A 245056-nucleotide genomic window follows, 5' to 3' on the forward strand; every position below is an offset into this window, starting at 1 on the left:
ACAAGAGCACTTTAAAGTGTGCTCATCCAGAGCAACACTTTCCTCTCAGGTGCTACGTGCCGCTCTGGGGTAATTTCCAATATTAGCAAAAAAAATTCCTTAAAAAGGGGGTGAATGATGCAAATTGGGGATTTTTTAAAAAGTGTAGTTAATTTGTGGTATTTGCTATGTTTGAAATGTCCATCCGCTAGTTCAAGGGCTTAAGTAACTTGCGACCCCTCAGACACATTTTAAAAGACTGACCGTCAACAATCTTAAGTCACGCTTCACTGTTCAGACTTAAACGGAGATTTGGCAAAAGTGTGAGGCCGTTCTGAAAAGTTCAGAAGTGTCCCTTGTGATCAATCTCGCGTGAGGGATTTAATCACCTACAAGTGGTAGACACATAAAACCTAGCTCTAAGGAATTCTGGATAGACCGTGCCTGACTGGTCCTGTGACTTGAGTCTGTCACTTCCCTTTCTTGTTTTAGTCCTTATCAAAAGCGTAAGGGACAACCTGAGGGGGGAGTCTCCAGCAATGTGCCAGCCACTCTTCCCTGTCATTTTCCTGTCAGCTCCATATTGTCAGCAACTTGGCCAGAATGCATGCTTCTCAAAGTGGGGAGGCCCCAGTTCTGGGAGTCAGTGGTTTTCCAACCGACTCAACGTGATCGGTACGTTGAGTTGGTTAAAAAGAGCAAATACTGGTCCAGGCCGCATTAATGGGCATACAGTGACCAGGTGAGAGATGTAAGGATCTCACTGCCTGATTTAGCATTGATTACAACATAATCTAAACTAGAAAACTGGCCGCTTTAAGAGAGGTGCTAAAAAATTAGAAAACAGAGAGGGACAATCACACTACAGGTTCTCTCTCTTATGCTTGGATACTCGATCATGTGAGGAGGGGTTTGAAGTAAAACCTGGAGATGAGTAGGTGCATGGAGAGGCAATAGCCAATTTTGAATATTCAAAAACTCTTGAGTCGAAGTGTGAGTAGATGTTTTCTTTGTTGCTCTGCAGAGGATAACAAGTAGAGGACAGGTTGCTCAACGTCATTTCTTCCAACCAACATTTACTGAACAGCAGCCACATGTAAATCAACAGCTGGGTGTGAAGTGGGGTGCCTGGAAAAACAGTGAGCTCTGTCTGTCGCAGAAATATTCAGGGAGAGACTGCCTGCCCGCCCATGCGTCCTCTAATCTAAAGAGGATTCCTGCCCGGGGTGGGATATTGGGCAAGAGGGCCTCGGAAACCTCTTCCAGCTCCTAAGTCTGTGGGTCCCTGGACCATGAAGAGTTTTCAGGAGAATTGCAGAGGGGTAAAGAGTTCTCTTTGGCACAAGTAAAAGTACCTTAAATACATTAAGTACATAATCTGTTCACAGAAATGCCGCCGAAGGGGAATCCCTGCACCTTTTATTTATTTTTTATTTTTTTAAAGGTTTTATTTATTTATTTATTTATTTATATTGTTATTCAGTTTCAATTGTCTGCATTTTCTACCCATTCCTCCACCCCAGCCAATCCCACCTCCCTCCCCCACCTCCACCCTCCCCCTTGATTTTGTCCTTGTGTCCTTTATAGTAGCTCCTGTAGATCCCTCTCCCCACTATCCCCTCCCCACTCCCCTCTGGCTATTGTTACCTTGTTCTTAATTTCAGTGTCTCTGGTTATATTTTGTTTGCTTTTTTCTTTTGTTGATTATGTTCCAGTTAAAGTAGCTGGCCACAATTTCTGCCCCAAAGGTAGCCCCCGAGCATAAAGCTCAAGCTACTGACAACTTCAATAGAAATACTGAAATCATAGCAGGTAAATCTCAAAAAAGATACTTCTTTTCTGGGCACTGACATTTGGTGTACATAGATAACTCACGTATAAAATACGGCGCACACAGGGACACTGGCACCACTGTTCTTGGGTGTGCTTTGCCCACCGGACTTTGAACTTCTGAAAGCAAGCTTTCTGTTTTATTTCTGTCTGAATCCCCCATGCTGAGCACAGTATCTGGCATGAATTTGGTGGTCCAAATTCATTCAAATTTTTTAATGAATTGATCTAAACTATCTTTGATTTCTCTCCCTTTAGCAAATTTGTACTAAGAACTTTCAATAAATAAGCCATTATCTTCAACCTTTGAAAAATATAAAAAATAAAATACAAGCTCATTATCCCTGTTCCCAAGAGACTCACAAGATGAGATGAAAATATCTACACCTAAGAGAATTAACACTAAAGCTGTTGAAAAAGTGGCAAAATGGTCCCCACAGACAAAAGTGTTGAAGTCCAGGGGAAGGAGATTGGTAGGGAAACTCTGATCTTCATAATAATAGGAGGAGTTTTTACATTTTTAGTTTCAGTTCCCAGAGACATATTCACTCTACCGCTGAGCTGAATTTATGTGGAAGCCAGATTCAATTCATTAAGAAAGGCACGAAATTCTTTGATAACCACAGAATTATCCAAAGGAGGGAACTCAAGAATAAATCACAAGAGAACTTCCCCCCCGCAGTCTGGCAGCATTTAATAGAGTTAGAATCAAAGACACTTTGAACTGGGTGGGAAATGAGAGGTCTTTACAGATGGGGACACTGAGTATGGAGAAGATGAGTGACTTGGCTCAAAATCTATCTGGGGCAGCACTGAGACTAGACTCCAAGGTTCCTCAGCATTTTCTTCTGGTTTCAGGTTCTCTTCTCCTACAGAGCAAACGAAACTGAACAGAAGAAGCTCCACTTGCTTGGAAAGATGCACATGGGCATTTGTTTTCTCGTACTTCCCTGTGAAGTAGATGGAGGGAGCATTTGACACAGAGCCTTGTCGAGAAAAATTGTATCCATTCTTTCCCAGTGTTTGGAGTTTACAAATCCCCTGCTGAATTGATAGCCAAAATTCTACTAGTTCTGCCTCCAGAATTTCTCCCAGGTTCATTCTTCTGCTCTGTCCTGACTGCCATTGCCCTGGTGGAGGCCCTCCTCATCTCTTGCCTGAGCTTCCTACCTGAGCTCCTCCAAACCATGCTCCATGGTATTTCCAGAGAGATGGTCCTAAACTACAAATCTGGGCCATGGCCACTGTGGCTCAGTTTGTTGGAGCATTGTCTTGTAGAACAAAACGTTGCTGGTTTGGTTCCTGGTCAGGGCACGTGCCTGGGTTGCAGGTTCGATCTCAGGTTGGGGCACCTACAAGAGGGCAGTGAATCAATGTTTCTCTCTCTCTTCCCTATCCCCCAAAAGCAATGAAAAAATGTGCTCGGGTGAGGATAAAAAAAAATTTTAATACAGATTTGGTCGTCACCCTTAGGATAGCCACACGGGCTCCAATGCCCTACATGGACTATGTGACTCTTTACAATCCAACCCCTTCTCTGGCCCTCCGCCAGCAGTGTCCAGCGACTATACTCCTAATTTCTGGAAAAGGCAATGTCCTTTTATACTTCTGTGCTTTGTACAGTCTCACCCATCTGCCCGTGACTCTGCACCTGTCCAGTTTCTTCTTCAAGGACAGTTCCACTCTGCTCAGGTGTAAAGGCTTCCTCAGTTCTCCCAACAAAATTAGCCACCGCCCTAAGCTGCACCCCGTTAGCTCTCTGCCCAGACCTCTGTTACTGTGTTGGGCGAGGGCACTCAGATGGCCTGTCTCCATGCATCTCCCTCCTAGACAATTAGCTCTCCTAAGGGCAAAGGCCACGTCAGCTTCATTGGAGGAATTTCTCAGCAAGTATTTGTAGGAAGGAAGGAAAGAAGGAAGGAAGGAAGGAGGGAAGGAAGGAAGGGAGGGAGGAAGGGCAGAAGTAAAAAAAGATTATTTGCAGAGAAGCAGCTATTACTGTTGTTTGCCTTTGAGTAGAATTTTTCGTATTATTGTGTGTATGTGTGTTAAAATGAACATTCCCACTCATCTCCCCAGCCCTACTCCTCACTAAACTTTTTACAGTTTATTTTTTTTCTAGATCCTTCAATATGCCTGATAAAGACATGCAAACATCTTGTTTCTTCTTAAGTAAATATTGAATCATTATACATATTTTCCTCTTTGTACTCAATATATTATAACATACATAAAGATTTACCTCATTAAAAAAAAGTCTGTACTCATAATACATATGTGCCATCGTTTTAGATTTCTCGTATTCGACCAGTGATTTTTGATTTTTCATCATTATGCAGCAATGTTGTTGTGACTCGTCTTCAATACTCTGAATAACTTCAAAATTGTGATGCTGTACCTGGCAATGGAGTGCTTTGCAGAAGCTGAGATAGTGTTTGCATTGGTTCCTGTTCTGTCCCTGTTTCATGTGTTCCTAATCCCCTGGGTTCTGTCTAGTGTCCAGGGCTAAAAAAGGGCTTCCACAGGGTGAAGCTTCAGCAGTGGCCTGCTAATGTAGCAGGGGTATACCAGTAGTGCGAGAGCCCTCTAAGACTCTGCCTTCCTCTCATGTAAACCATCATTTTAACTAGATTCCATACACTTAGCTGAGTAATTCTTTTCATCTTGCAGTGAGTTATTTATTTATAGAGCTGTGCTCTGAATGAAGAAGGTGCAAATTGGCCAAATGAGATCCAGGGATAGCATTTCCACCAATTGTTTGCTTTTTCTTTTTCTATAGGCATGAAGCTACTATGTAACCACTAAATATATCTGTATTTTAGGGCAAAAGCATTTGTGGCAAGACAATGGTTTACGTTGCAGTTAACTAGGGGAAACGGGCCTTTTCGCTTGGTGTCCTAAAATGCTCACCACCTCATTAGGTCACCTTCCTGCCTTGGCTCCTGCTCCCTCTTCCCTGAGCACCTGAAGACTGATGCCAGGGTGCCCCCAGAAGGAAAATGAGAGGAACAGCAGAGATGTGGCCACTGCTTTTTGGCCTGCCACCTTTTCCCTCCAAGCCTGCCCTGTGTCCTTTGCATCCCTGGGTGTGGAGGCCATTACTTGTATTTTGCTCCTACTGCCAATTTATCTTGTACTCTCCCTCCTGCAGGACTAGAATGGATGCTAAAAAACCAAAGAAATGCAGTGTCACATCCTTCCCGATATTGAAAACCAAAAAGAATCAAAGCACTCTCACTTTTGTAAAGGTAAGGATCCTGGAATTTCATTGGGACAAGAGAACGGTATCATCACGAAGACCTGGGGACCCAGGACCCAGTGGCGACTGTTGTGCCCCAGCATTTTACAGACGGGGAAATTGAGCTTCAGCTGAAGTTAACTAGCCGTGGCCATAAACCAGTGAATGGAGGAGAGCATTCGAACACATCATCTTTTTTCTTTAGTTATACTTATATTTTGTTAGTTTCTATTAAATTTATTGGAGTGACATTGGTTAATAACATTATATAATTTCCAGGTGTATGAGATTGTAATTTGACATCTGTGTACTCTATAGCAGGCTCACCAACTGAAGTCTATTTTCCTTCTGTTATTGTATGTTTGAGCCCCTTTTCCACTTTGCTCCCCTCTCCCCCTTTTTTTCTCTGGTAACCCCTACTCTGTTTTATCTGTGAGTTTATTCTTGTTTGTTCTGTTAGTTCATATGTTACTTTTTGCTTTGTATTCCACTTATGAGTGAAATCATGTGGTTCTTGTCCTTTACTGTCTAACTTATTCCCCATAACATGTTAATCTCGGGATTCATTCATACTGTTGCAAATGTCAATATCTCATCTTTTTATGGCTGAGTAATATTCCAGTGCATATATGTACCACACCTTTAGCCAATCATTGATCCATGGACACTTACGATGTTTTCCATGTCCTGGCAATTGTAAACAATGCTGCAATGAACATAGTGGCATGTGTATTTTTTCAAGTAAGTGTTTTATATTTTCATGGAAACACTCAGAGGAGGTCTTGCTAGATCATATGGTAGCTCTATTCCTAATTTTTTGAGGAGCCTTCATACTGTTTTCCATAGTGTCTGCACCATTTACATTCCCACTAGCAGTATATGGGCAAACCTATGTTCTTAACCGCTCTAGTCCATGCATCTTTGCTGAGTAATGTCAATTCTGTTAAATGTTGTCATATACAATTCCTTAATACATTTATATTGATATTAAGAAAAGCAAATTCTGCTGCAGTTACAGTGACATGAATTGTCAAAAATAAAATTAAAAATCCCACTGAAGATAAATTCATTTATGTTGTATTTTATAATAACTGCTGGCAAATTGATGATAGCATTTAAAATACTATTTAAACTAATAACTATTGTCTTTAGATTGGTAATTATTCTGATGGGCCCTGAGTGAATGTCTTTTCACCATCTGTTTCTTTTCTCCTAGTGGAGTTCTCATCCAATGAATGAAATAGGCTTTTAAGTGAGGAGATGCACACAAGGCAATAACTGTCCCCAGAATATAAAAGCTTGAGTTTCAGTGGGTAGTTATATTAACTGGAGGGTGAAAAGAATGAATTTTAATTCCTTAACCTAAAAATCACTAATGATGAGAGATCTATGGATCTCATCATATCAACTGCCCCAAACAGATGTTGAAAATATTATTTTAGATATTTAAATAACTTGATAATAATTGATTTCATGTTATTTAATATGGTATAAGTTTATTTGTGATAATAAGTAAATATTTAAGTATTTTCTATATGAGGGGTGTCAAACTCATTTTCACCAGGGGCCACATCAGCCTCGTGGTTGCCTTCAAAGGGCTGAGTGTAATTTTAGGACTGTATAAATGTAACTACTCCTTAACCAGGGACAAGGAGCTCAGTGCTTCCACTGGTAGGAACAAGGTGCCAGGCCGGATAAAACAGGGTGGAGGCCCGGATTCGGCACACGGGACTTGTGTTTGCCACCTTTGTTCTATATGATTCTTGGTGGTAGCTCAGCTAAGGGATTTTTTTAAATGTGATTTTTATTAATTGATTTCACCTGGCTTTAAGACAATAGGTTTTAATATAGTATTAAGTAATAATATGATTATAATATGATAATAATATGATTACTAACATGTGTAATAGTAACACAATTATATTAATAGAATAATATGTATAGCATACAGTAATATAGTATTCTTTTAAAACTACTCCCATCCACTTGTCTAAAACATTGTAAAATTTTAAAGATCCATCTACCAAAGTCCTTTGTGTCTGATGTCTATGCAGAGTCCCCATCCGTGCCTAGCTGTCAAGGACCACAAGACTCGCACAGAGGCCCTCAATCACACAGGGCATCTCTGCCCCTCAGGAAAATGCTCTCATGTTGTAGTTTAGGGAACAAGCCCTCTTCTGAAGTTCAGTTATCTCAGCTAGTAAGTTGGAGGATTTTTGGCTCTTCTGCAATTCCATTCAAAGAAAACTGTTGCCTCACAGCCGGCTGTTTTCTGGGACTGGAGGAGCTAGCAGAACTGCAGGGTCTCGGGTTCGGCCATTCCAAGAGAAGAACGTGGGAGAGGCCTGGGGGAGAAAGCTCTGTTCTTGTAGGATGTTACTTTACAATTTCCCTGACAATCAATGAGTAAGTGCTACACAGTATATCTGAAAGTGTGTTTAAGATACATTTTCTAAAAAAAATAAAAAAATAAGATTTGTATTTTCAGCACTGGAAGTTTAGGTACTCGTGTTATTTCTCTTCTATCCTTTAAATCATTCAATTGCTGAATACCATCTCCTTAGACAGGCCTTCCCTCGCCACACTTTCTAATTATATTATTTGTTTGTTCACGTGTTTATTGTCCTCACCCTCGAGAACTGCATTGTTCATTCAATATTGCCGCTACTGGCCACATGAGGCTATGAAGCCCCTGACATGAAGCCAGTCCAAATGGAGGTGTGAAGTGTGCTGTAAGTGAAAAATACGCACCACATCTTGCCCTGGCTGGGTAGTTCATTTGGTTAGAGTGTCCTGCCGTGGTGCCAAGGTTGTAGGTTCACTCTGTGGTTGGAGCACAAGTGGGAGCTGAGTGGTGGATGCACAGATGAGTGGAACAGTGGGTTGATGTCTTTCTCTCTCCCTTCCTCTCCCTCTAAAATCAAGAAATAAAAAAATAATAATTTTAAAAAACACACCACATTTCAAAGATTGGTGTGAAAAGAAATGAATGTAAAATATTTTACTGATAATTTTTTGTGACTTGGTGGATTTTATAGTATGTTAATACCTCAATATTTTAAAAAATCATTGTATATTGACTATATGTTTACTATACTGTTCTGAATATAGTGCATTAAATACAATATAATAGTAAAATTAATTTTACCTGTTTCTGCTTATTTTATTAATGTGGCTACTAGAAAAATTTATATTACACATGCAGCTCACAGTATATTCTTACAGATAGTCGCTCTCACATGGAAGACATTGAGTGCCCACTCATTTCAGGCATTGTCCTGGGTGCTGAGGATACAGTGGGGAACAAAACAGAACCAAAAGCCCCCCAAAAACCCAAAACAAAACCTTTCAGGCAGCTTTAAATTGGAATTCTTTGTAGAAAGAGCAGGAGGTGCATTTGCACACCGAGAATAGTAATGACCAGCCCTCATTTTCCTCCATGCTCAAGAGTTGAGATTTAACTTAACCAGTGGCCCCCGGCCTTGGCTGTATATCATATATTTACAATCCCCTGGGGGAGGTTTTAAAGACCACTGAAATCAGAATTTCTAGGGGGGTCATGGACTTATTTTAAAAAGTTTCTATCACATGGGGACAGATGTCTACTTAAACCTCAACTATGAGACCCTGGTTAGGTTGTTAAGTCTTTCTATTTGCTGGTTGAGAAACTGGAATAGTGATCCCTACGTCTTCTGATGAAATGAAATAAGAGAACATGGGCTTGCTGCCTGGCAGATGTTGAAAGTCCAATGTACAGTGGCTGCTTTTACCTTTGCAGCTTCTCTCTTTAACAGAAAAGGGGTTCCTATAGATGGCAGGCTTATTAATGAGTATCCCGCAGTAGAAGAGGGTATCTGAGAGCCATTGATTCACTCTCATTTCTGTATCTCATCATTAATCAATTGGAAAACCAAACAAACAAACAAGCAATCTGTCCATTTGGTATTGCAAAGGAACCGAATCCACAGTTATAACTGAAGAGAGAACAAAAAACAGAGAATCCAATTGCCAGTTTTGTTTAGGTTTTTACTGTGACCCACTATTACTTATAATAATGAATTCACCTTTTAAATGCAAATGGAAGGCTCAGACTAGAACATATAAGGGTCACAAAACTAAGGATGAAAACATTTAAACTCTAACTGCAAGCAGTCAATCTAGAATTGGTGGCTCAGTGAAAAATGGGCATACAGGGTGGAGCAAAGGAGGTTTACAGTTGTTCGTACTGAAAATAATACAATAATGAATAATACAAGAATAAACTGTTTGCATACTTAAAAGTATGAATCTACTTTTTCCCCACCCTCTATAATGCAATATAATATCTATCTTGGGGGTGCATTTTGGATTCTGAGGGAGACCACTTACGCACTTTTCCCCATTCTCTCCTAGGGCCCCACTCTTCCCTCTGAGATCTACATAGTAAGTACTGGTTCGTTTGTTCTTCATTCCCAGTGGTGCTCTCGATTTAGAGAGAGAGGAGAACAAAGACTTGAGTTTACCTTCAATCGCTGTGACTAGAGTGTGGAGGAAGCTGGCATTGGGGAGCACCTCTGAGTCCCAGAACTATTCAGAGAGAATAGATAACTTCCTTTGAAAGCTTCCTCAGGCCATGACAAACACAGCCTATGTGTTTGACATTGGACGTGGGGATGAGGAGATGTTAGAAATACAATCCCTACCCCCATATGTGTTCAGCTTTTTACATTTCCTTCTTTCAACAATGTTAAGGTGGTCATCACCCCCATTTTACAGAGGAGGACATTGAGACCCTAAGAGGGTGAGCAAGTTACCTCATTCTGCTAATAAAAACTGAAATCAGGATTCTGATATTATTTTGTAATTTATTAATACTTCTTAAAAATTGCTTTTCATTATTAAATGTTGAGTATATATAAAAGAATACTAAGTATATGTGTGAGGTATAGAGAATAATAACATCCTTGTGTGTATCCAACACAGAGTTTAAGAAAGAAGTACTCTGGGTGTCTGTCCCGTCTTATCTCACCCTGTTCACTGACCCTTCTGGGATACTGGCTGTCTTGAGCTTTACATCTAATTTTGATGAGGTTGTGCGAAGAGGTGAGGCATGTCTGCCTATGCTGCCATGTTGACTGGAAGTCCAAGTTTTACATCCATTATTCCATTGTTTTTCTTTATATGTTTCTAAATCTCCTAAACTATATATTGTTTAATTTTGCATGTCTTTAAAAAGATTTTATTTATTTATTTTTAGACAGAGGAGAAGGGAGAGAAAAAGAGAAGGAAAGAAACATCGGTGTGGTTGCCCCTTGTGTGCCCCCTGCTGGGGGCCTGGCTGCAACCCAGGCATGTTCCCTGACTGGGAATTGAACCAGCACCCCTTTGGTTTGCAGGCCAGTGCCCAATCCACTGAGCCACACCAGCCAGGGCTAATTTTGCATGTTTTTATTTTTGTATATGTGGAATCGTATTGTTCAGTTTTCTTCTGTAACTTGCTTTTCATGCCTAGTACTGAGCTAGCATACAGGGCACAGCTTTCCCTTGGTTTGGCCAGGCCTCCCTTCTGATTGACCAGTGCCTGTGCCCTTTAGATACTATGACTATCACCTCTGCGCTTGGGGACCTGTTCTTGGGGACTCATCAATTTCACTGCCATATTCAATTATATGAGTGTATCAGTCTTATCAGTTTAACAGTTGATGGGCATGTGGCTTGTTTCTTGTGTTTTTGCCATTACAAGTGGTGTTGCTGTGAATGTTGTGGGTGTCTCCTAATGCATACACACAGGGGTTTCTAGAGTATACACTTAGGAGGGCAATTGCTGAGCACCAGGGTATGTCAATGCTTAGCTTCACCAGATAGTGCCAAACAGTTTTCTGAAACATTGGTCTTAGTGTACTTAATCACTAGTGGTATGTACACTAATGAATTCGTTGTTCCACATCTTTTTTACCACTTGATATAGTATGGCTGTTTTTATTTTACCAGTTTAGTAGATGGGCAACAATATCATAATTTATTTTAATTTGCATTTTAAGTGACTGTTAATGAGACTTACTGATTGTAGAATATATAAAATATAGTCTACTAAGAATTATTCTACAAAATAGTTCCGTGAGGAACATATAAAATATAAATGAAATAAAAATAATATATAAACAAATAATATGTAAATAAATATATGAATATATTTATTTATAAATAAATTAAACTATTCAAATAATTTACTAGTCCCTTGCAAGTCATAGGTATAGCAAATAGTTTCTATTTGTAACCCTTCACCCTCCACAGTTTTTCCTATTAGTAGTAGCATCTTGCATTTTAGGTCGTAGTTATTATTGGTAAACCAATAGTGATACATTATTAGCAACTAAGGTCCATAGTTTATATTAGTGTTTGTGCTTTATGTTGAACAGTTCTTTGGTTTTGACAAATGCATAGTATATTCACGATTACAGTATCATACAGAATAGCTTTACTGACCTAAAAATGCCCTTTGCTTCACCTAGTCATCCCTCTTCCCCCTCTCTCTGAATCCCCATTCTTTTTACTGTCTCTGTAGGTTTTCCAGAATATCATATAGTTGGAATCATACAGTATGTAGCTTTTTCAGACTGACTACTTTCATTTAGTAATATTCATTTAAGCTTCCTCCGTGTGTTTTCATGGCTTGGTAGCTCATTTCTTATAGTGTTGAATAATATTCCATTGTCTAGATGTGCCAGTTTATATATCCATTTACCATCCTGACATATGAATAAAAATGCTATATTCATATGTACATTTTTGTGGATATGAGTTACCAACTTGTTTGAACAAATACCAAAGAGCCTGATTGCTGGATTGTATGATAAAAGTATGTTTCGTTTTGTAAGAAACTGTCGAACTATCTCCCAAAGTGGCTGTACCATTTTGCATTCCCAGCAACAGTGAAGGAGCGTTCTTGTTGCTCCACGTCCTCACCGCGTTTGGTGTTGTCAGTGTTCCAGACTGTGGTCATTCTAATGGGTGCGTAGTGAATCTCATTGTTGTTTTAATTTTCATCTCCTTAATGACATATGATGTGGATCATATTTTCATATGCTTTTTGCATCTGTATATCTTCTTTGGGGAAGTTCTGTTGGGGTCTTTGGCCCATTTTTTAATCAGGTTGTTTGTTTTTTTATTGATGATTTTTAAGAGTTCTTTGTATATTTTGGACAAGTCTTTTATCTGATTTGTATTTTGCGAATATTTCCTCCGAATCTGTGGCTTGTCTTATTCTCTTGAGATTGTCTTTCACAGAGAAGGACATTTTCATTTCCATGAAGTCTAGTTTATCACCATTTCTTTCATGGATGGTGCTTTGGTGTTGCATCTCAAAAGTCATCACCATACTCAAGGTCATCTAGGTTTCTCCTATGTTATGTTCTAGGGTTTTACAGTTCTGCGTTTTACCTTTAGACCTGTGATCCCTTTTGAGTTTTTCTGTAGTGTGGAAGATCTGTGTCTAGATTCATTGTTTGCATATGGATGTCCAGTTGTTCTGGCACCATTGGTGGAAGAGTTTATCTTCGGTTCATTATATTGCCTTTGTTCCTTTGTCAAACAGTAGGTAACTATATTTACTTGGGTCTATTTATGGACTCTATTCTGTTTTATTAATCTGTCTGTTCGTTCACCAATACCACACTGTCTTGATTACTGTAGCTTTATGGTCTTTTTTATCTTTCTTCTTTTTTATTGTTGTCCTATTACAGCTGTCCCAATTTTCCCCCATTGCTCTCCCCTGCCCCCTCCCCTTACGGTAAGTCTTTAAGCAGGGTACTGCCACTTCTCCAACTTTGTTCTCTTTTAATATTATGTCAGCTATTCTGGGACTTTGTCTCTCCCTGTAAACTTTAGAATCAGTTTGGTAATATCTACAAATTATCTTGCTGGGAATTTGATTGAGATTGCATTGAATCTATACATTAAGATGGAAAGAACAGACATTTTCACAATATTGAGTTTTTCTATCCATCAACATTGAATATTTGTCTATTAATTTAGTCTTGATTTCATTCATCACAACTTTATAGTTTTCTTCACATGGCTCTTGTATATATTTTGTTAGGTTGGATTCTCTTTTTAGTTGATGAATTTTAAGAATTATTTGTATACAATTCCTTCATCAATATGTGTTTTGCAAGGTTCTTCCAGTCTGTGGCTTGTCTTTGCATCTCTTGACAGTGTCTTTTTCAGAGAAGTTTTAAGTTTAATGAAATTCAACCCATCAATTTTTTCTCTCAGGATTGTGCTTTTCTTCACCAAACTCAAGATTGCTTAGATTTCTTGGGAATGCTAATGTAAATGGTGTCTATTTTATTTCAAATTTCAATTGTTCATAGCTGGTATATAGGAAAGCAATTGAATATATATTAATCTTATATCAGGCAACCTTCCTATAATCTTGGCTCTATAATGACATTAGATAAACATAAGTATTTAATTAAAAGTAGGTAAATTTATGACATACACTTTCTTTCTTGCTTAAAAAATCATTCCCTATTCCAAAACCATAAAGATACAGTCATGTGCCACACAACATTTTGGTCAACCACAGACTTCATATATAATGGCGGTGCCATAGGTTATAATGAAGCTGAATAATTCCTATTATCTAGTGATGTCATAGCCATCAAAATGTTATAGCAGAATATATTACATGTTTGTGATGATGCTGGTGTAAACAACCCTACTGTTGTTTAAAAATATAGCACATATAATTATATACAGCACATAGTACTTGATAATGATAATAAATGCTTATTAGAGGTTTATATATTTACTACACATTTTATTGTTATTGTAGAGTGTACTGCTTCTACTTATAAAAAAATTGCTGTACAACAGTATGCCATGTTACATCGGCAAGCGCCTCATACATCCTGTGCTTAGCACATCTCGGTTTGCGTGAGGGCACTCTATGATGTTCACACAACGAGATTGCCTAATGACACATTTCTCGGGGCATATCCCTGTCATTAAGCGGTGCATGACTCTACAGATATGTCTTCTAAAGGTGGTGTAATTTTGTCTTTCATCAGTTGTGGAAAATTCTCTTGAGCCATTTTGTCTTTATGTCTGCCATATTCTTTCTCTCCTTCTGAAACTAATTAGATGTATGTATGGGAGACCTCACTCTAGTTCATGCTTCTGATCTTTGAATCTGTTTTTTTTTTCATCTTTTTATCTCTCTTTGCTGCTTGCTGGATAATTTCTTCAAATTTCTCTCTCCAGTTCACTAATACTTTCTTTGACTATGCAGAATTTTTTTTTATTAAGCCCATTGATGTATAAGTTTCAATTTTTATATATTTTTTCAAAGTTTTAGTTTGTTTATTTTAAAGTCTGGTCATTTGCATAGTATCTTACACTTCACTTACATTTTTAGTTCCATTTCTTTAGGCATATTATGCATCATGATTTTGTAATTTTTACTTGATAATTCCAATATTTGGTCTTTTTAGCGGGGAGGGAATCTAATTCTGGTGTTTATAGTTTCTGATAATTCTTACCTTGTTCCCTTGTGTATTTTGTAACTTTTTGTTTTTTATTCTACTGAAAAAAGGCTACTAGTCTTTTGTTGTAGAAAAGAAACCGTAGCCTGGGAGAGCATAAATGGCTTGCCAGAGCCACACTACTAGCAAGTAGCAGAGCAAGAATTCTAGTCAAAGTCTGCCTGACTCCAAACTCCATGAACTTTTTTCTATCCTTTGAAGCCTTTAAGACTCTTGACTGATGGATTCTTTCATAAATTATCCCACAAGTGCTTACTGAGAGTCAACTTTGAACTGAGCATTGTCTTTGGTGCTGGGATGCAGAAATAAGCAATATACATCTCCTTCTAGTTTAGTATGCACAGTCTGGTGGGGAGTATATACATGCAAACAGACAAGTGACAATAAAGCAAGTGGACTCACTGAGGCAGAAGCAAAGTTCTCTGGGAGCCTAGAGAAAATTTCCTAAGCCATAGGCTAATTCCTAGGAACAACTTCATGCTTCACTGATGTGCCACTTGGCTATTGTCCCATCAGGTGACATAATTATAGGGCTCATAATTCACATTTTCTCAAAGTGAATGATACCCACTGGAGTTAAGCAAGATGCTGCATGGTGAGCTGGAGGAAGGGCATTTCAGGCAGACAGGATGACAAATGCAAATACATAGAATAAATCTGAATCAGTGGGAATACAGCCTTAGAGGTCATCTACTCTAATCCTCTTACATGATGTAAAAATCCACTTTATTATAGGGAATTTAGTTTGTAATTTATGTAAATAACTTAGAATAAATGCTTGCTTTCTGAGTGTTTCTATTGTTAACATCAAACAAAAGCATATCTTATTTTTAATTAGAGACCGTTAGAGGGGAAGTGCTTTATAACCCCTTCACACCCAGTTTTCTAGGGCAGAATGTAAAAGAGGTCACAGGAGGTCAGCTGATGCAGCACGCTGCTGTGGAAGGGCCTGCTATGACCGTTATGCCCACTAGGGGGCATAGATTCTAGTCTTAGGTTCGCTTCTGCTGCATTCTCTTGCACAGGTCACTTGGATGCCTTCTTAGCTTTTCTTTGTCCATCTGCAAATGAAGGCATTTGACTACAGGTTCCCCAACGTGGCTTCCAGAACCATGATTTTCATGTCCAGAGGTCCAGAACGGGAAGTATTTCCCCCAATGCTTCTCACTGAGTGCATTAGAAAGCAATTCCAAGCATCTGGACTTAGAGGTTTAAGTTCTTGCCCTTCCTCAAGCCCTAAGTGTGGCCAGGGTCTTCTTCGTCCACCATCACCAGGGGCCTAGCCTGGTGGGCAGGCCCTCAGAGAGGACATGCATCAGCAAGATGAAAACTTGGTCCTCCCAAGTGGCTGGTCACATTCACTTCACTAATGGGTCTCCAGGGGCCAGTCTTGGCTTTGGGTGTAATCAGGAGGACAGTCCCCTCTGGCTAGGCATCCTGGGCTTTCTCACATGTGGTAAAGGGGTTTTAAGGGCAGAATCTTAGCTAGAAGAGGCAGAGGGAGAGAAGCTGTGATTTGCCTAAGGTCTGCGCAGACATAGTAGCTTAGGGATGTGCGGAGCCTGGGCACATCCCACTTTCTCCCAGCTCTCTGTGGCATTCTACGGGGCTCAATTGTGAGTGTGCTGTGTTCCTTAGAGAATTCCCAAGCAATTGTCTTCTCTCTCATTATCACACGCTCTCTGCATTAATGGCTTTGTTTAAAAGTCTCTGTTTTTCTGGCCTCTGGGAGGGATTATGGAGCATGCAAGGACGAAACTGTGATTTGATATCACAGAACTTGAGCTTTATCTGCCCATCCAACCTTGACCAGGCACTTGGGGATTTTTTTTTTTAACAGGAAGGAGGAAGAGACAAGGAGGAGCCAGCTGAGAAAAATAAAAAACTAGCCTGTAAGGTAGGATTGAGGTGGGGTAGTTTGATGGGGGTGTGCCTTTCTGAAAAGGCTGGGTGGCCTAGGGGCAGGGGACTGGGCAGTTCTGATGCCTGCTGAGAGCCCAGTTGCTTTCTCCCCTGAACTTTACGAGTGAGATCATCCAGGGTTCCATCCAAGGTAATAAGTTGAGGCTGTGTGTCTCGAGGTTCTGCTCTAACTAACCCTACATAGGGACCAGCCATTTTTTCCTTCAGCTCCCAGCAGGAAATGTACTCCCTTTGACAGGAAGCCCCGTGGGTAAACTGCGCCTGTTGGGGGTGGGGGCTTGGCACGATTAGAGTGCAAAATAAGACAGGGGAAGTGGAGTGGCACTGGGAGAAGGCAGTGATGCAGGACATGGGACTGGATATTTCACTTTTCTATGTGCCTCTGTCCCCCGTTCTGACATAGAAGTAACATGCCAGTGAGACTCACAGGCATGGGCTCCTGCCCGATAGGGTTTGCGTGAAGTAGATGATTACAAAGCTTTCCTTCCCAAAGGAAGTGCCAGGGAGCAGGAGAGCGCTGGTCCCAGTGGGGAGTGGAAGCCACATGGAGTAGGCATGTGGCCACACTGGGAAAGGGTTACCAACTGAGGGGATACTGGCATCAAAGCTCATCTCAAATCTTTGAGCACAAGTATCAGGGTTTCCTGCTCCCTCAGTCTCTCTCTCCTTTCCTTCAGCTAATATTTAAGTGCCTATTGTGTGTAAGATACCACGTTAGGCTTTGGGATTCTGAGATGAGACTTGGATCTCTTATTACAGAGTCTTATAGTCTGGCAGAGGAAGATCGATGTAAAACACCTTGCACAACCAACCTTTGTGGGTGCTGTGATTGGAGCTGGTACAAAGCATGGGGTAGCAGAGGGTTACAAATGCAAGAGGGATGGTGACAGAGGCTGGGGCTGGAATGTGGGCAAATTCACCAGGTGGATGACAGGGGCTTGGAATGGAGGAAGTGCTGACGAGGTGGATGACAGAAGAACATTCCAAGAAACAGAGCAGTAATAAAAGTGCTGAGATGTGAAATAGCATGGTGTTTGAAAACTGCAAGTCATTCATAACTGCTCGGGCTAAAAGGGCAGGGCCAGGGCCATGACAAGGGATGACACTGGGAGGGTTTTGTAGGCCTGGACTACTATGCCCCAGGGACATCACTGGGGAGATTTAAGCAACAAGGTCACTTGTTTAAGCAACAAGGTCAGATTTAAGCAACATGTTAATTTCTGAGGTCACTTAGGCACTGGAGGAGGGAATGGAAAAGGGGCAGAGAAATTTCTCAGGAGACCATTGCAATAGGTACCTGAACTAGGGATGCTGAGGCCCAGGAGTCTTGAAGGGATAGTTTCTTTCTCACATAATTATACTACTCATGGTAAGAAATGTAAGTGACAATTTGCAAGCTTGTAAAAATATTCTCACTCTCAGTACTGCAAGTGAGAGGTCCCACTTACTGCAGCCAGCTTGTGTGGATTAACCTAGATTATCAGTAAAGACACATCCCTGTGACATCGTAGAGCAGGCAGCCTTCCTTACAAGCAGCCTGCAGCTCCTCCTGCTACCCCTGCAAAAGAGATGATACTAAATGAAGACCCTGCCCCCATCCTGAGACACCAGCACATCCAGGATGGCTCTAGAGGTGGCTCCAGCTCAGTCTGGGCTCTTCTGATAATGGCATGGGCATTGACACAGGCTAGACCCTTCGGGGACCGTGGCTGAACCAGCCAGACGACCGCTCTGGAGGGCTGGCATATTGTGGAGGGCCTGATAATTGTTGCCACAGAATCTCATTGTGGGGAGATAAGAATTCATAAGAAATTAGGATAAACACATCAATGTCAATGGCATAAACGAAAGGCAAGTTCAGAGGTGGGAGAGATTAATTCCCAAAGGAAACTGCATTAGATTGTGTCACCCAAATGTGTTGGCACAGAACTCACTCGGGGAGCTTTTTAAAAAATAAAGGTTTCTGGGCTCCACCACTAAACAGTCTAGTGTCAGGTCTGAGATTTCGTATTATAAAAGCTCTTCAGGCAAATTTGTAAACCACTGGACCATGTGATCATGCTTAGCACACTGCCTGCTGGCGCATAGATGCGCTCAGTAAATGTGGTTAAGAATGAATGCAGCTCCAAGGTCCCACCCAGCTCCCTGGTTCCAGGTACACTCCTGGCTGGGGAGGCAGGAAGGAGGTGTTCCTGAAAGAACCCATGAGACCCGGGAACTAGTAGCCGAAATAGTTTGGCAACTTTGCAGCTGTTTTGCATGAATGCCAGGGATGTAGGTGCATGTGGGGGCAGGGGAGGGGACGGAGTAGCTAGGTTTCAGCTTTTTGGCATTTCTCTGAATCGGCTCTTAAGCTGAACTCAGCTTCTATTTGAGAAAGGTGAGCTGGCTTTTGCAACGCAACGAGATGGAATTTGCCTCTCTCTATTTTTTTTTTTTCCTGAAAACGAAAACAAAAACAAAAGAAGTGTGAGAGGTACAAGAGAGGTGGAGGAGGGGCCCAGGCTCAGGACTTCCGGCTGGAGGCCTGCGATCAGCTCCCCGCCCGTTCGTGCAGCACCCCGACCCTTCAGGTCTATTTCCCCGCATGACAAAACATAGCCGGTGACTCCAGGGGAAATCGACGTTTGAATGTGGGCCTAGGTGTAGGAGAATAGCTGAGTTCACAACCAGAGCCTGCTTGTAAACTCAGGGGTCTCCCTTTCTTCTTTTGATCCCCGCCCCCAGCCCCGCCCGTGCGGCGTGGGTGCTGCGAGGCTCAGAGTCTAGGTCTCTTGACAGCCTCTTCTCAAGTCTAACTCTCTCTGAACCAGGCTCTCGGGGACAGCGTGCTCCCCGCTGTTATTACTGTCTTCCACACCCCCAACCCCACCCTCACACTGCAAGGAACCATTTAGAGTTCTCTGATGCAATATTTTTTGTTTTTAAATAATGGTACTTTAAAATTATAAGCACTACATGTTCGTGCGGAAAGTGTGGAAAATAAAGGAGCTTCACCATTGACTCCTGGCTGTTGAGGGGGCCTCAGAGCTGTAATGAACACAAAGTTGTCCTAACAGGCGTGGTGACACCTCTGGTGCCCTGCCTTTACAGCTCCCACTCCCTCCAGAGGCTTCCTCCAGCCACTGTTCAGTGCTCAGGTCTCAGGCAGAACAGGAATCACCTCCTGTGCCAGGTACCCGGTGAAGAGACTCCCTTTTCCACTGAGGAGTCTGAATTCAGATACAGAGCCCAAGACTCCAAAAGAGATTCCTACTATATCGGCTCAGAGGTCAGTGAGGGAATCACAGAACGGTAGCATGAAACACTGTCTTAAAGAAAAAATTCTGTTTTACCACCACGAATACAGGAGCTCACACCTTCTTCCTGTCTCCTGGGGATGCTACCATAGAATGAAGTCTTGTTATGGGGTATTCTGCGCATGGGGCGTGCGGATGCAGAGACTACCAGCTCTCAAGGTTAGGCCTGGGCAGCTGGAACCCTAGGCCAGTAGCACCTGGCTGTGAGCTTTCTCCCTTCACCCCAGCTTGCCGTACAACTATAATTTTTTATAATATGTGTGGTGTGATGTGACAAAGATTGGGGAGCACTGTTCCGTACAATGCTTCTCAACCTTGGTTCCACAAGAGGATGAAGGTTGCATTCAAGACACACTCCCAGGGTCACTTGAATGGCTCTTACAGACTGATTGATCTTGGAGATTACATCTTGCTCAGCCCTCGATTCTGTGCACATTTCTCACAGGTGCTCTTTAGGCGGACCTTGGCTCTTCCAGTGCTGGAGAGCTCACTACCACACGCGGACTCCTGTTCCATTCTTGGACAGCTCTAAACTTAAGAAAACCCTTCTTTCTATCAAACTGGAAGCCACCATCTTATAAATTCCACACTTGACCTGATTCTGTCCTTTGGACCACACAGAACAAGTTTGCATTGTGTCATAAGAAGGTGGTACAGAATCCCCACATACAACTCCATGCCCTGCATTGGTTTCCCCTGTTGTTAATATCTGACATTTGTGTGGTGCATTAGTTACAGTCAATGAACAAACATTGATACATTAATATTAAGGAGCCTCCATACTTTAGGCAGATTTCCTTACTTTTAACCTAATGTCCTCTGTCCGTTCCAGGATTCCATCTAAGATACCACTTTACTTTTAGTTCTCATGTCTCCTTAAGCTTCTTCCTCTGGGCTCCAACAGTTTCTTGGGTTTCTTCCACCCTGTTTTGTTTTGTTTTTAATGACCTGACAGTTTTGGGGAATACTGGTCAGGTACATTGTAGGATGCTTTTTTTTGAGGGAGTGGGGAATTTGTTTTTCTTTTAATAAAATTAAGGTTCTAGGTTTTGGGAGGAAGACCACTAAGGTAAAGTACCATTTTCATCAAATTCTATGAATGGTACATTGATTTTGTGACGGCTGATGCTGACCTGGATCACCTGGCTGAGGCAGTGTTTGTGTGGTTTTTCCCTTTCCGCGCTGTGCTTGCTGGAAACCAGTTGTTAGGCACAGCTGGTGCTTACGGAATGGGAGATGGGCTCCTCCCCCTCCAGGGTGGAGTGTCTACATAATTATTAGAAAGTCTTCTGCATGGGAGGTGTGTCTCTTCTCCCCTGCGTATATCTTTATTAAGTCATTTATTTACATCAGTATAGACTCATGAATATTTATTTTATACTTTGAGTTAGAATCCAATATTACATTATTTCGTTGCTAAAATTGTTCCAGCTTTAGCCCCTGGGAGCTCTTCCAGTTGGCTCCTGTGCCTTTTTGACACACTCTCATCAATGTCGGGTTTTAGGGTTTTGTGGGGGGTTTTCTGAGCACTTCTTTACTTTCTGTCACTACAAGATGCTCCAGACTCATCTGGTACATTTCCTGTCCCAGTCCTAGGATCAATTATTTCTCCAAGGAGCCTTCGTTCCTCTGATTGGAGAATGGAATCAGAAACCAAGATCTGAGTGCTAGGTGTGCGTCTTTCTACGAGGCTATTACATCCTTTATGACCTTTCAGCAGATAAAGCAAAGAAATCTGTGTGTGTGCACACCCGCACTCGAGCGCTAACCCTTATATATCTACAATTCTTTCTATATGTAGCCATCTACATTAAGTTAAACATGAGTTCTTGCTGATGTCTCCAACGCTAATTCATTATCTCATGGTAATGCTGATGCTGACCTTGATTAACTATAATTTTCCAAGCAACAGCAAGAAACCTGGCTTCTATTGTCTGCCATCCATTTATTAATTGTTTGATCCCAGTACACACGCCTGGCAGTACCAGAATTGTTAACTTCTCAGAAGTTTTGTTTTATTCTTTTTCAGATTAAACGTTCTCAGCTTCTTTAATCATTTTAGGCTCCACACCATCTTGTACATCCTCCATCGAGTCCACGGTTTTTCTATTTCATGAGAAAGGAGCAAAGATCTCTCTCTCTTTTACAAATGAGGAAAATGAGCTGGGATTCCAAACCCGAGTCTACTTCAGAGTCCATACCGATGAGCATTATTTTATGTCACATTGCTGCTAGAGGAATCTTTCTGAAATACTGCTCTGTGTATGTAACTCCAAACCTTGTAGACTGGTAGTGGTTCGTTATTGCCCATAAGATAAAGACCATGCATCTTATCTTAGCTTTGAGTGTCTTCCACAGTCCAGTGTACACTGCCTTCCAGTTTAACCAGCATGAGCAGTGAAGACCCCTAGAGTATGCCAGATACTGTTGTTTCACCTAATGAACATGCTTTCTACCCTTCCCCCCCAATACAGCCCAGACCAAGCCACGCCCCTTCCAAAAAAGCCTCCCCATATTCTCTTGGGCAGACTGCATTCACAATGATCTCTTCCTTCTTTGTTGACATTCATTCTCCATGGTGTTTAGTCTGATTGTGCTTTGTTAATGTACTTTTCATTTTTTTGTCCAGTATCCCCAAATCATACTCAATGCCAGCTTGTCATAGTTGATGCTTCTAAATTTTAGTTCCCACTCACTTATTTGATGAGAAGGTGGGACTCACTGAGATTTGCCATTGCAGTATTTGCTCAGATAGCATAGTTGTCCATCTAATAAACAACCAAATCCTGTACGTAGTGCACATTAGTAATGCAATTGGTTTGGCCTGAGGCCACGGCTATGCTCTAGGCAGTCCCCTGTCCCTCAGATCGTATCCCTATTCTTCAAGGTCAAGATGGACTGTTCTAAATAGCCCACATCCTTACAGCTCTGTGGGGGGCTTATCTGTACTACGTGATGATATGTTGAAGTATTGTACTTTGTTCTATATCAGTATGGCCAGTGTACCAAGTTTTACAGGGGTGGGTCTGGCACCAGCTGTGTCTCACCTTTGGATAAATGTCATTCAGTTTGCTGAGAGAGGGCAAAGAAGAAGATCCCTGGGTTCTGCTTCAAAGAGCAGAACCTAGATTCAAGCTGCAGACTGTTTTTGCTAAACTTTAGTCATTTCAGTGCTAACTTCATGATTTTTGCTGTATCTACATAGTACTCACATTGTTTTTTTTTTTTAACTTAAATGGTAATTCTACATAGTAACAACCACAAAATTCAGGTTTAATGTGATATAGTTTTTCAAATGGACGTTAAAATAAATGCAAAACCGTTGGATAACTCTTGTCTCTGTACTATACACAATTATGCCACATGCCTTCATTGTGTGCTTACCGCCCTTTAAGACACACTGCTCTGCTGTTTTCATCTCTCCTCTCCACCTCTTTCTAGATGTGAAGTCTCTTCTGATCAGGTCACTGGTGTTCAGGCTGGGTGCCTATATTCTAGCGGGTTCCACTAAAAGACCTTCAAAGCCCCTCGGAGGGTAAAAGCATTCCCAGACAAGACTATGGGCATTTTCTTCTCTTTAGCAGGAGCAGCTCAGCTTTGATCTCTTCCAAAGTCCAAAACATCTAGCTAAGATTTTATTTAAAGAAAGGGTTATATGGATTTTTAAAATAAGTTTGAAAGCCATAGGACAAGTTAATCTAGGATAAACACTGCTAGAAAGGTCATTTGTTTGGGTATTCACTCAGCCAGTCATTCTCAGGTTCATCCAGCACTTCTCTGAGTCTCTCTTAGCCCATCCTAGCTTTGAGGTCAGGAAAGCTGGCTTCAAGTGTATCTTGCTTATTGTTATGAAGCAAAATAAATATGTGAGTGGCTTGAGGTGAAATCATACCAAGCACTATTCCAATTCTCTTCCACCTGATCCAGGTTGGGAAACCTTTGGTTCAAGCTGAGAAGCCACCTTCTAAGACCAAGAACCTCAGAATGACCCGATTATTGCATAAGGTGGGAAGCGATGCTTAGTATCTTTTCTCTAGGAGAGGATGAGGGCAGGTAGGTGGCTAGGGTAGTTTTGACAGGCATTTTTGGTCAAATTGGCCTAACATGATTAGCACATTCTATCCACAGTAGCATGCCTTATCTCTACACGATGTTAACTGTTGCTATTTATTGATAGTCAGACTACCTCTTTCCTAATCAATCAATCAATTAATCAGTGCAGGATTGGGGAGGAAACCAAGTGAGTAGGTCAAGCGAATAATGTAAGGAAAGTGGGAGCTTATGTTGCATCAAGGCAAATTTGCAGGGAGAATTTTGCCTTGTTAGGGTTGTGAGATATTGGAATGGTGATGATAATGACTAACCTTAAGGAATATTCTACATAGATTGCCTCATTTGCCTCACAGAAAGTATGAGATAGGTCCCATTGTTGTCCCCTTGGCAGTGATGAGATACTGAAGCTTAGATAAAGAATGTAATCTGCTTAAGGCCTGTAGCTAATAAGCAGAGCAGGGATCCAACCCCAGAGGCCATCTGCTTGACCACTCTGGTTTTTTCTCCAAGAACTTTAAAAAGAAATTCAGGCCTGGATTTGGTTCAGGCCCATCCTTGCTGTGGGGAAGATGCTGGGAGAAATGACTCCCTGAGACATTTTCTTGCCTGAAGCTTCCGTAACTTTTCCACTTTCTCCTTCTATAGAATATAAACACCAACATTACTTCACTCCCTTTTGTGGATACCAAGGGGAAGAAAAACATGGTTAATTTCCCATGCATCAGCCACAAAATCCTGCTAAAACCACCTCTGCTGTATAAAGTGAGTGCTGGGCAGTGGATGTAACCCTGAGCAGGCAGATGAAAGACTTGATTTCAGCCCAGGATGGTGGGAAAAGCACAATGTCAGCCAAAGAGTTAGGGTTTTAGACCCTGTAGGGTTTTAGACTTGTTCTCATTCTTCACGATGATTGTAAACTTCAGCAAATAAGTAACTGAATTTCTTTTATCTATGAAATGGGATCTCTGTAGACTTCTCATGAGGATTCATTGAAGAAAAGAAAAACGAAGTGTCTAGTATGAATGGTAGAAGCATGTTTTTTATGTTTTTTCCCTCCAATACTCCCTACTTTTTTTGAGTAAGTACCAAATGAGATAATGTGAGAAGGTGCAAGTTAAAGAGGTGTTAAACACATCTAGGTTCAAGTGTTTGTGCCCTTGCGCTAGATATCTTATCTAGTCAGGAATTGGCCTTCTCAAGAGCAGCAGTAAAATACTTTTCCTTAAAATAGTGCATACTGTAATGTATGTGGGTCTCACAGAGAACGAGTCAGATACATTCTTTGAGGAAAAGACGGAGAAAACCTGCTGTCTCATAATTATCATTTCTTCCCTGAGAGGAAGGAGTAGAGTCTGGCTGGATGTGGGTGTTCTTGATCAGGTAAATGGTTTAGGACACCCAGGAGAAGACTAAGGGGTCCTTTATTGCAAATTCTTTCCCTGGACAGGAGACTCAAACTCACAGTGAGAAGTTGGCCTCTGAGGACAAGGCTTCTGGAATGCCTTTCCTTTCGAGCCTTAATACCCAAGATCCCAAGTCCAAGGAGAAACCACAGAGCAAGCACAAGGTGCCTCTGACAGCGGCAGGTATGCCTTTGGGGCAGTAGCAGGGTGTGGTGGGGGTGGTTATAGGTGTGAAGAGCTGAGCTGAGCTGGAGAAGGCTAAGCTGCCAGGTGTTGGAGTAAATCAATTAAGGCTACAAGCCAAAATGAAAGCAATAGTCAAGTCTTTCATGACTTCCTGTGATAGTGTAAGCAGAGGGCTAAATAGGAGAAAACACTGACTCCTCACTGTTCTTTCCCCACCCTCCCACCCCTTCTGTGAACCAGCACCAGGCCAGGGTCAAAGGTTTCAGCACAGTTAGAGGGACTAGCTCACTGCCTAGGGAGCCTGACCAGGCTCCTGAAGTGATGGGGAAGGGCTAAGAGTGGAAAAACTGAGTACTGAGTCAGAGTGGGAGAAAATGTCTTGAATTTTCCACCCTCCTTTTGATAAAGAGATCTTGGCAGAAGTACCTGCAGAGGCCTCTGAACAGAGGCTCCTGGATAGGTATGTATAAGACCTTGGCCAGCCTAGGGAACTGGACTCCTTGACTGCAACTCTTCAGACTTCAATGCATTGGCTGTGCACCAAGGCTGGTGTGGGGAGGGCAGCTTCCCCTGTATGCCTGCCAGGTAAAGCCTTTGTAAATTGCCTCTGGTCAGGCCTAGAAGATCACACATAAGTTTTTGACCAGGAGCATTCCCTTCACAAAGTTCAGAGATTCAGAACCTATAAGAGTCCAAAGGAGGAAAACCCAACTCCACTGAGCACCTACCAGGTCCCTACACTATCTGATGCTCAGAGCTGTTCTCCCACATCTTTGAAATTGGTTGTCCATCTTCTCTTAAACATCTCAGGAACTGCCCACTAGGAGATATTTTAGTTCTCCGCTAGTTCTGCCTTTAAAGAGCTGGCTGGTATATGTCTCACTGCTCTCTTAGGCCTTGGTTCTTCTGGGCAAAGAACACGCCTTATTCAGTTTACACATGACTGCCCTTGGGATATATGGAGACACACAGAGGTGTTGTCCCCCATAAGCCTTTTTATTTCTCCTTGGCTACTCCTCCTTCAACTCTTTAGCAGTTTGTCAAATAACATGGTTCCCCTGGTTCTCCCCAATCCTGGTTTCCCTCCGCGCAGCACTCTCCAGTTTATCTACATCTGTCTTAAAGTTTGAATCCCACCACACCCACCCCCAGACCAAACGCCAGGCGCATGTCGTGATTGGGCCAGGGTAGAGGAGAGCTAAAACACATTCCTTCCTTGTAGTCTGAGGGACTCAGTGGCTCAGCATGAAATACTTCCTGGGCCTTGAAAGTCACATTTATGTTACCCGAAGTAACATAAATGAAGTTACCTTGTGTTGACCCCTGAAGACACGATAGCTTTCAGACCTTCTCAGGATAAACTGTTTTTGTAACCCACTCCACATTAATTTGGGCAACTGCTGCCTTCGCTGCATACTCTTGTTGACACTAAGTTTACCCCTGAATTTTTCACCCATTGAAATTGTTGAAAAGAGCTGTGCTGCAATGCACAGCTGTTTGGGGACTGAATTCTCCCTCTCACGTCCTTTGTGTTTTTCTCCTGAGTTGTTCAAATCAGTATGACACCTTGACATTTCTCTGTGTTATGGTTCCACCCTGTGAGACTCAGGGTTCATAGTCCTTCGTGAGCCCCCCTGGTTGAGGAAAGGGCTGACAGGCTCATGAACTGGAAGGGCTGCCATCATCCCCACCCTGGGCAGATCGTGTACTGCCTCAACTTAACTGACAACTAAAGTGTTTTTCACTCAGAGGCCCTAAGGTGTTTTAGGAACCAGCTGTCTTCTTATGAGCAAAGCGAAATCCTGGGCTACGCAGAGCTATGGTTCCTGGGGCTCGAAGCCAAGAAGTTCCACGTCTCTTCTGAGAGATTCAGCAAGACAAGTTTTGATGATGAACATGGCTCCTATATGAAGGTGATGGGAGAGTAGGTCACAGAAATTGTAGGGTTTGGGGGCTTGGGAACAAGAAGGTCTGGAAAGAAAAAAAAATGTGAGGTATTTTATAGCATTTGCTGCTGACGTATCTAGGGCTAAGCATCCTGAAGGATTCTAGTAGGTGCTGAACCAAAGAAATGCCATGTTTATGAATGAGAAAACATGTCATTAGTATTCAAATTACTCTGCTAACAGAATATGATTTTCCCCAAGAGTACTTGGGGTAACAAGTATCCTGGGGCAAGTCCTGCAGGCTCTTCTGTGCAGCCCTGGACCTATTGGGAAAAGACAGACTCTGGAGTGAGGTGCAGTCTCCCCAACATTCTCTTTTTTGTGTGTGTGTCTCTTCCACACAAGCCCACACATGGACCTTTTTTCTATTTTATAGTAAATGTCATTTCCCACACGGACAAAACAAACAAACAAAAATGCTTTTCCCACTATAGTATCTGGTGCTTAACTTCCTTCAGTTTTCCAAAGATAGATCAGTAACTACTTCTTCTCTTCTTTCGTCTGTGTCTCTGGGGCTTCCCAGGACAGGGCCTCTTCCCAGACTGAGGGTGAAATCTGGACAGTGGAAGGTGTCCCTTTTGCTTCAGGAAGCACTTTGCACCCCAGAGGCTGCCCAGATGAGTGATGCTTGGCCCATGAGCTGGTAGGACTGTCCTCCTCAGGACATTTCCTCATAACTTGGTTAGGTTTGTGAGACAGGATTGGACTTTGATGAATTCACAGAAGAGGCAGATTGTCTTAATAGCATTTAAGGCTGTGTTTCTTGAGCTTTACTATGCACACAAGTCATCTGGGAATCATGAATTTGAATTCTTATCCAGCAGGTCAAGGGTGCGGCCTGAGATTTTTGTCTTATTTTTAAATATATATATATTATTGATTATGCTATTACAGTTGTCCCATTTTCCCCTTTTTATTCCCCTCCGCCCTGCACACCCCCTTCCCACCCGAATTCTCCATCCCCCTTAGTTCATGTCCATGGGCTATACATGTAAGTTCTTTGGCTTCTCCATTTCCTATACTATTCCTAACCTCCTCCTATCTATTTTGTACATATCATTTATGCTACTTATTCCCTGTACCTTTTCCCTCCATTCCTCCCCTCCCCTTCCCTGCTGAAAACCCTCAATGTGATCTCCATTTCCGTGATTCTGTTCCTGTCGTAGTTATTTGCATAATTTGTTTTTTTTAAATTTTTATTGTTATTCAATTACAGGTGTATGCCTTTTCTCCCCATCCCTCCACCCCACCCCAGCCGAAACCCCTCCCTCCCCCACCTCCACCCTCCCCCTTGATTTGGTCCATGTGTCCTTTATAGTAGTTCCTGTAATCCCCTCTCCTCACTGTCCCCTCCCCACTACCCCCTGACCATTGTTAGATTGCTCTTAACTTCAATGTCTCTGGTTACATTTTGTTTCCTTTTTTTCTTCTATTTATTATGTTCCGGTTAAAGGTGAGATCATATGGTATTTGTCCCTCACTGCCTGGCTTATTTCACTTAGCATAATGCTCTCCAGTTCCATCCATGCTGTTGCAAAGGGTATAAGCTCCTTCTTTCTTTCTGCTGCATAAAACTCCATTTTGTAAATATACCATAGTTTTTGGATCCACTCATTTGCTGATGGGCACTTAGGTTGCACCCAGTACTTGGCTATTGTAAATTGTGCTGCTATAAACATTGGGGTGCACAGGTTCTTTTGGATTGGTGTTTCAGGGTTCTTAGGGTATAATCCCAGCAGTGGAATTGCTGGGTCAAAGGGCAGTTCCATTTTTAGTTTTCTGAGGAAAGTCCATACTGTTTTCCACAGTGGCCTCACCAGTCTGCATTCCCACCAACACTGAACTAGGGTTCCCTTTTCTCCGCATCCTCTCCAACATTTGTTTGTGGATTTGTTTATGTTGGCCACTCTGACTGGTGTGAGATGGTACCTCATTGTGGTTTTAATTTGCATCTCTCTGATGCCTAGTGATGTTGAGCATCTTTTCATATGCCTCTGGGCCCTCTGTGTGTCTTCCTTGGAGAAGTGTCTGTTCAAGTCCTTTGCCCATTTTTTAATTGGGTTGTTTGTCTTCCTGGAGTGGAGTCGTGTGAGTTCTTTATATATTTTGGACATCAGGCCCTTGTCTGAGGTATCATTGGCAAATATGTTTTCCCATACTGTTGGTTCTCTTTTTATTTTAGTGCTGTTTTCTTTAGCCATGCAGAAGCTTTTTATTTTGATGAGGTCCCATTTGTTTATTCTTTCCTTTATGTCCCTTGCTTTAGGGGATGTGTCTGTGAGGATGTTGCTGCATAGAATGTCTGAGATTTTCCTGCCAATGTTTTCCTCTAGGACTTTTATGGTGTTACGACTTATATTTAAGTCTTTTATCCATCTTGAGTTTATTTTTGTGTATGGTGTAAGTTGGTGATCGAGTTTAATTTTTTTGCACGTAGCTGTCCAGATCTCCCAACACCATCTGTTGAAGAGGCTGTTTTTGCTTCATTTTATGTTCCTGCCTCCTTTGTCAAATATTAATTGACCATAAAGACTTGAGTTTATTTCTGGGCTCTCTGTTCTGTTCCATTGGTCTATATGCCTGTTTTTATGCCAGTACCAGGCTGTTTTGATTACAGTGGCCTTGTAACACAGTTTGATATCAGGTATTGTGATCCCTCCTGCTTTGTTCTTCTTTCTCAAAATTGCTGCAGCTATTCGGGGTTGTTTATGGTTCCATATAAATTTCTGAAATGTTCTACATCTGTGAAATATGTCATGGGTACTCTCATAGGGATTGCATTGAATCTATAAATTGCTTTGGGTAATATGGCCATTTTGATAATGTTAATTCTTCCAATCCATGAGCATGGTACATGCTTCCATTTGTTTGTGTCTTCCTTAATTTCTTTCTTCAGTGTTGTGTAGTTTTCTGAGTACAGGTCTTTTACCTCCTTGGTTAGGTTTATTCCTAGGTACTTTATTTTTCTTATTGCGATATCAAATGGGATTTTTTTCCTGATTTCTGTTTCTGCAGATTCGTTGTTGGTGTACAGGAATGCCTTTGATTTCTGAGTATTGACTTTGTATCCAGCTGTTTTGCCAAATTCATTTATTAGGTCGAGTAGTTTTTCATGGAGTCTATAGGATTTTCCATATACACTATCATGTCATCTGCAAACAGTGACAGTTTCATTTCCTCCTTTCTAATTTGGAGGCCTGTTATTTCTTTTTCTTGTCTGATTGCTGTGCCTAGGACTTCCAATACTATCTTCAATAGAAGTGGTGAAAGCAGAGATCCTTGTCTTGTTCCTAATCTCAGTAGGAAAGCTTTTAGTTTTTACCCATTGAGTATGATGTTGGCTGTAGGTCTCTCATATATGGCCTTTATTATGTTGAGGAATGCTCCCTCTATTTCCACTTTGCTGAGTGTTTTTATCAGAAATGGGTGCTGTACCTTATCAAATGCTTTTTCCGCATCTATTGATATGATCATGTGATTTTTGCCTTTGCTGTTGTTGATGTGATGTATTATGTTTATTGATTTGCGAATATTGTACCATCCTTGCATCCCTGGGATGAATCCCACTTGGTCATGGTGGATAATCTTTTTAATGTATTGCTGGATGCAGTTTGCCAATATTTTGTTGAGAATTTTAGCGTCCATGTTCATCAGCGATATCGGCCTGAAGTTTTCTTTCTTTGTTGTGTCTTTATCTGGTTTTGGGATTAGTATGATGCTGGCTTCATAAAAAGAGTTTGGGAGTCTTCCATCAGTTTGAATTTTTTCGAATAGTCTGTGAAGGATAGGGGTTAGCTCTTCCTTAAATGCTTTGTAGAATTCTCCTGTGAAACCATCTGGTCCAGGGCTTTTGTGTGTTGGGAGTCTTTTGATGACTGCTTCAATTTCCTCTGCTGTTATTGGTCTGTTCAGGTTTTCTGCTTCTTCTTCATTCAGTTTTGGAAGATTATATTTTTCTAGAAATGTGTCCATTTCACCTAGGTTTTCAAAATTCTTGGCTTACAGTTCTTCGTAGCAATTTCTTACAATCCTTTGTATTTCTGTGCTATCGGTTGTAATCTCTCCTCTTTCATTTACAATTGTGTTTATTTGGATCCTCTCTCTTTTTGTCTTGATGAGCCTACTTAAAGGCTTGTCAATTTTGTTTATCTTTTCAAAGAACCAGCTCCTGGATTCATTGATTCTTAGAATTGTGCTTTTAGTCTCTATGTCATTTAACTCTGTTCTGATCTTGGTTATTTCCTTCCTTCTGCTTGCTCTGGGCTGTCTTTGTTGTTGTTCCTCCAGTTCTTGTAGGAGTAGGGTTAGGTTGTTTGTTTGAAATGTTTCTATCTTTTTAAGGTAGGCCTGTATTGCTATGAACTTCCCTCTCAGGACTGCCTTTGCTGTGTCCCATAGGTTTTGGGCTGTTGTGAGTCATTTTCATTTGTTTCCAGAAAGTTTTTGATTCCTTCCCTAATCTCGTTCTTGACCCATTCATTGTTTAATAGCATGCTATTCAATCTCTATGATTTTGAGTGTTTTGGGTTTTTTCCTTTGGGGTTGGTTTCTAGTTTCAGTCCCTTGTGGTCAGAGAAAATGCTTGAGATGATTTCAATTTTCTTGAATTTGTTGAGGCTTGCTTTGTGTCCTATCACGTGGTCTATCTTTGAAAATGTTCCATGTACACTTGAAAAGAATGTGTATTTTGCTTGTTTGGGATGAAAAGCTCTATATATATCAGTTAAGTCCATTTCCTCTAGGGTATTGTTAAGTGACACAATATCCTTGTTGATATTGTATTTGGAAGACCTGTCCATTTTTGACAGTGGGGTTTTAAAGTCCCCTACTATAATTGTGTTGCTGTCAATATCTTTCTCGAAGTCCTCCAAGATTTTCTTTATGTATTTGGGTGCTCCTATGTTGGGTGCATATATATTTACAATGTTTATGTCTTCTTGGTGGATTCTTCCTTTGAGTATTATGAAGTGACCTTCTGGGTCTCTCTTTATGGCCCTTCTTTGGAAGTCTATTTTGTCTGATATGAGTATTGCTACCCCCGCTTTTTTTTTCCTGTCCGTTTGCCTGGAAATTTGTTTCCAGCCCTTCACTTTCAGTCTGTGTAGGTCTTTTGTCCTGAGATGTGTCTCTTGTAGGCAGCATAGGTGTGGGTCATATTTTCTCATCCATTCAGCTATTATATGTCTTTTGATTGGAGCATTTAATCCATTTACGTTTAAGGTTATTATCGATAGGTGGTTATTCATTGCCATTTTTTCCTACCTCTTTTCCTCTGTCTTTCTCTTTTCCTTTCTTTCCTTAAAACAGTCCCTTTAGCATCTGTTGCAGAGCTGGTTTGGTGGAGCTGTATTCTTTTAGACTTCTTTTGTCTGGGAAACTCTTTTATTTGGCCTTCTATCTTGATTGAGAGCCTGTCTGGGTAAAGTAGTCTTGATTGCAGGCCTCTGGTTCTCATTACTTGGAATATTTTTTGCCATTCTCTTCTGGCTTGGAGCGTTTCCATTGAGAAGTCAGTTGCTAACCTTATTGGGGCTCCCTTATATGTTACTTCCTTTTTCTCCCTTGCTGCCTTTAAGATCCTCTCTTTGTCTTGGAGATTTGCCATTTTAATTATGATGTGTCTTGCAGTGGGTCTCTTTGGGTTCCTCTTGCTTGGGACTCTCTGTTTCCTGGATTTGGGTGACTTTTTCTCTCCTCAGATTAGGGAAATTTTCCATCATTACTTTTTCAAACAGGTTTTCTATCCCTTGCTCTTCTTCTTCTCCTTCTGGTATTCCTATTATGCGGATATTGTTACGTTTCATGTTGTCCTGCATTTCCCTTATTGCCTCTTCATTCTTTCTGAGCCTGTTTTCCTTTTCTTGCTCTTTCTGGGTGTTTTTTTCTACTTTGTCCTCCAGCTCGCTGATCTGATTCTCTGCTTCATCAAGTCTGCTTTTGATTCCTTCTACTGTGTTCTTTAGTTCAGAAATCGTATTATTCATTTCCTCTTGGCCCTTGTTGGTAGTTTCTATCTCCTTTTTCATGTTGATATAGTTTGCAGTGAGTTCATTGTAGTTTCCCTGTAGCTTCTGGTAGTTCTCTGTGAGCTCAGTGAGCTTCCTGATAACCATTGCTTTGAACTCAGTATCTGATAGTTGACTTGCCTCTTTTTCAGTTAGCCTTCTTTCTGAGGCTTCCTCCTTTCCTTTCATTTGGGGATAGTTTCTTTGTCTTCCCATTGTTTGTGAGACTCTTCTTGTTAGCCTCTGCTTCTTAAATTGATATGTTCTGACTCCCTGGGTTTATGGTATGAACTTCTATGGTAGAATGCCAGTGGGATTCAGTGGTGCCATCTCCTTAATCTGCTGAGCTCACTGGTCTTGAGCTGACGTTTATGGGTGTAACACGGTCTAACTCTGGTCTTTTCAGCACTCCAGGTTTTCTTGTCTCACCTGTGGGAAAAAGAGGAATGGGGGCAAAAAAAAAAAAAAAAAAAGGGAAGGACGGAAAAAGGGAATAGAAAAGGAAAGGAAGGAAGGAAGAAGGAATAGAGAGAGAGTAGAGGCAAGATAAGAAGGAATTTTAACAAAAATTAAAACAAAAGAGTAAGTAAAAGAAGGCAGGAAGGAGGAATAAAAAAGGTAAAGGATGGAAGGAAGAAGGAATAAAAAAAAGAAAGAAGGACAGAAAGGAAGAAGGAATTCAGGGGGAGAGGAGAAAAGAAAAAAAAAAAAGTCTTCTGCTGGCTTTAAACCGGTCAGGTTAGTTCTGCTGGTCTTCCTGTCTGTGGAACGGGAGGGGGTGGTTGGAAAGATTGGTTTCACTTTTCTCCCTTCCTGAGCCACACTCTTCCCTGTTGTTCAGTCTTCAGTCCAGTTTCTCCTGGTCCTTCTGCTCCCCACTAGGCCTTTAGTTCACCAGCTGTGCTGTCCTTGAGTTGCACCAATTTGGGGCAACTCACATTCCACCTTCTTGCTCTTTGCTGTCTTAGATGCTAGGGGCTCTCGGTGCTGCTATGGGGTAATTCAGCCCTCTACTGGGTCAAGTCTTTCCGGGGAATGCAGTCTCCCCCAGTCCTGCAGCTCCCCTCTGCTGGGCGTTCTGCCTTACTCCTAGAGAGCCAGTAGGCCCTGCAGGGCTCTGTGCTCAGGGGCTAGGTGGGAGTTGTTCAGAACCAGTGCTTTTAGGTGTGGTCACTCACAGGCAGCCAGGCCGTTGATTGGATTGTGCAGCTGATCAGCGGCCTTGGGCCTATGCGAGGGGCAGCCAGCCACTGATTCAGGTGCGCACCCACCCGAGGTTTCCTGTGTGGGCCCCAGGCCACTGATTGGGGTACACGCCCACTGGGGCACTTTGGGTCTGACGACCAGGCAGCCAGGCCGCTTATCAGGGCGCGTGCCCTCCGGGGGAGTTTCAGTTGTGGGCGCCCAGTCCACTGACCTGGGTGTGCGCCAGCCGGCTTCAGGTGAGCGCTGGGGCTGCTTATCCTGCGTTCACAGTCCAGGAGCTGAGGGGGGAGGGGTGCCAGAGGCTGCTGCTGCTGTGGAGAGTTCTCTAACTAGCCACTGAGTGCCTCTATTTTCTCTTTTTCTTTTCAAGAATTTCTTCCTATTCAAGCCCCCCTGGTCCAAACAAGCACCTGGCCTCTCACACAGCCCAGCCTGGCTCTCTCCCAAGAATCCTGCAGCAGACCCTGCACCTGGGCCAGGGCTTCAGCTGCCCTGGTCCCTGTGCAGGTCCCAGGGGCCTTATTTTCCTTAAGCACTCTTCTTACCGTCAGATCTTTCAATGTCCTCTATGGGTCTCCGATCTTCATATATGCTGGAATACCGTTGGCTGTTCGCTCTGTTCCTCATATCAGCTAGGTGTTTCACTGGTGCTGAGGGAAAGTGAACTCCACTCCCACCTATCTCGCCACTATCTTCCCGCATAATTTGTTTTTAGGTTCAGTTGTTGACAGTTGTGAGTTTGTTGTCATTTTACTTTTCATAGTTCTTATCTTCTTTTTTTTAGATAAGTCCCTTTAACATTTCATGAAATAAGGGCTTGGTGATGATTAACTTCTTTAACTTGACATTATCTGGGAAGCATTTTATCTGCCCTTCCATTCTAAATGAAAGCTTTGCTGGATAGGGTCATCTTGGATGTAGGTCCTTGCCTCTCATGACTTGGAATACTTCTTTCCAGTCCCTTCTTGCCTTCAAGGTTTCTTTTGAGAAATCAGCTGACAGTCTTATGGGAACTCCTTTGTAGGTAACTTCCTCCTTTTCTCTTGCTGATTTTAAGATTCTCTCCTTCTCTTTCATCTTGGGTAATGTAATTATGATGTGCCTTGGTGTGTGCTTCCTTGGGTCCAATTTCTTTGGGACTCTCTGAGCTTCCTGGACTTCCTGGAAGTCTATTTCCTTGGCCAGATTGGGGAAGTTCTCCTTGATTATTTTTTCAAATAAATTTTCAATTTCTTACTCTTCCTCTTCTTCTGGCATCCCTATGATTCAGATGTTGGAACATTTAAAGTTGTCCCAGAGGTTCCTAAGCCTCTCCTCATTTTTTTGATTTCTTGTTTTTTCATTTTGCTCTGGTCGAATGTTTATTTCTTCCCTCTGCTCCAAACTGTTGATTTGAGTCCTGGTTTCCTTCCCGTCACTCTTAGTTCCCTGTGCATTTTCCTTTATTTCGCTTTTCATAGCCTTCACTTTCTCCTCTATTTTGCAACCATACTCAACCAATTCTGTTAGCATCCTGATTACCAGTGTTTTGAACTGTGCATCTGATAGGGTGGGTACCTTTTTGTTGCTTAGCTGTATTTTTTCTGGAGCTTTGATCTGTTCTTCCACTTGGGACACTTTTTTTAGTCTCAGAGTGCCTGTTAAGTAGTAAGGGGTGGGGCCTCAGGTATTCACCAGGACGGGGCAACCCACGTTGCTGTGCTGTGGCACTGTATGTGGGGGAGGGGTCCAAGAGGGAACAATATGGCCTGCTCAGCTCTCTGCCAGCTTCCAGTTCCCTCCATGGCTACCCACAAGCATTTTGGGCCCTTCTGGTGCTGAATCCAGGTGGGTGGGTCTGTGGTTGTTCTAGGACCACATGGGTCTCTCCAACGAACTCTCCTGTGAGGCTGGGAGTTTTTTCTGCCACCTCAACCCCCACAGAATTTTACAGCTAGAGGTTTTGAGGTTTTATTTCCCCACAGTGGAACCCTGGGCTGTATGGTTCGTCTCACTCCCCAGTTGTTCCTCTTGGTCTATCTGCACACAAATGTGGGACTGCCCACTCTGCCAGCTGCCACCTTGCCCAGTCTACCAGTCACTGCCTTGCCTACCCCAGGTCCTCCAGCTACCGCCTTGCTGTGCATCCTCTTTGCCCCAGCTGCCCGTCTCCACCCCTCCTGCCAGTCTGGATGAATGTTTCTTCTTTAACTCCTTGGTGGTCAGACTTCATACAGTTCAATTTTCTGGCAGTTCTGGTTGTTTTTTGTTTTTAAATTTGCTGTTGTCCTTCTTTTGGTTGTACAAGGAGGCACAGTGTGTCTACCTATGCCTCCACCTTTGATTTTTGCCTTTCTAAAAAGCTTCCAGGTGGTGCCCATGCTTCTGGTCCTCACACCACACTTCGAGAAGCAAGGATTTAGAGTTTCTGGCACACATCCTCTATCTAGAGCCCTAATTCTCAACATTTTTATGTCAATGATCCCTTTGGGAATCTGATAAAAGCTACAATTCCTCATCTTAGAAAAAGTACCCTTCACAGACACAAAATTTCAATGGGGGTGGGGGAATCTTTAATGGGTCTTTGGTTAAGAATCTTTTATAAAAAACGTTACCACTGTTTCAGCCAGAATTCCTCAAATTCTCCCTCTCCCCCTCCCCTTTACCTGGGCCTAGAATCTCTGAGAAATTCTCCAGGGATGTCAGCACTACCTTTAAGTTAATTCACTGTAACTCAGTTCCTCAATCTCAAGTCCTAGAGAGCAATGTTTTTGTAGGGGGGAGAGAGATACATGTGCTTTCTGTATGCTTGGAATCTCTATCCTTATTGCATTCCAATGCATACAAATATACAATACTCATAGCACATTCCCAAACAGGCAAGACAATGGCATTCTTACATTTATTCTGTCAGCAAATATTAACTGAATAGCTATTTATTGAGAACCTATAATATGCTTGGGCATCTAGTAGACTCTGGAAATATTAAGGAAATTATCAAAAATGAGTGTGACCTGGTCCTTAGCCTCAATCAATGTCCAAGTTGAGGTGTGAGTGAATAATTGCGATACCTCCAAACTGGTGGCATGTAGAAGATATGTACAAATGCCAGAGAAGCACATGTAGCTTTGAACCAACATATGCAAGACCTACGCCTTGCCCTTTCCCCATATATGTAAAGTTGTGCATGTTCATGGTTTGATTCCTCCTAGAAGAACAGATCCCCACCACACAATCGCAAATACATTCTGAGGACTTGTACACAAACACTTCTTCAACTCTCACAAATTTTTGAGTGTGACACTAGGAGCCACAGATTCTTATACCTGGAAGGCCTTAGAGATGATCTTTTCTGGAACCTGCAGTTATAGATGAAGGCACTGCAGCTCAGAGTGCATACGTGGCTTGTCAGAAGCCACCTAGAAAGGTTTTTTTAATTGATAATTGCCTGTTGCTTTGACTAAACAGTTGCTCCCTAGTTTCTAGCACATGGAGGGACATGAATAATTCTGGCTCTTGGAAAATGTTTCTCTTTTTAGTTGAGAAAGGTCTAAGTTTTGTATTGCTAACTCCAAGATAGAATTAAATCTGGAAAAGTCAAGAGGAGAACCAGATCTGATTAGGAAGAGGAAGAGCAGACACAAAGACTTCTCTGACTGGTGGAGACACATCAGGGGTCAGAAACAGAGCTTACCCTAAACTGAAGCTACTGCTCTTCCCAAAGACCATCCAATGGTCTTCGCATTGCCTGACACAGATAGAGCCTGTGGGACTTTCCCTGGTTCCACATGGGTAATGTGGGATCCGGGCAATGACCTAACCATGGCAGTAGCAATGAGATGAGGGTGGGAGTTGCACTAGTGCCCAGTGCAGGTCAGCAAGTTCCCCCCAGGAGTCAGCCATGAGCTGGGAATGGGTATCCAAGGACCACGGTATCAGGGGAGCCTCAGAGCCTATGGCTCTGCTCCTTAGCTTCTGCCTGGCTTCTGCAGGTCCTGCATGACCACATTGCCTACCGCTACGAGGTTCTGGAGATGATTGGGAAAGGGTCCTTTGGACAGGTGGCCAAGTGCTTGGATCACAAAAACAATGAGTTGGTGGCCTTGAAAATCATCAGGAACAAGAAGAGGTGTGGTGGATAGTAGCATAGATAGCCCCTGTAGAGGAGGGACTGCATGACTGGCCCCTCTATAATGCCACCCTTCCCAACTCTACCTTTTCCTCTTTCTTTACCTATCAAATTGCATGGTGGGGTGAAGGGGAGGCAAGGGTATGTAATGTTTAGTGCTTTCCGCCTTGCTAGGGTCAAGGGGAGGGGCTGAGGAAATGGGCTACTGCTGCTGTATGATATGACACCATGTCTTCTGTCCCCATTCCTCACCCTCCCTGTCACTCCTCAAACACTTCAGATTTCACCGCCAGGCCCTGGTGGAGCTGAAGATCCTGGAAGCTCTCAGAAGGAAGGACAAGAACAACACCTACAATGTGGTACACATGAAGGACTTTTTTTACTTCCGCAATCACCTCTGCATCACCTTTGAACTCCTGGGGTCAGCTGCTTTTTCTTTTTAACTCATTTTCTTTTGAAAAGTGGCTTAAGGTGACAGAAGAGAAACTTTAAGATCAGAACACAAGATTTTTCTGGGTGTAAACATTTAGTGACTAGAATGGAAACAATGGTCACTCAGTTATGGAGAAAGCACAGGAGTAAGGAGAGTGGGCCAAAAACTGCCCATCTCACCCCGCCCCTCCATCATGCCTGTCACTTGTGAGCACACACAGGATGTGTCACCAGGTGCTGGGTGCTGGACTGGGTGACATAACCAAAACAAGGTCTTTGCCCTTAAGAGTAAAACTGAAATACGTTTAAAAGGACTTTTCTTTGCTACCTTTTCCCCACTCACTGGATTTACCATCCTGTGGTGCAGAGGTTGGAACCCAGGCAAGCAGGCAGCTGGCTGCTCAGAGTGGGGAAAGAGCTTTGATTTTGTGCAAATAAGGACAGGACATTTTTTGGTAAGAGAGCAGAACCTGACTAAAATAGATTGGCAGCACCTGGAGCTGATAGGGTTGCTAATTGGAAGGGCAGGCTAATTTGATCACTTTTCTCTCTGATGAAATATAGATAAAACCAGAAACCCAGAATGCATTTAGATAAGGAGAATAATTAGAGGTGAGCTCTCAGAAGCCCAGTGTTATTGGCTCTACTGAGCTCACAGCTTGGTGTTCCCATGACACCATCACTGGTGGTAAAATTCTAGGAACTGGCTAAATTTGAATCAGGAGTGTAGTTGTCACCCTCCTCTCCACCTCTGGTGATCACAAAACATCCACTTTGCAGAGGAAATTTATCTTCCTTGCGACAACATGGACAACCCAGGCTGCCTTTTTTGGCCATGAATCAAGCACACAGTTAACATGTGTACTTAACATGTTGTACTTGGAAGTGCTCAGAGAAGTCAGGGGGAGTAGGTGTGTGGAGGGAAAAGCCAAAGCCCAGAGAGGTTGGAGAGTTGCTCCAGGTCACAAAGCTGGTCAGGATGAGGCCAGAGCCAAGTCTTAAATCTCCGCTGTGCCCACCAAGAATGAATGGCTTCCTAAATACCGGCAGAGTTAGATAAAGTTTAGGGATAGAAGATTTACGACAAACCAGAAAGAGGCTGATTCAGAGTCATCTCTGGGCTGCGTCCTATCCCTCTTCTCTTCATCTTAGTGTGTATAGAGGTCCTAAACTGGTAGCCTACTAATAAGTTTTTCTTGTTAAAATGTTTTACATTCATTTCTAACATTTATAAGTCAGATTTCATATAACATGGCAGGTTTTTATATAATAGTTCAGGCTTCTACTTGCCTAGAAAATTTAGGAAAATCTGGCAAGAGTGAGGTTTCATTTCTGCAAGGTGACAGATGGGACCAAACTGTCAGGCTTGGTATAGAGAGGGTAGGGTGTCTCAGTTTTACTGCAGCCCCTTCTGTCCACATGCTTGTTCCATTACCTGTTGGGAACCTTTAGGCAGCTTTTTTAGGTCTGGGCATAAGTGGTTTCTGGGTTAAATAACTGGTGGACTTCCTGGATCCCTCCCAAGGGCCTGAAGAACTGAATATTTTAGAAGTGGTCCAACCTTGGAACACCCACAGCATAACAAAGTCATTAAATGACCTAGTCACATAAGAAATGAAGGGACTCTGAGAGGCCAGCACAGTTGAACATCACCCCAAAGCTACCATGGATCAATGGGAACATTGAGTTTATAGGACACCATAGCTCTGCCTCCTTGTCTGACACTTGCCTACTATCAGAGGGAAACCAGGTGACCCTTGGGGTTGTTTGCAGGTTTAAACTCAGCATTATACTTTTTTACACTGATACACATCACCTTCTCTCTTTCCCAGAATCAACTTGTATGAGTTAATGAAGAATAATAGCTTTCAAGGCTTCAGTCTGTCAGTAGTTCGGCGCTTTACCCTCTCTGTTTTGAAGTGTTTGCAAATGCTTTATGTAGAGAAAATCATTCACTGTGATCTCAAGCCTGTGAGTACAACCTGTGCCCTGCCAGGGGAGCTGCCTTCCATCCTCAGAAACTGCCCCTTTCCATTCCCCTGTCGTAACTAGACAGCGTCATGGCCAGGGTCCCAGGGTGGAAGCCAAACTGTCAGGCCGTGTAAATCAAATGAGATGCAGTAAAGACTAAGGGATGGTTTGGGGACAATGAAGAAAGACATGGGGTTATTGAGGCAGACAGGAATAGGAAGGTCTGGGGCTTACCAATGGAAGGCTTAAGGGTGTGCAGAAATGTGTCATTCAGGAGGCTGGATCACTGCTGTATTAAATCCTCACTGTATCCACTCTGCTCTGAATTGGTCCTAGGGTACAACAAATCTCTGCCTACTTCTTCCACACCAAATGGATATGCCCTTCCCTCATGTTCTGCTAGTATTCTATACTTAGCTCTGTTTCGGCACTGACTGCTTGTTTATTGGTATCCCCCACTGAACTGCAAGCTCCCTCAAGCCAGGAACCATGCCTTCTCACCATTTTATCTTCAGGACCTAACATGGTACCTGACAATAGCAATGGTAGGCAATATGTAGGTGAAAGCTTGTTAGATGGGTTAATGACTGCACATGTGAGCAAGATAGAGAGGTACCTAGAGAAAACATATAAAGGTGTAAAAATATGGGGTCAGGAGCTGACTCCAAATCAACCTGACTTCCACAGATATTTAAATATCCCTTAACTTTTCTTCATTTCTTTCTCCTCACACCCAAGAATTGGTTAATTTTTTTTTTTAAACTGTAACTCACTGGGTAAATTTGGGATATTTTGACAATTAAAGATTGTCTAGATAGAGATGTTCTGTCTGGGCTGAGGAGGAGCCTCACAAGAAAATGGTGGCTGGTGGCACATTGATTCATTCTCCACATCCAAGTTCCTAATCCTCAGCTTTGTAGCCCCAAAGGGTCACAGTAACCATGGCGTTTGGGCTTAGGGGACTGACTCTCACCAAGGAAATTCACTAGACACCTGGTAGCCAAAATATGAGGTAATAGATTTCCTTGAGAAACAGGTTGAGTAGGTTGGAATGTACACTTCCGTAGTAGGGAAGTAGACTTACAACCACGAGTGGGTTTGATTAGTGTGGGTTCAAGAATCAGAGTTGTTCTTGTGAACTTAATGGTATCAATGAGCTGTGATACCTGATGCATCTATGCCCACTCTGGAGTGTGAATTCTGCCAATAAACTGGGAAGAACTATCCACTGGGCTAAAGAAATTCAGTCTTTTAAGACTTGGTGAAATATTCTTTAGAAAAAGTACTGGGGACTAAATTTGTACTTCTGAGTTTATGGTGCCAGAGCTTTAGGGCCAGGCCTGCTATGCCATATTTAGAATGTTAAGGGACTCAGTAAACAATCAGTTCCTCTGATGTTCATGATAATCAACTCATCTGATATTCGGGTCCTTGAAAACACAATTGGTACTTTAATCTTCCAGCCGAGGTGTGACACTCTCATGCTCAGGGAGAGGAGCCCAGAAGCTCTGCCTCTTTATCCATGACACTACTGGAACTCCTGGTTTTGATTTCCCCCAAACCCAGCATAAGAATCACAAGCTTCAGTCAAATCATTGTCCTATTTTTGGTCTTCTTCTGTTATAGCTTCATGTTCATTGAGCACTTAATGGATACATCAAATTCTGTCAGTGATGATCTAAGGCCTTATGTAAGCAAGGCATAGGGCCAGGTGCCAAGGAGATAAAAGTAACCCCATAATTTATATGGGGAAAGGGACAAAATGTATGCAAAAGACATACTGTAAAGCAGAAAATTCTGGATCCAAATAAGAAGTACAGACCACAAATCAAATGGGAAGTCAAAGGGAGATTAAAAAATGAGATTTGGAGAAGGTGTAGGAGGAGTCCACTATGAGGTAGTTGAATTTCTGATTGAGTCCTAGTGGATGGCAGACATATAGGATAATAGAGGGCCTAGGGAGACATTATTAAAGTGTGACTTATGCCTTTCTTCTTCTCTTTAGGAAAATATAGTGTTATACCAGAAGGGCCAAGTCTCTGTTAAAGTTATTGACTTTGGGTCAAGCTGTTATGAGCACGAGAAAAGTAAGCCCCATTCTGGTCCCTTTGTCTGCATTGCCCTATTGAGATTTCTTTCCCTTACAGAAACAAGTAGTTCATACATGAGGTCCCTCGGGTTCAAGTCTGGGCTCAGTTGTAATAGTTGTTCGTATGATTTTGCACAAGGGGCTTCACTTCTCTGGGCCTAAATTTCCTTCTCTATAAAATAAGACGGTTGGACTCAGATACTTCAAGGGCCTTTGCAGATTTCATGTTCTGTGGATTTGTAATTACCCAAGAGCATTGGGTCCCAAAACTAACCAGATGAGCATCAGAATCATGTGTGGCCTCTGGAAAAGTATAGCTTCCAGAGGCTCACCCCCAAAGTACCAGATATAATTTTTCTGGGGGAGTACCCAAGAGTCTACATGTAGCCATTCTAGAGTTTGGGGTTCATAGCCCTAGGCTCTCTGAGCTTTATACTTTCTTCTATCAAGTTTACTGTTGAGAATGTGTACCATTCCACAAACATTTATTGAATATCTGCTATCTGCCAGTCACTGTCCTGGGTGCCAGGAACAAAGAACTTAACATTTCCTGTCCTCAGGTCATTCACAGTCCAATGGAAGACACAGAAAGATAAAAGGATAACATGACTATTGGATGGGTCTTTTCAAATATTCTACAGAACCACCTTTCAAGACATATGTCCTTTACCTTTTAAGTATGGATCCCATAAGAAATTCCAACCTGAAAACAATATGCCTCTCACAAAGGACCTGCATGCTTATTCTTCCTACATAGAAAAGATGTGTAACCTCTCAGTTACCATTTATCATGGTTGCAGGATGCTCAGAATCAAATTTATAATTATTTTATCCTTGGTTTCTGGTAGTCATTTCCCCCTTTGTGTATTTCTCTTTCCCTTTTAACTGTGAGACAGTATAGAATGTAGAAGCTAGACTTGAACTGCCTGGGTTCAAATCCCAGCTCTGCCGCTTATAGCTGAGTGATCTTGACAATTTATTTAATCTCTGTATGCTTCAGTTTTCTGATTTTAAAATGAGGACAATAATAGTGCCTGCTTCATAGGGTTGTTGTAAAGATTGAAGGAGTACATCTGTATAAAACACTTGGAATAGTGGCTGGCACATACTAAGCATAATGTAAGTATCTGTTAAATCCAGTTTTTAAAACTACCCTGTATACATGTACTTTAATTGCAAAATGCTTCTAATCCATTTTTTGGAAGCAGGCAGGACATAAAAGTAATTTTATTAAATATTTCTTTTGTTTTTAATTATGAATTTATTATATCCTTCCTAGAACTGTGTCAAACAACAGAGAAGAGATTACAGAATCCTTGCCCTGCCCCATCCAGGGAGTCACTAATAATAGCATATGGAAACAAGTAAACCATCCCATTTCATGACCCCAGTCTCCTCACCTGTAAAATCTGGGCTTCCTACCATGTCATCTTCTATACAGCCTCTCTGCTGAGGTTTCCTTGAGCTTTCCTTTTCCATACTTTACATTATACAACACGTGCACATAATGTATTGAGTGTACATTTTTAAATTATGCTTTTTGCATGCTTCTTTTCTGTTTCTCACATGACTCCTCCCTTGCCAAGTCACGATACTTTCAGAAGATGTCTACCCCAAATTAATCTGACAGTTTGGAAACTAGCTTTATATTAGTCTTATGTTTCTTTTTTTAAAGCTAAGCTGACTAAAATTTACTTCCCTAGTTTATTGCTAACGTGAGGATAGTAACACCTCCATAATATTTGGTTTGCTGTAAAATGGAGATAAACTCATAGATAGAGAGCTGGATGACAGCCATTGGGGGGAGGTTTGGGGGTGGAGGGATGGTGCAAAAAAGAAAAAGGACTCATGGACATGGACAACAGTGTGGTGATTGCAGGGAGGAGTGGGGTGCAAGAAGGTTAAATGGTAATGGAAAACAATACAAGAAAAAAATTTTTAAATAATTGGTTTGCTATAAGGATTTAATGAGATTAGTTACGAGATGTGATTCCTGAGTGCTGCTCAGTTGTACTTTGGCTCCCTGCTAAACCCCGCTGCAGTGAGAAGGTATAGGGATGGTTCACCCTCACCTCAGAAGGCATCCTGGAGAAGGATGCTCTGGGGAGGAGAACGTTTTCCTCTGTGGGGTTTCTCTTTCTTTTCTGTGCAGTGTATACATATATCCAAAGCCGGTTCTACCGATCCCCAGAGGTGATTCTGGGCCACCCCTACAATATGGCCATTGACATGTGGAGCCTGGGCTGTATCCTGGCGGAGCTGCACACGGGCTACCCTCTGTTCCCTGGGGAGAATGAAGTGGAGCAGCTGGCCTGCATCATGGAGGTGAGGGAGGGCCTGGCTGCTCCTCTTGGGGGCCCAGGACAGCTGGCTTCCACTCTCAGAAGCTGGGTTGCATCAGACTCGATGTAAGGTAGTGGCCTGCATACTTTTTGTTTTGGAGATGTTCCCTAAAAGTATTTCTGAAATTATGTATCCCCTTTTACACTTTTAAGTTGACACCTAACATTTTTACTTATCATAAATAATTGCAAAAGATGTAATTTGCAGTATATTGTGGAGTGACATTTAAAAATAAAACGGTTATACCAGTCTTTCAAATATGTTCAAAGAATCTAAAGCCAGGGTGATATGACACCCATCAGAATCTGCGTGGTGGTCAGTCATTAGTCACGCACTCTCTGAGCTTGCTGGGAAGAATATCTCCTGATAAAAAGACACATCACATGATTATTTATTGTCCTTATTATTCTTTCATTAAAGGCCCCTCTTTAAAAAGATTTTATTTATTTATGTTTTAGAGAGAGGGGAAGGAGGGAGAAGGAGAGGGAGAGAAACATCGATATGAGAGAGAAACATTGATTGTTTGCCTCCAATATGCACCCTGAGTGGGTACTGAACCCACAACCCCGGCATGTGCCCTGACTGAGAGTGACCTTTAGTTTTGTGGGATGACACCCAACCAACTGAGCCATATCGGTCAGGACAAGGCCTTTTTTTATGGAGCAAAATTAGATAAAACAGGAGAAAAATAACCCTAAGAAATAGAAAATCTCACATTTCAGAAATTTCCCAGTAAACAAAATATTTTGAGTATGAAGAAAAATGGATCATTATCTATCTACCTATCACCTATCTTTTTTTCTTTCTACCTATCTATACCAAATCTCTATTTTCTTGATTGTCTCAAAGTTACAGATGGTCAGAGACACACACATATACCCTTGAGAATTATTAAATATAGTTTAATTTCATAGTTGAAACTAATAATGAAGTGTTAAATTAAGTAAGGATGATCTCTGTAAAAGATGGCTGTGTTGAAATGAACACTGGTGTGAGAATCAGTAAATCTGGAGTCTAATCCAGAGCTTTCTCTTTGGCAACTTACTGTTCTGCTCTGGACTTCTAGAAAACGAAGGGATCAGCATAGATGGCTTCCCAGGCTGATGGTGGTGGGTTATTTAATAAAGCATCTTTACCTCTTCCTGCTTCCAATACCAAGGAGAATGAGGAGTATGGGATCTGGGTTGAGGTCCTTTCTGCCCCAGATTCAGCTTCCTCCTGAGCTCAGTGCTAGTGGAGTTGAAGGGCAGAAGGGCAGGGTCTGCATGGTGGCCAGGAACCCAGCTACAAGTGTAGGGGACTCAGGGCTCAGGGTGACTGATGCCTGTAATTTCTCTATCTCTGTGCAACCTGTGGAGGAGAGGTAAACAAGTAGGTGCTACACTTTTCTTTTCAAGTAGGTATTTTGTCACAGGGTGGTTTGATGCCCATCTGGCAATTTCCATCTCCTCTTCCTTTCTGCCCTTCCCAGTGCTCCCTGCCAGAATATGATATTCCTTAGTTCAGGGTTGTCAGCGTGTATACTGCTTTATCCATTCTGACAATGAGATCTGGCTACCAGTAAGAGTGCCTACCTCTAGTTGGTGCTGATGCCTGTTTAGAGTTACATGTCTGGTGTTGATGCTCAGCACCCTGAGATAGCCCTGGATTAGGGGTCAAAAGACCCAGGTGCTGGGCCTGCTCTGCCACTGACTTGATATCACAATATCCCTGGGTCCTTATCTGCAGAAGGCAAAGTGTGACCAAAGTCCCACTCGGCTCTAGTGGTCTTTGAACATGTGACTCCACAAGAGTGAAGCAACTGCATTTTACTTGTTGAAGGTGCTGGGCCTGCCACCAACCCGCTTCATTCAGACAGCCTCCAGGAGACAGACATTCTTTGGTAAGTCCCCAGGTCTAACTCTTTATCCTGTTGTGGCTGATGAGGTGCTACAGGCCGTGAAGACACCTCCCATTCCCCAAACCCCATTTGCTCCTCCCCTGGCCCCATCCCAAAGGACAAGCTATGATTAGGGTGGGATTTTTTTTCAGAAAAGTAAAACGATGCTGAGAAGTGGTACCAGGTGGCATGATGGAGAGGGATGGGGGCATCACATTGGGCATGAGGTCTTGGCAGTGAAAATATGCAGGAACATGAAAATGACCAGGCTTCTGCTCAGGAAATCTGTCAGCAGATCTTGAAAACTTAAATATTATAACTATGCCCTCTCCTATAGTTCTCCTTGCCTCTCCAAGCAGGTGGCCCCCTCACGCTAAACACTGTGCAGGGAAATCAAAGAGCAGAAACCTCTTTTCATGAACAGTAGAAAGTTTCATTGCTATAGTCTGTCATTAATGGGACATTATTCTTTCCTGCTAAAATTCTCTTATTCCTGCAGAACCTTATTATCCTGGGTTCATTGAAACTTTGGAATAAGATGGGTAAAACAAGGGCTGGCAGAACAGTTGTTGTGAGTGGCTTGCTAATTATGTATGGGACAACTGCCCAATTACTGGGGATAAGCCTCATCCACAGTCCCATGCTGCCCCTCATCACAGTCCCCAGGCTCTGGATTTTATGATCCTCTGTCTTTCTAGTTAAGTGGTGCTGTATAAGATGAACAGCTAGATCAATGAGGTCCAACTTAGGCAGGGGGGCTTCTGGTGCACTATGTACCAGAAAAATGAAGTCAGTCCCATATCTAAAATCCCTTTGAAGAACCACAAGAAGCTAAGGTAGAAAAAAAGCCATAGTGGCCCAAAGGTCAGGCAAATGGAACAAAGCCAGACATGAGGGAAAGGGAACTCCACAGACATCCGAATGACATTTCTGACCAGCCATTATTGTTTCGTTAGTTCACAGGCTCATACAGGCTGTGGAATCCCAGTTATTTCTAACCATCCTGCCTCTTATGTTTTACCCCAGAATGGCCTCAAAATGTAAGACAAGTCACATAATTTCTCTCCAAACTTGCCCAATTTATAGGAGACTCAAAACCACCCTCATGGGGGATCCTCCTAGTCAAGGAGCTTCAGTCGTGTTGGTGGTCAGTCGATATGTGCTGGTTCAGCCACATGAGGGTTAAAATCTACACCATTTCTGTACCATTGGACAAGATGCCACAGCCTCGAGCCCCTGCCACAGCCACAGGCTGCCTGGCTCCACTGCTAGGCCTCCTTGGACTCCCCATGATTTAGAAACTAAAAGTTTAAAGCCTGGCAAGTAGAGTCCTCCATGATCCTACTTCACTGCCAAGGCCGTCATCCACCCTGATTGGTTAGACCATTGCCATTCCAGTGGTTATATCTTGTAAACATCACCTCATTTGTAGTCATGGCTGGAGCTTTGAAGACCTTGCCTCTGAGGGGGGTCAGTGTCCTGGTAGTCTTAGCATGGTGCCCACACATTAACTAACTCTTCTTCCAGAGCAATCAGATAGCAGGCAGAGGATTTGGCTGGCTGGCTGGCTGCTATAACTTACTCCTGGAGCAATGGAACTGATCTGTTCACCCCAATCTGGTCTTTTGGATTTCAAAGAATTTAGGGAAAGAAAAGTAGAGATATTGGTGTTCCCCCCTAGTAGACAAAGACATTGTGGGAAACCACATTTTGAGCTTAAACACTAAACTCAGGAGATAGTATGCGGGTGGAGATGGAAAGGAAGGGAATATAGAGTATCTTCGTGAGAGGGTACCAAAGACACATGCATGGCCATTTTATAGGGTATCCAATTTTCACCATCAGCATTAGGCTTTGGAGTGATGATGTGGTTTTGGTAGCAACATCTATGATCTTCACTTCTTGCCTCCTTTTCAGTGTTTCCCAAACTTTATCTGATTGTAAGAATCACTTGGGTACTTGGCAATATGTTAATTCCTACGATCCTCCTGTATAACCTATGATATAGTAGGTTTGAGATGGGACTCAGTAGTGTATGTTTTTAACAACAGCTCTCTGTGCTCCTTATGATAAAGTAAATTTGGGACACAATGTGTCCACTTCAGTTATTGGCTCCCTTCCTCAAATCTGGGTTGCCAACAGCTCCTCAACTCCCAGGCACTCCTTGTAAATATCACATTGAGTAATTAGTAGTAAATTGATGTTGCCTTAAATGTAGTAAGTAGTAAGATACCTAGGTGCTCCAGGCAGCAAAAAGGAGATGGAGACAATAGTTGGAGAACATTGGAGGGGTGAGAAGACTTGTACAAGTAAATCAATGATTTTAGGAGCCATGTCCTTTATGAGCCTGTGAGCCTGGTTCTCCTTTGGTCATTTGTAAAAAGATCAACATATAGCAAAAGGTGGGGGTGGGGCCACTGGTACCACAGTCAAAAAGGGAAATGGGGATGTGCATGAATTCACAGGACCTATACCTATACTATGCCTCTAATGCTTATCCATATAAATACATAGTTACAGATACACATGTCTACACACACACACACACACACACACACCCCTTAACAGTCTCTGCCAGGAACTCAGTAAGAGCAGATATTTTTTTGAAGGCCCTGAAAATGGCATCGATGACAAAAGGAAAGGAAGCACTTCTGCACCTTCCAGAAGGTCTATTACATGAACCCCAGAGTTTTTGTGAGAATTCAGTTTAATGTGTATATTGTGTGTGTGTATACTTATCCACCCATTTACATTCAGATTTCCAAGGTGTGAGCATAAGTGGTGAACTTTTTTGAATATATACACCAGAATCCAGGTGTCCAAATGAGCGGCCTTACCTTCACAGCACTGCACACAGCATCCTTGGGAAAACTTTGGAGTTGTCTTCAGGGCTTCTTATCAAACACGGCAAGTCATACATTTGTTGAGGGCTGTAACTGGTGACAATGGCTGAAGAAAGTCATTTCAAGCTGTGTCTTTGGGACCAATGAAGTTTGATCTCCCATTATGGAAAAAATTTTGATGTGACTATAAAGAAGTAATGAGAATAATTTGTGGCTTGTGAATGGGCTCTGGAAGTAAATCATTCTCCTACAATGACTTTCTTGTTATACCTCATGATGTCCCAAATTCCCACTTTACTGGATTAGTGGGGAAAGAGAAGGGCATCAGTACTCCAAGAATGGACAGTATTCTTTTTGTTCAGAGCTGAATGTTTTTTTATCATTTTAGAGTTATTATTACTAATCATTATCATTTTACCTTAATGTTAAACCATTCAAACCATTTGATTGATTTGAGGAGGAAGTGGTAGGAAGGAGGCTCAGAACATACTGAGTAGTAGAGAAAATTGTCTGTAAAGGGAAATTGCATTCACTGGACTATGTACATGTGGTTATTTCAAACCAACTGAGACAGCGGGTGGGTTTGGATGGGGGGGCGGTGCAGTGCCGCGAGGGAGAGAGCTGCGAAGGCCGCCCCGAGATGCAGCACGGATGAGTGAACAGCTGTAATGTGACCGATGAATATTTACACCTGGAACTAAATACAGAATGTTGTATTTCTAAAGATTCCAAAGGTTTTCCTAAAAATATAACCAACAACAGGGGGAAAAAAAGATACCCGGATTCCAAGGATCTCACGATGGTGCTGAAAACCTATGACTCCGGCTTCCTGGACTTTCTCAGAAGGTGTTTGGTGTGAGTTTATTGGGGTATCCTTGTCTCTGATTTTCCTTTTATTAATATTTTTATTTTTTAAAGTACTATTTAAAAATGTATTTTATTTATTTTTAGAGAGAGGGAAAAGGAGGGAGGAAAGAAACTTTGAATCAATCAGTTGCCTCTCGCACGCCCCCAACTGGGGACCTGGCCTGCATGCAAACCAGGCACGTGCCCTGACTGGTTTTCAAACCGGTGATCTTTCGGTTGGCAGGCCAGCGCTCAATCCACTGAGCCACACCAGCCAACACTCTGCTTTTCATTTTATTTTATTTATTTATTTATTTATTTATTTCTGATTTAGTTTTTTAATATTTATTTATTTTTATTCAGTTAAAATTGTCTGCATTTTCTCCCCTTCCCTCCACCCATACCATATGATCTCACCTTTAACTGCTTTTCATTCTAAATACCGTACTTTCCCACATGTTTGCTGGTGAGAGTCTGGGGCTGGGAGAGTGTTATGAAAACAATAATAAATGCTGACCATAGACCTTTAGCGCCTACAACATGCTCCCTCACCTGTTGCCTCATCAGACTCTTCTCACCTCCTGTGTGATTGTCAGGGCAGATGACTCGCTCTGTTTTGAGATTTGAAGGCTGAGGCTCAAAGACATTAATTGACTGCCCTGGATTACAGTGTGTGTGTAGAACTTGCCCTCTTCCTGGCTTCAGACTGCCTGGCAGCAAGGTTGTAGGCAAGTCCTAAATGTCTTCTACTTGGTGAACTAAGCAGCTGCAACTGCACACACACCCAGTGTACAGTTTCAGGGCCTGTCCCATGCCTGTAGAGTTTACAGCCTCAATCCTTTAAGGGAGGGAGTGGGTGAGGTATAAACCATTTATTATGTACAGCCTTTTAGAATCCACATGCATATTTTGAATCTTAGAAATTAGGTATTCTACTTAAGTCATAGGAAAAAAAAAAAAAAGAACAGCACTTAAAACACCCACCCAGTACAGTCCCTAGTTAGGAGGAGTTTGGAAAATGTAAGAGGTTGTCATTTTAAAAAGAGGTTCTGCCGGTCTGTCTGCACCGAGTGGTGAATACATGAGCTGTGTGATATTTGGCAAGTCAGTGTCTCTCTCTGGGCCTCGGTTTCCTTTTGTATAAAATGGGGTATTCCTAAGGTCCCTTCCAGTGACATCAGTCCTATTATTGTTTAGTATTTGTAGAAGAACGTATCTTCATGTTCTGTCATTCTTCCAGGGGGTAGTTTTAGTAAAACGCCCTTCTGGCATTTGGGCACTCTGAAATTTAGGTTCCAGCTCGCAGGATAAACATCAGGTACTGCTGACAGTTTTCCCATCTGGGAGGTCAAGCTACTCATCTGAGAAATGGAGATAGAGAAGGATTCTGTACCCCTATTATTCCCACCCCCAGCCTCTAGCCAAGCCTATAGAATAATGAGCTTTAACGAATGTCAGAAACTCATTACTGAGACAGAGGTGAGTTATCCAGAAATCCCAACCATTCAGAACACAGCTCAGAACCAAGAAAGACATTATTTTCTTTTTTAGTGCAAAGAGCTGGTGGTTCATAGCCTGCATGAAGCAGTCAAGATACTGGGGCCTGTTACTTTATCATTCTCTATTCTGCTAATTAGCAAATTTTAGAATGAGAGACTAGAAGTTTTGAGTCAAATGTAACAGGGGTGAATGTAAAGATCTGGCCTCAGCTTAAATGAGTTCTTTAAAAATTAATCATTTATATTATACTTTATTTAGTTTTTTTTATTGGAGTCTTTGAAAATATTTCAGTATTAAAAAAATAAAACAATAACCTGTGCTGGGCTTTGTTGGTGTGTAGATGGGAACCTTCCCTTCGCATGACCCCTGACCAGGCCCTCAGGCATTCTTGGATTCATGATGCTCGGAACCTCAAACCACGACCCTGGCCCCAGACCCTGAAAAAACTCAATTTCTCTTTCCCCTCTGAGGCAAGAAAGGACAAGGTTCAAAGGCATCACCACTTGGGTAAAAAAGGTACAGCCCCTCAAATAGTTGGTTCTCTTCCTGTAGTCTGGGGTTCAGGTATCTGTGGAGGACTGCATGTCAGTTTCTCTAAACTCAACCTTGGATAGATAATTCTGTCTACATCACTACTGGCCTGCCATTTCTTACTTTTGGGATCGTCCTTTCAGAAAACTTGGTTCTAGCTTTTTTTTTTTTGCCCCTTAGTATTTTCCATTTTTCATCTTATCTTCAATTCCCTTCCTCCTGCCTTCCTTTTCTTTCACTGTGTCCTTTTGTAAACCCCTATAATTACCTTTTGAATTTTTATCAGATTATGGCATTAGTCAAGTATCTTTTATATGTAAATAGCCTACGGGTTATGTACAGGGTCATTGGAGTCTGGTTGCCTGGAATTAAATTCAGGCCTTATTATTTACTAGGCATAGGTGCTTGGGCAACTTACTTACCTCTCTGTATCTCAGTTTCTCCATTTATGAGAATGAGAATAATGCCTATTTTCTATGGCTGTGGAGAAAGTATCAAATGAATTAGTAAATGTGAAGTGCTTAGAATAATGCCTGGCATGTAGAATGTGCTTTATAAATGAATTGCTTTTTTATCATTACAACTAGGATTCCCCTGCTAATGGATAGTTAATGGACAGTAGAATTTAATTCACATTTGAACTTGTTCTTTGTCTTCTCTCTCCTTCAGCAGATGTGATCATTAAAGAAGAAACTAGAGACAAAATAAAAGATGGCACCGCTAAGGCTCAGAATTCAGGTGATCAGCAGGACACTCTCCAGCACGCAGCTGAGGTTGTCCAACTGCCTCATATAGCAGGAGCGTCTGGTAAACCAGAGGCAGTTGTCAGGCCAGAGGAGTCCAAGACCTCCACAGAGCAACAGAGCAAACACTCCTCCGCCAAGAACACAAGCATCTTACCACCTATTGTATGACCTCTGCTGGGAGTGTGTCTTGTTCCATTTCACCAATGATTTGTATTAGAGACCACACTTATATTGTACAATACTTCATTGCTGCTTTTAATGCATAAAGGTTTGTTTAAAAATCAACAACAACAAACCCACAACTCTAGTCACATGGCCAGTTGGCATGGTTTCTGATATGGATGGAAGAGGACGTCCTTGCATCTACATTCCCTCCTTATGTCCTCAACAAGATAAAACAATGAGTGTGTATATCAGGCGGGGCGGGGAGCATTAAATACTCAGTTATATCATCACTAATAGAACTCTAATTTTTATTTTTGCTCAAGACAGGATTCTTATTTGATAGTGACAGAATATAAATCCAAAATAGTGTGAACAACAAAGGGCATTTATTGGTTTATGTTATTGGGGAATCAGAAAGGGTAAGTGTAGCTTCAGGCACAGCAGGATCTAGGGATTCAAACAAGGTCACAGGGCTTAGACTCCCTCTCCATCTTAGCCTTGCTTCTTTTTATGGTTAACTTCTTTCTGAAGATAAGCTGTGCTCAGAAGTTAGATGACCACTATCATCCAGTCAAAATATGCAGTCTTCCTTGTGGGCAGGGAGGTCTTAGAAACTATTGGACTTAAACCAATCGCTATGTCTGAGACATTGGGATCCTCTGATTGGCCAGATTGGGTCACAAGGCCACATTAAGAAGGTTGTGGTGGTGGCAGCACCCCATCTGATGCTTCTCTAGGACCACAACAGCTGGAGGTGTTTGTTCACCCACCACTCCCAAAGTCTAAGTTCATTTATTTTGCCTTTCTAGTCCTTATCTAACAAATAATCTCTGTAGGGTTGTAATTATAGTGAAGATAAAATTTACAGGAAACTAAAGATTATAACATCATTTTAATCACTTTGTAGTATTCTATGAAGAGAGACATCAGATAATTGAAGCTATAGGTTTGGATGAAATCACCCAGGGAAGATAATACAGAATGAGAATAGCGGAGGGTCAAGAGAAAGTCTAGAAAAGATAAATATGTAAGGGTTGACAAAGTTTAGTAGAATCCCAAAGAGACATAGAAAAATAGGATATTAGAAACTAGAAAAGAAAGTTTATAGGAGGAAGGATCAAGAATATAAAATTCCACAGAAAGGTCAGAATAAGAACATAAAATGCTTCTTAAATGGAGTGATATGGACATTAAGTCAGAGGAGTATCATAACAGGTAACTCATCCCATGTCCTATAACCAGAAAGGTACAGAACTGCAATAAAATTCAGGTCTTCCGGACCTTCTGACATCAACTATTTTCAACCATGGATAAAGTTGGGGTGGACAGTTGTTTTGTCCTTGAAGCCAAATCTTGATATCATAATTAGAATGATTTGGGTTGAATATTAGAAAATATTTCCCAATTTGCATGGTTATAAAAGGCTGAATGAGTTGGTAAATTATGGCTTCTTATTTTTAGGGAACACTTTAAGGCAGGGGAGCTGGAAGTTGTGACACAGGTCTAAGGACCTTTGTCAGGAGCTCTCAGTCCAGTATTATTTTTCTTCTGCTATGCATCTGATTATTTTTTTCATTCCTGAGATTCCTTTACCTTATTGCCCCATTGGATCCCAAGGAAACCATACACTTGGAGCACTTTAATTGTAATTTTTTTTATTTTATGTCCTTGCTCGCATGGACAGGAAAATCTGCAAAATCCAGTGACTAGCATAAGATGACATGTCTTTGATGTGAGTGGGATGAAGATAATGTTAGGGCTCTGTGAGGATATAGAGAGAGGAGCTGTGGAAGTGAGAAAGAAGGGAAGGGAAAAGGGCTGAGCCCACTGCTGGAAGAGGGGAAAGCAGTGGGTGGGTGCCCATCACAAGTTCTCCATCAACCAGTCCAGCAGCTGGAGCCGTGTAACGTTCCCCACTGCCTCGTCCAGCTGTCGCTCCTTCTCATAGCGCAGCACTGACTGCAGAACCTCACCTACGCTGCGTCCTTTCTCCACTGCAGCAGCTGAGAGCTGAAGTAGCTGTGGGAAGGAAAGAAAGCAGTAGTGGAGGGGCAGAATGTCCCGTAGACCAGTAAGGTGCTGTCAAGGCTAGAATAAAGAGGTCAGGTAGACTTTGAGGAACTTCAGCAAAACAGACTCTAATTAAATGTTGAGATTTCCTTAATTGTAAAGTTTGCTGGCCTGTTTGGCAGAAGAAATTTGGTTATATCACTCTTAATTTAAAGAAGAGATGTTAAAATCCACCTGTCCATGATATGGAAAATATGATTTCCTATTAAGAGTAAAATCTCCCTGCTGCCAGTGGCTGTTTGGTCAATGGTGTTCTTGCTTTCTAAGAATTCTAGTGTTCTTAAGTTCACTGTAATATCAAACAGTCCCCATCATTGTCCCAAGATCAACAAGGGCAGCAGAGAAATATGTTGAAGGACAAAGGTAGATGTGTTCCCATGCTCCACAGACCAGAGACCCCTGGAATGTTAGAGCAGGGGTTCAGTTCAAAGACCCATTCAGCCCTCATGAAAATGTTTCCCAAAGAGGTGAAGAGACTTGTGATACAGTGCTAGAAATTAGCAGAGGCAAAATTCATACCCAGGTCTCTGAGCCTGATGTTTACTTTTCTTATCAAGTATAAAATGAGAAAATTTATGCAAAGCAACCACTCTAATATGAACATAGTAGATTGCCATTCATCTGGAATCTTAGCAGCAAGAAACTAAAGTAACCCAAGTTTTATTTTGTGCATTATGCACCTGATTCTATGATAAAAAGTCAAAGAGCAAATAAACAGGCCAAATATCAGGAGCTCTTTCAGAAGGGAAAATTTCCATGTGAGAAACCAAAGTACATATAAATACTGTTGACACAAATGGAAACACAGAAAGTCTTGATAAAAGAAGCTATAAAAAACCAAAGGGAAATTGTAGAACTTAAAAAAACATCCAAAATGAAAACTTATTGGATGGGCAAATGAAGATAGAGAAATGTCAGTAAACTTGAAGATAGAACAACAGAAATTAGCCACATTGAACAATATAGGATTGATTAAACTTATTTAAAAATGATTAAAAAAATAAACAGATTTTGGGGTCCTGTATGACAATATTAAAATGTTTTATATTTATGTCATTAGAATCCTAGAAAGAGAGGGGGGAGAAGGGTGGTGTAGAAAAAATACTTAAAGAAATAATGAATGAAAGCTTCTTTAATTTGCCACAAGAAGCTCAGTGAACCTAAACTAAAGATAAACCCAAAGAAATTCACTTTAATTTCAATGTCTCTGGTTATATCTTGCTTGCTTGTTTGTTTTGTTGATTAGGTTCCACTTATAGGTGAGACTGTCACCTCAATAAATTCAATAAAAAGGAAAAAAAAAGAAATTCACTTTAAGACTTGTTATAATCAAATTGGTTAAAATTAAAGAAAAAGAAAAAATCAAAAGCAGCCATAGAGAAATGGCACATTATATGAGAACAATAATTTGAGTGACAACAGATTTCTCATCAGAAATCACAGAAGCCAGAAGGATACGGCACAACAGTTTAGAAGCACTAAATGAAAAGAACTAACAAGGCAGAATTCTATATCCAGTAAAAATATACTTCAGCAATAAATGTTAAATAAAGAAAATTTCAGATTAAAGAAAACTAAGAGAATTCATGATTGGAAAATGTGTTCTACTTAAGACCAAAGGACGCTATCAAAAGGAAACTGGGAACATCGGGAATAAATGAAGAACAACAGAAATAGTAAAAATCTCAGTATAAATAATAAACTATTCTCAGTTCTTTAAAATGTTTTATGATTGAAATCAAATATAACATTGTCTAAAAGTTTTTAATATGTGTAAATTAAATACATGAAAACTACAATATAGAGGGAAGTGTAAAGGGGCCTAAATGGTAAGATGTCTACCTTCCAGTTTAAGTGGCAACTATTTTCTCCAACAGACTCTGAAAAGTTAAGTATGTATATTGTCACTCCTAGAAAAACCACTAAAACACTACACAAAGAGATGTAGTCAAAAATACAATAGATCAAAATGGAATACTAAAAATAATGTTCAAACAATGCAAAAGAAGGCAACAAAGAGAAAGGAAGAAGATAAAGAATAAATAGGACTAATATTAAAATAGTAGACCTAAATTCAAACATATCAATGATTTGACTACATGTAAGTGGTCTAAACATACCAATTGTGAGCATGAATAAAAAATATGACTCAACTATACTTTGCCTACAAAAAAGACCTCACTTCAAATGATATAGGTAGGTTAAAAGTAAAATTATGGAATAAGATGTAAAATACCAATCAAAAGAAAGCTTGAACCTCAACATTCATGGTCAATTTATTTTTTATAAGGGGAAAAATAATTTGAAAGGGCCAGATATCCATTTTTATTTCTAACAAATGGTGTTGAGACAACTGTAAAAGAATAAATTAGACCCCTACCTCATATCACACATAAACATGAACTCAAAATGGATCACAGCCTAAATATAAGAGCTGAAATTTTCAAATATTTTGAAATAAAAAAGAGAAAATTTTCATAACTTTGTGTTAGGTCAGTGTTTCTCAGTCCGACAATACTGACCTTTTAGGCCAGATGATTCTTTGTTGTGGGACTGTCCTGTGCATTGCAGAGTGTTCAGCAGCATCCTTGGCTTCTACCAAGAACACTACAGTTTTGACAGTAATATATATCTCCAGACATTACCAAATGTCCCTTGGGGGCAAAACTACCTCCAGTTGAGAACCACTGAGTTATGCAAAGATATAACATCAAAACACAAGCAATAAAAGCAAACAGTGATAAACTAGATTTCATCATTAAAACTTTTGCTCTTGAAAAGACTTCATTAAGTAAAAAAAACCCCACAGACTGAGAGAAAATATTTTTAAATAATACCTTTGTTAAAGGACCTGTATCCAGAATATATAAAGAATACTTGTAACTTTATAACAAAGAAACACCACAGTGAAAACATGGGCAAAAGATTTGCATAGACAATTCAACAAAAATATGTATGAATGGCTAATTAGCACATAAGATGTTCAAATCCTTAGACAATTTTAATGTGTGTATGTCAAATTAAATCTACCACCAAATACCACCTTAATAGCTATGATAAATGTTGATGAGGATGTGGAGAAACTGAAGCCTACATAAACTGTTGGTGGGAATGTAAAATGGTATAATCATTTTTGGAAAACAATTTGGCAGTTTTAAAAGATATACTTACTGTAAGGTGCAGCAATTCAACTCCTTGTTGCTCAAGAGAAATGAAAATGTATGTGCCCACAAAGACTTGTATGTGAATGTTCATTGTAGCATTATTTATGATAGCAAAAAAGTGAAAACAATCCAAATGTCCTTTACTGGTGAATGAACAAACAAAATGTAATATATCTTCATAATGAAACACTATCCAGCAGTAAAAAGGAATGAACCACTAATATATACTACATCATGGATAAACCTCAGAAAACATTATGCTAAGTGTGACTGGCAAGATGTAAGACTATGGATTTTATGGCTCCACTGTGTAAACTGTTGGAAAGGTAAATATGTGATAGAAATCAGTTAATGGTTGTTTGAGGCTGGGGGTGCAAATAGAGATATGTAGCCTAGAAAATTCTGAGATTGAGACATAAGGAGTCCCTAATCATATTGATATTAAAACATATTATAGAATAACAATAATTATAATGATGTTCTAGCCTTTGCTGGTGTGGCTCAGTGGATTGAGTGTTGACCTGTGAACCAAAGGGTCACCAGTTCGATTCCCAGTCAGGGCACATGCCTGGGTTGTAGGCCAGGTCTCTGGTGGGGGACATGTGAGAGGCAATCACGCACTGATGTTTCCCTCCCTCTCTTTCTCCCTCCCTTCCCTTCTCTAAAAATAAATAAAAATTTTAAAAAATGATATGCTAATTTAAATCATATTAAAATAGTAAATAGCCAAACAATTCAATGAAAATAACAGAAAATTTTGAAAAAGAATTAAAGGTAGTTAACTATCTGAGAAAAAAAAAGATTGCATCACTATCTCACACTTTATATAAAAATAAATTCAAAATAGATCAAAGTCTTAAGTATTGTTTTTAGAAAACATAAGTATTGATGGGCACTTAGGCTATTTCCTGCACTTGACTATTATAAATAACGCTGCTATGAACGTTGGGGTGCATAGGTTCTTTTGAATTGGTGTTTTGGGATTCTTAGGGTATATTCCCAGCAGTGGAACAGCTGGGTCAAAAGGCAGTTCCTTGTTTAGTTTTTTGAGGAAATTCCATACTGTTTTCCACAGTGGCTACACCAGTCTACATTCCTACCAATGTACTAGGGTTCCCTTTTCTCCACAGCCTTGCTAGCACTTGAGATTTGTTTATGATGGCCTTTCTGACCAGTGTGAAGTGGAATCTCAATGTGGTTTTAATTTGAATCTCTCTGATGGTTAGTGATGCTGAGTACCCTTTCATATGTCTCTGGGCCCTCTGTATGTCCTCCTCAGAGAAGTGTCTGTTCAGGTCCTTTGCCCATTGTTTAATTGGATTGTTTGACTTCCTGGTGTTGAGTCATGTGAGTTCTTTATATATTTTGGAGGGCAAATCCTTGTCCAAGGTATCATTGGCAAATATGTCCTCACATATAGTCAGTTTCCTTTTCATTTTGATGATGGTTTCTTGAGCCGTGCAGAAACGTTTTAATTTGCCCTAGGAAATATTGCTGCATGGGATATCTGAAATTTTACTGCCTACATTTTCCTCTAGGACGTTTATGGTGTCATGACTTATATTTGAGCCCTTTATCCATTTTGAGTTTATTCTGGTATATGGTGTAAGTTGGTGGTCTAAATGCCCATCAGTAAATGAGTGGATAAAAAAACTGTGGTACATTTACACAATGGAATACTACACAGCAGAAGGAAAGAAGGAACTCCTACCCTTCATGACAGCATGAATGGAACTGAAGAGTATTATGCTAAGTGAAATAAGCCAGGTGGTGGAAGACAAGTATCATATGATCTCACTTATAAGAGAAACCTAATGAACAAAATAAACTAATGAGTGAAATAAAACCAGAGGCATGGAAACAAGGAACAGACTGACAGCAACCAGAGGGGAGGCAGGAGGGTAATAAGGATGGAAAGAAGGGGATGGGACTAATCAAGGAACATGTATGACTGACCCATGGACATGGACAATGGTGGGAGTTGATTGTGAGACTGGGCAGGAGAGAGCAAAGGGGGAAAAATTGGGACAACTGTAACAGAATAACAATAAAATATTTTTTGAAACATAAATATTGAGAGAGAATATGGGAGAGTTTTGCTAATATCTTGGAGTAAAGAATGTCTTCCAAAATATGACACAAAATCCAGGAAAATAAAAGAAAAATGTCTTAGATTTGGCTACATAAACATTTTAAAAATTCTATATGGCAAAAACAAATTGACAGAACACCAAAAGACAAATGATTAAAGAATATATTTAATATCACAAAGGCTAATTTCCTTATATATAAAACTCCTGGAGATTAATAAGAAAAAGAACAACAACCCAATAGAAAAATAGGCAGGGGGTATAAACAAACAATTCATCCATTAAAAAGAAAATTAAAATGACTCTTAAACTTATGAAAAGATAGTCAACCTCATTCCCAATAAGCCAATTGCAAAGGAAGGCAGCACTTGACAAAGATCACGAGTTTGCCACTCGCTGTTGATTAAAGTATGGAAAATAGGCACTTTCATACTGTTTTAGTAGATGTGCAAATTGGTGTAAGCTCTATGGAAGGCAACTTGAGGATATATATCAATTACACAAACAAACATTCATGGTGATCTTGAAGTTCCTTTCCTAAGTATTTAGCATATACAGATACATTTGATTGTGTGCACACAGCATTGCACTTAGTAGCAAAATATTGGCAACTGAAATGTCTATACACGGGAAAGTGGTTAAATACAGCACCTTCATACAATACAGTAATATGCAGCCATTAAAAAGAATGTGGCAGCTCTATATGTTGCAGAACAGAATATACATATTATACTATGATTTAAGACTTAAAATGAGATATATACACATAAGCACTTACTTGTGTATGCATATGTACTTCTAAAGAGATAACTATTATGTTGTAAGGGGCAGAGCCTTAGGTATTTCCCAGGGAGGGGCAACCCACGTTGCTTCATTGTGGTGCTGTATGTGCAGGAGGAGTCAGAGAGGGAACAATGCTGCTTGCTTGGCTCTCAGCCAGCTTTCAGTCACTTCCCCTGTGACCCACAAGCCAATTGGGCCCTTCTGGTGCTGATTCCCAGGTGGGTGGGTATATGTACGTTCTAGGACCCTGTGGGTCTCTCCAACAAACTCATGTGAGGCTGAGAGTTTCTCCCTCTGCTGCAACCCCTACAGGTTTTTACAGTCAGAGGTTTTGAGGTTTTATTTCCCTGCGCCAGAACCCTGGGTTATGCAGTCTGTCTCGCTCCCCAATTGTTCCTCCAGGTTTATCTAATACAAATGTGGGACTGCCCCATCTGGTCTGCCAGTCACCACCTTGCCCACCTGGACTTCTTCCTGCTGCCTTGCCACATCATCTCTGCCCTGGCTGCCCATCTCTGGCCCTCCTACCAGTCTGGATGAATGTTTCTTCTTTAACTCCCTGGCAACTGGACTTTCATACAGTGGCCCAAATGAAAGAAACAATCAAAACTCCACTAAACAAATAAAACTAAGCATAGAAGAGATAGCCAACCTATCATATACACATTTAAAAACACTGGTAATCAGGATGCTCACAGAAACGGTTGAGTATGGTCGCAAAATAGAGGGAAAAATGAAGGCTATGTAAAGTGAAATAAAGGAAAATAAACAGGAAACCAGGACTCAAATCAACAGTTTGGAGCAGAAGGAAGAAATAAACATTCAACCAGAGCAGAATGAAGAAACAAGAAATCAAAAAAAAATGAGGAGAGACTTAGGAACCTCTGGGACAACTTTAAACGTTCAAACATCTGAATCATAGGGATGCCAGAAGAAGAAGAGGAAGAGTAAGAAATTGAAAACTTATTTGAAAAAATAATGAAGGAGAACTTCCCCAATCTGGCAAAGGAAATAGACCTCCAGGAGGTCCAGGAAGCTCAGAGACTCCCAAAGAAGTTGGACCTAAGGAAACACACACCAAGGCACATCATAATTACATTACCCAAGATGAAAGAGAAGGAGAGAATCTTAAAAGCAGCAAGAGAAATGGAGACAGTTACCTACAAAGGAGTTCCCATAAGACTGTCATCTGATTTCTCAAAAGAAACCTTGAAGGCAAGAAGGGACTGGAAGGAAGTATTTGAAGTCATGAAAAGCAAGGACCTACATCCAAGATGACTCTATCCGGCAAAGCTTTCATTTAGAATAGAAGGGCAGGTACAGTGCTTCCCAGATAAGGTGAAGTTAAAGGAGTTCATCATCACCAAGTCTTTATTATATGAAATGTTAAAAGGACTTATCTAAGAAAAAGAAGAAGATCAAAAATTTAAACAGTAAAATGACAACAAACTCACAACTATTAACAACTGAACCATAATACAAAAACAAACTAAGGAAATAACTAGAAGAGGAACAGAATCACAGAGGTGGAGATCACATGCAGGGTTATCAGAGGGAGAATGAGGGAAAAGGTACAGGGAATAGGAAGCATAAATGGTAGGTACAAAATAGACAGGGGGAGGTTAGGAATAGTATAGGAAATGGAGAAGCCAAAGAACTTATATGTACTATCCATGTACATGAACTAAACATGGGGGGCGGGGAATGCTGGTAGGAGGGGGGTACAAGGCAGAGTGGAATAAAAGGGGAAAAATGGGACAACTGTAATAGCATAATCAATAAAATGCACTTAAAAAATAAGATAAGCAAGAAATTGGTCACAATGGTTTTCTCCAGGAAGAGCAATAGAATGGGAGATAAAGATGGAAAAAAACCTTAATTTTCACTGTACATCCTTTTGTGCCTTTGGATTTTGAACTATGCACATATTACCTATTCAAAAATGTATAAAAACTCATTTAAAGGAATTGGGCTCATGACTATCCTCATGTTATTGGGGTCAATCACTTGTGTCAGCATGAGAGTATTTGTTCACATTAATCCCTTTCCCCAAAAATCTAAAATCATTTCTGGGAAGTTTCTTTGATATATACTTCTCCAGCTGTTCTTAAAAATATACTGATATTCAGTGAGCATTAACTCACTAGTTGAAGTTTGGATGTGCTGCTGCTCATCCTTTCCATTCTTTTCCTTTAATAAAAGAGACGATCATCTTTATCTTTACAGTGGGCAAAATGTATGGGTGTGTGTGTGTTATTAGGAGGACTGCAAGTCTACTGTGTCCACTTTAGATAAATATATTACAGACATTTTAATTCAAAATAATCTAAAGCCAGAATGTATTATGTATTTTATATATGACGTGTTTGACTTAAAAGATGGCTACAGAATAAAAGCCTGTTTCACACATTGTACACATAAAGCTATGCTTCTTTTAAGATTATTTCATCAGTCTAAAGCTTTTGTGAATATAGCTCCCCTCTGTAAACTGCTATGTGCTAAAATAGTTGTCTGTTTTACAAACTGGTAAAACTGTAGTGACTGAGACTTTTACAGTTTGCCAGGACTCTTACAGATATTTGTAGGATTGGAACTCCACATTCTGTTCTATAGCCCGAAATTGAATGTACACACAGACCACCTGGTGATTTTGCTAAATTGCTAAAGTGAAGATTCCGATTCAGTAGGGCAGAAGTGGAGCCTGAGATTCTAAACTTCTAACAAGCTCCTGGCTGACACAAATGTTGTTGGTTCAGGGACCGCATTTTGAGTAGCAAGTCCACATATCATATAGTGTCTTGTTTAGGTTTAGTGTAGCGTACTCTGGAGGCTTTAAAATCTGGTGTCTTCCCAGTCATCAGATAAACCAAGTAGTCCAGTTGCAAGGTTTACTAATGCCACTTGTTAAACAGATAAAGCCTCTTACTTTATCTGTCCTCTGGTTTCTATGAGGATGAATTATTTTTATAAATAATCCCAGCCTCCAGTGCCACCACTTACTACTTAATTGGTAACTGCCATTGTTCTGCTTTTATCAGTTGAGACAATAATCAAAATCCCTAAAGGTATGTATGTGTGTTTGTATGTGGTAGGGATGGTCTCTATTTCTTAATTCCTCTACAGTAGCGTGAAGCAGCAACTTGCATAAATGTTCATGCTTTCCAGATTCAAAATCTCCCTTCAGTGAGCAGTTCTAAGGCCTACTGTGGGAGGAGCAAGGAGTTACAGGGCACACTTAATCAGTAATAACAGTGATAAGTTGATTTCCCCTTTGCCTTATTCTTTAGTCTTCTCAATTGATTCAGAACTTAGGATAGGGGGAAAAGGCATGTTATTTATCAAATATCTTCAAATCTCCAATACCGCCTAAACAACCAATTAAAACAATAACGATAGTTTTGAAAAGCTCATCAATCTAGATCATTCACAACCTACTTCCAAACTCCCTTAACACATCTCAGGATGCTTCCCCTCAGTCCCTTCTCATTCTTTGGGCACTGCTGTCCTATCCAAAATTCAGCCTGAAGCCCAGACCTTAAGCTGATTCTTTCACCAAGTCCCAAAGATTTTGCATCTATGAAATCCCACCAGTATATGTAGGAAAAAATCAGATTTGATTTGTCATATACCTCCACTTTTCCCCCTTTGATGTAACTCTAATTGGGCAAAATATAATTTTACTCTATTCATTATTTCTGCCAAGAGGCATGATCTTCAAATTCTTACTGTCCCCATTCTATCCTCCTGTGGCTATCTTCCCATTCAGAAAGAAGACAACTTAAAACCCCAATGAACAATTATCTTCCTTACCTTTTCTTGGATTCCTTCATCATCACCAGCAAAGTACAAAATAGGGACATTGAGCTCAGAGGCGGCTACCCATTGAAGTACGGCTTGGAGTTGCTTGTTCTGAACGCTATCAATTATGTTATGATTGCTGACAACCACTTTGGGTGCTGCACACCCTTCAGGGAGCTGTCCTGACATACCTCTCAATTCATTATGGATAGCTTGATAAGCATTCTGTAAGACAGCCTCCGCTGTCCCTGTGCCCTTGACTGGTAAACACTCATATAAACTATCAGGAAAGGTTGAAGTTGACCTGCTAGCATCACCAGACTTATCATCTCCCAGTTTTCCAAAGGGAGGGTCACAGGATTTGGCAATAATAAGACACAGCTTCATCACTGAGTCCATCAGATGTTCTACCATATCCCCATTCATGTGGCCATCTAGCTCATTGGCAACTATCATGCTCAGTCCAGGAAAGGTACCATCAGCCTCATCACCTTCACTTAGTTTTACGGGAGAAGGGGCAACAGGTCTTTTGAAGAAGTCTTCCTTAATTGGTTGTTCTGGCACCTTGGGTTCAGAGCTACTGTCATTCTTGAAAATGGTCTCAGTAAGTAAATTCCGGATAAAGTTGAAGAAAATGCTCTTTAGATCTTTCTTTTCTGCTTCTTCTTGGTTACCTCCCCCATGAGGAGACTTAAGGTTGTTCTCATCACAAACTACAGGGGACTTTTTGGTGGGAAAGTTGGTGCTACTAGCAGCATCAAGGAAGCTCTGTGCATCCATGCTTCCTCCCTGGGCAAGGTGGTACTGAATTAGAAGTAAGGCAGATACAAGCAGGTCCTTTGCCCAGGAGTCTGAATCACATATAAAATTCTCAGGATTCTCTAGGTGATGCACAGGAGGGCTGAGGTTGCCAATATCCAGAGGATATCCAAGGGGATATTCTGGTGTAAGGTTACACTGGTCATAGGGAGCTGCAAATGTTACACACTGGGAACCTGGAGATATTCCTTCTTTATTCTGACTTTTATGCCACAAGTTCAGTCCTTCTTTGATAAGGTGCTCACCCAAAGTTTCGGCACATGTCTTCTCTGGTTCACGTGGAGGACAGCATATTTTTTCCCTCAATTTACCTTCAGATTTCATTGTTGCAAAATTTACATTTCGGTTTTTAGGGTCACCCATTCCTTTCATGGAGACAAGGGAATAACTCTCTGATTTGTCCTTGGTTTTCCTGATATTCTCAGGAGGTTTCTTGGCAAACACCACAGTGTATAGCTTACTCAGCATAGCATCCATGATATCTGTGGCCTTCTGGCTTCCATGAGAGAAGAAACTTCTTTTCACAGCTGACACAAAGTCTGTATCAGTCATGAGAGTCCCTGTGACATTGTGGAGGTTCTTCATGAAGGAGTCAATGAGATCTGAGACCACGTCTTTTGCATGCTTGATCAGCACCCTCTTCAGCAGGATGGTGGCAATGGTCGTGTCCTTCACTTGGATTTTCAGTGTCTTCATGATGGAGACCATCATATCAGATACCACGCTGTTAGCATAGGTCATGATCTTTTGACTAAGAGAAGCTGTAAAGTCATCAGGCCTCTCTTGCCCACTGAATAACTTTCTCTCCCCAGGTAACGACCATCTACCCCCTTTAGCATCACCTGCATTATGAGATTCAAACACTTCTTTATAGAAGAAAGACTTTTTAGAAGCAGGCTTATCATCTGGACCCTTGTTTTCCTTGATCTTCAAAGTGGTCTTATATTTCAAATTTGAGGGACTATGTAATGATCCAAAGACTTTGTCACCAGGGTCAGGATATTTATCTGAGGTAGCATTCTTGGAACATTCGGCGACAGTCTCATTCACTAGCTCTGATGCCACTTTACTCAGGCTTTTGTTGAGTGGGGGTTCATCCCCCATATACAATGACTGGTGGACACATTTGTTTTCAGAGCCATCAATCCTTTCATTGATCTCCTTGCGGGCCATGGCTATGACTAAGTTTGTGAGGCGGTTAGCATAGAAGGAAACTTCATCTACTGTTCTTTCATTACCAGCTTGGGCACTGGGGTCCTGGAGAGGGTTCTCTCTGTGAGTCACTTCAAAATGAAATCTCCCTGGATTGCCCTTGTTGGAGGCATTGTAGTAGTCCACTAAGAAACCCTTGCATGGGCCTCCTGAGTCAGTCATTTCCCCACCAAAGGATGATTCTCCAGGCTTGAAACTAACATCTTGGAACCCTGCTGTACTTTTTTCCAGGTCTCTGCGGAGCCAGCTGAGCACTCTGACAGGATCAGTTGAGGCTTCCTTAAAAACAGACAAGGATTCATCTGACTAACACAAAATAAATATATGGGATATTCAGGACAACTCAAAGATCAGTTACAAAAATGGTTACCTTGCTCAAGCCTGAACTACTCCATCATCACAATAAAAATAAGCAATGTTTATTGAGCACTTACTATGTATCAGATACTGTTCCAAGTATTTTTACTATTATCTCATTTAATATTACTTTCACAGTAAATGTAAATGTTAGCTCTCTTATCATCCACATTTTACAGAGGAGGAAATTGAAGAACTGAGAGATTTAATTACTCATCTGAGGTTATACAGCTAATCATTGATGGAGCGGGAATTCCCACCCAGGCAACTCTGACTCCAGAGCCCATGTTTTTGGCCACTACACTATATCACACCTAACAACATATATCTATAAGATCTGACAGTCATCAGCTACACAGCTGAGTTAGCATTTGAACTAAATCAGATTTTCTTGTATTAATATTAATTACTATTTTCTATGATCTGTTTTTATTTAGGTCTCTTATTACAAAATAAATTTTTTCAAAAATTATAAAATTCAAGGATAATTGTGCATAATTGATCACTTTGCCAGACTATAAAAGCATAATCTGGATATGCTAAATGGCTTCCAATGACTACTTACTATCACTTAAGTTAATGATCTGATTTCTAATTGAGGAGTTAATATCTGTGGACAACTTATTAGTTAAGTGAATACAGATTCTTTGGTGGAAATTAGCTGTAATAAACACATACACATACTTATGTTTACATTTGGTAATCTATAATCTTCACTTGAACACAGGTTAAAATAAGAATTTATGTAAAATTGTTCTATTCACTGTCAAATGTAAAGAATCATTGTAATTACTGGAGTTATGTCTTCTGGAAGTGACAAGTATTGCCCATCTTTACAGATTAATTTGGTATTTTAATTACCAAGTGACATGTACTTACTAGATACTATTTGTTAAATGCTTGCCAGGCATTGTGTTAAATGTTTGCCAGGCATTGTGCTAAGTGCTTTACACACATTATTTAATTTAATCATCATATATACCCTGTAGGGATGGCATTACTCTTCCAGTTTCATAGGTAGAAAAACTGAGGCATAGAGAAGTTAAATAAACTCACTAGCATTTCACAGCTACTGCATGATGGGTATTAGTATTCAAATCCAGTTCCTATCCCAAAATTGGTGCTGTCTATCCACTGCTGTGTTTTGAAGACTTGGAAAGAAGAGAAAAGCAGTTGTACCAGTCCTCTATAGGGCTGTTTTAAGCTGCTTGTTGGCCCTAGTGTTTGGTTCAGTCTTACTGATTTTCTGAATATGAACAATGGCTACTATTGGGAAATTCTGTGCTTCAGTGGAAAACTATGCATAATTTATAGCATACCCTTCCACACTTTCTGATTCTAATTCTCTTGGAGCTACTTTACAATTCTGTAAAGCATAGATAACCGATAGCAATACAATATAATTCTTATCTATACACATGTTAATTCTGGCCAAAGAAGGATACAGTGTAGAAAAGGTGCTTCCATTTGCACATTCACTTCAATATTCCTGATCTACATATAAATGTTTTTTTAACTTACATTCTCCTTTGGATGACACCAGTTAATGAGTTAAGTACTATCTTTAATATGAGTTCCTTTTTATATAAGTAGAAGAGACTTTATTTCACCCTTCTCTGAAAATGATCATTAAACAGTTTTGGAAGTCTTCACCAAGGTGTCCAACAGATTCATCTAACAAGTGTAAATATCATCATGAGAGTAGTGTACCAGGTGTGTCTTCACCCCCAGAGGTGAACCCAAAGTAGAAATGGAACTCTGTACTGTTTTTCTAGTTTCAATTTTCTTCTCTACTAATTTTGCTTTTCGTTTTCACCTTGGTTCCTTTACAGCCAATAATCATTAGTGGCAGAAGTTATTGAGAATTTTGTTTTACTGCCTCACCGCTTGGTGATTCTTTAAAAAAGTATGGTTTGTAGAGTGCTATTCTCTGTTGGATGAGACACAACAGAAAATCTGTTTTGCTAGTATTAATTGCCTGTCTTAAGTTCAAATCAACTAAGAATTTTATGCCCATTTGGAAGGAGAAGATCTCTGGACAAGTGAGCTTTGTATTTCTGTTTTGACTTTTGATGTATGGCTTAAAGTTTATTATTTTTTAATTGAGATAGTCAGATGTATAGCATAATGATTTGGTATTTGTGTATATTGCAAAATGATCAGCAATAAATCCAGTTAACATCCATTGCCACACATAGTTCAAATTATGTTTTCTTGTGATGAGAACTTTTCAAATCTACTCTCTTAACTAGTTTCAAATATAAAATACAGTGTTATTAACTATAGTCACCATGCTTTACATTCTATCTCCAGGACTTAAATTGATTTAAAACTGGAAATTTGTACCTTTTAACCACTTTCACCCATTTTGCTCATCCCTCACCTCTGGCAACCACCAGTTTTCTGAACCTACGACTTCTTTCTTCTTTTCTTAAGATTCTACATATAAGTGAGATTATGTGGTATTTTTCTTTCTCACTCTGAGTTATTTCACTTAGCATAATGCCCTCAGAGTTCATCCATGTTGTTGCAAATGGCAGAATTTCCTCCTTTTTTATGGCTGAATAGTAGTCCATTATATCACATTTTCTTTATCAATTCATCTAGAGATGAACACTTAAGGTGTTTCCATATTTTGGCTACTGTAAATAATGCTGTATAAAACATAAGGATGTAGATATTACTTCAAGATAGTAATTTTGTTTCTTTCAGGAGCAAAAGTGGAATTGCTGTTCATATGGTAATTTCTACTTTAATAATTTCTTCATATGATTGTGAGTAGAATTAAATGAGATTAAGTAAGATAATGTACAAAATACCTTATATACTTAACATGGTGTATATCAGATAGATAATACTACTTGAACATTTCAAATAAAGATTAGATTTCAAAAGAGCTAAGAGAAAAGAGGAGCCAAAAAGCTTGATCTGTAGATTAGTACAGTGAGACATAATTAACCAGCTATGGAAGTACTAAATAAAACCTGACTTACTACATATATGGGGAAGTGGTACTCTGGGTGAAAAGAGAAGTTGTAGAAGAGCGTTGGCTAGAGATGTGTAGTGTGATTCATTCCTATCAGACCATGTAGGAGGTGTGGGGAAACTTCTGAGTTTCTGTAATGAATATTTTAAAAGTTGTTTTTTGGAAGCAAAGGACAAAAACAAGTGGAAATGTCCTAATGAACAATATTTAGCTTTAAGGGGAAGTTTTAGGGAAAAAAAGCTGCCCTTAATGCATGTCTAAGAAAGTGACAGAAAAGGTGGTGGAGTCAGAGCCAAAAAAGCATTCAAGAAATGGAAAGTTGGGTTCCAATGTAGATGCTAACCATCAGGAGGACCAACCTGCAGGATCAACCTGCAGAGGTGATTTAGGGAAGATGAATGATGTTTAACACTAGCTGCCTCTATAATGCAATACATACATAGTGCCTGTGAACAACGCGCAGTACAAAACACAGTACCAAACATATAAAGATGAAAGAAATATGATTTGCTTTTTGGAAGCACACAATCTATTGCAGAGCAAAACATGAACATAAATATTATTAAATGCTACGTGATCAGTGCTATAAAATAATAAAAATAGATATATTTAATGTTAGAAGAGGGACAATATTTTTTGACTTGGTAACTAGAGAAAGAAGTGATATTTCAGATGGACTTTTTAGCATTTTAAGTCAGATATAATAGGGTGGGCATTCTTGGCAACAAAATGACACAGGCAAAATCTGTTCTTTGGGATAATGCTATTTTTAAATCAGATAGCCCCTGAACTATCAGTGTCACAAAATAGAGACTTGATCGCTTTGTTTAGAGAGGGCATTCAGTGAGCAGCCTTCATTGCAGTGACTCAGGGACCCAGGCTCTGCTTTTGCATGGTTTCACCTTCTTTTGGGCCTTACAATCTTTTCTTCAAGCCAGTGTATGGGGAATGACAGATATCATGAAGGACTGCATGGGAAGCCATGATAACCAACTGCCTTAAAAATGCTAAGAACTAAAGGAAAGATGTGGAGAAAGTAAAGAAAATAGTGTGTGAACAAAAAGGAAATATCAATAAAGGGAGAAAACCTACAGATAACCTAAAAGAAATGCTGGAGCTGAAAAGTATAATAATGGAAATGAAAAATGCACTGGTGGGATTTAAAGGCAGATTTGAGCAGGCAGAAGAAAGAATCTTGGAGGTGACAAACATCCATTCTACCCATACTCCATTTTTCTTTGTGTTTTGAAAGCTTAATTATAGTATATTTCAGTGTTGGTCCCTGAGTTCATCTTAAGTTCACTGAACTTTGTGGATGTTTATATTCATGTTTCATCAGTTTTCAGAAATTATCAGCCATTATCTCTTCAAATATTCTCTCTGATCCTTTCTCTTTCTCTTCTCCTACTGGGACTCCCACAGTGTATATATTTGTTTGCTTGATGGTATCCCACAGGTACCTTTGGCTCTGTTCACTTTTCTTCATTCTTATTCCTTTCTGTTCCTCAGGCTTAATAATTTGCACTTTCCTATCTTAAAGCTTGCTGATTCTTTCTTCTGCCTGCTCGAATCTGCCTTTAAATCCCACCAGTGCATTTCTCATTTCCATTATTATACTTTTCAGCTCCAGCATTTCTTTCAGGTTATCTGTAGGTTTTCTCTCTTTATTGATATTTCCTTTTCGTTCCACACTATTTTCTTTACTTTCTCCACATCTTTCCTTTAGTTCTTAGCATTTTTAAGACAGTTGGTTATCATGGCTTTTTCAGATACAGAATCTGTTGACTTATTTTTCCTTTTTATTTTCCAAAGGAAAAAAATCTAAATAAAAGGCCAGATTAATGAAAATAAGGTTTATGCATGATTATATTTCTTGAGTATGCACAGAAGAGCAGAAGTTTAGTAGGAAGCACACATCAGAATAAAACAGAGTTGATTGCAATGATACTACATCTCAAATTCTAAACCATTTTCCACAGGCCTTTAGTCTTCAGTTTCCCCACATACTTTCATTTTATTTTTATTTTATTTTTTATATGTTGTCTATGGGAGACACCATTTATTTTTTATGTTATTAAATTTTGGTGGGTAACATTGGTTAACAGGGTCATACAGGTTTCAAGTATACAATTCTATGATATATAATCTATATACTGCATTATGTGCCCACCACCCAAAGTCAGGTCATCTTCCACCATCATATATTTGACCCTATTTACCATTACTATCCTCCCACCTCCTTTCCTCTGGTAACCACCACATTGTTGTCTGTCTGTGTCTATGAGTTTTGGGTTTATATCCTACATATGAGTGAAATTATATGGTTCTTAGCTTTTTATGACTGACTTATTTCACTTAGCATAACATTCTTAAAGTCCATCCATGTTGTGGCAAATGGCAGTATTTTGTCTTTCTTATGTTTGACTAGTATTCCATAGTACATACATGTACCAATCTTCTTATCCAGTCCTCTATCAAAGAATACTTTGGTTGTCTCCATTCGTGGCCACCATGAATAATACTGCAATGAACATAAGGGTGTATATATCTTTGTGAATAAATGTTTTTGAGTTTTTCGGGTAGATACCCAAAAGAGGGATTGATGGTAACTCTATTCTTAGTTTTTTTGAGGAAACTCCATACCGTTTTCCATAGTGGTTGTACCAGTTTACATTCCCACCAGTAGTGAATGAGGACTGCTTTTTCTCCACAACCTCTCCAACACTTGTTATTACCTGTCTTGTTGATAATAGCCATTCTAACAGGTGTGAGGTGGTATCTCATTGTAGTTTTGGTGTGCATTTCCCTAATACCTAGTGAAGTTGAACATCTTTTCATATATCTGATAGTCATTTGTAAGTCTTCTTGGGAGAGGTATTTGTTCAGATCCTCTGAGCACTTTTTCTTTTTTAAAAAATGTATTTATTTTTATTGTTTATGCTATTACAGTTACTCCCGCTTTTTCCTCCATTCCACACCTTCAACCAGGCCCATCCCTGCCCCTCCCTAAGTCAGTCCAACATGGGCAGTAAAATCTCAGATACCCACGTACCAATATTTTTGCCAATGTATCTCCTAAGGTACTGGAACCAAAGGAGAAAATAAACAAACAGGACTACATCAAATTAAAAAGCTTCTGCATAGCTGGAGAAACCATCAGCAAGACTAATGAGGGGACCCACTGTATGAGAACATTTTCACCAATGATACATCTGATAAGGGTTTAATCTCCACAATATACAAAGAACTCACACAACTCAACACCAGGAAGACAAACAACCCAATTAAGAAATGAGCAAAAGACCTGCATAGACACTTCTCCAGAGAGGACGTAGAGAGGACCCATAAACATATGAAAAAAATGCTCATCATCACTAATCATCAAAGAAATGCAAATTAAAACCTCAATTCGATTTTCATCTTATACCTGTCAGAATGGCGTCAATAATAAATCAACAAACAAGTGTTGGTGAGGATATGGAGAAAAGGGAACCTCTGCCCATTTTTAAACTGGATTGTTTGTTTGGTATTGAGTTTTATGAGTGCTTTATATATTTTGGATAATAACCTTTTGTTGGAGCTGTTGTTTGCAAATATTATCTCCCACTCCAGGCAGTTGCGTTTTTGTTTTGTTTTTTTATTTCTTTTGCTATGAAGAAACTTTTTAGTTTGATACAGTCCCATTCCTTTAGGTTTGCCTTTACTTCCCTTACCTTTAGTGTCAAATTCTATGTAATTTATTGTTTCAGATCTTATATTTAGGTTTTTGACCCATTTTGAATTAACTTCTTTACATGAGAACAAACTATAATTTTGTTTTGTTTTTTTGCATGTGGCTTCTCAATTCTCCCAGCACCATTTATTGAAGAGGCTTTCTTTTCTCCATTCTGTGTTTTCAGCTCCTTTGTCAACAATTATTTGTCCATGTACTTGTGCTTTTACTTATGGGCTCTCAATTCTGTGCCATTGGTCTGTGTGCCTGTTTTTCTGCTATTACCATATTCCTGTAGTATAATTTGACATAAGGTAGTGTGATACCTTTGGCTTCATTCTTTTTCAGGATTTCTTTGGTTACTGAGTCTTCATGATTCCATACAAATCTGACAATTTTCTTTGTTCTATTTCTTTAAAAAATGACACTGGGTTATCCAGCCAAGATAGAGGTGTAGGTAGATATACTTCCCTTCCTCCACAACCAAGAGAAGGATAACCACCAATTCAAAAACAGAAAACAACCAGAACTCCCAGAAAATCAAACTGTATGGAAGTCTGAAAACCAAGGAGTTGAAGAAGAAACATTCATCCAGACTGGTAGGAGGGCCCAAGATGGGCAGCCTGGGTGAAGAGGATACACAGCAAGGCGGTGGCTGGGAGACCCGGGTTTGGCAAGGCAGCAGCCAATGGAGTGGGTGGTCCCACATTTGCATGTGGATAGACTGGGAGGAACAACTGGGGAGCCAGATGAACCGCACAACCCAGGGTTCCAGCTTGAGGAAATAAAGCCTCAAAACCTCTGGCTATAAAACCTGTGGGTGTTGAGTCAGTGGGAGAAACTCCGAGCCTCACAGGAGAGTTCGTTGGAGAGACCCATGGCGTCTTAGAATGAACACAAACTCATCCACCCGGGAATCAGCACCAGAAGGGCCAATTTGCTTCTGGGTAGCCATAGAGGGGACTGGAAGCTGGCAGAGAGCTGAGTGGGCCACATTGTTAAGTCTTGGACCCCTTCCCCACATACAGTGCCACAGCACAGCAATGTGGGTTGCCCAACCCTGGCGAATACCTAAGACCCCACCCCTTACTACTTAACAGGTGCCCCAAGATGAAAAAAATGGCCCAAATGAAAGAACCAATCAAAACTCCACTAAACAAATAGAACTAAGCAATGAAGAGATAGCCAACCTATCAGATGCCTAGTTCAAAACACTGGTAATCAGGATGCTCACATAAATGGTTGAATATGGTCCCAAAACAGAGGAGAAAGTGAAGGCTATGTAAAGTGAAATAAAGGAAAATGCAGAGGGAATCAACGGTGATGGGAAGGAAACCAGGACTCAAATCAACAGTTTGGAGCAGAAGGAAGAAATAAACATTCAACCAGAGCAGAATGAAGAAACAAGAAATCAAAAAAATGAGGAGAGACTTAGAACCTCTGGGACAACTTTAAACCTTCCAACATCTGAATCATAGGGGTGCCAGAGTAGAAGAGGAAGAACAGTAAGAAATTGAAAACTTATTTGAAAAAATAATGAAGGAGAACTTTCCCAATCTGGCAAAGGAAATAGATCTCCAGGAAGTCCAGGAAGCTCAGAGACTCCCACAGAAGTTGGACCCAAAGAAGCACACGCCAAGCCACATCATAATTACATTACCCAAGATGAAAGAGAAGGAGAGAATCTTAAAAGCAGCAAGAGAAAAGGATACACTTACCTACAAGGGAGTTCCCATAAGACTGTCATCTGATTTCTCAAAAGAAACCTTATAGGCAAGAAGGGACTGGAAAGAAGTATTCAAAGTCATGAAAGGAAAGGACCTCCATCAAAGATTACAATATCCAGCAAAGCTATCATTTATAATGAAAGGGCAGATAAAATGCTTCCCAGATAAGGTCAAGTTAAAGGAGTTCATCATCACCAAGCCCATTTTATATGAAATGTTAAAGGACTTATCTAAGAAAAAGAAGATAAAAAATATCAACAGTAAAATGGCAACAAACTCACAACTATAAACAAGTGAATCTAAAAAAGAAAAACGAAAACTAAGCAAACAACTAGAAGAGGAACAGAATCACATAAATGGAGATCACATGTAGGGTTATCAGTGGATAGGGGGAGGAGGGAGAATTGGGGAAGAGGTACAGGGAATAGGAAGCATAAAGAGTAGGCACAAAATAGACAGGAGGAGGTTAAGAATAGTATATATAGGACATGGAGAAACCAAAGAACTTATATGTACAACCCATGGATATGAACTAAGGGGAATTGCTGGAGGGAGGGATGGTGCAATGCAGAGGGGGATAAAGGTGAGAAAAAAATAGCATAATAAATAAGGTATATTTTAAAAAATGATATTGGGATTTTGATGGGGATTGCATTAAATCTGTGTATTGCTTTCAGTAATATGGCCATTTTAACTCTATTGATTCTTTCAATCCATGAATATGGAATATCTTTCCATTTCATTGTGTCTTTTAAAATTTCTTTTAATAATGCTTTGTAGTTTTCAGTATACATTCCTTCACATCCTTTGTTAAGTTTTTTCCTAGGTATTTTATTCTTTTGGCTGCAGTTGCAAAAGGAATTGTTTTTTTTCTTTTTTCATGTTTTAATGAAGTTTCATTGTCAGTATATATTAAAGCAGTGGATTTTTTGTACATTGATTTTACATCCTGCAACTTGACTGTATTTGTTTATTGTCTCTATTAGCTTTTTGGTGGAGTGTTTAGGGTTTTCAATACACATAATCCTGTCATCTGCAAAAAGTGATACTTTGACTTCTTTCTCCCTTATTGCCTTTTCTTTCTTTCTCTTACCTGACTGCTCTGGCTAGGACTTCTAGAACTATGTTTAATAAGAATGGTGAGAGTGGGCATCCTTGTCTTGTTCCTGATTTTAGAAAAAAGCTTTTAGTTTTTCACCATTGAGTATGACATTGGCTGAGGGTTTGTCATATAAGGCCTTTTTATGTTGAGGTACTTTCCTTCTGTATCCATTTTACAGAGTGTTTTGAAATGATGTATCTTATACTTTTTCTGAATCTATTAGTAAGCCTGAATGCTTTTTATCCTTTGTTCTGTTAATGTTGTGTATTACATGGATTGATTGGCATATGTTGAACCATGCTTGTGCCCCTGGAATGAATCCCACTTGACCACAATGTATTATTTTTTTAATGTATTGTATTTGATTTGCTACTAGTTTGTTTATGATTTTTGCATTTGTATTCTTGAAAGATAATGGTCTGTAGTTTTCTTTCTTAATATTATCCTTGCCAGATTTTTGTATCAGGGTTATGTTGGCCTCACAAAATGTGCTAAAAAGTATTTCCCCTTTTTCAATGTTTTGGAAGGGTTTGAGAAGGATAGATGTCAAATCTTCCTTGAATGTTTGGTAGAATTCACTAGTGAAGTCATTTGTTCCTGTACTTTTATTTTGTGGGAGATTTTTTATGGTTGTTTCAATTTCCTCACTGTTTATCAGTCTGTTTAGATTTTCCATGTCTTCATGATTCAGTCTGGGAAGTTATATGTTTCTAGGAACTTATCCATTTTTTCTAGGACTGAATTTGGTGGCATATAATCTTCCATGGTATTCTAGTATGATCCTTTGTATATCTGTGATGTTTGTAGTATCTTCTCCTCTTTCATTTCTGATTTTGTTTATATGAGTCATTTCTCTTGTTTCCTTAGTGAGTCCAGCCAGATGTTTGATTTTATTAATTTTTTTAAAGAACTTTTTGTTGCCAGTGAGCCCAGGAGATTAAGGAGACACCACCACTGAATCCCATTGGCATTCTACCATAGAAGTTCATACCATAAACCCAGGGAGTCAGAATAGATCAATTTGAGAAGCAGAGGCTAACAAGAAGAGTCTCACAAACAATGGGAAGACAAAGAAACTATCCCCAAATGAAAGGAAAGGAGGAAGCCTCAGAAAGAAGGCTAACTGAAAAAGGGCAAGTCAACTATCAGATACTGAGTTCAAAGCAATGGTCATCAGGAAGCTCACTGAGCTCTCTGAGCTCAAAGAGAACTACCAGAAACTACAGGGAAACTACAATGAACTCACTGCAAACTATATCAACATGAAAAAGGAAATAGAAACTATCAACCAGGGCCAAGAGGAAATGAAGAATACAATTTCTGAATTGAAGAACACAGTAGAAGGAATCAAAAGCAGACTTGATGAAGCAGAGGATTGGATCAGTGAGCTGGAGGACAAAGTAGAAAAAAACACCCAGAAAGAGCAGGAAAAGGAAAAGAGGCTCAGAAAGAATGAAGAGGCAATAAGGGAAATGCAGGACAACATGAAACGTAACAATATCCGTATAATAGGAATACCAGAAGGAGAAGAAGAAGAGCAAGGGATAGAAAACCTGTTTGAAAAAGTAATGATGGAAAATTTCCCTAATCTGAGGAGAGAAAAAGTCACCCAAATCCAGGAAACAGAGAGTCCCAAGCAAGAGGAACCCAAAGAGACCCACTGCAAGACACATCATAATTAAAATGGCAAATTTCGAAGACAAAGAGAGGATCTTAAAGGCAGCAAGGGAGAAAAAGGAAGTAACATACAAGGGAGCCCCAATAAGGTTAGCAACTGACTTCTCAATGGAAACGCTCCAAGGCAGAAGAGAATGGCAAAAAATATTCCAAGTAATGAGAAACAGAGGCCTGCAATCAAGACTACTTTACCCAGAAAGGCTCTCAATCAAGATAGAAGGCCAAATAAAGAGTTTCCCAGACAAAAGAAGTGTAAAAGAATACAGCTCCACCAAACCAGCTCTGCAAGAGATGCTAAAGGGACTGCTTTAAGGAAAGGAAGGAAAAGAGAAAGACAGAGGAACACAGGTAGGAAAAAATGGCAATGAATAACTACCTATCGATAATAACGTTAAACGTAAATGGATTAAATGCTCCAATCAAAAGACATAGATTACCTGAATGGATAAGAAAACATGACCCACACATATGCTGCCTACAAGAGACCCATCTCAGGACAAAAGACTTACACAGACTGAAAGTGAAGGGCTGGAAACAAATTTTCCAAGCAAACGGACAGGAAAAAAAATCAGGGGTAGCAATACTCATATCAGACAAAATAGACTTCCAAAGAAGGGCCATAAAGAGAGACCCAGAAGGTCACTTCATAATACTCAAAGGAAGAATCCACTAAGAAGACATAAACATTGTAAATATATATGCACCCAACATAGGAGCACCCAAATACATAAAGAAAATCTTGGAGGACTTCAAGAAAGATATTGATAGCAACACAATTATAGTAGGGGACTTTAACACCCCACTATCAAAAATGGACAGGTCTTCCAAATGCAATACCAACAAGGATATTGTGTCACTTAACAATACCCTAGAGGAAATGGACTTAACTGATATATATAGAGCTTTTCATCCCAAACAAGCAAAATACACATTCTTTTCAAGTGTACATGGAACTTTTTCAAAGATAGACCACATGATAGGACACAAAGCAAGCCTCAGCAAATTCAAGAAAATTGAAATCATCTCAAGCATTTTCTCTGACCACAAGGGACTGAAACTAGAAACCAACCCCAAAGGAAAAAACCCAAAACACTCAAAATCATGGAGACTGAATAGCATGCTATTAAACAATGAATGGGTCAAGAACGAGATTAGGGAAGGAATCAAAAACTTTCTGGAAACAAATGAAAACGAACTCACAACAACCCAAAACCTATGGGACACAGCAAAGGCAGTCCTGAGAGGGAAGTTCATAGCAATACAGGCCTACCTTAAAAAGATAGAAACATTTCAAACAAACAACCTAACCCTACTCCTACAAGAACTTGAGGAAGAACAACAAAGACAGCCCAGAGCAAGCAGAGGAAGGAAATAACCAAGATCAGAGCAGAGTTAAATGACATAGAGACTAAAAGCACAATTCTAAGAATCAATGAATCCAGGAGCTGGTTCTTTGAAAAGATAAACAAAATTGACAAGCCTTTAAGTAGGCTCATCAAGACAAAAAGAGAGAGGATCCAAATAAACACAATTGTAAATGAAAGAGGAGAGATTACAACCGATAGCACAGAAATACAAAGGATTGTAAGAAATTGCTACGAAGAACTGTATGCTAAGAAATTTGTAAACCTAGGTGAAATGGACACATTTTAGAAGAATATAATCTTCCAAAACTGAATGAAGAAGAAGCAGAAAACCTGAACAGACCAATAACAGCAGACGAAATTGAAGCAGTCATCAAAAAACTCCCAGCACACAAAAGCCCTGGACCAGATGGTTTCACAGGAGAATTCTACAAAGCATTTAAGGAAGAGCTAACCCCTATCCTTCACAGACTATTTGAAAAAATTCAAAATGACAGAAGACTCCCAAATTCTTTTTCAGAGGCCAGCATCATCCTAATCCCAAAACCAGATAAAGGCACAATGAAGAAAAAAAAACTTCAGGCCAATATCGCTGATGAACATAGACGCTAAAATCCTCAACAAAATATTGGCAAACCACATCCAGCAATACATTAAAAAGATCATCCACCATAACCAAGTGGGATTCATCCCAGGGATGCAAGGATGGTACAATATTCGCAAATCAATAAACATAATACATCACATCAATAACTGCAAAGACAAAAATCACATGATCATATCAATAGATGCAGAAAAAGCATTTGATAAGATACAGCACCCATTTCTGATAAAAACACTCAGCAAAGTGGGAATAGAGGGAGCATTCCTCAACATCATAAAGGCCATATATGAGAGACCTACAGCCAACATCACACTCAATGGACAAAAACTTAGAGCTTTCCCACTAAGATCAGGAACAAGACAAGGATGCCCTCTCTCACCACTTCTATTCAACATAGTATTGGAAGTCCTAGCCACAGCAATCAGACAAGAAAAAGAAATAAAATGCATCCAAATTGGAAAGGAGGAAATGAAACTGTCACTGTTTGCAGATGACATGATAGTGTACATGGAAAACCCTATAGACTCCACTCAAAAACTACTCGACCTAATAAATGAATTTGGCAAAACAGCTGGATACAAAGTCAATACTCAGAAATCAAAGGCATTCCTGTATACCAACAACGAAACTGCAGAAACAGAAATCAGGAAAAAAATCCCGTTTGATATAGCAGCAAGAAAAATAAAGTACCTAGGAATAAACCTAACCAAGGAGGTAAAAGACCTGTACTCAGAAAACTACACAACACTGAAGAAAGAAATTAAGGAAGACACAAACAAATGGAAGCATGTACCATGCTCATGGATTGGAAGAATTAACATTATCAAAATGGCCATATTACCCAAAGCAATTTATAGATTCAATGCAATCCCTATTAGAGTACCAATGACATATTTCACAGATATAGAACGAACATTTCAGAAATTTATATGGAACCATAAACGACCCCGAATACCTGCAGCAATTTTGAGAAAGAAGAACAAAGCAGGAGGGATCACAATACCTGATATCAAACTGTATTACAAGGCCACTGTCATCAAAACAGCCTGGTACTGGCATAAAAACAGGCACATAGACCAATGGAACAGAACAGAGAGCCCAGAAATAAACTCAAGTCTTTATGGTCAATTAATATTTGACAAAGGAGGCAGAAGCATAAAACGGAGCAAAAACAGCCTCTTCAACAGATGGTGTTGGGAGATCTGGACAGCTACGTGCAAAAAAATGAAACTCGATCACCAACTTACGCCATACACGAAAATAAACTCAAGATGGATAAAAGACTTAAATATAAGTCGTAACACCATAAAAGTCCTTGAGGAAAACATTGGCAGGAAATTCTCAGACATTCCACACAGCAACATCCTCACAGACACATCCCCTAAAGCAAGGGACATAAAGGAAAGAAAAAACAAATGGGACCTCATCAAAATAAAAAGCTTCTGCATGGCTAAAGAAAACAGCACTAAAATAAAAAGAGAACCAACAGTATGGGAAAACATATTTGCCAATGATACCTCAGACAAGGGCCTGATCTCCAAAATATATAAAGAACTCACAGGACTCCACTCCAGGAAGACAAACAACCCAATTAAAAAATGGGTAAAGGACTTGAACAGACACTTCTCCAAGGAAGACATACAGAGGGCCCAGAGACATATGAAAAGATGCTCAGCATCACTAGCCATCAGAGAGATGCAAATTAAAACCACAATGAGGTACCATCTCACACCAGTCAGAGTGGCCAACATAAACAAATCCACAAACAAATGTTGGAGAGGACGTGGAGAAAAGGGAACCCTAGTGCACTGTTGGTGGGAATGCAGACTGGTGAGGCCACTGTGGAAAACAATATGGAATTTCCTCGGAAAACTAAAAATGGAACTGCCCTTGACCCAGCAATTCTGCTGCTGGGATTATAGCCTAAGAACCCCGGAACACCAATCCAAAAGAACCTGTGCACCCCAATGTTCATAGCAGCACAATTTACAATAGCCAAGTACTGGAGCAACCTAAGTGCCCATCAGCAAACGAGTGGATCCAAAAACTATGGTATATTTACACAAAGGAATTCTACGCAGCAGAGAGAAAGAAGGAATTTATACCCTTTGCAACAGCATGGATGGAACTGGAGAGCATTATGCTAAGTGAAATAAGCCAGGCAGTGAGGGACAAATACCATATGATCTCACTTTTAACTGGAATATAATCAATAGAAGAAAAAAGCAAACAAAGTATAACCAGAGACATTGAAGTTAAGAACAATCTAACAATAGCCGGGGGGGGGGGGGGGGACAGTGGGAAGAGGGGATTACAGGAACTACTATAAAGGACACATGGACAAAACCAAGGGGGAGGGTGGAGTTGGGGGAGGGAGGTGGGTTCAGCTGGGGAGGGGTGGAGGGATGGGGAGAAAAGGCATACAAGTGTAATTGAATAACAATAAAAATTAAAAAAAAAAGAACTTTTTGTTGTATTAATTTTTTGTATAGTCTTTTTGTTCTTTATTTCTTTCAATTCTGCTCTAATTTTTATTTTTTTTCTTTCTTCTGTTGACTTTGGGCTGCTTTTGTTCTTCTTTAAGAAGTAATGTTAGGTTGTTTACTTGGGAATTTTCTTGTTTCTCGTGATAGGCCTTTTATTCCCTCTTATTATTGATTTCTGGAAACCCCAGAAGTTTTGATATGTCGTATTGTCATTCTCATTTGTCTCTATATATCTTTTGACCTCACCTTTTATTTTTCCTTTGACCCAGTCATGTTTTAGTAGTATGTTTTTTATTCTAGTAGTATGTTTTATTACCCCAACGTATTTTGGGGTTTTTTTACTTCCTTTTTGAAGTTGACTTCTTTCTTTCTTTTTCTTTCTTTCTTTCTTTCTTTCTTTCTTTCTTTCTTTCTTTCTTTCCTTCCTTCCTTCCTTCCTTCCTTCCTTCCTTCCTTCCTTCCTTCCTTCCTTCCTTCCTTCCTTCCTTCCTTCCTTCCTTCCTTCCTTCCTTCCTTCCTTCCTTCCTTCCTTCTGTCCTTCCTTCCATCTTTCTTTCTTTCTTTTCTTTTTTTTTTTTTTTAGAGAGAAGGGAGGGGAGGGAGAAAGAGAGGGGGAGAAACACCGATCTGTTGCCCTTTGTATGTGTCCTGACCAGCGACCAAACTCATAACCTAGGTATGTACCCTGACTGGGAGTTGAACCCATGACCTTTTGGTTTGTGGGATGATGCCCAACCAATTGGGCCACATTAGTGAGGGCTGCAACTGATATCTAGTTTCAAAGCATTGTGGACACAGAATATGCTTGGTATAATTTCAATCTTCTGAATTTGTTCAAGCTAGCTTCGTGACCCAATACATGGTCTATCCTTGAGAATGTTTTTTGTGCACTAGGAAGAAGGGGTTCTGGGATGAAAGGCTCTGGAAACACCAGTTATGTCCATTTGGTCTAATGTGTCATTTAAGGCTGATATTTCTTTGTTGATTTTCTGTGTAGATGATCTATGCAGAGCTCTCATCAGAGTATTAAGGTCCTCAACTATGATTGTGTTTTTGTCTGTTTCTCCCTTTAGTTTTGTTAGTAATTGCTTTATATATTTCAGTTGTTTTCTTCATATGGCCCATACTTTTCTGTTTCTTTGTATGCCTTGTGACTTTTTATTGAAAACTATATAATTGAATTTAATGGCTGACTGAGGCTATAAGCTACTAGGTTTGTATCATTATGTGTCTGTCATTCAGAAAAGCATTAAATAATAGTGTTTTTTACCTCCACATGGTATTAATACGTTAGATTATAAAGTCTATTATACTAAAAAAATCTCTATTCTGATTGGAAAAAGTATTTTTATAGAACCTAACTCAGAAATATTTTAGTAACTTAAGTTTATGTAAGTTAGGTAAATCTTTATTAAGTTAGATAAGTTACGTAAGTCTAAGTTAGGTAAACAAGAGTAGGTAAGAAAATTAACAAACAAGCCAAACAGATATAGACTCTTAGATACAGAAAACATTTTGACAGTTTCCAGATGTGAGGGATGTAAGGGATGGTTGGGGGATTGGGTAAAAAAAAAGCAAAGAGATTAAAAAGTACAAATTGGTAGTTACAGAATAGTCATGGGGATGTAAAGCACACCATAGGGAATATAGTCAATAAATAATAGTGTAATAACTATGTATGGTGTCAGATGGGTAGTAAATTTATCAGGGTGATCACTTAGTAAGTTATGTAATATCTAATCACTGCGTTGTACACCTGGAACTAATATATTGTATGTCAACTGTAATTAAAAAAACGTAAAGATAAAAATAAGAGATCATTAAAAAATATTTTTCCTACTCTTAGTTCAAAGGAACTATTTTAACTTTATCAAATGTAAAATAAAAGTTAATTTGCATTGTGTTGCCCAAAAAGTTTGTTTGGTTTTTTCCATAAGATGGCTATTGTAATGCTTACTTGTCCTTAAGTTTATTTGAAACAATTTTGTTAGATTGTATGGTGACAGCTGTCATTTCAGCATGTATTTAAAAAAACACTTATCAAAATTGGTGAATTTTTGTGTAGCCATTTTAATACTGAAGATGGAAGGAAATAAGAAACATTTCCAGCATATTATACCTTATTATTTCAAGAAGTGTAAAAATGCAAATAAACATTTATGCAGTGTATGGTGAAGGTGCTATGACTGATCTGAACATGTCAAAAATGGTTTGCAAAGTTTAGTGCCAGAGATTTCTCTCTGGACAATGCTACAAGGTCAGGTAGACCAGTTGAAGTTGATAGGGATCAAAATGAGACATTAACTGAAAACAATCAATGTTATATATCATGTGGGAGATAGCTAACGTATTAAAAATATCCAAGTCAATAAAGTTATTGGTGAAAATGAAAAATATGTATTTTCTTTTATGGAAAAAACCATATGAACTTTTTAGCCACCCTAATATATAATTTAGGTATGTCTTTTCTGAATTATCAGTGTTAAGTGTAATACAAGTATACATTTTTATTTTACTTTCATATGCTCTTCATAAATTGATGTTATCAGATTCATTAAGTTAGTATTACTTTTACTTAATGTAAAATTATGAAAAATATAAATTTGTTTTTAATTAAATTGAATAATTATTCTGAAAACTTTATTTCAAGTTATGTTCTATAGTATGTGAGCTTGATGATAAATTTCCAACATCTTTATATGATTTAAAATAGTGAACTTGTATTATATTGGGTTAATTAATGAATATTCATGGAACATTTAGATTATTTCTAAATAAAATAGAATACTGAAACACTGATAAATAAGCATACTTTATATGCTTTTGATTTTTATTTTTTATTACTACATACAAAGGCTATTTCTTTGGGTCTATTAAAGAATGTGTTCATTTTTGCCACTTAGGTTGTTTAAGAAATGTGTGTGGATGGAGAAATTGTCTTATGTGTGTTAATGAGTACTGCTGGTCTGTACTTCACTGGTGTGTAGTAGTTCATAATTACATGCCTTTTCCTCCTTAGTTTTCTTTGTGAAATAGAAAGAATGGAAAATACTTTGATAAAAAGTTATGATTAATGTAAGTGGTTGGGACTATATTTAGGAACATGGTATCAGAGAAATGCAATTGTGTACATGCTTGTTCTAGGAACTGCAGGTAAAACCTGGTGGAGAGAGTTGTTTACTCTTGAATTCCTAGTCTCAGGATTGCAAATAATAAAGGGCTTTACAAGTCCAATCTGAGATTCCTTAAGAAATCTTCCAGCAAAGCAAATTCAAGAAGGCCTAGCCAGTGGTTGCACTTATTTAAATAACCACACCAAATCTGATTATACTGTCATTATTTGTGACTAAAAGTTATCTTACTTTGTGAATTTTTATTAAAATGAAGGCAACTATAGGGGAAAAAAATCTTGTGCTTCAGTAGAAAACTATGCATTGTCTATAGTCCATAGTTTATAGACTAGGCATACTGAGCAGGGGTGCACAACCTGTGGCCCATGGGACATACGCAGCCCGACACAAAACCATAAAGTTACTTAAAACCTTTTTTTTGGTCATCAGTTTTTGTTAATGTTTGTGTATTTAATGCGTGGCCCAAGACAATTTTTCTTATTCTAGTGTGGCCCAGAGACACCAAAAGTTTGGACATACCTGCTACAGCTTTAATCTATTTCTGATTCTGTGGAAGCAATTTTACATCTCTGTAGGCTGTAGATAATGACAGCAATGCAAAAACAATTCTATACGTCTATAAACATATAATATAAATTATATTACATAGAATATAAATTCTGTTTAGTGGAAGTTCAGCTGACTTCTCTTCCCCACTGTGGAAAGGCCAGTTTTGCCTCTATTTGTGCACTTATTTCAATATTCTTAATCTATAAATATCTTTTTTATTCTCCTTTGAACTGGTTTTAACACCTCATCAATTTCCTCATCAAAGACTTGAATAAAATCTTTAATATGCATTCATTTTCATATCTGATTGGGAATCTTGATTTTACCCTTTTTTGGAAAATTATCCCTTAATAGTAAGTAGTAACTTAAAGAAAGATACACTCTCTGCAAACAGATATGTTTCCATAATTGAACTAAACAGTACAGGTAAGTCTTATTGATGCAAATGTGGGATTTATTCTTCTATGCTTTTCAATTCTTCCATAGTATTTTAAGTAAAACTACAAACCTACAGCATGGCATAGAGCTTTTTGATGGAGTATAAAGAGTTGTCTTAACTTGCTGTGTTTATAGGTTTTTATTGTCTATGTTTTTTAAACCTAAAGTGTGTGTACCCTATGTCCATTAATCCACGTGATCCAGAAGAATTTTGCAAAAATGGTTGATGAAGCTACAGTGACTGACTGAAAGATGACCCACCTTTGTTTTTCTATCAGTGCAGTGTACAACCAAACATCCATATCTTCCAAGGCCCTTAGATATCTGGCAACCTTTATCTCTCTTCCTATGTAGTAATAACCTGAGCACTTGGGGAAGGTGGATATCAAATTATTTCTGAGTCTTTCTTAATTAAGGTCAGTGAAAATTTTCATGTCTTGACAAAGAATATGAAAGGGGTTAAGGGGTTTAATTTTGTTTCCTCAGTCATCTTTTGTTTCAGTAACTTAGTTTTAAGCCAACATACAGGGTATGGCAAAAGTAGGTTTACAGTTGTTCTTTTGGGAAATAAAACAATAATTAATAAATAATAATACAAGATTAAACTGTTTTGTGTACTTGCAACCATAAATCTACTTTTGCCCATGCTGTATATATCTTCTATCCTATTCTTCTTCACTTCTAGCTAAATTAAACATACTTATAAAACTTGCCCTATCTCCCACTTTGAAATGGTGTGCTCTTTAAACACCTATCACAATTATTATCCAGAAAATCCTTTTGGTGAATTATCATAGATTTCTTATAATTAGTGTCTGCCAGTTACTTAGAGCTTTTAAATTACATTTATATTTTCATGTATATTTTTTATTTTTCCAAATTAATGGTAAAGTCTATGGGAGTAGAAATTGTTTTGTTATTTTTTTTCATTCCCCAGAGTGCTTCTCACTTAATAAAACATGAAGAAATTTCCGTTAATTTGATTTAATGTTGAAACTCATCCATCTTTTGTTTTTCTAAATAAAAGCAGAGGTAAATAAAAGATCTAGTAGAAGCACATTGGTTGGCACTTACTGTATAGTAAGTGGATATTTATTATCTATAGTCTTAATGTCTTACATAGATATGTAAATGTTTTATCTCTGAGGCTATATAAAGATAGGCTAAATACATTTTGGACAAACAGAAGATGGGTCATGTAACATTACATGCAAATAAGTGTTTGATACTAAGGATAAGGATTACAATAGTGATTCTACTAGTTTACAAAATCCTTAAAGGGTGGGAATTCTGTCTATTCTTACATATGTGACTCTAAGAGTCAACACCAGTTTATCCATTATTGTCTCTCAACTTCAAGTTAATCCTTCTTTGTCTTGCTTTGTGACACTGGAACTGGATCCATTAAACATTTCTCTTTTGGCCTCTGGCTTTGTTAATAGAAGGCATTGCAGGATACTCTCTGGTCAGAGCAGGAGGAAAAGGCTTCTGTTCTGGCCTACCTATACCCTCTGGCAGGGAACTTTTGTGGATTCTTAGTTTCTTCTTTGTTAACTGTCTCTTAGCCTAGGGGTAGTAACTGCTTTTGCATTTGCTACTTCTAGAACTCTGAGAGTCCTCTTTACAGCTTTTCATAGTTAACTTGGGTAACCACCTTTAATAAATAGACTTTTAACATTAAAGTACTGGTGTGGTTTCCATCTTCTGACTGGATCCTGACTTAAGTGCCTGATATTAGTAAATATTTAATAAATGTTTGTTGAACAATGAAGGCAGACTGACAATATTTTTTTGAAGTTCTGATAATTTTTAGACAGCCTACATTTCAGAAATACTTTTTATGAACAAACTTTTACAGCTGTAATATATAGCTTTTCATTAATTACAGCATATTTCTCCTAATAAACACCATATTATAGGAATGTATTCCAAATATTATAGATGGAAAGTCTTTGTCCTTAAGGAATTCATTTTCTCCCCTCAAGAAGTCAGTCTTCAAAAATAAGTGGCTGATGGGACAGAGAAAATGAGGCTACTCTTAATGGCTCTCCACATATTGCTGACCCAGTATTTGCAAGGAGGTTGACAACTTACCATTTTCCAGTCTTGGGGCTGGCTGTCTCCAGGTGAATAGACATCAACTTTGCATACCCCATTTTGGCTTTGCAACCAGTTAACCCTGTCCGACATCTGGAACTAGAAAAAAAAAAAATGGTCATCAGAAGGGCAAGTTGTATAAAAGTAAGGAGAAAAAGGTGAATAGTTGAGGTGCGAAAAATAGGATCTATGCTTTCAATAGAGACCTGTCCCAAGAGCTATTTCAAACTCATCTAACTCTGAATATCTTCATCCTCAGCTCCCAACTACAGAAAGATTTCTTTTATCTCTTTTGCTAAGGTCAGTGCCTGGGCTATTAAGAGGTGCTTAAATATACATTTGTTCATGAAGGAACCTAAGCAGCCATGTCCTGCCCTTGCGTCCTTGCTTGATGTCCCTTCCACATCTTGGATTTTCAGTAGATGGTCAAAATTCAACATGATAAAAATAGAGCTAATTTACTTCTCCCTGCCTGTTTTTGCCCCACTAACTATTTTGTGAAGTAATATACAGTTTGTTTTTAATTAATTTATAGACCACTAACTTACTTTTATTAGCAGTAAGTCTAGTAGTTCTTCCTTAGATCAATCTCTCCTCCAATTAGCCAACGATCCTGGAGAAATTCTGCTCACTGGTTCAGCCAAACTTCTGAATGGCAGAAGAGAGATGTCATATGCACCACCCAATGCGAGGCAGCAATACCCTTGCTGATGCTGATTCTTTCATAACCCTCCTAACACTTTCCTCTATTCTCTAATTTCTGTAATGACACCAACATTAATCTGGTCTTCTAAGCCAGAAAGCTGATATTCATTTCACTTGTATCCTTGCACCACAAGCCTCCCTCATGCTGTCATTCATAGCCATTTTTCTTGAAAGAATTGCTTATTCTTGCTGCTTTTGTCCTCTCACTTCACACCTGAGCATCACAGCCCTTATTCAAAATACTCCTTTGGCCTTATTCTCATCCACCTTTCATAGCATCTTATTTGATAGTCCTTGGGAACATGACTAATTACTATGATATTTTCCCACTGATAATCTATAGGTATGAGAAGCTTCTCTCCCCCTTTCAGTGCCAAACTTCCATCACTAGGCTTCCACACTGATAGCTCCCTTCGCTATAAATGTTGCTTTGATGTATTTTTTCAATAAGCAAGATAGAATAAGATGGCCAATTTTTCCTTCCCCAACATCCTCAAACACCTTTGTGAAACATACACTTATATTCATGTTTTGATTTGAACAAATATACTGAACTTCTGTTAAAATGAAGTCCAAAAGCTTATCCTATTTTTCATAGTGACATTGAATTTTGAGCTTTGTTCCCATAGGATTTGAACCTGTTTTTAACACCCCAAACACTGATTCAGATTCTGAGCCCAGGAAACAGTTTCCTTTACTCTTCCTGACACTGTAATATGATTCCTTGGGTAAGAAATGGTTTCTCCACCCTGATTAGAATCACCCAGAAAGCTGTTTAAAAAATACTGAATCTGAGATACCACCCCACAGAAAATCTTATTTCAATGGTTTTAGGTAGGGAAACTTAGGCATTGAATTTCTTAAAAGCTCTATGGATGATTCTAACACACATCTAGAATTGAGAATACCTGGGTTTGGGCTTATGGGGGAGATCCTCTCTGAGACAGATGGCTAACTCCTGAAAGATAATTATATATTCTTTTCTTTAAAAATTTTCTCTGAGATTTATAACTTTTTTTGTTATTTTTTAATGTTATTTTTAACCCCAATGAGGAAGCTATTAATGTCTATGAAGTTAAACCTCATATTATTTCTTATGCCTGAATCATTACCATAAAGTAAGAAATGGATGGTACTACTACTTGGCCAAAGAATGAGAAGTCTTGGAAATGGACTGTTCTGGAGTGTTGACATGCAAGTCTATTAACTAATGTTTATATTTCATCTTAATAAATGACTTCTAATAGAAAATGACTAAATCAATAGGACCTACTGACTTATTTAAGCTATATATCACAATGAAAAAGAATGAAAATTAAACCCAAAAAGGAAATTATGTGATCACTTACTCTTACTGAGGACAGATTCTGCGTTATGAAGAAAGCTCTTGATTAATTTGTTGTTGTCTTTCCTATCTCTAAGTTTACCCACTCCTCCTGCCATGTAATATAAGGAATCTGCAATGGAAAAACACAAAGATGACTACTTTTACATATGAACCCTATTGCTCTTATTACCAAATAATGATTTTGACTCATTATTTTTCACATGTAGTACATAAGGGATAATCAGAAGATGACACCAAATTTAAAGTCCAGATCTTATTCTTGGCACAGTCAGATGGTTTCCAGATGAAAAAAGGTTTTCATCTTCTGGCCAGTAATTTCTGAAATGATTATTTTTCACTTTCAAATCATTGATATATAGGCTTATTTAACAATGAGGAAACTGAAAGTTTTTAGCCTAACTTCAAACTTGCTTGAAAAGGAAGTAGATACGTAGCTAGAATGGAGAATAAGTGCGCTGAAATCATGGATCTCAAAACACTTTGTAAGTATTCCTTTAAGGACTTGAGAGAACTATATATCCTCATGCTATACAAGGAAATTAATAGTTAATGTCATAATCAGCTTCCAGATCAATTGTCTTCCATATATTACCTCTACTAAGACATTTAAATAGAAGACATTAGAGTATTATACTCTTGGAATATCCACCCAGCCCCCTAAAAAATCCCTCTAAATCCTACCTTGTTTCATAGTCCAGGTCAAATCTTACCCATCCATGAAATATTTTCTAGATACTGAATTGAATGTGATCATTCCATTATCAAAGTTTCCATCATATATTGTTTCAATTTTTATATTCCTTTAGCATTTTAATTGTTCACATATATCATATATTCCATCTCCTTTATTAGTATGGCTAGCTTTAAGAGGGCAGATGCATTTGCTTACCTATCTTGGTATCCCTCATAGTAGCTAGTATCTTGAAGTTGGTGTTTAATAATTGTGTGCAGAAAGAATACATACAAATACTGCTTATTTCTAATTCCAGATAGCTCAATTTTTCTTTCTTAAATTGGAAAATATGAGAAAAAAAATTGTGCAAGTTTGCTATGGTGGTAAGCCATACAATTAGGCTTTCTTAAAGCTTGACTCCATTTGGGGATAATTTCACCCTAGAGATTTAAGATGTAAATACTCAATGATTTATTAACACACCTTCCTATTCCAGTAATACTAATAAATCAACGTCTCTGAAGTGCTCTTGTACTTCTTTCACAAACAGAAAGTACACTTACTAGTCATATATAGCCAGCAAACACTTTCACTTACATGTCCTGCGTTTATTCTATTTTTCTATGTCTTCTATATTTATTTGCATCCAATAAGCTTGTTTTAAACTTTAACTTCCCTAAGTTATCCTGGATAATAGTGTATATATATAAAGAGGTAATCAAATACTTTTTGATGATAATGACATTTAAACTTCTAAATCTGTATACATTTTCCATAAGGAAATGGAAAAAAGGGGAAACAATCTGAAGAGTTTAATTTAGCCAATGAATGGATACATAATTTCTTAACTTCGAAGTTGGTGAATAACATCCTTGAGTTAGGGTGGAAAATAAAAAAGGTTGCTTTGTGTTATGTACTAAATTTGATGAGAAAAGAAATGTATACATACAGTATAAAGACAAATTGACCTTAGAAACCATTTATTCTCACTCCCTCATTTAGGAAACAGAGACCCATAGGGGGAATATTAAAACTAGTGGATATATTCCTTTAAATATTATAGGTCTGCAGGTTAACATCCTGGAAGCCAGGAAATTTTTCTATGGCCAATAGAGGGATCCTCCAGCCAATTATAAGACTGACCTTAATGTTTACTAAAAATGCCAGTGTGATTATTACTTCAATAATAATTGAGGAGGAGTGCAAATGATTGTGTGTCAGCCAAGAAGGGCATAAACAACACAGGGATGTGGTTACAGTTGCTGTGTCCCAAACCGTAGCTCTATCTCAAGACAATTTCTCCTGTATTCACCATAAGCAAGAGGCTCCTGTTTACTCAAAGTTCCTAAATTCATAGAAAAGCTGAAATTACAGGTGGAATACATGAAGCTTTTGTAAAGTTGATACATATCTGATCAAGTTTTAAAGTTTAATCAGATTTTATTAAAGAAAGAATACATACAAATAAATTCTTTTTCTCTCTCATTCCCTAAGTGTTTGGCATGTTGTTAAATGCCCAACAAATTAAGTTGTTGAAATCTTTTCCAATTGATTTTGTTTAAATAAGGATTAGAAGTGTGTGTGTGTATCTCTCTCTCAATTGTACTGTTCACTGTTAAGCTCACCTGTGGATCTCATTTTCACTTTCCCTTAGTAAAAGATTCTTCCTCTAGTGCCCTATTAGGAGAGACACTTACTCAACATGATTATCTATATATCTTGCCATTTCCCAGTTCTGTTATTTAGTCAAGGCTTCAGAAATAATAGCGAGAGGATGAAAGTGAATAAGAACTGGGACTCAGAGCTATACCAGTTTGGTTTCAGTATCAGAGCACTGGAAAGAACTTTTACAACAGGCACACAAAGAGGAAAAGTCAGCAGGGAGTCGAGCTTCCAGTCTCATCATAAAACTAAGAAGCAGGGAGTAAGAACCAGTAATATCCCCAAACGGATGGGCAAATAAGTCTGGCCAACCTGTAACAAAATAAAAACTTCAGCAGCAAAGATAGTAGGTTTAGCTGCAATGCTGCCAAGTGAGTTCACATATTTCCAGAAGACTCATGTAAAGTTAAAGTGGGCTGGGCAGAGACCCATCACTTGTCACTGAATTTTCCCGTGTAACTAACTAACTATAGGGGATCAGAAAATGAGCTGTTTTATCAGTTAAGTGGGATATCCTACCTTTGTAGTACTGGAATAGTGACTACGGAAGACACCAGAATACACTTTTAAAGTCAACGAAGATGCTGGGATGTTCTTGCTCAGCTCAAGATCTTGTTTCCTCCTCCAGCCTTCCATGTACCTGCCCCTTGTTAGGACTGGTGAGTGACATCAGAATCACAACTGGTGATATCACTGTCTCTATAGCAACAGTGGTGAGGCTACTAGAAATTGTGTCGTCAAAGGACAGGAGGAGGGGTGAAGGTATACTACAAGACTCTGATGCTTAGTTTGGAAGAACTGGGTTAACTTTCTCTTAATTAATTTTCTTCTTTAAGTGTCTAATTTAGGTAGGAAATATGGGAGGGGAAAATTTTGCCAAAGGATTTCCACCTAAAACAATACAGTAAGTATGATGTATTTACAAATCCAAATAGATGCAGAGAATAAGAATTAAAAGGATTGGGGGGGGTCTACTAACTTTTTATACAAAGCCCATGGAATCACTTCATTTTGTGGGATCCAGTTTAGACTCTTCTTCTTTATAAACATTTTACCTTTTGTAAAAAATAAATTTTGAGATATTTTGCCTCAAGTGACCACCTCTGGTTTATAATTCATCTTAGATGGTCAGAGATACAGTAGCATTCACACATCCTCTGCAAGACCTCCACCTCCAACCGTAGCGGAATAAATCAGACCAAGAGGCATTTGGTTGGCAATTTTTAGGCTTAAGGAGGACTTTATTAGTAGTACATTCTCTTTGGAAATGTTACCTTTAGTACTCTTAATTAATGATTAAATATAGGGCTGATCCATAGTTTCCATGAAGCAAAAAGAAGCTCTAATCAAGGCCACAAAATAAGGATTAAAGTTGTTAACAAATTCAAAAGTGACTGACTGATTTATCACAGGATTTCCTTAACACATTATTTATTGATGATCTTTTATATTCGGTCTCAGTTTCTTCATCTTTAAAATAAAGAAGTTGGGCACGCTGATCTCCTACAATCCCTTTTGGCTCTAACATTCTGTGATTTTGATACTTCAGAGGTACTTGAACAGAACTACATATATACACATATAGCACTTTGCAGTTGACAAAGCACTTACATATCCATTGTTATCTGATCCTCATAATAACATTTTGAGGTAAGAGGGCAAGAATTTCCCTGTTAGGGGTAGAATCTTGCTCAGATTACAACTAATAACTGGTAGAACTAAAACTGGGATCTAATATTCTAAGTTTTAAGTCAATGCTCTTTCAACTATATCATGTTACATTGAAAGTAGTATTTAGTACACAGGGCAGTGTTCGACTTGGAGATATAAAAGAACACTAACCGGCAATGTTTGGCGGTGATAGGAGGTTGCTGTTCATAGGGGTCTGTCAATTTATTAAAACCAGGAAAGTATGTTACTTATATGGACCCCAGAATCAAATGTGAACCAAATTTTGAGTGTTCATTGAACACAGAATAAGACCAAGAAATAGGAGACAGCACAGCATTAGTTTCTCTGATGAAATTTCTTCAGGAGTTTTCTCTTAATTCAGTTTGGTAGGTGACACTTCAGTAAACAGTGGGGGTGGGGTGGGGTGGAGAAAACCACTCTCACGAGCTTAATTATGCGCAATCTACTCACTACAGATCTTTGTCCATCCCAGCACGCACACGCCTTTCTCCCTGAAACAACAAAGTGCGGAAGAATTACCAAGTCTACAAAGGTCCCCTAAACTCCTTCGTTTTCTGATAAGCCCAAGGTGATGTCCCAGGACAGGTTGCTGGTTGCCAGCTCCTACTCAGGGACCTTGAAAGTTGAACAGAATAACCTATGTAAAACCGCAAGTGTTCTGTCTACTCTTTCTGGAATTTCCTCAGCCTCTAAAACGATGCAGATTATTAAAGGAGTCCACAGTTAAAACAAACAAAGCAAACCAAACCAAAACAAAAACCATTGCTCCAGAGACGGCCGTCTTGAGTTTCTTTCTAGAAAAGTGTGCAGGTACCTTACATGTCTACTAAATTTTACCTAACATTTCAGAAATTTCATAGGCTGCCTGAAGTCCACTCATTAATCACACTCTAGGTTAAGAATCCCTGGGCTTATATGTCAGGCGGTGATAAGTGCTTTGATAAATACGTGGTAATAAAAGACAGTTGGAATGATGACCACCTTGGATAAGATGTCAGAGAAGTCTTCTCTGAGGAGGTTTCCAGAGAGCACACCTGAGCTGGTGCAGACATCTGAGTCAGCGTGCCAGGAAAAAGATAACAGTGAAAAACAGAGGCTTCGAGGAGAGAATAGAGAATATGCTTCGGTGAATTCGACGTGCATATCCTCGTTTCTATTTCTCTCCCTTTGTTTCTGCATCCCCGCCCCACTCCTTCCTTGTAAAAACCGCTCCCCTGGACCCTAGTTATCTCCTTTAAGAACGTCCGGAGTTCAGGGGCCACGCCTCCACCTTCCCCTAGTCTCACCAGGGCTTCCTTCTCTGACATTTTCACGAAATTATAAACTGAGAGGCAGAAACGGTGAGCTCAGGTTCTGCCATTTTGTACGCCCTTGAGCCAGTTACTGGTGTTACTTCTAGTTTCTCGGGAACGAGATGGTCTTTACGGTCTTTCCTGTCAGGTGAGAATTCTTTTCTTTTTACTCCCCCTTCCCTTCAGAACAGCACCCTTCCGTTTTGCTCTCTATCTCCAGCCCGCAGTCACGCTCTAGTCTCTGACCCGCCCCTTTTCTTCCCGCGTAGCGCCTGCGCACACTCTCACGGACGATTACTTTTGACCCTACCTTGTAGCCGTAGTTAGTCGGAACGCCGGCGGCGGGGGATTGTGGGAGAAGATGGCGGCCGCCGTTCACCCGCGGCTTGTCCGGGCCTTGCCAATGTCACGTAAGTGTCATTGGGAATACAGGCTCCAGGCTGGGATTCCAAGTCGGGGATCGAAAGTTTTGGGAGTGGCGCCGTGCTGGAGCGGTCATGCTGACTCTCTGGGTACCTTAGTTTTTCTAGGGCCGGACCTGCCTCGGTCCAGTTTCTCCTTAACGCTTTCCCGGCTCACATATTAAAACGTGTATTTGGGAAGGGGTCTGCACCGAGAGAACGTGAGCATCGGGAAGGGAAGAGGAGAAAGTGGGGGACGTATAAAGGATTCAGAGAATCAACTTTCCCATAGAGTTGTAAGAGTGTGGGGTTCTGAGAAATGTTTATGTGGGGGCAGGGAGCCGGGAGAGGAATCTGAAAGAGAGGGAATGAAAAGATAGTGGAGAGAAGATTCTTCATAGATTGACTTTATGACCTTGTGCAAACCCTTAATCGGTCTCAAGATTTTTCGTGTCACTTTGGAAATGATAACACCACAATGTCAGGGAGTTTCTGAAAAGATTAGTGAAGTAGTATTTATAAAAGCACTCTCTAAATCAGAAGCAACTCTATAGATGTAGAAAGTGTTAAGTCGAGGTGCTTGGGCCTAGGGAAGCAAGGGGTGCTTGGAGAGAGAAGAATCAGGAGTTTGATAGAAAGGAAAGGGAAGAGGAGTAAAGGTTATCTTAGGATTTGCGTAAGCGTTGTCTGAAAATGGTAAGTGGAGAATTCCAGAAGTAAACAATTCATAAGTTTTAAATTTCATGTCCTTTTGAGTAGCGGATGAGCTCCCATGCCATTCTCCTCCGTCCTGTCACAATGTGAATCATCCCTTTGTCCAGACTATTCATGCTGTAAAGCTACCCACTCATTAGCTGTCTCAGTTACCAGACTGAATGTCAGGGTATTGCAGTACTTGTGTTCAAAGTGACCCTTATTTTACTTAATACTGGCTCCAAAGATCAAGACTAGTAATGCTGGTGGTTAGGATATGCCGAAGAGCAGCCATAAAATGCCTCCAGTAAATGAAAAGCTATGTGTATATGGGAGAAAACAAAACACAGTAGTACATACAGGGTTTGGTACTGTCTGTGGTTTCAGGCATCCACTGCAGGTCTTTGAACATATTCCATGAGTGTAAAAGGGGACTACTGTATTCTGCTGATCTCTTTTTTTCATTTGGTTTCTGTATATCATTTTCTTTTAATTTTTCTCTTACCTCACTGGGCTGCTTTTTAATCTTCTTTGCTGGCTCTTTGGGCTAGTCACTCAACCACTCTGAGCCTTAGTTTCTCTTTCTCATCTGTGAAGTGCCTGTAAAGATAACACTAAGTAAGATAATAGTTATTAAGCATTTAGAAACAATATGAAGCACCTGGTAAGAGCTTTGTAAATTTAGCCATTAGTTATTATTTTGTTACTGTGTGTCTGATCTGCAATGTTTGTTTTTAATCTCTGTGGGTTTAGTAAACTAGGCTTTTTCTTCAATTCCATACTTTTGAATAGGAAAAGAAACAGTGGTTTCTGGGAAGAGTGCCACTGGAAAGCCATTCCTAGAAAACACAAAGACTGACTTTCTTTGTTACTTACCTACTTTTATATTAAGTCTGAATTGTACTCTCTAAAAAAAGAAATGTTGTCTACTAATAATCCTCTGTCTGCAGCCCTTGTCATCAATTTTTTTTTTTCATTCATCTCAATTTTGAAGTCTGTTCCAGGTAAGTCTTTTGCTATACCCTGTACTGGACTTAATTCATTCCTATTATTGTATGTGTTAATGTGTTTCTCATGGAAACTTATTCTTTGTTATTACTCTTTAAAGCCTTTCTCAAAACACTTCATCCTGTATTCCTTCCTTATGATTATCTAACTTACTACTTTAAATTCCCTCAGTTCCTTTCACCGTAGAGGTTTATACTGTCTTAAGTTGTAACTGTAATGTTTTGTTTTAATGTGATTCATCTTCCTACCCAAATCTCATCCTATAGGGCAGGGACTTTACTTTTTATGTATTTCCTTATGTTCTACAGAGACTTTGTTGTAATGAATTGTGTTTATTATTGCTGTTGGCATATAAATTTTAACTTTTAACTTAAAAGTTAAACTTTAATGTAAGCAAAATGAAAATACTGATAGCAAAATAATGTTAACAGTTTTCTAACAAAAGAAGCTATTTGTATTCATAGTCACTTTTTATATTAACATTTTCCATTTTTGTATATTCTGGGCTTTCGTTTAAGGTTCTTCTATTACTGCATTAGCCACATCCGTGTTTCCTGGCCCACCCCAGCGCCAGCTTCATCATGCACTCAGACCTCATGGGAAGGGGGGGCGTTCCTCGGTCAGTGGGGTCGTGGCCACTGTGTTTGGAGCAACAGGGTACCTGGGCCGATATGTTGTCAACCATCTTGGTAAGTAAAGTTCCCGGAGTTTAGTGTACTCCGGTGCCATTTATTAGGGTTACCTAATGAGAAGCCATGACCTATGTTTCTTTTCATTTTAACAGTGTTCCAAATAACTCATATCTTGCATTTATGTAATTTTGGTCTACTGTGAGCATTGTGAGAGCATCCATACTTCCTCATACTTCCTATATAGGATGTTTAAATAAGAATTGAGGACTCTGAAGAGTTATGGCGTCTCTGACACAGCAAAATACCAAACAACTGTCATATATTGCATTTATATTATGTTAACATTGATCCTTGTCTCAATCCATTCTCTTTTAGGACGTATGGGGTCACAAGTGATCATACCCTACCGGTGTGATACATATGACACCATGCATCTTCGTCCTATGGGTGACCTGGGCCAGATTATCTTTCTGGTAAGAGCCTGTATTACTGATTATTGGAGTGGACAAATGTAAATCACTAAGATCACTTTTAGGAGAGAGAGGCAGTAAATAAAGCAGCAGTTTCATTCCACAGTTGAAAACTCTAGTCTGGCAGTTGGCAAACTTTTTCTGGAAAGGTCCAGATAGTAAATATTTTAGGCTTTGTGGGTTATAGGGTCTTTGTCATGATTACTCAGCTCTGCCCTTGTAGCCCAAAAGCAACCATAGACAAAATGTAAAAGAATGGAAGTGGCTGTGCTCCAATAAAACTTTATTGACAAAGTTAAACTGTAGACTAGATTTGTGTGTGGGTCATAGTTTGCCAGCCCTGCTATAGACCTGTGCTGTCCAATATGCTAATCACTAGCCACATGTAGCTGCTGAGCACTTGAAATGTGGCCACGCTGATTTGCGATGTACTGTTCAGTGTAAAATACACACCAGATTTCAAAGACTTAGTATGAAGAAAATAATATTCAATATGTCATTAATATTTGTTAATATTCATTACATATATATTTTTTAATTTTAATTTTTTATTGTTATTCAGTTACAGTTGTGTGCCCTTTCTCCCCATCCCTCCACCCCACCCTGGCTGACCCCCCTCCCTCCCCCACCTCCACCCTCCCCCTTGATTTGGTCCATGTGTCCTTTATAGTAGTTCCTGTAATCCCCTCTCCTCACTGTCACCTCCCCACTCCCCCCTGACCATTGTTAGATTGTTCTTAACTTCAATGTCTCTGGTTATATTTTGTTTGCTTTTTCCTTCTATTGATTATGTTCCAGTTAAAGGTGAGATCATATGGTATTTGTCCCTCACCGCCTGGCTTATTTCACTTAGCATAATGCTCTCCGGTCCCATCCATGCTGTTGCAAAGGGTATAAGCTCCTTCTTTCTCTCTGCTGCGTAGAATTCCATTGTGTAAATGTACCATAGTTTTTGGATCCACTCGTTTGCTGATGGGCACTTAGTTTGCTTCCAGTACTTGGCTATTGTAAATAGTGCTGCTATGAACATTGGGGTGCACAGGTTCTTTTGGATTGGTGTTTCAGGGTTCTTAGGCTATAATCCCAGCAGCGGAATTGCTGGGTCAAAGGGCAGTTCCATTTTTAGTTTTCTGAGGAAAGTCCATACTGTTTTCCACAGTGGCCTCACCAGTCTGCATTCCCACCAACAGTGTACTAGGGTTCCCTTTTCTCCGCATCCTCTCCAACAGTTGATTGTGGATTTGTTTATGTTGGCCACTCTGACTGGTGTGAGATGGTACCTCATTGTGGTTTTAATTTGCATCTCCCTGATGGCTAGTGATGCTGAGCATCTTTTCATATGTCTCTGGGCCCTCTGTATGTCTTCCTTGGAGAAGTGTCTGTTCAAGTCTTTTGCCCATTTTTTAATTGGGTGGTTTGTCTTCCTGGAGTGGAGTCCTGTGAGTTCTTTATATATTTTGGAGATCAGGCCCTTGTCTGAGGTATCATTAGCAAATATGTTTTCCCATACTGTTGGTTCTCTTTGCATTTTAATGCTGTTTCTTTAGCCATGCAGAAGCTTTTTATTTTAATGAGGTCCCATTTGTTTATTCTTTCCTTTATGTCCCTTGACCTAGGGGACTTATTGGTGAAATATTGCTGCATGGAATATTTGAGGTTAAGAGTTTCAGCCAAGATGGAGGTGTATGTAGACACACTGCGCCTCCTCGCACAACCAAAAGAAGGACAACAACAATTTAAAAAGAAAAAACACCCAGAACTGACAGAAAATCAAACTATGGAAGTCCGACAATGAAGGATGTAAAGAAGAAACATTCATCCAGACTGGTAGGAGGGGTGGAGACGGGCAGTAGGGGTGGAGAGGACTCGTGGCAAGGTGGCTACTGGTGGACCCAGCGAGGTGGCGGATTGTGGAACTGGGCAGGCATTGCGGCATCTAGCAGACCCCGACGTCCCACATTCGCGCATGGATAAACTGGGAGGAATGGCGGGGGAGCGAAGCACACCACACAACCCAGGGCTCCAGCATGGGGAAATAAAGCCTCAAACCTCTGATTGAAAACACCTGTGGGGGTTGAGGCAGCAGCGAGAGAAACTCCCAGCCTCATAGGAGAGTTCGTTGGAGAGACCCACAGGGACCTAGAGTGTGCACAAGCCCACCCACTCAGTAATCAGCACCAGAGGGGCCTAGTTTGATTGTGGGTAGCAGAGGGAGTGACTTAAATCCGGTAAACAGTGGAGCAAGCGCCATTGCTCCTTCTTGGCCCCTCCCCCACAGAGCATCACAGCACAGCAACCAGTGTTACCCCACTCTGGTGAACACCTAAGGCTCCGCCCCTTTACGTAACAGGCACACCAAGACAAAAAAAAGGGCCCAAATGAAAGAACAGATCAAAGCTCCAGAAAAAATACAACTAAGCAACGAAGAGATAGCCAACCTATCAGATGCACAGTTCAGAACACTGGTAATTAGGATGCTCACAGAATTGGTTGAATTTGGTCGAAAACTAGATGAAAAAATGAAGGCTATGCTAAGAGAGACAAAGGAAAACGTACAGGGAACCAATAGTGATGGGAAGGAAACTGGAACTCAAATCAACAGTGTGGACCAGAAGGAAGAAACAAACATCCAACCAGAAAAGAATGAAGAAACAAGAATTCGGAAAAATGAGGAGAGGCTTGGGAACCTCTGGGACAACTTTAAACGTTCCAACATCTGAATCATAGGGGTGCCAGAAGAAGAAGAGGAAGAGGAAGAGGAAGAAATTGAAAACTTATTTGAAAAAATAATGAAGGAGAACTTCCCCAATCTGGCAAAGGAAATAGACCTCCAGGAGGTCCAGGAAGCTCAGAGACTCCCAAAGAAGTTGGACCCAAGAAGGAACACACCAAGGCACATCATAATTACATTACCCAAGATGAAAGAGAAGGAGAGAATCTTAAAAGCAGCAAGAGAAAAGGAGACAGTTACCTACAAAGGAGTTCCCATAAGACTGTCATCTGATTTCTCAAAAGAGACCTTCCAGGCAAGAAGGGGCAGGAAAGAAGTATTTGAAGTCATGGAAGACAAGGACCTACATCCAAGATTACTGTATCCAGCGAAGCTATCATTTAGAATGGAAGGGAAGATAAAGTGCTTCTCAGATAAGGTCAAGTTAAGGGAGTTCATCATCACCAAGCCCTTATTATATGAAATGTTAAAGGGATTTATCTAAGAAAAAGAAGATAAAAAATATGAACAGTAAAAATGACACCAAACTCACAGTTATTAACAACCACACCTAAAACAAAAACAAAAGCAAACTAAGCAAAGAACTAGAACAGGAACAGAACCACAGAAATGAAGATCACAAGGAGCGTTATCAACAGGGGAGTGGGAGGGGGAGATGGGGGGGAAGGTACAGAGAATAAGCATAAATGGTAGGTAGAAAATAGGGGGAGGTTAAGAATAGTATAGGAAATGTAGAAGCCAAAGAATTTATATGTACGACCTATGGACATGAACTATAGGGGGGAAATGTGGGAGGGAGGGGGTGGGCACGATGGAGTGGAGTGAAGGGGGGGAAATGAGACAACTGTAATAGCATAATCAATAAATATATTTTAAAAAAAAAAGAATACCTGAGGTTTTCCTGCCTATATTCTCCTCTTAGACTTTTATGGTGTTGTGACTTATATTTTAAGTCCTTTACCCATCATGAATTTATTTTGGTGTATGGTGTAAGTTGGTGGTCTAGTTTCATTTTTTTGCATGTAGTTGTCTAGATCTCCCAACACCATTTATCAAAGAAGGTATTTTTACTCCATTGTATGCTTCTGCCCCCTTTGTCGAATATTAATTGACCATAGAGACTTGGGATTATTTCTTTGTTCTCTATTCTGTTCCATTGATCTGTGTGTCTGTTCTTATGCCAGTACCAGACTGTTTTGATTACAGTGGCCTTGTAATATAGTTTGATGTCAGGTATTGTTATCCCTCCTACTTTGTTCTTCTTTCTCAAAATTGGTGCAGCTATCTGGGGTTGTTTATGGGTCCATATAAATTTTTGAAATGTTTGCTCTATATCTGTGAAATATGTCATTGGTATTTAATAGGGATTGCATTGAATCTATAAATCGCTTTGGGTAGTATGGACATTTTAATGATGTTAATTCTTCCAATCCATGAACATGGTATATATTTCCATTTATTTGTATCTTCCTTAATTTCTTTCTTCAGTGCTGTGAGTTTTCTGAGTACAGATGTTTTACCTCTTTGGTTAGGTTTATTCCTAGATACTTTTTTTTTCTTGTTACTATATCAAGTGGCATTTATTTCCTGATTTGTTTCTGATATTTCATTGTTGGTGTACAAAAATGCCTTTGATTACTGAATGATGACTTTGTATCCCACTGTTTTGCCAAATTCACTTATTAGGTCAAGTAGTTTTTTGGTGGAATCTATAGGATTTTCAGTGTACACTGACATGTCATCTGCAAATGATGACTTTTGTTTCCTCCTTTCCAATTTGGATGCCTTTTATTTCTTTTTCTTGTCTGATCACTGTGTCTAGGAATTCCAATACTATGTTGAAGAGAAGTGGTGAAAGGGGACATCCTTTTCTTGCTCCTGAATTTGGTGGGAAAGCTTTTAGTTTTTGCCCATTGACTATGATGTTGGCTGTAGATCTCTCATATATGGCCTTTATTATGTTGATGTATGCTTCCTCTACTCCCACTTTGCTGAGTGTTTTTATCGTGAATGGGTACTTAACCTTATGAAATGCTTTCTCTGCATCTATTGATATGATCATGTGACTTTTGTCTTTCCTTTTGTTTCTGGTATGCATTACGTTTTTTTGATTTGCGAATATTGTACCATCCTTGCATCCCTGGGATGAATCCCAGTTGATCATGGTATATGATCTTTTTAATGTATTGCTCCATGAGGTTTGCCATATTTTGTTAAGGATTTTAGCATCTCTGTTCATCAGCAATATTGGCCTGTAGTTTTCTTTGTTGCGTCTTCATTCGGTTTTGGGATTAGGTTTTGGGATGGCTGGCTTCATAAAGAGAGTTTGGGAGTCTTCCCTCTTCTTGGATTTTTTGCAGTAGTCTGTGAAGGATAGGGGTTAACTCTTCTTTAAATGTTTTCTAAAATTCTCCTGTGAAACCATCTGGTCCAGGGCTTTTGTGTGCCAGGAGTTTTTTAATTGTTGCTTTGATTTCATCTGCTTTTACCTGCCCATTCAGGCTTTCAACATCTTCAGTTAGTTTTGGAAGATTACATTTTTTCTAGAAATATGTCCATTTTACCTAGGTTTTCAAATTTCTTTGCATATAGTTCTTCACAGTAATTTCTTACAATCCTTTGTATTTCTGTGGTATCTATTGTAATCTCTCGTCTATCATTCTGATATTGTTTATATGGTTCCTCTCTTTTTCTTGATGTGTGTGCTTAAAGACTTGTCAATTTTGTGAATCTTTTCAAGGAACTAACTCCTGGATTTATTGATCCTCAGAATTGTTCTTTTAGTCTCTACGTCATTTAATTCTGCTCTGATCTTGGTTATTTCCTTCTTTCTACTTGCTCTGGGCTGTCTTTGTTGTTGTTCCTCTAGTTCTTGTAGATTTAGGGTTAGGTTGTTTATTTGAAATGTTATCTTTTTTAGGTAGATCTGCATTGCTATGAACTTCCCTCTAAGGACTGCCTTTGCTCTGTCTAATAAGTTTTGGACAGTTGTGAGTTCATTTTCTTTTGTTTCCAGAAACTTTTTCATTTCTTCCCTAATCTCGTTCTTGACCCATTCATTGTTTAATAGCATGCTATTCAATCTCCATGAATTTGAGTGTTTTTGAGTTTTTTCCTTGAGGTTGGTTTCTAGTTTTAGGCCCTCGTGGTCTGAGAGGATTCTTGATGTGATTTCAATTTTCTTGAATTTGTTGAGGCTTGTTTTGTGTCCTATCATGTGGTCTATCTTTAAAAATGTTCCACGTGCATTTGACAAGAATGTGTATTTTGCTTCACTGGGATGAAAGGTTCTATATATATCAGTTAAATCCATTTGATCTAGGGCATGGTTCAATGTTGCAATATCCTTGTTGATGTTTTGTTTGCAATATCTATCCATTTTTGACAGTGGGGTGTTAAAATCCCCTGGTATAAGTGTCTATATCTTTCTTGAAGTTCTCTGAGATTTTCCTTATACATTTGGGTTTCTCCTATATTGGGTACATGTATGTTTATGTTTATATCTTCTTGATGGATTCTTCGCTTAAGTATTATGGACCTTCTCTCTGTCTTTTTATGTTCTTTGTTGTGAAATCTATTTTGTCTCATGTAAGTATTGCTACCCTGGCTTTTTTTTTTTTTTTTCTGTCCATTTGCATGGAATATTTTTTCCAACCCTTTACTTTCAGTCTGTGTAGGTCTTTTGTTCTGAGGTGGATCTTTTGTAGGAAGCATATATCCAGAGTCGTGTTTTCTTATCTATTTAACAACCCTATGTTTTGATTGGAACATTTAATCTATTTACATTTTAGATTACCCATAGGTACTTATTCATTGACATTTTTTTCCCTTTGTAGCTGTTTTCCTCTCTCTCTCTCACTCTTTTCTTCATCTTCTTAACGCATTCCCTTTAGCTTGTCTTGCAGTGCTGGCTTGGTGAAGGTGTATTCTTTTAGTCGTCTTTTGTCTTGGAAATTTCTTGGTTCTCCCTCCATTTTTTAATAACAGTCTTGCTGGGTAGAGTAGTCTTGGTTGCAGGCCTTTGCTTTTCTTTGCTGGGAATATTTCTTGCCATTCCCTTCTGGCTTGTAATGTTTGTGTTGAGAAATCAGCTGCTAGCCTTATGGAAGCTCCCTTGTAGTTACTATCTGTTTCTCCCTTGCTACCTTTAGGATTATCTCTTTGTCTTTAATATTTGGCATTTTAATTACGATGTGTCTTGGAGTAGGCCTGTTTGGGTTCATCTTGATTGGGACTCTCTATGCTTCCTGAACTTGCATGACTTTTCCCCTCATGAAGTTAGGGAGGTTTTCCGTCATTGTTTTTTCAAACAAGTTTTCTATCCCTGGCTCCTTTTCTTCTACTTCTCATATTCTTATGATGGGAATGTTGTTATGTCTCATGTTGTCCTGAAATTCACTTTAACTATCATACTTTTTGTGTCTTTTTTGTTTTGTTGCTCTACTTAAGTATTTCTTTCTACCTTGTCTTCCTGCTTGCTAATTTGGTCCTCTCCTTCATCCAGCCTGCTTGTAATTCCTTCTAGTGTATTTTTTATTTCAGATATTGTATTCTTCATTTCTCCCTGGTACTTGTTTATAGTTTCTATTACTTTTTTAATGCTGTTGTAGTTCCCACTCAGTTCCTTATCATTGTCACTGAATTCCTTGGGCATTCTTATAACCATTTTTTTGAATTCTGTGTCTGATAGATTGCTTGCCTCAATTTTATTTAAGCTCTTTTTCCTCCATTCCTTTTGACTGGGGGTTCTTTCTTTGTCTCCCTATTTTAGGTGACTCTTTTCATTTGTTTTTGTTTGTCTCAGGATGCTCTGCTTTGCCTGCCTGTCTTTGTTGCGTAAATTTCTGTGATAGGAGTTCTGTGGGATTCAGTGGTCCAGTCTCTTTCATCTCCTTATCTGGATGCCCTAAGGTTCCCCTTTATTCAGTTTGTGTGAGTTCTGTTGTTGTACCTGGGCTTTGCTTATTGGTGGTACATATGTTGGTGTATTTTCCCCTCCAGCTGGCTTACTGGTAGTCACAACTCTGGCTGCATCTTGTATGCTGTTGTACAGGTATTGGTTAACAAAGCAATATTACCAGAAATCCAAACCCAGGAAAGAAAAAAACCCAAAAGACAAAAAAACCCCTACCACATCAGCAATATCAACAGCAATTGAGGAAAGATTAATAAAGTTGGAGAGAGATTAAGGATATTATAAAACAGGAAAAAGGGAATATGATATGACTAAAAGAGGGAAAAATGATTGTGAATCATTTTTCACAAAGGGAAGAGGGAGGAGAAATAATAAGAGTAGGGAATCAAAATGAGGTAAAGAATGGGAGAGAACAAAATTTAAAATGTACATAAAATATGGAATGGTGACGGCAAAAATGGAGTAAGAAATGGGAAGAGTATACCATGAGGTTTGAAGTAAAATTAAAATGGTATTGAACCAACAGGAACAAAATTGCAGAAAATCACAGCAGTATCAATAGCAACACAGCTGAGTGATGAGAGTTAGGAGTAGATCCCAATCTAAGAAAGGGGAAAAAAAACTAAAATAAAATTCCTAATTCAACTGATCAAGGGCGAGGGAAGGCACAACGGAGGGAGACGGGGAGAGTATCCTGTGGAATTTAAAGTACAAACAAATAGTGAACGAATAGGAGTTCCATTAGAGAAGAACAGCAATAACCATGATATCCTCACTCAACTAGCCACAATTTATAGAGGTGGAAAGGATATAAGACTATTACAAGAGTGGGGGGAAAGAATGTGAGCTGACTTAAGGGAGAAAGAATGATTTTGCAAGGATAGGAAGAGGAGAAATAGTAAGAGTAAGGAATAGGAACATGGCGTAGCATGGGAGAAGATAAACTTTGTAACAACAATGAGAAAGGTCAGGAAGATGACAAAATGGAGTAAGACCAGGGAAGGGTGCTATGTAAGAGTTGAAATAACAGTAACATGAAAAAATATATATAATCTGAATAAAAAATAAAAGACCAAGAGTGGTGAGTTAGGTGGAATATGATTGAAGCGAGAGAAGAACTATTAAAAGGCTATATGAAAGAAAAGAGAACAACGAAAAAGAAAAGGAAAAAGAAAAGGAAAAAAACACGCAAGTTCTAAGGAAGAGTGAGGTGAAATTTGGCTCAGCTGTTGGTGTTCACCTTCTGACTTCTTTCTGGATAGCCTCTGGGTTTTTGTCAGCTCAAGGTCCCAACGTGGGTCATCCAGCTTCTGGCAATACTGCCTGTGTCTCCTTCCCTTGCAGAGGGAGCTTCTGTTGTAATCCAGAGGATGAGGCTTCTGCATCTCCCCTGGGAGGCACCGTTTAGTCTTCTGGGAAAATTGTGGGTGCATTCCCCCTGCCCCTACACCTCCCATCTTAGTCTGTCCCAGTTTATTACCAGTAATGTATAGTTTCTGATTAAATAGCTGTCTGTTTCATGGTGGGGGGAGGCAATCTGTGTAAAAGTGTCAGCCCTCTCCTGCTTGATGTAGCTCTGTGTTGGAGCCGAGGCTGAGTGGGGCCCTGAATCTCCCTTACTGCACACTTTCTGAACTTCCTGCTTTTAGGGCCTCAGTGAAATAGGGCCTTAGGACCCAGTGTACTTTGTCTCCCTGTGGGGAATTCAAAATGGGGTCTCTTAGACCTTCCTTTTCCTGTCTTCCTCTTGCGGAAATGCCCCCTGCAGGTTGTTAAGGCTGCCCAGCAGTTTTGGAGATCTTCCCTGCTCCTGTAGGAGGTGGGGATTGGGCTCAATTTCTCCTTCCCCGAGGTTCTGCCAAGGAAGGGGGCCCAGTCTGGCCTCAATCTCAGGTGCACAGTTCCCAGCCTGCTGTCCCGCTGTCCATGCTGTGGCCTGCAGTCTCTACTATGCGCTGCTGCACTGGTCTGGGGCCAAGAAACCACCTCGCTTTGCACTCCTTTAATTAATCTGCTTGGGTGTACAGTGTGGAAGCAAACTGCATCCACAATCCTCCCTCCTTGGCAGCGCAGTTGTGCATGCAGGGATCCTGCCCAGCACACCTCAGCTCCCCTTTTTAAAAACGTCTCTCTGGGTGCTCCCACTGCAGTGCACGGCTTTCCACACACTCCACCTTTCCAATAAGTCAAGAGTCTATCTCAGTCATGGCCAGTTGTGGCCCTCTGTGGCCCAGGTGCAGACAGCACTTCTCTCACTCTCTGGCACTATCCCAGTCGGCCTCCCCCTAGGGTGTGCTGCTAGCTGTGTGTGTGTGTGTAGCCTGCTTCTCCCTGATGACTTTGCATATTCAAATTGCTCCCAGCAGGGTCTGGGGATTCCCAACCCTGGGAGGGGAGGAAGCTACTATGCTACCATCTCTGACCAGGATCTCCACATATGCTGGTGATGCAGCAGCCACAGTTGCTGATGCCACACTGGGGACTTTCCCAGTCCACCTATAAAACCTTCTTACTATCCATTTTAAAGTGTCCTCTGTACTCTTCGGCTTCCAAACTTCATATCAGCCAAGAGTCTGTTGAGTGTTAACTTTGTTTTTCATAAGATCAGCTAAGTGTCTGAGTTGGGTGCAAGAGCAAGTGGTCTCGGCTCCCACCTATTTCACCTCCATCTTCTCCCTTCTCTTTGCTGATTTTTCTGTTTCTTTCTTTTTTTAAATGAGTGTGTCACTGTGCTGCAGATTTTATGTATATTTTACATAATCTTCATGATAACCCCAAGTCTTGGGCTGTAATTTCAAAATTTACATGGAGGCTAGAGAGATCATTTGTACACAGTTAGTAAATGGCAAACTGGAATTTGCATTCCTGTCTGACTCCAAAGCTGTTATTCCATATTGTCTCCTGCACTCTGCTCTCTATCCTAACTAGTTTTTCTAAGTAGTTTTTCCTCCTGAGGGCTTCATCTTTTTGTTTTTGAATCTGATTTCTGTAGACCTTTTACTCTTTTCTACATTACACAGGTATTTGACCCTATGAAGTTTTTATTATCTTTCATTAAAATGCTTTAAAAATCATCTCATTTTACCATAGAATACTTTGTAATCCCAGTATACCTTTTTCTGGGATTATTTAATTCCCAGTAACTATTTTGGACAAGAATCATCAATTTTACTGAAGTCCTCTATGGTGCTCAGAAGTATAGTCCTATGCCAAAATCTGCCATTGGCTAAGCCCAGAGTTTTAGGCAGGTCACTTCTCTTTGACTGTTGTTTTCATTTCTTTAAAGTAGAAATGACTAGATCCGAGATTGTAAAGAGAAAAGAGTTTAAAAGAAATATTAAGATTGTTATGAATGCTCCTAATTTATTGTTAGCCTTTAAGAGACACTCCTTATCTTCAGTCTGTAACTGGTTGCCACTGAAAAGAAAAAATCAGTTTACTTCCCAGATGATCCTTGGTTCTTTGGTTATATTTCAGGAGGGGGATTTGATTACTGGATTTCTCTACAGACTTGTGACAGTTAGATGACAAAAATTGATGTGCCCTATTAAAAATGAATAGTATTCTCTTACTAGTTCCACCATTCAAATAAAGAAAGAAAGTAGACTTTCAACTGTTTGTCTCTAAAAGAGTCAGAGAATCAGCAGGGGATTTGGGACCTCAGAATCATTTCTGTTTTAATAAATGGGACCTGTATGAAATGGCACCGTATTGTGACTATAACAGATGGCCCATTTTGAAGTTTGCCAAGGAGTGAGGGTAGGGGTGGGGGTGAGAGCAGGGCCCTACAGAAATGTTAAGTGCTAGGGTGCACCCCTTAGGCTTTCCTCTGATTGACTGTTGCTGTTACAGGAATGGAATGGGAGAGACAAAGATTCCATCCGAAGAGCAGTGGAGCACAGCAATGTGGTCATCAATCTTGTTGGGCGAGACTGGGAAACCAAGTAAGCCTTTGACTCATTTTTTTCTTTGTGAATGCTGTGGGGGGGCCCCGCCCACAGAGCCCCGCCCATCACAGATGAGAATAATTCTACTAAGATGTGATCTACTTGGGGAGGAAAGGTGGCCAATCTCTCAAAGGAGAAGGGCCATCAGCCTGTTCCTCAATGGGCTTTTATTGGGTTTAATTTGCTTAGGAATACAGGGCGTAAAGCTCATCAATCATTGTCAGGCAGTAATGATCAAACAATAGATAACATTCAAAGAACTATGAGGGCTTCTTCTGAGTCAGGGTCAGATAGCTAAAGGCCCATGAAACTTTGGAGAAATAAACTCATTTTATGCTTGGACCCTTATTTAAATTGAGGGCATTCTTTGCAAAACAGGTTTCACAGGATTTTATGCATTCTTTCTTAGGCCTCATGGCCCTGGGAAACCACCCATTCCAGCACAGGGCCACACCTGCCTCCAGCATTGGTTTGGGCTTAAGTGAGGCGGGGGATGCGGAGGGGATGCGGGCAGCCAAGAGATTAGGAGACTTTGTACAGATAGAATGAGGACTCAGGCTATGTCAAAGCCGAGGGGTGACGGTCCATCACCCCCTTTTTCTGTAGTCCCCCAAGTCCTTCCCTGTTGGCCCCATTGCGATCGTGCCTGTCTTAGGTTGTTCCTCCCTTGAGGAATCTTACCCATCATTGACTAACCAGTCATCCTCCTGAGGCACAGCAGGGTGAAGTAAGGGGGGCAGAGGTGGCGCCCCTGCCAGGAGGATAAGCTTTGTCTCCTTAGTGGCCATGGAGGGTTACAGCTTCTGAAATCAGGCAGGGCGGTTCCCAACAGTATGCTATCTTAGGGTTCAGTAGATGTTTATTGGGCACTGTCTATATGTCAGGTATTATAGTGGTGACATTTTAAATTAGTCCCATCAATAAGCATTTACACACCAACCATTTGCATACCCAGTGACCCCCTCACCCTTAGGGGATTTAGTTGCATAAGTTTGGTGTAAGTAAGCAGTATGATGTGCGGCCCATAAAAAGTCCATATGGACTTTGTCAGTGTGGTTGGTATCAACTGGACAGGATGACCGGTATTGGCCCTGTGCTTGGATCGGTCTAGCTGGGATGTGGTTAGGTAGGAGAATTTTGCCTATTCCACTGTCAGCAAGATGAACGTTGGTTTTTGTGGTGTGACGGTGTTCTAGATCTGTTTTTCACATTGTTTATAGAAGAAAGCGTGAGTACTGTTTTGAACACTTCTTTTTAGTTATTGTGCGAGTTGTTTATGAACAGGTGTTTAAAACCTGTAGTTCCACAACACTTTGTCCACAACTGTCTTTAAAATTTATTAAAGTTTGACTTAGACTTATTTGTAGATGTCTGCCTCATCAAATGTTCTTAAGTTCTTTGACGACTTGGAGAGTCTTAGTCAACTTTATATCCACCATAATGACTAACAGTGTAACACAGAGTAGGCATTTAGTCAACGTTACTGGATTAAATGACTTTTCAGTTTCTTTTTACCCCCTGAGGGAAACAAAGGCCTAGGGTAAGAAGAGATTTCCCGGCCCCAGCACTTCCCTCAGCACTGCCCAAGCAGTACAGCCAGATGTTTTTCAAGGGCCTCAGCCTTAGAGTTCTCCGAGGACGCCGAATATTGTGCATGCTGATTTGTAGCTTTAGTAAACCTTGGATTATATACAGTAATAACAGTGAGCAGTAAAATAGAAGTCATTAATTTTGATTTGGGGTCAAATTACTGCTGTTTTACAGTTTAGCTATTATGAATTCCAGCAGTAGTATAAATATCAGCTTACCATAGAAAGCTTTGAAATCCTGAGTTAGGTGCTCTTAGCTGATAACCCTTTTTTTCTTCCAGAAACTTTGATTTTGAGGACATTTTTGTGAAGATTCCCCAAACAATTGCTCAGGTGTCTAAGGACGCTGGAGTTGAAAGATTTATTCACATTTCACATCTGAATGCTGATATTAAAAGCTCTTCTAAGTATTTAAGAAATAAGGTAAGTAACAGGTTGATCTGGAAAGTGATTTACAGAGTTGGAGTTTTCTGGCCCCTTTGAAGCATGATTTAGGTGATAAGCATTTTTTATTGACATACCCAGGACTAAAAGGGATTTTTAATTTTTCATACCAGAATTAGATTTGTGTGTGTGAGAGAAGTGTTTGTGCACGCACATGTGTGTGTGCATTGTGTTCTGACTTTTTGGTTGAATGCCTTCTCTTTGCAGGGAGCTGTGCTAAGAGGCTTCAGAGATGGATAGACCATGTTATTACTTGCCCTCAAATGCATTTTCCTGGGGCATAATAGGATTACATAGTGAATACATCATAAATGGTAGAGTATGATTCCTGCCCCTAAGATTCCTGCCCCTGCCCCTGTGTCATCTACCAGTGTTAAAGGATGACCTTTTTTTCTGAAACCCCTTATATAGTTGTGGATTCATGCCACTTCTGAAGGGGTGATGTGAGGGCTGAGAATGACCACAGAGTTCCTTGATAGTGGCTTTAGCTTTTTGACCCACTGCATTTTTTTATTGAACAAATTGTTTATGAAGCACCTACTGTATGCTACATTGCATTAGGCACTGGGGATATAGGAGTGAATAAAACAGACGTGGTCTTAGCCCATATCTAGTTGGCAGTCCATTAAGGAAAATACTTCCTGAGGTACCAGGTATTACGAAATAGCAAACTGCTATAGGAGCCTATAATGGGGGAGAGAGGGCATTTACTAGGAGCATTTAATTACTAGCATCAGAAAATCCAGAGTAAACTGGCTTAAACAAAAGGGAATTTATAGGGCCACTTATCTGAGAAATCGAGCAGTAGGGAACCTTAGCCACATTGGTGCCAAGGTTCATCAGGGCTTCAGTTTTGTTTCTCTGCAATTTTTTTTTTTTTTTTGGTGTAAGCTTTGTTTTCACACACACACAGAACTGCCTGATAGCACATGTAGTCCTTACTTACATTTTCATACTACACTGGAGAGAGAGAGTATACACTGTGCCTGTCTCTGCCCTGGCATTCACAGAATCATCTGAATTCATGATTGTTTGGAAGGGATGGGGCACGGGGGAGTCAGTGGTGAGAAAGAGGGAAGAGTCAAAGATGTCTAGCCCTTTGGCTTAAACCACTGAGTGGTCGGTAGTCCTGTTGAATATGAGAAACACTGAGAATGACAAGGCTTTAGGGTAGTGGTTCCTGGCTTATCTGCACATTAGAATCACTGAGGGAGCTTTGAAAAATTCTGATGCCCAAGCTGTAATGAGACCAATTCAAATAGAATCTCTGGGAATAGAACTTGGGCATCAGTATTTTTTAACTCTTCGTAGGTAATTTCATTGTGCAGCAAAGATTGAGCGGTACAATTTATGGAGAAGGGAAGAGGATGATTCAGTTTTGGACTTGGGTTGCATTTCAGATGTGTGTCAATCATCCAGTCAATGGGGGTGAGTAGGCATTATGATCCTGCAGCTTAGAAGAGAGGTCTGTCTGGTTGGGAGTATAAATTAAGGAGCCACCAGTATTTGTTGTTAGTTGAAGCAATGGGAGGGGATAAGATGGTCTAGTGTGGAAGCATGGATTGAGAAGAGAGCTTTGGACTGGGCCCAGAGGAATGCCAGTGATTAGTGGTCTGGTAGATAAGGACTGTCAAACCAAACGAAAAGACTGAGAGTGAACACGATCAGGTAGGAGGGAAACCCAGAGAGTATAAGGTTATGAAAGCCAAGGGAAGACAGTGTTGCAAGGAGGGAGTAGTTACTTATGAGTGCCGTTGAGAAGCCACGTAAGTGAGAACTCTGAAGTCACCTTGGATCTACAGACATGGAGGTCATCGGTGATCTTAACGTAGAATCATTTGAGTGCAAGTGGCGGAGCAGAATCTAGACTTCAGGTGAGTGAGAACCGAGAAAACGCTGCAGGAACCGAGGCAGCGTTTTCAAGAGGTTTGGTAAAAGGATGGAGTTAGAGATGGATGCAGGAAACTGGAGAGTCAGGTGGAGTTGGAGAATTATTTTTCTTTTAAGGTAGAAGGTTTTTGTTTAAAAGACATTGTTTCAGTGCTGTTGGGAAAGTTCTGATAAAGACAGTGAGACTGAAGATACAGGCGAGAGTAAATGAGGCAAGTTCCTGAGAAAGTTAAAGGAGGTGAGTTTCGAAGCACTGGAGGTGGCACTCCTCCTCTCTAGTGGTAAGAAAGAAGGAGGAAATGTTGGCTCATGCACCTGAGTTTGTAGATTTAGTGGTGAGAACTTGAGATGATTTTTTTCTGCTGCTATATCTTCTCTTTGCATTAGCTAGTAATGTCATTTAGTGGAAGGAAGAGGAAAATAAGATAGAAATTAGAATAAAATAGAATAGAATAGAAAAGAAAAGGATTGAAATTGTCATGTGGGAGAGTAAAGTAATTACAAGAAAACACTATTGCGGGAAATGTTAAAGGCCCAGTTAAAATGGTGACATGAATTTATAGTCATGTGCCACTTAGGGGTTAGGTTCTAAGAAATGTGTCGTGGTGCCATTTTGTCATACGAACATCGTAGAGGCACTTACACAAATGTAGATGTTACAGCCCAGTGCATACCTAGGCTGTGTGGTACAGCCTACTGCTCCCAGGCTACAAGCCTGTACAGCATGTTATTGTACAAAACAACACAAGATTAAATCAAGAACAAGCAAAACTATACGTAGATAGAGTAGATGCTAAAATAACAGTAAAATGTATAGTATAGTAAATATATAAACAAATAACATAGTTGTTTCTCATCATTATAGACTGTACATGATTGTATATACAATTCTTTTATATCATTGGCAGTGCAGTGGGTTTGTGTACACCAGCATCACAAACATGTGAGGAATGTGTAGCACTATGATGTGTAGATGGCTGACACATCACTAGGCTTTAGAGTTTTTCAACTTCATCATAATCTTATGGGCCCACTTTAGTGCATATGGTCTGTTGTTGACCAAAGTGTTATGTACGCATCATTGTATATTGGTACCAGTTTGTGATGCTCATTTACTAAGTTTCCTCCAGCTCTGAAGGCAGCAGGAGTACATGGCTCAAAGGAGGGTAGTGGGGTTCTTCCAGGATTGCGATTTTGCCTGGTGAGTGGAATAAAAGACAAAGGGACAAGGTAGTTTACATTATTGGTAAGAAGTGACTGAGAAGTTGGACCATGGAATCTAATCTGTGACAAGGCAATTTGGAGGGGTTCATAGAGAGAAAAGCAGAACCAGTGACTAGGGTTCCTGGGAAGGTTGAGAGATTATCAGGAGCGGATAAGCAGAGCACAAGCAGGCTGGGAATATAGGAGATTGTTATCTGAGACTTCATTCAGTGTTTCGGAGGAAGGGCCCTTTCACTGGTTGATGTGGTCTGTGTCCTGACTGAGTCAGAATTCAGGAGTGGACTGAAGAGATGGTCACTGAAGTTGAGAAGCTCAGGAAACTGAGAGATCCAAGTCTACTTGGACATCGATGTCACCCACAATGTTAGTGTAGATAGAAAGGAAGTTGGGGTGGAAGGGAAAGTTGATGTCTGCATTGAACAAGAGGCCTTGTCTAGGAGATGAGTAGATGGTAACAACCGAGGGCAGGAAGATCAAGGACCTTGCCCTGGCCTCCCCTGGGTAGGCGTGCACTGCTGTGGGTTCCATCATGGTTGCCACACCACGCTCTCCTTTCTCTGGCAGTCTCCTAGGTTGTCGACACAAATCAGAGACCCTGTAATTACAAGGAAAAATGGCGGCTAGAAAAAATCTACTCTGATTTTTCTCCTTCTGTGTAAGCTTCCCTGCAACAAATAGAAGAAACCCAACAAGATCTATAAGAGACAGGGTAAAATTTATGTGTGATTTAAAAGAAAAATTCTGTGTAATTGAGATTTATGAATAAATAGTACGGTTACCTTAATCTCGAGGAACATATGACCTTTAAAATACAAATAGTGTCCCAATAATGAAAAGAATGGAAGATTTTTTACTCATCTCAGAACTTTCTTTTGTTTGTTTGTTCATTTAGGCTGTTGGGGAGAAAGAAGTGAGAGATGCGTTTCCAGAAGCCATCATCATAAAGCCATCAGACATCTTTGGACGAGAAGATAGATTCCTCAATTATTTTGCACGTTCGTATTCTTTCTTGGTTGAAGTTAAGCATGAACTAACAGTGTTCTCTGACTTGAGAGACTGAGGTTATACTTCTCTCCCAGTTGCTATTTTCTCCCCCAAGGTCATGTTTGCCTAGTCAACATGGTCCTTCTCAGGATCTTCATTACTGTACATCAAAAGAAGCATCTTAGATTCATGGAAAGAGCATGTATTTAGAAGTCAGAGACCTGAGTTTAAATTTTGGCTGTGGAACTAACTAGCTCTGTGATTTTGGCAAGTCTCTGAGTGGCAGCTTCCTCATCTTAAAATGGGGATAACAATGTCTACCTCAAGAGGCTGTGTTAATTAGATGAAGTAGTCTGTGTTAGTCCCATGTCAGCTGGCACAAAGTTAATGCCTAAATGGTGCTTTCATTTGTACTGTTCATATGAAGCCCGTGCCTTACTGCTTTCTCTCCTTTAGTCTGATTGCCAAGTTTCTTGGGTATTGATTTTCAAAAACAAAGAGGTGGAATAGTGATACTACTCTTTGTCAGCCACATTTAATAGTTCTTCCTTGTTAATAGGAATTTCTATGGAACACGATTAGAGATCAATAAATATTAATCTGACCATTAATAAACTAGAAATACTTGACATGTAAACTGCTTTCATAGGCTAGATGTTTTATGTTTGCTCTGAGTGTTTTTATTTATTTGTTTGTTTGCTAATTAGACTTGTCTTGGCAGAGAAAATCAGTGTTCTTGACTAAGTAATGAGATTTTGAGACGTTAGGGTGAAAAAATTATTTCCCTGTACTTCTATGGGAGTGGGAGAGGAGAATACATTTTTTTAAAAAATTTTATTGTTATTCAATTACAGTTGTATGCCTTTTCTCCCCGTCCCTCCACCCCACCCCAGAGAATACATTTTTAAGTCTGTGATAAGAGCCTACCTATAGTTTATGATTCTACTGAATTACCAGTTACCTCTCAATTTATTCACTTATGTATTGGGAGAGGATTCAAACCTTCCATGTAGGAACTATTAGGAAGGTTAGTGAATTACTTTTTTTTATCAGAAACTTCCTGTTTCTCCTTTTGAGTGTTTGTGTTATTTTTGTGTCTCTTTCGCCCATGTGGGGTTTTTTTTGGAGATATGTTTTCTTACTGATTTATTTAGGCTCTTTAGCTATTAAGGATATATATATTTTCTTGTATTTGCTGCAACTTTTTGTTGACTTATTATTAATACTTAAATTTTTTATTTTAGACTTTATATTTTACAGCAGTTATAGGTTAGTAGAAAAATTGAATGGAAAAGTTAAAAAAAACTTTTTATTATTGTTGTACAAGTACAGTTGTCTCCATTTTGACCCCACCACAGCCCCCTGCCCCACCCATCCCTGCCTCCCACCCTTGAACCTAGCCCCTTTGGCTTTGTCTGTGTGTCCTTTATACATGCTCCTTGATGGATCTTCCTCTTATTTTCCCCCATTAACCCTCTCCCCCTTCCCTTTTGGTTACTGTCAGTTTGTTCTTTATTTCAATGTTTCTGGTTATATTTTGCTTGCTTGTTTATTTTGTTGGTTAGGTTCCACTTAAAGGTGAGATCATACGGTATTTGCCTTTCACCACCTGGCTTATTTCACTTAGCATCATACTCTCCACATCCATCCATGCTGTCACGAATGGTAGGAGCTCCTTCTTTCTTTCTGCTGCGTAGTATTCCATTGTGTAAATGTACCACCGTTTTTTGATCCACTCATTTACTGATGGGCACTTAGGCTGTTTCCAGCCTTGGCTATTGTAAATAGTGCTACTATGAACATTTGGGTGCATAGGTTCTTTTGAATTGGTGTTTCAGGGTTCTTAGGGTGCATACCACATTTTGTTTATCCATTAATCTGTCAATGGAAACTTGGGTTGCTTCTATGTTTTGACTACTGTGAATAATGCTGTTATGAACATGGGTGTACAGATGTGTCTTTGAGACCCTGCTTTCAATTCTTTGGCATGTATATCCACAAGTGGAATTGCTAGATCATGTGGTAGTTTCTATTTTTAATATTTGGGGAATTACCATAGTATTTTAAACTACCATACTATTTTAAATAGTGGCTGTAGCAGTTTACATTTCCACTAAGCACACAGGGTTCCAATTTTTCTGTCTTCTCATAAACACTTGTTATTTTCTATTTTTTTAATAGTAGAACCAGGTATTATTTCATGGTTTTGATTTGCATTTCCCTAGTGGTAAGTGATGTTGAGCATCTTTTCCTCTTCTTCTTGGCCACTTGTGTATCTTATTGGCAGAAATGCCTATTTACGTGCTTTACTCATTTTTAATTGGGTCTTTTTTTGTTATTGTTGAATTGTAAGAGCTCTTTATATATTATGATTAGTAACCCATTACTAAATATAGGATTTGCAAATATTTTCTTTTATTCCTTAGGTTGCCTTTTCACTCTGTTAATTATGTCCTTTGGTGCACAGAAGCTTTTGATTTTCATGTAGTCTGATTTATCTATTTTTACTTTTGTTGCCAATGTTTTTGTTGTCATATCCCAGAATTCATTGCTAAGTCCCATGTCATGAAGCTTTCCTTATGTTTTCATCTGAGAATTTTGTAGTTTTAGCTCTATGATTAAGTCATTGATCCATTTTGAGTTAATTTTTGTATATGAATCAAAGTAAGGGTCCAACTTGATTCTTTTGTATGTGGATATCCAGTTTTCCCAGCACTATTTGTTGAAGAGACTGTCATTTTCCTGTTGAATGGTCTTGGCACCTTGTCAAAAATTATTTGACCAGATATATACAAGGGCTATTTCTCTCTATTCCATTGGTTTATATGTCTGTCTGTATGCCACAGTTTTGATCACTGTACACTGTTTTGATTACTATAGTTTTGTAGTAAGTTTTAAATCAAGAAGTTTGAGACCCCCAACTTTGTTTTTTCTTTTTCAAGATAATTTTGGCTATTCATGGTTCTTTTAAGATTCCATATGAATTTGCCCTAGCTAGTGTATCTCAGTGGATTGAGAGCTGGCCTGGGAACCAAGGGGTCACTGGTTTGATTCCCCATCAGGGCACATTCCTAGGTTGCGAGCCAGGTCCCCAGTAGCGGGTGCATGAGAAGCAACCACACATCAATGTTTCTGTCCCTCTCTTTCTTTCTCCCTTCCCCTCTCTAAAAAATAAAATCTTTTAAAAAGAAGATTCCTTATGAATTTAAGATGGAGTTTTCTATATTTATGCAAAAACACCATTGAGATTTTGATAGGGATTGCATTAAATCTGTAGATTGCTTTGGGTACTGTTGACGTTTTAACAGTATTGTCTTCTAATCCATGAACAGAGAATATCTATCCATTCATTTGTGTCTTTAGATTTCTTTTGGCAATGTTTTGTAGTTTTCGGTGTGCAGATTTTTAGCCAACATGTTTAAGTTTGTTCCTAAGTATTTTATTCTTTTTGATGCTCTTATTAATAATTTATTTTAAATTTTCTTGAGAAGCCGTTTTTACCTTTACATTTATTCCACTTGGGATTCGATTTGCTTTATTTTATGGTGAGGTGTGAGCCATTTCTTTTTCTTTTTCCAAATAGTAGAATGATTGTCTCAGCACCATACATTAAATGTTATTTTCATTTTCTACATATTTGTGGTGCTACATTTGTCATATACTAAATTCCCATTTGTAGCAGTATCTTTTTCTGGGTTGTGTATATCATATCACTGACCTGTTGATTGCTGTTGTTCTTAAAATGAGGTGTAATTTCTTTTCGAGTCCAGTCTTGGGAGTGGCCATACCTTTAGCATTAAAGAGTAGAAGACAAGTGCCCAAGCCATTCGACCTTCCTCAGTGTCCTTAAATACAGGGTGGGGCACAGTCGGTTTACAGTTGTTCATATTGAGAATAATACAGTAATTAATAAATAATAATACAAGAATAAACTCTGTTTTGCATACTCACAACTGTAAACCTGTTTTTGTCCCACTCTATATTTGGCCTTTTTACTTTTATTATTTGTTGTTAAAAAAAATGCTGCTTGGTTTCCTCAGAGTCAGATATATTTATTTCATTATTTCTATTATGCAAAGTGATTATGCTAACCTGGAGGACCTGGAAGTTGGTGGATCTTACAGCAGTTCAGGCCATCTAAAAGTAGTTCTCTTTTTTCTGCCAGATATTCGCTGGTTTGGAGGTGTACCTCTTATATCCTTGGGCAAGAAGACAGTGAAACAACCAGTATATGTAAGTACTGTGGATGAAGGGGCTTTGAATTCAGATTCAGGTGCTTTGTTTTGTTGTTTTGCCCTAATCCTATAACTCTGTCATATTCTTCTTTGCCAATTTGCTATATCTGGTTGCCTCTCAGTTTACCTAAGAGTTACATGCATTCTCTGTGTTTTCACTTGTTCATTCATTTAAGGAAAATGTATTGAACCCTCAGTGTGCCAAACACACTGTTTGTGGCACTGGAGATTTAGAGGTATTAACTGTATAGACACAAATTGCTATCCTCAAGTTGGTCTCAGCCAGAGGCATGTCAGCAGAGCAGTTATCAGGCAGTGTGTTACATGCTGTGATGGGGAGAGGGGCTTACAGAGTTATGTCAGAGGGATACCTAACGCACCTAATCCAGACTGAGGATCAGGGCTTCTCAGAGGAAATGGCATCTCAGGTGAGACTTTATTTTGTTTTATTTATTAAAGATTTTATTTATTTATTTTTAGAGAGAGGAAAGGGAAGGAGAAAGAGGAGAGAAATACTGATGTGTAAGAGATACATCAGTTGCCTCTCGCATGCCCCCAGCTGGAGACTTGGCCTGCAACGCAGGCATGTGCCCTGACAGGGAATCAAACCTTTTGGTTACAGGCTGGCACTCAGCCCACTGAGCCACACCAGTCAGGGCCTAAGGTGAGACTTTAAAAATGAACAGAAAAGGCATACAACTGTAATTGAATAACAATAAAAGTTAAAAAAAAAGATTAACAGTAAGTCAATTGAAGAGGTTGGGGGGAAAGTGTCCTGTGCAGGGGGAACAGTATGTACAGGGACCCAGAGGTGAGAGAGCGTGTTGGATTCCCTATTGTGTTGAACTAGGGATTGACAGATTGGTGCTAATGACATTTTGGGCTGCATAATCCTTTGCTGTAGGGCAGGGGTGTCATACTCATTTTCACTGGGGGCCACATCAGCCTCGCAGTTGCCTTCAAAGGGCCAAATGTAATTTCAACTCCTTAACAGTTAAGGGGTAGTTATATTTATACAGTCCTGAAATTACTTTGGCCCTTTGAAAGCAACCATGAGGCTGATGTGGCCCCCAGTGAAAATGAATTTGACACCCCTGTTGTAGAGGCTACTGTAGAATTTTTAGCAGTATTTCTGCCTTCTAGCTACCAGATGGCAGTAGCATTCTCCCCACCTCCCAGTTGTGGCAACTAAAAATGTCTCTAGGCGTTTGCCAAATGTATCCTGGGCACCAAAATCACCCCCAGTTGAAAACCATGGGGTCTGCAACCATATAAAATTACTTTTGAATATCAAAGTGGTAGAATATAAACAAGTCCATGTGTTCTCTAATAGTTCGAGATTGCTTAGTAACAGAGGAAACTGTTACTAAGGGCAATAATGGGCAAAGGCAAATCAGAAAGGCCTTGATAGCCATATGAAGATAAACATGTTCTGGCTAGAAAAATATTTAAAAATTTCCAATGTGGAGATTATTAGAGCTCTTAAGAAGGGTGTTCTTTAAGAAGCTTTCTGAACACCCATGCTATTGTTTTAATTTTATCATGGTTTTGTGCGTGTGACTGACGTGGTCTGCTTTTCTTCCTTCCTCCCTCTCTTTCTCTCAACAATCACTTCAACACATGTTATAATTTCTTACAGGTGGTAGATGTAGCCAAAGGAATTCTTAATGCAATTAAGGAGCCAGATGCCAGAGGGAAAACTTTTGCTTTTGTTGGGTGAGTGGTTAAAGTTTGGCTTAAAAATTGTGTAACCTCTTAAAATAACATAATCATAACTTACAACAGTAATTTACAACTCACAAATAGACTCATTCATTGCATTTGTCTTTCTTCGACTATATTTATTCCAGAAACCTTACTCCTTTCGCCCTTAGGCCAGTGTGTTTCAAAGAGCTGTCCAAAGACCACCATTATCAGAATCTCCTGAATGCTTATATTAAGTCAGAATTTGAAGGAACCCAGGAATCTGCTTTAATAAATGTTTTTTCTATCGCAAAAGATGATTATATATACTTAGCCGATTATATATACTTAGTCTAGTACCCACCTTCCACCCCCCTGGATGGTTTTGTACTACTCCATTGAAGTTTTTACCATGTAAAAGAATGTAACTATAAATTCCCAAACACAAAACACTTTTAGGGAGTAAGTACAGTTGCAAAATGAAATTAATTTTGCTAGAGTGTCTGAAAGCCCCCAGAGGTGGGAAATGGTTGGACTAGGGTACAATCGCTAATGCTGTGCAAGACTAATCTTTTATTATATGCTCTCTGTTGAAATTTGCTGTCCAGAAAAATGGGACACAGTTAAACTGTGTGACTTACCTGAAATTGTTAAATTATGTCACAGCTAGGTTTAGGACCTTTCTACTGAATTAACTAAGACTAAAAATCTGAGACTCAACCTATGAAGTTCAAAAGTACCAAATCTACCTAATAATTGGCTTAGAACCCCATCATTCTGTGAAGGAAACTTGTGATAACTGATGTTTTGTGAAATGTGGGGATCTGATTCAATAATTAAGAGATAGATTAATTCCTAAGAAATATTTGCTTCTGCAAAATAAGACATTTTTTTCTCTAAACAGATATGTAGTATTTATTTCCAAGATAATGAATTCATACATTGTTGTGTTTCACTGTTGTTGTAAATTTAGTAAAAAAAATTTTTGCGTGTGCAAAAAAGACTATTATGTTTCCATGTCAAGTAACTGCTGTAAGACGTTTATCTCTCTTTGAGTTCCCAATTTGGTGCATTAGCATGCATACAATCAGTTACACCCTAGGAAAATCATTCACCAAAAAAATGTGTTTAGGACAGGTTCCATAAAACACAAGGCTCAAACAACATCAGGCTTTAGTCAAGAGGTACTTAGACCAGGATTCCAAAGAACAGATGAACAGAAGTGGCCTTATGAATTTTGCTTGCTTACTACTCAGTAACATTGGTTCTGGGATGAATTAGCCATTTTCTTTTCCAGTCACTTCAGTCTCTTCACGAGGCTCCAGTAAGTCATACTTGTTTGGTACAGTGATGGGTCAAGTAATGCTAGACATAGCAGTGCAGGCATTTTTCCTTGTGAAATTGTAAAAATGCATCTACACTTCTCTTTTTGCTTTTTCAGCTCCGGGGGAAAACTTTGCTTGTTTTCTTGATACTTTGATGCTAAGGCAGAGGCATAAGACCTTAATTTTGCTTCTAGTTTTTTCATGGTTACTAATTATATGATTTTGGTCCATTCTGTTTATCATTCACTTATTAAATACCTGTTGATACACAAACACATACATAAAACTAAGAACTAATGAACAAGTTCATGAATATTATAAGGTATAAAATCAACATGTAAAAATCAATTTCGAGGACTGTAAAAATCAATTTCTATATGTTAGAAAATGAACAACCTAAAATTTAAGAAAATAATTTTATTTACAATAGCTCAAAAGGAATAAAATACTTTAGGTAGAAATTTAACAAGAGAAGTAAAAGACTTGTACACTGAAAATTATAAAACATTGCTAAGAAAAATTAAGGAAGGCCTAAATAAATGGAAAGACATCTCATATTCATGGATTGGAAGAGTCAATATTGTTAAAATAGCAATTTTCCTAAAATTGATCTGTATTTTCAACTTAATTCTTTCAAAATTCCAGCAGGCTTTTTTTCTTTTTTACAGAAATTGACAAATTGATTCTAAATCTCTGTGGAAATGCTAAAGAAGAAACCATTTCCACAAGGAAGAATATAACATTGTAGCATTTAAGCTTCCCAATTTCAAAACTTACTGTAAAGCTACAATTATCAAGTGTTGTACTGGCAAAAAAAAATAGACACATAGGTCTATGAAAAGACTTGATAGTCCAGAAATAAAACTTTATGGACAGTTGATTTTTGCCAAAGTGCCTTAACAATATGTAAAAAGATGAACATTGATCCTTACTTCACACCATACATGAAGGAATTAGGGAACTTCTAGTCGAGATGGAGGTGTAGGTAGACATGCTTCACCTATTTGCATAACCATAAGAAGGCTAACAACTAACCTCAAAACAAAAACCACCCAGAACTGCTAGAAAATCAAACTGTATGGAAGTCTCATAACCAGCGATTTAAAGAGGCCATATTTATCCAGGTGGTTAGAAGGAAAGGAGAAGACATGGTGTGGTGATGGCGCCTGAAAGAATGGGTGGTCCCACATTCATGTGCGGTGGATAAAGTCAGGAGGGGTACCTTGGGAGTGAGTGGTCCCAGCCCCAGGACAGAACATGCAGCCCAGGGGTCCAGCACCTGGAAAGTAAAGCCTCATAACTTCTGGCTATAAAAACCAGTGGGGGTTGGGGTGGTAGAAGAAACTGCTGGTCTCTCAGGAGAGGCTGTTTCAAGGGCCCACACGGTCCTAGAATGAATGCAAACCCACCTACTCTGGGAACCACCACCCAGGCAGCAGCTAGAGGGCTGCCAGTAGCATGTGGGAAGGGAGTAAAGTGACTGAAAATGGGGAGAGTGCTGAGCAAGTCTCAGCAGCATTGTCCCCTCTCTGACCCCTCCCCCACATAGCCACAAAGCAGTGAAGTGGGTTGCCCTTCCCTGGCAAATACCTAAGGCTCTGCCCCATGCAACTCAACAGGTGTGCTGAGACAGAGAGTGAAGGCAGCTCTACCTAATACACAGAAACAAATACAGGAAGGCTGCCAAATCAAGGTGACAAAGAAATAATGGCCCAAATGAGAAAACAGAACAAAACCACAGAAAAAGAACTAAGCAAAATAGAGATAGCCAACCTATCAGATGCAGAGTTCAAAACACTGGTGATAAGGATGCTCAGATAACTTATTGAATATAGCAAAAACAGAAGGGAAAAATGAAGGCAACACTAAGTAAAATAAAGAAAAAATATACAGGCAACCAACAGTGAAAGGATGGAAGCTGGGGTTCAAATCAATGATTTGGAACATAAGGAAGAAATAAATCAACCAGAACAGAATGAAGAAATAAGAATTCAAAAGAACAAGGAGAAAATAAGAAGACTCGGACATTTCCAAAACTACCAACATCTGAATCATAGGGTGGCCAGAAGGAGAAGAGGAAGAGCAAGAAATTAAAAACTTACTTGAAAAAATAATGAAAGAAACTTGCCTAGTTTGGCGAGGGAAATAGACATATAAGTCCAGGAAGCTCAGAGGGTACCAAACAAGGTGGACCCAAAGGAGAGCACACCAAGACACATCATAATTAAAATGCCAAAGGTTAAAAGATAAAGAGAGAATCTTAAAACAGTAAGAGGAAACAGTGTTACCTACAAAAGAATTCCTATAAGGCTATCAGCTAATTTCTCAAAAGAAACTTTGCAGGCTAGAAGGGACTGGCAAGAAGTATTCAAAGTGATAAAAAGCAAGGACCTAGATTACTGTATCCAGCAAAGCTATCATTTAGAATGGAAGGGCTGATAAAATGCTTCACAGATAAAATAAAGCTAAAGGAGTTCATCATCACTAAGCCCTTATTATATGAAATATTAAAGGGACTTATCTAAGAAAAAGAAGATGATCAAAAATATGAACAGTAAAATAACAAACTACTATCAACAACCTAACCTAAAGAAAGAAAAACAAAAACAAATTAAGGAAACAATTAGAATAGGAGATCACATGGAGTGTTAGTTGCAGGAAGGGATAAGGGGGAGAAGGCGGGGGGGGGAAGTATAGGGATTAAGAAGCATAATTGGTAGGTACAAAATAGGGAGATGTTAAGAAAAGTATAGGAAATGGAGAAGCCAGAGAACTTGTATGTACGACCCATGGACATAAACTAAGGGGAAGATTGCTGGAGACAAGTGGGGTACTGGGCAGAGGAAGGCAAAGGGGGAAAAGTTGGAACAACTGTAATAGGATAATAAAATATACTTTAAAAAAGAAATCAACTCAAAATGTTTCAGAGATCTAAATGTAAGTGCTAAAACTTTGGGGAAGAAAAATAAAAAATCTTTTAAACCTTGAGTTAGGCTAAGATTTTTTTAGGTATGACAAATGCATACTCCATAAAAGAAAAAGTGGATAAATTACACTTCATCAAAATTAAAAACTTTTGTACTTGAAAGGCATCATTTAAAAAATGATAAAAAGACAAGTTAGGAGATCATCAACGAAAAGGCAGGATGAGATAGAGATTAGAGTAGTGTATGGAAAGTCTGAGGACAGACAAGATAGGAAGTACTCCCTGGGAATACAGAGAAAAGGACACTTCTAGGGGGGAATAGTAGGATTGCAAAGCGGAGCTGGGTCTTCTGTTTGAAGGTAGTGATCAGAAATCAAAGGGGAAGCCAGTTAGTCCAGTTCTTTCTCTACAACTCTGTTTTGGTGGTGGTTCAGGTACAGAGCAGACAGAGCAGGCAGAGAGCTGGGTTAACCAGAGTAGGGGTTTTGCTCTGCTGGTGTAGTGGAGAGAAGGCTGGGGGGCAAGGTCTTGCTGAGAATAATTGCAAAGGAATGGCCATGAAATCTTATCTGGGAAGGACACAGGCTGCAGTGTACCATGGTCTGTGAGCAGGGAGGGGCACTTAAACCAGGCTTTGAGTCACTTTTAATGGCAGACAAGGTACTTGAGAACAGCTGAAGAGCAAGTATGTTACATATAATTAGTTTGCCCGTGATTCCAGAGCATGGCTTGTCTTTGGAAGGGTTACAAATTGTTACTTGACACAGCATATATTATATGCCCTGCAGTGATCTTTATACATCCTTCTGGAACTGGAAGGAAGCTATTTGATGGCTTTGTCTACCATTTCTCTTAGCTGACATTTTTTTTTCTTTGTTTTGTTTTGGATGAAAATGTCAGAATGATGAGGTTCTCATTGGATTACTTTCATTTAGCTCTCAGCCATCACAAGTTTTCAGAGGCAAAGGGATTAGGAAAGTGTGTGGAAAGATGCTAAAGGTAGTATTATACACAATAATTATTGACACTAGGTTATACTGGTACAAAACTACTCGGATCCAAGAAATAGAATATAAAGTCCAGAAACAGTCATAAATATATATAAGAATGTAGTATGTGATAAAGGTACCATTTCAAAATGTGGGAAGAGGGTAGATTATTTAGTAAATGGTATTATATCTTTGCCTTTTAACAATACAAAAATACATCGCTGAAAGAACTTGCGGATTAAGAAAAACAACTGAAAAGCATTAGTGAAAATATGTGGAAGTTTATGTTACTGCGGACTGGGGAGGGATTTTCTAACTATAAAGCCAGACCATACAGTAAAAGAAATCAGTAGTTTTGATTATGTGGAATTTTATACTTTTATATGCCACAAAACACCTAAACATTGAAAGGTAAAATATAAACAGTAAAAGGCATTTATAACTATGTTATTAAAATATAAAGAACTCTACAAATTGTTCTTATAGATAGGAACTCCAGGAGGAAAAGAAGTGTAAATGGCCAAAAATATTTAAAGGAAAAAATCTTTCGTATTAAAATAATGCTAATTAAAACATTGAGGTACCTTTTTTACCTGGCAGATTGGCAAAATTTTGTTTATTTTTTATGTCCAAACTCATTTTTGGTGCGTAGGCTACTAGCATTCTATGTAAATTTATATGACCTTTTCAGAGGGTAGTTTGGAAGTAGTCAGTACAAACCTTAAAATCTCAAAGTATGCATTGAGCCAGTTTCACTTCTAGAATGTATTATAAACACATAGTTATGGAAAAGCACAAATATTTGCTATGAGAATGTTTATTAAAGTGTTATTTTACAAAAGAAAAATATTTTTAATAGCCTAAACGTCCCCAACTGGGAGTTGGTAAAACAGGCTACGATGACACGCAGTGCAGGATGTGCAAGCACTGACCGTGGCCTGGGGACTTAATGATTGAAAGATGCTTGTGGTTTCATAGTAACTAGTGAGAAAGACATTATAGAACAGGATGAACGGTATCATCTTACACTTATCAAAACAAAAATGTACGTGTAAAGCGGTGAGAAGGATATATTAAATGTTCGGTTGGCCAAAAGGCCATATGTTTTTTCTGTGAAATAAAAGACACGTTTTTCATTTTCACCAGTAACTTTATTAATTTGGATATTTGGAATATGTTGGCAATCTTCTGTGTGGTATAACATTGATTGTTCTCCGTGTCTCACTTTGATTGGTATCAACCTCAGCTGGTCTACCCAACCATGGAACATCATACAGCAAGGAGTCTCCGGCACAAGACTTGACAGACCACTTTTGACACATTTGATCAGTCACAGCACTTTCTCCATACACTGCACAAATCTTTTTTTGCGTTTTAGTTGCATTTTTACCTTTCTTGAAATATAAAGCATAATATGCCAGAAATGTCGCATATTTTCTTCCATCTTCAATATTAAAATGACTACAGAAAAATCCACTGATTTTGATAAGATTTTTTAAATGCACACTGATAAGACAGCTGTCACAATACAATCTAACAAAGTTGTTTCAAATGAAATTAAAGACAACTGAGTGCTACTAGAGCCGTCTTACGGGAAAAACAAACTTTTTGGCCAACCTAATACACTAACTTTATCTCTGGTGGGATTATGATAAATTTTCTTTGTGCTAACCTGTATTTACTACAGTATATTTGTATTCCTTTGTCGTAAGAAAAATGTTATTTTTGTTAAAAAAGTGAGTTTGTAGGTGCCAATAATTTCAGTAACTATGAATTTTTTCTTTGTAGGCCCAATCGATACCTTCTTTTTGACCTGGTGCAGTATGTCTTTGCTGTGGCTCACAGACCCTTCCTCCCATACCCTTTGCCCCGTTTTGCCTATCAGTAAGTAAAGTGCTTCTTTTTGTGCCTTCTAAACAGAGCTAACTAGATACATTTGTTCGTAATGCTCTCACTAAGGGTTATAAGGGAGTGTGTTCTGTACAGTGAAGTCTTAGAATCTCTAACTAGAATATTCTCTTAATACCTTGATGTTAGTCTAGAAAAGAAACAGATGTCTAAAAAATGGAAATGCAGGTTACTTTGGATGAGAAAAACAGTGTGTGTTGAGAGGTTAAAGATGCAGTTCTTCAAATTCTCCAATTAAAAATTACTGAGTTTTAATTTGGAGAAGTATCTTACTTGGCAGGTTGGATAAAGGAGAAATCAGGTTTATCTCTGTTTCATATCACTCACTCAGAAGTGAAAAAAGGATTCCTCTTTATTAAGCCAGTTAGATCCTGCATTTGGGAGAAGGAGCCGGGTTGATTCAGTCTTGGCTTATCATTCCCTTATCTTCTTTCCCTACTTCTTGGTTTACTTCCTCCGTTGTAAGTTTAGCATCTCAGAATTATGTCATACCCTAGTGGCCTGATCAGGGATACTTTCACATCCAGTTTACCAGAGATTGATTTATAAACCAGCACAGCGGTTCACTCCTTCATCCGTTTGTTCATTCATTCAGTCAGCAAATGTTATTGAATGCCTACTATGTCATAGGCAGTGCACTAGGGACTTGAGATGTTACAGTTCGCTCTCTAACAGAGGTATCAGAAGAATAGTCAGAATGTAGTGTGATGATAATATTTATTTAGAATGCTCTATTTTCAGACTATCTCACTTCTCTTAACACTCATAGTGACTCTGAAGTAGATAGGGAAGAATGAGTGTATAGTGTGAGTGCAAGAAAGAGGCTAGGACAGAGCATGGGGATACCTACATTTGAAGGACCAGCAGAGTCAGAGAAATTTATCAAGGAGGCTAAAAAAGGGTAATAGAATGTTGAAGTGAAAAATGAAGAGAGTTTGGAAGCTTAGGTATCAAAGGAAAGGTAGTGTTCTGTTTTTGTCATTTTTTAAAAATTTTCAATTACGGTTTACGTGCAGTATTTGCATTAGCTTTGGAAAGAGTGTTTTAAGGTGGGAATGACTGTTCTCAGACAGGGAGCATTGCTTGCTCTTTGTTCATATCTGTATTTCTGGCGCTGGAACAGTGCTTGACACACAGTGGCACTGTTAGCATTTGCGCACTCCTTGGCTTGCCCTGCATCCTTAATGGAAGCGTATTTGAATATCTGAGGCTTAAAGTGTATTGAATTTCAGACTTTTGAGTGCTAGGTCTCTATTTGTTTTGTTGTTGGTAACTTTGTTTTAGTTTTTAAGAGTCATTGTCTCTTTGACAGAGCACAAGGATTGTCAGCAGTTGCAGTGGTTAGACTGGGTTAACTTGAAAGGTAACCTCATAGGTAGTGGTGACAGGATGTCGGTTATTTTCTTAAAAAAGATTCAGCGGATTCCTGCCTCTACAACAGTCTCTCTTCTGTGGCTCTTATAGGCTAGCTTGAATATTGGGCATAGAGACACTGACTGCATGTGCTGTATTTATTTCTTTGTCTAGATTGGTAGCACGACTCTTTGAAACCAGTCCATTTGAGCCATGGACGACAAGGGACAAAGTGGAACGGGTGAGTATGAGTATGGTGAACATCTGCATGGGCAGCCGCTGGGCAGAGAGCTGCAGAAATGGGTAAGTTAGTAAAAGGCAAAAGATTTTTATGATTTGAAGAGAAACCAGAGTATAGAGATACGTAAGTTAAAATTGATTTTTGTTTGCTTGCTTGCTGGGGTTATTTTCATGCTCTTGTCTGTCTCTTATCCTCTGTAAGGTCAGCTCCTCATCCTGAGAGTGGATGAGTTTGAGTCTACTCATTCACTTAAACTCATCCACTCTCAGCTTGTTCCACGGTGTGTGGTTCCTCGTTACTTTCTCTCTGACACTGTAAGTTTTTTTTTCTCTGTTGGATTATTCCCACCATCATAGAAGTATGCCTTAAGAGTTTCATGTTTTTTCTATTGAAAAATCATTTTTATTTTTCAATTACAGTTGACATACTGACTGATTTTCCTGATAAATTTCACACCCATCTGACACCATGCATAGAAATTAGAATATTATTCACTATATCCCTTATGCTGTACTTTACATCTCCATGACTCTACGGTAACAATCAATTTGTACTTGTAATCTCCTCACCTTTTCACCTACCTCCCAGCCCCTCCCATCTGGCAACCTTCAGAATGTTCTCTCTATCTGTTTCTTTTCTACTTGTTCATTTATTTTGTTTTTTAGATTCAATTGTTGATAGGTATGTACTTATCGCCATTTTATTTTTGATATCTTTGATATTTTTTAATTTTTCTTCTTAAATAAGTTTCTTTAACATTTCATATAATACTGGTTTGGTGATGAATTCCTGTAGCTTCTTCTTATCTGGGAAGTTCGTTATCCTTTAGTTCTAAATGATAGTTTTTTTGGGTAGAGTGATCTCCGTTGTATAGGTCCCTGCTTTTCATCACTTTGAACATTTCTTGTCAATCTCTTCTGCAAAGTTTCTGCTCAGAAATCAGCTGACAGTCTTATGGTAGCTCCCTTGTAGGTAACTTACTGCTTTTCTCTGCTGCTTTTAAGATTCTCTCTCTGTCTTTAACCTTTTGCATTTTAATTGGTGTGGACTTCTTCAGATTCATTTTTTTGGGGACTCTTGGTGCTCTCTGGACTTGTATGTCTTTTTCCTTCACAAGGGTGGATAAGTTTTCCGTCATTTTTTAAAATAGGTTTTTAATTTCTTGCTCTCTTCTCCTTCCGATACTCCCATTATGTGAATATTGGTACCTTTGAAGTTGTCCCGGAGGCTCCATATATTATTCTCATTTTTTAGATTCTTTTTTTCTTTTTGCTGTTCTGATTGGGTGTTTTTTCCTTCCTTTTATTCCAAATCACTGATTTGATTCTCATCTACTCTAACATTGAGTCCCTGTAAATTACTCTTTATTTCAGTTAGTATATCCTTCATTTCTGTATCCTTCATTTCTTTTTTATGCTGTTGAGGTTCTAAGTTCATTGAGCATCCGTATAACCAGTGTTTTGAACTTTGTATCTAACAGATTGCTTGTCTCCATTGTTTAGTTCTTTTTCTAGAGTTTTCTTCTGTTCTTTCATTTGGGACATGTTTCTTGTCTACTCATTTTGGCAGCCTCCCTGTGTTTGTTTCCATGTATTAGGTAGAGCTGCTATGACTCTGTGTCTTGGTAGTATGGCCTAACGTAGTACGTGTCCTGTAGTGTCCAGTGGCACAGCCTCCCTGATCACCCAACCTGGGCACTCAAGGTGCACCCCCTGTTTGGGCCGTGTATATCCTCCACTTGTAGTTGAGCCTTAATTTCTGTTGGCACATCAATGAGAAGGATTTACCCCAGGCCAATCAACTGTAAGGACTGGCTATGACCACCAACCTCCAACCACCATGGAAGATCAGCCGTGCAGGGGTCCACCCCACAGAGCAGGACTTACTTCAGTGGCGCTCTGGTGCCAGCTGAGTCCACCCCTTGAGTGTGTCACTTGTGGAGGTGGTTGGGTGGTGGTGCTTTGACTTGGTCTGAAGCTGTCCACTGGGTGTGCTGTTTCAGGGACCTTCTGTGAGGTGCAGGCTAACGTCAGCCATTGCCTGTGTTCTGTCTGGGGCCACCGGCATGAGCTAAAAAGTGATCTGCAGGTGGCTGCTATTTGTTCTGGGCTTGGAGGTGCCCAGGTAAGGCTAAGCTGCAAACCAAGGGTGGCTATGCTAGTGCTGGGCCTGGACCCATTAGCACAGCAAGGCCAGATGCTGCTTGTTTGAGAGATTTTTAGGGACATGTGAGACATGAGCCAAGACAGGCCATTTGTATGGAAGAGCCACTGGAAACATCTTGGGTGGGCCTGGAAGTTGGGTGGGGGAGGGCCTCAGGGAATCACCAGGGTGACGCAAACAATGTGAGCCAGGTTGATGGAGTCTCAAATATGGCACCTGCCTGCCACCTCTGTGGCTCTGTTGGGAAGGGCTCAGTAAAGGAACAATGGCCTCTCCCAGCTGCCCTCCCCAAGCCCTCATCCTGATGTCAGATAATTTAGTTCCTCCCTGTAGGTCTCTGGTACCTTTGAAGCTGCTGCCTCTGTGATGGAGCTCAGAGGGAATGAGTCTGATTAAGTCTGTATACAAGTCCTTTAAGAGGAACTGCCTGGGAACCCAGAAGCCCTTCAACTCCCTCAGCCTCAGTCCCTGCTGATTATCACAGCCAGAAGTTATGGGGCTTCTCTTCCTCGCATTGGAACCCTGGGTGGGGCTGGGGGGACTGGTAGGAGGCTGGGACCCCTTGCTCTTCATGGGGGACCTCCATAGCAGAGGTATGTCTCCTGATTTTTACCTGCCACACATGAGTATGGGACTGATCCCAGACTGATACTCATCTCTACCCCTCCTACCAGTTTTGATGTGGTTTTGGCTTTAATCCCCTAGTTGTGGGACTTCCATACAACCAGATTTCAGGTACTTCTGAATGATGGTTGTTCTTTAGTTCACTTGTAATTTTGATGTGGTTTTGGAAGGAGGCAAGTACCTCATTTACCTATGTCACCATCTTCACTGGAAGTTGAGCTCTACTTTTTTTTTTAAGGCAAATTCCTCCCTTCCTACCCTGTTTGTCCCGTTGCATCAGAACGCCTCAGAAGGGCTGTCTGTACCTGCTCTTGATGGTTTCTTTCCTCACTTTTTCTTTAACTCATTCCAATCAGGCTTTTATTCCCATTTTGCCCCTAAAACTGCTCTTTTCAAGGTCTTCCGCGATCTCTGTTTTGCCAATGCAATAGTGAGTTCTCTGACATCATCTCACTCCATCCATGAGGTGCTCTCTCTTTCTTGAAACCCTGAATTCCATCTCTTTGCCGGCCAGCTCCACAGCATCTTATTTTCCCTGTTCTCTCCTAGGCCATGCTTTTCGGTCTGCCTTCCTGGTTTGCCCTCTTTCTGATCTGTAAATGTTGGGGGATCCAAGGGCTCTCTCCTCAGCCTTTTGCTATCTTGTCTCATTCTCTAAGTGACCCTCACCTAGTCCCATGCTCCAGCTGCCGTTTGCAACTCAAGCGTTTCTAGGGAGGACTCATAGCTGCAGTTGTATCTCCAGCCCTGAATTGCCTCCTAACCCAGCTGCAGACTCTAATCAATTTAGATAATACTATAGTCATCCGAAATAGAACGTGTCCATGAATAGAATTGCAGTTCCGCCTTCCTCATCACAGTTAACAGTGTCACTATTAGCTCTGTCAAAAGGGTGGGAATCCCCCTTGATTTCTTCCTTTCCTGTCCATCTAGGTCTCAGTGAGAGCTCTCCAATAGCACTTTCTGCAGTGAGGGAAGTGTTCTATAATGTGCAATGTCTAAGATGTAACCACTAGCAACATGTCACTGTTGAATAGTTGAAATGTGGCTTGTGTGACTCTAGAAATAAGATTTGAATTATATTTAATTTTAATTAATTTAAACTTAAACCTGGCTAGTGGCTTCTGTATCAGACAGCACAGCTTGAGACCATCAGCAAATCTGGTTCTGGCAACCCCCCAAATATATGCCAGATCTGACAACTTCTACCCTTTTCTACTTTTTCATTCAGCTTTTTATTATGAAAATGTTTATAATAGTATTGAAATTTTTCAACCTACAGAAAGGTAAAGAAAATAATTGTCTCTGCTCCACCCACTTTAATCCAAGTGGGTAACTTCTTCCCTTCTTATTCTCTTGACCAGTCTCCTGGTGCCTCTCTGGTCTCTCCACAGTGTGCTGGACTCCCTAGCTCTGCCTCTGTCCACCTTGCTGTCTCCTGTCCCAGTGCGACCCATTCATTGATCATTTGCCCAGTGATGTAAAAGTGTTTCTAGGGAGGACTCAAAATAAAAATAATGTACAATCTCTACCTTTGAAGACCTACTGACCTTTTATCAATAAGAAACAGCCCGATTGCGCTCTGCATGTAACCTAAAAGCTGAAATGTAGAGGAGGCGAACAGCAGTCCTTAGGGAACACATGCATGGCAGTCACTCTGCCGCTGGCGGGCTGGAAAGCTGATGGCGTTTCCCGGGCGTCCCTTCTGTGTTCATGAAAGATTGGGCAAGAGGACTGATGGCCGGAACACTTCATTGTATCTCACACTGATAGGCCTCTTACATTTGTGATGGGAAAAGTGGTGCTGCAGTGGGCTGAGTGGGTCTTAGATTTGGTTTGGAGGTTGCTTTATGACACTGGTAAAAGAATCGCAGAGTTTGTCAGGCGGAAGGATGAAGCTCTTTGCAAGTCTCTTAGTTCATTCTCCTTTCCTACAAACAAGATGGGCTTGGGTTTGTAGATCTGTACTGCACATTAGTCAGCCAGGTTGGTATAGCTGGAGCACAAAGGTTAATGGATTATCCCATAATGAGCAAGGACAAATGTTAATTATTTCTTTAATTCAGTAGTTAAAACTGAGGCAGAAAGCCTATGCTCAGAGCACAGACACAAAATACGTGGTTTTTTAGTCCTATTTTACTCTTAAACCCTCCTATAAAGCCATCCCTGACAAATTCGATGACTTGTGCCTTTGAATTTAGATTTATTTTTGTCTAAATCTATAGAATGCCTCACCGAGAGCCTGTGTTTTATGCTCATGGATAGCACTAGGGACTTTGAGCTGGTAATTGGTGACCTTGCCCTTCTTTTTCCTTAAACCCTTTTCCTGTGGTCTGCTTTTATTGAGCTTCAGGAATCCAACACTGCCACATGCCCTTTGAAAACAGTGAAGTCTCAGTAACGGGACTCAGGCCAGCTTGAGTGTTAAGTGCTTGCTAGGATAGCACTTGGTGTTCCTGGCCAATTTTCAGTGCTCTCTGTGGTTCTTTGTTTATTCAAAGGTTCACATCACCGACATGACGTTGCCTCACCTGCCCGGCTTAGAAGACCTTGGTATTCAGGCCACACCACTGGAAATGAAGGCCATCGAGGTGTTGCGGCGTCATCGCACTTACCGCTGGCTCTCTGCTGAAATTGAAGATGTGAAGCCAGCCAAGACTGTCAACATTTAGTGGCCCCTGTGCTGCCCTTGTCTTTTTGGTGTCATTTGGGTCACCTGGCTAGCGCCCAGCCCACTTTCATCAGAGAATCCTGTAAATAGTGAATAAGATTTCTCTATTAAAACATCTGAGGTTATATTCTGCAACAGATTTTCTTTCTTGATTTATAAAATGATAAATTCAGCTAATTAGAATTTGACCATAATTTTTGTTTAAAAATATATTTAATAATGACATATATATCATTTATCCTTTGAAATGCTGAAGGATTTGAATTTCCCTGGGTCAAGCTACTTCTTTAATAAGAGCCTCTTATTATTTTTATTTATTTATTTATTTTATTTTGCACATCTTTTTAATGTCAAGATAATGTGACAACCACAAGTGATATGTAATTGTCTATACTGTTCATTGAGAAAATATGTAATGTTCCATAGCTAATCTGATTTTATTTTTAAAAATTTATCTTAATGACATTTACATATACTTTTAAAACAGTACATACGTATAAAACATTGTAGACAGATTTTCAAACTCTGTGCAGTAATTCTGTGATCCTCTGCTCGGATCTGAACTGCCTGAGGTCTCTGTCCCCTTGCTGTCCTTTGCTTGTCCTTTGATACTTCTTCCTTAGACCAGTGCCAAAGGTTTCTCTTTAATTTCTTTGGCGCCTGAGGAATCCTGTTTTGTTTAATCTGAGTTACCTGGCATTACACTTAAGCTCCAAATCAAAATGTCACAATGGCCAACGGACCGTGGAGGAAATATTCTCTGGGCCTCCACCAAAGAACTCCTGAACCAGGCGACACTTTTCCTGATCCTTCTAAATGAAGTCAAGTGGCTTTCTTCTCCATCATTATGTTCTTCCCTCCAGAATCTTCATGTTTTCCGTCTTTTAAGGAATTACTTAGTACCAACTATGCATAAATTTAACATAAAATATTAAGGCTTGAATTAACTTCATTTTGTATATTTAATTTTAAGTCTTTTAGAGGTGGAAGACCTTTAACAACAACTAAGGAAACAATTTTATGATCCCAAGCTTTTTGAATTCTCTTCTTAGTGTGTGGAGATTGCATGTGACCAGAAACTGTGCCCTGGGTACAAGATCTGGGCACCCGCATCCAGGGTGATTCTTGTTATGGTAAAAAGGGATGAGTTGAGTGTCCATTTAGTGGCTTTTCCTGTAGGGACTCCAAACCCTGCCCTGCGGGAGGTGCACTAGTAGCCCTACCCTCTGGATTCAGGTTGCTCTTTACCTGATCATCAAAGCTGATTTCGGCCTGCAAGACTATAAACCCACACTGTTGATCATAACATTGTCATTTATAATTCACCTACATTTATCATTACACCTGTATAATTCAGCAAATCTATTTACCTTCTGATCCTACTCTAAATTCTAAATCCTTTTCTTCCTGGGCCTTCCTTGTGTATTCAGCTTTGCTTGGCTCTGTAGTCACCTCCAACTTTATCCTAATGGTACACATGAGTTCTCCAAGGGAAGCATAGATGGAGGTGTATGTTAGAGCACTGAGCACAGGAAGAAGAGGCTATCTGAATGGTTAGGGAAAACTCCATGGGAAATATATTTGTAAAGCTGCCTTGAGGATAACCAGGTGAAAGGTGGGAGTGTGCATGTGAGTGTGTGTGTGTTTGGCTGGAAAGAAGAAGTTGGTGTGAAGAGAAGAGCACAAGCAAATGCACTGGGGCTTGAGAGAGAGTAGGTGTTTACCAGTGGGGCCAGTCAGTGTGTCAGGAGAGAGGAGTGAGGAGTTTAACCTTTATCTTAGGTGATGCAGAGTGGTTTAGCTGCTAAGCTCTGTTCAGGCTTGGGGGACGCCACCACTTCTTAGCTGTGAGATTTGGACAAAATCACCTGACCTCTCCTCAGCCTCAATTTCCTTGTCTGTAAAAGGGAGATGATGATGATAATACCCACAAATACTTACATCATAGCATTACGGTGAGGAATTAAATGCGATAAAGCTTCTGAAATGCTGAGCCCAGCATATAGTAGGCACTAAGTAGATGTTATCGTTTAAGTAGGAAACACCATGACCCTGAGTCTGTGCATTTGTTTCCTGACTGAAAGGAATAGCTGTCTTTCTTGAGGGAGGGGTGATCCCTATTTTTTAAATGATGGAAAAGGGCTTATAGATCCTAAGTGGCCCCATTAGTATGTGGCTTAAGCTGCTTTTTTGACCTGGGTCTGTCTGGCTCCAAACCATGTACTGTTCCAGGGATTTCAGGGTGCTCAGAAGAAAGATTTACATGATCAGACTTTGTAGAAGGTGATGGAGTGAATGGGAAGAGAAGGCATATTTGAAGAAACCTTTGCAGTGAAGGAAAGGCCTGAGAGAATGAGAGCAAGAGCAGGGCTGAAGGTTGCAGGGTGTCAAAACAAAAAACACATTCAGATTTACTAAGGAGAGACATTTATCTCAAAGGATTATTGTAAGGGAGGGAAAGGACTGTTACAATCAAAGACCAGAACAAAGTCTGAGCTCATCTGTGCTGAGCAATGGCGAGGGGTTCTCAGGGCCTGGAGTGAACTGGTGGGAAAGTGGTGGCGAACATTAGCCCTCTGGATTCTGTAAGAGCTGGGATGCAGGGAGGTTTCAGGCCATATATATTTGCTAACTGGCTTTATCCAGAGGAAGAGTGAACCAGCCTTACCTGTATGACAGGAGGTAGTTCTGCAGACTGGAGCAGGTGCCCACTGCCCACTGAAGTTAGGTTCCTGCCTCCTGCAGAAGAGGGAGATCGGGGTGCTGCCTCCCTGATAATTTCATTGCAAAGGAATGGCTCACAGGTCCTTGAAAAAGACATTCCTGTGAAATTGTTAAACAGGGTCGTAAAATTGGCAAGAAGCTTTTAAAAAGATTTATTCCATCTCTAAGGAGCAGAGAACTACAGGTTTCTAAAGAAAATGCTGTTAAGGAGGTCAGGGGCCTAAAGTCAGGAAGAAGCCTGTCTAGAGTTGGCTGCTGGGATGGTAAGGCCCTCTTGGTCAGGGCGTGCAAAGGTTTCAGAAACTATAAGCGCTGGGGTGGTGCTGGCATAATTTGTGCTGCCCGGTCCTGGAGGACAGTGGAAGGGACAGAATTCAGAGCATAGATGGGGGATGAGCCTCAAACACCAGGCTAGTGTGGGTTGATAGTAATATAATATCAATATGACATATTACTATTACTATACATTATTTTGTATAGTAATAGTAATTTATGCATTTGTTGATGTTACACACAAAACTTATTCTCTATATATTGAAAGTGCAACTTCAATTTTTGTCTCAACTTTTATCTAATTACTGGAAAGTAAACCATATGAAAGGAAGATTTTTTTATTTGTCATATTCACTGCTATACCTCAACACTTAAAAGAGGGCTATGTACCTACTTGGCACTGGATGGATGGATGGATGGATGGGGTGGGGATTCCTTACTCTTGGGTGAAAACTCCCCTTGAGTCCACATTGTTTTGGTCTTGTTCAGGTAACAACAGTTTCGATTTTGTAATAAAATCTCATTATAATAGGCTCAGTTTGGTCACTAGGATATCCAGTCTCGTGTAGTAAGTACAACCCTAACTGGTAACAGAAGTCTCTGCACTCCAGCAGGGGTGTAGGAAAACTGAGGGATTGCTTCCTTTCCTCAGCCTTCCCCTGTCTTCATCCCCGGTTTACCAGCATAGGTCGTCCTGCCTCTGGAACTCGGCCAAGTGTGGAAGGGGGTTGGGGAAAAGGGCCAGGGTCTTCACTGCTGATGTTTCACCCTTCTTGGCAACATGTCTAAACTGGATTCTGTGGAGTGCTTTCATGAAAGTGGTGATGGTATGGGATGATACGTGAAGCTGTAAAAGTAGAGGTTGCAGAGGATAAAGTATCATATTAATAAAACATCACCCATTAACACCTCAGTACAAATTAAAGTAGCTAACCTCACTAATAAGGGCCTGCAGGGCTGAAAAGGGAGAAATAATTTATGGAGGTGATGTGTGTGTGTGTGGAGGGGAGGGGATGTTGGATGGAAGCAGCACTAAGAAATTCGAATTAAGGCATTGCAAGAAAATTTATAGATTACTTAGTCCAATCCCTGCATGTCATCACTGAAGACACTGGATAAAAACGAGAAATGACAGCTCTAGGATCTGTGTGGACAAACGCTTCGGGGCCAAGCAGTCCATCAACTGCACGATAGGAAATAGAAATGCAGGGGAAATTTGTACTTCAGTGGAAAACTGCATTGTCCGGAGTCTAGGCTCACATGAGAACACTCTTCTGGGCTCTCTGATTCTGACTCTATGCGAGCTAAATTACAGCCCCGCAATGCAAAGTAATGGTGTCCACAGACACCACGTTCTGTCCATGGAGGTTCAGCTGCACTTCCTCCCTAAGTTTTGCCCCCAATGACACATTTATTTCAATGCTTCTGATGGCTGGATTCTCTCTCAAACCTCACCATTTTACTCATTAATTAATTAAACACAGTCTAACACATGTTCATTTTATATCTGTTTGAGAGTTGGGATTGTTACCTCTGTTTCAGAGTTGAGCTGTAGTAACGAAGGCACTGGGGGAGCGGGCAGGCCTCCTGCTTCCTCCAGACAGTTATTTCCAGATGGTCACTGTTGCCAGATCCCCAGTTGTTCAAGTGAAGCTGAAATCTAGTTTTCAAAACGGTGTGAAACCTATTTATTTTTAAATATTGACAACTAATTTTTTTTCAAAGGAAAAAAATCTCTGTATGTCCACGGAAACTTGTTGGCGGCCTGATCCAGGCAAGTGGCCACCTTGTCAGATCAGGAAGCAGCGGAAAGAAACTGAGATCCAAGGAGGACCACATGCTACCCTGTGGTAGGCCCAGGGCTCCCTCATCTCTTTGCTCCTCCTCAGCACACCCCTGTGAAGTAGACACCTTGTTTTTCATACAGCCACAAAGAGGCCAGATGTCAGAAAGTCGATGGCAGCAGGAGGACTAGACACATTTTCTGTCCAGCACTGTTTTCCTTATAACCAGGAATAGTGGGAAGTGGAAAAGGAAAGGAAAGGTGGTCAGGCTTTATGGTTCTGTGTGAGGCTAGGGCAAGCTGTGTGAAATTGTCAGCTTCCTAAGAAATGTCAGTTGGAAGAAGATTGTTTAACAGGGTGAGATGGTTGGATTTCCAAAGAAGCTTTCATAACCTGCTACCTTCTCCAAATGATTTTATTTTTTAATGACAACTAATTCTTCAAATGAGTTTATTTTTTAATGACAACTGAAGAAATGTTTTCATTTTTTAAGTTAATCTTTATTGTATTTTTCCATTACCATTTAGTCCCCTTATGCCCCCACCCCAACAATCACCACACTCCATGAGTTCTTTTTCGTTTTTGCTCAATCCCTCCCCCCCCGCCACTAGCCATCATCTGCTCTCCATCTGAGTCCATCTCTGTTTTGCTTGTTATTCAGTTTGTTCATTAGATTCTACATATGAGTGAAATCATACAGAATTTGTCCTTCTCTGATTTACTTCACTTAGCATAATGTTCTCCAGGTCCATCCATACTGTTGAAAAGGGTAAAATTTTCTTCTTTTTTATGGCTGAGATAAAACAACTTGTCCTTTGATGGACACTTGGGCTGCTTCCATATCTTGGCGATTGTAAATAACACTGCAATGTACATAGAGGTGCTTATATTCCTTCAAATTAGTGTTCTGGGTTCCTTCAGATATATTCCCAGAGGTTGGATCACTGGGTCAAAAGGCAGATCCATTTTTAATTTTTTGAGGTATCTCCATATTGCTTTCTACAGTGGCTGCACCAGTCTGCATTCCCACCAACAATGCAAAAGGGTTCCCCTTTCTCCACATCCTGGCCAGCATTTGTTGTTGATTTATTGATGATAGCCATTCTGACAGGTGTGAGATGTACCTCATTGTGGTTTTCATTTGCATTTCTCTGCTGATTACTGGCATTGAGCATCTTTTCATATGACTATTGGCCATCTCTATGTCCTCTTTAGAGAAGCATCCATTCAGGTCCCTTGCCCATTTTTTAATTGGGTTGTTTATTTATTTATTTTTTTGGTTGTGGAATTTTGTAAGTACTCTCTAAATTTTGGATATTAACCCCCTATCAGACGTTCTGCTGAATATGTTCTCCCATTCTGTGGGCTGTCTTTTAATTTTGTTGATGATTTCCTTTGCTGTGCAAAACCTTTTTAGTGTGATGTAGTCCGATTTGTTCATTTTTCTTTTGTTTCCTTTGCCTGGGGAGATATATCTGATAAAAGATTTCTGCAGGCATTGTCTGAGATTTTGCTGCCTATGTTTTCTTCTAGGATTTTTATGGTTTCAGTTCTAATATTTAAGTATTTGATCCATTTTGAATTTATTGTGTATGGTGTAAGAAGGTGGTCTATTTTCATTTTTATGCATATATCTGTCCAATTTTCCCAACACCATTTATTGAATAAACTATCTTTAGCCCATTGTATGTTCTTGCTTCCTCTGTCAAATATTGACTATAAAGGTATAGGTTAATTTCTGGGCACTCTGTTCTTTTCCATTGATTATGTGTCTGTTTTTATGCCAGTACCATGCTGTTTTGATTACTATGGCCTTGTAGTATAGTTTGATTCCTACAACATTGTTCCTGTTTCTCAGGATTGCTGTTGCTATGTGGGACCTTTTGTGGTTCCATATACATTTTTGCAATATTTGTTCTAGTTCTGTAAAATATGTCATTGGAATCTTGATTGGAATTGCATTAAATCTATAGATTGCTTTGGGTAGTATGCACATTGTAATGATGTTCATTCTTCCTATCCAAGAACAAAGTATGTGTTTCTACTTATTTGTATCTTCTTCAATTCTTTTCTTCAGTGTTGTATAATTTTTCAATTACAGGTCTTTTAGATACTGTAAAAAGTTGGTTGGGTTTATTCCTAGGTATTTTATTCTTTTTGAAGCAGCTGTGAATGGGATTGTTTTCTTTATTTCCCTTTCTGTTAGTTCATTATTAGCATATAAAAATGCAACTGATTTCTGGATCTTAATGTTGTATCCTGCTACTTTGCTGAATTCATTTATACGTTCTAGTGGTTTCTTGGTGGAATCTTTGGGATTCTCTATGTACAGTATCGTATCATATGCAAATAAAAATAGTTTTACTTCTTCCTTTCCAATTTGTATGTCTTTTATTTCTTCTTGTTTGATTTCTGAGGCTAGGACTTCTAGTACTATGTTGAATAACAGAGGTGAAAGCAGACATCCTTTCCTTGTCTTGTTCCTGATCTTAAGAGGAAAGCTTGTAGTTTTTGCCCATTGAGTATGATGCTGGCAGTGTGTTTGTAATATATGGCCTTTATGATCTTTAGGCATGTCCCTTCTATTCCCAGTTTGCTGAGAGTTTTGATCATAAGTTGGTGCTGGATGCTAACAAAAGCTTTTTCTGCATGTATTGATATGATCATATGAGTTTTATCCTTCATTTTGTTTATGTGGTGAATCACGTTGATCAATTTGTGAATGTTGTACCAACATTGCATCAACAGAATAAATTCCACTTGATCATGCTGAATGATCTTTTTGGTGCATTGCTGTATTCAGTTTGCTAATATTTCGTTGAGGATTTGAGCATCTATGTTCATCAGGCATATTGGCCTATAATTTTCATTTTTTGTAGTGTCTTTATCTGGTTTTAGAATTAGAATAATGCTGGCCTCATAAAATGAGTTTGGGAGCCTTTCCTCCTCTTGAATTTTATGAAATAGTTTGAGAAGGAGAAATGTAAGTTCTCGGAATGTTTGATAAAATTCACCTGTTAAGCCATCTGGTCCAACAGATTGGGGTTGTTTTTTGGGAGTTTTTTGATTGCTGCTTCAATGTTATTAAGTGTAATCTGTCTATTCAGATTCTCTGATTCTTCCTGATACAGTTTTGGAAGATTGTATGTTTCTAGGAATTTATCCATTTCATCCAGGTTGTCCAGTTTGTTGGCATATAATTGTTCATAATATTTTCTTACAATCTTTTGTATTTCTTTGGTGTCAGTTGTTATGTCTCTTCTTTCATTTCTAATTTTATTTATTTGGGTCCTTTCTCTTTTTTTCTTGATGAATCTGGTTAAAGGTTTGTCAAACATGTTTATCTTTTCAAAGAACCAACTCTTGAGTTCATTGACCTTTTGTTTCATTTTTTTAAGACTCTCTTTCATTTAGTTCTTCTCTGATCTTTATTATTTCCTTCCTTCTACTCACTTTAGGCTGTGTTGTTCTTTTTTCAATTTCCTTTAAGTGTGAGGTTAGTTTGTTTGAGCTTTTTCTTGTTTGTTTGTTTCTTTGTGTATTTTTAATAGGCCTGTAATGCTATGAATTTCCCTCTTAGAATTGCTTTCCCAGTGTCACAGAGATTTTGGATTGTTGTCTCTTCATTTTCATTTTTTTCAAGGTATCTTTTGATTTCTTCCTTGATCTTTTGATTTCTTCCTAAATAAACCCATTCATTGTTTAATAAAATGTTATTTAGGTTCCATGTCTTTGTGTCTTTTTCAGTGTTCTTCTCGTGATTAATTTCTAGTTTTATAGCATTGTGGTCAGAGATGATGCTTGATATGATTTCAATCTTCTTACATTTATTGTGACTTGTTTTGTGTCCTAACGTGGTCTATCCTAGAAAATGTTCCATGTGCACTTGAAAAGTTTGTCTATTCTGCTGCTTTGGGGTGAAATGCTCTGAAGATATCATCTATTGTGTCATTTAAGGCTGCTGTCTCCTTGTTGATTTTCTGCCTGGAAGATTTATCCACTGAAGTCAATGGGGTGTTAAAATCCCCAATTAAGACTTTATTTCTGTCAGTCTCTCCCTTTATGTCCATCAAGATTTGCTTTACATATTTAGGTGTCCCTCTGTTGTGTGTGTAAATGTTTAGTAGGGTTACATCCTCTTGTTGGATTATTCCCTTTATCATTAGGTAGTGTCCTTGTTTGTCTCTTACTATACCTTTGGTTTTAAAGTCTGTTTTGTTATATATGAGTACTGCTACCTCAGCTTTTTTTTTCTTTTCCATTTGCATGAAATATCTTTTTTCAAACTCTTTATCTTTTAGTCTGTCTTTATCTGTGTTTATCTTTTGATCTGAGATGGGTCTCTTGGAGGCAGCATATAGATGGGTCTTGTTTTCTTATCCATTTTTAGCTACCTCTGCCTTTTGGTCAGAGTATGTAAGCATTTACATTTAAGGTGATTATTGATAGATATGTGTGTAGTGCCTTTTCATTGTTAGCCTGCTTTCCTCTGTTTTTTTTTTTTTTTCTTCTTCTTAAACCAAGCCCTTTAACATATCTTGCAGTACTGGTTTGGTGGTAACAAACTCTTTCAACTTTTTCTTGTCTGGGAAGCTCCTTATTTCTCCTTCAATTTTCAATTTTAAATGCTAGCCTTGCTAGGTAAAGTTTGCAGGTTGTAGGTCCTTGGTTGTAGGTCCTTGCTTTTCGTCACCTTGAATATTTCACAACACTCCCTTCTGGCCTAAAAATGTTTCTGTTGAGTAATCAGATGCCAGTCTAATTGGTGTCCCCTTGAAGTCACTACCTGCTTATGTCTTGTGGCTTTTAGGATTCTCTCTTTGTCTTTAAGCTTTCTCATTTTAATTATGATGTGGCTTGGTATAGGCCTATTCAGGTCCATCTTGATTGGGACTTTCTGAGCTTCCTGGACTTATATGATGTTTTGCTTCACCAGATTAGGAAAGTTTTCAGTCATTACTTCTTCAAATAGGTTCTTGATCCCTTGCTCACTCTCTTTTCCTTCTGATATTCCCATGATGCCTATGTTGTTAAGCTTCATGTTGTCCAAAATGTTTCTTTAAGCTCTCCTCATTTTTTAAAATTCTTTTTACATTTTGCTGCTCTGCCTGGGTATTTTTTCTACCTTCCCTTTGAAACACTGATTTGATCCCCTACTTCATCTAACCTACTGTTTATTCCTTCTAGTATATTATTTATCTCAGATATTGCATTCTTTATTTCTGACTGGTCCTCTTTTATGGTTTCTATGTCTTTTTTCATGGTATTGAGTATCCTTATAAACATTACTCAAAACTCTCTATCTGATAAATTGCTTTCTTCCATTTCATGTAGTTCTTCTGGAGAATTCACTTGTAAAGACCAAGTGAACATTTGGGGTCTGTTTCTTTGTCTTCTCATTTTGGCTGCTGCTTTGTATTTTCCACTTCAATTGTTAAAGTGATCAATCTGTAATCAGTAGCAAGGCTTAAGGAATTATTCGGCCCCACCCTGTGGAACTGTTGCTTCCACTCAGGCTGATACCATTCAGAGAGGAGTGCTCCGCCTGAGAGGATGGCTCCTGCAGTATGGGGGATGAGTCAGCACAGGGATCCTGGCCACTCTTCCCTGAATTCTCTCCCCTTAGCCGCCCACCCCAGACTCTCCTTAAGTGTCTTTAGTCTACTCTGCCCTCCATTTGCTGGAGTCCATGGTAAGTGGCTACAAACAAATTTTGTGCATTGGCTCTCTGTATCTCCAGCCATCTGTCCTTGACAGACAGAAACCCTGCTTCTTTTCACAGCTGGATGTTATCTGGGTTTGTTTCTGGCTTTGTTGACAGAGGCTGGGGAGCACAGCTTGGCATTTAGACCCCACACTTCTCAAGGTGAACCCTCTGGCTACTGAAATATCCCTCTAGCATTTCAGCTGCCACCTGGTGGCAGCCCAACCATCCTTCTCACACTTCCTCTGCACTCCCTACCAGTCTCCCTGTGGTGAAATCATTTCTTCTGTCTGTTATAAGGCTTCTCTTCAGCTAGTGCTCAGTTGGTTATTCTGGATGATTTCTCTACAATTTAGTTGTAATTCCAGATTGGTCCTGGGTGGAGGTTAGTGTACCTTCCACTTACTCCTCTGCCATCTTGGATCTAACCTCTGAAGAAATATTTTAGGTTCTTTAAGCCTGCTACTTAGGTTCTTTCTCAAAGACAGTCCCAAATTAATGATAATAAATCAAAATGGAAATAAAACTATGGAAGAATTATTATGAAAACTGGAAATATTATAGGGTAGATTAAAAAAGTCCCTGGACTTCTGAGTTACTTTAATAAGTTTCATAACCAGAGTACATAAAGCATTCATTGATTTGTTTATTTAAAAAATCACTGACTTCCTACCCAATATGCCTGTCACTGTATCAGAGTCTACTTGGCATATCAAATTCATGAAACTATTTGTCCTTACTCATTTCACTGGTATAAATGTGATGGGCAAGAACAAGTTAGGCTCACAACAACCTGAGAGAAAAACAGTTTCTCCATTTTACAGGTAAGGAGAAATAAGGTAGATTTACCCAAAACTGCTTAGCCAATAAATGGCAAAACGTCTGTTTCTAAGTTCAGAACTCTATACCTGGATTATCTCAGTTTTGTGGGGCTCATAACCAGACACTCTGAAATAAAAATTAAAAAGCAGAATATATTAACTTCTAATAATTGATAAAAACAAACCTTTCTACAACCCTGGTTCAATTCCCCTCATTAAGTATTGCAAAATTTTTGATTCAATAACCCTGGTGACATTTTAGACATTGTGCTAGGTGCTGGGGATTCAAAGATAAGAAACTGACACTAAAGAAGAACTCCTGATTGGTCTTTTTACCTTATTTTACAAAAACCTTTTACCTAATTGGTCTTTTTACCTCTCTACTCATTCTAGAGCTCACCATTGTCAGAGTTTTCAACTTAACATAGAAGGTTGAATTTTTATTCCCTTGTTTAAAAATGCTAAATTATTCCCATAAATGGCCTCAACAGAAGTAATTCTGCAAAGAATATTCTTGTACATGTTGCCCATATTTCTGATAATTTCCACAGGAAATGGAATTAGTAGGCGAAAAGAAATTAACGTCTTTAAGGACTTGATAATCACTAAAAAATTGGCCTCAAAAAAGGTTGGATGCCCTGCTGGTGTGACTCAGTGGATTGAGAGCTGGCCTGCAAACTGAAGGGTCACTGGTTCGATACCCAGCTGTCGCACATGCCTGGTTTGTGGGCCAGGTCACCAGTTGGGGGCGTGCGAGAGGCAACTAATCTATGTATCTCTCAGACATTGAAGTTTCTCTCCCTCTTTCTCCCTTCCTTCCCCTCTCTCTAAAAATGGGTAAATAAAATCTTTTTTAAAAAAAGTCGGACAGTTTACATACCTACCAGTAGCTTATACATACATTCCTAATGCTGAATATATTCCTTGTTTTTGAAATCTTTGTATATTTGATAGGGTGTGAAGTATATCTTACTGTTTATTCATGTGCATTGCTTTGATCATTTTCCATATGTTTGTTGGGCATTTTCTTTTGCGAATGCAATTTGCATAGTTTTATTATTGAGATAAACATTTTTTGGACAATAGATATCAACATTTTCTATAGTAAAGCTATTAACCATGCATTATATGTTGCAAATATATTTTTCTAGCTGACCACTAGACTTTTATATATAAATACAGTTAATTTTATTTCGTTAAATTTATTACATGTTTTGACTTGTGGATTTTTCCATTGTTCTTCTCTTTTTTAATATCAAGTCAATACTACACTATGTTTTCTTATATTGATTAATGTTTAAATCTAAAACATCTGAATTTATTTCAGGACACAGTGTATAATGAAGCTATAGCTTCTTTTCTCTTTCCTATTGTTTACTAAATAATCTTAGCTGATAATTTGTGATACCATCTTTGTCATTCTGGAACCAGCCTGCCTAGTTTCAATCCCAAATCCAGTAACTATTAGCTTGGTAATCTTAGGCAAGTTACTTAACTCCTCTGTGCCTCATTGTGCTCATCTGTAAAATGATTATAATAATGTCTATTCATATGATGATTGTGAGAATTAATGAATTAATGTATGTAGAGCAATTAGAAGAGTGCCTGACACATGATTAAATGCTATTTACATGATGTCTCTTAAATACCAAAATCTGTCACTATTGAAGGTCTGTTTTGGAGCTCCATTGTGTCATTGTTATATCATATGTCATACCAAATTATATTCTATTTTAATTATTGTAGCTTAATGTACTTTTTTAAAATGTACTTTCAATATACAATGAAGTACACCTGAAATCCACCTCAGTACTTGATGGATGAAGACCTTGGTTGAAATGAGAAGCAACAGAATTGAGTTTAGAAAGGAGCAACACAGCTCTTTTGAAACCCTTGCCTAGGGGTAGAATGCTGGGTGGGGGCATGGGGTGGGGCATGCAATGTCGAACCATGTCTGGAGTCCTAGCTGCTGAAATCCAAGATGGGACTGCTAGGAGCCTAGGAGGCTAAGAGGAGTGAGTAGGCCTAAACTTCAGTACCCACCATGCAGGCTGGAAACAGATTTCTCTAGGGCAGGGGGTGAGAAGGGAGCCCAAGAGAGCTGACTCTGGGATGGCCAGAAGGTCCCTATGAGACATCAGTTAGGACTTGGGTACTTTGTTGCTTTACACTACGGGGATCTTGAAGGAGAAAGGTCCTTGACACCCTAATTCACCAGGGGTCAGCCACATCACTGTATCTCAACTGAGACTGCGTCAAGATCCCGCTGAGGGGATCTGACAATTTTTGTCATTGTCATTGTCACACTAGAGGCAACTAGAAAACTGTGTGGAGAGTGGCCTGTGTTGTTTCCAGCCAGAGAAACTTATTGGGCTGGGTTAGCACTAACTTAGAACTCAGAGAGGATGCCAATTCCCTGGGGCTAAGATTGGGCACTGGCCCAAGGCCCCTCCCTCTGCCCACTCAAGTAGATCTGCTCTAAAGACAATTCCTCTACACCCTGCCCGCTATCATGAATGGAGTTCCCACACTGAAAGATTTGGAAGCCTGTTGTAAAGCCCCAGTAGTGGTTTGGAATTATTTTACCTATGAAAGTCCTGACAATTTTTAAGATAAATCCATCTGCTGTAGGTTTTATAAAACCTACAGCTAACGTCATTATCTTCCAACTAACTAATCCAAATGACAGATCTATATTTCCTGGCAGAATAGTCTAGAGGTGTGATACCGACCTTTAAGCAGTATTTTGGCTATCACATGAACTCTTGGAGGTTCACAACTAAAAACTACGTAGAGCATCCTTAGCCATGTTGACTTATGACATTGTGTGGTCACTGTTTGAGCAGGTGACTTATGAACTGGAAGAACCATTGTTCAGTTCTAAAGGTGTGCTTATCCAGTAAGTATTAATGTCTTTGGACCCTATTAGCAGAGAACAATGTGATCATTAGCTTAAATTCAGTAGGCATATCGGATATGCAGGCAGCTTCTGACAAGTCAAATTACATAGCCAAAAACTGGACATTTTAAGAGAATCTTGTGTTTTGCATAAAAACTCTCCTAAGAAAAAAAAGAACACAGTGGTTTGCAAGATCTGAAGGGTGATCCTATGAAGATTACATCGATTACTGTATCTACTTTATGCCTTTTACACTTCCTTTGGGTTATGGTTGGCTGAAGGACATTGAAACTGACAAGCTCAGTATAGAGGTGCTGATTCTAATAACCTTTGTTACTGAGGACACACTGGGCACCAGCAAAAACAGAGTGTTCGCCCTGGGCACTGAAATCTAACTTAGAGAAGGCATCAACACCCAAATATAAGTGTCATACAGTGAGGGGCACACAACTATCTTTCTCTACCTGGGATTTCTTTCTGTGATTTGGTCCACTGTGAGACCTGATAGGTTCACTGAGCACACTTCTTAGTGTATTTGGACAATGGTTCACATACTATAGGTGTTAAATAAGTACTTAATGTAATCCATCACATCAACAGGCTAAAGAAGGAAGATCACATAATTGTATCAATAGATACAGATAAAGCATTTGACAAAATCAAACACCCATTCATGACAAAACTCTCAGTAAACTAAGAATAGAGAGAAACTTCAATTTGATAAAGAATCTACAAAGAAAACCTATAGCTAACATCATACTTAATGGTGAGAAACTAGAAGACTTTCTGCTAAGGAACAAGAGAGTATTTTCACTACTACTTTTTTAACATTGTACTAGAAGTCCCAGGTAAGGCATAAACAAGAAAAGGAAATAAAAGGAGTACAGATTCAGAAGGAAGAAGTAAAACTGTATTTATTCACAGATGATATGACTGCCTCTACAGAAAATTCCTTCCAAATCAACAAAAACTTCCTGGAGCTAAGAAGTTATTACAGCAAGCTCTCAAGATATAAGGCTAATATATAAAAGTCAATGGTTTTCCTATATACAAGCAATGAACAATTGGAATTTGCAATAACAATATCATTTACTGTAGAGCTCCCCAAATTAAATACTTAGGTATAAATATAACAAAATATGTACACAATATATATGAGGAGACTATAAAACTCTGATGAATGTAATCAAAAACTAAATAAATGGAGAGAGATTCCATGTTTGTGGATGGGGGGGCTCCATATTGTTAGTATATTAGTTTTTCCCAACTTGATGTATAGATTCAATGCAATCTCAACTAAAATTTCACCAAGTTATTCTATGGATATCAACAAACTGATTCTAAAGTATATATGGAAAGGCAAAACAAGCATATTATCCAACACACTATTATTGAAGAACAAAATTGGAAGACTGGCACTACCCGACTTTAAGAATTACTGTAACAAAAGGTGATAGGAGACTGAGCAAAAAAGGAAAAAGGACTCATGGACATGGACAACAGTGTTGTGATTGCAGGGGTGAGGCAGGTATAAGGGGGATAAATGGTACTGGAAAACTACAATAAAAATTTTTTTAAAAGAAGTACTAATCGATAGTCAAAGGAATGTTAAGCATAGTGAATATAATCAAGAATATAGTAATGACTCTCTATAGTGCCAGGTGGACACTTGAATTGTTGAAGGGTACACTTTTTCTATCTGCTGTGCTGTACAACTGAAACCAGTACAAAATAGCATTGAATTCAAAATAGTGTTGAAATAAAAAAATAAAATTAAAAATGGAATTACTGCATTGCTACAGTAATCAAAATAGTGATATTGGCAGAAGAAGCAAACAGATTAAGGGAACAGAATACACATACACACAGACACACACACAAATCTTTAACAAAGGAGCGAAGGCAATACAAGTAGAAAAGATATTTCTTTTCAACAAATGGTGCTGGAACAACTGGACATGCATATGTAAAAATATGAATCTGGACACAGGTCTTACATCCATGACAAGGATTAACTCAAAAATGAATCCTACACTGAACTGTAAAATGTAAAACTATAAACCCCTAGAAAATAAGAGAAAATCTAAGTGACCTTGGGTTTGGTGATACATTTTTAAATACAACACCAAAGGCATGATCCATGAAAGAAATAATTGATAAGCTGGACTTCATCAAAATAAAAAGAAAACTTCTGTTCTGCAGAAGAAAATGTCAAGAGAATGAGAAGATAAGCCACAGACTGGGACAAAATATTTTCAAAAGACATATATGATAAAGAACTTATTTAAAATACACAAAGTACACTTAAAACTCAACAATAAGAAAATGAACAACCTTACTGAAAATGGGCAAAATATCTGAACAGATAATTCACCACAAAAGATACACAGATGGCAAATAAGCATATGAAAGATGTTCCACTTAGCATAATGCTCTCCAGTTCCATCCATGCCATTGCAAAGGGTATAAGCTCCTTCTTTCTTTCTCTCTGCTGAAATAAGCCAGGCGGTGAGGGACAAATACCATATGATCTCACCTTTAACTGGAACATAATCAACAAAAGAAAAAAAGCAAACAAAATATAACCAGAGACATTGAAATTAAGAACAATGTAACAATAGCCAGAGGGGAGTGGGGAGGGAATAGTGGGGAGAGGGGTCTATAGGAGCTACTATAAAGGACACAAAGACAAAATCAAGGGGGAGGGTAGAGGTGGGAGAGGGAGGTGGGACTGGCTGGGGTGGGGTGGAGGGATGGGGAGAAAATGCAGACAATTGTAACTGAATAAAAAATTTTTTTAAATAAATAAAATAAAATAAAATAAAATGATAGATGTGATGGGGAAAAAAAGAGAAAGAAAGATGTTCCACATCATATGCACTAGGGAATTATGAATTAGAACAAGACACCACTACGCACCTACTAAAATGACCAAAATCTGAAACACTGGCAACACCAAATGTTGGTGAGGACATGAAACAACAGGAACTCATTCATCACTGCTGGGAATGTAAAATGGTACAGTCACTTTAGAAGACAGTTTGGCAATTAGAAAACTAAATACAAGGTGGAGCAAAAGTAAGTTTACATTTGTGAGTATATAAAACAGTTTATTCTCACATTATTATTTATTAATTATTGTATTATTTCCCATACAAACAACTGTAAACCTAAACTTCTGCCCCATCCTGTATACTCTTGCCATACTATCCAGCAATTGCATTCCTTGATATTTAGCCATTTATGTGCCCATGAAAACCTGCATACAGAGGCTTATAGCAATTTTTTCATATTTGCCAACACTTGAAGGGAACCATGGTGTTCTTCAGTAGGTGAATGGATAAATAAACTGTGGTACATCCAGCTATGGAATCTTACTTAGCACTAAGATTAAATAAGCTATCAAGCTAAGAAAAGACATAGAGGGAACTTTAGTACATAAAACAAGTGAAAAGAGCCAATCTGAAAAGGTGTCTTACCATCAACTCTATGACATTCTGGAAAAGGAAAAGCTATGGAGACATTAGAAAGATTAGAGGTTGCCAGGGTTTACAGACAGAGGGAGGGATGAATAGGCAGAACATAGAGGATTTTTAGGGCAGTGAAAGTATTCTGAATAATGTTATAATGGTGGATAAATGTCCTTATATGTTCATCAAAATCTATAGAATATCCAACACCAAGAGTGAATCCTAGTGTAAACTCTAGACTTTGGAAAGTAATGATGTATCAATGTACATTCAACAATTAAAACCAATATTCTACTCTGGTGCAGGATGTTGATATTGGAGGAAGTTATGAGGGCTGTCCAACCTGCAGCCCGCAAGCTGAAATGCAGCCCAGGATGACTGTGAACGTGGCCCAACACAAAATCGTAAATTTACTTAAAACATTATGAGATATTTTTGTGATACTTGTTGCAATGTATTTAATGTGTGGCCCAAGACAACTCTTCTTCCAGTGTGGCCCAGAGACGTCAAAATTTTGGATACCCCAATGTGTGGGGGCAGAGTATATGGGAACTCTGTATTCTCTGCAGTTTTGCCATAAACCTCAAAATGCTCTAAAAACGTATTTAAAAAAATAGATGGCAGGCTGGATTTGGGCTGTGGGATCATAGTTTTGTAACACCTGATTTGTAGTCTGACAATCTATGCCTTTTAGTTGGTGTGTTTGGTACTGTTATTTTTAATGTAATTGTTGATATGGTTGGGTCTAAGTCTACTATTTTGTGATTTGTTTTCTACTTATCTCATTTGGGTTTTTTTGTTTCTTAGTTATCCTTTCCCTTGTATTTTTTGGTTTACCAAATATTATTTTTTGTTATTCTTTTAATTTCCTTATTATTTTTTCAGATACACACTTTTGCTATGTTCTTTTGGTTGCTCTAGTGACAATAAAATGTATCCTTGTCATAGTCTACCTAGAGTTAATATATTATAATTTTGTACTTAATGTTTTAAAATGTTGGATCCTCACATCCGTGTAATTTCATTACCTCCCCTTTATTCATGCTATTGTCACATATGTAATTTCTACATGCATTATTATTCCACCTTACAATGTCACTGTATCTGCTGCAAACAACCATTTGTCTTTCAAGGTCATTAAGAGAAGTAAAAATATATAATCTCTTGTATTGAGGCATGTATTTATTCTTCCTAGTGCTTCTCACTCCTTTGTATAGATTACAGACTCCTTTTAGTGATATTTCTTTTCAGTCTGAAGAATTTTCTTCAGTGTTTATTATAGTGCAAGTATACTGATTCAGTTTTCATGTACCTGAAAATGTCATTATTTCTTTAGGGATATTTTAGTTTGATATAAGATACTAGGTAGACTCCCCAACTCCTTGTTTTTGAGATGTTATTACATTGTCTGCTAGCCTGCATACTATTCATACCATTGCTCCTAGAGTGGCCTTTAAGATTTTCCCCCAGCCGCTTCATTCCTATGTACCTACATGTGTTTTTGGCAGCTAAGGGGAGGCATTTAGGGGTGAAGGGATTGAGCAAAAAGGAAAAAGGACTCATGGACATGGACAACAGTGTGGTGATTGCAGAAGGGTGGGGGTGTAAGGGGACTAAATGGTAATAGAAAAATACAATAAAATTAAAAAAAAATAATTCTGCTAAAGAGCTGCTTGTATTTATAGGTTGATTATTTTAGACTAAATTTGGCAAATTTTTCCCCATTAATTTTTGTATATATTTTATGCCTCATTCTTCATCTGCTCTCTTTCTGTGACTCCAATTACAATATACCACTTGATATTGTTTCATAAATCACTGAGTCTATTTTTAAAAATAATTTTCTCCTTTATTTTCTTCATATTGGATAATTTCTATTGCTATGTCTTCAAATTCAGAACCTTATTTTCTCTAAATTGCCAATCTGCTGCTAGATCTATCCTGTGCAACTTTAATGTTACATATCACAAATTTCAGTTTCAGAATTCCCTTTGCTTCTTTAATGTTAGAGTTTCTATGTTTTCCTTGAGAATTCTCCCTCTCTGCATTCATTATATCCATCTTTTTCTTTAAATCTTTGGATGTTTTTACAATAGACATTTTAAAGTTGTTTAATTACCACACCTGGGTCATCTTGCGTTCACCTTCTATTGACTTTTATTTGTTTATCAGTCACGTTTTTGCTGCCTCTTCAGATGTCCAGTAATTTGTGATTGTATCATTGACATTGTGACTGAATCCTTGTAAAGCATCTGGTTTATGTTGTCTTTGTTTCAAGAGTGTTTTGTTCTGGTTGTTAACATACTGGCAACTCATTTGAATGTGGTTGAGACTTGCTTTTAGGCTTTGTTAGAGCAGGCTTAGAGTGGCCCCTTTCCTAGGGCATGGTTGTTACTCTTAAGTAGTGGTCTTCCTTGTGTCTTAGCAGAATACCCAGGGTGCTTGGTGTAGCTCTCTCCATTATGACTAAGCCAGACTCCTGTGTTCCCCAAGACTGTGTGGCCTCTAATGTCTCTGTTATGCTCTTAGTCCTGGAGCAGTAGCTCTAAGTTAGACCTTGTGAAAGTCCAGGTGTCCCACTTTGTCTCCATTGACACCTGGGGTAAGGGTACTTCACTGCTGGTGGGGAAGGAAGTTCAGATTTCCCACTAGGCCTCTGCTGACACCAACTGGCTGAGAGAAGGAGAGCCACTTCATTACAGTTTCCTTACTGACATCATGGGGGATAGCATAAAAATTATGACTTCGCATAGGTCCCCATCCTAGAGGGGGTGAAGGATGGGTCACCTCATCATAGCTGGGGGTGAGAATGTAAGTCAAAATTCCCCACATGGCCTTTGTTGATGGGATGGGGTTGGTACTGCAAGTTTTTCAGTGGTGTGTGTTTGGCTGGAGTAGAATAGTTCTTACTGAATGTTTTCCACCTTGCTAGGCTGCCCCTTTCCTGTTCCTTTGTGTAGAGAGAACAGGATTTTCTTGTGGGCTTTTATTGTCTTTACCTGTTGGCATTTACAGTTTGGCAACCTATTTAGCATTCAATCTAGGATATATAGGCAAAAAGAAAACTCAAGGAACTCACTGCTGTGTTGTCTTTGGCTCCTGTGATATCCAGCTGGTCTGCCTTTTTTTCTCTGCCTTTCAGAGTCTTCTTATGTCTGTTTTATACATAGTGTCTAGAGTCTATTGTTGCCCCTATTGCCAAGAAATAGAGATAAGTGGCCTATTCCATTTTGAATGAGACATGTATGTGGTTATGCATTTTTTAATGTATTTGACTCTAATTTGTAGTCAAGAGCATGGGAAAGACTGATGAAAAAATGTTATTTATTTATTTATTTATTTAATGTTCTACCCGCTTTTTCTTTATTTTAATCTAAATATCTGCCTCAGCTTTTATCAGCATATGTTGTATTTGGGGACCTACTAAAGAGTCCCAGAAGCTGGGACAGGGTGTGAAATGTGATTACAGAAGGACCCAACACTAGACTGAGAACTTTAAACTTTCTGCTCTGGGAAAAATTTTGAGTGTTTGATCCACAATGATGACAATTAGATGATTTGTCCAAAACACAGTGAGTGTGAGGTGTGGAAGCTGGAGCAGGGTAGAGCCTCAGTGTGCAGCGCTGTGTGGTGACAGCAGAGGGCAGGGATCAGTGAAGCAGGGCCATCCCTGGGGCTCACCTCTGGGGCCATTTTCAGCTCATCTACCTGCTTCCCGGTAGAACCAGCAAAAAAGTCTCTCCTCAAGTTTGTTGAACTTGACTTCTGACACAGTGCAAGGTGTGCCCAGGTAACCTGCCAGTCATTGGATGGCTACCATGACATACTCCAACACCTGATACTATTCAGGGAGAAGCCAGGCAGCTTGTAGCAGCTTTCCCAGTGAGAGAAAGTCTGGTTCAGCAGGCAGGGTGTCATCTATGCATCAGGCAGAGACTGGGCTCAGCTGATTCTGATCTTTCATTTGCCTGAGCAGTGACACACCCAGCCCTGCAGGTAGTGGCAGAGCCAGAGCCAGAGTATGATGCTCAGGAGACATGTCTGCAAAGTTGTCTGCATTGGGCTTACTCTGGTTATTGCCTACCGTCTCCTCCTGGTATTTTATAAAATAGTGCTTTTTATAACATGTTACTTATTTATTTATTTTATAATCGACTTTACAAAAGTTGATTCTGGTTAGTGTCCAAAAGGAGCTTCACTTGTCTCTGTCTGAATGGGATGGGATAGTGATAAAGAAACTCTCACTCGGAGCTGGATTTGCAGCATCTGAGTAAGTTCATAACACTAACTTGGAGGGGACTGTGTGTGTGTGCGTGCATGTGCATGAGTGCGTGTGTAGGGACACTTAGAAAAAAAGGAGTGTGGAGAAAAAGTAAGTGAGAGGTCACATTTTCACCTCTCAGTTGCTCAATTTAGTATCTGACATTGAATTCTATGCCTCCAGATGGACGGTAAGTATTGAGAATGAGGGGGAATCAGAGCAAACAGTTAAGGGGAGAAGAGCAGGGTGTGTTGATGAGTGGTGTGAGTGTGTACACTTGCACACACTCATAATCACAAGTACACACATGCAGACAGGGAGTCTGAGGCTCAGACGAACCCTCCCCGAGAGGCTCAGGAATATCTAGACACAGCCCTGCCTCTGGGTCTTTGTGTGGCAGGGCAGATAAACAGACACGACGCTCTCTGGGGCAAAGGCCTCACTTCCATTTTGCTGTGAGCTGCTACCAGGGACTACTGGGAGCCTGTCAGAGGGCTTCGGATGGAACCCTGATATGGCCACGATGATGGTGTGACTTGAAGCAAGTGCGTATCTCTCTCGGTCGCAGGTTCCTGGTGTGTAAGGGACGATGATGAGACTCCCTACGCGATCTCACATGGTTGTTCAATGTATGCAGAAAGTGCTCTATAAACATATGTGTGTCAAATTTTAACTTCTTTCTTTTATTGAGGTATAATTGCCACATAACATTATATTAGTTTTAAGTGTATGGTGTAATGACTCAATATTTGTGAAATATTACCGTGAAATGATCACAGTAAACATCCATCACCACACATAATCATAAATACATTTTTCGTCGTGATGAGAACCTTTAAGATCTACTCTCTTAGTAACTTCAAATATACAATGCAGAATTATTAACTCTAGTCACCATGCTGTACATTACAGCCCCAGGGCTTATTTATTTTATAAATGGAAGTTTATACCTTGGGACCCCTTTCGCCCATTTTGCCTACCTCCCCCACCCCCACCTGTGGCAACCACCAATCTGTTCTCTATATCTATGAGCTTGTTTCCCCCTCCCACTTTTATTTTGTTTTGTTTTATTTTTGATTTAATCTTTATTGTATTATTTTCCATTGCTATTTAGTCCCCTTATGCCCCCGCCCCCCAGCAATCACCACACAGTTGTCCATGTCCATGTCCATGAGTCTTTTCTCCTTGTTGCTCGATCCCTCGACCCCTAACCTCCACCTCCACTAGCTGTCATCCTGCTCTCCATCTATGAGTCTGTCTCCATTTTCCCTGTTCATTCAGTTTGTATTAGATTCCTCACATGAGTAAAATGATATGGTATTTGTTTTTCTCTGACTGACTTATTTCACTTAGCATAATGCACTTAGCATGGTCCACCAAATGTAAACTTCTTCACATGAATTCTGGGCATTGTTCTTGATTCTGGCTCTGACCCCTATGAGTTTTCTGTGTCTCAACATCTGACTCCAGTGAGGGGAAGCAGTCCTGTATCCCCTGATCCCAAGTGACAGGACTTGAATGCTTGTGCCCCTGAAGGGACTTGAATGTGTGAGCAGGGAAGTTACTGCATAAATGTGTGGGTGTGAGTGTGTGGGGGCTGGAGTTGAAGAAAAAGTCTTTTAAATTGAGAGGTGAGCATTGTCCATATTCAGAGCAAGGCAGAGGGATAGATGGGAGGACAGACAGGAAGAGAACAAGGAAGAGACCTCTAGAGGAACTTTGAACGTGTGGGACTCAGAATAGCTAAGTCTTGATAGAGCTGATGGAGCTGAAAGAACACAGGTGTGTTCTAGTGCGCGCCTTGCCAGGACGGCCTACGCCACTCTATGGTTCCTGTGACACATTGCATCCTCTGGAACAAAGAGCTTACAAATTTTAGAATTTGGACAAGAAAACCTATCAATGAATTGGCTGAAATGTTTTCTTCCCTGCCTTTCATTTGCAGAAGAAAGTATGAAATTGGCCGTGAAGGAACAAGAAAACGTGGACAGCACCCTGGAGAGGGTGAAAGATGAACGACACCCTATTGGAAAGGCAGTGGAAGCCAAGACAAGTGAGACAAAGAAAAACAAACCCAGAGAGAAACTCTTCCCAGGCTCACTGCTCTTCAAGCAGTGGGGTGAGGATCTTTCTGAGGCCCAGCAAAAAAAGGCCCACGGCGTCTTCTCGGAGTTTGGTTACAATGTTTATCTCAGTGACCATCTGCCCCTGAATTGTTCCATCCCAGATGTGCATCATTCCAGGTAAGATGGGCCAAGGTTGGGCTTTCTAGGCACTGCACTTTAATTTGGGGATGAGCTTTGGGAGCAGTGAAAAGTAAAGGATTGAAGAGAGTAGGGGGAGTGGGAAATTGGTGGGGAAGGATTCAGGGTTTAGGAAGTTTTGGCAGGCTGACTGAACAGAATTCTTGTTTTTTTATTATTTTATTTTCCAATTACAGTTTACATTAGATATTTTGTGTTAGATTCAGGTGTACAGCATAGTGGTTGGATAATCATATACTTTACAAAGCATTCCCATTAATATTTCAGTACCATCTAGCACCATACACAGTTATTACAACATTATTGACTATAATCTCTATGCTGTACTTTATATCCCTGTGACTATTTTGTAACTACCATTTGTATTTCTTTTTTTTTCTTTAATCCTCACCCCAGGATGTATGCTTATTGCTTTTAGAGAGAGAAAAGCGGGGGCGGGGGGTGGAAGGAAGAGAGATAAACATCAATGTGAGAAACATTGATCAGTTGCCTTTTGTACATGTCCCAACCGGGGATGGAACCCACAACCTAGATATGTGCCCTGACTGGGAATCAAAGCCATAACCTTTTGGATGATGCTCCAACCAACTGAGCCACCCAGCCAGGGCCTAGTTTGTACTTCTTAATCCCTTCACCTTTTTCACCCAGTCCTGCAACCCTTCTCCTTTCTGGCAACCACCATTATGTTCTCTGTATCTATGGGGTTATTTCTGCTTTGTTTATTTAGTTTGTTCTTTAGACTCCTCATCTAAGTGAAATCACATGCTATTCATCTTCCACTGACTGACTTATTTCACTTAGCATAATATCTTCTTGGTTCATCCATGCTCTTACAAACAATAAGATTTAATTATTTCTTACAGCCAAGTGACATACCATTGTATCTATGTGCCACATCTTTTTTATCAGTTTGTCTATTGATAGACAGTTAGGTTGCTTCCATATCTTGGTGATTGCAAATGATGCGGCAAACAAACACAAGGGTGCATATTTTCTTTCAAACTGGTGTTTTGAGTTTCTTCAAATGTAACTGGGTCATAAGGCAGTTCTGTTTTTAATTTTATTTGAAGACCCTCCATACCATTTTTCATAGTGAGGGCACCATACTGCATTCCCACAAACAGTGTACAAGGGGTCTTTCTTCTCCACATCCTTGTCAACACTTGTTGTTTTTGGATTTATTGATGATAGCAATTCTGACAGATGTGAGGTAATATCTCATCGTGGTTTGTCTGTTTATTTTTTAAACTTTCAACCTCAGTTTACATTCAATACCATACCACACCAATTTCAGATGTACAGGAAAGTGGCCAGAAAACCATTACTCTACAGAGTGGCCCTTGCTGCCCCAAGCATCCACCTGGCCACATACCCCATTATCCTGAAATTATTGACTATGTGCTTCATGGTACAATCTACATTTCTGTGGCTTTTTTGCAACTAACAATTTGTACTGCTTAATCCTTTCATTGTGGTTTTAATTTGCATTCCTCTGATGATTAGTGATGTTGAGCATCTTTTCGTATGTCTATTGGCCATCTGTATGTTTTCTTTGGAGAAGTGTCTATTCAGTTCCTTTGCCCATTTTTTAACTGGATTGTTATTTTTTTTTTCTGGTGTTCAGTTATATAATTTCTTTATATAAATTTTGGACATTACCCCCTTATCAGATATATCATTGACAAATATCTTCTCCATTCAGGAGGTTTTTTTTTTTTTTGGTTTTGTTTTGTTGATAGTTTCCTTTGCTGGGCAAAAACTTTTTAGTTTGATGTAGTCCCATTTATTTATTTCTTCTTTTGTTTCCCTTGCCTGAAGAGATACATCAGAAAAAATATTGCTGTGAGAAATGGCAGAGATTTTACTGCCTATGTTTTCTTCTAGTATTTTTATGATTTCAAGTCTAGTATTTAATTCTTTAATCCATTTTGAGTTTATTCTTGTGTATCGTCTAAGAAGGTGGTGTAGTTTCATTTTTTTTGCTTGTATCTATTCAATTTTCCCAACATCATTTATTGAATAGATTGTCTTTACCCCATTGTATAGTCTTGCCTCCTTTGTCAAATATTGATTGATCTTAAAGGCTTGAATTTATTTCTGGGCTCTCTGTTCTGTTCCATTGATCTATATTGTCTGTTTTTATGCCAGTACCATGATGTTTGATTGCTATAGCTTTGTAGTATAGTTTGATATTACATAATGTCATACTTTCAACTTTGTTCTTCTTTCTCAAGATTTTTGTGGCTGTTCGGGGCCTTTGTGGTTCCACATAAATTTTTGGATTATTTGTTCTGGTTCTGTGAAAAATGCCATTGGTATTTTGGTTGGAATGGTGTTGAATCTATAGATTTTTTTGAGTAGTATGGACATTTTAATTATGTTAATTCTTCTTATCCATGAACATGGTATATGCTTCTTTTTATTTGTATCTTTTTCAATTTGTTTCTTCAAAATCTTATAGTTCTCCAAGTACAGGTCGTTTTCCTATTTGGTTAAATTTATTCCTAGGTTTGTTTGGGTTTTTTGGCTTTTTTTTTTTTTTGGATACAATTGTAAAGGGGATTGCTTTTTTTGTGCTTCATTATTGGTGTAGAAAAATGAAGAGGATTTCTGAATATTTATTTTGTATCTTGCTATTTTACTGAATTCATTTATTTGTTCTAGTTGTTTTCTGGTGGAATCCTTAGGGTTCTCTAAATTACAGTGTCATGTCATCTGCAAATAATGAAAGAAAATAATAAGGTAAATAAGGAATAATATAGAAAAGGAATAATAAAGGAAAGTTCTTCCTTTCCAATTTGAATGACTTTTTTCTTTTTCTTGTCTGATTACTCTGGCTAGGACTTCTAGTACTATGTTGAATAAGAGTAGTGAAAATAGACATTCCTGTATTACTCCTGATTTTAAGTAAAACACTTTTAGTTTTTCCCCACTGAGTATAATGTTAGCTGTGGGTTTGTCACATATGGCTTCTATTATGTTAAGGTATGTTCACTGTATTCCCACTTTGCTGAATTTTTTGTCATAAATTTGTGCTGGATTTTGTCAAATGCTTTTTCTGAATCTATTAATATGATCATGTAACCTGGCAGTCAAGGAGAGTGGACTGGAATGTGCATGCATGAACAATGACAACCTCACTGTACTAGTCAATGGGGGAGGTAGATGCCATTGAGTGAGCATGTGTACTGTGTGGCTGTCACATTCAAAATGACTGAGCAAGTAGAGCAATGAATCTGCATCCAATATTGCATTAAGCTTGAACATTCTTCCACAGAAACTATTCAGGTGATTCAGAAGTCACATCTATAGGCAACTGATGATTGGCAGCTTCATCATTATAATGCACCCACCCATGCAGCATGTCTTGTGCAGAGTCTGTTTTTAGTGAAACATCAAATTACCCAGGTGACTCAGCCCCTCTACAGCCCAGATTTGGTGCCCCGTGACTTCTGGATTTTCCCAAAACTAAAATCACCTTTGAAAGGGAAAAGATTTCAGACCATCAATGAGATTCAGGGAAATACAATGGGGCAGCTGATGGCAATTGGGAGAACTGTGTGAGGTCCTAAGGTACCTACTTTGAAGGGGACTGAGGAGTCATTGTCCTATGTCCACTATTTCTTGTATCTTGTGTCTTCTTCAATAAATGTCTCTATTTTTCATATTACCTGGCTGGATACATTCTGGACAGACTCATATGATTTTTATCCTTCATTTTATTTATGTGGTGTATCACACTAATTGATTTGCAGAGTGTCAACTTTGAATCCCTGGAATAAGTCCCACTTGATCACAGGGCATGATCTTTTTAATGTATTGCTAGGTTTGGTTTGCTAATATTTTATTGAAGAATTTTGCATCTATATTTATCAAGGGTATTGGTGTATAATTTACTTTCTTTCTAGTGTCTTTATCTGGTTTTGAAATTAATATAGTGCTGGCCATGTAAAATGAGCTTGGGAACCTTCCCTTCTCTTGAATTTTTGATACTTTGAGAAGAATAGGTGTTAACTCTTCTTTGAACATGTGGTAAAATTCACCTGTGAAGCCATCTGGTTGAGGACTTTTACTTGTTGGGAGTGTTTTGATGACCACTTCTATTTCATTAGTTGTCATTTGTTCAGATTTTCTGTTTCTTCTTGATTCAGTTTGGAAGATTGTATGTTTCTAGGAATTTATCCATTTCTTACTAATTGTGCAATTTGTTGACACATAGTTGTTTGTAATATTTTCTTACAATTATTTGTATTTCTGTGGTGTCATTTGTTACTTCTATTCTTTCATTTCTTATTTTACTTATTTGGGTCTTCTCTCTCCTTTTCTTGGTGAGTCAATTCAAAGGTTTACCCATCTTTTTTATCTTTTCAAAGAACCATCTCTTGGTTTCATTGATCTATTGTATTATTATTTTATACTCTATTTCTTTTATTTCCACTCTTTATTATTTCCTTCCTTCTATTCACTTTGAACTTTTTTTTTCTAGTTTCTTTAGGTGTAAGGTTAGATAGTTTATTTGAGATTTTTCTTGTTTCTTGAGATTTCCTCTTAGGACTGCTTTCACTGTGTCCCATAGATTTGGGGTTGTTATGTTTTCATTTTCATTTGTCTGGAGGTATCATTTTATTTTTTGATCTCATTGTAAACCCATTCATTGTTTAGTTCCATGCTATTTAACCTCCATGTGTTTGTATATTTTTCCATTTTTTTCTTGTAATTGATTTCTAGTTTCTTACCTATGTGGTAGAGAAGATGGTTGATATTATTTCAATCTCAAGTTTATTTAGACTTATTTTGTGTCCTAATATGTGGTCTATCCTAGAAAATGTTTTATGTGCACTTGAAAATAATGTATATTCTGCTGCTTTGGGGTGTAATGCTCTGAAAATATCAATTAAATCCATCTGGTCTAGTGTGTCATTTAAATCTGCTGTTTCCTTGATTTTCTGTCTGGAAGATCTATCCATTGATATCAAATGGGGAGTTAAAATCTCCTACTATGACTATTGATCTCTCCTTTTATGTTCATGAAGATTTGCTTTCTACATTTAGATGCTCCTAAGTTGGGTGATTGGTCCCTTTATCACATGTAATGTTCTTGTTTGTCTCTTATATAGCCTTTGTTTTAAAGTCTAATTTGTCTGATATAAATATTGCTCCCCCCATTTTTATTACTATTTGCATGAATATATTTTTTCATCCCTTTACTTTTAAGGCACACACACTTTTGTGTGTGTCTTTCATTCTGAGGTGAGTCTCTTGAAGACAGCATCTCTATAGGTCTTGTTTTCTTAACCATTCATCTACCCTACGTCTTTGGATTGGAGCACTTAGTCTATTTACATTTAAAGTTATTGATAAGTATGTATTCACTGCCATTTTATTTTTATAACTATGTTCTTTTTTTTCTTTCTTCTTTTTAAAGAAGTTCCTTTAACATTTCCTGTAATACTGGTTTGGTAGTACTAAAAAGAGTTTTTGTTTTTAATTCATTTTATAAAGGCAGCTCAAAGAAGATAACTGATCCAAATACATACAGACTCTTGGAGAGGTGCCAAAATGTCAAAGAAACATACGCCCTTGAGAATTCTAATATGCGAGGTCTAATTCATAATTTTACAGGTGGAGACACCAAGGCTGAGAAAAAGGAAGGATTTGTGCAGGTCACATTGAAGTTACAGCTCTACTTCCTCCCCTGGTGTTTTCACCAATTCTATGCTTGGATTTCTGTTTGTTATTAATTCTAATTCATAGAGGCTTCCTTCTCTTCTTCTGTTTCCCATTCTTATTGCCTTTTCTTTTTCTGCTTGTCCTACTCTTTTTCATACATTTAAAAAATAATACCTGTGTTGAGGTATAATTCATGTACCATGTAATTCATCCATTTAAAGTGCACAACTTCATGGGTTTTAGTATATTCAAATAACTTTGCATCATCACCACAATCAATTTTAAACATTTTCAATTCTAAAAGAAATCCCATACCCATTAACAGCCACTCCCCTTTTACTCACAATTTCCTCAACCTTTGGCAACCACTAGTCTACTTTTTGTCCATAAAGATTTGCCTCTTTTGTACATTTCATCTAAAGGGAATCATAGAATATTGTCTTTTGTGCCTGGATTTTCCCACTTAGCATAATGTTTTCAAGTGCCACTCATGTTATAGCAGGTATATTTCATTCCTTTATTGTCAAATAACATTTTATTGTAATGATATGCCACGTTATGTTTATCTCTTCACGATTAGATGGACATTTGTATTGTTTCCACTTTTTGACTATTATGTTGCTATGAACATTCATGTACAAGTTTTTGTGTGGACATATGTTTTCATTTGTCTTGGGAGTAGGAATAGAATTCCTAGGAATAGAATTTCTGAGTCATATGATAACTCTACAGTTAACCTTTCAAGGAACTGCCAGGCTGTTTTCCAAAGTTACTGCATCACTTTACATTTCCTCCAGCAGTGTATGACAGCCCTAAGTTTTCCAGATTCTCCTCAACAATTCTTATTATCTGTCTTTTGATAATAACCCTAATGGGTGTTAAGTGCTATATCATTGTGGTTTTGATTTAAATTTCTTTGATGTTGAATGATACTGAACATCTTTTCATGTGCTTATTGGCCATTTGTATACCTTCTTTGGAGAAATGTCTATTCAGAGACTTTCTCCTTTAAAAAATTGGTTTATTTGTCTTTTTATTGTTGAGTTGCAAGTATTTTTTTATATAGTCTGGATACAAGTTTCTATTAGACATATGATTTGCAAATGTTTTCTCACCTGTGGGTTGTCTTTTCACTTTTTGGATGGCCTTTTGATGTGCAAAAGTTTTTAATTTTGGTGATGTCCAATTTATCTGTTTTTTTTTTCTTTGATTGCATTTACTTTTGGTGTTATATCTAAGAAACTATTGCTTAATGCAAGGCCAATGATTTCACCAATTATGCCCACATAATGAAGCCTCCATAGAACTTTATGAACTATGGGATTCAGAGAGTCTCTGGGTAGATGAACAAGAATATATACATATGTTAGCAGTGTGCTGTACCCCAGGCTCTACTAGGACAGATGCCTCTGTGCTTGGGACCCCTGTGGACCTGTGTATCTATCTGGCTGTTCATTCATATCTTTTAATATCCTTTGTAATAAACTAGTGATCTAGTAGGTAAACCGATTTCCTGAGTTCTGTGAGACCCTCTAGCAATTTAATCTAACTCCAACAGGGGATCATGAGAATGTACAGCTAGTAGTAGGTCAGAAGCATAAGTAACAACCTGGACTTTTTGTGACTGGCCTCTGGAGTGGGTTGGGGGCAGTCTTGTGAGCCTGAGGCCATAAACTGTGGGATCTGATGCCTTCAGGTAGACAGTGTCAGAATTGAATTAAACTGTAGGACACCCTGTTGGTGGCACAGAATTCTTTAATATGGGAAAACTCCATACACATTTGGTCACCAAAATTTTCATTGTGAGTAGTGCCATGAGTGGAGAGAAAGGAACAAACAGGAGAGTTTTCCTTTTTTGCAAGCGCCAAGACAATTCATTGGGGGAATTAATAATTTCTTCAACAAATGTTATTGGGACAACTGGGGATTTATGGACAAAAAAGGTGAAATTGGAATCCTATATCACACATACATGAATAGTAACTCAAAATGGTCACATATGTAAATACAAGAGATAAAACTATAAAATTCTTGGAAGAAAACATTATAAGAGAAAATTTTGACTATGGGTCAGACAGTGGTTTTTAGATATGACACTAAAAGCATAAGAGATAAAAGAGAAGATGAAAAAGTTCAACTTTATCCAAACTGAAAATATATTTTGCTGCAAATAATATAATCAAAAAAGTTTAAAAAAACCCTCACAGAATGGAAGAAATATTTGCAAGCCATATATCCAATAAGGTACTTGAATGTAGAATACATAAGCAACTCTTACAACTCAATAATAAAAAGACAAATAACTAAATATAAAATAAACAAAGGACTTAGACATTGTCCCAAAGAACATATGCAAATGGCAAACAAACAATGAAAAGTTGCTCAACATCATTAGTTATTAGGGAAATGGAAATCAAAACCACAGCGAGATAATACTTCACACCCATTGGGATCACAATAATAAAAATGACAGAAAATGACAAATGTCCAGGGTGTGGAGAAATTTCAATGCTCATTCATTACTGACAGTGATATAAAATGGTAAGCCACTTTGGAAAACAGTATGGCAGTTCATCAAATTGTTTGTAAACCAAAATTAATTTTGGACTGTAATCAAGAATAGAAAGCATTGATTTGCGGAAAAAAGAGCTGCAGCCCAGGAGACGCATTTATGTAGCAACCTAAATTGTGTTCCACCAAGACAAAGTACAAGCTAGTGTCTTTTATAGCAAAAGTTCCTTGCGCAGGCTCTTAATTAGGTCCATTTTATGTGGATGAGGTATCCAAACGGTGCAGTTCTGATTGGATAGGGCAGGTCTCAGTCTGTTGGTAGAAATACTAAGCCAGAGTTTCCTTCGCTGCGTGGTTGACTCAGATGGTGTAAACACACTGGGCACAGTGTGAAAGCCGGAAGCCGAGAGAAAGTTCAGTCTGAGGTTCTTCCCGGTGTACAGAGTATGCAAGAAGCCCCTGTCAGCAAATGGCCACCAGGCTCTATTATTTATAAAATTTGGGCCTTCAGTTGACCATGGGGAGTCCATCTCAGTAGGTAAATTCCTGCTTCAGGTTCACATGAAATGAGTCTTTCTTCTCAGGGTCGACGTGTTAAACACAGCGTTATCATGTGAGTTAGCAATTGCACTCTTAGGTACGTATGTAAGTGAAATAGAAACATGCCAACACAAAAACTTGTTTAAGAATGTTCACAGTGGCATTAACAGCCCAAAAGTGGGAACATCCTTATGTCTAATAACTTATAAATGGATAAACATGTGGCATATTCATGCAATGAAATATTATTTGACAATAAAAAGCAATGAAGTACTGATATATGCTGAAAAATTGATGAACCTTGAAAACATTATGTCAAGTGAAAGAAACTAGTCACAAAAGACCAAATATTGTATATCTCCATTTATATAAAAAGTCCAGAATAGGCAATTATACAGAGATAGAAACTAAGTCACTAATCACTGGTTGCCTGTGGGAGTGGAATGGGCTTGGGGAGAAACGGAGAATGACTGAAAATGGATATCGGGTTTCTTTATAGTGATGAAAATGATCTAAAAATTGGTTGGTGGTGATGTTTGGTCAACTCTGGATATTATTAAAAACACTAAATTGTACACTTTTAATGGGTAAATTTTATCGTATTTAAAATGTATGTCAGTAAAAATGTAAAAAAAAAAAAAAAAGAGTAAGCAAGTGCCTAGCATATGGTAAGCATGTGTAAATGTAAACTATGATATTTAGAAACACGTCAAGCACAATTCTTTGGATAATTTGTTATCTCTCTGTAGTGGTGAGGTAGAGGGTTGTGTCAAAAATGACTGAAGGTCTAAGAACAGAGGGAAAGGGTGGTGGCAATGACAGAGAGAAGGCATCTGGCAAGGAAGCTGATTTGGGGATGGAAGAGAAATAGGAATTCCTGTTGGGGCATGTTGAATGTTCAAGTGGAAATGTCTACTGAAGATTAATGAAAAAGAAATGGATTTTGTCCATGTAACAGGAGAATTTTGGATAAATAAATAGAAAATGAGCAAGAGAGAGTTTTCCATTCTAATGAGACTGGGGAGATGGTGAGTTGATTAATACAATAACATTATGTATAGTGAAGCAATAGATTGGATAGTAATGTTTAAGTAATTTTAAAAAGTAAACTGGTTATTAAGAATGGTCTCTTATAGGTGTCTTCAGAAGACATAACCCTCACAACTCCCACCCCTCAGTGTCATGCTCATATTCACAAATGAAGCTTTGTCCACTATACAACAGGCCATTGCCAGTATCATCAGCTGGACCCCCTCGAGATTGCTGAAGCCGATCATCTTGATGGACGATTTTAGCTCAAATGGTGAGCAGCTTGATCAAGGAATAGTAGTAAGAATGACCATTTATCAACTGTGCTAGGCTGGAAAGGGGCTTTAGCATAGAGTTTAGGACACTTTTGGCTCCTCACATATGGAAAAGAAAGGAGTCATTTATTGATTTCTGTTTGCATTGAGCACATTAATCTTCACAAAGTCAACACAGAGGATCATCATCTCAATGGCACGGATGACGAAAGGAAGACAGACAGAACACATAGTGTGCCCAAACTTCGAGGCCAGTCAGTGGTGGAGCTGAGCAAGGCCCCAGATTGTGTGACTCCAAAGCCAACTGTGCTCTGTCTATGCACCATGGGAGAGGCCTGAGGAAGTAAAGTGGGGTCCAATGGAGAGTCTCAGACACTAAGATTGGATTCAATTCATTCTTTATGAGGAAAAAAACCAATCTTCTCAGGCATTTAAGCCCAGAGAAAAGAGGAGCTTTGGATGCTGAGACTCTTTACAGTGGCAATGTCTTTTGCTGGCAGCATGCCCTCTCCCCAACCTGGTCTAATCCATCCAAGGAAGACACATGGAGAACTGGGAGATAGTGAGTAAACCTGAGTCCTCACTTTCTGGGGTTTCAGAATCCAAGTTCCTCTGTTATGGGAGGAACTCTGTGCTCTTGAGTAACTTAACTTTTCCACGCTCCAGTTTTCTTATTTGCAAAACATGGATGTTGAAGATAAACTATTTCATAGACTGTAATGAGAATGAAATGAGATAATAATCATAGCTAACATGGTTCGTTCTAAGCACCCTACTTACGTTAACTACTTTAACCATTACGAAAATCCTATGGGGAAAGAGCCACTTCTTTGCTTAGTTCACAGATGCAAAAAACTAAGGCATAGTCCAGTCAAGGAACTTGCTTAACATCAAACAGCTCATAAGTGACAGAACTGAGATTTGACCATAAACTTCAGTGTCTAGAGCCCTAGCTCTAGCCACTGTGTTCATTGATATAACACATGGTTTATGAATAGCATTTAGCACATTGTACCCACTCAGCAAGTGTTAGTTCTTAGTTTTATTAATTTTGGGCATGAAACAAAAGAAATAGAATTAAGTCACAAACCCAGAGATTTGGGCTAGCAATAAGGAAGAAATTTCTAATAGTAAAGTCTGTGGAGTGGCAGCCTGTGGGAGGAATAGTTGCTTCTTCTCTGAGCATCTTTAAGTACCAGATAGGTTATTGTAGCTTCAAATTAGGGGCAGTTAGACCCAGGGGGAAGAGAAAAATGACCTCTTACAATTTCTCTTTTTGATTTCCAGACACTAAAAACCCTCCTTTTCATGCCTTAATACCTTCCTCTCTTGCCCTTCCAATATAACTGCACAAAAAATGAGTAGGTAAAATTCCTAAGCAAAATTACACCAAAAAGCAGAGAATGGTTGACTTCACTCATTTCTAGGGATGGAGATCAACATAAACTTGCACATCTGGTTTTCAAGCAAAAACGAAGAGCTTAATGAGAAAGCCTCTGTTCCGAACAACTGAAGAGACCCTGGCTCCACTGCCTGGTTCTCCCAGATGACCTGAGGCAAGTGACCTCACCTCTCTGGGACTCAGCTTCTTCATGAGGCAATTGCAGGGGCTAACCTGGAGGATCTCTGAAGGTATCTTTTCCTATGGAAAAAAATCAGTGAATCCATCAGACCATATTCTATGAGGGTCAGATAAGAAATAATTCAAGACTTTTTCATGTGGAACAATGAAGTCAAAAGATACAAGATTACAAACATAAGGTAGACATATAACAAAGCCCCCTATTGTTCTATACTGTGCCGGTACCACATAACATATCCTTCTCACATGGGTTGGGAACTCATTTATGTTTTCCATAGAGATGGTTTATTTGGATGGGCACAGAAGAGGGAACCATTAATCATTGTTTGACTGTTGTCACTGGGACAGGAATCAGCTTCTCTCTCATTAAGCATGGAAGCACTGGCTAGATTAAGCCTACACTGAACGTAACTCAAAAATCTGTATTGTATTAACTGAGTAAAGTAATTGGAAGTCTGTACCATGCATGCCACAAGAGAAACTTACTATTCATGTGACTTTGCGGGTAAGTCACTCAGCTACTTTATGCCCCCTTTTCCTCATCTGTGACATGGGGGAAATAATAGTGCCTTCCTGATAGGACTATTCTAAGGATTAAATAATACATGTAATATCCTCAGAACAGGGCTTGCTCCCAGTAAATGTTAGCTAGCATTATTACTCCTTGTTTATTCAGTATCATTTGTAGAACTGTTGAAATGCCACAACCTGGTATTAGAGGTTTATCTCCTTCTTATTTTTCCCTAGATGTAAAGCTTAATTTGCATTAGGTCAAATGTTTCAAGTGTTAACAGAGGTAACCTAAGTTTTTCAGAAATTAACTTAATGTAGGTGGAACCCTGTATTTTCTCTCTAATTTTGGAAAGATTCCTCATACAACAACTATTTTTTGAGTTTTTACCATGTGCCAGGCATTAGACATGGAAGAGAATGTCAGTGATTTCAAGAAGTTCCCACTGTAATTGATGAGGTAAGACAAACCTATGAAGACACCACAGTGTATGAAAAGTAGTGTGTCAAACTGAGTGAGCTGTCAGTGAGTGCAAGAAAGCCCAGAAGTGGTTGGGATGACCTAGGAGGGAACTTTGGATTTAGACTTGAAAATTTGCTAGAATTTGTAAAAGCAAAGAAAACAAAGGGAGACTGGTTGTGTGGGGAGGGAAAGATAGGGAATGCAGAAAAAAATGTGAGCAAAGATGCAGAAGCTAGAAGCACCCTGAGTTGACCAGCCTGAAATAGAAGATTTTGGGGGAGGTGTGATGGTGGGGGCAGTACCAACTGGAGAGCAAGACTGAGAAGGGAGCAGAGGTTTACTTTAGAAGATCCACAGAGCATCTTTAATTCGTATGTTGAACTATAGGCATTGTTTCTGACAGGGTGATTCAGAATCTACAACTCATAGGATTTTGGAATTAGAAGGATACTGACATGTTTTCCAGCATTCTCTGAGTTTTGGAAACAGAGATTCTCAAATGGTAAGTAACACAGAATTAGAGAGTGAGAGAGCCCAAATTACAGTCTAGATATCCAGGGTCTATGGTGATCCCTTCTCTTTTCTTCTTTCTTTTATTTTTTCTTTTCTGTTTTCCTCTTTCCTCCTCTCCCCTCCCCTCTTCTTTCCTTCCCTTTCCTTTCCTCCTGCCCCCCACCAACTTTGGTTTCCAAGTTTAACTCAAGAACTCATGCAAAATATTCCAGGTAGATGAGTTTTGATCCTCATCTTTCTTCTTTCTTTCATCCTGGTTTATCTGGCACTAACACAATTCCTAACTCTCTTCACTGTTAGCAGCTACATGTAACCAAACATATTATTCTTCCAATATTTTTTGGGAAAAGGAACCTCAGATATTATCGTAATCTTGGTCTTGCACATTTTAATAAGATGTATACCCTCCACTGAGTGTCCCAGCTTTTCTATTCACTTTAATTCTTTCCTGAAGAAATTGTTCTAAATGGGCAGAATTCATGATTCCATCTCCTTCAGTGTGGGAGCAGTCAAAGGTGAACTCCAGAACCTGCTCCTTTGTTTGTGCCATGCTTTGCCAAAAGCTCTTTCACAGATGCTATGGTGGCAGCAGAGGAAGGGAAAAATGTGTCGACCCCTTCTGATTACTTTCTCAAAGTAGTGACTGAGTGAATGCATGGAGTTTCCACCTTCTGTTTCTTTCAGTAGGAGCAAATGTTCTTCAGGTCCATTGGCTCTCTCTAACACCTTCAATAATTGAGTCAGTAACCTTGGAGTGCAACAGGGAAAGTTCTAAAATGGCTAAAATTTTTAGTAGCATAGTCATGTCAGTTTTGATTCCAGGTCCTGACCATTCCAGGCGTCTCAAATCTACTCTTGCTCTGAGAAAGGAACCAGAAAGAATCTCCTATCTTGGCAATGGGGGGTGGGAGTCAGGGAGAGGAGATGGAGGGAAATCTTGACAAACCCAACCAAACACATACATAATTCTTGAGGCAGCATGGCATGGTGGGTAAACATAACATGGGCCCACACCTAGGTGTGCCACTTACTAGATATATGACTTAAAACAAGTTTCTTAACCTCTTTGTGAGTCAGTTTTTTCATCTGCAAAGTGGGGATACAGAAGTGCCTTCCTCATAGGATTCTTTGAGAATTAAATGAATTAATATTATTGGGGAGTCATTTGGTTAGATATTTTAACCTGCTTAGTGACTTGCATCCAAGTTGTTTTCATACATATGAGAAATTCAATGTTCTTAGGCTCAGCCAAAGAACAAATGCATAGACAGGCTTTATAAAAGGGAAGAGAGAGATGGAAGAAAATAGCTGTAAGCAACCTGGGAATAGCAAATCTTGTTTGCATAATTTGGGGGATGAATTCACTAGCTAAAGGTTGGAGAAGAGTTCAATTTGGGCATTTTGTCTCAGTTGGTCCTTGAGTAGGCCAAGTAGGAATAGCTAACACATGATAAAATGATTTCAGTTGTTTATGTTTCCTCTAGAAAATCTTGAGTGTTGCAGGACAGAAGATGTTGCAAGCTGTCTGCAATGTCTGACCATCAGCACGTCTACCTTAGTTAGGTCAGGTCTGTTCTACTCTTTCTTGTTAAAATTTCTCAATATACATAAAGCTTGTATACACTGTCTGGCAAATAGTAAGCAGTATTATTATTTAAGGTAGTTTAACTTTGAGGGAAAGGAGATTAAAAATGGTAATAGTAAGCCTGAAAATGGAAGGGAGGAGAGGTAGTTGCAGGGGAAACAATCAAGGCTGTAGAATTGCTCATCCTAAGCTGGAGGTAGTTCAATCACTACTGTATGTAGCATGGTATAAAATTTCTGTACTAAATTGATTATTGCTCTCAGAATTTCTATAGGTGTGCATTTCATTGGCAGGAGAACTAAAGGCAAACTTGGACAAGACTATTAAGCTTTGCAACCAGAAGTATTCAGGACTACTGAAAATAGTCCGGCACACAAGGAGAAAAGGTCTTGCTCAAGCACAAAACACTGGCCGGGAAGTGGCCACGGCTGATGTGGTTGCCATCTCGGATGCTCGTGTCGAAGTGAATGTTGGCTGGTAAGGCTCCAGGAGGTTTCTTCCCCTGAAAAGGGGGAGAAGGGAGATGTTGCACATGCTGAATACGAGATAGGGTAGTGTGGGAATAGGGAAGCTGCCCTTTGTTTAAGGTCCAAACTAAGGCCTCAGTTTGGACCTTAAACAAAGGGCAGCTACTCAGATGGGATGCTTTTACTCAAGGATTTTGGTTAGCTAAGGATAGTGATCTAGTGCTAGAGAAAAAAACAATGGTCTTCGCTGTTGACACTGATCTCAACCCTGACTTTACCAAATACTTTGGGACTTTGTACACATCACCTCACCTAACTTGATATTCATGTCCTTATCTGTAAAATGAAGAAATTATCTTTTTGTAATTCCTAAGGTTTTCCCAGCCCTGCAATTACATGCTACAAAGACAGCTGTGTTCTTTGGAGAATGTAGGAAATCAGATAGTAAAGAGACATCGTTTTGGAAACAGGCAGACAAAAGAGATAATGTAAATTCAGATGGAATAGTGATGGTCCTGGTTCTCAGTGGCTTGGGGGTAGTATTTGGGTGCTAATTTCAAATATGCTTTTGGCATGGGTCAGCTTCTAACATCCCCAGCTATCCCCAAAACTGCAGAGCCCTCCTGGACTCGGGAGAGTTCCTCTCACCACCCAACACAGCCTAAATGAAGTAGGCACTCAAGGTCAGGACAAAGAAGTGCTTGGACCAGCTTTGTCTGCTTGCTTCTGCTGCTTACCCTCATATCCAACCTGGGTTTGTTACCCACTCTTCTTCTAGAGCAGAGCCCATCTTGGCTCAGATTCAGGAAGACCACACCATGATTGTGTCACCTGTGTTTGACGACATTCATTTTAACACCTTTGAAGTCTGAATCAGTGGTTGATGGGTTTAATCATAGCTTAGGTTGATGGGAACTCTGGTGCTGCTATGATTGCTTCCAAAGGCCTGGGTTGATTTGAACGCTGTCACTGCTCCAGTGAAGTAAGTCTGAGAGGGCTCAGGAACTTGGTTAGCACATGGGAAGTCAGGCATATGGTGTGTGGTGGTGGTAATGGAAGAAGGGTAGGAGGGATTAGGGACATGGGATGACAAAAAAAAGTGAAAATTAAAATTTAAAAAAGCTGATCCCAGGTAAGAAATCACAGACTCTTAGGACTATTTTAGGGCTTTCAAGCAAAATAAAGCAAATTTTATAATGTTTTAGAAAACATTTGGGCCATTTAAAGCATTTATCAGGCTATGAAGTAGGGACACCATGATGAAAAAGATGTACTTTTAGTAAAATTCGAGAAAGTTTATGACAACAACAGAGAATGAAGAAAGGCTATACATACTTAGTCCAGCTAGAGGGTTTAGGGAAAGCCTACAGGATAAGGGGCTTGGGTCGAGTTTCAAAGGCCAAACCATCACTGGATTCCTACCCTGACTTCCATCCTAACCCACACAGTACCAAGAGGTTAGTAATTCTTTTCTTTGTGTTCCACAGAAGTCCTTCCATCATGGGCATCCTGGCTGCCGACAGGCTCTTCCTGGGAAAGATCAGATCTGTGGATGGTGGGATGCTGGTCTGTGGAGGAGAAAATGTAGAACTTAGCCTGAGGGTGGGCACATTTCTATTCTTTTTATGGGGCAAAGCAGAGAGAAATAAAGGAGGGTGATAAGATTACTGGAATCCTGGAACAAGGCTGAATGTCATTGGCTCAAGAGGTGGACAAATCCTCATGTTTCTAGGTCACTAGAGAGAGGCAACGGGACTTGGGGAGTGGAGTTCTTTGGTGTAGGTCTATGTAATCTGGGACACATGGGTGGGAAGGGGTAGAACTGAGGCTCAGCAGATGGTGTCCTTATTTCCTTTGAGGAATCCAGGCATTTTTCCAGCATCTCATAGAATAAAACAACTTGGTGGCAGACAGCTCTCTATAAGACCAAAGAGAAACTGGGCAGAGGGACCAGGGGATACAGATGTGTGGGCAGTGAAAATTGTTCCTGAATGGACAGCTAGAGCAGCCGACATGGTGACATGAGTTCATGCTGAGATGCAGTCTAGACTAGGACAAAACAGCCAGTTTTGGGCTCTACAGCAATAAACCGACATGGTGACATGAGTTCATGCTGAGATGCAGTCTAGACTAGGACAAAACAGCCAGTGATGGGCTCTACAGCAATAGAATCCTCAAACCACTTGTAGTTCTGATCAACTTTTTGTGCACTGGCTTCTCACTTCAGCAATGATCCCTCTTCTCTGCCCCTGACAGCTTCTCATGCTTTCTCAGGTCAAATGAACATCCTGAATCATTGTGTTTTATAAGGGAATTCAGGGTACAAATGAAAATGACTTGAGAAATGACAAGTGCAAGTTCATTTTACCTCAGTGTATCAGTAAGCTATTGCCACAAAGATGCTGGGTAACCAAGCACCCCAAACTCAGTAACTTAAAAAAACAATAATTTATTTTAAGAGATCTGCAGGTCCAGCTGGAGTTTGACGGGGCTCTTAAGGCCTCAGTTTGGACTAGTGGATTATTTCTTCTGCCCTATCCAATTTGTCAAAGTACATCTTATAGCCAACCCAAAGTCAATGGGTGGGGGGTATCTCCCATCTACAATGAAACCATGAAGAACTAGAGCCGATAAGTTCAACCCATCATGATCAGTTTGAAAGAGTTTCTATGTATAACATATTCCTTCCACAGTATTGTTTTGCCTCTTCCGTATGATCTACAGGCCTTCTTTAAAAAGGCCCTGACTCTTGGGTTTGTGACTGTTCTTGTTAGTTTACCCCTCTTTCATTTTCCAGCCTAAGGCTGAACTTTTTTTTTTAATTCTCACCCAAGCATATGTTTCTTGATTTTAGAGAAAGCTAGGCAGGGGTGAGGGGTTGAGAGAGAGAGAGAAGGAGAGAGACATTGATTGGTTGCCTTCCATACACGCCCTGACTGGGGATTGAAACTGAAACCTAGGTATGTGCCCTGACCAGGGATCGAACCCGCAAATTTTGGTGCATGGGACAACACTGCAACCAACTGAGCCACCCAGTCAGGGCCTAAGGCTGAACTTTTAAAAGAGGTTGCATAAAAGTACTGAAAATTTCACAGGTATTGGACTTCACATATTAATTAAGTCCTACTTTTCTACTAGAAAGCTTGTGTTATCCTGGGAAACATAGAAACTCTCTAAGCCATACCTGCTACATCAAGAACCTGGCATGAGGCCCTGGCGGGGTAGGTCACTTGATTGGAGCATCATCCTGAAACACAAAGGTTGGGGGTTTGATCTCCAGTTAGGGTAATACAAGAAACAACCAATGAATGCATAAATAAGAGGAATAACAAGTTGATGTTTTTCTTTCTCTTTCTCTGTCTAAAGTTAATTAGAAAAACAAACCTAGCATGATTAATGACACATGGCTTCTGCTTAATAAATAGTTAATAATAAGAATATCAGGATGATGGTGTAAAAAATGCTGGACCTACGTTCTAATCCTGGCTCTGCTAACTCCGTGTGGACTGAGCTTCTATAAAATGGCTCCCCCCGCCTTCCCAGCTCCAAAATTCTGTGCCTGAGGCCAGGTGACCTCTGGTCCATTGTGGTTTCTGGAGGAACAAGATAATGTTCTGTCTAAAGCTTATTCTGGCCTACTCCCTTCAGTTTCTTTCCAACTGAGGCTGATGACCACATATTGCACCCAGTTAGGACCCAAACAGGACCCCACACTTATATATTACCAAATAAAGTTTGAGTCCCTGTCTGGGTTGCCCATTAAGCCACAACCATTCTTTGGCAAAAAGAACTACTTTTTAGCTTGTGGTCTTGATCAGCTTTCCTGTTTCTGAAATGAAGAGAAGTGTCCTTGTTTTAACTACCCCATGAGAGTGATCATGCAGTTAAGATGTAATAAATAATTTAACATGATTTTATTAAGATATGAATTAGAAATCTTTTTTAAAATTTTTTAATTAATTAATTTATTTTTATTCAGTTACAATTGTCTGCATTTTCTCCCCATCCCTCCACCACACCCCAGCCAGTCCCACCTCCCTCCCCCACCTTTACCCTCCCCCTTGATTTTGTCCTTGTGTCCTTTATAGTAGCTCCTATAGACCCCTCTCCCCACTATCCCCACCCCACTCCCCTCTGGCTATTGTTACAATGTTCTTAATTTCAATGTCTCTGGTTATATTTTGTTTGCTTTTTTCTTTTGTTGAGTAGACTGAATTAGAATTCTTGTTTGGCTTCTGGAACAGATTCCAAAATAACAGAGGTTTAAACAAGGTAGAAATTAATTTCTGTCTTCCATAACTGTTTGAACATCTGTAGTTCGGGACTGAGATGGCAGCTCCAGGGTGATGGAGTCCAAGACGCTCCCATCTTGTGGTTCTGTCACACTCAACATCACATCTGTGTTCTAGTTAGTAAGAAGAGAAAAAGGGGGCAAAGAGAGAGTATGTCTTTTTTTTTAAGGGCTCTACATGCAAGTCATGTATATTGTATTTCATTGGCCAGCACTGGTCATATGGCCACATCTATATGCAAAAGAAGCTGGGAAATGTAGATTTCAGCTAGTTGCTTATGTGTCCAGTTATTCCTTTGATGACTATAGATATACAGGGGACTATTCCCCTGAATAGGGAAATAGTATTGGGAGTACTACTAGTCTCTAGCACAAAAAAATATAAATGTGAAAATAATTATTTTATACATGATACTTTGCAGAGTCTTGAAGATGACGCTAGTTATGTTGTGGCTGGGGTATTCCTACCCACCAGAGCTTCCCATGAATTTGGCTGGAACCCCAGTTGCCAACTTAGGACCCAGAGCCCTTCTTCCCATTTCTGTGTTCCTTGTCCTTTCCTCTGCTCTCCCTTTCTGCATCTAGACTGCCTCTCCTTGTTTCCATTCCTCTGTCCCACATGTCAAACTCTGCCATTTCAGTTCCTACAGAAGTCTTCTTTCTTTTAACATTTTGTGATTTTTTGAAAGTAAAGTTTGCTGGAAAAGTGGGGAGTGTCAGGGAAAGGTCATTCTTTTGCTATTCTTGGGTAAAATAGTTTACCCACATTCAGATTCCTAGGTTTATGTGTATGGTCATTTGCCTTTCAAAATCTCTAAGCACTTGTTAAGATCTGTCTTTCCCCAATAACAGAACTTGGAGAACATCAGAGCTGCATGGAGTGTTTTATTCTGACATCTAGAGGCCATGGCAGTGATGTTGCAAATGGATGAGTATAAATGGAGATGGAGCAATGGGGCTGATGGGCAAGAATGTAAAATCAACATTTGCCAAGCACCTCATGGATTCCTGGTGCTGTGCCAGAACTTGACACATGGACTGGACTGCCAGAAGGTCAAATCCAGCTCTGTCATTTACTCGCTAGTAGACATGGGCAAGTTACTTAAGTGGGGATAAGAATAATACCTACATGGTGAGGGTTAAATTTATGAAAAATACTAGGATAGTATGTGGCACAAATTAAGCCATTGCTATCATAAGCAGAAACTTCATGTCTGCCTGTGTGTGTTGAGAAAAAGAGGGGGATTTGTTTGGCAAGTGGGAATAAACTGAGGGAATAAACCTTGAAAAGTGTTGGTTGAGGATGACAGTAATATTACTTCATAAATGTCAATTCTGACTTTTATCTTCTCACTCGAATTTAAGGTTTCTTGTGCCAATGGTTAATTTTTCTCATAAATTCCTATGGTTTGGAAAACTCCTTTAACTAGAAAAATTGAGGTTGTATTTGGGTTTTTAAATGTTTGGCTACAGAAAATAAGATCGGAAAACAAATTAGCTGCAACTTCCACATGGTCCTGGGACCTAATGAGGAGAAATGGAAGAAGAGGTGCTTCGAATGAATAACCACAGACGCTGCTGTTCCCTGAGCACATGTCCTGTCAGTCATCTAGTCCACCTGACAACCCATGTGGTGGCTGTGCTCATCATGAGGAGTGTTTTCCTCCGAGTCATAGGGTGTACAGTGACAGATTTGAACACAGGTCAGTCTGACTTCAAAGCTTGTCTTTTTTTCAAGGGGCCAGGGAAGGGAATCTGTGGTTTCAGAAGCTGAGGAAGGGAGGAAAAAATTGGAAGTCAGATAAGGCACCTGGGTCCTCAGGTGCTGAAGTGAAGCAGCAGGACTGAAGTTGCTCACCCCTGCCTCAGGGGCTCCACAGGCATGAGTGCAGTAGGTTGCCAACCGCTGCCAAATAGCTAATTATCTCGAAATTACAACTCACTGGGAGACCATGAAGAGAAGACACTGGAGGCATTATGTCAATCCCATAGCACTGGATAGTTTAACCATCTACCAGGACAAAGACCATATTTTTAAGCCAAATATTAGACTGTGTGGTGTGACAAGTATGTTTGTAGTCATCAGGATGACAAAAAATATTTATAGTTATATCATAAGTCATGGTATCTCTTAGTCAAGAATTACCTGTATTACTTGCCTATTGCTGTGTAATAATATTATCACAAACTTAGTGACTTAAAGCAATACATATTTATTATCTCTCAGTAAATGTGGCTCAGGAGTCCATTCCTGGCTGAGCTGCATCCTCTGCAAAGTTGCAGGCAAGTTGTCGGCCCAGGCTGGGTTTGCATCTAGGACTGACTGAAGAAGCGTCTGCTTCTGGGCTCATGTTAGCAGCATTCAGGTCTTTGAAGTCTCCCAGACGGAGGAGGCATTCAGGTTTTGGCTGGCTATCAGTTAGAAGCTACCCTTCGTTTCTTGCACTTTCCACATTGTTGCTCACAGCATGGTGGCTTGCTTCTTGAAAGCCAGCAAGAGTGCACCTCTTAGCAAGATGGACACTACAATCTTATGTAATGTAATTACACAAATGCAATTATGTACATACTATCATGTTTGCCATATCCTATTGGTTAGAAGAAGATCACCACCCCACACACATGTGAAGACCAGGAGGCAGGGATCAGGGGGCCACCTGAGAGTCTGTCCCGCCCATCACCTTATACCTGGCATGCACAGGGGCCCTGGGATGCTAACTGCAGTGGGATTATCTCAGGGCATGGCCCCTCTCAGGACACTGGCACTTTCCTTGGGGATAAAACAGCAGGGACAGAACTTCCTTTGGTTTGTTCAGGAAGACTTGCTGAAAGGGGTAGGATTTCTGGAAATGTCTGAATGACAGGAGAGAAGAAGTTTGGTAAACTTCTAAGGGAGGTTGTTTTAGACAAGTGAGGAGGGAGGCGACATAGTGATGGGAGTGGGAGGACTGAATTTATAACCCTTTAGGAATGTCTCCAAAACATTTGTCTTTGTGCATCAGTAAGCTATGCCACTTATTGGCCATGGGGTCAAGCTTGTCCAGATGGTTTTTTCCCCCTTCTCTTGCAGGTGTGGCAGTGTGGAGGAAGAACTGAGGTCTTGCACTGCTCCCGGGTCGCTCACCTAGAGAGACGCCACAAGCCCTATGCCTTGGATCTGATTTCTGCCTTGAAGGGCAGTGCTCTCAGAGTGGCCAAAATCTTCATGGATGAGTAAAAACACATGGTTTACTTGGCCTGGAACATACCTCTCCAGGTTTGTCATGGAACTGAATAGAAGCAGAGCAGAAGAAAGGAGGAGGAAGTATGGTAGTGGTGGGAAATGGGAGGAGATACAGCCAGAGTGCCATACCAGCCCTAAAAAGTAAGGGTGAAGTCCAGATGGTGTGATGATAATGACACAGTATTTATGTGGTAATACCATGTTCTAGGCTCTCAATCACCACAACAGACCTAAAAGTAGGTCTATTTTTTATTTTATATATTTATTTATTTTTAAATTGCAGTTGACATTCAATATTATATTAGTTTAGGTGTATAGAGTAGTGCTTAAACATTTTTATAACATAAAAAAAATGTTCCCTTGGATAAGTCTAGCACCCACCTAGCACCATACATAGTTGTTACAATATTATTGACTCTATTCCCTATGCTGTACTTTACATTCCTGTGACTATTTTGTAACTGGCAATTTTTCCTTCTTAATCCCTTCACCTTTTTCACTCAGCCCACACTCATCTCACATCTGGTAACCATCAGTTTGTTCTCTGTATCTATGAGTTTATTCCTATTTTGTTTGTTGATTTATTTTGTTTTTTAGATTCCACATATAAGTGGAATCATATGATATTTGCCTATCTCTGTCAGACTTATTTTACTTAGCACAGTTCCCTCTATGTCCACTCATGTTCTCACAAATGGCAAGATTTCGTTCTTGTATGTGGCTAAGTAATATTACAGTATATGTATGTACTACATCCTCTTTATCCATTCGTCTATTGATGGACACTTAGGTTGCTTTCATACTTTAACTGTAGTAAAAAATGCTGCAACGTACATAGGGGTGCATATATCTGTTCAAATTAATGTTCTGTATTTCTTTGAATAAAACCCAGAAGTAGACTTGCTGTGTCATTTGGGAGTTCTATTTTTAATTTTTTGGCAAACCTCTATATTATTTCCTATAGTAGCTACACCAATTTACAAAACCACCAAGAGTGCGTAACTGTTCCCTTTTCTCCTCATCTTTGCCAGTGCTTGTTATTTGTTGACTTATTGATGATAGCCATTCTGAGAAATGTGAGGTGATACCTTATGGTTTTAATTTGTATTTCCTGATGATTAGTGATGTTGAACATCTTTCCGTATGTCTATTGGCCACCTGTACATCCTCTTTGGAAAAGTGTCTGTTCAGGTCCTCTGCCCATTTTTTAATCAGATTGTTTGGGGGGTGGGGGTTGGTGTTAAAATGTATGAGTTTTTTATGTATTTTGGATATTAATTCCTTATTAGACGTACCATTGGTGAATAACTTCTCCCACTTAGTAGGCTGTCTTTTCATTTTGTTGATAGTTTTCTTCACTGTATAAAACCTCTTTAGTTTGATATAGTCCCATTTGTTTATTTTTATTTTGTTTCCCTTGCCCAAGGAGACGAACTAAATATATACATCTTACTAAGAGCAATGTCAAAGAATTTAGTGCCTATCTTTCCTTCTAGGATTTTTGTGGTTTCCAGTCTCACATTCAAGTCTTTAATCCATTTTGAATTTATTTTTGTATATTCTTTTACATGTCTGTCCAGTTTTTCCAACACTATTTATTGAAGATACTGTCTTTACCTTATTATATATTCTTGCCTGCTTTGTCATGCGTTAATTGACCATATAGGTGTGGGTTTATTTCTAGGTTCTCTTTTCTTTCTTCTTCTTAAAAAAGATTTTATTTATTTATTTTTACAGAGAGGAAAAGAGAAGGAGAAAGAGAGGGAGAGAAACATCAATGTGTGGTTGCCTCTTGTGTGTCCCCTAATGGGGACCTGGTCTGCAACCCAGGCATGTGTCTTGACTGGGAATTGAACCAGCAACCCTTTACTTCACAGTCCAGCTTTCAATCCACTGAGCCACATTAGCCAGGGCCTTTGGAAGTTTTTTGATTACTGACTGATCTGTTCAGATTTTCTCCTTCTTCTTGGTTTAGGTTAGTCTTGGAAGATTGTATGTTTCTAAAAATTTACCCATTTCTTCCAGATTGTCCTACTTGTTGACATATAATTATTTATAGTATTTTCTTATACTCCTCTGTGTTTTGGTAGTGTCAGTTGCCACATCCCTTTCATTTCTCATTTTATTTACTTGAGTCCTCTCTCTGTTTTTCTTGATGAGTCTGGTTTAAGGTTTATCAATTTTGTTTATCTTTTCAAAGAAAAAGCTCTTGGTTCATTGATCTTTGTTATTTGTTTACTTTGGCCCCAATTTTTTTTATTCTTGCTTCTACCCACTTTGGGCTCTGTTTGTTCTTTTTTCTCCTGTTCCTTTAGGTGTAAGGTTGGATTGTTTATTTGATATTTTTCGTGTTTCTTGAGGTAGGCCTGTATTGCTATGAATTTCCTTCTTGGAACTGCTTTGGCTACACCCCACATATTTGAGGGTAATTTGTGCTTTTATTCTTGTTCATCTCAAGATATTTTTTGATTTTTCTTGATCTCATTAATCCATTCATTTGTTAATAGTATGTTCTTCTGGGTTTTCCAGGTTTTTTTTTTTTAAATAATTGATTTCTAGTTCCATACCATTGTGTTCTGATGCTTGATATGATATCAATATTTAAATGTATTGAGACTTGTTTTGTGTCCTAACATGTGGAATATCCTGGAGAATATTATAAGTGTGTTTGAAGGAGATGTATATTCTGCTGCCTTAGTATATATTGTTTCACAAATATCAAGTAATCCTTCTGGTCTAATGTGTTATTTAAGGCTGGTGTTTCCTTATGGATATTTTTGTATGGATGATCTGCTTCTTTTTACAGAAGTTTCTTTAACATTTTTTATAATACTGGTTTGGTGGTGATGGACTTCTTTATCTTTTTCTTCTCTGGGAATCTCTTTATCTCTCCTTTGATTCTAGTGATAGTGTTGTCTGGTAGAATAATCTTGATTGCAGGTCCTTGTTTATTATCACTGAATATTTCGTGCCAGTTCCTCCTGGTTTGTAGTGTTTCTGTTGAGAAATCAGCTGACAGTCTTATGGGAGCTCCCTTGTCTGCAACTACTTTTCTTTTACTGTTTTTGAGATTCTCTCTTTTCTTTTTAACCTTGGCATTTTAATTGAGATGTGTCTTGGTGTGGATCTTTCTGGGATCATCATTGTTGGGACTCTGCAATTTCTGGATTTCTATGTCTATTTCCTTTGCCAGATTAGGATAGTTTTCAGTCATTATTTTTTCAAATGGGGTTTTAATCCCTTGTTCTCCCTCTTCTCCTTCTCACACCATTGTGATACAAATGTATGCTTGATGTTGTCCCAGAGATCCCTTAAACTATTCTTATTTTTAAAGATTCTTCTTTTGTTTTTCTTATTGGGTGTTTTCTACTACCTTTTCTTCCAAATCACTGATTTGGTTCTCTGCTTTATCTAACATGCTGTTGACTCCATCTAATGTATTCTTCATTTCTGACTGGTTCTTTTTTATGGTTTATATCTCTTTGTATAAGTTCTTACTGAAGTCAGCTATTCTTTCTCTAAGTTCGTTGAGCATCTTTATAGCCAGTGTTTTGAACTCTGTACCTGGTAGATTGTTTGCTTCCATTTAGTTTAGTTCTCTTTCTGGAATGTTGTCTTGTTTAATTCAGGACATGTTTCTTTTTCTCCTCATTTTGACTGCATCCTGTGTTTGTTTCTATGTATTAGGTAGATGCTGTACATCTCCCCTCTAAGGAGGGTTACTTTATATAGTAGGTGTCTTATGGGACCCAGTGGCACAGTCTCCCTGGTCACTTGAAATGAGTATTCTGGGGCTGTCCCTTGTATGAAGTGTGTGTGCCCTCCTGTTGTAGTATCATCTTGATTTTTGTTGGCACATCAGTGTATGGTATTGACCCTCAGACTGGCTGGGTGTGAGGGCTGGCCATGACTAAGGCAGACAATTTATTGTGTGGGGCTGACCTGACAGAGCAGTGTTCACTTTTGTGGGGCTCTTTTGTCTATTGAGTCCACCCTTTTGTGTCACTTGTGGAGCTAATTGGGTGGTGCTCTGGTGTGGGTTGAAGATGGCCACTAGGTATGTTGTTTCTGGGGTCTGTTGAGAGGAGCTTTAGTACTGGATAAAGTCAGATGCTGCCTGCCTGGCCCAAGGCCACCTGGTAGGAGCTGCTACAAAATGATCTGTGGCTGGTAGCTCCTTCTGTAGGCTTGGAGGCATCTGGAAGCAGTTATGCTGTGAACCAAGTGTGACTGTCATTCATGCTAGAGTTGGGGCTGCTTAGCAAGAGGTGCAGGGCATGAAGAAGACAGCCACTGCTTGTTTAGGGTTGTAAATCTTTGAGAGATTTTAGGAAGGTCCACAGCTCAGACTGAACCTGGCCACTTATGAACAGCTGTTGAAAGAGGGTCATGCTCAAAGAGAGTTCAGTGGGCTGGGGTCTCAGAGAATCACCCAGCAGGGGCAATTGGAGTTAGCCAGGTTGATGGAGACCAGATGTGGTGCCCACCTTTGCCTGAAGGCTGGATAGTTGGAGGGCTCAACAAAAGAGCAATGGTGCCTGTCAGCTCTTCTGTCTAGGAGAGAGCTGCCCCCTCAGCCCTCACCCCAAAGCCAGTCAATTCAGTTCCTCCCATTTGCCCCTGGTGCTTTTCAAGATGCTGTTCCTTCACTGGAGTTTAGAGCAAGTTGTGAGCAAATGATTTTGTGCTCAGGTCACTTAAGAGGATACCTGAGTTTCAGAGCAGATGAATTTTTTAACCTGAAAAGTAATTTTTTTCTTGAAGTCTAAAAAAGAAAAAACACAATAAACCAACTAATTGCAAGTATGATTGAATTTTTAAAATTGAATTTAAATGCAAAACCTAAATATTTGGAAATAAATATTTCATATATTTGCTACTTATAAAAAAAAGAGAAGCCCTGTGTCTCACTTGGATGGAATCCTTGATGATTTTCACAGACAGGTGTTGTGGGGACCCCTCTTCCTGGCACTGGTGCTTGGGGCTGGGGAGCCTGTTGTGAGCCTGGGACCCCTAAGTGTAGACCTTCATGGCTGAGATATCCTTCTCAATTCTTAATCACCATATGTGGATGTGGAACCAGTCTGTTCTGCATCTATGCCCCTCTTGCCAGTCTTGATGTGCCTCCTTTCTGTTCAGCTAGTGTTCAGGTGGTTCTTAAGGGTTGTTGTTCTATAATTTAGTTGTAGTTTTCATGTGATCATAGGAGGAGGTGAGCCTAGAGTTTACCTTAGGTAGTTTTTATTTTTATTATTCTAAGTTTACAGATGAAGAAACTGAAGCGCAGAGAATTAAAAGAAACTTGTTTAAGCATAGCAGCACAATTTACAATAGCCAAGTACTGGAAGCAACCTAAGTGCCCATCAGCCAACGAGTGGATCCAAAAACTATGGTATATTTACACAATGGAATTCTACGCAGCAGAGAGAAAGAAGGCGCTTATATCCTTTGCAACAGCATGGATGAAACTGGAGAGCATTATGCTAAGTGAAATAAGCCAGGCGGTGAGGGACAAATACCATATGATCTCACCTTTAACTGGAACATAATCAACAAAAGAAAAAAGCAAACAAAATACAACCAGAGACATTGAGGTTGGGAACAGTCTAGCAGTGGCCAGGGTGGAGTGGGGTGGGGACAGTGGGAAGAGGGGATTGCAGGAACTATTATAAAGGACACATGGACAAAATCAGGGGGGATGGTGGGGGTAGGGGAGGGAGGTGCGTTCAGCTGGGGTGGGGGGGAGGGAAGGGGAGAAAAGGCATACAACCGTAATTGAATAACAATAAAAAATAAATTAAAAAAAAAGATTCATCCATCATCAATTCACTGTCTTAAGAGGACATAAACATGGTAGGCAGGATGTGGGATGGTGGGAATAAGGACTATAATCCTGTTGGATGCATGTGAATGAAGGTGACCTTCTTGGCTAAGGCCACACCATTGTCCCTGCCACTGGAGGTCAGCGGGATTTGCTCTCTTCTGTTCCTGAGCTGTGGCTCTGGCCTCATTCTTTTAGTTTAATTCTCCACAGATATCACTTTTAGAAAATGTCCTTCAACTTCCAAATTTTGCTACCACAATATTTCTTTTAAAAGCCTTTTCTGACTGTCATGAGTAGTATTTTTTATCTTATTGATATAAGTATTATCTCTGAGAGGAGCGATCTGCGTCAGCTTGCTAAGGATGAGAAGTAAACCCAAAGGACCCCACTACACTGGCCTTGCATGTGTCTTTTAAACCAAAAGAGATTCCTAAGTTTCAACCTCTTTTCATTTTCCCTGGAAAATTATAAATTTTATAGGTTATTTTATAAGCCATCAGAAAAATACCCAGTTTCCTCAGGCATCATTCATACCCTTTAGAAACATTCCATGTTTTATTTACAGAACTCTGGAATCAATTGTGGAGACATTTTTTCCAGAATGGCACTCCAGGAGAAACTGAAATGTAAAACTTTTGACTGGTATCTGAAAAATGTTTATCCAGCCCTGAAGCCAATCCGTAACATTGTGGGCTGTGGAAGAGTATGTATTAAGAAATTGCATTTCAGATTTTAAATGTTTGGCTATAACAATGAAACCTGAATCGCAAGACTACCCAGAAAAGGGTTTCCAAACTCTATCCTGCCCAAGATTGCTTTCCTATCCCCAACTCCTTCCTCAGCTTTTTGCCCTTGGACCCTCTCAGTTTCTTTTTATCTCTTGCTCCCCAGGACCCCTCTCCCTTCCTATTCTTTTGCTTTGCAAACTACAGCCCATGCTCTGACCTTCCCATTTTCTCAGCCGTTGGCTTTGCCCACCTGAATGCAGGCATGATTGCCCCTTCTCTGTATGTGTTGGGATGGGCCAAGTGGGGGGGGGGTGTTCCCAGGAACTTGGTATCACCAGTGCCTCACTTCAGCTTTTGCCTGGTGCTTAGAAAATTGCTGCAAGGATACTAAACTGCTGGTCCCTTTTGGGGGTCACTTCTGGCACCCTTGGAGAACCAGAGAAAATGCAGGTTCTGGGGAGGCTTGATGGCCCTCTTTCTCTGATTCTTTCCAACAGTGTTTTCAGGTGACAACCTATTGGATGAACATATCTGCCTGGATCAGGGACCTACTCCAGGCAATACCCCAATCATGTATTACTGTAATGAACACAGTCCACAGGTATTTTCCACAATCTTCTTTGCCCAAATAGATGAGTCTGATGAGGCTCAGCCCATAGCAACTTTTGCCAGATTTGGACTCAGTGTTAGATGATGGGGAGACAGGAGCTAAGCATCCTGGGTAATGAGTCAGGGTGAAATTCAAACCTGTACTTGTAACTAAGCACTTCCAAATTCATTCAAAAAGTCATGGCAAGACAGTTCTATTTCAGGTACAGGTAGGCTATATAGAAAGGCTTTGATCTGTTGCATTCATTCTCTCTGGTAGTATTTTCATTGACAATAACTTTCAATCCCCTTCCCCCGTCTCCACACTGCCTCCCTCTACCTTCTTGCTGCTCCTTGTGTGCCCAGAAGGTGAGCAGCTGAACAGAGGGCTGGAGAAGAGAGAGGCTAAGTGGAAATCCCTCCAAGGAATGGAAGAGATCTGGCACCAAGTGAAAGATATAACCAAGGGAATTTTTTTCCCTGCAACAACTCACATCTGTCATGTTACTTTGCACGTTGCCCTCACAGGAACCTTTTGAGGGATGCAGGATAGATAGCATTTCCATTGACAAATGGAAAAATCTGGGACACAAAACAACCCACTTGTTCAAACTCATTGAACAAAGCATGGTCAGAATGAAAATTTGAAAGGTTTCCTGACAAGAAACTTATAGCTGAGGCTTACAATAACACCTTATGCAGTTCAGTTGTGTGGGTTTTTTTTTTTTATTCCCAAAGATAAGCACCCTCATCCATGCAAACCATGATTCGGTTAGGCTCCCTGCATGCTAGGAAGCAGGCTAGTGCTCCCTTCTCAGGCCTGGTCTTCTTCCTAAAATCAAGTAGGGGTGGAAGAAAGAAGCAGGGGGTGTTTCCCAAGGTGACTGAGTGTGTAGGGGACTCATGAGCAGTCTTTATGTCCACTACATGGTCAAGGACATCCCCACTGACTTTCCATGGCAGACCCTTTTGCTGTCTTTTAGAATGTCTACTACCACCTAACTGGGGAGTTGTACGTGGGATGACTGATTGCAGAGAAAGGTGTTGATGATCGCCGTCTGACAGACCCTGGCAGTGGGAAGAAGCTCACTTTAGAGCCATGTTCCAAGGCAGCCAAAAAATAGACTGCACATATATTGGGATTTTAAACCAGTGAGTCACATACTTTTAAAAGGGTAGATATATTCAAATGTATCCTGAGAGGTTCAGATGTGATTCGATAGTGTTTTAGAAAGATTCATTTTGTGGATGTGTATAAGGAAAACACTGGAAACAGGGAACTGGGTGTGAAATATGAGTCTGTTGACTAAGTGGGAGGGGGTGGCTAAGGAAAAGAAATAGGGAATCTGTTATAGCTTAACAGTTAAGAGTTTGGTTTAGAATCATAGTTCAGTCACATTTAGCAATTTTATTACCTTGTCTGAGACTCAATTTCCTCATCTATAAAATGGAAATGATAATAGCAATGGGTTGGGAGGATTAAATGAGATAATGTGTGTAAAACATTTTAGCATAGTGCCTGGTACATAAAGAGTATTCAAGTTCCGGCCAAAATGGAGGTGTAGGTAGACACACTGTGCCTCCTCGCACAACCAAAAGAAGGACAACAACAATTTAAAAACAAAAAACAACCAGAACTGACAGAAAATCTAACTGTATGGAAGTCCAACAACCAAGGAGATAAAGAAGAAACACTCATCCAGACCACTAGGAGGGACAGAGATGGGCAGCTGGGTGGAGAGGACTTGCAGCAAGGTGGGGGCTGGCGGACCCAGCGAGGTGGTGGGTTGTGGAATGGGGGCAGGCCAGGCTGCAGCTAGCAGACCCTGCAGCCCCACATCCGCGCATGGATAAACCAGGAGGAACTGCAGGGGAGCGAAGCAGACCATGCAACCCAGAGCTCCAGTACAGGGAAATAAAGCCTCAAACCTCTGATTGAAAACACCCATGGGGGTTGAGGTGGCATCAGGAGAAACTCCCAGCCTCACAGGAGAGTTTGTTGGAGAGACCCACAGGGACCTAGAGCGTGCACAAGCCCACCCACTCCGGAATCAGCACCAGAGGGGCCCAGTTTGATTGTGGGTAGCAGAGGGAGTGACTGAAATCCAGGAGAGAGTGAAGTGGGCGCCATTGCTCCCTCTCAGCCCCTCCCCCACGTACAGCATCACAGCACAGCGACCAGAGTTACCCCGCCCCAGTGAACACCTAAGGCTCTGCCCCTTAAAGTAACAGATGCGCCAAGACAAAAAAAAAAAAAAAAATGGCCCAAATGACAAAACACTTCAAAGCTCCAGAAAAAATACAACTAAGCGACGAAGAGACAGCCAACCTATCAGATGCACAGTTCAAAACACTGGTTATCAAGATGCTCACAGAATTGGTTGAATCTGTTCGAAAACCAGATGAAGAAATGAAGCCTATGCTAAGAGAAACAAAGGAAAATGTACAGGGAACCAATAGTGATGCGAAGGAAACTGGGACTCAAATCAACGATGTGGACCAGAAGGAAGAAAGAAACATCCAACCAGAAAAGAATGAAGAAACAAGAACTCGGAAAAATGAGGAGAGGCTTAAGAACCTCCAGGACATCTTGAAATGTTCCAACATCTGAATTATAGGGGTGCCAGAAGGAGAAGAGGAAGAACAAAAAATTGAAAACTTATTTCAACAAATAATGAAGGAGAACTTCCCTAATCTGGCAAAGGAAATAGACTTCCGGGAAGTTCAGGAAGCTCAGAGAGTCCCAAAGAAGCTGGACCCAAGGAGGAACAGACCAAGGCACATCATAATTACATTACCCAAGATTAAAGATAAGGAGAGAATCTTAGAAGCAGCAAGAGAAAAGGAGAAAGTTACTTACAGATGAGATCGGGCGCGTTCAGGGTGGTCTGGCCGTAGACGAGAGTTACTTACAAAGGAGTTCCCATAAGACTGTTAGCTGATTTCTCAAAAGAAACCTTAGAGGCGAGTAGGGGCTGGAAAGAAGTATTCGAAGTTATGAAAGGCAAGGATGTAGGCATCTAAAATTACTTCCAGAATGGAAGGGCAGATAAAGTATTTCCCAGATAAGGAAAAATTAAGGGAGTTCATCATCACCAAACTCTTACTATATGAGATGTTAAAGGGACTTATCTAAGAAAAAGATGATCAAAAATATGAACAGTAAAATGACAACAAACTCACAATTATCAACATCAAACCTAAAAAAACAAAAACAAAAGCAAACTAAGCAAACAACTAGAACAGGAACAGAACCACAGAAATGGAGATCCCATGGAGGCTTATCAACAGGGGAATGGGAGGGGGAGAGAGGGGGGAAAGGTACAGAGAATAAGTAGCATAAATGGTAGGTAGAAAATAGACAGGGGGAGGGTAAGAATAGTATAGGAAATATAGAAGCCAAAGAACTTATATGCATGACCCATGGACATGAACTATAGAGGGGGGATGTGGGAGGGAGGGGGTGTGCAGGATGGAGTGGAGTGAAGAGGGGGAAATGGAACAACTGTAATAGCATAATTAATAAATATATTTAAAAAAAGAGTATTCAATAAATATTAGCCATTGTAATCAGTTTTATTTTTGATGATAATCAGAGAGTCTGGAGCACCAGGCTAAGGTTTGACAGGGACTATATAAAAGTATTTTTTAAAAAATATTTTATTTATTTATTGAGAGAGGAAGGGAGGGAGAAAGAGAGGAGAGAAACATCGATGTACAATAGATACATCAATACGTTGCCTCTCACATGCTCCTGACTGGGGACCTGCCCCACAACCCAGGCATGTGTCCTGACTGAGAATCAAACCAGTTACCTTTCAGTTCGCAGTCTGGCGCTCAATCCACTGAGGCACACCAGGCAGGGCTGGAAGTCCTGACTTTTACTTTGGTGTCAGTTGACCAAGAACAAGGTGGAGGGAATCTGGCAGAATTTACGTGACAATAACATGAGGGTCGTCTACGTGTCTATGTGTGAATTTATTGTGTGATAGGGCTGCATTAAGCCACATTGGCAGGACTGTGATGTCCTGATGGAGGGAGGCAATACTTCGTCTGTGAACACACCTCTGAGCATGTTGGTTGTGTATTAAGTTCAGAAGCCACATATAAAAAGACAGGGACAATCTAACTCAGTCATTCCTAACTTAAAGCTAATAACCTCTTTGAAAATCTGCTGCAAGCTATGGACTCTCTCCAGAAAAACATATATATGCACGTATGTGCACAATTCTGTTTACAATGTCAGAGGGTTTTGGAATCATAGATTAAGTCTCTCAGAACTAGACGACATCAATGGGAAGGAGGAAGAGAGTGAGTCCTGTCTTCCTGCTCTAAGCTGCAACTGTATGGAAATACATGTAATTCTATGAAAGGTCATACACCCTCTTATCTCAGGCACTTTTGTAGGCATTGTTCCCCCTTCCCCCACCTCTTCACTGGGCCACATGCAAAGAGTTCCTCTGGATTTTCCACGTGATATCAGGTCCTGTTAACTTTTGTGGGTAATTATCTGTTCTAATTGCCTACTCACTTGCTTCTTGCTATCACTAGGCTATAGGTTGGAGGACAGGGCCTGGGTTTTGTTTGTTGTTTTCTCTCTAGCATCTAACACAGTGCCTGAAACTTTGCGGGCATTCAAGAAATGGTTGCAGAGACCCAGGAAGCCCAGCCAAGGTTTAGTGTTGGGCACGGTGTATGGTACATAGCAAACACTCGGGTTGTGGAATGCAGGCCAAGATGGAGGCATAGGTAGAAACCCTTCACTTCCTCGCACAACCAAAAGGAGGATAACAACCAATCTAAAATCAATAAACCACCAAAAGCACCAGAAAATCAAACTGCATGGAACTCCGACAGCCAAAGAATTAAAGAAAAAAAATCAACCAGAACAACCAGACTGGTAAGTTGGCAGAGTGCTCAGGTGGACTCAGAAAAACTGCGGCAGATTGGGTGGGTGGGGCTGGCTGCTGCAAGGGGGCAGGCTATGTAGGCAGGGCTGACTGAAGGTGAAACTGAGGCTTAGAGTTGTCTGTGGGCTACAGCCGTTGCTACCGCAGGAGAAATTCCCCGTCTCACACAAGAGTCCATTGGAAAGTGTGCTAGAGACGAGCAGATGAGCTGCACTGTTCCCTCTCTGACCCCTCCCTTAGAGGGAGTGCCGCAGCGCAACAAAGATGGTTGCCTTGTCCGGGTGAATATCTAAGCCCGCCCCCCCTTACAACTTATCAGGTGTGCCGAGACAAAGAAATATGGCCCAAATGAAAGAACAGAGAATAATCTCAGAAAGAGAACTAAGTGAGGAGGAGATTGTCAACCTATCTGATGGAGAATTTAAAACCCTGGTAATCAAAATGCTCACAGATCTGATTGAGCTTGGTAGAAAAATGAAAAAGCAAATGAAGGATACCCAAAGTGAAATAAAGCAGAATGTTCAGGGAACGAACAGCAACAGGAAGGAAACCAGGAGTCAAACAATGATTTGGAACAAAAGAAAAAAATAAACATCCATCCATAACAAAATGAAGAAACAAGAATTAAAAAAAGTGAAGAGAATCTTACAAACCTCTGGGACAACCTGAAACATTCCAATATCTGAATTATAGGGGTGCCAGGAGAAGAGAAGGAACAAAAAATTGAAAACTTATTTGAACAAGTAATGAAGGAGAACTTCCCTGGTCTGGCAAAAGAAATAGACTTCCAGGAAATCCAGGAAGCCCAGAGAGTCCCAAAGAAGTTGGACCCAAAGAATAACACACCAAGGCACATCACAATTATGTTACCCAAGATTAAAGATAAAGAGAGAATCCTAAAAGCAGCAAGAGGAAAGGAGACAGTTACCTACAAAGGAGTTCCCATAAGGCTATCAGCTGATTTCTCAAAAGAAATCTTTCAGGCAAGAAGGGGCTGGAAAGAAGTATTTGAAGTGATGAGAGGCAAGGACCTACACCCAAGATGACTCTATCTAGCAAAGCTGTCATTTAGAATGGAAGGGCAGATAAAGTGCTTCCCAGATAAGGTTAAGTTAAAGGAGTTCATCATCACCAAGCCATTATTATATGAAATGTTAAAGGGACTTATGTAAGTAAAAGAAGATCAAAAATATGACCAGTAAAATGACAACCAACTTACAACTATCAACAAATGAACCTAAAAGAAAAGAAAAACAACAAAAACAAAAACCAAGCAAACAACCAGAACAGGAACAGAATCAGAGAAACAGACATCACACAGAGGGATTTCAGAGGGGAGGGGAAAGGGAGGAATAGTGGGGAAAATGTACAGGGAAGACAAAGCATAATTAGTAGGCATAAAATAGATGGGGAGAGATTAAAAAATGGTATAGAAAACAGAGGATTCACGTAACTTATATGTACAACCCATGGACATGAACTAAGGGTGGGGAATGCTGGAGGGTTTGGGGGGGCAAGGCAGAGGAAGGATAAAGGGGGAAAACTGGGAAAACTGTAATAGCATAATCAATAAAAAATATTTTTAAAAAGAGAAATGGTGGCAGCACAAAGAAAAGATTGGCAGACCTGGAGGCATTGGCTACGGGAGAGGTGAATCTAGAGAAAAGCTGATGCTGTGTTCACGAGAAAGAGGAAGTAGACTTGTTCAGTGTGCACAGGAGGGCAGAACTAAGACCAGTTGTTGGAGATAAAGGAGTTTGATTTACCATAATGGGCAGGGAAGGACTTCCTAAGTCTAATGGCTTAAGCTCTCCTACAAAAGAGCATCTGGAAGGCCTAGTGTAGGTAAGGTGAGTTTTTGACATCCTTAATGGTATCTTTTGAATGCAGAAAATACAACTACAGATTTACTTTTGTTTAAAAAGTTAATATTCAATTTATTGAACTTATCAATTAAAGAACTCTAGTTTTTCTTTAAGCTTTTATGTTCTGCTTACAAATCTTCTTTTATCTATAAACCTATCAAGTTTTAACAATTGCTTTTTAAGTGTCTAATTCATATGACTTTTATTTGTTTCTGAAGTTTTATTATATCAGCTGTTCCAGTACTATGTTAAGAGTGGTGAGGGTTAACATACTTGCCTTGTGCCCAAATGTAGGGAGAAAGCATTGGTGAGTCTTTCACCATTAAGTATAATATTAGCTGTAGATTTGTTGTAGATGCTCCTTATCAATTGAAGTAATTTCCCTGTGTTTCTAACTTTTTAAGAATTTGTTTTATAAATATGAGTTAGATTTTGTCAAATGCTTTTTCTGTGTCAATTGATATGGTCATGTTTTTTTTCTTCAGCTTAGTGACATGATGGATTACACTAATTTTCAAATGTTGAACCAGTCTTGTGTATCAGGAATAAATCACACTTAGTCATGGTGTATACTTTTTACATACTTTGCTGGATTTATTTTATTGGTATTTTGTTGAAGATTTTTGTGTCTAAGTTCATTAGAGATAATGGTCTGCAGCCTTTTTTTGGACTGTGTGGGTTTAGTACTGGCCTTAAAGAGTGAGTTAGGAATTGTTTCCTCTTTCTATTGATAAAACTTACGCTTTTGACAAAAATTATAGAATAGAACAATTTCTGGAAGAGATGTTTTCTGGACAATATTGTCTTAAATTGGTGTACAACAAGGCACTAAAATTCTAGCCAATATAATCCTTCTTTAAAATGTTTAGCGTACGTATTCAGTGAAAGCTTATGGGCCTGGAGAATTCTTTTTCATGAGTTTTTAAATCATGAGTTGAAAAAAAAATTAATGCTACAGGACTATTCAGATAATTTATTTTGAGTTTTTATGATTATTTATGATGATTGAGTTTTGGTTGTTTATGGTGTTTGAGGAATTAGCCTCTTTCTTCAAATTTATGGGGATTAAGTTATTTGTAGTGTTCTATTTATTTTTGTCATTAAGATATAACTGACATATTACATTATATATTTCAGGTGTACAACACAATATACATCATTTTCATGTATATTGCAAAATAATTACCACACACAATACATTTAGTTAGCATCCATCACCACATATAATTGCAATTTTTTTTCTCATGATGGCTTTTAAAATCTACTCTTTTAGCAACTTCAAAGGGGATTTTACAATTTAATAAAGTCCCTTAAACATTATAGACAATATTTATAAATTTAATACATTAAAGTTTTTCTTTCTTTTTTTCCTGAAGATTCTATTTATTTATTTATTTTTAGAGAGGGGAAGGGAGGGAGAAAGAGAGGGAGAGAAGCATCAATGTGGTTGCCTCTCATGTGCCCCCTACTGGAGACCTGGTGGGCAACCAGGCATGTGCCCTGACTGGGGATTGAACTGACATCCCTTTGTTTTTGCAGGCCAGCACTCAGTTCACTGAGCCACACCAGTCAGGGCTAAATTTTTTTTCTTAAGAAATTCAATTATCTGATTTTAAATTGAATGATTCTTAAGTTGTCTTAAAAGTTCAAAAGTGTTTGCAATCCAGTAAGATTTCAGCATACAACCACAGATTTAAATATTCAATTATACATTTTTAAGTTGGTAGCGCAAGGTTAATCTGTAAGACAATTTTTCTTAAGCATAGCATGTACTTACGTATAGTAATATATACAGAATCTTTAACAAATACTATGTGTTTGATTTCCTTAACATTTATACTTTATTCTAAATCTCCTGGGAATTAAAGATATTACATATGCTAAAGAAACAATTATGACATCCCAAACATTTTGAGGCTTGCCTTTTTAAGATAATTTTGGAAGATCACTTTCTCAGGTGGCCGAAGTTGCAGGTAGAATACAGATTGTAGCTGGGTGAGACCTGGAGCTGCCCGACATCCAGGGGGAGTCTGCCCCACCACTCTGAAGCCCAGGCTGGACCCCTTTTTATGGTCACTAGGTCAAGAACTCCAAAAGTTAAAGGAGGCAATCATGTAGCTCATGGTGTTTGCTGTTTCAAGTTAGTTCATTCTGTCCGACCCTTTCATAACCATCTTATCTCAGTTCTTTCAGATGTGAACATTATATCTGATTGAATGATGGGACCTTTCTGTGCTCTATTTACTTTGTAGACAGAACTTATATATTCATTCTATTAAAAAGATACCAAAGATATTTTCCAGAATTGAGGAGGGGTAGACTAGATAATTCCTTTTTTTTCTTCCAAATTGATGATTAACATTTTGAGTCAACCAGAGGAAGTTGTGACCTTCAAAGACCACAAGAGGGATCATGGTAGTGACTGACAAGAGACCCAATGCAAAGAGATGAAGTGTACTTGAGGTATCTGGACTTCAAGATGAAAAGCAGAGTTGAGAGTAGAGACACATCTAAATTTAGGGAGAGTGTGGGTGAAAGTCTTCATTTGGAAGTCTTCCAGATGGGGCGATGGCTCAGAACATGAAAAAAATCTCTCGGAAAGGTAGTGAGAAGGAGATCACTTGTAGTCATCGAGGTTTGAGAAGAGAAGGAGGCCTGTAGGGGGTGCTCTTCCAAGTTGTTGGTGAGAATAGTTCCAGAAAGCAATTTAGCTGTCTATCGAAAAAATCTTGACACCAATCAGAGCCCCAAAACTAATTATGCCCTTTTTAAAAGCATTAATTATCTTTTAAGACAATATCTTAATTTAAGGTAGAATGTAGGTCAAGATTCATATAGAAAATATCTTAATATTTATCATAGCAAAATATTGGGAAAAATTAAATGTCCATCAATAGGGGAGATTTTTTTAATGCTTATCCAAAGATATGTTTTTATTGATTTTAGAGAAAGAGGAAGGGGGACAGAGAGAGAGAGATCAATGTAAGAAACACCGATCAGTGGCCTCCCATATGCGCCCCAACCAGGGATACTGGGGATCAGATCTGCAGCCTAGGTATGTGCCCTGACTATTATTGAACCCGCCACCTTTTGGTGCATGTCATAATGCTCCACGACACTCCAACCAACTGAACCACCCAGCCAGGGTAGTAGGGGAGATTTTTGTTCATCCCTTGAACTGAATATTATAAAGCCATTCAAACTATTCTCAAAAGTATATTTTCAAAAAATTAATGAAATTGTAAAATGCACATGATGTAATGTTAAATTTAAAGAACAGGCATAAAAACTATATTCAATGTTAGTCCATTATGAGTGCTTCTAATTTTCAATATATATTTTCTAAGTTAAAAAAGCACATACTTCTTTCATAAATGTGAAGAAAACCAAACAAAATTAAAAAAATAAAACCAATGTGAACTCAACAATCCTCCAAATAAAAACCAAGGCAAAAACATACACGATCCAAAATGTAAGAAATACTGCCAAAGCACATTCTACTTGTAAGTGACAAGAAAATAGAAAAAAAGACCATTGACTCTCAGAAGGTCACAATAAGTTACAGTAGCTAAAATTTATTGAGTAGGTATTATGTACCAGACACAGGGTTAAACATGATCTAATTCAGTCTTAAATAAATTTTATAAGAGAAGAATTATCACTAGCTCTACTTTACCTATGAAGTAACTAAAGCATAGAGAAGTCAAATAATATTCCCAAGGTCACACAGCGTAGTAAATGTTTAAGATTCAAAGACAGACTCTTATCTAGTTTATTATTGCCTGGCTGCCTAGGAAGTTTTCTTCTGAAAGGGAGAAAAACACTGAAAGTTTATTTGAAAAAGAAGGTAGAATTAAGGATCTTCCCCCCCACCCCTTCTAGTACTGGGAAATTTGGATATATTTAAAGTCAGTAGAAAAGGAAACTTCTAAAAAGGAAAAATGAAAGAAACATGGTTAGACAGGAAGAGTGTTTTTCTTTATATATGTGAAGGATAGCTGAGCTTAGAGCTCAGGGGGCTGCTGGCAGTAGAGACGGAGGCAGGGCAGCTCCTTTGAGAAGACCACCCACAGGCAGCATCTGAAGAATTGCTCATGACATTCAGTGAGGGGCTAGTTTGACTGGAAGCAAGCCTTCTGACAAAGTGAGAGATAAAGGCATTTAGTGACAGCGAGCATCAAGGAATAAAACCTGTTAAGGGGGCCTGGAGGAGCCACCTTAAGGAGTAAGCCAAGTGCTGAGGCCAGACTGCTGTAGGCACACTTGTGCGGCAGGCCTGCTCCATTGGTGGCTATCTCCAGGAGCCCTGCATGGTCTGGAAGTGGGGACCAAGAGGAGTTCATGAACCAGGAGAGCCACTCTGACCCATGATGCTGCATGGGTGCACTGTGGGAGGTGGGAGGTGGGGGAGGTGGGGGGGGATGGGGACAGAGGGAGTCCAGTGTGGCTAGGGCCAGGTGACTTTAGGAAGGCAGTGTTGTTGGGAGCAGTTTTGGAGGTGATGGTTAGGCAGGGAGCAGGGATTTGGATGTAGAGCTGGTACCCTTCCTGCTGTTAAAATACTTGGTGGCTGGTAACCCGATGTGGAACAGAGAGATGAGGGTTTCTCACTAGACAAATGGATGCTGTAAACTCTGAGGATTAAAGCAGAGGGAAAACAAAGTCACCTCCATACTAAGGCAGATTATGTGAGGTTTTTTTTGCCAAAAGGTGGAAAGGAGTGTAGGGGGTGGGAGGCTTGGGAGAAAAGAACAGGACCAGGATAATGGCGGGCTCATCAATTGTTGAGCCTTGGAGATAAGGAAGAGCTCAGGGGGTTTGGAGTTGGCACCTGGGAACAAGGAGAAGGATGGCCCCTCCTTTCTCTTCCCTCATTAGAATGGGGAGAGGCCTCTGCCTCAGGATGCTCGATAAATATTAACCCTAATTTTAACCCTAATATTAATCCTAAGCCCATTTTATAGATGAGGAAATTGAGACTTAGGTTAGGTAATTTGCCAAAGGATGCTGTGTTTGTACATGGTGGAGCAGGGATTTAACCTAGATGCTCTAGCTCTAAAGCCCTCATTGTTCCCAGCAGTAAACCCTGGTGAAGCTCTCACACAGGAGAAGTAGGAACTGCCGCCCCAGAGTGGTGGAAAAAATAGGCTGAGATTCCTGAATGTAGCTCCCGCTCCAGGCCAACCATAGAGCCTCACTGATGAGTGTGGGAGAATCCAAGTGGGTGAGGAGGGAGGGAGAATCCTGATGGGTTTCATGGGCTCAGGGGTGAAGATGTGAAAAGGAAGGAAAAGTAGAGAAGGGCCATGGCTCTCCAAGGTCGTCATGCCTCATCAGTCACACTGACCTGATGCTTCAGTTCAGGAGAGGCAGGTGATAACGCCAGAACCCAGCACTGCAGGGCTTACTCCCAGATCTATGGTTAGTTTACCCCGGGGCTAGCAGAGAAAGCACTGGGTGACCTAACTCTACACTGCTCCACTTGTCCTTTGGAGGGCTGGCAGAGGATTGAGGGACCACTCCAGCAGGAGAGATGACGCATTACTAGCACATTTTGATACCTTGATTCTGTCTCTCTTTTCATCCAGGAACGAGCCCTCATAAACAGAGCCATCAAATGCTGCCTGGAGATAAAGAAGGACACTTCAGGTTTCTACATGCCTGTGCTCGAGGCCTGTACCACACAAGTGTGGGCAATCCAGCATACAGTCCAAAACTGGGAGTCCAGCTAACACCCAGGGATCCTCAGAGACCCTGGATTTGGGACACCAGTTCTTGCCACTGAGTGGCTTCTACTCCCAATGCTGTTCAGAGTGGGAGAGGGTGAGAGAAAGAAAGTGGATGTGGGTGTTTACTGTGATTTCAGCCTGTGACACATAGGATGTGGGGAGGTGAGCTCTGTGCATGTGTCTGGGAGTCCTGGCTGGGGAGGGGTAAGGAGTTTCAATGTCTCACCCCCAGCTTCCCTTGGAATATATATCAATGCCATTCTTGGAAACTCCTTGAAATAGCCACCATCATCTGGCTGGCTGGCCAATGCTATTTAGTCTTCATCCCTGACAACTACTATCACGTGCCTCCTTCCAGCTCATCTGCTCAGAGACTCCCCACAGCCTTGGGGCTGCCATACAGGAAGAGGTGGGTCATCATCCTCAGCTGGCAGTGAGACACTTATTCAGGTGCAGCCAATGCTCTGAAGGTACGTTGCTGCTCCTACTCTTTCTGCACTGTCCTGAAAGATACAACAAATAGACAATAATCTTAAAAATCTCCATTTATCCACACACAGCAGTTTTATCTAGATTATTCAGCCTCTCCTGTATCAACTAGGTTCCAGAGGCTGGGAGTAGGTGCATTAGCTAATGCACCTTAGCTAATCACAGCTCTGTACAGGATGTGATAAACATTAAGCAAATGTGTAACTTCTAGCTTCTGCCTTGCAAATTGAAGGGAAAATACAATTCATAGAAAATAGTAGAAACACCCAAGGTATCTGAATCTTTCTCAAAGTAGCTTATAACATTTAATAGACTTGATTATACATTTCTTCTACAATCCCTGAAAATTATGGAGAAAATGAGGCTTGAAATAGAGGGGCATCTCTTATTGGGACACAAAGGAGGGATTGTAGGAAAAACTTGAAACCAGGGCTCCTACTGCTGTCCAATGGGTAAATCCTTTCCCCTAGCTGGTGAGGTGGGAAGGCATATCCAGGGCAGCCAGTTTTGGCTAGGTCTTAGAGGATGGGTGTGGGCACCATGGTGGGAGGGGAGGTAGAATGACTCTGTGTGTTGTGGGCTCAGCCTCTAATTGTGGGCTTATGGGGCCCCTTCTTCAGGGCGTCAATTTTCCTCTTTGTCTCACATCAGAGCTACTTGGGTATGATTCTGGGAATCATTAGGCTTACTTTAAGCAACTGGCCAGCAAGATTGTTAATTTAGCACAAAGTTAAACTGGCTAAGAATTTATTTATTTATTTATTTATTTATTTATTTATTTATTTATTTATAGAGAGAGGGAGGAGTGGGGGAGAAAGAGAGGGAGAGAAACATCAAAATGTGGTTGCCTCTCAGATGCCCACTACTGGGGAGCTGGCCTACAACCCAAGCATGTGCCCTGACAGGGAATCCAACCAGCAACCTTTTGGTTCACAGGGCATTGGTCAATCCACTGAGCCACACCAGCCAGGACATGAATTCTTAAAATAAGCTTTTAGAAGTGCGCAGGTCATAAGTGTACAGCTTGGTAAAATTTTCACAGTGAACACCATCCTTAACAAAAACTAAAACATTGCCACAGATAAGATTTATCATGAAAAATTTATGGGACAGGATAAATGTTAAGCAAATGTATAACTTCCAGTTTCTGCCTAGCAAATTGAAGTGAAAATACAATTCATAGAAAAGTTTTTTAAAAAGCTGAATTCAATAGGAAAATGGACAAAAGACGCAATATCTTAAGTATATAGGAAAATGTTTAATCTCATTCATAGTTAAAGAAATGCAAATTAAAACTGTACTGATATCATTTCTCACCTAAATTCATGAAAATTAAAAAGAATGACAGCACATTCCATTGGCAAGGTTATGGGAAACAGGTAACCTCATATTTTGATGGTAGGGTTGCAAACTCATACAATCTTTTGGAGAGATATTTGGCAATATCTAAAAGGATTATCTGTGCATTTTCAATTTGTGTCAATAATTCCACCTCAAGGAATTTACACATCCAAAATTGAGAAAATACTTCTGTACAGAGTAATTATTTGCAGTATTGACTGATAAATATTAGAAACAAGGTATATGCTCAAACAGCAGAGAGTAGTTGAATACATCAACACAATGGAGTACTATGCAGCTGTAAAAAGAAGTAGGAATATTTCTTTGAACTAATATGGAGTGATTTCCAGTATCAAACGGGAAAATGGCATCTATATTATGTACCTTTTAGATAAGAAATACAGAAAAAATATGCATGCATCAGTTTATTTCTGCAAAATGAAGCATAAAGATAAACCAGAAACTAATGAGATTGGTTACCGATGGGTGGTGGCTGGGAATAGGGAGGGAAGGACTGGGGACCAGAACAGGACAGCAAGGCTGTGCAGGGAGAGGCATTTCTCAAAATATACATTTTTTTCTATAATTTAGACTTTTAGAACTGTGTTATATTTCATACGCTCAAACACAAAATGGAGTAGATACACAAGTGAACCTAATTCTATTTCTCTAGTTTAAATGAATATGCACTCACTCTAGCACATTCGGCATCCAGCCCCCAGATCTCGTTTTCTAAATATTTTCCAGTGAAAGAAATTAGGGCTCCTTGGAGAAATCACTGACTTTAGTGTTGGGGGGCTGGGACATCCTCCTATGTTAGAAAATAAGAAACTACATGTCACAATTTACAGCATCTAGGTTCAAGGGGTTCCCACTCACCAAATCTTAGATGATTTGAGAATTAAAATAATGACTTTTATTAAATAGATTATAAACCATACAATAAAATAAGAATCCATGAGTTTATACAAATAAATGCATGGATGGATGGGTGAATGAACAAATGAATAAATAAGAAAAAAAGAAAGTTCTTCTTTATGGCAGAATTCCAACTAAAAATTGTAATTAGAATTATGGATTTAGAAAATTATTTGGCAACCCACATAGTTAAAGTTGTTTCAGGCAAGAATCATCAATGGGTGTTAAAGCTAAAGGGTGGTGAGAAACAGGATACATACACAGTATCAAAGTAATTCTCTAGAAGGTATTTATTACCGACAAAGAAAAAACTAGTAAGTTCACGGTGGAGAAACCCGGCAGGCACCATCCCAACTAAGAGATCAATGTTAAAACCACTATTTAGTGAACAAATGGATATCCTGTGCCTGCTTATATGCATCACCCAGAAGAATACATCATTCCTATGGTATTCCTGACAAAAATACAGAACTTGAATCTATAATCTTGAGGTAATGTGAATTAAACCCAAATTGAGGGACATCCTTCAAAATAAATGGTCTGTATGCTTCAAAATGTCAAAATCATAAAAGACAAAGAAAGACTGAGGAGCTGTCCCAGAAGAGAGGGGACTAAAGAAGCATGATGACTAGACATCATGTGAGACCCTGGATTGGAATCTGGGCCTGAGGGGAAATTACTTTTTCCTTGGTTATAAAGGACAGCAGTGGGCAACTGGTGAAGTGTAAATAAGGCTTGTTGATTAGATATTAGTCCTGTACCAATGTTATTTTCCTGATTCTGATCATTATACTCCAGCTATATGAGAACATCCCTGATTTCATGAAATGCTCACTGGAAGATGGACTGGGGGGAGGCATTATCTAAGACTTTATATGCATGTATGGGTAGATGATAGATGGGTAGATAGATAGATAGATAGATAGATGATAGGTAGAATAATAGAGCAGTGGATGGATGGATGGATGGATGGATGGACAAATGAACAGATGGACAACAAATGATGGAGCAAAGAGTTGGAACAGAAAATAATAAAACAAATGTGGTAAAATGAATCTGGATGAAAGGTAAAGGATATACAAGAATTCTCTGTACTATGTTGGTAACTTTTCTGTGAGTCTGAAATTGTTTCAAAATAAAAAGATTTAAAACACAAACAAAATGTCTGTCCACATTAAATATCACTTCCTGCTAAACTGCATCTGTAAGCAATGCTGCTTAATCTAACTTTGGTGTTCCTTATTCTTTGAGGGAAGCCTGTAATTCTCTCACACTTGTAGTTAGGACGACAGAAAGCAACTTGGGCTCCCCCACTTCCCCAGAGGTTCCCAGCTTCCTCCAGCTGCTCTGCTCTGAGGGACAGCCTGTTAGTAAAGACAAGGACTGTGTTGATTTGCTTCTTTGGCCTTTAAACCACCTATCTACCTGGCCAAAGTTCTGCTTGAAATTCTGCTTCTCTGCTCACTGTCTGCTACCAGCCTTCATTGGTCAGAACATTGTGAAGGTCATCTCAGTGACTATCTTTAGTACAGTCAGGAGACTGTTTCCTTGGTAACCAAGTTCATTTTTCACTGATTCTTCTCTCTCTGATTTTTGGGGATGTTGGAGCTCTACTATGAGTTAGTTACCTTATAAACAACAGAAATATGACAGGTTGATATACAAGGCATCATACAACCCCTACAGAGAAGTAATTGTGTTCGCCCCATGAGTTGCATCTCTGGAACAGTGGTCCAGCCAGTTCCCTTACTCTGCTTAGTGATAATCCCCGGGGGGTCTCACAGTGTCCATTACTCTCCTCATTCTACATTGCCTCGGGTTTTCTTCATGGTCATCCCTGATTGACCCCTCATGGGGCTGTGTGGAGAAGCCACACCTACAAACATTCTGAAGGAACCACACTGCAACCAAATGCTCCTCTCAGCCCTAAAGTGTCAGGCCTTTTCCCTCTTTTCATGCCATCTGTCCAAAACTAAAGGTACAAAGCTGCTGTGGTTGGTCCCCCCAAGTTCTCACAGAAACCCCAGGATACAGCTTGGATTTGCCCCTCTCTTTATTGCAGGTGCATCCTAGGATTCTGGCCCTTTTCCAAAGGGAGGTGGGCCTGGAGACTGCAGTCAAGCCATCACGACGCAGCTGTCCCTGTCCTCCAGGCCCTAAGCATCTGCAGCAGGACTGAGTAACCCAAAACTTTATTTAGGGCAAGCGATTTCCTCATTTGGGCAAATCCTAAGAGGGCTGTGTCATAACAAACTGAGATTCTAGCAGTTTTAAAGTTAATCTTTTATAGAGTCCCTTTATTTTACTTGTTAATCCATTTTTACAATAGGAAGTGGGCTTTAAACTAATTTTCAAAATTTGAGAAAATTTGTAAAGTTTTAAAAGAGATTAAGTGAACTAGGGTCAGGTTAGTAATGTCTTGGTGAGTAATTACCATATTTTGCATGTATAATGTGCACTTTTTTGCTCAATTTTTGAGGGAAAAATAAGGATGCACATTATACATGGGTAGTACTAATTCCATACCTATATAAATGTTTTAAATTCTTTTATCTATGCTTATGTGCTAAAAGTATAACTGTAGAAAGCAACAACAATATCCATATGCAAAATAATACCCTGGAATATGATAATTGGTTTTGTTTCTAAATATAAATAAATAAAAATTGAATTAAAAAATTAAAATGAAACATTTTTTTTCCTGAAAGTTTGGGCCAAAAATGTGGGTGTACATTATACATGGGAGCACATTATACATGGCAAAATACGGTATCACAAGTATTGGTGGGTAAAATCAACTTCTCATGACTTTAAATTGTTAAGTTTTAATTTTAACTAACACAGTTTACTCTTGCAAACATTTTGACAAGTGTAGTTTCAAGGACCAAACTTGTCTCAAGATTACAAATCTACTCTCCCTGGAATGATAAAAAACAAATTTTCTTACTATTATCAAAAAGTTGCTTGCCCCCCTTAACAAAAAGACCTAGGCAGAAAACTCAAATTTTTCACAAGTTAAGAAATAGGTTCAGTTTTAACTGTCCCTCTCTCAAAAAAGTCCTAAGGCTAGGTCAGGACTTGTCTTTCCCAAGCACCTTGTGGATCATCTTGCTTCTTTAAAGTTTCTTCATGAACTACTAAATGAGTCTGGTGGCTTCTGCTTACAATACGTATTCCAGCCAAGGCTAAAATGAAGAAGATGGCATTATACTCTTCTGTTTTCCCAGGCTTGGGACTGGCTGCAGCCCCCAAGTCCCAGCTTTCACCAAGCTCCCTACTTTCCCTTCCAAAGAGCCTGCTGTTGGGCCTTCCTCACGGGACCTGCAGCTCATTAGTGTCTCCGTATGAGGACTCCTTCCCAGCATTCTTTGGGAAATTTCTGTGTTTTTCCAAATTCCAAATTCTAAGAAAAATCTGCTGAAAAATTAGGAAAACAGAAAAGAACTCTATAATTCTCCTGCAAGATTTAAGCTCTGCATGGAACACACAGATCTACTGGTGTGAAGGAATCCATTGAAGTCCAATGGAACTTGAGAGCAGGAAACACTGACACACAGAGTCCAAGGTTAAGGTGATAGTTTTGGAAACCAGGATGGACGCCTGCAGAAGAAACGCCATCAAGATCTAATCAAGGGAAGCATTGTGCTAAGCGAAATAATCCAGTCAGAGAAAGACAAGTACCACATGACTTCACTCATATGTGGAATCTAATGAACAAAATTAACTAACAAGCAAAATAGAGACAAACTCGTAGATACAGAGCAAGCTGAGCAGGCTGACAACCTTTGGCGGCAGAAGAGGCTGGATGGGGTGTGGAGAGATTGAGCAAAAAAAGAAAAAACTCATGGACATGGACAACAGTGTAGTGATTGCTGTGCGGGGTGTAGGCGGGTTGAGGAGGATATGGGGGGAGAAATGGTGATGGACAGAGACTTGAATTGAGGTGGTGAACACACAGTACAGTGTACAAATGATGTGGTATAGAATTGTGTACCTGAAACCTGTATAATTTTGTTAACCAGTGTCACCCCAATAAATTCAATAAAAAAGGGAAAAAGATCTAATCGGTTAGTCATGCATATAGCAATCCTCATGTAGTGTGTGTTTGTGACTTACCTGTCTTTCATGATAATTGTTGCAAGTAAAAGACACATATTAATTAGTTCATATGCAAAGTTTACTTAATACAAATCTTATGAACGATGTTCTAACAAATAACAAGGTTTGAAAGCAAAGTATGTCCTGAAATTCGCAATTTCAACATAGATTCTGGCTAGTTTTCTTAACCTAGTTACCCTATTACCAGGAGATCTGAATGCTACATTATTCAAATATTACATCATAATGTTTGTGGCTGTTTTCTCATGTTTGAATATTTGTTATACTAAAACTATAGTTTTGTAGTATTACTAAACTTAGTGCTTACTTATTAAACAAATTTTTAGGTATCTAAGATTGTAGAAATACTTAAAGAATACCATATGATTTGGGGGAATTCCTGAAAACTCCAGAGAGTTCTCATTTTTCATTCCTGAATCTCAAAGATAATATCTATGGGGAAACCGCTGGGAATTCTATCTTAACTTTGCTGAAACCTCAATTTATTGCTCTGGGTTCTCCATTAAACAATCAATCAAACAGGTTTCCTTTCAGATTTGCTTTATACAATTTTTGTCCTTTTTTTTTTTCCTAGTGTTTTTATTTCAAACCACTTCACTGAAGTCTTATTGATATGTCAAAAGCTGTACACATTGAATGTATACAACTCGGTGCATTTGGGGATAAGAATACAACCATGAGCCCTGGACAGTGTGGCTCAGTTGGAGTATCGTCCTGTATACTAAAAGGTCTTGGGTTCAGTTTCCAGTCAGGGCGCTAATGGGAGACAACCAATTGATGTCTCTCACATGCCAATGTTTCTCTCTCTCTTTCTCTTCCTTCTCTCTCTAAAATCAGTAAATGTATATATTAAAAATTTTTTATAGAATATACCCACCTTCCAAGATTTCCTCTTGCCCCTATTATTATTATTATTATTATTATTATTATTAGTGTGATAAGCACACTTATCATAAGATTTACTCTCTTAGAAAATTTTTAGGTATATAAAGTATTATATACCTAAATACTGTGTATATATACAGTATTTTTCAGCTACAGGCACTATACTGTATAGGAGCTCCCCAGAACTTTATTAATTTTTTTCTAATTCTCTCCCAAGGATATATTTATTGATTTGAGAGAGAGAGAAAGAGAGAGAGAGAGCAACTGGGATTGAACCCACAACCCAGGTGTGTACCCTGACAAGGAATCAAACCCACAAACTTTTTGGTATACTGTACAACACTCCAACCAACTGAGCCACCTGGCCAGGGCAGAGCTTATTAATCTTGCATAACCAAAACTTTGTGCCCTTTGACCATCATCTCCCCATTTCTCCCTTCCCTGACCCCTGGCAACCACCATTATTTGCTTCCTCTGTGGGTTTGACTATTTCTAGATTCCATGTGTAAATGAGATCATCCAATATTTGTCTTTCTGTCTGGCTTATTTCACTTAGCATAATGTTCTCCAGGTCCATCTACATGGCTGCAAATTTGCCACATGTTTTTATTTATTTTTTACTTGTTCACTTATTGATCTAAAATGTCTTTATTTTGCCTCCATTTTTGAAGTATTTTCTTCTTCTTCCTCTCCTTCTCCTTTTCCTTCTTCTTTTTTACCAAGTGTTTTTTAAATGCCTTTGACCAAATAGTTGTCCAGCAGTCTTCTCTCCGCATGCCTGCATGTACAGACACTGTGGTTGTCGTGAGAACAATGGCCGGGTGGACAGCAGTCTGGACACAGTGCCTGTGGGCTCCTACTGGGCACAGTGGTTCTCATGACTGTAACAATCATGAACAGTTAGTTCCCAGTGCCTTTTTAATCTTCCTGTGCTTCTCAGCAGAGCAAGAGAATTCTGCTGAAGATAGAGTTCACTGGAGAGGAATGGAATAATGTGTACCTTTCCAGGGTCTGATCCATGGCAGGGAGGAGAAATTTTGGAGTATGGGTTACAATAACAATGTCAACAGAAGAAATCCTCTAGCATCCTAACCCATGGAACCCCTTTCTCCCAGAAGTTTCACCCAGCCCTATCATGGAACCCTGACACTGTTGCTGGAATCTTTCCTCATATGGGTGTGGAGGGTGCAGGGGAGGTGCCACAGATTCTGTAGTACAGACACTCTAGGCACAGGCACTTGGCTTTCACAGCCTTGGGTCCTGACCCTCTGAATAGGGCCCCTCTTCCCCAGTCAGAGCTGCCTGCTGGGCCCTGGGCAGGGCTGCTGCTTTGGGGCCTGGCTACCTGCCAGGCCTTTCTTTGCTTCCCTGGGCTGGAACACTGTACTCCCGAGTTGCCCAGCATGGCTTAAGGAACAGGGGAGATAGACTGAGGGGACAGAAGAGCATGGCCTTGGGGGCCAACTACAAAGCCAGTTTGGGTGATGGAGGATACTGTGGGATGGGTGTGGCTGTGTGAGTACCAGCAGTGCCAGCAGCGGTACCAGCATGCCCTAGGATGCCATCAGTAGGGCAGCAGATCTTTTGGGATGACAGAAGGAGTGGTGTGGACGCGGCCTATTCTTGCCTCCAGTAGCTGCTGCAAAAGGCCCCAGTGGTCCTGGGTCACCCTCAGGGAACTCTGTCGATGGCAGGTAGTGGCTCAGTGTAAAAATGTCGATAGCTAAGCCTGAGGATTGGACAGGCCGGGATGGCTGTGAAAGAGCCCTGAGGAGAGGCCTCTTATCTGTGGCTGCCACAGCTCTCACGCCCCTCCCTGTGGGAGTGCTCTGATTCTCTCGCTGTGCCTATGGTTTTCTTCTCCTTGTACTCAGATGTTAGGACCTTTGCATCTGGGATTAATTCAGCTCCAGTGGAGCGTGCTCTGGTTGCTATGGATCAATGAGGTAACCTGCTATGGCGCATTGCTCTCTTCAGTCACAAGAGAGCAATTAGGGGTCTTTACTCATAAACACTGTGTCCAAAGTACCTTTAATCACAGACAAGCTGTTTTCCATACAGGGTTCTTCTTTGGGGTCCTACCCCAACCCATAAGAACTTGAGAACGGCTCTGTAAAGAGGAAGGACCCCAACTATGACACTCACCTTTTTCCCCTAAAGCCATGGGGAGAAGGGATGATTTCTTAAGACCCTGATAGGAAACACCTAGAAACTGAAGGCATCTCTTCTAATTTGCCTCTCTACCAGTGTGACCCCTCTGCAGTCAAGTTCTCTGAGCAAAAGGTGGGGGGGGGAGAGAGAGAGAGAGAGAGACCTGTTCTAGGCAATACCACCCAGAGCCTGAGAGAAGCAAGTCCACTGATGTTGCCCAGAACTGCTTTCCAAGTGAGAATCTATGGCTAACGCAGCAGACCCCCAGCCGTCTTTAGTTTTCCAAACATCCCGTTTATTTACAGAGGGGTTTAGAAAAACAAAAGCAGTCCAGGACCAGTTCTATCTGGAAGACAAGGAAGAGAGGCTCTTAAGGGAGCAGTCAGGGCCCTTGGGGGGAGGGTGGCTGTGGTCAGGTTGGGCCTCTTTGGGCAAATATCCTAGTTGGCGGTCACTCCTTGACGGCAATATGGTAGAATAAACAGGCAACTGTTCTGAAATCCAGCTTGCCCTGGCCCTAGGCTCCGTGGTCTGGCAAACCCAGTAGTGGAGAGATTTCATCTCAGACCTGCTTTTAGTAAGTGCCCCCAGCTGGGTTTTCTGCCAGCCTTCTTGTCTGCCTTCAGCCCATCCTTAGAGCCTTTTGGCTCCAGACAAGATCAAAGGTTCCTGCTCTTCTTGGCCAGAGGCCTCAGAGAGAGATTTGTATAAGTTTTCTCATTTTGGGCTTCTGGTTACTGTAACTTGAAAATCTGGTTGTGAACACTTTATTCCAGGCCAACTGTTGGCACCAATGTTATAACAAGGATCCACTTCTACCTCTCCCCCGCCCCCTTTCAAGTCAAATATGGAAAAACTCCATGTGGCAGTTCTTTTCCCTGGAATAGCAACAAGAGGAGAGACAAATATCCCATTTTTAAAAAGAAAACTTTGGACTGAATCAGGGATTATCTTATAATGTTATTTTAATAAGTAATGTCTTCAACTCTGTCACCACACTGCTGCTATTCGTGATTATAAATGGGCCTTAGACTGGGGATGCAAGTCAGTTCTAAAGCCCCTATTGAGATTTTAAAAACAGCGTATGAAAAGACAGAGAGAGACAGAGTAAGAGAAACAGAGAGAGGGAAATTAAATCCATGAGTCAGAAAATAGAAAATTCCAGGTAAATAAGCTCCCCACAGGGGTGGCTATGCTACCTTCAGACTGGCGTTTCCTCTCCAGTCTGGAGGGGACTTGTAACCCTGTGTTTTTCTTTGGAGAGTGTGTCCTCACAGAAGGGACACCCTGTTTCCTCTCCTTCAGATACATTTTCTTGCCTCTTCCTACTGGGGTCAGAGAAAAGAGAAAAAAAGATCATTTGAAGCCCTTTCTGTTGTTGCCTTTTGAGACTTTGTAGCTGCTGACTGCATGGCCTAGATACACCAAGTTATGCAAACTTAGTTTTTCCAATTTTATGGTTTTCACCCATTTTCCTGTCATTCCTACCTTCAGTCCTAACTTTCATTTCTACTCATATGACACCCAGTCAGATCAACTTGGATGGTGCAGAAGAGAAAATAGGACCCCTAGGAATGAGGTAAAGCTAAAAGGGGTGAGCGGGGATGTGAATAAGTTTCTCAGTTCACTCCTCAGGCTTAGAAGTCTTCCCAACAAAGGTAGGATTTGAAGAGGTGAATGAGAAGTGGCCTCTTTCTGCTACAGAGGCCTGAGACTGTCCCAAGGATGTGGCTACATCTGAATAGAGATGAGAAACTGGGAGAAGAGAGCTAAAAATACATCTGCATGGATAGAATGAAGGGGAAAGGAAGAGATGAGGGCAAGCCTTGGGACAGACACAGTGTTGGGCTTACAGGGAACATAGCAGCCAAAAGAAATGTCTTCCATTATGCTGACTCCCTAAGCAATGCACAGAGAAACAAATGAATAAATAATATTAAGTTTTATCTTTCACTGTAAGCATTTCCAAACACATAAAAGCAAAAATAAATAAATAATAAACAAACAAATAAATAGCGTGCATGATCTTATCATTTTGAGGTAATGATAAATTTCTCTTTATTTCCTTCTCATCTTTCTTGTTTGAATCTGTGTGTTTGGATATATTTATACATTTAATAAAATTAGGACCATACCTTGTATACACTTGTAGCTTTATTTTCTAATTTAATATTTTATATAGAAGTCCAGTATTTCTCACTAGACAGTTATTTATGGATTTAGAGAAGTCATCTGTCAAAAGACAGAAGTTTCTAGAACAATCTTTGGAAAATAACTGTGTTGGTGAGTCTTTTCGGGCACAGGTTTTGGGTGGAGCAGGGCACCCCCTCAGCTGGCCAGCCCAGTGCAGTGGGCTGCGGTTCTGAGAAGGAAGAAGGCAGATGGAGGTATGTTAGAGAAAAGAGTTCTCTTCTCCCTGGGTGCGGTGGGTGGAGGCCCAGAAGGCTGGAGCTGCTATGTGATGAGGAGGTAGGTGCTTCCCAGTTGAGTGCCAAGGGGTGCACCCCACTGGGAGGATGCCCATTCTCTTAGCATTTATTGAGAGCATCTACTGTGCGCTGGGCATTGGGGCTGTGCAAATACTGCTGTCATTTACCTGACCATCTGACCAAATAAGTGTTATCATCCATAGTTTCCATACGAGGAAACTAAGGCTCTCAGAGATCAATTGACCAGTTTATGGTCACACTACTGGTAGATGGCTCTGTGAGGACTACAACTTGGGTTTCCAAGAGTTAGAAGAACAGAAGAATATAAGCTTTACAATAAATAAAAACATGAATTTGAATCATTTTTGCACTTTCTTTTAGACTATAAAAATGACAAATAGTTTTTGAAGAAAAATTGCTATTAATCTCTTTCTTTTCTCTGGCATCTTAATTTGGGAAGTCTCTGCCTATTTGATTTTCCCTATCATGATCTTACATTAATTCATTCAACAAACATTTATTTTTCAGTGACCATGTATTAATTACTGTTAAGGGGCATTGAAAAAATGGGGTTAGGTAGCCACACACACACCATGATCCCTGTAATGATGAGTCGGCTGTGAAAGAGGGTCAAACCTGCCTGGCCAGAGCCAGAGAAGGCTTCAAAACGAGGTGGGATTCCCCTCCCTGAGCCATGATCATTTCACCTGTTAAATTCAGGAATTGCACAAGACTGATTTCTGGCTTTAGCACTTCATAATTCTCATTCCCTTATCTTGCACAGATTTGTCACCAAGAACAGCTCTTTTCCACGTGTAGACAACTACCTATGTGTTACATATGTGTTCCCTGGGCAGTCTGATCCTGAGTCCACATCGCATGGCTGCCTTCAAAGGCCCCTTCTACTGTGATGTGACAAGTGGCCCCTGTAGGCACGTTTCCCTATACTTGAATTCGGCCAGGTGAGATCTGCTCTGTTCGTGTTTTTTCTCTCAGTGTTTTTCTCTCCTAATCTTAGCTCCCTTCCTCTTTGAGTGCTTTCTAGCGCCTTTTAGTGGCAGGTCATCACCTGATACAACCCCTATCACTGCCAAATTCCCTGGAAGGATAGACCCCAGGGTCAGGATTTGTTCTTATTCAGCCCTCTATCCCTCCAGATCTTAGCATAGCACTTGAGCATGGAAGATGCTCAATTAATGGGGAAGAATGAATACAGCATTCTCTTTTGGAACTTCTTTGCATGGGTTTTTTCCTTTTTTTTTCATGTTCCAACAAAACTCTATTTTCAAAAGGAGACAAAGGGCTTGATTTGGCCTGTAGGTCATAGTTTGCTGACCCCTGGACTAGAGAAAGAGAAAGTGGTGGCAGGAAAATGGAGACAACTATACTGGAACAACAATAAAATTTAAAAAGAAAGAGGTGAAAAGGGATATATGTATATCCTCTTGTCTTTTTGGATACCAAACTTTTTCCCACGGCTCCATTTTTTACAGTAATACCTCATCCTTTCAGTCTCCCAGTGCAGAAATCATTTTTCAGTTGTTCACTTATCCTGCTTTCTGTAGCTGCTTGCCTCCTCTGCCCCGCAGCTGCTACCTTGGCTCAGGCCTACATTGTCTTTGCATGGGTTTCAGAGTGCCTCTGTTTATTTTCTCAAATTACCACAAACAGTAGCTAAAACCAACAGAAGTGCATTATCTTATAGTCTGTAGGTCAGAGGTCTGAAATGGCTCTCACTGGGCTAAAATCAAGGTGTTGGAAGGGATGTGTTCCTTCTAGAAGTTCTAGGGGGGAAATTGTTCCATTATGTTTGTTTTTGGTTTTGCCTTTTCCAGCTTCTAGAGGCTGCGTGTCTTCCTCAGCTTCGAGTCAGCAGCGGCTGGTCAAACCTCTTTCACATGGCATCACTCAGCCACTGACTGTGTGGCCTCCTTCTTCCAGCCTTTGAAGATGCTTGTAATTACATTAGGCCCATCTGGATACTCCAGGATCATCTCTCTATCTTAAGGTCAGTTGATTAGCAACCTTAATTCCATTTTGCCATGTAACATAACATAGTTGCAGGTCACAGGGATTAGAATGTGGACATCTTTGGGAAACCATTATTTTGCTTACTATGGTGCCAAGTGAGTTTTCTCCAGAATTCTGTTTATTCACTTATCTACCCATGCTCCTAGCTAGCATTTGTTGAGCCCTTACCATGTTCTATGTGTTCTGCTGGGTGCTGAAAAATCAAAGATGTGCAATGCATAGTGTGATAAGGGGGGCTGAATGAACAATTGCATTACAGTCTGACCAGCACTATAATTGGTGGGTGAGGAAACCATGGGGTAGAGAGGAGCATCAGTCCCAGACTGGAGAAAGAGATGGCCCATGACTTGAGCTGTAAAGAGGCTAGGACTAAGGGACATGGATCCCGGCCCACAGGATCCGGTGTTGTGGCTGCAATATACAAATACACATGGACTACAGAAATCCTGTGGAGGAAAAGGGACGGCGTGGCCACTCTCTCAAGAGGAGAACGCCCCAACCCTTGCCTTGACAGGCTTTTATTGTTTTTCTAGGCCCCTTACATCAAAGATGGTCCTCACTTATTATGCATAGGTTTGTTTTGGGTGGTTATCTTTTGCAGACAACAAAGGAGAGGATGTCGCTGAATACATCAAAGAAGGATATTTGCAATGTAAAAGGAAAAATGGTTGAAACTAGCTATGCTCCATACCTGGAAGGTCTAGCTCAGATTTTAGGAAGATGAAGATACTCAGTAAACACTTGCTGCCTCAGGGTGAGGGAGTTTTAGCAAGAGCAAATCTCATAGCAGTCAAGGTACAATGCAGGCCTGATTTCCCACTGGAGAACCTATCCATGGACATGGGTCCTGCCTGCCAACCTCGCTCCCCACTGGCTTTTCCGAGTGGGGGCTGAGCCACATTTCCCATGCTTGGAACAGTTCCCCACAACTAAGGATATGGGACATGCAGAGGGAATAGCATTTGCAAAGGCTTGGACAGCATGGTATGCTCCTCTCCAGTTAAGATAGTCTAGATTACTGGAGAATAAGCCACTTTCCCCACACTTTGCCTGTGCTATCCTTAAGGAGAAGAGTTGAGGCTGAAAAGGTAAGAGTGGGTAGATAGACTGTGGTGGACCTTGTGTTCAGGTAAGAAGCTGGACTTTATGCTGTTGCCACTGGTAATTGACTGAAGAATTTCCAAGAGAGAGTGATGGTGGGCTGACATGCTGGCTATGCAGAATGACTTTCCAAGAATTCCCCTCTGTACATTTAGGGCCTCCTTCCTTCCAGGGGCCACACATGCTCTACCTTTTTCTAGTGTGAGCAGAGTGTAGCCATTTTCTACCCTTGTTGCCGACCTCCCTGGACTAACCCAGTTGCCGTTTGTCAGCTAAAGATGTTTTGAGGTTCTCAAAGGTGACTTTGCAGCATCTCTTCCCGTATTATGCCCAGGACCTGGCCCTGATTACCTCCCTGCTTTCAGTCTCATATTCCCCAGAGCCATCTTAATTAAGGTCCTAATTAGGACAGCATCAATGGACTATAAATGCATTTGTATAAAATGATTGCTTGTCTCAGCAGATTTGTTGCTTCTTTCAAGGCAGTAGCAGAAGTGATTATGAAGCAGATGTGGTATAGTGGCTAAAGCACTGATTTTTAGTCAGAAAAATCTGTCCATGAATCTCAGCTTTGCTATGTAATAACCATTTGAACTTGGTAAAGTCATATAAATTCATTGAGTCTCAATTCCATAGTCTATAGAATAGGGGGTATATTAGTCAGGGTAGGTTACCTGCTGTAAGCACAATTTTAATCCATTACCAAATGATGACTGACCTGGAGCAGACCTGCCTCTAGCCAGCCTATAGTGTCTGGGTACTTGACTTCATGTAGGAAAGATTTCACAACACAAGTCCATGTGATTTTGAGAGTGCATTTACTAAAGCTGGGGAGAGTGAAACAAGGAAGGGCCTAGGACAGAAGAAACAACAGCAGAGAGACTAGGTAGTTTTCTGCTTTGGCTCTCTGAAGATTTGTAGGAAAGAAGTGAGCCAAGCAGGGGCTGCTTTTAGCTCACTGGAAAGTCAGAGAAAAAGGGGGCCTTGGAGACAGGATCGGGGGTAAGCCCTGGATGAGCTGCCACTGCCTGCCACTCCCGTGGTTGCAATTCTCATGGGGACCCTTAGAGTTTAGCAGGAAGAAAAATGTTCATGCCCAAGAAGAGGCAGGGATGTGCTCTAGAGCATCTGCACCAGGTCTTTGTTTTCAGTTTTTAATCTCTCTTCTGTGGGTGAGAATCTTAAGGGATGGTTTTAACAGAATACCCATCAGCTTTGCAGGTGTGTTTTTAATATGCTAATGAATCAAAATGAGTGTATGGGAGGGTGGGATCATTCTTTGGTCTACTTCACTGTTTTACTTTTATCTTGGGTCTCTGTGGCCCTAATGGGGTTTTTGTTATTTATTCCCCTGAGATCATCTGTCTTTATCTGCCACAAATGGCATTAACTGGGTCTCTGTTCTCTATTTCCCAGACCAGGGAGATTTAAGCTATGTAGTCTCTGGTTAGCGAGGAGAGGTATAAATTGTTTGCTCTCAAGTGTTCTAGGTTAGGGGAGAAAAGGTCTTGCAATTCATGAGTTGGCTGTAAGCTGTTCAAATTGTTTGGCCATGTTTTAATTGTCTTGTCTCAGTTTCCCCATTTCACTTGCCCAAGAATTTTCCCAGCTTCTTACTATCCTGTTACGGTGTCACACAATAAAATTTTATATATTACTCATACATCAGTCCAACATGGGTATTCCTGCTCTGGTGGCTCTGCTGCATAGCTCTCCTCCAGCTTGTGACTCAGAGATTCAGGATCCCTCTGTCTTACTGCTCCCTCAACTCCCCTCCACCCTACAGTCCTCAGAGTCCTCCCCATTTGGCCAAAAGAGGAGGAAAGTTGAGAAATTGTTAAGGTTTGGGTAGTTTGAGGGGCCAGGACAAGAAGGGATCCACACTCCTTTTACCCATATCCCATTGGGCAAAACCCAATCACATGGCTGCACCCAATAAATTGCAAGGGAAGCTGGGAAATGTAGTCCAGCTGTGTGTCTAGGGTGAAAGGAAATGGTTTACCGGAAGCCTTGTCAGTCTTTCTGACTGTTCGACTATAAGGATAAAATTGCTTACAGAATTAAATTAGATACATAAGTGCTAGTGCTGAGAGCAAAATCTTATATCTGAAAATATGGTAAATGCTGAATGTGGGTTTGTGCATTGCAAAAAATGCCTCAGTGAACAACCAACAAATGCTTCAGGAAGGAAATGTAAGTTGTGGGTTGTGAGAGCAGTCCTCCTTCATGGTTTCTTTTAGAGTGTATCAGGAAATAATATTCAGTAAGAAATAGTCCATTAGTATCAGTAAAAAATACTTCAACATCAAATCATCCATTAGCCCTGGCACCTTACAAAGAGCTCTTAGTCTGAGGGAGGGAGTGCTGCTTCCTGGCTCCTCTACCAATATCCCCAGCCTTCCACATCTTCCTTTGATGCCTCTTTTCCAACTAATTGTACCCCCTCCCTATCATCCCCAACACACACAGAAATTCCCTTTGTTGAGGTTATAATGGGAACTGAATCCAGAGTGATAGTGGGGGAGTGGTGGATGAAATCAGACAAGATAGTTTAGAATAATAAATAAGTCAACACAGGCCATCTAAAGGAGAATTAAATAGAATTTTACCTGAGAGAGGTCTAGATTAATTCAAGCTTGTGCAACTGTGTATGCAAATCAACTGAACTGAGAGTAGAGGGAACACTAATATAAACATTTTGTAATGAAATAAGACTTTGTTTACCCCAAATATTAGGACCTTATGTCTTCCCAATCCACTTAGAGTTCCCTGTTCTCTCTCCTCCTCTGTGATGATGGCATTTGAATTAGGAATGAAAGAAATTCCACCTCCCTTCTTGCATATTTTGGGGATGATGATTTTATTAGAACAATTTTATTTTCCAAAGACATAATAAGGAGATTATTTCTTTTCCCTTTCACCAGTTGAAGCCCTACCTTGGAAAAAACATTGTGAAGAAACTATTAACTGATGTATGCTGCTTTTAGAGCCATCCCGGGGGACAGATACGTCTCCATTAAGTGTCCAGTTCTCGAGAGCTGCTGTAGCTCTGTAATGAATTCTGTGATGTGCAGGCTGGGGGCTGGCTGGCAGGGGGTTCTTGTGGTGGCTTAGAAAGCAAGTCCCTCTGAAGATGTTCAAGAATGGGTCATCTGAGGAGGGGCCTGAGGGGCAGGCTGCAGAGAGTGATGAGTAGGGACATGACAAGCTGAAGAGAAATGATTGTGGCTCAGGACTCAGCTTTTATTCTGCCATGAGCTATTCTTGCTCTGCTTGGGGAGAGAGGGCCGCAGACTTCTTCAGCTTGAGTGGGAACATGAAAATGAAGAGGGCCTGGTTTGGGTGAGTGGGAGGATGAGAGGATAGGGATTAGCCCAGGAGGTAGAGGAAAGATGGAGGAGAAGGAGTTGGAGAAGGAGCTCGGCAAGTCAGCTGAGAACTCAGGACCCAGGATCCCAATCCTAAAGCCCTCTGCAACATGTTCTCCTTGCTTGGAAAGGAGGGGCATTAGGACCAATGCATAGCCATCTTCACTGTAGGGTGGAGAAGAACTCTAAGGCTGCCCTTCCTTTTGACCAGTTTTGCTTTTGGTTGTAGTGAATCTCTTTATGGGAGGGGTTTGCAATGTGTGGTTGTTAAGAACAAACCTAGGTTTGAACTCCAACTCTACCATTTGTTAGCTAGGTGAACTTGAGGGAGTCTATTAATCTCTCCAAGCTTTACAGAACAGTGAGGATTAAAAGAATAATGTATGTAAAACAGCAGTGTCTGGCACATAAGCAATCATTTGTCAAAATTTAACTGATACTGTAAAAAATGCTTAGTTTGATCAAAGAGATGACTGGAAATTTGGGGAGGCATCCCACCCCAGACAGTGTGATAGAGTTGTCCTCATGCAAACAAAAACCTGAAGGCCTTTTTCATAGGATTTGCCACCATTTGGAGTCTGACCTAGGTCCTAGTCATAGTGCCACCACTAAGAAGCTGTGGAACCTGCAGGCAGCTTCAGAAGCCTTTCAGGATTAGGCTCTCATTTTTAAAATACAGATAATTCTGAGCACTTGATCTGTCTCATAGGGGGTGGGTCTCATGGGTATCCATAAGGCAAACTCAAGTGCACCTTGTGAAAGACAAGAACCTAGGCAAAAGTGAGCACTTACTAAGGTGGGTGACTGGGGTATAGCACAGAATGGTGATCCCTAAAAGTGGGAGGATAGGATGACTAAGAAGGGAGAAGAGAAAGTGGGGAGGAGAGAGAGTGGGCAAGTACTAGGAAGCTGACAGACAGTAGAGGGAGGGGCTGAGATTACCCTGAGGTTGTTTGCAGGGTCAAGGTTATAGCCAGGAGGAATCGAATTCCAGGAACAAGAGTGAAGGTAGGATTCAGGTGGGAGACTGTTTTACACTAGGAATTTCAAACTACATGGACTGAAGCCCTTAGGGGTTAAATGTATAAAATAATGATAATGATAAATAAATAACAGTTATTGAATTAATTATTATTCATTTAATCAACAAACCTTGAGGCCTCTGTGTGCTGGACAATGTTTAATTGCTGGTGATTGATACATCAGTGAACAAAACAGAAGAGAATCCTTGTCCTCGGGGAACTGATGACCTAAGCAGGAAAATGGATACGTTTTAAAAATAAACATATCTCCCGGGAAAACTGGATATCCACAGTTGCACCATAACCTCACCTCATATACAAAAATTAACTCAGAATGTATCAAAAGCCTAAGTGTAAGACACAAAGCTATAAAACTTTTACAAGAAAACATAGACATAATCTTGAGGACCTTGGACTTGGCAATGGACTTTACATGTATTATAATACCAAAAGCACAAGCAACAAAAGGAAACAGATTATTATTTTTGTGCTTTTTTATAAAATTAAATTTTTTTTTTAATTACAGTTTACATTCAATATTATTTTATTGGTTTCAGGTATACAACATAGTGGTTAGAAAAATCATATACTTTATAAAGTGATTCCCTCAATATTTCCATTACCCACGTGACACCATGCCTAGTTGTAACAATATGATTGACTATATATCCTGTGCTGTAATTTACATCCCCATGAATATTTTGTAATTACCAATCTATACTTCCCAATCCCTTCATCTTAGGAAATAGATTAATTTGAATTCATCAGATGAAAAACTTTTGTGTTTCAAATTACACTATCAAGAAGGCGAGAAGGCATGCCACAATTTTTCTATAAAGCTAATGTTGCTCTAAAAAAATAAAGTCTATTCATTGTTTTTAAAAACTCAAAAAATAAAAGGATTATTGCAAATCATATATCTGATTACAGACTGGTATCCAGAATACAAAGAATTATTTTAAAATGGGCAAAGCATCTAAATAGATGTTTATCAAAAGATGTAATGCAAATGGCCAATAGACCTGTGAAAAATGTTCAGCATCATTAACCATGAGGGAAATTCAAATCAAAACTATAATGACATACCACTTCAAACTCACTAGGGTGGCTATAATAAAAAAACCAAACAAACAGCAAATACCAACTGTTGGTGAGGATGTAGAGGAATTGGAACCCTCATACACTGCTGGTGGGATGTGGAATGGTGCAGCTACTTTGGAAAACAGTCTGAAAAGTTCTTCAAAAAGTTAAATACAGAGTTACCATATGACCAAGCAATTCTACTCCTAGGTATTGACTCAAAAGAAATGAGAATATGTTCACAAAAACACTCCTGTATGAATGCTCACAGCAGCATTATTCATAATAGCCAAAGGGTAGAAACAACCCAACTGATGAATGAACAAAATGCAATATATCCTTGTGATGGAATGTTATCTGGCCACAAAAAGGAATGAATATTATGAGGGAAGTTAATTTTCTTTCTTTTTTTATTGTTGTTCAGTTAGTTGTCCCCATTTTCCTCCCCATTGCTGTCCCCTACCCCATCCAACCTCCTGCTCTCAAAGGCAATCTGCACCTCGTTGTCCTTGTCCCTGTGTCCTTCATACATGTTCCTTGACTTGACCCTTGCTGTTCTTACAGAATTATCCCTTCTGCCCACCCCTCTGGTGATTATCAGTTTGTTCCTTATTTCCCTGTCTCTGGGGCTATTTTGCTCCTTTGTTTGTTGATTAGGTTTAACTTATAGGTGAGATTACATGGTATTTGTCTTTCACCCCCTGGCTTATTTCACTTAGTATAATGCTCTCCAGTTCCATCCATGCTGCCACAAAGGGTAGGAGCTCCTTCTTTCTTTCTGCTGCATAGTATTCCATCGTGCAAATGTGCTACAGTTTTTTGATCCACTCATTTACTGATGAGCACTTAGGCTGTTTCTAGCACTTTGCCATTGTAAAATGCTACAATAATGCTGCTCTGAACATAGGGGTGCATAGGTTCTTTTGAATTGGTGGTTTGGGATTCTTAGGGTATAATCCCAGCAGTGGAATCACTGGCTCAAAAGGCAGTTCCATTCTTAGTTTTTTGAGGAAATTCCATACTATTTTCCACAGTGGCTGCACCAGTCTGCATTCCCACCAACAGTGCACTAGGGTTCCCTTTTCTCCACAACCTAGCCAGCACTTGTTGTTTGTTGATTTGTTAATGATGGCCATTCTGACCAGTGTGAAGTGGTATCACATTGTGGTTCTAATTTGCATCTCTCTGATGGCTAGTGATGTTGAGCATCCTTTCATATGCCTCTGGACCCTCTGTCTGTCCTCCTTGGAGAGGTACCTGTTCAGATCCTTTGCCCATTTTTTAAATTGGATTGTTTGTCTTTCTGGTGTTGAGTTGTATGAGTTGTTCATATATTTTGGAGATCAAACCTTTGTTTGAGGTATCATTGGCAAATATGTTTTCCCATTATCTAAGAGTAAAGTTTTAAGGAAGACTATCAAAGACCTTGAGAATCAGGCCAACTGGATTTAAATCCCATCCCCCACCCTGGTTGGTGTGGCTCAGTGGGTTGAGTGCCAGCCAGCTAACTAAAGGGTTTCTGGTTTGATTCCCAGTCAGGGCACATGTCTGGGCTTCAGTTCAGGCCCCCCAGTCATCAACTACACATTGATGTTTCTCCCTCTTTCTCCCTCCTTTCGCCTCTCTCTAAAAATGAATAAATAAAATTTTAGATCCCATCTCCTCCACTTCAAGCAAGTTGCTTAACTAATCTGGACTACCAATTTCTCATCTATAAAATGGGAGCCAACATATTGTCATGGTCAGTATTGTTAAAACATTGCCGCATTCTGAACTGGCAGGTTTACCCTGAACAGAGCAGTGGGCATGATCCATACACAATGCCATACACTGTTGGGAGGCTGCTCACTCCAGAGGAAGGAGTGTCTTTTTCTAATTCGCACAAAGGTACTGTATGGGCTAAAGGTGTCCCTGAGTTGATATGAGGATCAAATGAGATATAGCAAGAACATCACTTACTCTGGTTCATAATAGAAGGAAACTTTCAACGTATACCCCAAATCTGACTTCTTTTTCTCAGCACTTCACTGCTCTATACATCTCTCAATTGGTTTCCTGCCAGTGGTGTGCTGGAGCTCATGCTGGCTCACAGAATCAACTGCTAAATATTCAGAAATTTGGCAGTGTGTTGGTGGTTGAAATTGGCCATGGTGGGAACATTTACACCACAGAAATCAGCAAACATTACAAACCAGAGTTTTTTAAAAATTTCCCGGAGAGCCGGTTTACTGACAGCTCACTCCTTCCACCATCAGAGTAATTTAAACAAGTGGGTCATTTGCTGCTTCAAAGACTCCAACAGCTTCCCATCACACTAAATGTAAAGTTTGAACTCCCATCATTGGTCCTAAGGATCCCGTGTGATCTGGCTCATGCTGGTGCCTGCCTCTGAGACTCCCATTCCTGACATCCTCTTCTCCCTTTGCAGCTCCTTGACTCTGCAAGCTCTCCATGGCATTTGTTCCTTCATCTTGGGCCATTCTCTCCCCTACCCAGCACCATAAATCTGCAGAGCTTGTTCTCCCACTCCTCCCTAAAATGTCACCTCTTGGAGAGGCCCTCCCTGGCCACGCTACCTAAACAGCATACCTCACCTATCCTTGCTGCTGCTTTATTCTCTTCATAGGATTTATCACCATATTACATAATATACATTTGGGTTTTTTGGTAACAGCTTTATTGACAGATAATTCACAAGCCATACAATTTACCCATTTAAAGTGTACATACAGTGGTTTTCAGTACATGCAGACTTGTGCAACCATTACCACAGTCAATTTTAGAACATTTTCATCACCCCAAAGGAAATACCTCTAACTATCACTTCCAAAGCCTCCTCCAGAACCCCCTTCTTTTTCCTGCCAACCCTAAGCCTCCACTAACCTACTTTTTGTCTCTACCTTTTTGCCTATTCTGGACATTTCACATGAATGGAATCACATAATATGTGATCTTTTATAACTGGTTCCTTCCATTTAGTGTAATATTTTCAAGATTCATTTATTCTATAGTATGTATCAAAATTCATTCCTTAATAGCTAAATACCTGAAAACACTCAAGTGAAATTAATTTTGAATTGTTGTATTTTACTGAATTTGTTTTCTCCTTAAAAAAAAAAAAACTACTGCTTTCCCAATGATTTCATTATTATTGAGATCAAGAAACTTAATTTCTGAAGGTTTTCATATTGGATTTATCTTTGATGTCTCATACTACTAGGCTACTGATTTTAAATGGTACCTGAATCTTACAGCACTTTTGCTGTGACTATTGCCATGTCTCGTGGGATGTCTTATAAGCCAAATTCTTCTATCAAAGCTGGGGGTGGGCCAATTTTCAAAGGAGTGAATGTTCCCTTTGTACCTGAATCCCTCTATGTGATACTACATGCAAATAAATTTGTATTATATGTTCCTTCAGTAAAAAAAAAATCATTCATTAAAGAATCCCACTTACTGTAGCAACAAGAAAAATAAAGCACCTAGAAATAAACCTAACCAAGGAGGTAAAAGACTTGTACTCAGAAAACTACAAAACACTGGAGAAAGCAATTAAGGAAGACACAAATAAATGGGAGCATATGTTCATGGGTTGGAAGAATTAACATCACTAAAATGTCCATACTATCCAGCAGAATTTATAGATTCAATGCAATCCTTATTGAAATACCAATGACATATTTCACAGCTAGAGAACAAGTATTTCAAAAATTTATATGGAACCATAAATTACCCCGGATATCCTCAGCAACCTCGAGAAAGAAGAACAAAGTAGGAGTGATCACAATACCTGATACAAACTATTCTACAAGCCCACTGTAATCAAAACAGTCTGGTACTGGCATAAGAACAGACACACAGATGAATGGAATAGAATAGAGAGCCCAGAAATAAACCCATGTCTCTATGGTCAATTAATATTCAAAAAAGAGGCAGGAGCATAAAATGTACTAAAAATAGCCTCTTCAACAAATGATGTTGGGAGATCTGGACAGCTATATGCAAAAAAAAAAAAATGAAACTTAACCACCAACTTACACCATACACAAAAATAAACTCAAGATCAACAAAAGACAAATATAAATCATAACACCATAAAAGTCCTAGAGGAGAACATAGGCAGGGAAATTTCATATATCCCATGCAGCAATATTTTCACTGGTATGTTCCCTAAGGCAAGGGATATATAGGAAAGAATAAACAAACACCAAATTAACAAGTTTCTGCACATGGCTAAAAAAAAAAAAGAAGAAGAAACAAAAAACAAAAAAAAACCCCAGCAAAATAAAAAGGGAAGCAACTCTATGGGAAAACATATTTGCCAATGATACCTCAAACAAAGGTTTGATCTCCAAAATATATGAACAACTCATACAACTCAACACCAGAAAGACAAACAATCCAATTTAAAAAATGGGCAAAGGATCTGAACAGGTACCTCTCCAAGGAGGACAGACAGAGGGTCCAGAGGCATATGAAAGGATGCTCAACATCACTAGCCATCAGAGAGATGCAAATTAGAACCACAATGTGATACCACTTCACACTGGTCAGAATGGCCATCATTAACAAATCAACAAACAACAAGTGCTGGCTAGGTTGTGGAGAAAAGGGAACCCTAGTGCACTGTTGGTGGGAATGCAGACTGGTGCAGCCACTGTGGAAAATAGTATGGAATTTCCTCAAAAAACTAAGAATGGAACTGCCTTTTGAGCCAGTGATTCCACTGCTGGGATTATACCCTAAGAATCCCAAACCACCAATTCAAAAGAACCTATGCACCCCTATGTTCAGAGCAGCATTATTGTAGCATTTTACAATGGCAAAGTGCTAGAAACAGCCTAAGTGCTCATCAGTAAATGAGTGGATCAAAAAACTGTAGCACATTTGCACGATGGAATACTATGCAGCAGAAAGAAAGAAGGAGCTCCTACCCTTTGTGGCAGCATGGATGGAACTGGAGAGCATTATACTAAGTGAAATAAGCCAGGGGGTGAAAGACAAATACCATGTAATCTCACCTATAAGTTAAACCTAATCAACAAACAAAGGAGCAAAATAGCCCCAGAGACAGGGAAATAAGGAACAAACTGATAATCACCAGAGGGGTGGGCAGAAGGGATAATTCTGTAAGAACAGCAAGGGTCAAGTCAAGGAACATGTATGAAGGACACAGGGACAGGGACAACAGGTTGGGGACTGACTGTGGAGTGGGTAGTGGGCAGGGAAGGGGAAAACAAGGGGGAAAAAATTGGGACAAATGTAATTGAACACAATAAAAAAATTGAGGAACCATGAATTTAACAATCCATCTTCAAGTAAAAAACAACATATTTATTGAATGCATGTAAAATAGTATTTAAAAATATAAAACAATGAACAAACAATATAATTTTTAATAAATTTAATAATTAATGACCAAAAGAAAAACTTTACCTTAGAGTTTGTTTCTCATCAGTACCTCAAATGCACTTCGGTATAGCCTCGTGTCCCACAGTGAACTTGCATGCTGGGGCTGCCAGCTATGCCAGATTGCAAAGGCAGGGATTGGAAGGAAGAGAGAATGGAGAAATCTAGGGTTATAGATTTTTAGAGCAAAATTTTATTTCTATAGTTGTGGCAGCTCAAAGTAAAGTGAAAGAAATTACAATTATTAAGTTTTAACTTTATGTAAAGTATTCCAAATATATTCACATTAATTTGAGAAAAAGAGTAATTTTAGCTTCATTTTAGCTATGAAAACACTAAGGCTCAGAGAGGTTAAGAAATGTGCCTAGGGGCACACAACTGGTGATTGGCATCTGGGGCAGTGCTCTGTGCTGTTTCCACATATCTCCCAGCAGCTTGAGATCTACCAGTGAGCAAAGGAGCTGCGGATTGCAGTGCATCTGCTGTTTCTCAGAAGATCACAGGCACGTTTCTGGACTGGGAGCAAACCAGCCCCTTCCTGAAATGTTTAGTATATCAAGTCAGTGCACAGAGGTTATTTTTTTTTCATTCAGCAAACCATGAATGTTTAATACTTATCAGCCATCCGAGTTAGGTAGTAAGGCTGCAGTGATGAATAAGACACCCTTTCTATGTTCCCCTTTACAATTTTGGGGCACAAATCCCATTTGCTCACTTTCAGTCTATCCATGACATTTTTAAAAAGATTTATTTATTTATTTTTAGAGAGTTGGAAGGGAGGGAGAAAGAAAGGGAGAGAAACATCAATGTGTGGTTGCCTCTCACATGTCCCCCACTGGGGACCTGGCCAGCAGCCGAGGTATGTGCCCTGAGTGGGAATCAAACTGGCAGCCCTTTGGTCACAGGCCAGTGCTCAATCCACTGAGCCACACCAGCCAGGGCTATCCATGGCCTTAAGGGAATCCTGCATGCTCATGTGGTTTGACACTTTCCTAAGCAGCTGTGGAAAATGGAATCTGGATGCAAGGAAGATGTCACATATGGGAAGTTTTCTCCTATGATGTCAGTTTGCCCCTTTCTTTGCTGGTTCCTGGGCTGACAAAATTAAGAATGCCAACTGCAGAATTTCTAGACAGCATTGGGCCTGCCCTTCACCTGCACATGCTCCTCCATCCTTGGTCTTCATATTTTTGACAAGGGAGCAAGAACCTGTTTTGTGAGGATGCAAGCCCTAGAGCAGGGCCCACTTCCTTAGAGCAGGGCCCCTTCCTGGCTTTGGGAAGGACCACAGGATTAGGCTGGAAGTTATTTTTTTTTCATGGAAATGGAATTCAAATTGGAACCTTATGTCTGGTTCCTCTGTGCTGCAGAGCAAGGCTAGACCCAGATCTGGCATTCCAGAGATCAGCTGACTCTTTGATTAGCAAAGCTTTCCCCCTAAATGAGAGACTGCACACATACACTTTGCCTGTAAGAACTCACTCCTGGTGATGATGATTGTGAAACACAATGCCTAGGTGTGTGAGTGTGTGAGTGTGTGCATGTGTGCCCACATGCACACGCGTGTGTGAAGGAATCCTCACGGGGCTAGTCCAGCATTCAGAAAAGCAGATGAACAGGTTGAGCACTGGGCCCCCTGAGCTCTGACAATCTTACTCCCTTCTCAGGAGGCAGTCCCTTCTAGCAGCTCAGCTGGGTTTGAAACTCCTCTCCATAACTGTCTGAGCGACTTTCTGCAGGTAACTTGGCTTGTCTGAGGGTTTCAGGTTTCCATTGCTGCATACCAAGGTACCCATTATATCTCATAATTCTGTGATTTAGGAATGTTGGACAAGTCACACTGGGAATGTGTGGTGCCTGCTCTGTGATGTCTAGGGCTTGGCAGGGATGATTGGAATGACTGAGTGCTGAAACAACTATGGGTTGCTGTTCTTTCTCTCTGCAGGGGTGTGTGTGTGTGTGTGTAATTTGTCCCCTTTTAAATACACTGTTGTTGGGTTCAGGAGCCATGACTGTTTTGTTCAACACTGTATATCCAGCACCTAACACAGCATCTGGTGCACAGAAGATGCTCAGTAATTATTTGCTGAGTAAATGAATTCCTCTCAAGTCTCCAGAATGCATAGGCAAGGGACAGTAGGCAATGACAAAAAAGAGTCAGCAGAGACAGTGCTGTCAGTGTGCCTTCTTTTTGTGCTCTCCCAACACATAAGTCCTGCCCAATTCACACTGAAATGAATGGGCGGTAAATTCTAGGTATTATGCAGCTAATACATCTTGAGGAGCTCCGGACTCACAGATTCTTACCTATACTATTGCCTCAGATAATATAAAATGCCTGCAATAATTAATTTGGACTCTTTAGATTAATAAGTTCTGGGAATAAATGGAAGACACAGTGTACTTTGAGATTTTTAGGTGGTGAATCAGTTGGAAATGCCCTCTACTGTAATTTTCACCTCTCCACATTTTGGCTGTTAGTTTAAGATCTTTCAGCTTCTGCCATTCATCTTACTCTCAGATGAACTTCCCAATATAGAAAGGTACAGGGATACTTCTGAATAGAGGGGAAACGAGACCTGGGTTGATACATGTATTTTGCATCCCTCTTTCTCTCCGTGCCCCCCCCCCCATGGCTCTGTATACTGTAGCTGGTAACATGTGCCCTCTGCACAGACTCCAAGCTACAGGTCCTGGGCCTGCCAGGAGGGGTGCATAAAGCCCATTCCTTACCACTCACCCAGCAGGAAGAGCTTGGTGGGAAACACCTGGGGTCCCAGTGTAGGTAGGAGACCACTCTCATCAGGGAGTTTTGGCCACTGTGTTCTTGAGGAATATGCAGTTCTTTCTGCCAGTCAGTGGGCAGATTCCCAGAGACCCTCTAAAATGGTATCCAGAATCTGAGGGTTATAGAACTAGGGTTATACGGTATTTTTCAGACTACAGGATGCACCGGACCATAAGACACACCTAGGTTTTAGAGGAAGAAAATAGGAAAAAAAAAACAAAAACAAACCCTGTTCCCCCAGCAAGCCAGGCAAGCTACATTTGGAGTATAAGACTTACCCCCATTTTCCTCCCAAATTGGGGGGGGGTGTCTTATAGTCTGAAAAATATGGTAAATTTTAACCCTAGTTCTATAACTCAGAGTTCTCTCCTATAAACTCTTCTCTGTGCAGGACAGGAAACTGAGGCCCAGGGAAGTACAGTGACATGGGTTGAACAACAGGTGTGCCGGGCCTGGAAGTCAGGTTTCCTGACCCCAACTTAGTGTTAAAGGCCCTGGATGTGATCATCCTTTGCAAACTGTAAAGCACCATGAAAAAGAAAGGTTATTATTAATATTGTTATGATCGTGTGTCCCTTCATTGCCTGGATGGAAAACGTAAGCAGAGGGGAAATGGGAGGGCATTTGAGAATTTCCCTTCTCTCCAGAACAGCAAGCACCTCGCCTTCCCCTCCCACGGCCACCTGCACACACTGGCCCTCTCCGTCTCTGGACTCTGTCCCCCTTGCTGTAGTTGTGGACCCAGGCCTGGGTGGAAACAACACACATATTTCAGAAAAGAGGGTGCAGAGGGGAAGGAATTGTATGGAGAGAGCTTGGCATGGCTTTGACCTGTTCAGAAGAAATGGAGAAAGTGTGAGGACTCTGAGAAGTGCAGCAGGGTGCCCTTCTCTCCCCTCCATCACACCCTCCTTGGCCTCCATCTCCAGGTGTCCTGGAAGCCCACCTCCATGGGGGAAAGAATGCTGGGACCCTCACCCCCTGCCTAGCCCAGCATCCTCACCCCTCAGGGGTCAGAGCCCAGCTGGCCACTATAAATTGTGTCTAGGATGAAATGATGTCCTCCTTACACCAGGCTTTCTGAACTACCGAGAGCTCTGGGGGGAGGAATGAATATTTTATAAAAGGCCATAAAACATAATTTGTTACTTTGAGTGAATTAGAGTCTGTAGTTAAAAAAAGAGAGAAGTTACCATCAGTGGACCAGGCGTTTTGCATTATTTAGGCCTAGCTATTTCATTACACCAGCAAAGCAGAAGAACCAGAACATTAAAAATCACACCTATACTCCTTAGGAAGGGAAGCAGCATCTTGGAGGCCCAACTCCATACAACTTAGACTCACTTGGCAAGGGGCAGCGGCTCTCTGCCTGGGAAACCGGTCCCCACTCCAGCCTCCACTTACTATTTCCACATGTTTGTATCAAAGAAAGGTGGGGAGAGGAGTGAGAGATCCTAGTGGAATCTCCTTTTTCTGTTAATATTCTCTGTACCCTCTCCCTTCTCTTCCCCGCTTTCAGCCCCTTCATTCCCCAAGGTTGGAAGGGAAATTCAAGGCCAGATGAAAGCGGCCTAAAATTGGACATCAGGCAACCCTGTTCCAATCTCTGTATCTCACCCTACACAGTTCCTTACAGGGATGGTCTTTGACCTTTTCGCCCTACCCTGTTTTGGAGACTTGTCCTATTCAACAGAGAGCCTTCTCTAATTTCTTCTCTTTGGCAACTATAGGCTTCCCCAAATTCCTGACCCTGAGGGAGAATGAAAATTATTTCACTTTTGTTTTGATGTGAAATGGTTTAATTTCTTTTGCCTTAAGGTCTTCTTCACAAACCATATCCTGGGCTTGATCATACTTCAATGAAAAAACATAGTTTTCAGAACCAAAACAAGTTTCTATTCTATGGCCTCCACATTTAGCAAAACCAACAATAGATGTAAACTTTGAAACTACAATTTCTTTTACTGTGTCAAAGGTTCTAGATCCATATCTTTGTGATTATATAAGAAGAACTTATACTTCAGTCCAATGGTGGAAAAGGCAGGAGCACATTTTCTTCATCTTTCCAGAACATACTTTGAGAGTCATGGCTGTTTGTTCTTCCATTACTGGAATGGCTTTGGCACCCCTTCACCTGTATAGCTATTATTTGGGCCAATATCTTTCGTTAGATGTGATTTTCTATGTCTTGTGTAGCTCCCCTTTCTTCTGCCACCCAACCCCAATCCCTGTGTGTGTGCACACACACACACGTGTGTTCACAAACCAGCTCTACAGGATTTGCTTTTACTCCATCAGTACCTTGAGAAGGATAGTGTTATTGCAGGTGAAGAGAGATCCTTTTGGACCTTGTGGCCTTCTTTGCGTCACCTACTTAGTAACCAACACTCTCTGCATAGGCCACGTGCTTGTTTCATCTCCTCATTCTGGTTACGTTGTCCTCCTCCCGTTCCTCATCATTCCTCATCAACTAACACGATAAGTGTGTGAAGGGTATTGTGTTGGGCCAGGGGGAAAAAATACAACAGGCAGGGTCCTTGTCCTCATAATGGCTGGTATTTGTGGGAACTTGTGCATCTCTCTGACCCACCACTTCACCCTGAAAGAGTTTGCTATATATAACCCACAGGGTAGAGAAATCATGCTGAACAGGAAGCCAGAGATCTGGATTCCAATCATTGCTGCCTAGACTGTGGAGGGGTCGTGACTTGTTCGAAAGTCCTGTTCTGGCATTGTCAAAACACTGCCGTTGAGTGAGGTGATGTTCACTGTCTGTGGCTCTTAACACTTGATTTCTATGATTTGATTTTCTCTAATTATATTGTTTTGAAATGTAACCTTTGGTGAAAATAGCATCCTATGATAAATATATCCTGGAAAAATTGGGTTAAATAATGTTAAGGGGTGTATCAGAGCCTTTTTAAGTAGCCTTTATTCTAATGTCCATTGTAAACCTCTGAGTCAGTTCAAGTATCAGATTCCCAAACTCATTTAATTGGAGAGCGTGTGTGTGTGCGCAGATGCGTGTGAACATCTATTAACATGATGTGAAATTAGAATTGTGCAGAACACAGTTGGGGAACAAAGAACACAAGCTCTGACACAAGACCGTTTGCACTGGAATTCTGCTCTGGGACACACTAGTTCTGTGACATGGGATGTTATGTAACTTTTCTGTGCTTCAGTTTTCTTATCTTTATAAGGAGGTTAAGGAAAGCTATTACTTTACAACTCTCAGAAAAGTGCTTAGAATACAATAAACATTTACTAAAAGCTTATAATTAGCTATTATTCTCCTTAGTAAATATTTATGAAAAGCTTAATAAACACAAGGTACTTACAACATTTTATCATAAAGATTTAGCCATTATCCCTGATCCCAAGATGTCAGCTGGGACACCAGAGTTAGACAACAGGTTTTTGATACCTTAGTGGGAAAGAGTTAGGTCAGAAAATGGACAAGGAAGAACAAAAATTCAGACTAGTTCAATATAAACACATGAGGAAATCTCTACAGAATGATATGACACGGGGAGAAATAGCAACAATAAGGGCAAAAATGTTGGCCAAAGTTAAGTTTTGAAATGAATTTCATGATCCATGTTCATGAAATTCTTTTTGTAACCATAGAAAATAGAATATCAATGACTTCTGTGTCATATGTATCTTCCAAGCAGCAAAACAAGTATGTGTATTGGTCAGAAAAGGCTAGGTTATGCTCTATTAACAAACATTTCCTAAGTCTCAGCACTTTATATTAAAGGATTATTTAATAATAATCAGACTACAACAGGTTTTTGACTAACATCATTTCATCATAACGTTAATGAGATGCCATAAGAGTTAAACTCATGTCAATTAGCCTGTGGTAAAGTTGGCTTTGTTATACATTGTTTCATTTAAAGTCTTAACTATTGACAATGTTAAGTGAGGTCTTACTGTACATACCCCTGACTGATGATCTTGGGGCTCTGCTGTATGTCTTTCTAGCTGGGTCATACATGGTAGAGCAGGCACCTTTTCAAGTGCTCTAGATCAGTACGGGAGAGAAAAGACCTCTGGTGATTGAGTGCTGCAGGCCAGATATAGCACACGTCACAACTCACTTGCTAGAACTAGTCACATGATCTTACTCAACTACACGTGGACCAGGAAGGACCCAATTCTACCACACGCCCAGTAGGTGGAGAGTTGGAAATATTTGGTAAACAGTAACAATGATCAACTACCCTTCTGATCACAAAATGTTTGGCTCCCGCAGGCAAAATGTGCTAACTCCCTAAGGGAGACAACCCAAAAGCCGTATCCAGTCCTGGGACTGAATTGAAATTCTAGGAGCTTCAGTGGTGTGAAGTAGTCTACATTAGCGGGCGACATGTTCTGGTCTCTACATCAGTTGTGAATGTGACTCCTCCTAATTCAGAAGTGGAAGGAACCAAAAAGACAAGTTGTCTTTCCCTTTCCCACAGTACAACCAACAATGGTTGATTTGGAACAGGAAAGCTTTAATCAATATTCCCATTCAGAAATGGGAAAGAGGGAGAAGCACAGTCATTGCTGATCTGTAGTGATTCTGAAACCCTGCTAAACAGAGTTAGGCCCTCTTTTGGCTGCCTGGGAGAGGCTTTCAGTCCACTGTCCTCTGCCCCTTGGCTTTTCCCTGTGGAACATTCCTTTTTCTCCACTGCCTTCCTTGGTCATGTCTGAGATTGGCATTGCAGGTGACACCCTCCTTGAAAATTGAGCAGCTTTGTCACTTTGCTTCTTGACCATAAAAATATAGGGCTATAAAGGTTGTTTCAAGTCTTGAACGGTCATGCATAGGTTAGTTCAGGTCATGGTCCCTTTGGCAATATGACTACCTTAAGTATTCTTAGGCATTTTTTCTATCTATCCAGGCAGCTGTATGTGCCAATAGCCAATAACCATACCCATGCTTCTTGAGATGAACTTAACGGTAGACAATTTGAGTGTATCAATTTTCTATAGATTAAAACTCCAGTTTTTTTTTCCTAAGCCACTTTGTCCAAAGAAATGATTTTCTTTTTGGAAGCTATAATTTCAAAACTTTCATTAGGCTTTGCTCTAAAACACCCCATTCCATTCCAAGGTGCTAGCGAAAGGTGTGACTGCTTGATGCTGATTTGTTCCATGAATCAAGCCCTTCTTGCACGGAGGTTTTTTTAAAGTTTTACTTATTTCTTATTGGAAATGAGAAGCAGTTGCCTCTGTCAACCCTGAAAATCCCCATATTTCTGGGATCTCTGTTGTCCATTTCATCTCTGCTTGCCTACTGGTCAATGCTTTTCTGAGCTCATCCATATCTTGTATTACATTGTCTGAGGCAGCCAACAGTCACCACCATAGAATCTATTTTTGAACCTCTTCCAAAATATGCAAATTTTAGGAGCATTATCTGCCTTCTAAGTTATCACAAATACCATTTTGTTTTCAAATATTTTGCCACTCATGACATGAATTGCCTTTAATAGCCTCCAGTGAAGTTTCTTCACCACCCATTGTTTGGCCACCAAGTAAGCCAATGGCACAAGTTTATATTTTTGGTTATAGCTGCTCCTCCTTTCTGGGTTCCACTACTGAGCCAGTTTAGATAGACTGGATTATGTTTGGGTAACAAGTCAATTCCCAAGTATCAGAGGATTAGAACAACAAAGGACTGTTTTTCACTCATGAGCCTTCCTTCTGCTTTGGCTGGGAGTCCATCTCCACATCAGTTCACTCTGGAACCCACCTCACTCTAATGAACAGCCACTCTTGAGCCATACTGGTCCTTGTGACTGGGGTAAAGAAAGCTCTGGAGGCTTCCACACTGGTAATTAAGTGTTTTGGTCTGAAAGTGACACATATGACTTCTGCTTATAATGTATTGGTCAGAACTGCTTGCCTGGTCCAACCATAAGTGAACTAAAAAGTAGAATTCCCATGGCCTGGAAACATAGGGAGCTGGAGGTATTTAGAAAAACAGCACTAATGACTACCACAGTAGGGGAATGGGATGAAGAAGCACAAACTTGCGATGCAGAGAGGCTCTCTTGGGGTCCTCCCTGAAAGATAAGGAGTCCTTTATGGATTTGTTTCTCAGCATGGTTAGTCATTTCCTAGGGAGGTTGTTTCACATGGCACAGCTGTCTAATGCATTCCTTTTTCAATATACAGCTTCACTCAAGTGAGAGCTGTTAGAATTTTTTCTGGTGCATTCATCATCACCATCAGCACTTTGTGGTATCATCATCATGAGCTATATCATAATTATTCTCCTCCTCATCATCAAAATTTTGGCTCAGCAGCTAGTGATAAATTATGCTTGTTAACAGAATACGTATTTGCATTTCTCCTTCCCTTTGTCCACTTTGGTTCCAGAAAGAGGGAAATGGTCATGGTGCTTCCAACACTAAACTAGTGGAAGGGACTTTCGGTGTAAGAGTTATGCTATCAAGTGTGGGCAGTGGACGTCAATTAGTTTGTAGAACCAGTTTTCCCCCATTGGCAGGAAATTGATTTCTTTTTTTGTAATTCTTTGATGTAATTGATTTCTTTTTAATGTAATTTTTTGATGACTAAATTGGGGGGCGTGTCTGTCTAAAAGGAGGAGAACAAGAGAAGAATAGTAAAAATTGTGTGCAGAGTATAGAATTACTCATTATTCTGCCCATTTACCCTGCTATTCAAAGCTTCCTTCCCTCATCTCCCCAGCAAAGAAAATGAGGGAAGGTTGAGAGAATGAGTAAAAATGACCCAGGAAGAAGGGGGCTGGGTCATGAGGGAGATTGTCTTCTGGTCAGAGGAACTTCCACATTGGCATCCTGAAGAATAGAAGATCTGGGGCAGTGAGCCTTGCCCAGAGGTGAGACAGTAAGATGAAGGACACAGTGTCTGACTCATCACCCCTGCCCACAATAATCACTGTGTGGTTCGCTCTCTACAGCAGAAAGCTAAAGAGATGGGTGATTCTTCTTAAGGAGGGTGTGTGTATACTTTTGCAGAGGTATTTACTCAGCGGGAACTGTGGGAGTGACCACTTACTACTCCTCCCTTCCACACAGGTCTGTGGGTGATAGGATGGTGAAAAGAACCATTCCCAGAGATTATTCGAAGAAACAAGGCTAAGCTTCTGACCACCATCCTCTCTCCCCAGAGGAAAATGAGAAGGATCTTACTGCTGGGTTGATGACAAGTGTGTGCACCTGTACACACACACCACACAGAGAAAGGTAGAATATGTACTAAGAGAAGCCTGGAAAATGGAATAAAATGATCATTTATGTATCTCGAGTACATTTTCAGATCCAGGACAGAGATGGGAGCATAAATAATGATCAGATTGTGTGCCACATCATGAGTTCATCTTGGCTGGCACATACGTTGACCGTGGATGATTTTCCCTCATGGCACCTTGTTCTTCCCACCACATATTCCTGACCTGATGTAGTTTGTGTTCAGCTAGAAGGTCAGCATGGGCTTGGGAGGATGGGAGCCCTGGAGTCGAGTCCCACTTGTTGGTTTCCAACAACTCCTTCTCTTGGTTTTCCTCCTACCTCATGACAGTCCCTTGGTCTTCTTTGCTGGCTCCTCTTTCTCCTGAACTTGAACTGCAAGTTGTTGAATATGTGAAGGATTTGGTCTTGGTTATGTTTCTTTTCATTTTATATATTCTGTCTTCAGAAGACTTTAGTGTCATGGGTTTAAATATTTTAAATTCCTAAATCATAAATTTCTCTACCATATTTCAGACTTAGATAAGCAATAGCCTCCTTGATGTCTTCATTTGCATGTCCAATTTGCCTCTCCAACTTAATATGTCTAAAAACAAAGTCTTGTTTAACCCCTCATCTCCCTTTTCTCAATAAATGGCACCACCAACCTACCTACTTGCTCAGACCAAAAATATGGCATTCATTATTTATTTCTCATGTCCTATTCATCAGCAGTTCCTGATGATTCTATCTTTTAAGCCCTTCCCCACCCTCACCCCTGCCTCCTCTCCACTCTGTCTGTATTCACCCTACCTTTACCCTAGTCCGAGTCACTGTCATCTTTTCCCCAAACCACTACAATTTCCTGGTCTTCTTATTTTTTTCTTTTACCTCTCTGTAATTTATTCTCCTGACAGCCTCTACGTAAATCATACTGAGTCTCTCCTCTGCTTGAGAGCCATCATTGGTTTTATATACATCACCCTTAAGTTAAAACCCAAGCAAGAATGTGCCTCTTGCTTCCTCTTTAGCTTAGTCCTGTGTGTCCCTCCTGTTGCCCATTCTCTTCCCAGTATGTTGCCTGCTTTATCATCCTTGAACACCCATGACCTTTCCAGCTCAGGGCTTTTTGCACTTGCCTGCCCAGAGTGCTGTTTCCCTGCTTTTAGCATGGCTGGCTGATTCTCATTTTTTGAATTTTCAGTTGGACGGTTATCTCTGCAGAGGAACTCTCCCAACCACCCTCTTCAAAGTTGGATTCCCAAGTTCACTTGTGACATGACACCTCATTTATTTTCCCTGGAGCATTTACTGCAATATGCAACTATCTTTTTTATTGTTTACCGTGTTAAATTTTTCCATCTAGAATGTATTTATTGCATGAAAAGATAAACTCATTAGGGCAGATATTCTGTCTAGATCACTGCTAAATCTCCAGCACCTGGCACTGTGGTGGGCACTCAGTAGCTCCTCAGTCAATACTTGTTAAATGAATGAAAGATCCCTACCATCATTGCAAATGTCTGAATTCAGATACAACAAGGAAGATCTGTGCTGTCATGAAATCGGTGCTCAGTGAATTCTGGGGAAATGTCGCTGTCTGGAATGGGTCATGCTGCTTGTGTTCCTTCACCTGGGAACTGGCACTTCTGAAGGTGTGATTTTACCCTTGCTGTTTTCTGGAGAGGAATGATTTAGGCACAGGGCTTTTCTAAAGGTAAGAAATGATTCTCTTTCACAAAAGAACTAAAAACAGAATTCTGATTCATAACTTTGCTAATGGCTTTGCCCTCCAGGGGAACCTCCCTGTGTCTCTCAGGGCACAGCCTTATGCCTCATGTAAAGGCAAACATGGAACATCAGCTCTGCCTGTGGCTTGGCGGGCTTAACCCAAGGGGTACTGGAAGGGTGGCTCCTGCCACCACATTAGATTGTGTGTCCTTCTGGCAGAATGCAGATTCTGGCCCATGTGCCTCCAAGGGTTGTTTTGAAGAGTTGTTGACCTAGTTGATAAATTCGTGAATAAAAATGACAATAATAAAAACAAACATGCAAGTGAATATTTCATCACAAATTTTGAAGACAAAGACAAAAAGAATCATAAGTAATCAATTTATAACCCAGAAAATAATTACAGATAATTGGACAAGAGTAAAACAGTATCTTCCATGTTATATTTGTTATTGGTTTCCTTTTCTCTCCTTTAAAAATAATTTTTGAATGGAACAACTTACTTGGGTGAAGTCTAAATTGCTTAATTACATAGCCTGTAAATAGGAAAACTAGCAACTGGGTGACTTGGAACACTTGCTCTTTCTCGCCTTTTGCTGAAACATGCAAGGTGAGAGGAGAGAGTGGAAACCAACAGCACAAGCATAGAAAGGAGGCAGGAACTATTGCCTGGCAAGCCTGGTGAGGGACGGGACCAGAGAATGAAGACTCGGTGATATGCTAGTCTCTCTACTGCCCACCCACCACCTGACCTCTTCTCTACACATCCCTAAGTCTGAGACTTTGTTCTCTATTCCTCCACTCCTCTGGGAGTGAGCCACTGTGGTTTTCAGTCACGCAATGCAAAGAATTCTTACATGCATCTTGTGGTACCTTGACCTATCATTCCCATCGTTATCATCAAGGAACGCTGACGAATGATCTAATATGTGGAAGAAGCAACACAAAAACACCTTGTAGTTTCAGCCTGTTAATTTGGCCATAGACACCCCAAAAGAGAAAACTGAGCCACAGAGGAGCAAATGCTAAGCTTACCTGGGAGTGGCAGTCTGAAAAGATCAGACCAGCCCTTCCCCACCAGACACCAACCTATCTAATCTAGTGGCAAGAGGCCATATGGTCTTTGGCAGGAATGGATGGAAAACCATTCTCACCACCTCCCTCCTGGAGAGTTGGGGAAATAATCAACAACAAATTTGGTCCCTACACAAATACGGCCAGCTGGGTCTTCCCTGTAACACTACCTAGAGCAGAGACCATCTTTCTCGTAGGGTTGTGAGGAGTGAGGGAGAGAGCACAGGTAAAGCACCTAGATTGTAGCCGGCATGTACTAGATGCTCAGTAAACATAGCTATTATTTTTTATCAACACTCTTACATATCCTTTCCCCCCACTCCTTTTCATGTCTGCACTATAAGCAGACATTCCGAATGCCTTCCCAGGGAGACTGGGAGCAAATGAATTCCAGGCTGCACTTCCCTCTGAGATGCCACCATCTTCTGGTTCATTCTTCACTGGGCCTGCTACCTAAGCTCCCAGGACTCCCGACTCCCATGGAAAACTTCTGATGGGTGACTTCTTCTCCCTTCCTTTACTCTCACCTTGCAGTCCTAGGAAACTTGCAGCCGTGCCCTCCCAGGTTTGCAAAGGGAGGTATGGGGTTCTCTGGGGACTTACACTGGAGTACAATTTAAGTTGGAAGCTCTCAAGAAATCTCAAAAATGCTTCCTCTACTTTTTTTTTTTCAGTAGAGATTGGAGAACTAGCAAGTAGATCTTTGTAAGCACAAAGGGCAAAATATGATTTGATTTTTTCATTAAATTTCTGGATGAGTGCAGGCACAGTGCT

General features: G+C 40.0%; 4 protein-coding genes across 7 annotated transcripts; 3 read left to right on the forward strand and 1 right to left on the reverse strand.

The window, feature by feature from the left end:
- The first annotated feature begins 16560 nt into the window (after positions 1-16560).
- DYRK4 (dual specificity tyrosine phosphorylation regulated kinase 4) lies at positions 16561-54670 on the forward strand. 4 transcript variants are annotated; one of them, XM_071220994.1, is made up of 13 exons: positions 23737-23798; positions 24492-24608; positions 25294-25432; positions 27185-27348; positions 38564-38700; positions 38981-39121; positions 40965-41103; positions 43109-43190; positions 45345-45517; positions 47357-47417; positions 50983-51112; positions 52944-53119; positions 53804-54670. In XM_071220994.1, exons 1-13 carry the CDS (start codon positions 23778-23780, stop codon positions 54046-54048), a joined length of 1725 nt encoding a protein of 574 aa, XP_071077095.1. In that variant the 5' UTR covers positions 23737-23777; the 3' UTR covers positions 54049-54670. The 4 variants fall into 4 exon arrangements, with proteins under 4 accessions (XP_045056803.2, XP_045056853.2, XP_045056904.2 ...); XM_045200868.2 differs by lacking the exons at positions 23737-23798; positions 24492-24608 and adding an exon at positions 16561-16624; XM_045200918.2 differs by lacking the exons at positions 23737-23798; positions 24492-24608 and adding an exon at positions 16561-16624 and having other exon boundaries at positions 53807-54670.
- Positions 54671-55748: 1078 nt separating this feature from the next.
- On the reverse strand, positions 55749-97795 carry AKAP3 (A-kinase anchoring protein 3). Its single transcript, XM_024558225.3, has 6 exons — positions 97273-97795; positions 92266-92373; positions 90760-90859; positions 90209-90310; positions 65963-68260; positions 55749-56064 (listed from the first exon to the last, which is right to left on the reverse strand). The coding sequence occupies exons 4-6, from the start codon at positions 90302-90304 to the stop codon at positions 55909-55911; spliced, it is 2550 nt and encodes an 849-aa protein (XP_024413993.2). The 5' UTR covers positions 90305-90310; positions 90760-90859; positions 92266-92373; positions 97273-97795; the 3' UTR covers positions 55749-55908.
- Positions 97796-97852: 57 nt separating this feature from the next.
- NDUFA9 (NADH:ubiquinone oxidoreductase subunit A9) lies at positions 97853-138754 on the forward strand. The gene is made up of 11 exons (XM_024569699.4): positions 97853-97993; positions 100204-100374; positions 100693-100790; positions 112286-112377; positions 114251-114392; positions 118420-118522; positions 122677-122744; positions 124386-124462; positions 131458-131553; positions 133105-133171; positions 138460-138754. The coding sequence occupies exons 1-11, from the start codon at positions 97945-97947 to the stop codon at positions 138628-138630; spliced, it is 1134 nt and encodes a 377-aa protein (XP_024425467.1). The 5' UTR covers positions 97853-97944; the 3' UTR covers positions 138631-138754.
- A 21571-nt stretch (positions 138755-160325) lies between these two features.
- On the forward strand, positions 160326-205135 carry GALNT8 (polypeptide N-acetylgalactosaminyltransferase 8). The gene is given in 16 exon segments (XM_024558298.2): positions 160326-160413; positions 160454-160541; positions 160543-160574; positions 162511-162808; positions 172687-172853; positions 177801-177989; positions 178758-178842; positions 178844-178905; positions 178908-178956; positions 179462-179576; positions 185336-185521; positions 191878-192019; positions 192547-192641; positions 193612-193743; positions 193745-193780; positions 204992-205135. Coding segments are annotated over 16 exon segments (1908 nt in total).
- The last annotated feature ends 39921 nt before the right edge of the window (positions 205136-245056 follow it).

Source organism: Desmodus rotundus, chromosome 3 (assembly GCF_022682495.2).
Source record: "Desmodus rotundus isolate HL8 chromosome 3, HLdesRot8A.1, whole genome shotgun sequence".
NCBI classification, from domain to species: Eukaryota; Metazoa; Chordata; class Mammalia; order Chiroptera; family Phyllostomidae; genus Desmodus; species Desmodus rotundus.

Coding starts and splice junctions, on each gene's coding strand:
- DYRK4 (XM_071220994.1), top strand. CDS start 23,778: ATGACCCGATTATTGCATAAG. Junction 23,799..24,491: donor TGACCCGATTATTGCATAAG/GTGGGAAGCGAT, acceptor CTCCTTCTATAG/AATATAAACACCAACATTAC. Junction 43,191..45,344: donor CTGTTATGAGCACGAGAAAA/GTAAGCCCCATT, acceptor TTTTCTGTGCAG/TGTATACATATATCCAAAGC.
- AKAP3 (XM_024558225.3), bottom strand. CDS start 90,304: ATGTCGGACAGGGTTAACTGGTTGCAAAGCCAAAATGGGGTATGCAAA. Junction 68,261..90,208: donor AGCCCCAAGACTGGAAAATG/GTAAGTTGTCAA, acceptor TCTGTTTTTAAG/GAAGCCTCAACTGATCCTGT. Junction 56,065..65,962: donor ATGAAGGAATCCAAGAAAAG/GTAAGGAAGATA, acceptor TCCTTCCCACAG/CTACTTCAGCTCTCAGCTGC.
- NDUFA9 (XM_024569699.4), top strand. CDS start 97,945: ATGGCGGCCGCCGTTCACCCGCGGCTTGTCCGGGCCTTGCCAATGTCA. Junction 100,791..112,285: donor TGGGCCAGATTATCTTTCTG/GTAAGAGCCTGT, acceptor TTGCTGTTACAG/GAATGGAATGGGAGAGACAA. Junction 133,172..138,459: donor CAAGGGACAAAGTGGAACGG/GTGAGTATGAGT, acceptor GTTTATTCAAAG/GTTCACATCACCGACATGAC.